Here is a 259840-nt window from a genome sequence, read left to right as displayed (position 1 = left end):
GTGGTGGTGGTGGTGGTGGTGGTGGTCCGCACTCTTCTGGGGGCCGTGGTAGCCAAACACAGGATGAGGGCTGGAACGTAGTGCCTATTACCACCAAGAGCAGGCCGATTGACACCAGTCGCCTCAGTAAAATTACGAAGGTGAGGGTTTTTGATTAAGTAAATTATACATAGCTCAAAGTTTTTGATTGATTGATTGTGTTTGACCATCATCTTCTTTATTTTGCTCTCTGCAGCCTGGTGATTTCAACAACCAGCTGCTTGCCCCAGGAGGAAAGGGGTCGTGGGGTAGCTGGGGCAAAGGAAGCAGCGGAGGCTCCGGAGCAAAGTCTACTGGAGAACAAGGTGAAAATCCGCCCAGTTTTATTTAACTTTCTGCATGGACAAGTTCAGCTATTTATTATTTCGCTTATCTTGTGTGTGGGAAGTAACATTGGTGCCAAGTTTTGCTTTTAACTCTAACGGCTAATTTAATGCTGTCCTTTTTTATATGATGCAGATCCGGGAAGACCTGCCACTAGCACACTCAACCGCTTTTCTGCATTGCAGCAGTCTGGACATCAAGTGTCTTCATCCTCGCAGGAGTCTGATCGTAGGGTACCTCAAAGGTAAGCTTTTTGCTGGGATCAATTTAAATCTTGTAATTGAAATCTTAAATGGTATCTTACCATCACCGTTCACATTTTCATCAATCTCTTGTGCAGAAATAGCTCCAGTAGGGACCGTAGCGATAGAGACCACGGTGAGCGGGACCGAGATCGTTTCGAGCGCTTCGATAGCAGGCGTGACGACCGGGATAGAGGCATGGACAGGCCCCGTCCAGCCATCACCAAGCGCAGTTTCAGCCGTGAAAATGAAGAGAGGAGAGGTGACAGCCGCGGACCTCCGGATTCAGTACGCCGCGTTGCCAGCATGACAGAAAACCGGGACAGGGGCAGTCGTGAGCGGGATCGAAGCAAAGATACAGGTGAGGGTCAACTACCCTTAGTTGCTACTGTCATGCACCCACCTTAGCTAAAATGATAAGGACAAGTTTGGCACAGTTGTAGTAGTCGAAATGGAATATTACAGATTCACAAACTGGTCATTGGGCTATTTATTTATTTTTTCAGTGAAACCGGTGTCTGCTCCTACTCCTCCACCTCCTACTCAAGCCAAACCAGCCTTGGATGAGGACCAGCTGGATAAGAAATCTAAATCAATTATTGAAGAGTATCTCCACATCAATGATCTAAAGGTATGTGTGCTCAGTCAAGATGTTCATAAAGTATGCTCTGCTCCACTGATGACCTCTATTTTGAGCCACGTGTCTGGGCCACTGATTATACACTGATGGGATTGAGGAACTGAGGAGCCATTGTCTAAAAAAAACAAAGATTTCATCGCCTTCAGCTAATTAATTTAGTAATTTCTGACTTGAAAGAATTTGAAGGCACTTCTGCTGACTTTACTCTTGTTACTGATTCATAGGAGGCAGTGCAGTGCGTGCAGGAGCTGAACAGTTCCTCTTTACTCTTTGTGTTTGTTCGGAATGGTGTGGAATCCACATTGGAGCGCAGCACCATCGCAAGAGAGCACATTGGTCTGCTGTTTCAGAAGCTTCTTGGTGCTGGAATACTTCCTGCTGAACAGTACTATAAGGGGTGAGTTCATTGTGTAGATCCCTAATTTATGACACAAAGACATTTGAAGATCGTAACCACCTGTTCCAATGATGACACCTGTTTTGTGCCACGTGTCTGGGCCACTGATGTACACTGATGGGATTGAGGAACTGAGGAACAGTTTCATTTAGGGTTGTATTTGTTGGTTAGGGAGGGTAATATGTTGTTGCATGCCTGTATGCTTTTTCTCCAGTGAAACACAAGTTATTGAAGACTTATTCACCTTATAAAACTCCTAAAAAAAACTAGAGTAGTAAACGTTCTTAATATAGGCAAAGAATCTTTTAGTTTTATCAGATTTATAAAGGACAGCAGCTCTACAGATTTCCCGATTATCCCGAGCTCCTGAAGGCGTACTGCGGGCATACTCTTAAAGTTTTAATTAGTCAGAATGCATGGAAAAGTTTTATTCCCCCAACTCTTTCCTCAGCTTTTTGCTCAAAATGTGGTATTTTTGACAAAACCTACCCATATTTGAGAGGTGATAAAAAGAGAACAAATGAAGATAGGATGAAACTTTTTTCTTTCAAAGCAGAGGGTCTGTTCTTTTATTTGATATATTGTATGTTTATATATTTAAAGAAGAACATTTTCTTTAAGACAGTGGTTCTAAACGTTATTCCTAAAGGCCCACTGCCCTGCACATTTTGTATGTTTCACTTGTTTAACACACCTGATTCAAATCATCAGCTCATTAGAAGAGATCTCCATGAACTGAACTGAGTCTGTCAGACAAGAGACATACAAAATGTGCAGGGCATTGGGCCTCCAGGAATAACGTTAAGAACCACTGCTTTCAAACATTAAACTTTTTTGAAAATTATAACAAATGCTGGCAACTTGGGGGAAAAAATGTCTGGAAAAGCGTTAAATGTATTGGTTAACTACATTTAAAAACCCATGGTTTCTGTAAGGAAAGTCAAAGGTTGTCTGTGAATGACTTGAGACTCGCTCTCATAGCATGACTGTTTTGTTCTTTTCATGGTTGAAAGCTCTTGCTTGCTGTGGTGTTGTACAGATAACGCACTACATTTGTTGTGCACAGAAACAAATAAACTGAAAGGCTTCATGATTTCTTCATGATGTACATGGATTTAATGCACTTGGTTTTAATGATTGATCTTTGCTTACTTCAGACTGCAGGAGATTCTGGAAATAGCAGACGACATGGCCATTGACATTCCTCACATTTGGCTTTACTTGGCTGAGATCATCACACCCATGTTACAAGATGGAGGCATCCCTATGGGCCAACTCTTTAGGTTAGTCACAGCTGCTGTAAAGTATTTTATTGTTGTATTTTTTTTTTATGTATGGGCACACTTTGACAGCTAAGACATGAATGAACAATCTTAAATGTTTTAAACCATTCTGATTCACAGGGAGGTGTCCAAACCTCTTCTGCCTATGGGAAAAGCAGCTGTCTTTCTGGTTGAATTGCTTAATCTTTTCTGCAAAGGATTAGTGAGTTTTATGCTGTTAAATATTTACTTACCTTTTTTTCATGTTTTATCAACAACTTTTCCAATGCTTCAACATATTTCCCCTTTCTTTTCATTTTGTAATTCTCAGAGTCACAAAAAGGCTGGATTAATGTGGTTAGAAGCGGGGCTTAGCTGGAAAGACTTCCTGCCTGAGGATGAGGATGTCAATAAGTTTGTTACAGAGCAGGTACTAAATCCCAGCTGCATGTTATTAAAAGAGGCACATGACAACACAAAGCATTTTAATGCATGTCAGAGTATAGTATATTTATGGCTGTAAGATAGGGCTGTGTTTTGGGCAACAACTTCACGATGCGAGACACATCCTAGTTCAAAATACGATGCACGTGCTTTACAGGTCAATTTTTAAATTAATTTTGTTTTAGAATTGAATAACATCATTATCGGTTTATTGTACATTGAATAAGCAGTGTTGTAACTGTTGTGTTTTTGCCATTCATTAGTTTTGGGGAAACAAGTTTAGAGCTTTTACAAAGAGTTTGCATTATATTCTTGAAAAGATCTATGAATGTATTTATAAACATTTAGTCAGACTAAATATTGTACAAAACAGAGAACCGAGATCTCTATAAAAATAATTATTAATGTGACCGGTGCTGTGGTTTGAACTAGCGATATCTTTTCACACACTTTACAGCTGCAGCTCTCTCGTATTTCTTCCCAAAGGTGTTACTGTATTAAGCAAATAGCTTATAAGCCAGCACCGCACGCATCATTGATTTTAAATGAGCACAATAGTTATATTGTGGATTGCTTTTGACATGATGTGCTTAAACCTCATGACTTGTCCAATGCAGCTGTTTAGGTTAAGATATTTGCAATATAATGCGTTTTCATTCTGAACTTATGGAGAAAGAGAGTTGCTTAAAGGGATAGTTCGGCCAAAAATGATATTAAACACATGATTAACTCACAACGAATCCGTTCGAGATGCATATGTCCATCATTTTTCAGACGATGACATTTTCAGTTATTTTAGAAAATGTTTTAGATCTTTCATTTAATTAAATGTGAATTTACAGGGTCCACGACCTTCAAGTCCAAAAAAAGTGCATCCATCCTTCACAAAATAAATCCAAATGGCTCCAGGATGATAAACAAAGGCCTTCTGAGGGTAATCCACGCAGTTTCGTTGTAGAAATATCTACATTTAAAACTTTATTAACAAAAATAACTCTCATCCCGTAATGCCACCATCTTAGTCGCGTCCGCATTCAAGATCAGAGCTTTACGCAGCGTACGGAGGTTACTCTGCTGCTGCTCTGTGCCCCCGCCCTCCGAATTTGTCATACGTCACGAAGAAAAGTGTGTACACTACGCTAATACTCTCTCCTGAATACAGAGGAGTCTAAGATGGCGGCGCTACCAGAAGGTTATTTTTGTTTATAAAGTTATAAATATGGATATTTCTACAACAACACTGCACGGATTACCATCAGAAGACCTTTATTTATCATCCTGGAGTAGGGATGTCACGGTACCAAAAATCTAGTAGTCTGTACCAATACCACAAAGAGTACGCGGTCAGTCAGTAAGTCGGTACCACAGTGTGTAAAAAAAGAACAATTATACTTAAACATTAAATTTTTTATTAATACATTTCAACATTATATAAAACTGAAGAGCTTCTGTTTAGGTTGTCTGTTAATGTTTGTTGACTTTTCTCCTGACTCTCTTGGTTTACATCCTCCTCTGGCTGATACTGTCAAAAAGAGAGATAATAAAAAAAGATTTTATTTATTAAACAAACTGTCTGACAATGACTAAAAAATCAGCTAAGGCTACAGGTGTTAAGGTGCACTTATTAACACACGCATGGGCACACACACACATACTCTGAATGCAAGCATTCGTTTAATATCACTCACATTGTTGCAGGATGAAAATGGCTATTAAAAACCCTTAATATTTCAAAAAATATTTAATCCAGTGACATTAGGCTACATTTTGCTGATAAGATGGCTAAATGGCGATGCATGGTAGCCCACTTATAGATGGTTTATAATGTTGCGCAAACAGCGTCATTAACAAATAACTGACTTACACAAAACATTAACATCTAGCATAAAGTTAGCTGGTTACATTGCATTAATGCCAGCTGCCTCAAACAAACATAATATAGGGTCTGTGTTTCAGTATAAAATAAAAGTTATACAGTTTGTATTTGATGTTAATATGAATTAAAACTTACCTTTAATTCTTTAAAGAGATCAGGGTGTCTGTCTTTCAAGAGCTTTGCCAAATTTTATGCTTGATAGCGAAAAGAAGGGATTCCCCATGTTCTTGTCTGAGGCGTTCTTCCTCTTGTGAAGCGACAAATACACACGCGCGTATATGCTGCCCCTATCAGTACCGGAAGAGTATTACAACCTCGGTACCTCCGGTACCAGAGATAGCAAGTATCGTCATGTAAAAAAAATGTTAGTATCGACTTGGTACCGAAGTATCGGTTCTCGTGACATCCTTATCCTGGATCCGTTTGGATTTATTTTGTGAAGGATGGATGCAAATTTTTTGGACTTGAAGGTCGTGGACCCCGTAACTTCACATTTAATTAACTGAAAGATCTAAAACATTTTCTAAAATAACTGAAAATGTTTTTGTTTGAAAAACGATGGACTTATGCATCTCTGACAGTATGGGGGTGAGTAAATCATGGGTTTAATATCATTTTTGGCCGAACTAACCCTTTAAACAAAACTTTTTATTTAGTTTTGTAAATAAACAAATACTTAAAGTGCATCAGAATTCATACAGGAGGTGCAGTAATATGGCAATCGTGTGTTTTGTCAGAGTAAACCTTAACCAGGTTTCCAAATATTTTAGGGCTGTAACGATTTGTTGTCAACGAATTTCATCATCGATTAGTTGGTGTGTGAAGTCACTGTCAGACAGAGTGTAGACACGCGTCCGCTTCATACAACCCAAGCTGTGCGCTTATAATTAAACTCAGGTGCTTTATACAGCACGAGCTGGCTGATCAAAGTCGGTCACGTTTTCTTCATACGACGCAGGCTGCAAATTTATTAGGCTTTGCTTCTCACTGCCAGCTTGGGAAAAAGCAAGGCAGCATTGCCAGGTCTTCTGCCTTTTGGCGGATTGCTCAATTGGGCTACTACTTTCTGCAGGTTGATGGTTTTTATTTGATTAATCTGAAAATAATTGCCCGATCAATTATGAAAGTAATCACTAGTTCCAGCCTTTAAATATATATAAAATGTTGCGATAATGCCCATGTATAAAACGTTTTTCAATGATTGGGCTACAAATTAGCTGTAAATTATGAAATGAAGCCAAATGAGGATTTTGTCCAAATGAGAGAGTGCCTATTACAAATACTACCATAAAATTGAATTGTTGCTTCAATCGGCTGAATTTTAATTGAAGCAATTTCCCAGCTGGTTGAAAATGAATAACGTGCAGCAAAGTAAGACTTTTTTATGGAATTGTGCATTAGTCTTATTGCTCAAGAGAACCATCCAAGAAGTGGAAAAGCTTCTCCCACTCTCTCGTATATATATTAGTATTTTTATGAGCACACAGCTCATTAAGATGTTTTATTTGTAGAAAATGGAGTTCACTCTGGGTGAAGAGTCCGAGAAGCCCAGTAAGAAAGAGCTGACTGCCGAGGAGCTGAGTAAACATTTGGACAGATTGTTCGAGGATAAAGCCAACAATGAGAGGATCTATGACTGGGTAGAGGTGAGCGTGTGTGCTTTGGCTAAGGTTCAAGGCTCTTTCATCAAACATTACGGTATTGCAGTATGATCAGTTTTAAAGTTACAGTGTTGGGGTGTGTCCTAACTAGTTTTTCTTTTTCTTTTAAAGGCCAACCTAGATGAGCAGCAGATGAGCTCCAATCAGTTCGTACGGGCACTGATGACGTCTGTGTGTCAGTCTGCTGTCATATGTGAGTGAATCTTCCATGTTTTATGCACTTTATTCGGACCTGAACCTGGTGTTAATTGCATTCTGCGTTAATGAACTTGCACAGGTGAGAACCCGTACAAGGTGGATGTGCAGCAGGTTAACCAAAGGGCCAAACTGCTACAGAAATACCTGTCTGATGAAGCGAAGGAGCTTCAGGCTCTCTACGCTCTCCAAGGTCTCATGGTGCAGATGGAGCAGCCTGCCAGTGAGTTTCTTTTTTGTGCCCTTTGGGACCATTGATCATTTATATTCAAAGGATAACGTTCCTTGCTATAAATTCGTTTTAAGAGCACTTTCTTCAATATATTCAGTATTTTTTATTTTTTTTGCACATTTTGAAACTCCTGTTGAAAGTGTTTCTGAATAGTGTTTCTCTTTTACGTAGATTTGCTACGCATGTTCTTCGACGCCCTGTATGATGAAGATGTGATCAAAGAGGAGGCCTTCTACAAATGGGAGTCCAGCAAAGACCCAGCCGAGCAGTTAGGGAAGGGTGTGGCTCTGAAATCCGTCACTGCCTTCTTCACATGGTTGCGAGAGGCTGAGGACGAGTCTGACAACAGCTAATTCAGATCCAGGGTAGCCCGGTTAGCACTGGACAAATACTAGTGCTGGAGACTCGTGAAAGAAGGATATCTGACAACCAAGCTGAACTTGATCCTCGTGAAGGATGGTTCAGAAAAACTACAATCATTTCTCAGTCCTCTATTGCTCTCTATATCTGTCGTGGCTGAAATCCACTAAAATGAAAATAAAATGTAACAAAAAGTTCTGCAGGACTCCTTAAACGTGTTAACGATTCATCGTCATTTATATTTTATGAGAAGTTCTTGAAAACCGTACAAACCAACGCTGCTCTTACATGTTAATATAGATTTATATGCAACGTGTGGTATATGACAACAGGAGTGGTGTCATATATATTGTGTGTAGAGGAGGGTGTGATGGGGATCTTGTACTTTGGGTTTGTTACAGCCGATCAAACGCAAAGCTCTTACCGTAGGGATTGTGTGCGTGTGCGCAAGACGATTCGTGTTTTTAAATCTACAAAATGTATAGGAGCATAGTATTTGCCGAATTCTCGAAGTGACGGATGAAATTTGAGTAGCGTTTGTATTTTTTACTTCCTGCATACTTCGTTAAGGTGTGGGCCTGTTGAAGTTGAGAATGACGGTGGATGGACTTTGACCTTTTAGTGCTGCTGGAAGAAGAGGGTGATCCAACATGCTTCCTAAATAAGCCATCCATGTTCTGCCTCCTACCCCACACTTTTGCATCTTACCTCTCTTGAAAAACTGATCGGTGTCTTCGTGGAAGCCCTGCTTGAGCAAGCCTGCAGTGGATTTTTAGGAGAAATCATTAAAACTTGAAGCATATAGAAAAATCAACTTGATGAAATGACAGTAATGATCCTAAAGCCTTTTCTACTTGCAAAGTGGAAACACATTTCAGGAGCGTTCTGTACATATATATGAAAATGTTTCTTTTTTGTTTTATTTTCAGAAATTAAAAGTTAAAAAATCTGATGTAATGCCATTTATTTTTTCCAACAGAAATGGCAGTTTCCCTGTATTTAAGATTTGTTTTCTTCCACATGGTAAGAGGTGCTTACAGTGATCCGTTGATTAGTTTTATTGAAACAAATTGTGTAAATATTTTTTGCTCTTTATTATTTAAGGAATTAATGCTTTCGCATCAACTGGAAACCTTGGAGAGTTAAAACATTGCAAATAATAAAAGATTATCAAGTTGCTAAATAGAGTGTGTTTGAGGGATGTGGAGTCTCGGGGTAAAGGTGTTCATTTGCTGCTCTTGGTCAGTAAGTGCCGTTTGGAGAAGAGAATCTGTTGTTTTTTTACTTTGCGAACAGCAGTTTGCTGCTTTTAGAAAGCAGCCAGCCTTGCTGCCACAAGAGGGCGCACGACACACATTGAAGCATATTCGTGCATTAAAACATTTTGGGGTGGTTTCCCGGGCAGAGATTAGTTTAAGCCAGGCCTAGCCCTTAGTTGAATTAGGGAAATTAACTAGTTTTGAGAAACATGCCGTGCTAGAAACATTACTTGTGTGCATTTTGAGGCAAAACAGGGCACAGGTGTATTTTAAGATATGTCAGTGTAAATTGTTTTCAGTTTGGACAGCACTTACATTTATTTTAGTCTAGGAATATATTCTAATCCCTATCCGGGAAACTGCCCCTTTAAGATTTGTTTTTGTATTTGTTTGACAGTAGTGTTTGCTGCTAAAGTATTTAAAGGAACTCAACCACATTTTGGGAATTAAGCTTATTCACAGTATCCCCCAGAGTTAGCTAAGTCTCTACATACCCCCATTAGCTTAGCTAAGCACAAAGACTGGAAGTGAATGGCTCCAGCTAGCTAACTGCTCCCAATAAGTGACAAAATAACGCCAGCATTTTCCTATTTAAGTGTTGTTCCTTTAAAGCGAGTGTTTTAAATACAAGCAGCTCTCATTTGGCTTTTTTGACTGCACTATGAAGAAGTAGTATTGTACATTTATTTTTAACATAATTTTGTTATCTATAGTTTAGTTCCAAAACGAGATAACTCCGTTGTCATTTTTCAAAAATGTAGTGCATTCTGATTAAAGGGATAGTTTACCCCAAAATTGAAATTCTGTCATTTACTCACACTTATGTTGTTACAAACCTGTATAAGACCTGCATCACACTAAACCGTTCGTGGACCCCATTTACTTACATGGTATTCTTTTTTTCCCCACTATGGAAGTAAATGGGGTCTACGAACGGTTTTGGTTACAAACATTTCTTAAAATATATTTGTGTTTATCAGATCAAAGAAATGTATACAGGTTTGTAACAACATGAGTGATTGAATTGACACAATTTTCATTTTTGGGTAAACTATCCCTTTAATATCAATTAAGCTGCAGTTGTTTTTTGATTTAAGCCTTCCTAACTAAAAAAAAACCACACAATAAAAACATCATAACATCAGTAGTAGTAGTGCTGGCGTAGGGACAAAGTTGTGTCAACACATTTATGCTGGTTACGATTGTGTTCACCAATGCAGTCAGTTAATTATTGCTTTATTTTAAGTGTTACATTTCTGATTGAGCACGTGTTATGAATGAATCACGATCAATCACAGAAGGTAGACAGCGTTCCTGTAGTAAGTTATTTAAAACCGCAGACCACCCTTGAGGCTGGCTTATTACACTTTTTCCATGTATCTCATGCACATCTGCTGTTATGGCTTCTGACTAGTGCTGAATTAAAGATGATTTGTTTTTCCCCAAACAGGTTTTGTAAAAGCACGATGTGATTTTGTCGTAGCTTCTCGACCTTGAAATAATGCAGTTTAAGGTAAATTGGTGCGCGACTGCCTGTCCGTGATGGAGCACAATGTATGGTTCATAGATAAAATAAGCTGGACATGCAGACAGCTGTGTTTGTTTGTTTGTTTATATAATTTATATTTTAAATGTTATACAAGCTTATATACATCGGCTGCATAACGTGTTTTTTCAAAATCTTAACATGCCAGTCTACACTGTACCGCACATTGCTCTTAACCCAGAGGATGTAAATGCAAAAATTAGCGTTTTACGTCCACCCATCACAGCAGCGGCTCCGCGCGCGTGAAAAAGACTCATGTATCTTTAAGAGCGCGCGCATTACAGGTGGGATGACGCTGTCAGAGAGATTCGGTGTGCTGGGGACGATGTGTTTCGTGGGTTAACGCCACTCATTTCTGCCCCTCTCTCGATGCTGAAGAAAAGGTTGTGGTCTGTTATTCGCTGCCGAAGACGGCTTCGGGAATATTTTCTTCAGACCCGACGCTAATGTTGTATCCATGTGCAATGCTTTTGACAGCATTACCTCAACTGAATCTAAAGGTACGTGTGCCCCGAAACGCTTATCAGCGATCATTCTTTTGATGCATGAAATGCATGTGTTATTGTGTTGAATAGGCCGTCACGTACCGTGACAGCGGTTGGAGACAGCGCTCGCCTGTTGCCAGGACACGAACGCGCTGTCGCCGTTGCGCTGTTGTTTATGAATCTGATCTGCTTATCAATCTGTCCATCAATCTCTGGCCGCTAATACTTTGGATCTTGGCACAAGTCTTTAATCAAGACACGAGACTTTTGAATTGAATCATGTATCAGGGCCTCTATCACCTCAATTAGAAGCAAAATGCACCTGAACCTAACCAGTTATACGTGGCATTACTGTTTTTTTTTATCATGGATAGCGGCTGACTGGATACAGATGAGTTAACTTGTCTTCTATGTGAAAAGGTCAATTCGATCATGATGCGCAGGTAAACACACAATAAAGCAGAATAACTCGGACACAACGGCAGATTTTGTAGACGTTTGATTGCGTGTTGTGCATGGTCAATGGGAATTAATGATGCTCGGGGACAGATGGTTCACCGGTTACCTGTTGCTATAACGACCGGCCCTTATATTGCGTTAACTGGATTGTGTGGCTTTCCATGTATTGAGCTCAGGTGGCACGCGCTCAGATGCGTTATCGTTAAGCGCAGCTTAAATTCTTTTGCAATTGCTGACCTTTACAAGGTTTAACATGTTTATATATTTTGAACAGCCATTGAGAAATCCTGGATTGTTCGGACAAGACAAAACGATCCACGATGCATAGTTGAATTGCTTGCTTGTTTATTTGTATGCCAAAATAAATATACAGTTTCTTAAATTGAATAATTGAATATAGTTGTGCTTATCCCATGTTGTATTAAATGGGATTACTTTTTTGTTTGTTTTTGACATGTACTGTGTAAGAAAATAATAAATGTTATTGGTATAATACCTCAGCCAAAGGTTTAAAGTATTAACATATGAATGGGCTCGGAGGCATGCTTACCCTTAGCAAATAATATACTTTTCGACGTTTATACACATTTATTCACATCTTAAAAAACCCAGAGGAACATTTTATTGCTCATTTTTTTTTTGCTTAGTAGATTCAGTTGTTTACATTTGAGTGTCAACTCGGTCTCAGATGTTTCTCCTTAAATAAAAACAAATGAGACGAATGGTCTTTGATGCTTTAAGTGTATCAAGCCGTAAAATTAATGTAGGTTGCATTCTAGCATCTATGGCTATATTCATGTCAAGAACTGGTTAATCCATACACATGTTGGGAGAAGGACAATTTGGCATCTCCAGTTTACCTAACCTGCATGTTTTTGGCCTGTGGGAGGAAACCGGAGTACCCGGAGTAAAGCCACGCTGACACACGGAGAACATGCAAACCCCACACAGAAAGGCCTCCTGACCTAGCCGGGGCACGAACCAGGGACCTTTTTTGCTGTGAGGCAACAGTGCTACCCACTGTGCCACCGACTGAATTTAGGTAAATCTTCAATAATATAAACCTGTGATTACAGACGTGGCAATATAAGTTCAGTCTGTGACATCGTTGAAATCTCTTCTGAAACTAATGAAGACATTTGTAAGATCTCTGTGTCTTTTATCAGGAGAAATATCTGAGATGCAGGAGGCTTAAGCTAAAGTTTCCATTAGCTCTCTATTAAATCTCATTGATGTCTAGGAGAGCTAATTGAGATGATTTTTTTCGGTTATTTTTATTTCAGTGGCCCCATTTCAATAACTCTGACCAATGTGTCTCGCCTGTACATGACAGCTAACCCCAAATCGCAGAAAAATATTTGACCCACATACCAAACTAAAAGATGGCTGGCAGCTGGTGCCGTTGCAATCTTCTTCAGGAGCTGCTTTTTCTTATGAGCTTTAGAGGGCAATCTGACTTAAGTATGTCTACCTCTGTCCCAGACTGTGATGTCACGCACATGCATTTCAGTACCACCTGTGTGATCTTTTTGTGGTGGATGGGGAGGGTTCGATACCACAGCATGGCATAGTGGCCTACTTGTTTTGTAGTTTACGATGTCCTTTACTTCTCCTGATTAATTCAGAATAGAAACTAGATCTGTGATAATTTTTTTTTAAGATGTGCAGTACAAGTGCTACAAATAGCAACCTCGTCATTCAAAGCATCACAATGGATGTCACATGTCAATTCCGATTGTGATCATCTATCCCATTAATATCACATGCCAAAGGTTGTTAGCCCCCAGCTGTGGCCAGACTTTTTATTATCATGTTGAGAACGCCAGGCTAATTTTATCTGACATGGCATTGAATTCTGTTTGCAAATTAACAAGCCACAGGAAGAGCAATAATTTACCAAATATGTCTGAGTCGCTTTATTATTAATGTCACTGTTTGGGTGATATCTTGTTTTATAGTCTTACCTTCTTTTGGAGGTCTTATAGATTGCTTTGAAAAATATAACTAAAGCTAATTTTAGGTTAACTCTTCCCATAATGGTATAACTAACATCTGTGTTGTGTATTTTGGTCTAAATAAGACACTTGTGCATCTTGCTTTTCCAGGTTGATGACCCTATTGATATGCTCCCCAAGTCAAGAAAAGCCCTTAGCATCCAGGAAATCGCAGCTCTGGCCAGATCATCATTTAATGGTAAGGATTTCAAACATCTAGCTCCATTCTTCAGAATTGACATCTGTTAGTAAAAAACTGAGTAACTTATTTTTCTCTCTTTACAGGCATCTCACAGGTGGTGAAGGACCATGTGACCAAACCCACAGCTATGGCTCAGGGCCGGGTGGCTCATCTGATTGAGTGGAAAGGCTGGTCTAAACCTTTAGACCCTCCATCTGCTACACTGCAGTCTCACTTTAACTCCTACTCCCATCTTAGTGAGGGCGAGCAGGAGGCCCGGTTTGCAGCAGGTGGGTGTCGCCATCATTACTGCTGACTAAGAGCCAAAGAGATAACCTTTGTTTTTCAACATTAAGATTTTAAGTTTACATTTATGTGATCTTTTTTGTGGCCTTTATATTTATTGCATTTCTGTCCCTAGTATGAGAAATAATATATATTATTGAAACTATTATAATGACATTTAATAACAACAATATATATGTTAATAATAACAATCGATTTCTGATAATTATTTTGAGAGTAAAACACTTTTACAATTACAGTAGCTTTATTATTATTATTATAATACATATTTTAGGTGCTGTTGTGTGACATGAAGTTAAGAGAAATTGTTTTGTTGATGTGATATAAAATGGCATTTATTTTACTTCTAAAGTCGAAAATTGCATTACAAATATTAAATAATGTAATAATAATATAAATGCTCATTGCTTTTTATTCAGTGTCAGTCAACTTCAAATCTTCCGACATAGACAGAAAAGTTTTAGACATCAGCAGATGGTGTTAAATCAGATTACAGTCACACAGCTACACCTGCTAATCCTGCTTGCTCTGTATTGTCTCTTCTCTTTATTATAGCAAATAAGCTTTAGATTTTAAACTTAAACAATAACTTTTGCTTTATCTCTGGAAAAGATATTTTGCTGTTGCATGAAAGTTCATTGACAATGTTATTTGAAATGATTAATTTTTTTAGGTGTGGCTGAACAGTTTGCCATAGCAGAGGCAAAGCTCCGTGCCTGGACTTCTGTAGATGAGGAAGACATGGATGATGAGTCTTATGAGGAGGAGCCTATTATTAATGATGAGCAAAACACCGCAACTGAGATTTCAGGTGAGTGTGCATAATTTCATGATATGTGCATTTTTCTTTAGACTTGATGCTGTATGTCTATTTTTTAGGTTTTGTGAAAAGGTTCCACATTGGTTGAAAGGATAGTTTACATTTATATAAGCCTGGGAATGGCAGAAATTCACTTAGGGGTTAATTTTAGATGACTCCAGATGGGTTTTAAATGTACAATTTTTATGTTTACTGCTAAGTATGTTTTAGTGGTTTCAAACTGGGGGCCGGGGGCCGCGAGATGGTGCCAGGGGGGCCCCACACTGTAAAAAAATTCCGTAGAAATTGCAGCTGGGTTGCCGGTAACTTACCGTAGATTTAAATGTATGTTTTTTACTGGCAACATTTTGTTCAAAGTTAAATGAACATTAAACATTTACAAGTCTTTGTCTTTATAGAGTAAAACTAAAAAAACAGCATCAAGCAAAACATTCTGGGAAACAAAATCTGAAGCAAAAAACAGAAAAAGGTTGATGATGATTTCTGGTTCCCAGAATGCTTTGCATGAGGCTGTTATTGTATAGTTGTATTCTGTAAAGATAAAGACTTGTTAATATTTAAAATTTATTTAACTTTGAACAAACTCTTGCCAGTAAATATTAATAACATAAATTTAAATCTACGGTAAATTACCGGCAACCCAGCTGCAAAACCATTGAAATTTCTACGGAATTTTTTTACAGTGCAGTTTTATGACATTTTATGAAATACATTAATTTATCATGAATTCTTTGTAATTAAACCTAAAAATTAAGGCTAAAAAGCACTACTTTTTTGTATAATTTAATATATTTTTTAATAAAATGTTGAGATTTAGAACAGTTTTTTGTCACAAATTTTCTTTGGGGGGGCCGTGAAGGAATGCACCGTACACAAGGGGGCGGGGGCCACATGCTGAAAAAGTTTGGGAACCACTGATTTAAGTCACATAAACTTTTAACAATTTAACAGGAAATTTGTCCTCCTATAAATGTGAAAATTTAGATATTAATTAATGGATATTTTAAATAAGAGAAAATATCTGAAATGAAACCGATACATCAGTCATGCAGTGCCACTGTGGCATATCATGTGAAAAGCTTGATGATGTATTATAGAATAGTAGTTCAATTAAATCCACTTTCCAATTTCAAAAATTCTAACCAGTTTCCCATATGGCAAAAATTAGTTAACTGTCGCTGTCCCGTGACACCTAAATTTACTTCTGTATTTTTCATGTAAATGTTAATCTATCATGACAAACTGTATGTTGTTGAAAAGGTCTAAGAATGTAGATTTCATATTTCAAAACCTTTTAGCAGTAATAATAATGCAGTAACTGTAATTTATTCATTTGTGACAAGCAGAGTATGCAGCAAACCAACACAAACCTCAGTATTTTGATCATTTTATGTATTATTATTTTTAAGGGCATATCATTTTTTTTATTTGTATCAAATAAAAATGCAATATTGTATTATTTTAATTTTTACCTCCAGACTCATTTCCATAAAAAACATTAAACTAAATAACAATACCAAAATTAGGCTTCTAGACCAAAAAAATGCCAGAGTTATATTAATTTGAAGGTGTTTATCACCTTTTTCACCCCCCCCCACTCAATAAGGGCTGCGCCAGTTAAAGGGTTAAATATATTTTAAAAAATATATTTTGAAATATGTTTACAAAGATATATTTTTCACTGATATATTTTTTGCCTTTTTGTATATTTTGAAATATATTTTTAAAATAAAATTTATAGCATTAAAAATATATTTAGCCCTCCATATATTTCAATCCAAGGAAAAATTAATGTTGCACTGGAAGAAAAACTTTATTACGAAACCGTAAACATAACCGTTTTAAAAAGGTTAAAATTAAATATATTTTCAACTTCAATTTATACTTTATAAAAGTACTTGTATTTAGCATACATTTAAAAATAAATTTTTGCCATATGGAATGTAAAATTAGAAATATATTTGCTTGCCCTTGAAATATATTTTGAAATGTATGTTGATATATGAAGAATAAAACTAAATATATTTCCAAATTCAAAAATATATTCAATTGAGCATAACATTCTACAAAATGTATTTCGCTCATATTTAAAATATATTTTTGGCAAGAGAAATGTATTTTTTGCCATATGGGTTAAGGTGGAACTACGTTCCTTATCGAAATTCCCTCCAATTTCCAGCCCTGCCTATCTATTAAAATTCTCAAATAATTTTCATTAACATGATCTTTTCAAATGCTGGAATTACATCTAAATTTATCTTGAATTCAGAGTTTCACATTATGTAGCCCACAGAAGGAATACAATCCTGAAAGATTTAAATTTTTTGGGTCACATTAAATCCTCTTGTGAGTGTTTTTGTTATGTTTGTCCTTCTTTCCTTTTTCTCATCCACTCTTTATCATTAGCTTATTTATATCATGTTATGTTGTTTTCTACACTATATTCTCAATTTCTTTTCTCTTGTGTCTCATTTTGTTTTCTGACCTAATTGTTTGACTTTTTGCTCCTCTCTTAGATGCTGTATTGTCCGATCAAAATTGCCCCGTGCCAAATCAGTCTGAGACAGACAATGCTCAAATCCAGTCCTCTGATGCTGCCGTCATCCAACCAGACACAGATCAGAACATGGAGGAACCAAGCTCCGCCCACATTGACCACGATGAGGCGGTCATCTCAGAAGATGTACCACAGGGGGAATTTTCAGATGAGGAGGAAAACAGTGTCACAAAACCAGATCGCAGGCCTTTGTGGAGCAAGGGAGATTCCTGCTACTACTCCACCTCCTACTCTGAGTCTGCTCTCTCACCTGAGGAAGGAGAAGATGTGGAGGAAGGAGAGGACAACGTCTTTCAGGAAGTCATCCGCTGGTACAGACACTGCAGAAGCATCTCCGATACTTCTGGAGCTTTGTCTTTCGATGAGGTGGAGGAAGAGGAGCAAGAAGAAGTTTCAAAGCAGTGACGTTGTGCTCTCTCTCGTCCGTTTGTTTTGTTCCCTTTGTAGTATCTTTACTGTGAATCGTTTGTCCAGTCTGTTGTGCATTCACAGACGTGACTGTGTCTGAAAGCCAAAAATGCTGCCGTCACGGGTAGTATGGGGGATGTTCATAGCCAATGTTTCCTGTCTTCTAAAACGCCTTCGTCTGGTTGGTTTTCAATCCCATATTGCGTACAGTTGGTGGAAATAAAAAATAGCACCTAAAAAGATGCTTAAAGGGCAAAAGATGTACTATATGTACTTTTTCACAATTTGTGACTTATTTTTTCTGAGAAATAATGTAGTCACTATATATATTTTCATTGTTATCTCTTAAATTTGGATGCAGTTTTGAAACCACTCCTTAGGAGGTGACTTCACTATCTGTGAAGTCATCGGCCTTTAGGTTTGGGACGCAGCCAGTGATGTGTTTTTTTATGCATACTGTGTATTTGATCTGTTCCTGCTCTTTTTCTCTGCCTTCTCTTTATCTCCTTATATTTGAAGTAAGAGTTAAAAAACTCATTTCCTGGTTTGATTTGAGAGTAGGAGGATAGTGACATTACAGAATGAGTTTCCACTGTGGCACGCCGCTGTGTGATGCTTCTTATCTGTGCGCTCTGTTGATTCAGCAGCCTCGCAGTCCGTCATATCTGAGTGACGGCACATCTGTTTCCCAATTGTAAGGAAAACGTTTTCAAATGTTTTTTTTTCTTTCGTGGCTCATTGTAAATTGTCGCTAATATTTCAGGATTGCGGGTTTCCAGAGGGACACAACCGACCCAGTTCTTTATGTTCATTTGATTTCGATGTCACGCTGAAAGTGCTTGTGTGTTTTGGCTTGCTCCAGAAAAGTTAAGGTGCAATGGAAGTTTATCTGCTTTGATGGAGCATTGTGTCTCTGAATAGAATGTGCCTGTTATTATGATCACTGTGTGATGTATATTGTAAAATGAGTGAGAATCCTTTATTATATTATATTTCCTTCTATTCTTCTCTTTAGCTTCACATCAACATAGGTGTTTTTTATGTCATCGGCTGCTAAATGAACAGGTTTCTTGACGTTTCTAGATTGTTCAACCTTGAAATGCAGCTGTAGTTAAATAGTACATGAATATGGTCAATGGCTTTCCAAACTGCATTCATTTGTGGCAAAAGCATGGAGGAAAGGCTGTGTAAATCCAAAACAACCATTTTTATCCTCATTATGGACTGCTAATGTCATGATGTGAATGTGTAACCCCCACCCAAAGTTTTCTTTTTTTAATTGTTTGTACAAAAATGTACGAGGTCAAATGTGAGAATTATGATTGCATTAAAGTTATGTGTATATTCGTAGGTGTTATCATTATTGATTCAGTAATATTTGTGTAACTATATTCGTTTTTGTAATGTGATCTTTGTTTTTGGTTTAACAACTAATCCTTTTATCATAAGAAATTCTGCAAGGTTTATTCTTTATAGAGCAACTATGGTCTGATTCACGATTTTACATTTCCTTTCAAAAATGGCTTCTATTTCCAAAAACCTGCAGCAATCAGACAAGCTAAAGTGTTTTTAGAAATATGGAATTTTCCGTGGATACTTGCGTACGCACACTTTACGATCAAATCTGTGCTTACGCACGCTTTATAAATCAGGCCCAAGGTCATTATCATATTTCTTCCCGCTTGGACTCTAAGTTAACTCCTGCCAAAATTGCATTGTGACCGAATCTTTCCGGCTGACGTCAGAGGTATTCAGGCCAATCACAACGTAAACATTAAAGCTTTTGAGGAAGGCAGGATATCTGGAGTTACAAAAATTTACGGGATGTGGAAAATAATGTGTTTTTAACCATAAACCATGCGAAAACACAGTATTATACCAAATACACAAAATAATGTTGTTTTTAGTAATGAAATAAGTGCCCTTTAAATGATTCTTATATTAGAAAATAAAATAAATAGAACCCAACAAGCAATAACTGTCATTTCATCGTCTGGGTTAATTATAGACCCAATATAAACTGAGCCCCTAAGGTGACATTGGAGTAAAAAAAAATCTAAAGTTTAGTTTCATGTGCTCATGCGAAACCTTCATGTGCAGAATTTTTTTAAAGTTTCTTTTTGCATGCTCATGTAAAATTTAAACTTTGACATGCGCATGCGAAACTTTCACGCCCTCACCGAAAGTTTCACGTGCGCACACAAAACTAAACTTTATTTTTGCTTCGTGTCCCCTTAGGGGCTCCATAGGCTTCTAACCTAAACTTGAATTTGTTTACATGTTTTTTCTAAAATAGCTTGTTAGATGTTCCATCATGTAAACAAAGTCAACACAAGGTGTTTGAATTAATTCATTTTTATTTATTTAATATCTTCTATTAGAGGCCCTATTGACTTCCAAATTTTTTTTTTACCTACTATGGAAGTCAGTGGGGCCTCTGATCAGCTTGGTTACAAACATTCCTCAAAATATCTTCCTTCGTGTTCACTAGAACAAAAAAATGTATACAGGTTTGTAACAAAATGAGAGTGAGTAAATGATGGCAGAAATGTACTTTTTGGGTTACCTATCCCTTTAAATTTCCCTTTTTAGCTTAGCCGTCCATCCACAGCCCAGATATCTATCAGGCATCTTTTCAACACCAAATTGCTTGCTGGAAATTCTCTTATGCAACAAGGCATCTCAAGCAGATCCTATTTTAAGGCCATTTCAGAAATTTTTACTGAAAAGCAAAGCATACGCTTTGAATTGTAACTATTCGACACAGATCTTCTGCATTCCAAGACAATATTTTCCACATGAAACAGAGGACAAAAACAATCTTTAAAGTTGAAATTTAATATTTACTGATGTACAAAACAAGTTCATGTTTTCTGAAAAATAATGGTAACAGCTGATTCATTATGCTTATCTCTATATGTACAGGGTATGTGAGTAGTTTATATACTGTACATACCGTTTTACCCTGTATTCTGTACAAGCAAATGATCTATAAAAACCATTAAAGGATATGGGAGCAGACTTATTGCTTAACTACACTGAATGTGTGGCATATCAGCAAACAATTTACACATCATGGGCTTGATTCAAAATGCACAAGCAGCAAACATAGACAAAACATGACATATCTAAATAACAATATTAGCTTAAATTATTCCTGTTGTCCCGGCTTTATGTGGATCTGCATTCTGAGAAATGTTCATAAAACAGCTGAATAAGTCCAGATAAATGAAGGTTACAGTTGGCTGCTGCGATAACTCGCAGAAACCTCAAGCAGGCATTTCTGAAAGAGCGGCTGTGAAATAGCTGTGTCAGGAAGTCGAGTGCAATGGTTATGGTTTTGGTCCACTTGTCTTGATCCATTTAAATCAAACCCTTACCCCCTATTCCTGCGGTGCACAAAGACGAAATTTAAGTTTAGCTTTGCTAATGCTGTGTATGGGGTACTTGTGCTGTTCTTGACTGTACTGCATAGCATCATTCAACCACAGTTTTGATGCAAACAGTTTATAAAAAAACATTCTCAGGTTTTAGCATGTAAGGCTGTTAGATATTGTTAAAGCATTGTTAAAGGCATTTTAAAAACAAAAAAAGGGTAAAGAGGCTTCCTACTCGTGCTTGTCCGTATGCATACATATTATCCATAATGTGAAAATAAATTCAGTAATAGCCACTGTAGAAATAAAGCTAGTGCTCGGTAAAATAATCATATTTGGCAAGCATTAATCCTAAAGATATAACATTATTGCACATTGACAGCTCAAAAATAAAAAGCTTTACATTTCTAAAATAAAAACAAATTAGATACACAGAATATCTATCATTGTAATGAATTACATTATGATTTTACTGGATGAGATCTGCACAGTAACCACAAAGTGTCCCTGCATGTAACAACAATGATATTTATACAAAGGCTGGTTTATGCAGACTTAGCAGATCTAACACAATCTAAAACCTCACCACTCAATCTACACTCAATTTTTCTGATTTGCATTGATGTGGTCGTGTGCAATGTGTGTGTGAGCACAGCATGCAAAAGTATCAAGCTACGGCTTCTTTAAATGGATAGTGTACATAAAAAAATAATTAGCTGTTTATTAACTCAACCTCAGGCCATCCGATATGTTGGTGACTTTGGTGACATGATGTTTGGCAGAGCCTCTGAATTAACGCTAATAATGTGTTAAATAATGTCAATTTCTTGCAAAAAAAAAAGAGTATCAATTGGCTTCACAAGACGTCAATGAGCTACCAGGATTTATCTGCTTTTTGAACTCTTAAAGGGACAGTTCACCCTAAAATCCTGTCATAATTTTCTCATTCTCATGCTGTTCTAAACCTATATGTATGAATTTCTTTTTCTGATGAACACAAACACCACTGACTTCCATAGTAGGAAAAACAAATACGATTGAATTTAATGGGTTCCTTCAAATGTGTGCTTACCATCATTTATCAAAAATCTTCATCATTTATCAAAATATCTTCTTCATCATTTATCACAATACTTGTTTTTGTTTTCCTAATATGGAAGTCAATGGTTACAATCCGCTGTGTGCTTACCATCATTTATCAAAATGTCTTCTTTTGTGTTCATCAGAAAAAGAAATTCATACAGGTTTAGAAAGAGGGGCAACCTTTCGATCTCTCTGATGAAGCCAATACGGAAGTGATTTAAACTGCAATTCATCGACTGGCTGCTAGATGCATGCTCCAAAAGAAGTATTTGATTCATAACATCAATCTTTGAATCAGGTGTTTGGGCAACCATGCCCTGAAGATTTAAAGTCTGGGTAGGTCTTAGTAAAAAAAAAGGAAGTAGGAATTAGGAAAGTATGTGAGAAATGAGATCTTGAAATTACCTTGCTTGCTTCTTTCCGCCATTTCACATCAGTGCAAGAAAAAAAAAAATGCATCGCTTCTTCTGTACGGAAAACGACCAATTTTTATTACATTCTGTATTTCACTGTAAGTCTCTGGCCGTTTCCCAATCCGAAGACTGCAGCCTCCGGAGGTCGCATTTTTACGCTGCATACGTCATCAAGACTGTCTTATTTCAAAATATAAACAATTATAAAGATTATTCTTATTCTTAGTTAATCGTAAATTGTTGTAATATGTGTATGGCTTGCGAATGTTATGCTCAATTAACTTAAATAAACCAGGCTTGATGATGAATGCTGCAACCTTTGGATTGAGAAACAGCCTCTGTGTATCGTAGCAACGAGCGAGCACAAGACTGTGCTGTTATAAAACCAGTCGGAAAATAGATCTTGTGTATTGTTTGTATATTTCGTGTGTGTATGTCTCTGTGTGATAGCATTATTATTTGACGCAAATAATTCTAGCCGGCTCAGCCAAACTTTATCAGCTGGCGGCTCAATTTGGCTTAGAAAATTATTGGCTGGCGGCGCTGAACTTCTAAATGGTGCAAATGGCGGCGGCTTCGGCGTCTACCCACGTCCCCCTTTTTTTTTTACCCATATTCGGATATCCGCGAGTGATGCGCTGCCAAGATGGCGACGGCAGGCACCACCTACTTTAAGCTTCAAAAACGATCTTCAGAAACCAGTGAGTGACGTCATGGACACTACATCCATCTTTTTTTACAGTCTATGGTTTAGAACAACATGATGACAGATTTTACATTTTTGGGTGAACTATCCCTTCAAAGTGCCTGTAACCGTTTACTTACATTATATGGATCACAGAGCACTGCGGTTTCTGCAAAATATCTTCTTTATTGTTCTACTGAAGAAAAATGTCATTAACATATCAAACGGCCCGAGGGTGAGTAAATAAACAGCAAATTTTGTTTTTGGGTGAACTATCCCTTTAATCCAGGATCAACAAAACTGGCCTAAAAAAATATAGTTAGAATTCCCTAAGGCCACATAATTAAATCCGGTGGAGTAGCAAACACATAAAAAAACCCTGTGCGATCATTTTATAGGCTGAATTTATCTTAGCATTTTTATTTATTTAGATGTGCATCGTTTGTGCTCATGCAAATGACTGCATTGGGGTGCATGCGTATCATAAAACATTAAAAAGGGCTCTCCACAGCAGATATTTTCAGATGCTTTGATATATTTGAAATAGCCAGGCACGCTGGTCCTGAATCTGATGCAGATCTGAGCATGCTTAACATGTCTACATGTAGCTTGGGCTATCATTACTCATAATTACAGGCAACACCGACCAAACCATGTGCTCAACAAATGCATTTCAGAATGGTAAAGGGTTTGTGTATCGCTACTGTATGTATTATCCGAATGATAATTACAATGTGCTTCAAAACTGTCCTGATTTAAAACCGGTGTGACACAAAAAATCTCTCTTCATTTTCACATCATCTTTTCGATCTCATGCTCTCATACTTGTTCGTTCCATGACTTCTGTGTTGCCCACCCATTGGTTTTCTCTCCCCACCCCCCATGTTTCCTTGCAGTCTGGGTTATTAAGGGCTATATTTAGAGCAAAATTGTAGTTTCGCTCGCAGAGACAATTTTATTTGGATTTAAAGTGTCGGCACCAGATGGGTGCGTTGGCTAGGTGCAGCTGAGTCACTCTCGCGCACACTCTGCCATCCTTACGCACACTCTCCATCACTTACGCAAAGACAAAACACACTTGTGCACTGACACAGAAATGCGCTACGAAGCCACAAATCAGCATTGACAAAAGTTTGTGATTAAAATACATTAAATCATTCCACAAGCACTAAATGTTCACAGGGCCGTCTCTAAAATTCAAGGGGTTGGATACATTTTTTAAAGGTGGCCAAGTGAGAAGGATACACCATAAAATCTTTGTTGACATCCCTGATGTTGTGATATTCTCAAACATAAACTTTACACTTTCCTGACATAAATCCTACTAACATGAAAAGAAACATACTGCAGTGTGTATCTATGACAGTCCACAAACACACAGGGCGTGTTTTATTGAGGGCAGGACCAACAATTTTCGGTTTGATAAGTAAAGAACAGACGGTGTGCTTTACTGTTTAATGGCTCCCTCCAAAATCTTCTCACCCTGACTTGACAATCTGGTTTATGGTATAAATGGAGTGTGCATTACCAACCGCAACCTGCTGTCATTTCGCTTGACCCTCTGAGTGTGACGGGCTTTCCTTACTCAAAGGATCCTCGATCTGGGTCTGACAATGGTCACTGACTGGCTCCGAGGCGTCCTGAAGTGGGTGGGTACAGTCATAGGGGAGCTTAGGTAGATGCTCATCTTGGGGCGTGGTCTCGGCGTAGGGTAGCTCTGATTGGTTATCTGTATGTGAGGGGCTGTTCTGACTGGACAGCTCTGTGCACTCTGTCTCATTCACCAGGCTGGCTTCAGACTGCTGCTCTACTTGGTCCTCTAGGTCGGGGAGGTTGGGTTCCCGTGGCAACGAAAGGCTCTTGTGACGACTCCAGAGCTTGTGAAGCTCGGTCACTTCTGAAACGCTGCTGCTGTTGCCGCTGTCACGGAAACTGGCCAGCGGGGGGCGGACTTTCACTCCAGTCACCGTTACAGAGCCCTCGATAGCCTTACGCAACTACAGATAGGCACAATCATAAAATCTGGGTTTACTACCTTGAGTAAACATTAAAAACTCTTTTAGATGCATTAAGACACCATCTGCGTGACATGATAAATGGTAAGTGGTTACAGAGAAATTATGTGGCAATAAATCGCTTTCAAGCATTAAAAAAGAAGCAATAAAAGAATACATTTAAACACACCTCCTTCAAAGAGACCACACCTACTAGACGTCCGGTGCTGGTGACGTAGGCATGGTCCAGGCCAAGTAGTGAGAAAATGGTGTGTGTCTGCAATGCACAATAAGAGCTGGTGGTTCATTCTTTATTAATGAGCAACTATGATGCTGATTTATACCCCTGTAAAACCTTTCTTTAATCTCTTTTCTAAGCTACTAGAACCACCGAAAAAACATCTTTCATTTTTCCCATAAGAACTAAACTTAAGAAAGGTTGAAGTGGGTATAAAACAGAATTTGCAATTATCCTTATTTCCCTAAATGTCTTTTAAAATGAAAAAAAGTAGGGTGGGACTACACTTTGTCCATCTGGAACAGATCAGGGGTGCCCAAACTATTTTCTACCAAGAGCCAAAAATCAAACCTGACTGAGGGCTGTGGGCCGTAACTAAATGTTGCTGTTAAAATTAAAGTTGCCCTGATTTTCCTAATTTATAATTTTGTAATATTTAAAAAATAAATAAGCAAACATTACTCTGTTTATGCATAAGTAATGCAGTTTTATTTTCAAAGGTAACTATTGTAATAAAAAGAAATCATTTTTCCATTCATTTTTCCATTTCCTTTTGTCTGTGTGCCACTGCCTCTTCATTATTAGCCTACAGTACCCAAGTTTGTTGAGTTTTCGTGATGCATGCTATACCCCTTCAAGTATGCATGTACATTAAAAAAATTATTCACTTCAATTCCTTGCATTTAATTTCAATTTACATTTTTGTAATGTACAAATAAAATTTTTTAAATTTTAGAAAATGTTTCATCGAAATATGAACATCTGTGTCAATGACTTTATCGTTTTCCTTATCTCATGTGGCATGACGGGCCAAATTAAAGGTCATCGTGGGCCCTAGTTTGGGCACCTCTGGACTAGATCATTGGAAGTTGGGCATCGCTAACAAAACACAAAGACTGCAATGAGTCACCAACAGTCGTGCCCTTGCACCATAAGTTTTTGATAAAAGATCATGGGGGCACATGATTTATAAATTATTATAAATGAAATATCTGTGAGCTTCATTATTTTAAAAATGAATGTGCCCTTATGATCTTTAATCAAAAACGCAAATCTCCTCCCTTCCTCGAAACAATCTTTCTTTACTTCCGGTCACATGGTAAGGCGGCAGATGGGTGGGGTCCAGGAAAAGATTGCAGCGATTAGCAAATAGCAACATGACCCAACTTCAAATGATCCAATCAGATCTCAATAGACAAATTCAAGTCCAGCCCTACCTTGTCTCATTTCAGAAACTGTTTTACTCGGATATAATAAGACTCTGGGAAAATAAGACAATCGCTACTTCCGTTTCATTGGGACTTTAACAAGACTTTCATCTCTCTAAGTGATGATAAATGAGTTAAAACACAAGTACAGCACATCTTTTACCTTATGCAAAGATGTTCGCTCCACTAGCTGAAAGGGGGCGGGGTCTATTTTACAATTATTGAAATTGACAGCCTCATCCAACTGTTGCTCTTCCCATTCTGCTATCTGAGAAAAACAAAAAAGTAATTGTTTGAAAGAAGGTAAAACAAAACAAAAAAATGCAGATAACCGGGCGATCATTATACCATAATGTGTTAAAGAGACAATATTCCAACATCCGTGCCTTTCATATAAGACATGTTGTTGTTTTAGAACACAGCTTACAATAAAATGAAAATTAAAAAAAATTGTATGTGATCACACTATTGATAGTTTAAGATTCATGCTATTATAAAAATATTGTGCATTCTAAAAAAGGTTTTCTGGGTCAAATTTGTTACCCAGTAATATGTGAAAATAATAAATAATGGTAATTTTTTGGAGATTTACTGTTTTTATAAAATCATCCAACATAATGTAAAGAACATTCTGTGAAAAATAACCTTGATATCTTTAATACTGACTGAATAAGGCTATGACAAATATTGCAATCAATGTGAAACAAAGAGAAAAAAAAATTCTAATAAGATTATGATTTGACAGACATGGGGCTCTATCTTACACCCGGCGCAATGCAGCGCAATGACGATAACGCAAGTGTCTTTTGCTAGTTTCCACCCTGCGCAATTATCATTTTCACGTTTAGTGCCACGTTGTTTAAATAGCAAATGCATTTGCGCCCCCTTTTGCGCCCATGGGCGGTCTGAAAACGAGGTTCAGGTGCATTGTTGGCACGTTGCTTTTTGAGGCAACTAAAATAGACTACGCAATATGTTTTTTTGTTATTTAACCCTTATATTATGTTCCGGGTCAATTTGACCCGTTTTGATTTTTCAGCTGTCGGATAAACCAGTTAACCTGTGATTTTATTCTTGAAATTTTCTGACTTTTTTCTCATTTATGGCCATGAACATGCATGCAAAGTTTAGACATGCTGATATTTTTTGAAGTGTACCAAAATGATTTTGTAACGATTTTGAGGTTTGCGGGTCATTTTGTTTTGCTCCAAAGCAACTGCATAGACCTAAATTAAATATATATTTTTAGTGTTTAGTGCTATATCGGTGTTTCACTATCCTGAAATGGGGGTAAAAATGCTTCTCCTCACTATTTTGAGTACTGAAAAAGACTTTTACAGACACAGATGGTAAAAGTGAGCTATAATTTCTATTTACAATGTATATGAAATACACTTAGATTAATGTAAATTCAACAGTTTTCCAACAGATTTGATTTTATAGGTTGAAATAGCCATTTATCTTAAAATTTATCTTAATATTAAGTATAAGATACCTCTGCAGTTGACATGTCATCTTCAACATCAGGAGTGTCCTGAAAAATCAAATTGAAAATCAAGCACAAAGCACATAAATCATTCTTACACACTTCACGATCATGCAATTCACTCACAAGACAAGCTGCACATATGTAATCTACCAAAGCAGCTCAAGCTGTACTACACATTAGCAAGCTTCAGCAATACATTAAACGCAGCCCAGGGGAGGGTAAGCTAGACTGGATGTCATTACGAATGCAATAAAGAACCAAGACGAGGTAATGGCTTTTTCGAAAAGTTGGTTGGAGAATTTAAATCTTGAGGTTAAAACCGTGCTTAAATCAACTTTCACAATCTTAGTCCAAAAGAAACAGGTCTAGCCACAAAATTCACTTTAGTTTATGAACATAAAGACCTCCAAGGCTTGTTCTCCATCTTGACAACAGCAAAACCAAACCATGCATCACAAAAACTCACTCATCCCATGAGAAGCAAATATAAACTTCATAACATGGCATGAATTATATCTTGTGAGTCAGCTTTCTTTTCCCTAAGGTGGGACAAGGTATTACAGTGCAGGACAGTTATCAATACAAAATTCAATAAAGGCCCTACTGGCTATGCTAGTGCCACCCCGATGATGTGTGTTTGTGGGAAAGCGTGATGGATCCCTGTGGCAGCGATCTTACCGCCATGGTAATCTTCACACGCTTGGGCATCCTGCTCCTCTTAGGAGACATGGGGCCAGCATTGCTCTTCCAGACAGAACAGATAGAAAAGGGGGAGGAGCATATAAAGCATTAATGCAAACATAACGCGAAGCTCCTTCTACAGCTGTACCTTCAACATTGACTGTTATCAAGGGACACTGTTAGAAACACCGATCTCTCATTGGTTATGTATAACAAATCCAGAAGAAATCCCATGTTAATGCTAAGCTTACAGAACACTCTCTTAACGCTGGTCAACAGATGTCGCTTGATAAGAGAAGTCCTGTGGGAATCTACTCAAACATGACGCTCTGCAACCAAGCTATTAAGAAGGTAAGGCTTTGTTCACATTGCACATTAATCCGATTTTTTTTACTTCAGATCCTTGGATGTGAGTGTCAGCAGATTTGCGAGCAATAAAATCTGATCATTTTGTTAGACAGTGTAGATAATATCTTGCAAGTCTGTTGTATGCCTTTTGCCATATTAGTATTATCAGATAGTAGATGTCATTGGAGAGAAAGAGAGCGAGAGAGCGAGAGAGAGATGATGAAAAATGTAAAATGACTTTGGAAAATTGTAAAAGACAAACTGCCCTTTGTCTGTGTACTATTTTATTTAAATATTTGTTCATATGTTGAGTGATAAAAGAGGAAACCATATGTAAGTGAAAATGAATGAATTTAGATTCAGCTGTGAATGTCACCGTGCTAGGGCCGGGCAATATATCGATAATTTTAAATAAAAATAAATTGAGTGAGTATCATGAATTGATATTCATGCACCAATATTTTAACTAATTTTAGTGCAAAAGCAAAAAAAAAAAATGAGTATAGTCAAATTTTTGAAAGTATAGCAACATTGTTAAAAGAAAAAAGTTGGATCAACTTAAAAAACAATTTCAATTGGTAACACCTAAAAAAATGTAAGTGTTTTTCACTTGAACATAAAATTTGACATTTTTTAAAGAGAATTCTGACATTTTTTAAGTTAATCCAACTTTAACTTTTTACAGTGTACCATACAGTATCTGAACCTGTCTGTGAAAAATGTAATTTTTGTGATTTATACAAAATAAAATTTTTTACATACAGCAGGGGAAATAAGTATTTCACACTAGACCTAGTCAATCACCTGACCTAAATCCCATAGAAAATCTGTGGAGAGAACAGAAGATCAAAGTTCATAAAAGAGGCCCAAAGAACCTTCAAGATTTAAAGACCATTTGTGTGGAAGTATGAGCCAGAATCACTCCTGAGCAATGCAGACAACTAGTCTCTCCACACAAGAGGCGTCTAGAAGCTGTAATCACCAACAAAGGCTTTTCTACAAAGTATTAAATAAAGTGTGTTCAATACTTATTCCCTGTGTCATTTCACTTTATTTATTATGACTCAACTTGTATACTTAAATGTTCTGATTTCTTTGTATGAATTCAATATTTGGCTTAATGGCTACATCTGGTGGAAATTTTGTGTCAATAGTTCACTTAGAAATCCCCTTACTGATAAAAATGCTGATGTGTCAAATACTTATTTTTCCCGCTGTAAATGTACATAACATATTTATATAATATATAAAATATTACCTTAAAGCAACACTATGTATTTTCCATGTAAAAATGACTTACAGCTCCCCCATGTGGTTGAAAAGCGCAACAGTGCCTGGTAACAGACACTCTTCTGCAGGCAGGGGGAGGGGCGGGGCTGTGTTTCCTACCCTCCACCGCCACTTTCAGAGTGTGCTTGTAGCAGCTAGGAGGCTGCTCAGGTTGCAGCAACAGTACAATTTGTCCAGTTAAAAGTTGTTCTATCACTGAAATAATTTTACAGACATTATTTAAAGGTAAAAAAACTACATAGTGTTGCTTTAAAATCTTGATATTAGGTTTTAGGTTTTAAACTACATATTTACTTTTGGTCCAAGTTATTTGAAAAAAAAAAAAACTTTTATTGCAATAAAAACTAAATAATAAAACAAATGACACCTACAAAAAATTATGCTCTACCTGTTTTTATAACTGACTGATCCCACATAATATCAGTGTCTGTATGAAACTAACATAAGGTATAGTTAATCACAGTAACTCTGGACTTGTTTCTAAAAGTTCAACTATCCATCAATTTCTAATTTTGAACCCAACAAATGTCTTGAGAAATAATGTGCTTGAAAAGTCTGTAAACATTGCTGCTTCATTTGATAACACATACATTTATAAGCATGACAATAATTCTGCAAATGCTTTTTGGTGGCACTATATGTGATTTGGATCGGGACGTAAACATTTGGATTATGGGTTCTGCTGTTTAAACTACCTGAACAGATTAGCACATTTTTGCTGCCTGTTTTAACAAAGCCAAGACAAGCTGTGAAACACGAACAAAGTCAGTCAAACAAGACATTTAGTTCACATAATTGAGAAGCTGGTTTGCCAGATGGTTCCTCTTGTGTCTTAACATTCAGTCTCTGAGCAGCACCTGTAAAATCTAAAGCAATAAAAGTGCACTGTATCACCCACGTTCCCTAGAAAGTCATCTTACCTCAACCAGCTCCTTTACAGATTCCTCGGAGGACATATTTGGGGAGCCTGCAAAAGAGAATTGATTCGATTAGCACAAGATGAGATTCACAGACAGTGCTCATGAGTAGGAGTTGAGATGGATGAGTATGTGTTATATACACACTGTTCAACGACTCTGTGTTGCTGACTGGAGAAACTGTCTTCAGAGCAGACTTGAGAGGGATCTGAGAGTTAGTCAGTGTAGGGCTGTATGAGGACTCTTCAGTGGAGATCTACAGAAAGACACTGGGTTAGATTCACCTTTTCAACATAACACAAGCTTCACACCCTCCCAACTGTATTGATCTTAAGTAAACTTAAAATGAATTACCTTACAGAAATATTTTTCTATTCAATAAAAAAACACTAATACAACATATTATTAGCCTGGTTAGCCAGACCTACATCAAGATGTAAGGTCTGGCAACTCTTCACACAAACGGCTCAATGCAAGGGGCGGGATATAAGGTTGTCCCTCAAAATGCCTCTGCACGCAATAGGATAGCGCTATGACGGATCAGAGCAACGAAGAAGGTGACGTAGTTACCGTAACCAGTCGGCAAAACTCCAAACACATCTTTCTTGCTTAAAAAGGACTTCAGTAGGGTTTATTTGCTCTTCTCTCAAAGAAAAACATAAGTCTAAGTCCTCCAGAGTCGCGGCCAAAGCCGCTTCAAAAGATAGCTGTTCGCCAGCAGCAGCAGCCATTCTCTGTTTTCAAGTAGGAACCGTTGCAGCTCTGTCGTCATCATGTTAAGCCCGCCCCACAGACGCTACACACGATGTGATTGGCCTGACCAAATTTTGGTTTTTGGACCGGTTAAGTGTATTGTGAGTGCCTAGACTAAACCCTGGCAGCAAATATATTTTGCGGCCGCTAGGGTGCGTCTAGATTTCTAGGCTAACATATTATATTATATGACGCTTTATTATTATTATTTTATTATATATTTAGTGGAATAGTTCACACAAACTGTATGTTGTTAAGATCCCGCTACTTTATACAGAAAAGGTTTATACCAATGACATTTCTATTACACAGATCTGTTTCATGTTAAATAAATTAAAACATATGAGTTTAAAACAACATTATAATTTTAACTTTAAAGGTTCATACCAGGAAGTGAACGCCACGGCTAGTTTTTGGGGGAGAGTCCTGGGGGTACGTGGGCACGTGGGTACCGTTGTCCTGAGCGCGCTCCCTCAAGTACTTCAGCCTGCTGGCCCGGCCGAGCTGCTGTGTGAGCAGGGACTGCAGCTGTGATCGCTCTATAGACCCCAGCAGGATCATGGACTCTGGAGCCAGGTGGGGACACAGGCAGGGGAGACAGAAAAGAGACCAGAGAGAGACAGAAAGAGAGAGTAAGAGAGAAGTGAGAGAGACACAGCAGGAAAGCTGGAGGAATGGAGGATAGCAAAGGGAAATGGAGGGAGGGCAGGGAAGGAAATGGAGATGGAGAAAGTAAAGAATGTATCTGTCATAGGGTGAGAGGTGGATTCGGGGATATTTCCATTTGTAAGTTTTCATTTGAGCCCCTTAAATAAATATTAAGATTGAATGTAAGTCGCTTTGGGTAAATCGTCTGCTAAATGAATAAATATACAGTGAGGAAAATAAGTATTTGAACACCCTGCTATTTTGCAAGTTCTCCCACTTAGAAATCATGGAGGGGTCTGAAATTGTCATCGTAGGTGCATGTCCACTGTGAGAAATGACAATGTATGATTTTTTTACTATTTATTTGTATGATACAGCTGCAAATAAATATTTGAAAACCTGTCTATCAGCTAGAATTCTGACCCTCAAAGACCTATTTGTCTGCCTTTAAAATGTCCACCCCCACTCCATTAATTATCCTAAATTAGATGTACCTGTTTGAGGTCGTTAGCTGCATAAAGACACCTGTCCACCCCATACAATCAGTAAGAATCCAACTACTAACATGGCCAAGACCAAAGAGCTGTCCAAAGACACTAGAGATAAAATTTTACACCTCCACAAGGCTGGAAAGGGCTACGGGGAAATTGCCAAGCAGCTTGGTGAAAAAAGGTCCACTGTTGGAGTAATCATTAGAAAATGGAAGAAGCTAAACATGACTGTCAATCTCCCTCGGACTGGGGCTCCATGCAAGATCTCCCCTCGTGGGGTCTCAATGATTCTAAGAAAGGTGAGAAATCAGCCCAGAACTACACGGGAGGAGCTGGTCAATGACCTGAAAAGAGCTGGGACCACCTTTTCAAAGGTTACTGTTCGTAATACACTATGACATCTTGGCCTATCATCATGAATGGCACGGAAGGTTCCCCTGCTTAAACCAGCACATGTCCAGGCCCATCTTAAGTTTGCCAATGACCATTTGAATGATCTAGAGGAGTCATGGGAGAAAGTCATGTGGTCAGATGAGACCAAAATAGAACTTTTTGGTCATAATTCCACTAAACGTGTTTGGAGGAAGAAAAATGATGAGTACCATCCCAAGAACACCATCCCTACTGTGAAGCATTGGGGTGGTAGCATCATGCTTTGGGGGTGTTTTTTCTGCACATGGGACAGGGCGACTGCACTGTATTAAGGAGAGGATGGCCGGGACCATGTATTGCGAGATTTTGGGGAACAACCTCCTTCCCTCAGTTAGAGCATTGAAGATGGTGTCGAGGCTGGGTCTTCCAACATGACAATGACCTGAAGCACACAGCCAGGATAACCAAGGAGTGGCTCTGTAAGAAGCACATCATGGTTCTGGCGTGGCGTAGCCAGTCTCCAGACATAAACCCAATAGAGAACCTTTGGAGGGAGCTCAAACTCTGTGTTTCTCAGCGACAGGCCAGAAACCTGACTGATCTAGAGAAGATCTGTGTGGAGGAGTGGGCCAAAATCCCTCCTGAAGTGTGTGCAAACCTGGTGAAAAACTACAGGAAACGTTTGACCTCTGTAAACAAAGGCTACTGTACAAAATATTAACATTGATTTTCTCAGGTGTTCAAATACTTATTTGCAGCTGTATCATACAAATAAATAGTTAAAAAATCATACATTGTGACTCTCACAGTGGACATGCACCTACGATGACAATTTCAGACCCCTCTACGATTTCTAAGTGGGAGAACTTGCAAAATACTTAAAAGACCTTAAAAGTTGAGAGTTTTGTCCATTGTGTACCATACACCCCATATTCTGATGGTTTAATCTAACCTAAGGGGGCATTAGAACAAAATATTGTATAAACCACCCCCAGACATTACTTTTGGACACTACTGTATATGTGACCTTGCATGTAAAAACTACTCAGCTAAAGTAGTTTTTTGACATTTACTGTTTTATACATATAATTTATATCATATATAATCTCATGGCAACTTTTTCATATCTATAAAAACATAACAACATAACTTGAGCATTATGGTCTTTATGCAAAAATTTCTTTGTACTGTACATATCCTGATATGAGAAAGTGGCATGAGGGATATGTGTGGCAGGTGGACTACCGAGACGAAAACGAATGCTAAAGTATTCTCACCTTTGGACTCCACCAGGGCAAGAGTCTTAAGATGGCCTGTTACGAGAGCTTCCTGCAGGTCCCGATAGGAGGAGGAGAGAGTGATATGCCGCACGTCTCTCACCATTATGTCCTCCACACGAATATTATATTTCCTACAGGTGAAATGGGAGTGAGCGCAAAAAGCCAGGGGTAGATGAAAAATTATGAGTAATAATTCAGGAAGAAATGAGAACTCTTACTCCTGTCCCCAGCCCAGCTCCGGCAGGTATGGAAGTTTCTGGATCCTGATGATGGAGTCGTAAAGGGAAGGCTGGAGACTCTGAGCCACAGCATTGGCCAGTATGACCGCGATCATCACGGGAAGTATGTGCGAGATTTGGCCGGTCAGCTCAAACACGATGACAGCGGTGGACACGGTGTGAGTGACTGCGCCGGAGAGAGCCGCCGCCCCTGTGGGAATCACCATTTCGTTCCGCATCAAATTACAGTAGCAGTCACCGGCCGCAAGCCATCTGATTTTCTATTGTGCTCCTGACGAGCTTTCTGCTCCGCTGCACAATGCAGCGCTACCGCTGAAGCCTATTTCCACAGGCAAGATCTAATTTGGCTGTTGGTCTGTGCGGGTTAATGAAAAATTTATGACTCTTGCATACAACACCCTGCAGGTTCAATTATGTGTGTGAATGAGATACAACCACAAAGGCTGAAATTGATGAATTTTGAAAGGAAACAAATGGACATCCCAAAAAATGCATGCACAATGGACGGCCTCACCTACAACTGCGTAACCGCCGGGAACTATGGGATATACAGTGCTGTCAGTGTGTATCCCTTCAGGGAAAAAAGCAGCCATGCTCTCACCAACCAGTCGACCGAATGCAGCCCCTGAACAACACAGATAAACAGCGGTGTATGGTAAAAATGCATGTTTTATCATAAATACAGCACAGCTATTGACCAATCAGAATCAACGACTGGAACTAACGGTTTATGAAGCACTCTAATGATCTTTAATGAAGCACTCTCACCTATGCATGCGTAGCAGGATCTTCGAGTAAAGCCATTTGTGTGTGATAAAAATGGCACCTAAAAAGTAACCCGTGTTTGATGTATACTTACATGAGGTGACTTACATTGACTCCAGAATAAGGCTGCAGTGATTGCACCTGTTCATACACAGTCTTGTGAGTCAGACAGTGATGAGGAATGGAAATGGAGAACATGATTGCGGGAAAAGGAAAAACATTTAGAACAAACTTAAAAAATGGTGGAAGGTGTGAATACAAGAACGATGAAATGTTCACCCAAACAATAATGATTTGAAATGAAAAAAAAAACACCTCCGACAGTGATGCTGACTGACTGTCCAAAACAACACACGCTATATAATCACATACCAATGAGGAAAACTGGCATGAAGGCCCCGCAAGGCACAGGCATTGTTGTGGCCACAGCTGACATCCAGAACTAAGGGAAAACAAGAGCAAGGTCAAACACTTTTAAAAAGAAACACTTTAGATTGAAAGAAAATTCCATCATGTTACTCTGAACCTACATGGTGTTTTTGCTTTGTTGAACATAAATAAGGGAATATTGTGCTTATGTTTTCTATGCCACAACAGTGCATAATGGCCATGCCTGTCAACGTACCAAAAAGAACGAAATAGCTCTATAAAAGTATCAGAAGGGAGTCCAGACAGCTTTTGAACCACAGTTCAGTGTTGGGGAAAGTTACTTTTAAAAGTAGCCTAATGCATTACAATATTAAGTTACTTCCAAAAAAAGTAACTGATTGCGTTACTTAGTTACTTTTAATGGAAAGTAATGCTTCTGTTACTTTTAGGGATGCACCGATACCGATACCGATACTGGTATTTGCTTCGATACCACATTTTCTAAAGTACTCGTACTCGTTAAAAGTCCCCCGATACCTGGAATCGATACCACGGTTTGAGAAATGTCTATGTTTGAGCGGTGTGTAAGGGGTTTATGGCTCTTGTGTTGTCCAAAGAGGCAGAGTTTACAACAAACTGGAAAACTAGTCCTTTGTTTTTTTGTATAATTATATGACTAAAGCTGTTACCTGTAAATTTAAATCATGTTTTTTCGGTATCGGTATCGGCAAGTAATGAAATGCAAGTACTCGTACTCGTATTCCAACTGAAAAGTTCTGTATTCAGAAACAGCACATTTCCATCGCAAAAATATCAAGCTCTGGCCTGCCATCTCCGTTTCAGACTCAAAACTGTTCTCGCTCTAGCGTGCATGCATATAGTGCGTAATTTTGTATGACTACATCTAGTTTAATTCAGTACGTTGTGTTGTTTTTAAATCAAATTAGCTAAAGGGAACTTCATCCATTTGCATTAAGCTTTGTATAGTTAGAACCCCAGTCATGTTTTTGATTGGTCGTGCATCATTTCATCAGTTGCTGCTGAGACAGGAGAAATACAGATTTCAGTGTTGCACTTCCTTCTTTCAATGATGTAAAAATCATCATTTTGCATCATTGACAGAAGGAAGTCTAATATCTCTGTAGAGGGGGTGAGACTACAAACACCCTTTTCTCAGTCAAAGAGGCACAAAATTCTAAATGTATGTTAAATTTCGACTACAAATATGACACATTTTCAATAAAGATTTATGTTTCTACGGGTGAAATGCTCCTTTAAACCAAAAAGTTACTCGCATTACTTTTTAAAAAAAGTAACTCAAATATTAATGTGTACATTTATAAAGTAATGCATTATTTTACTCGTTACTTCAATAAAAGTAATATTATTACGTAATGCACGTTACTTGTAATGGGTTTCCGAATGCATTTTTGACCATTTGTGCACCCAAGGGCATGCTGGTCTAAAAAAAACAAGGTGTGTTCAGGCATTGTTGGCGCTTTGCTATTTTGAGGCAACTAAAAAGACTACGCCATTGATCAACTAAAGGCCTGTTAGGGTCTGTTGGATCAGTGTGAATTGGCCTTAAAACCAGGTCTAAAGTCAATGGCACAATATTGATTTTGTTATTTAAAGAGTGCGTTAAAGAGCTTACAAATTCCACCATGTAAAGAAAGAAACCGCCATGGCGTCAGAGCAAGTGCCTTTTAAAGGGGATTGAGAAGAGCCTTTTATTGGTTTATTGCACATTACTCCCAAAACACACCCATTACTCATTAAGAGAATAGGGACAACGCTTTTAGACCTTTTAGGTGCTGGTCACCCCGACCATTTTTCTCATCGTTAAACTAGCTAAAGTGGATTTGGCCCACTTGCGTTGTGTGCTTTAGACCATGGACTTAGATTGTTAAAATAGGGCCCTTCCTGTAAAAACACTTGAAATATAACACATGAGTCATATGGATATATTCAGATGGTCACTGTGAACTGTCATTATTATGGTGCTTTAAGAAAACTCTTCAACTTATTCTTTAGTGTTCCACAGAAAAAAAATACAGCATATAACTTTAAAAATGACATACTTGGTACACATGTCTGACAATACAACATGTTTACTTGTCATCTTTTATTTATTATTGCTGTAACATCACTTTTCTTGATACCTAATCGTGGCTTGTTTTAGTGGGAAGGTGTGTTTGAAAGCTTTTATAAAAATCATTCAAATAAAAATATTTATAAATTAATGTATGTTTGATAAAGTACTCCAAATTGTCACAAAAAGCCAGTTAGAATGACATATTTCATTGAGCCATGAAACACGGTAATGTGCAAGGTAAAATGGCTTTCAACAGTTTTGCACACCTCCGTGGCAAGTTCAAAGAAATGTTTTGACAAAAAAATATCAGAAGATGATCTAATGCTTTAATGTTGGTTTTATGCCATATGCAGTGATTTTTTCCTAACAACTTCAAAGAATAAACATAGTATACAGTGACAGGCACCAGCTGCTATTACTGCTTAGTTGACAGATGCGGTACCAAAACGTGAAATGCAAAGTAAGTAACAAATTAATGGTTATGAGAATTGCTTCACCCCAATCGTAACATAAAGCCTACCTTCATGACGATGAAGAGGAGGAGAATGATGAAGACGCTGATTTGAGGGTGCCTCCAGGCCTGAGGTACGTCACTGGAGTACTCAAACTCTTCAGCAACACCTTGCTTGTACCAGGTCTGGTTATCAAAGAGTGCCACTAGTGACTCGTGTTGAGTCAGCTAAATAAGGAGGCAGTAACCAGAATTATTCCAAATACATGTCAGCTTGAAGCGGGATAACTTATACAATATTGATAAAACACGCACGCACGCACGCACGCACGCACGCACGCACGCACGCACGCACGCACGCACGCACGCACGCACGCACGCACGCACGCACGCACACACACACACACACACACACACACACACACACACACACACACACAGGCAATCATCAGACCTGGCCGGCCATGAACTGGCCAAATCCTGGAGGAAAGGTAAGAGTGGATATAAGCAGAGTGACCATCGCAGGATACACTAGTCTTCTTTAGGAAACAAACCATAAGAAAGAGAAATGACAATTTCAAAATCAAGGACATTTTATAGCACAATAAAGGATTAAAATGCTTTGGAAAATCATTTTCTTCCTCGACTCATACAGAGACCTTGGCATGGTAGGGGGAGGTTTGGCATTGACTAAATAAATCACTGTAAACACTGCCATTGCAAGGGTAGAACGTTAAATAAAAATATAAACTCACTTTTTAAGCAGAAACTTGTTGATAGTTTTCTGTTTTCTCATTGATTCCACAATTATCCTGTTTAGGTAAACATACAACGCCCCACCGAAACCACTGGCAATGCTGAGGAGACATCAGTAGAGATTCACTCTTGATCAACTGCAACACTTTAACAATTCATTTAATTACGACGAATAAAAAGAAAAAAAAACATTGTTTTTATCAAATATTAGTTAAAGCCACATATAACAGTAACTCCCAAACGAATCATAGTAACAAGTTTGGCAAGAATAAAATGTAAATCTTCATGCAGCATGCCAAAGTCACAACAGCAGGGCCACTGCCTACCAACTCAATTGCTAACTGGAATCAAATTTAGCATTCACAATATGTTTAGTCATAAAAAAGTTAACATTACTAACAAATATAAAACTGTGTAAACTTGAAAGTTTTCCTGAATGTTGCAGAAATGCATTTGGTTTTCAGTGTAGCATTATACATTTTTATAGTGTGTCTGCTCTGAGAAAAACATACTGAAGGTTTCACCACCAGCTCAGCGAATTTTATAGAGGTCAATGCAGCTGTAACTACACCGTTTAGTTCTCAAAAGCAATTCTTAATTTAAAAGTAGTATTATTCACAAAAATATCACAAATAAAAGTGCACAAATCTCATTTTATTACAGTTAATTGGAAAATTATGTCTGGAAATCTGAAAAATGAATCATGTAATGTGCTTTTGCACTGTACTGTTTATATAAATCCAAATGGACCAATATTTTTCTCTGTTTGCTGCCAACTCAGAATAGTCACTAATGATGGGCTTAAGTGTGACTGTTGACGTTCTTTACTGCCATTAGTGTAGTGCAAGTGTTCTCATGAAGTCATATTCCTGTGGATTCAGAGTGATTAGTAACATTTAGCGTGGTGATTGGCTCAAAATTATACCAGGCTGTAAAACTGATTGCCTATGAAGAAAAATGACAGATCTTCATGCACTTTCTCCAAGTAATATAGACTTCTTATCTTCTGATTTCCTAATATGATGGAAACAAATACATACCCAAGCACAGCAAAAGCTGGAAGTTCTTGTAGATCAAAAGGAAAGTCCAGACGAAAGCGGGTTTTAAAGAGGGCCGTGATCGTCTCTGCAATTTGATGAAAAGAGTAAGTAATGTATTTTAGCCATAAGCTCATTTACTCATCCATATTTTTTTCCTTTAGTGCACAAAAGGAAATGGAGCTTTCAAGCTTTAAAATGATGCTAAAAGCACATAAAAGAAGTTTATTTCACTAGTGTATATAAAAGTATTTTGAAGCCACAGGTGCTTTTGTGCATTTTAAAACTTGAAAGCCTCAGAACCTATTTGAGGTATTTGAATAAACTTTTGTATTTATATGGGTTTGAAACGACATGAGGGTAAATGTTTTCATTTTTAAGCGAACTCACTGCCCCTTTAAAAAGGCATTATCTGACTCCATTAGCTATTGTAACTGATCCCTCACTCACCCTCATCCTTATTCCACACCGCCAGCACCCTGAAGATAAAGGCACTGAAGGTTGCAGCGAAGAATCCTCTCCAGTAGTTCCTCACAGCAAAGAACGTAGATGTGACCTCAATACTAAACAGCACTCCTGCCACAAACACAGCACATTGGACGACAAACAACATTTGCTCACCGTTGAAATTCTGCAGGATAATGTTACTGTCATAAATGTGATATGACGTTATCTCCAGTGGCCAGCTATGATCAGGATGTCTGGTCTTACCTCCAATGGGAGCTGCAAAGCAACAGCCCACTCCCACTGCACAGGCCGCCGACAGCATCTCTGTGTTTCTTAGCTCATTCTGTCAGATTAACAAGAAGACCAAATACATGCAAATCCTGTCGTAGTGACATTTTAAAGCAGTCAACAGTGGAACGGGGAAAGGGTACATGGCAGATACATGCTGAAGATGTAGTTCAAAAGACTCAATGTTACAGGCACTGGTCAAATTAAAATAATCACGATTGGAGCAAGAAAAAATTTTTTTTTTGTGTGTTGTTTAAAGGGACACTCCACTTAAAACAAAAAATAGACTTATTTTCCAGCTGCCCTAGGGTTAAACATATGATTTTTACCATTTTGCAATCCATTCCGCTGATCTCCGGGTCTGGCGGTACCACTTTTAGCATAGCTTAACACAATCCATTGAATCCATTAGACCATTAGCATCACACTCAAAAATAACCAAAGAGTTTTGATATTTTTCATTTAAAACTTGACTCTTCTGTAGTTACATCGTATACGAAGACCAAGGAAAAATAAAAGTTGCGATTTTCTATAAAAATAATCTATACTCTCATCTTTGCTGCCGTAACACGGCTGCAGGAGGCGCAATGATATTACGCAGTGCCCGAAAATAGTCCCCTGCTATTGAAAGTAACCAAGGGGACTATTTTCGGGCGCTGGGTAATATCATTACGCCTGCTGCAGCCATGGAACGGCAGCAAAGTCCTTGATTATTACGCCGGAATGAGGGTATAGTTCCTAGCCATAATTGCCTAGAAAATTTAAAATAGAAAAAATATTGAAACTCTCATTTTTAAGTGCAATGCTAATGGTCTAATCAGATTCAATGGATTGTGCTAAGCTATGCTACAAGTGCTAGCGCCAGACCCGGAGATCGGCTGAATGGATTCCAAAACTGTAAAAATCAAATGTTTAACTGTAGGGGAGCAGGAAAATGAGCATATTTTCAAAAAAGTGGAGTGTCCCTTTAACACTTTAAAATGTTAGGGGTTGTGCACACCAAAACTTTTAAACGCGGCTGAAACGCCTGGAGAACGCCGAATGCCAGCTCTTTCTCAGCTAAGTGCCAGCTTTCTTTAGCTGAGCACTTTGGTAGCTCTGATACTTCAGCTGTGAGCCGGTTGGTTGCTGTGGTAATGTCCCGCCCCTCCTCCACTGTGATTGGACAGCCGTGTGAGAACTGACATTGACGAGCGGAGCTTTTCACTCAAAATTTAATCTCTTTCAACTCTCAACGCTCAGCACCGAGCGCGGAAAAACCGCCAAGCGGCGGATTTGGAAACAATTGAAAACGTGCCGGCCGCAGGCGTAAAAGTTTTGGTGTGCACGCCCCTTAGGCCTGTGAAAAGATTAATCGCATACAATAGAAAAGTTTGTGTTTGCATAATAAATGTGTGTGTGTACTGTGTAATTATTATGTATAAATATATACACATGTTAACATTTCTTAAATACATGTGTGTGTGGGCATTTATATACACAAAATAATTACACAAAGTGCACACATATATTTTGCAAGTACAAACTTTATTGTATGCGATTAATCGTGATTAATCACAATTAATCTTTTAACAGTCCAACATTTATTTTATTTTATTTGGTCACATGGACACCCAAATAAAATAATACATGCATCCTACCTTGTTTCCCTCAAATGGCTCTTCCTTCAGCAATAAATCAGAATAACACAATGATACAAGTGAGTACCTGCACATAGTGGTCTTGCAAAGCCTATACTTTAAATAATAAAAATTTCTATCTATCTGTTTGTCTGTTTAACGCAATATGAATATTATCCTACACCTTTGAACCTTACTGTATTATTGTTTCTTTTAGGTGCTAATTGGACAACAAAAGCAACACCCACAGGTATGAGGTGTCAGACAAATAATTGCCAGCCCAACCGGTTAAGCCAGACCACTGAGCTTGACAGACTGTGTAAACACGCAATTGACATTTGTCTAATTAAACCACATTCAATTACAGTGAACAGTTAAAATGTGTCGAAATGTTTATGGTTTCTGATTTTCTGTCAAATTCACTTTGCGCTAACAACATATTATTGATCCGCTCCCTAGTGCGGAGTAATTTCTCAGGTTGCTCCGTTTGCAAAGTCCAGAGGTTGATCTCTGGATGCATCACAAAGCTTGAATGTTTTTTTAGCATCCTTTACAATCACTTCCATTCACCGTTCTTGCAGTTCCCTTGAGAACTTACACCTTACGCACTTTGGCTAATTACAGCCTAACAAAAACCCTAGAGAAACCTCAGCTGCTTGTTTTTATGATACACGCAGATGAGACTGGAAGAACAAGGGCATGACGTTCCAGGTGCAGTGACATGCGTAGTGATGTTCAAACACATTTTATAATAGCTTTCATTAATACTGTAGATCATTATTATCAATTGCATTGTTTAACCTGTAGATTATGCACATTTAATAAAATACATATAATAATGTTTTCCCATTCCAATGTTCTATTATATAATAAACCATGCATTTTGACTTTGAGTGTACTTTGTTTTGATGTTATCTATTTAGTGAAATCCATAATAAATAAAAATAATTCCTCAGCACAAACCAGAAAACTGCACTAATTAAGAAATCCATAAGGTCTTTGGAATTAAAGGTATAATATGGTGTTGCCAAAAGTCAAATGTTTCCTAAAAAGAAACTATGCAGGTTTCCACACAAAACGTGTCTTACCATGTAGATTCCTCCAAACAAGGCCATGAATTTGCTCAACAGAGCAGCACACAGGCTGGCAACATGAACAAATGGTCCCTAAAGGACACAAGGGGAGACATAAAAACAGATGAGTGTGATCACCAGGGAAAACACTTGAAGCATTTCAGTATTAAAAGGCTTATCTAGGATCAGATATCTCCCTTCACGCACCTCTTTGCCTAGAGGCATGCCACTACCAAGGGCACAAGTTAAGCCGATCACTTTGGCGACAAAGGTTTTGAAAGTAAGGTACTCCTTCAGCACCACACCTCTGAGGATGGTCTTCATCTCGGGGATCCCGGAGCCTAGAGGAAGACAAGACAAGGGGGTTACAGAGAGACTGAGAAAGATCTGAGAAAACCTAAAGGCCAATTGGCTTAAAGTGTTTTCATGTGCAGGTGTGTCAGTGTATCTCACCCACTGCCTGTGGTGCGAGTATCTGCGTGAAGCCAGCAGAGAAGGTGATAAGAACTACGGGGTAGGTGACCCAAGCCAGGTACTGCAGAAGCATGTTACTGTGCAGACCACGATACATCCACTTCTGTGCTGCAGACACAGACATACGACTGATAATTACACCTCTCAATTTGACAAGACCCACCATGAAAAGGAAATATATGAAGATTTTGGTTCCAAAACGTGATAAACACCATTTAAAAAAAATTAGTTACCGCCAAAATCAGTATTTTATCAAGTCAGTATTAAAAAGTAAATTCTTAATTTTATGCAAAATCCAATATCCGCCGTGTTGTTCTGTCATCTTTTCTCCCTTATTTCCCAAAAAGCCATAAACGCCAGTCCTCCTTCTCTGCAGAATGCAATAAATCCGCTCAACAAATCACAGCACACTTTCCACCCATTGTAAACAACAATGGCGGAGCGTTGAATACACACGCAATCCTAGTTTTCCTCATCTACTTTGAACTTCGTGATCAACAAACAAACAAAAACAAAATAATACTTTGATGGCATTGATAAACCTGTGGTGGTTTTCTGTGATGGGAAAGAAACATAAGCCATCAAAATCTAATAATTTACGCGAGAGGCACTAGGGAGACGGAAAAATGCCATTTGTTGCTTGTTCTCCTGATAGCATCAAGCTTCTGTCATGGTAACACATTGACCCTATAGGGGATCTTATGAAAAACTTTCCATTATTTTACTCAAAGCCATCGAAAATCGAGCAAGACCAAAACATTTTACACCTGATCGCTTAAAAAAGGGTTCAATGACGGCGTCCCAAGGATGAAAGCAGCAATGACAGTGTTCTTAATATGACAAAGTAAATGTTTTGATTATGGCTATTAATGTTTATTTTTTAATCAGTGTATAACACTAGTCAACTAAATGAATATAACATGGCAAAGATGAATGTACATTTATTGATTCAATAGATTTATAGCATTTTGAAAAAAACTTTTATTGTATTTTGTGGAAAAAAATAATCAGTTTTTATAATAAATCTTTGAAAATCAAATTATGGATTTGAATTTTTTATGTTTTTATAAGCTAAAGATGCTATGTGAAAGATTGTAATAGAAAACAGTGTTTTTCATCTAGTCACTTTCTTGGTATAGAAAACACATTTGCCAAAATGGATTTATTGCGTTTTGGAACCAAACTCTTCATATTTTCCTATGCCAGTAATGTGACTGGAGTTGTGAGCCTGTCTATTTATGAACATTAAAGTTTTATTTCAATCATTTAATTCAATCTTTGGCCTTATTCAATGCTGGAGATATCAAGGTTATATTTTCACAGAAATGACTTTAACTGGGTTTTCACACACTGGGCCATTTTTTTTATTTCACTAAGCTACATTTTTAATGTGAAAATATATTTAACACACCTTTAAACGATTTAACTAATGCAGTACCCATAAATAGCTACCCTTGATACTTTAAACCATTTGTTAAGTGATGGATATGCCACACATTCAGTTCCAGTTAACCTAGTAAACAAACCTGTTCTTTTGCAAAAGGAGGTCAGTGAGTTGGCACTCATTCGTTCAGGCATTAATGCACCTTCCATCTCAAAATACATACAATGATGAAACCCCGGTGGAAATAAACAATACTTGACTGATTAAAAGACACTATCTGTACTTTCATGGAACCCTGTCAGGCAGAAAATTGTCCTTTTCTTTTCATTTCGTTCCCTTTCTCACCTTGCTGGCAGAAGGCAATAGTGTAGTCCATGGCCCAGCTGACCAATGCCATGAGAAGCCCCAGGAGGATGAGAAAAATCCAGTCTTCACCCATGCGGGAAATCAGGAACTTCTTACACCGTGACGTACAAACTGCAAATAGACATGTGTGTTACAAGTGCACCATTCAGAGTTGTACACTACTTTATAGGTTGATCAGGTCAATACAGGTACAAGGTAAGAGAGATGTATGAACATTGGTCAAACGAATGCAATTACTTAAAAACAGCAGTAGGTGCACCATACGCTTTAATGAAGTCAACAACTGGCCATTAAAGAGACAGTTTTCATCTGGTTTCCAGTACACGTGAGAAAACTGACATAGCGGCAGTAGTGAACAGGGCAGGGTTGTGTCTGTGTAGATAAGATTAATTTGTAAGACTGAGAAAAGGAAAAGTCACAGCGGGTGAAGGGACACTCCAGTGTCCATGACAGCGATCCGGCCCTAACATCCAAAGCACCTGCTTGGCAGCCCTATACGTCCAGCATTGCCGACTTGCCAACCGCGAGGAACTACAGATGTCTTTAATCTCAAAGTAAACCCTGTAACAATCCACAACAGAGAAAGTACTCTCTGTTCATTGAAGCCTACCCAAATCAACTCAAGAGCATTTTAGACATGCAAACCTGCAGGGCTTAACTCTATACAGTGCTGAGATGTGATATATTTTGACATATAATTGGAAATTGAGGAATAACTGTATAAATATGCAGAGTCCATAGTTTCACACAGATCCTTGTGTGACAAGCGAGTCACAGACCAGAACTGGAAGTGACATCCTTATGTGGCATGCATGCATAATATAACAATGTAATAGAACCTATTTATATCCTTAGCACAAGCAAAAGGGTGTAGGTGGTTGGTTGAGAGCCAACAGTATATACCCTGTGTCTGCCCAATATGACAACTTATGCAAAGTTTTCCACATTGAGCCTCCAGGCAGTAGACGCAATTTTTTTAGAGAACTTGGTGGACTGCTGCCAACTCAGTGTTTTCATCCGCATCTCCAAAACAATTATCACAAAAATAGACAGATTAAACTAGAGCTCTGGTAGTAGCACTTCACTGTGAAGTTGCAGAAACAACAGCAGGATGCTGACAGCTTGTCGCAAATCTACCCCCCTCTGTCATCTTAAAATTCATAGATAAGTCTAATTACACAAGGGAGAGACGGATATGCCGGCATATATATATCCTCTGTTCGAAAACCTTGTAAGCTGCCTACGGGAGTAAAGTTTTAAAAGACTGTACCCGTAGAAATAAAAAAATGACAAATATTATCTCTCTTAATATATCTCTTGTTTCATGAAAAGCAAAACTTTATGATTCTTCTGATTCAGTAAAAAGTCTGCAATCAAAACTCAGAGATTTTAATATGAACAGTTTAGATGCAGAACCTAAACAAGCATTTTTATAAAGCTCTTATGTTTAGGTTAAATATTTTATTCAAAGGGGACATATCATGAAAATCTGACTTCTTCCATGTTTAAGTGCTATAATTGGGTCCCCAGTGCTTCTATCAAATGTGAAAAATATCAACCCAGTAATTTAGTTTTGATAAACCATTTTCTGCAAGCATGTGAAAAAATAGGTCATTAAAATTTGTCTCTCCTAGTGATGTCAGAAGGGGATAATACCGCCCCCAAATACCGCACTTTTTCAAACTACAACACTGCCATTTATGGCGCTTTTCCATTTCATAGTACCCTACGGTTTGGTTTGGGTCAGGTCGGGTCAGCTGAACTCATTTTGGCTTGGTTAGCTTTTCCATCGAGTTTAGTATCACTTCGGAGTGGGAGGAATTATAGGAGTGTCGTTATATTTGCGCTGCCTACTGCTGTGACATCATACAAGTGAGAGTGTCGTTGTATAATACATTTATTTATTTCTCAGTCCACCACAAATTAAATTATTGCGTTTATCACTACCTCTGTTTCACATGACAGTTTCTGTACAAACACCCGTGGCATCAGTCGATGCGCTCCGCTGAGCGTCATTTAAGTTGCATTTAAGCATATATGCGAACGTGCGCATGGTGTTATGGTGTTCCTGATTCATGTGGATGTTTTTCATCACTAAAAGGGAGTTTGGGAACTTACAGCAAAGCACAGATGACAACATGTCTGCTCAAACAAGCGCAAGCTTGCATGAAGGCTAATCTTTTACATTATAGTGACGAAGCTGTTAGTGACGATTCTCTCAGACCAGTCAGTGATCTAGAATGTTTTCGCGTCACGTTTTGGTATCAGCTCAGGTCACTTGGAACCCTGACCGAGGTGGTACATATATTGGTGTCAAATGACCTCTGCCAGTGATCTGACTTTTCTTTGTAAGCTTAGAATTTCTTCTCTTTACTTACATTGAACGGGTGAGTCCAAGGAGCCTTCCATGTCGTTCCGCATATTGATGAAATATAGTAGGAAAGAGGGACAAAAAGCACTTGCCTACCAAAGCGTTTCCACAATGCGTTTTCATTCAAAACACGTGAACCAGCTGCAACGGACTAGGAGATCAGTGATTACATAACGGCTACTGTAGTTGCAACACGCATTTGGAAAGGCGCTAGAGAGCACTGTTCGTTTGAAAGCAAAATACAATTTCACCACTAGATGGAGGTAAATCCTACTTATTGTCCCTTTAAAAAAGTATTGTGAAATGGCAATAGAAATGGTCATTAAAATGCTTTCTTTTCACAACTGTCATGTTACGGCGCATTCACACGGGGCGTCAGCGTTAACGAACTGAATTGTGGATCCGTCAGCGCCGTGTCAGTGCCGTTGCTCGCGGCAGAAGTTGAACATTTCTCAACTTTTCAAGCGGCAACGCATGCGTCAGCCAATCAGATTGCCTTTTGCAAATAACCTAGGCAGAGCCAGCCAATTACGTTTATGAAGGAGCGAAGCATGTGTAGCATGTGTAGCTGTGATTGGCTGTTGGCCACGCTTCAGACAAACCTTCCGTTAAGCGTTAATGCTTACGCCCCCTGTGAATGCGCTGTTAGTCATTTCATTGTTATTTAAAAATTGGACTGCCTTTCGCTGCAAAACTCTTGTAAGTCCCTCCAGTCACACTTCACTGCCATTTTTGAATAAAGGTAAAATGCTCATAAATAAATAAATAAATATATAAATACATACATATACATACATATACATATATATATATATATATATATATATATATACGAAATTTGGTCAGTATCCTAATATATTTGGTAAACCTTTTCGAACCGTGTAAAAAATTCTTTGCCCCGTGACGTGACAGGGAATGTAATGGATCCTTCCAACAATCCTGAGGCTGGGATTAAGCGGATTTAACACGAAAGCATTTGATGAACATATGCTACGTGCTGAGAGCATTTGGTAACACTTTACAATAACGTTGCTTTTGTTAACATCAGTTAATGCATTAGCTAACATGAAATAACAAAGAACTTAGTAAAAAAAATAAATTAGTTTGTGCTAATTTCAACATTTAATAATATATTTTTTTAAATCAAAAGTTGTAACTGTTAACACTGAACTTCTACTGACATTAACCAACATGAATAAAGACAGTATATTGCTCATTGTTAGTTTCTGTTAGCTAATGCATTTATTAATGTTTAAACAAAGATAGATCCAAGTTAATACTTACATGAAACATAAAAGAGATCTCAATGAAATGCATTGAGCTATGAAAAAGCAATAACATTTTCTGTGTATGCACATTCAGACATCAAGGCACGCAAATTAATTATGCTGCCTCCTAATACACCTTCTTTTGACTGAATCACATCTTCATTCGTTGTAAAAGCAATCTCACAATGCACTGCAAAAAAGCTACTTAAAGTATACTATATGCGCTAAAAATATGTACTGAGGTGTAATGCTGGTTTTAGGATGCTACAGCCTAATGGTAGCTGCCCCTATATATAAGCAGTAAGCAGCGATGCACCTTACGAAGTTTTGGAACAGCACTACAGTCGAATGGCAGAAGAAAATAGAAATAATACAGACACAGACGGCTCTGTGGACCGGTGTGTAGGTAGTAAGCTGACAAGCCTCCAAACCGCTCAAACTCTGTCAAGGAGAATCAGAAGGGCTTTCACTACACACTGTGCTGATAGATTTCTCATGCTTTTCACACTCAACAGGGAGGCGGGAAGGATGATATAGAGACAGATGCTGTGCGTCTGTGAGATTACAGAGGGCCAAAAGAGCAGTCTATTTATATTACTAGAAACCAATGAAATACCTCATTAGCACTGAAAACATTGGACTGCTGTTTCAGCCAATTTAAAGAGGACTGAACTTTTAATAGTTCTGGGAATTTTTCACGACACCCCTCAATTGGAAAAAGCTTTTGATCAAGGCTCTTTTTGTATTTCCAGGGGCGAATCCTAATGTACCATTAGATGCGAAATAAATTGAACCTAGGGGAATATACTTTCCCTAACTCAAAAATAAAGTTTTCATAATACAATCTTACATGAACACTGACACATATCTAGACACAGGCATGCAGATACGCATACACAAACACAGCAGCTCATTATGGATACACAGCACGTCCATGTGTCTCATCTATCACCCCTAAACAGCGCAGAGTGATTATGCTCCCTGCTGGTGATCGGTTAGCACTGCACAAAAAGCAGCAGAGGGAATTGAACGCCCTCCGGCAGTGTCGATGTATGCTGCAGCCTGCAGGCTGGCTATAATGCAGCAAAGTAACACACCTTCAATGTCATTGCTTTGAAGATCGATGTCCAAATAATATGCATAAATGTATTTGCCATCTACCAACCTTAGAACTTCCACACCTGTGGAATGACAGATAACGGCAGCAACCCATAAATTGGTGACGATTAGTAACCAGTAGAGGGCAATCTACAAGGAAGATGGTAAATGACCACATCTGCAGCATGAGACATGATCATACCCTGTGTCATTGAGAGTCCAGATGGTCATACTGTATTTTATGAGGTTAGTGATTTTGCAGTATTAATTTAAATGATGGGTTTATGCCAGTTATACTAGTTTTTTTATGATGTTGTCTAGCTATGCAGTGATGTGTTCAAAGAAACAAATCAGAAACACCAGTGAATTAAAATTCTCCAATAATTTACTCACCCTCATACCATCCCAGATGTATAAGAAGGTATTTATATTTGACATGTGTGGTTCTTTTAAAACGAACTCTGGTGCGATTGCTTGGTTGGTGCAGTTTTTTGGGTAAATGTGAATGCTGCCATCCAAATTTTGGTACGCACTAAACAAGCGAACTGAGACTGCTGAAAGGTGGGTCTTGGTCCGCTTCCAAATGAACTCTGTTGCGGTTTTAATGATATGTTAACACACATTGACCACAGGCAGTTTTTTGTGTTTACATTAATGTTACATTAGTTGACTAGTAATTTGTTCAATCAAGCCACCACCTAGTCAACCTTTAAAATATATCTTTATTTATACATTGTTAAAGTTTTGGTCTCTTGCCACTATCACCCTGTTGTCTTGCCTTCTGGGAGATGGCTGGCTAGGGCTGTCACGATTATAAAAAATTTGGCTGATGGTTAATTGCCAAATAAATTTTGATGATTATGCCGATTAATTGCCTGTTTTGTTACAGTTGTTAAACCGCAGAATTAGTAATTTGTAAGTATGTTTATGTATTTCTTCCGGTAATGATTTGCTGTCAGTGTTCTGAAAGTGCTAACAACTTAGCAAGCTAACAAAAACAAAATATCCACATTCTTATTAACGTTACAATGCTTGTCTAATCGATTTAATGTTCCCGATCAGATCTAAGTTAATATAAACACTAAATTTGCTGTTGTTGGCACACTTTGTAGAAAATACAAAAAACACCAATGCCTTCACAAAATAACGACAGAGAACGGAAAGAGAGGCTTTTAGCAGCAGTTCAACATTGCAAACATGGATTCAAAGCTCCATCAAGCCAGCAGGTAAATCATATTGAATATTTAGCAGATTGTCACACTTTAATTCTTATTATATTTCCCATTATAATCACTTGTCTAAGTTGATGCTAGTAATATAATACATAATATTTATAATACTTTAAAACCATAATAATAGTACCGCCCCCCATAGTGCCACTTTTGGTTTGGGCCACTGCCCCATCTAGCATTTTCTAAATGACTGTTCTCATTACAAATATATTCCAAAGAAAAGTGAATGGTTTATAAATAATTTTGTCATTAAGGCAAAAGAAGTTAAATTAAAGCTTTTCAACCTATAAGGCCAGTGGGTTTTGTTCAGATGTAAATTTGTATGTATAATATACAGTATGAGTGTGACCTTATGAAATGTAGTTTTCACAGAGCTGTGTGTTTCTGGTTTTCTTGCTAAACAAACTAATTAATTGGTTTGTTAAGTTAATTTTAACACAATTATCAGCACACTAAGGTTTAAAAAAATTATCCGGCCCGCACTTCATGGCGTTATTTACCATCCGGCCCACAGCCTAAAATGAATTTGACACCCCTGTCATAAACCCTTTAGACGCATCTGCAGGAGGCACTTATTTTGACAAGACACGTGATGCACATAGGTTCACTCCATGTGCCGAACACATATTTTGAAATTACGAACCAGACACATGACGGGAATGGGATACATACATGTTGTGACGAACTTCACATCTTGTGCCCTCGTAAAAATAAGTCACCGGCCGCCATTGGTTATGACAATTAATTGTCTGTTTTATTGCTTTGACATTTAATTCTAATATTTTTTTTTGTTTGTTCATGAAATAATGTTCACATTGTTGTGATTATTAATCTTTTGCAAGGTTTACCTGAATACGAATAAATATGAATACACTTAACATATATTTAAAAATAATTATTATTAATGAATATACCTTTCAAAAGTGGATATTCTTCAAAAGAAATAAACACAATAAAGTGTCTGAAAATAAAAATGCAATCGAAATAAACTAAATATACCATATAAGGCCTTAAATAGTAGCCATTCCTACCAAGGTCATATTAGTACTGGACCACAGGTCTGTAGTGGGTGCAAAAAAATCGATTCCTTACTGATCCTTAAAGGCGCTCTAAGTGAATTTACGCGTTTTAGGCCATAAAACATTTTTTTTTTCATACAGTAAACATCTCCTCACTATCTGCCTGTCCCCTGAACACACTGTAAAAAACGCGGTCTCTTTAGACAGCCCAGGTTCCACAAACTGCAACAAAAACAGAGTGGTCAAACCTACCACCACGAAACATAACAAAGTGTTTCAGCCAATAAACCACAAGAAGGATTTGGGAGTGGGGGTTGGGCGCATTCATGAAGGGAGGGGGGAGGAGTTAGCTACGCTCCGTTTTGTTTGACAGCACTTTGAACGTCAACAAGAAGTGATGTACCACAGATTTGCTTAGAGCGCCTTTAAGAATAGCATCCTTCACTTCCCTCAAATTTGAAATTGCTGTTTTGCTGTTCATACTATCCAAGCGTGCCGCACAAGCCCTGAAAAGTGAAGCCAAAACGTCTCGATCGCCCCCCAGTGACTGGTCCCAGTATAGGTCATAAACCCCGCCTCCCCATGTTATTCAATGGGACTTGAGACCAACTAAAAAAATTAATTACACTTCAATTATCTTTTTTCCGAAGCTGGTTTCTGTCATTTACTGTAGTTTTTATCACGCTGATGTAAATTCAAATGTTTGTTTTTAAAATAAGTTTGTGTTTATTTAGTTATTTAATGATATAAAAACAGTGGTGTCACATCATGATTGACAGCTGTGATATCGTGTGATATGGTCCCGAAATCGCTATTGCGCAGACTCAAGACCCAAGATGTCAGCACCATATCGGGACACTGGCGGCTTCACTTTTTACCAATGGAAGAGAGCGAACAGGCGTCGTCCATCTTTTTTACAGTCTATGATACTGCCTATCAAAGTTATGCAGCATTTCTTTAAAAGCTGTTTTTCCACTGTATTAAATGGCTTTGCATGTATTGCGTGACACTGTCAGTTAATGAATACCATCTGATGCTTTCTCGTTTATACAGGCGCTGCAGCTCCGCCTTGTTGGAAAGGCATGTCTGGTTTTCTATGTCTGGTCATCTATCACATTAATTGACTAAATGTCCTATACTATCATGAAAATTATATACTATTTTAGCAGATTAAAAAAGGACAATAAAAGTTGTAATAATACCATGTAGGCTACAATATATATCTAAAAATTTTCTGAATTTTTTTATGTTAAACTGCTTTGAAACAATGCAACACTGTAAAAAGATCAATACGAAATGTATTGAATGTATGTATTTTGTGCATCCTTAGAGCAAATCCCTTGTGGGTTTTCACATGAACATAGAACTGTGATGTATCACACAGCCTGCAAAATCTTCAGTTATATCCCTTTCACTTATCTCTAGCATCAATCCCCAATTCCAGCAGCATCTCATCTCTCTCGCCTCTCTGTCCTATGTGACCCTATTCCACTTTCAATCCCCGCAGTCCAATCATCCCTGTGCATTCGCCAGCTCTGTTTTTTCGGCTTTGCTGTGTAGCCAGCAGAATCACACTGATGTAAGTAGCAAGCTATGGTGTTAGCTGAACTGTCAGCGAGCAGTTGGCCCACACACACACATATGTATTCAATACACCCACCTTGACACTTGGCACACGGGTGTTTCTCATTCTCCTGCAGTTCTGGGGCCTGGCCACGCACACTGGTGGTCCTCCGCAGCGCTCCATCCTCGCGTAACCGAGCTGCCTCTTCTTTGGCATAGGCGCCCAGCTCCTGCGTGTAGCGTCCATACATCTGAAAGCAAGATGAATTTCATCATCATCAGAATTCATTGGAATTCACAAGCTTAGGCTAAGAAACGGTTCGATGAAATATTGCGCAAAACCCTACAAGCTAAATGGAGGTCATCTGTCAGACTTTTCAGTCTCATCCATGAAATATGAAGCAACTGGCATGCTCCACTGCAATGGAGCTCATTCTGTCATATGCGGTATTGAATTCATGTCAAACACGGTGCTTAGCACAGAGGCCCAAAAGTCCAACTTCAGCCTTATCAGACCATAAGAAATATCCTTTTATGAGATAAAAATGTAGAGTCACTTTCATTCTTTTGGGAAAACTCTATCTGAGAAGTGATCTGAGCATTCCTCTCGCCTACCATCTGTATAAGACGGTTTATAAATAGTTCATGCTGTCACATGCACATCTTCATACATTCATGAAGGAATGTAACTCCAGAGTCTGGGTGATAAAGTTTACTTTTCATGTTACTATATATGTTTCTACAGTGTACTCACCCCAAATGCCTTTTATGTGAACACAGTTTGGAAATAGAAAAAGCGTTGCCCTCATGGTGTAGTGTTTCCCTAGAGCTACAAAGAGATGCTCCCACACAAACCCAGGTATCTTTCTTTTTTAACTTTGTTCCTCATACCTCTGCAAACGTTATGACTCCACTCATGTGATTCATGTGATATGTTGGATAAGACCATAATTTAGCGTTATATAATTTGTGTATACAGCCTCGGACAAATGTTTTAAGAATGACACAAATATTAATTTTCACAAAGTCTGCTGCCTAAATTGCAATCAATTGCAACATCCCTATTTGCCATGAGAGAGAGAGAGAGAGAGAGAGAGAGAGAGAGAGAGAGAGAGAGAGAGAGAGAGAGAGAGAGAGAGAGAGAGAGAGAGAGAGAGAGAGAGAGAGAGAGAGAGAGAGAGAGAGAGAGAGAGAGAGAGAGAGAGAGAGAGAGAGAGAGAGAGACAGATACAAGGCAGGTGAAAACTTTTTATAGTCACAGACTGGAACTTAAAGTGTGTAGAGTTTGCTATGCGGAATTTTTTTTTTTCTATTCTCCTGAGGGGCAGATCACATTAAAGCATTAAAACAAAGCTGGTTACTTGTATTTTGAAGAGATGTGAGACACAACCAGAATATAAAATAGTTCTGCATGATATACGACTATGACAAACAAAGATAACTTGTCTGACCAAGATTAGTTGTTTTAAAGTAAATAGGGGTAAAGCCTTAACTGAATGCTAAATAAGTTGGTGAATATGTAGTACGTTTTGTCCCCAAACCATTAGAAACAGAAAAACAAACTGACCTTATTTTCAGGCATCCTTTAGCCAATAAATATTTCAGTAGTCAATAAAATAGTTATGAATTATTGTCCACAAACTTGTTAGATAATATAGCACATGAAAACTTGGCTCTTCAGTTTGCCCAGCAGAAGTAGCAGTATTTTCTGTTTTACATTTATCAGCTAGATGTCAAATGAACAATTTTTCTTCACTCAACTCACAAATGTTTGCAAACTGTTTTATCAAGACATTGTATTATTGTTTTTTTATTGAACTTCCTTGAAAGGAAAAACCTGACTATACACCTCCGTCTACACACTCCAAATTCCTCAGTCTGAATAAAGACACTAACTTATCTTAACTTAAAGAAACAAATACCCACATAACTAAAAATGTATCTATTTTGGTAATCACAGACACACAGGAGACATATTGAGGACACTGCAAACAATTCAAAGAGGAAAAAAGAATAATAACTAAAATGAGCATCAGTAACTATATGAAGAGCTTAAATGCAAAACCCTCTAAGTGTACATGGGTATGTTAATAAACACACCTTGTATGAAGCCCACACCTTGTATGAACCCCTATTTATAAGCTGCTGCTTCTTGGGAGTCCATTTTTCACAATAGTACTTATTTGTATCTGCTGCATTGAAATGTAGCGTACAATGCAACATGTGTAATTGTGATATTGTGAAAATAAACTTGAAACTTGAAGCACTGTCAAGAGCATGCCGAAGCAACAGCGCTATATCCCTAACCATAAAGCCATGTTGGCCAATCAAATGGCATTGCAGATTCACGCCTCGGCACGAAAAAGGACATCACAAGCCAAAAACTCCGGTTTCACCGGCAACCAGAGTTTCTCTAAATTTTCACCCTAGCAGGAGTTTTCATAAAAGTTTGGTTTCAGTCACCTAAAACCAGTGGTGTAGTCTAGATTTTTGTAGTGAGTATACTGTGATTTTTCCCTCTCACCCTTATGCTGACTCATCCCAGCGTGATAAGCACCACCACACTCACAGATGCATACAGTATGGATCTTAATGTAACTGAGAGCATTCTGAAAGTGTACTCATAAACACATAAACTGAATGTGTTATCAACATGTCAGTTTATTATAAGAAAAAAAGACCTTAACAGCCAATGGGTTTACAGCTGGGGAAACTGGACTGATTTTTAGACTGGTTTAGTGTCAATCAACATCTAACTCAGGGCCAAAACCAACTGTTAATTAAAATTAAATAAACTGTTTACAATCTTCAATCTGTGGCTTACACATGCATTGAAGGAGAAAAAAAATCCACTCTTTTAATAGCTATTATCTGACAACTATTGATAACATTACCATGTGTAATTTAATGGTGTAAATGTTTTAAATTAATACACATTTAAGATGACCATGAAGTAACTCTCATTTGCATAGTCATTGATATAAAAAGCTTATTTGCATATAATACAAGCATTGTCTAAAAATGAAAATAGGCTTTACTTAATTATTATTTCAAGACCGTCATGTAGCCTATTAGACACCCAAACCAAAGTGAAGAAAATGATCTTTAATTTGCAAGTCTGAACTGAACATCAATGCAGACATTAATTTCCTCACAGAAGTTTAAGATCATATACATATATAAATGAACACAGAGAAAGGAAGTTTACTGTGAAACACAAGCAAACATGCTAAAAGGCAGCTAAAAACCATCAGGATATAATAACGGGCTTATTTTATTGCATTTGGAGCTTACCTCCAGATAAAGTAATAAACTGGACTGATGATTTAAATGTTGTTTACTCACATGTGCGTTGTTAACTCTCTGGATTTTATGTTGCAGCACTGCTCCACTCGTTCACTTCTCCACCTAGACTGTTTTTTTACAGTGTCGCGTGAGGAGCGGGTTCGACTTCATTTTGCCCTAGCAGACCTCTTGGTGATGTTAAAGTACCGCGAGAGCCATTCAAAGCAGATTTCTCCATGTGATAACTGGAATCGCTCTCGCGTTACTTTGGTGTCACTCGCATGTGGGTTCTTGTGGTGCCACACCAGTCTGTTTCCCAGTCACTTTCCCGCCGCTATAGTTTGATTTCATACGCTGATCAGATCGCACAGTTCGGTAGGAAGTCAAACACACCAAATATATAACGTTAGCCTAATATGTATATGCATTTCAACCCGCTAGAGTAGCAAGTGTAGCATGCTAATGGTCAGTGCTTCACATCTAAATTATGACTAAAAGTTTGAAATGTCACAAAACCATGCTGTTACGTATCCTCACGCTATTTGTAGTGGGTATACGGAAATCCTTGACAATTCCTAGTGGGTATATGGCGTATACCTGCGTATCACATAGACAACACCACTGCCTAAAACTGTGCGTGGGCGAGCGGCAAAACTGCATTATAAAAAAAATACGGTTTTGAAAATACTCGTGTACGTGTGGAAAGGGCTTTAAAAGAAAACCCCACCGTTTTTCAATATTTTACTATGTTCTTAACTCAACTTAGACGAATGAATACATACCTATATTATATGGCGGAAGAGCACTTAGGCTACGTTCATACTGCAGTCTGAAACGACCCAATTCTGATTTTTTTTTGTCCCTATGCGACCTGTATCTGATCTTTTCATGACAGTCTGAACGACACAGATCCGATCTTTTCAAATGTGACCCAGGCCACTTGGGTATGTGGTCCTGAATCCGATACGTATCCGATCTTTTGAAATGCGACCTTCGTCTGAACGGCCAGGCCACATGGATCCGACCCGTACGTCACTGATACGCTACAAACGTCATAATTCTGCATTGAAGTAGGCAAGAACGATAAGATAAACAACAACCATGGCCGAAGTTGCTAACACTGCTCCACATCATTACATTTTGGCCGTATGGGTGCACACGTTATATGATTTCAAATATTACAGCGTTCTCCAAATATATTAATATATAGCATATTATTATAATGCTGCGAATAATATGTGAAGTAGCAGCTTTCAATAAATATTTTTAAAATGCGTTTATAAATCCAACAACCCCTGTGACCGGTCGACACGTCCAAAACCATTGCCTCTTTGTTTATACATTTAAAAGACAAAGCTGGCAATTCTGGCTATACTTTCGTTCTTTTAATAATTTCTTTATTTTATTTATAAATCACTCTGGGTTATCTGATTTATCTATTTGGCTTGTGTTTTGTTTCCGTGCACTTGAGGCATTTTGCACATTTGTTCTGCACTTTGTTACTTCTAACCTTATTTTACTAAAAAAAAATGTATTTATAATAAACGTAAATTCTGATCTAATTTAAGTCTGTAAATTTTGGATTGCTTTTCGTTGTATCGATGTTGCGCTATTGCGTGCTGGCCATGCTTGCGCATGCAATTTAGCCGAACGGGCTAGGTGCTCTGCGTCTCATATTTAGGAGTTCATCAAACTAAACATTAAAAAAGGATGTTTTTCGACGGGTATAAGTTTTTAAAATGTATTTAAAACAGACTGGTTATTTGTCAAAAGTTAAACTACAAAACAGGTAAGCCGTTTCTTTAAATTTCGGTGCTGAAACGGAAAATATCTGCACCAAACCTATATTTATGCCTGACACGACTGTCTTTCTTGTTATTTAACATTAAGTTCGGTGTTCACTTTCAAATGATAGCAAAGAGATTCCTGAAATAAATAATATCATCAGGTCTTTCTGTATCTAAAGTGAATACAGAGATGATCAAAGTCAAAGCAAGGAAGCAGGTATTTCTATGCTAAATAATAACGCGAAGTGTCTATAAAATCATTAATTTCAGTGTTTTTCTTGTTATAAATTAACGTTTAATGAATTGTAAAGCTTAGTTTTTATCATTTACAGTAACAAACACAAATTATTTGTCATTTCTCATTTGTCGTTTTTTTTGGTCATGACTGCTTTGACGCGCTAAATCTCCAAATTAAATAAAAACACTGAATTGTAGCCGGAGTTTCCAAGCAGGATCCCCTTTGTTATTTTTTTAGGTGTAGTTATCAAAATGTTTTTTGTGTGATGTTCTGTAGATCGTGGCTTTAAAATGATATGAGGAATAATTAAACAAATGTTATCTTACATTTTACATAAAAAAACAGAAGATTGTAATTGTGCTGGCTCCGTTGGGAAAATAACTTTAATATTGCAAAAAGAGCTCCACTGTTGACCACACCGTTGTTGACATCCATGTTTAACATTAGCTTAAAAGTGACGTCCTTGACCGTGGAGTACTCTTATGCGCATGCGGGTCACTTCTGGGTCATTTCACGTTCACACAGAAGATCACAAAAGGTCGCATTTTATTGGAAATGTGAACGGCCTTGCAAAAAAATCTAATTTTTTCAAAAAATCGGAATTGAGCATTAAGCCCTGCAGTATGAACGTAGCCTTTTTTTCAAAAATCGGAATTGAGCATTAAGCCCTGCAGTATGAACGTAGCCTTTTTTTTAAAAAATCGGAATTGAGCATTAAGCCCTGCAGTATGAACGTAGCCTTAGTTTGCAGCACTTCAACCTCGGGCACAGTAATATTGATGAAATTTGAGCGAGAGGGGGAGTAGTCAGAAGTGATGATGTTACTGCGTGCGGAGTGCTCCAAACTAAGTGCTCTTCTGCAATACAATATAGTTCGCATTTTTATCCACTTAAAAATCTAGGTTTTTTTGTGCCACAATACTCATGTAACTACTCATGCAATAGTCTTTAAATAGGAAAAACATGGAAGTGTTTGGTGGCTTCTAAATTCATCCCTGTTTGCATTTGCATTTACATTTTGTCATTTAGCAGACACTTTGGTACAAAGCGACTTACAAGTGAGCTAAACAATAGAAGCAATTATAGCAACACAAGAACAGCAATACATAAGTGCACTGAAAATAGTCTCATCAAGTCTAACACAATAGCCAAGGGTTTGTTAGTAATTTTTTTTTTTTTTTTGGATCCTAAGGAGTGAATGGGGTTAGGCTAAATGCTAACACATTCACCACGTGCTGTACAAAGATTAAGTGCACGCATTGAAAAAAGATAGGTATGTATTAATTCATCTAAGCTGAGGTAAGAAAATAGTAAAATATTGAAAACTGTGGTGTTTCCTTTAATGGATTCTGCTAACAAACTGGTATTTTGAAATGCCTGAGGCTGAAAGTAGCAAAAGTAATACATGTCGAGTGTCCTCATATGTTTTTCATCCACAGTGCATCACATTAAACACCAAAGAACATTAAATACTTATAGAAAAGGTTACTTCCAATCCTTGATTCTGATTGGTCAATAACTGTGCTTCATTTATGATAAATCACAGTTATGATGTTAAACAAGCGCAATATAAACACAAGGGACAGCTGTTTAATATATGTATTTCCATTTGATCAGAGCTGCGTTACAGCTTTTGGGCATTTTTGAAGAAAACATTAACTCTCAGTCTTCTTCTTCATTGGATAACACCTCTCCTGGAATCACAGGATAGCAAAGTGTCCGATCTTGCCGCAAGAAGTAGATCATCCAGGTACTTATTTTTTTTTAGAATACTATCAAAAATCAATCAAAATGTATTTATAAAACACAATAAAAACAACATTGACCACTGTGCTGTACAAACCTTGCTAAAAAGACATGAAATAAAACAGTTATACTGGAAATACACTAAGGAGGAAAAAATCACTTATAGATGACAGATCCTTATACTCTAAGGACAATTATGAGCCTTGGAAATGATGAATTTGGACATACTACTCGCCTCGCCTACTGCTTTTAAATAGTCTGGAAGTAGGCAGTTTCAGACACAGCGTCTGTGTATCATTGTGCATCACCCTTAGCAACCACCCTAGTTAGCCACGTAAACTTATGTGATACATTCTGTTGCTGTTCACAGTCGATCAGTGATAAGAAAATAAGTATATAAGAAGTGATTTTAGTTCATAAAAATTGTGTGGATATCTTTTTTTGCTTTAATACTTGTATTGTGTGTGGTAACCATTTTTTAAAAGCAAGATGCTCAAGGCTACAGCTGTATCGTAAATAAGTCACGCCTGAGGGATTGCAGGCACTCGTCCTTCAGTCATGACTTATTCCACGATACTGCACAGCCTCTTGTACCTTACTGCTTGCATAGACTTCAGTAGATTTCAATCGTGCTGCCGCTAGTTACGGTTAAAAGGATTAAAGCAACTGCAAAATCTATTTTAAATGTTATATTTTTCTGATGACCCACAACACACCTTGCCTTTAGGCTTGTGGTCCTTTTGACCAATCAAATGCAAATTTGTAATAAGGCTTTCAACTTTATACCCTTTCACAGTTTCTTCCCCAAGCAAAGTGCAACAGGTTTCCAGCAGACCTTTTTCAGGCAGCAGCAGCAGCAGCAGGATTTTAAACCAATTAGATTTCACTGTAGGCAGGGCTATCCAGCAGATAACATCAAATGTCGTGACAAGAAAAACATAGCTTTTCTCATCTGCTACGTTTGTTAAAGACGCAGCGTGAAGTTAACTTGATGTTTTAATTTCATATTAAATCAAACAAAAATTTTATGAAAAAAAATCTCACGCGTGGATGACTGTAGTAGGTGGGCATTTAGAGCCCCTCCCTCCTACTGCAAACCTTTTCTTTATTCCTCTTTACTTTTATCTGTTGTTCCTACACTCAGCTGCTCCCACACAGGCAGATGCCCACGGCACAAACGATGGGAAGACGGGAATATTGGCAGGTCTCTCTCCCACACCCTCCTCCTGTTTCCCTCTCTCTCTCTTTCTCTCTCTCTCTCTCTCTCTCTTTGTTCTATAAACACATGGCACTCTGATCTGAGGAGCTCAGCCGCCAGTGGCGCATTGAGATGAGCATCACGATTCCAGCAGTCTCTCTTCGCTCGCATGAGCAGGTGCAGTTCACATGGAGAAAGCAAAGCAGCCCGGCTCAGATTGATCGGCACCCTCCTTTCCTCCTCTGCTCCATCTTCCTTATTTCACACAACCTTTGCGCCTCTTGACACTCACTGTGAGCTGTTGCACACCTGTAGGCACCACCCAATAATGATACCTAAAAATTAGACACACGATGAGTCGATGACAGATCAGTCTGGCACCCATCCCTCTTGAACAGCCTGACAAATTAGTCTGGCCCAATTAAACTCCCACAATTAGCAGACTGACATTTGACCTTTGCAGCAAAAGCTGTCACAATCAGTGGCATGCTGCCTGCAACCAATCAAATCACAGATCCAAAATTGAGCACTCCCATCACAGGTGTGCTGCCGACCTCCACTGGAAAAGAACAAGCTGATGCTGTCTTAACACATAACTGTCAACCAAGCCAACATTTTAAAGCACATTCAATCAATAAAGTAAACCTCTTAAGTGTTTGCCCTCAGTAGCCTAGCGGTCAAACAGACTTGCGGCATATTGACCAGGTACTGTAAGGTGCGGCTGACACAACACTTTATCTTTCATTATACAGTTTCTGGCCAAAAAAGAAACATATTATATCACACAGCTGGTAATAGTAGAAAAACGCATTATTGTAACCACATTGTCTTGCAATGGAGTATGCCCAGCATCTCAAAAGGCATCCACTTATACAGGCTTAAGGAGTGTTTTTGGTGGATATGAGTGGCCTGTGGCAAAGATTTTTCTGAAGGGCTTTGGGGTGTAAATGGTGTTGCCTCAAAGCTCTGAACCAGACGTCTAAGAGCATCAGCAGCCCTTGTGTTGCTAAGGGAGGTGTATTGCTCTGCTCCAGGTTTAATGGGATGTGATAGCCACTATAATTAAAGCCAGCTTCATCTTGTGTCTTTGTTTTACCAATGATTTGTGACTAGAATAATATCTTGGTTATAGACTGTATGACATATGACTTCATTCATAATTGACAGCACTGACTGGCTGCTTTACAATCCCATTGTATTTCAACATCCTCATTAACACGCAAAATTGAGATGGTGCCATGCAAACAAAAGCTCATGCAAATTTTGCCAGTGTTTGGACTGGAAAAAAAAACAGATGCAAGATGAAAGAAAACACAGACGTGGCGTCTGAAGTCAGCTGTGATTTGGACTGTACATTCCTGAAAGCAAAGTCAAGGTCATTTTGATAATACCTAATCGTGGTATAAATGTAATGCAAGATAACAAGATATCTGCATGAGACAGATAAGTATCATTTTATCCTCTTTCCCTCTCTCACCCAAACACACAGACATATTGATTACATCAATTGCGTAGCTCCTATTAGTTCTTTGATGGTCATCGTGGGAACAGTTACTTTGTAACAGGCATTTATTTATCACAAAGTAATCAATCAAGCACTAATACAATATCCAAAACTGCTTGATAACTTTCCCAATCAGCAAATTTAGTCTTAGATTGTAAAGGAATGACTAAATGTCTGTAATTTACACTCAAAAGGTGCTAAATAGCACTAAATATGGTTCACTGGCTCGTAATCATAGGAGAACTCTTATAAGTGCCATATAGCACCTATGTAGAACCATATTGTGCTCTATAGAACCATAAGTGGTGCTATATCACTTTGTATGGTTTTCATAGGTGCTATATACAGTGAGGAAAATAAGTATTTGAATACCCTGCTATTTTGCAAGTTCTCCCACTTAGAAATCATGGAGGGGTCTGAAATTGTCATCATATGTGCATGTCCACTGTGAGAGACATAATCTAAAAAAAAATATCCAGAAATCACAATATATGATTTTTTACTATTTATTTGTATGATACAGCTGCAAATAATTATTTGAACACCTGTCTATCAGCTAGAATTCTGACCCTCAAAGACCTGTCAGTCTGCCTTTTAAAATGTCCACCTCCATTCCATTTATTATCCTAAATTAGATTAAGTCGTTAGCTGCATAAAGACACCTGTCCACCCCATACAATCAGTAAGAATCCAACTACTAACATGGCCAAGACCAAAGAGCTGTCCAAACACACTAGAGACAAAATTGTACACCTCCACAAGGCTGGAAAGGGCTACTGGGAAATTTCCAAGCAGCTTGGTGAAAAAAGGTCCACTGTTGGAGCAATTACTAGAAAGTGGAAGAAGCTAAACATGACTGTCAATCTCCCTCGGACTGGGGCTCCATGCAAGGTCTCACCTTGTGGGGTCTCAGTGATCCTAAGAAAGGTGAGAATTCAGCCCAGATCTACACAGGAGGAGCCGGTCAATGACCTGAAAAGAGCTGGGACCACCGTTTCCAAGGTCTCTGTTGGTAATACACAAAGACGTCATGGTTTGAAATCATGCTTGGCAAGGAAGGTTCCCCTGCTTAAACCAGCACATGTCCAGGCCCGTCTTAAGTTTGCCAATGACCATTTGGATGATCCAGAGTAGTGATGGGAGAAAGTCATGTGGTCAGATGAGACCAAAATAGAACTTTTTGGTCATAATTCCACTAAACGAAGTGGAGAAGAAGAATGATGAGTACCATCCAAAGAACACCATGAAGCATGGGGGTGGTAGCATCATGCTTTGGGGGTGTTTTTCTGCACATGGGATAGGGTGACTGCACTGTATTAAGGAGAGGATGACCGGGGCCATGTATTGCGAGATTTTGGGGAACAACCTCCTTCCCTCAGTTAGAGCATTGAAGATGGGTCGAGGCTGGGTCTTCCAACATGACAAAGACCCGAAGCACACAGCCCGGATAACCAAGGAGTGGCTCTGTAAGAAGGTTTTCTGGCGATGTCCTAGATAGTCTCCAGACCTAAACCCAATAGAGAATCTTTGGAGGGAGCTGAAACTCCCTGTGTTTCTCAGCGACAGGCCAGAAACCTGACTGATCTAGAGAAGATCTGTGTGAAGGATGTCTCTCACAGTGGACATGCACCTACCATAACAATTTCAGACTCCTTCATGATTTCTAAGTGGGAGAACTTGCAAAATAGCAAGGTGTTCAAATATTTCCTCACTGTAGGTGCTATAGACCGTTTCATCGGATGCACATGCGGTCAGAACTTTACTTCCGGTTTCTGTTTGTTTAATGGTCTGACTAGTGCTAAACTGATCTCTTGAACAAATGCCTTGTCGAAAGAACATATGTTTTGGTTTCTAAGGTAATCTACGTGTTGCTTATTTTGCTTGTTATATTAATAAACTACTTTAAAATGACTTCGTTGTTATTTATTATTAGCAGATTTTACCCGAAGTTACGTTTGTTCCTCGAAAGCGTGTTACTGCAGAAACCGTCTATATAGCACTAAAAATGGTTCCCCTATAATTACAAGCATTTAGTGCTATTTAGCACCAATGTTTTAGAGTGTGGCATAACAATAAGTAACATAAGAAATATACTTTAAAAGAGTGGATGTTGATAAAGTAAGAAACCATAAGAAAGTTACAATTTCACATCTCCAAATTTAGCTCAGTGTTTTAGGTTATATGCAGTGATTACCATGTTGGAACTTCCTTCAAAAGCTTTTCATAAACCAAACCTATTTCAGCTCTGGGCTTTGAAATCTAATTTTGTAGATATTTGGGAAAGTGTGTTATCAAGTCTTTGTGTGCAAATTGTGTTCCCTAAGCGGAAGCATTTTTACATCACATCTCTAGGTGTGAGCTTATCAAGATTTTTGGCCATTTGCTCCTCTATGTTAGCCTTGAATCAATATATATAATGGAAAGGAGAGGTAGAGGGTGTATTGGATTAGCATTTAACTGAGTCAGAAGATGCTCGAAAAACAACCTCTGTCAGCACAGTGACCACAACCTATCCTGCTACTCCAAAAAGAACCCTTTCAAGAATAAAGAAATATATCTCATTACATTACCAACTCTTCTGCAATCCACTGCAACTGGTCTGGGGCATTTTGACACTAAGCCAGAATAATAAAGAAATGCTTTCAAAATCTTTACCTAAGCTGTTGTATTAAATTACATTGGTTTAGGGCCAAATGGTGGTTTAGATTCTTGGATGGTAATAATCATGCGTCTAAAAGCTGATGTGAGATTAAACTGCCTCCTTTAATCATTTTGCAACCAGGTAGGTATGGCTCTCATTAGAGCTGTTGCCTCCTTAAGGTTATTCATCACTTCATTTGTGCAAAAAAGGGTGAGTCAAAGCACCCTGGTGAATAATGAATAGCATATCTACATTCACATAATAGCATATGGAAATAGCTTATCACTTTACGTGCAGTTAAGGCTAAAGGGCTGTTGGTATATGAACATTTTTCCAATGCAATGGTTTTTTCTGCTTCAGTTACTGTACTCCCCTGAAGGGTTATCTAGCATGGCTAAAATCATAATCACATCTCAATGACTGTGTGCACCATGCTGAAGATGTGTGAGGCGACTGTTCTCACACCACCGGAATCGAATCCTCTGCATGTCCACAGTAGTCTTTGATCTCATTAGTGGTCAAAATCTTCCTCCCCACCGTGCTAAGGAGGACGCTGGCGTGAAATATCTGTTTTTCATATTCTTATTTTTGAAACACACACTGAAAGGTCAACCAGGATGTTATCTACATTTACTGATGAATCTGGGCTAAGAGAGAAAAATATGATTAATGTCAAGTATAAAGAAATAATTCACCTAATACTTAAATATTTGTGAATATTTACTCACCCCATGTTGTTCCAAACAAAAAATTTATTTATTAAGCAGTTCATGAGATTAGGTACATCCAATGTCACGGTTTATGAATACATTGTTTCCTTCTGATTCACATGGCTGTGTTGTGTAGTGGTGTCTGTGTGTGTGGGTGTGATTGGCACTTACCTCCAGCGCACCTGATGATCATCATTCGCTCCAGCTGCAGCTCATCAACTCACCTATATATACTCATTCAGTTCTCGTGTTCTTTGTCAGATCGTTCCGGATGTCTAGCTGTTGGTGAGGTCTCGTGCTGTGTGTTCCTGTCTTCCGTGTTCCTGCTCTCGTGTTCGTGATCGTGTTTGGATTTGGATTGGATATCACTCGGGAGTTTCACTGTCTTCACGCTGGCCACCTCAACTGCCTGTGTCACCCGCTCAGCTGCTCGCATTATTCATTTCACTCTGTTTTCAATAAAACTCTTAACTTGCATTTGCTTCCTCTCATGTTTCGTGACAGAACGATCTGACCAAGTCATGGAAGCAGCGAGTTCTAATATTACATCCATGGAGGAGTTCTTCAATCGCAGCAATAGACGAATGGAGTCTCAAGAACGTAATCTTTGTGAGACGGGTCGTGCTGTTCAGGCGTTGGTGGCACAGGTATCGGAGCTCACCCAACAATTTCAACAACTTCAGATGCCCACTGCGCCGCCCACACCGCCTGTTCAACCCATACCACCGGATAACAACACGTCCTCGGAGCCCCGCCTACCGATTCCCGAGTCTTACGCTGGTGAGCCGAATTTTTGTAGAGCGTTTCTAACACGTTGCTCAATGCATTTCTCTTTGCAACCTAGAACCTTCAACAACGAACAGACCAAGGTGGCGTTTGTGTTAACCCTTTTGACGGGTAAGGCGGCGCTCTGGGGAACGGCGGTGTGGGAGAACCAGGATCCATGCTGCGCCTCATTCCAGACACTATCCGAAGAGATGAAGCGAGTCTTTGATCGGGCTCTCGCTGGTAGGGAGGCGGCTCGTCTACTGGCGGAGTTGAAGCAAGGAGAGAGGTCAGTTTCTGATTATTCGATTGAGTTCCGTACTCTTGCTGCTGAGTGTCATTGGAATGAGGAGGCGCAGTGGGACATGTTCCTGCATGGGTTGGCTGACCGCGTCCATCGGGAGATCTACACCACGGAGTTACCCACTACACTCAACGGACTCATTGAACTGGCCTTAAGAGTCGACTCCCGGTTGACTCGAATGAATCGCAGAGTCAAACCCAGCTCCGGTATCAGCAGAACGGAGGAAGTTCGAGTCACTGGTGGAGACGTGGTCAGCCCTGTCTACGATCCCGAGCCCATGCAGGTGGGTCGAGCCCGACTCTCCCGGGAGGAAAAGGAGCGGCGGAGATCCCAGGGCCTTTGTTTATATTGCGGTGGAACTGGTCACTTTGCCTATAACTGTCCCGTAAAAGGTCCAGCCCGGTAGTAAATTCGAGGCTACTATCGGGCGGGGTCTCAGTCGAAAAGACCTCATCTACATCTACGTTCCTCCCGGTGAGACTGAGGTGGTCAGCACGTCATCACGATTGTCGAGCACTGGTGGATTCAGGGGCAGAAGGTAATTTCATGGACCGTTCATTTGCTGTCAAACACCAGATTCCCTTCAGACCTCTCTCACGTCAGATTTCAGTTCATGCACTCAACGGACAAGATCTTCCCACCATTTTTTCTGTCACTGAGGAAATCACACTCATCACCTCGGGCAATCACACTGAAACTATCTCATTTTACATTCTGGATACACCTTTGGCTCCTATTGTACTCGGACATCCCTGGCTAACATTACACAACCCCAAAGTGGACTGGCAGACTAATTCAGTGTGTGCTTGGAGTGTTAAGTGTCATGAGTCTTGTCTTGTTTCTGCTTGTTCGTCTGTGCCTCTGTCTGTGTTTCAGGAGGAGGCAGTGGATTTATCTAACGTGCCCGCGGAGTACCACGACCTGAAGGAAGTGTTCAGTAAGTCTCGGGCTGCTTCTCTCCCTCCGCACCGTCCCTATGACTGTGCTATTGAGTTAATGTCAGGTAAGTCTCCGCCTAAAGGCAAGTTATATTCACTTTCGATTCCCGAAAGGGAGGCTATGGAGAAATACATTTCTGATTCTCTAGCAAACAGGTTCATCCGCCCTTCCTCTTCTCCAGCGGGGGCGGGGTTCTTTTTTGTGGGGAAGAAGGATGGTACCCTGCGACCTTGCATTGACTACCGAGGGTTGAACAACATCACGGTCAAGAATACTTATCCTTTACCGTTGATGTCTTCAGCTTTCGAGAGGTTGCAGGGAGCATCTGTCTTTACAAAATTGGACTTACGTAATGCTTATCATTTGGTCCGCATAAGGGAGGGGGATGAATGGAAAACTGCTTTTAACACCCCTCGCGGCCATTTTGAATATTTGGTGATGCCTTTCGGATTATCAAATTCGCCAGCAGTTTTCCAGGCACTCGTCAATGATGTGTTGCGAGATATGGTTGACCAGTTCATATATGTCTACCTGGATGACATATTGATTTTTTCCTCATCTCTCCAGGAACATGTGCAACACGTCAGACGAGTGCTTCAGAGGTTGCTAGAGAATGGGCTTTTTGTCAAGGCGGAGAAATGCGAGTTCCACGCACAGTCGGTACCATTTTTGGGGTACATCATCTCTACTGAGGGAGTGCGTATGGATCCTGAAAGGGTTAAGGCTGTGGTAGATTGGCCAAGTCCAGATTCCCGTAAGGCCCTGCAGAGGTTTCTGGGGTTCGCTAATTTTTACCGGCGTTTCATTCGCAATTTCAGCCAGCTAGCCGCACCTCTGACTGCCTTGACCTCTCCACGAACTACGTTCAGGTGGTCAGACGCAGCTGAGGCTGCGTTTGCCAAACTGAAGGGTTGCTTTGTTTCAGCCCCCATTCTCATTTCCCCTGATCCTTCACGTCAGTTCGTGGTCGAGGTCGACGCGTCAGAGGTGGGGGTAGGAGCAGTGTTATCCCAACGCTCTTCCTCAGATGACAAGATGCACCCATGCGCGTTTTTTTCACATCGATTATCTCCCGCGGAACGTAATTACGATATTGGTAATAGAGAGTTGCTGGCAGTCAAGTTAGCATTGGAGGAGTGGCGCCACTGGTTAGAAGGTTCCGGGGTACCTTTTATTGTCTGGACCGATCATAAGAACTTGGAATATATTAGAACTGCTAAAAGACTGAATTCCAGGCAGGCTCGGTGGGCACTTTTTTTCGGTCGTTTTGATTTTTCTCTCTCGTATCGTCCGGGTTCCAAAAACATCAAACCCGATTCTTTGTCACGCATTTTTGATCGTTCCGAACGCCTGTCTACTCCCGAGTGTATTTTACCAGAGAGGATAGTTATCTCTGCACTCGTATGGGAGGTCGAAGCGAGAGTCAAAGCGGCTCTAGAAGGGGTAACGCCTCCGGTCGGGTGTCCACCGAATCGCTTATTTGTGCCGGAGAGGTTAAGGTCCAATGTTATTCAGTGGGGTCATTGTTCCAATGTTGCTTGTCATCCCGGAGTAAGTCGAACCAGGTTTTTGGTCAAGCAACGATTCTGGTGGCCACGTATGGCTCGGGACATTCACAGTTTTGTTTTGGCTTGTTCGGTTTGTGCCAGCGGTAAGACTTCCAATCGTCCTCCTGATGGGTTACTTCGACCGCTGCCTGTCCCTTCGAGACCCTGGTCCCATATCGCTCTAGATTTTGTTACCGCCCTCCCGCCCTCCCAGGGCAACACGGTTGTTTTGACCGTGGTGGACCGATTCTCGAAGGCGACTCATTTCATCCCCTTGCCCAAATTACCATCAGCCAAGGAGACAGCGGTGATTGTCGTAAACCACGTCTTTCGCTTACATGGCCTCCCGACAGACGTGGTTTCCGACAGGGGTCCCCAGTTCGTGTCCAAATTTTGGCGTGAGTTTTGTAGATTACTAGGGGCGACTGTTAGCCTTTCCTCTGGGTTTCATCCCTAGACCAATGGTCAAACCGAGAGAGCCAACCAAGATTTGGAGAGAGTGTTGCGATGTCTGGTTTCCAAGAATCCTTCATCCTGGAGTCAACAGCTCTCTATGGTGGAGTACGCCCACAATTCTTTACCGGTATCATCTACGGGCCTATCGCCGTTTCAGTGTAGTGTAGGCTACCAACCACCTGTTTTTCCCAGTCTGGAATCCGAAGTTACGGTCCCCTCTGCTCACGCGTTTGTTCAGAGGTGTCGTCGTACCTGGACTAGAACCCGTGAGGTTTTACTCCAGGTGCGGGAGCGCACCAAGGCCAAAGCCGATCGCCACCGGTCTAGGCCTCCGAGATACGTCGTTGGTCAAAGAGTGTGGCTTTCTACCAAGAATATTCCTCTCCGATCCGTTTCTAATAAGTTAGCTCCCAAATTCATTGGCCCGTTCAAGGTCACTAAAATCATTAATCCAGTGACTGTCCGCCTTAGTCTTCCTCCTGCGTACAGGAGAGTTCATCCCGCCTTCCATATTTCCAAGATCAAACCTGTGTTTTTGTCACGCCTTAATCCGCCTGCCCCGGTTCCCCCCCCGCCTCGTCTCGTAGATGGGGAGACCACGTATTCGGTAAATCGTATTCTGGACTCTAGGCGGAGGGGACGCGGATTTCAGTACTTGGTGGATTGGGAAGGTTACGGTCCGGAGGAGAGAAGTTGGGTTCCTGCTCGGGACATATTGGATCACTCTCTTATCGAGGAATTCAATCGACAGGTAAAGGGGTCTGGGAACGCCAGGCGGCGTTCCTAAGAGGAGGGGTACTGTCACGGTTTATGAATACATTGTTTCCTTCTGATTCACATGGCTGTGTTGTGTAGTGGTGTCTGTGTGTGTGGGTGTGATTGGCACTTACCTCCAGCGCACCTGATGATCATCATTCGCTCCAGCTGCAGCTCATCAACTCACCTATATATACTCATTCAGTTCTCGTGTTCTTTGTCAGATCGTTCCGGATGTCTAGCTGTTGGTGAGGTCTCGTGCTGTGTGTTCCTGTCTTCCGTGTTCCTGCTCTCGTGTTCGTGATCGTGTTTGGATTTGGATTGGATATCACTCGGGAGTTTCACTGTCTTCACGCTGGCCACCTCAACTGCCTGTGTCACCCGCTCAGCTGCTCGCATTATTCATTTCACTCTGTTTTCAATAAAACTCTTAACTTGCATTTGCTTCCTCTCATGTTTCGTGACATCCAAGCTTTGTTTTAAAGAGCACCTATTTCATTGCTAAAACAACGTTATTTTGTGTATTAGGTATAATACAGTGTGTTTGCGAGGTTTATGGTTAAAAAACACATTATTTTCCACATACTGTAAATTTTTGTAGCTCCAGGTTTCACTCTCTTCCCGAAACACATGGATTTGAAAAGCTCTGTGTCCCTGATTGGCCAGCTAATCTGTACATTGTGATTGGCCTGAATACCTCGAAATGTGACGCTCCTTATGTTTGAAAGATTTGAACAAGAGTTCACTTACAGGTTGTGAGTCTGAACCGGTCTGAACCGGGAGGAATTATGATAATGTTGGTCTTGTAAAAAAAAAATGTCGGTCTTAATCACCAATCCCAGGAAGTAAACTGTTGACTACAATCTGTGTGTTTGTTGTAGTCCAAGAAAAGAGATTTTATGTGGAGACGATAACTCCCGTCATCGTTTACTTTGGGGTATGTACCTTTTGCATATCGTGAACATGTACTAATACACACTAACACACCAAATGAAATTTAAAAACGTTGTGAATCTGACAATAGGTGCTCTTTAATACAACAAATGTGGTGTGGTCAAAATGCCATAAAATGTCTGAAATGAGCTTAAATCCTTATCTATCTAATTTGGTAATTTTCTAGCAATAAACATAAAAACACTATGCCGTCATTAAAGGTCACGTTCTTTCTGATCCCATTTTTTAAACCCTAGTTAGTGTGTAATGTTCCTATAATAGCATAAATAATACCTGCAAAATGATAAAGCTCACAGTTCAGTGCCAGGTGATATATTTTCTTTAACAGAATTCCCCTTTCAAAGCCTACAGCGAACAGCCGGTTTGGACTACAGCCCTCTACTTCCTGCTTTAATGACGTCAGTAGAACAGTTTTTGACTAAACTCAGCCCATAGGAATACGTCAGTCGCCAGCTAAGCTAACGGCAAGCTATAATAATAATAATAATTCCTTACATTTATATAGCGCTTTTCTCAGTACTCAAAGCGCTTTACATATGAACGGGGAATCTCCTCAACCACCACCAATGTGCAGCATCCACCTGGATGATGCGACGGCAGCCATATTGCGCTAGAACGCTCACCACACACCAGCTTATTAGTGGAGAGGAGACAGAGTGATATAGCCAATTAGTATGAGGGATGATTAGTAGGCCAATGGGCAAGTTTGGCCAGGATGCCGGGGCACACCCCTACTCTTTTTCGAAGGACATCCTGGGATTTTTAATGACCACAGAGAGTCAGGACCTCGGTTTTAACGTCTCATCCGAAGGACGGTGCATTTTGACAGTATAGTGTCCCCGTCACTATACTGGGATGTTAGGACCCACACAGACCACAGGGTGAGCACCCCCTGCTGGTCTCACTAACACCAGCAGCAACCTGGTCTTCCCAGGTGGTCTCCCATCCAAGTACTACCAGGCTCAGCCCTGCTTAGCTTCAGTGGGCAAGCTGTCTTAAGCTAAGCTGCTATCGAATCACAACACACTAAACAAACTACACAATCAGAACTCAATACGTATTTCTGAAGGAGGGACTCCAAGGAAAACATCAGCCCGAGGACAGTGAAAACAGCGGTACACAGGAAAGTAAATTGTGTGAAAAATACCACGTGTTTTCACATGTGAAACATGAACACATGTTATATTGCGCAATGTAAACACAATCAAAGCTTCAAAAACATGGAAAGAACAGGACCTTTAACTGCTTTCACACATACAGTCTTACTAGTAAATTACAGTTAGGAGATTGTCTGTGAACAGGACCAGCTTCAGGCAATCATAAAAAATTTAATTTGACTTGGGACATTGGCGGTGGTAGTTCTCCTACCTAGACAGCTAAAAAATGTATAAATCTCTGCAAGAGGAGATTGAGAAGGGACATTGTGAGTAGACTACTCTTGTGTTAATTTTAAAAGTTTCCTGAACCACTAGAAATCTGCAATTATACAAACCATAGAATTTAAAGCACTAACTAATGCAACATTTTAGCTAAAATTATTTCCGTATTAGAATACCTTCTTTAGGTTGGATGTGGAGTACTATGATGAAGAGAGTATTTATGTAGCTGGAAGGCATAGTTTGCACTGTACAACCATGTTGTTTGTGTTTTCTTCTTTGAAAACAAAATAGCTGCGACATTTCAATGAATTGAAAGCGATTTTCCCCACGGGGAGCATTGTCTCAACTAGTTGTGATTCAATCTGTGCCTGAAATTGTAGACGTGTGTTATTTGCGCATGTACCAGCAAGTGAGTCATCACTGGTAACAGAAAAAGAAACTGTACAGTCAAGTACTGCTTGATAATATGTTTAAATACAGATTTATTTCTGATTTATTTATTTTTATTTTTTTAAATGTAACCGTAATCTGATTACTTCATAACATAATGTAACTGTAATAAATTACAGTTAATATTTTTTGTATTCTGATTACATAATCCTGTTACATGTAATCCATTACTTCCCAACCCTGTTTACAACACTGACCTTACAGCACGACAGGATTAGAGAAACGTCCGCTCTCTGTCAAAGTTATCAGTATCTTAGTTGTGATGTGTGAATGATATCTTACTGGTAAAGTTATTGTGTATGAACAGCACATTTTTGTATTCAATGGTAAAGTAATTCTGGTAACTTTATGATAATTTACCAAAATTACTGAGTGAAAGAGGCTACGCAAAACAGCAGCTGGGATGTTCCCAGTTTTTGTTTTATAGGATAAATACAACAAGGTAAGAATACCAAGAAATAAAAAAATTACTACTTATAAACCAGACTGATCTCACAGATAGTCGTGTTATAGTCACGCACAAATTGATTAATTTCTTTGTGTCCATGGCACGAAATTCAGCTTTTTATTGTGCCTTAAGCGATTATCGATTTTTTGCTCATTTTCGTGGCATTCAAACGTGGCATTCTTACGGATTGATTACTCAACTCCTTTTCCTATTTTCAAACCATTGTCGCTTCGGTTTAGATTTGGTGTTTGTGTTAATATGTCACTTTAAGTATTGGTTTATACTATTTTTTCTGATGTATTCTTTTATATTTTCTAAACTTTAAACAATTGTCGCCTGTTGTTGGGGTAAGAGTTGGGTTTGGGTAAGGATGTCATTTTATGTAAATCTAACCCTAAACCAAAGCGACAATGGTAAGAAAACAGTTGAGTAACCAATCCGTGAGAATGCCACGGAAAATAAAGTCTGTGGCAGGGCAGGAAAAATGCGATAATCCGTGAGAATGCCACAGAAAAATTTGCAAAAAATTCTGTGACTATGCCACGAAAATTCGTGTGATCAGGTTGTTTCTGTGACACTTGCACGAATTTCTATAAATAGTTTTTTGTGTCCGTTGCACGACTTTCTATTTCGTTTCATTTTATGTTTTGTTTTCACATTATTATTTCCCATTTTGGGGTTGGGGTTAGAATCACGATCTGTTACATTTTTAGACATCCTAACCCAAACCCCAATTCCAGGCAAGAATGATTTCAAAAAATTAGAAAACAACACATAAAATGACACGAAAAAAGTCATGCCACGGACACGAGAAACTACACTAGAAAAGACATTTGTTCTTAAGGCACAAAAAACACGAATAAATTAATCAAATTTTGCATGACTATAACACAACTTTTCTCGTCATTGATCATGTTGCAATAAACTATTAATTTAATTGATACTTTTAACAATAATGCTTAATAGTACCTTTCCTAGCTCCACCAGCATCCACAATCTTACATTTACTCAATCCATTGCTATAAATTTACCCATCATTTGAGACTTTTTCTTCAAAAAAATCTGACCTATTTTCTGCCACTGTATGCCTCCAAGCTGAACCCTGTCTCTAACCTGTATTCAGTTAGTAACGGCCATTTAGTAAACCTCGGGTAGGCCTTAAGCATTTCATTTATAAATGCTTGACAGATGTCACTGATGGTCTGAATGCTGATAATGATCAGACAGGGTGATAGCAAAGAGGATCACGCATAGGGACACTGTGACACACGAGTGATGTGTGCTAAGACTAGGAGTGTCCTCAGGCGTGCTATTTTTGCTGGAAGCTCTGGGAAAACACATCATTGCAAACCCAAAACACTGTGCTGGGCAATTTCTTAAAATTGACAATATAGAAACTACAGGCTGCCAAGATATCAGCATTTTTACTTGGAAAATGGTGAGTCACAAAAGAATATCCCCAAAGAAAACAAAAATATACAGTGAGCTAGAACACATACTGAATAAAAATCACAGACTAATCCTCCTTTTCCAAATGCGTCCAGACAGACTCATGCCTGTGCACTGAAGCACATTGTACGGGCAGTAAATGATAAAGACATAAATCGAAATGAGATCCAACCCCTGGTCAAACAAAAAGGTGTTGAGAGAGGGAATGAAGCCGCTTGTCTCCAGCCACCATTTTGTATAGTGCTGTATTGATCCTCGTACCGATAAGGAAAGCAGAGCTTGAAAAAATGTCCCAGTTTCATTTATCACACTTATAGGGACTGTGGAACACACAGAATGGCCCTGCAGGGAGAGCGGCTGCTCGGAAATAGCCTGAACTCCAAAAAGACAAGATACAAATGCAACACATGGATCCAAGTGTGGCCACTTCACGCCTACCTTACTCCTGCAAACACATTTGTCATTACAGCATGCATAAAAAAACTTATAGATGTGTGTTTGAGGGGTGGTGTAGGGGAAATGGTGCAGAATGAAAAGAACGAAATTGCCCAACACCAGCCATATGATTGTGTCCATCACGTTTTTAGACCGTCTCTCTTTATATCTATCTGAATTTAAAGATATCCCCGTTAAGTGCTCCAGGGTACAGCTGTCAATCCCGATGTGACAGAAATGTGGGGGAAACTGGTGCATGAGTCAATTAATATTCAAGGAGGATCTACATTTAGTCCACAAGTGGAGAAGCAGGAGGGGTCGGAGGGATGAAGCATGGATAAGGGGGACTTGAAATTTTGGAACGCATAACTGTAAATGATGCCATTAAAGCAACATCATTTATGCCTCAAATTGTCGACTCCACAGACTCAAATTAATGCATATATTTCAACATACAAATTACTTAATTAGCTGGAAACATATAACTTTGTAACAAATGCCAAGCATAAATTCTACTAAAACATCAGCCGTGTCTAATTGCATTTCTTTCACCAATTTACTTGTGTGGTTTGCAAAGCAGATTTTTCTCAGGACTGATGAAATGCACATAACATCCTTATCCTACTCTATGTGGGTCTTGTAGCTCTATTAGTAGAGCATTGCATTAGCAATGCAAAGGTCATGGGTTTGATCCCCAGGGAACTCACATAGCCAATTGATAAAAAAATCCATATTGAATGCACTGTAAAGTGTGTGTACAAGTATGTAGTGTAGCCTATATAAAATGCCGTATTGCATTTTGCGATGTAGACTATTTTACTTTAGTCCATGGAAAATACATGCTGCCCTGCTACCCTAACAAACAAGAATTTAAAGCAGTAGTTGACACTATGTTAACTGGATAACACTGGATATAACTCATTGTATAGGCATAGTTTAATAAAAAAATGTATTTTGATTACACAAATCAAACCTAACTATATGATTGTTTTAGCTGCTGACCAGCATAGGGAATCTCTATGGCTAATTTATAAGACATGTAAGAGTCTTTTTGGGTATCTTATGCCTAGAATTATTCAAGGAGGTTGATTCTTTTAACTTCCTTTAAAATGTGATCAATTGTGCATAATGACATGTGGAACAAATGGATATAGGTTGTCAAACTTATAGATTTGCATCATTTAAAATTTAGATGCTCTTTTTAAAATATTTGGGGTCAACCTCTGGCACAGCTTTAAAGCTGAAACTTATCAAATCCTATCAGAAGTCTACAATGTCATTGAAACACACCAGTGGCTTTGCTGTCATCAGTATTAAACATGTTACCCCTCGAAGTACCCCTCTCCGCAGAGCCCCCCCACATAACAAATCCCAATTTAACCCCTGCTTGTACGCATCTCTGCAGATCAAAACCAACACCGACACCTGCGTTACTCACCAGAGTTTGCTGGTACTGAAGCATGCGCTGCTGGACTCTGTCTCGCGCCATAACCTTAATGTAACTGGAATAAAAATGTAAACGCTATGCCCAAACACCGCAAGATCACCTTCGCATCATTGATACTCAATTCAGCAAGCAGACTGTGTAACAGGTCCTTCACGGAAAACAGCTCAACTGTTCCCGTGTATAGCGCACTGCTGCTGGTTTTAAGCAAGACATGAATGCGCTGAAAACCCGTTTCGTGTGGGAAGACAGGGGTTACTACACTTAACCTGTTGACTCGATTGTCAAAATAAATAGCTGCATTCTATTTCTAACCATGTGAGTAATCGCTATATTTTGTAGTACTCTGAACTCAACCACTTAAAAGTCTAGATTACTCACTGACACGTTAGTACGCAAATACTGTATGTAGGCTTCTTTTGTACTAACTTTTACACCAGTCAATGTTAGTATACTGTGGTAGTCAGTGGTGTATACGCAGGTACACAGAGTATACCCACTTTTTTATTAGATGGCATGCCATGGGGATTCCACCTTTTTCTCGAATGCGGAAGTGATGTGGCGTATTTCCTTTCCGGTCCGAGACTTCCAATTCAATAGCCAGCCGTTAGAAAACAGTGTAGTGGGAGCACACATAAAACATGATACCTGCCGTGTATGAACCAGTGTGAAGATGAAATTAAGAAGTGGCTTGATATATGAAGTTCAATCATTTTGTGTTGTTGATCGGAGGTGACAGGTCTTCAATGAGCAAATATAAAAGCATAGAGACATACCAGTATCTTTACAATGGGAAAGTCAGTCGAGTGTTTGTACCTGGATTTTACCAAGACTTTGTGTTATTAACTTTTCGGGCAATGGTTTAAAATGTCATAACTGTCTCTCTGGTGTGAGGTTTTTTTAAACGGCAATTTTTAATGGACTTGTTTATATGGCGTCACGTCGAGATTCACACGGTCCGACAGAGTCAGCAGTATCATTCAACACATTGCAAGTTATTTGAACAAACCATAATAAACATATTAAACTACTTCATGTATTGAGTATTGTTTTCATTTTATGAAAATATTATCACATCGCTTCATATGCGGTGGAGACATGAGCTTATGTGGGGGGGGGCAAAGAAGGGTAGAGAAGGTCATTACTTACCCTCATGCCAGAAATTATTTGCTTACTTTTTAAAGTATTTGCTTTTTCATTTAAAACATAACAAAAGTAAGTGCAAACACATTATGAACTATAGATGGTTTCATTGGACGCACGTGATACACGTCTGGATCCGAACCTTACTTCCGGTTTCGTTTTTTTAATGGTCTGACTAGTTGCTAAACTGATCTCTTGAACAAATGCCTCGTCGAAAATAACAAATGTTTTGGTTTCCTAGGTAATCTATGTGTTGTTTTGTTTGCTTGTTATATAAATAAACTATGTTTAAAGAATTTGTTGTTATTTATTATTAGCGGAGTTAACCGGAAGTTACGTGCGGACCGCGACAGCGGCTTGTTTATGTTGTTACCGCTGAAACGGTCTATAATAAACATTAACTAAGCAGATTATGTTGTATATATTCTGTACTGTAATCGCATTTTTGTAATAATATATAGTAGCAGAATAAATAAATCAGCTAAATCAGCATATTTTCATCAGCATAATATTAGTTGTTTTTAAACAATTATTGTATTTATTGTTTACTGGCAGTTTCTATGAAACGTTTTACTGGATGGATTTGTAAATACAGATCATGATTGCATGTGCGCCACATACACATTCAGCTCTTGTGCATGGATAAAACAAATGTTTTGTAGAGATTTACTGCGTTTGTAGTAGCTATCATCATGGCAACCTCTAACTGCACAAATTATGTCGGTCTTCCTGGATTTCATAACAAACATTAAACAACCAGTCAAAATGGCACACTTATGTCCTTCGCAATAGACTATCATTAGCTTTAGGGGCTCACCGGAAGTCATAAACCGGAAAGCTCAAAGATGGCTGCGCCCAAATTTACGTCAAGAAACATGTGGATACCCACTTTTTTATTAGATGGCACGGGGTATACCCAATTTGAAATATTAATTATATTAATTTCATAATGACCCCTATGCTAAAAAGTCGAGCAGCAAAAGTTAAATGACAATAGTGGCCCATTTTGGAGTGAACTAATGCTGCGTTCCAGGCAGGTTTTTAAACACGTGACTCACGACCTTATGCGTTCCAGGCAGCCTGTAACTCGTGTTTTTACATCCTTCTAACTGTGAAAGTGCACTGGAACGGCAGTCAAACCCGTGACTTCCCACCCGTGAACTCGTACTAGATCGATGTACTCCCAGTTCAGAGTCGTGAGTCGTGGTTTTGAAGTCGTGAGTTACGGGTTACAGGCTGGAACGCAGCATAAATATCAGTGGCGGCTGGTGACTTTTTTTTTTCGAGGGCACTCGATGTGAAGTTCGTCACAACATGTATGTAACACGTCATGTGTGTGGTTCCTTTTTTTTAAATATGTGCTCTGCGTGTTGATGTCACGGTTTCAACCGTGTTTCTGTTGCCTCTGTTCTGATTGTTGTCATCTGGACTTTTCACTGATTACCAATCACCTGTTATCAATTAGTCTTTGTGTATATATCCCTGTCACCTGTATGTTCAGTTGCTGGATCGTTGCCTCAGTTTGTGTCCTTACCACAGTGTATGTCTTGGTCCCTGTTCCTGCCTGTTTACTTATTTATCGTGCCTTGTTTTGTTTCCTGTTTATTTAATAAATGTTATTTATTTCAAACTTTGCGTTTGCATCCTCCCACTTGTTCCGGGGGCGTGACAGTTGAGTGATCTTATGTACATCACGTGTTTTTTCAAATTAAGTGCCTGCTGCAGATGCGTCTAAAGGGTTTATGATTGCGTTTGCCAGATACTCACATAATCTCATGCGTAATCAGAATTTACTGTTAAGGGAGTGTCTTGCATGTATTTTGTGAACGTGAGTGTTTTGTAATACTTAAGTATGGGGAACACTAGTGTTGTAGTTCTCGAGGCCGGTCTCAAGACCACTTTTTAAAAGTCTTGGTCTCGTCTCGTCTTTGGCATATGATGTTGGCATTGTTTAAGCATTGTTTAAGTTTCTCCCAATGACAATTTTTCTAATCTTATTATTAAAAAAACCTGCATTGTGTAAAGTGAATGTAAAGTGAATGGCAAGCCATGGAAAGATAGTTCAGAATAAATGGTTAAGTTGATTTCAGCTCTTTAGTGTTTGTTCACTTTTATTTGCTTATAGACAAAGATAAATCCCACATATCTGCAATGCCTTTGATTATTTTATCACTTTCTCTGATGGCACGCACACACACACACACACACACACGCACGCACACACACAGACAAGAAGTGCCTAATCATTATGCATATTCCACATTTTATCATAAGTGTTTTAATACAGTGACTTGCACTGGTCTTGATCTTGTCTTGGTCTCGGCACTTTAAAGTCTTGGTCTTGACTTGGTCTCGACCCTTTAAAGTCTTGGTCTTGTCTCAGTCTCTGTCTGTCTTGGTCTTGGTCATGACTTGGTCTCCGTTTAGGTGGTCTTGACTACAACACTAGGGAACACATATTCACTATTAACTAAGTATTTTGCAGCAATAAACTACATGTGTATGCGTGTGTATGGGATATTAGTTTTAAGGAATGTAGAATATAGTCATGCAAATAAGGCATTAATAAATTCTTTGTAATTACTACTAATAAGCAATCAATATGATAGTAATATGCAAGTTAAAATTCTAGGTTAACTAGTTAGATGTAAGAATTGTTTCCCACACTAAAGTATTACCACCTAAACTAACACCCAAAAAAATGCAGGGTTACTTTTAACCCTGGTCAAAAAGAGACAACCCCAACATGCTGGGTTGTATCAACCAAAAATGCTGGGTTGTTTTAACCCATTCTTGGGCCAAATATAAACATTTTCTGGGTTATTTTAAACAGCGGCTGGGTTTGTCTGTTTTTGGCCAGCGGTAAAAATAACCCTGAATATGTAGAGTGTAAACCCTACCAATAATCCAAAACCTAACCACAGCATTTAAAATGAAAGGATAATAAATAGTTGATAAGAATGATATACAAGCACCTAAAGCCTGGAATACACTGCAGGATTTTTGCACTCCTAAAAGAGCATTACCTTATCACACTGTGCAACATGGATTGTTTAAACCTGGGTACGACAATCATGTAGACTGTACGATGATGACACAGAGGCTTCGACGGCTGCGTCACACGTTAGCGCAACGTCACCAGCATGCACTAGTGGTAAACAAATACCAGTGGGCATATCGTAGCAGCAAACACACTGTGAGTTGATCATGCTGAATTTCTTTGGACGCAAGAGTGGGAAACGGCTGTCTTTGAACCTCTCTCACTGTACAACATAGGACCACAAAGAACCACAATCACAGAAATCATGATCATTGTTTCACGATGCCAATCTTTCGTATGGGACAGCCAAAAATTGTGCAATGTTTCCCGGGAATTAAAGGGATAGTTCACCAAAAAATAAAAAAAATAAATTCACTCTCATGTTGTTACAAACCTGTAATAGATTTCTTTGTTTTGATGAACACAAATTAAGATATTTTCAGGAATGTTTGTAAACAAATCTAACATGAGCCCCATTCACTCAATAGTAGGAAAAAAAGAATACTAAGTGGGGCTCATGAACCGTTTGGTTACAAATATTCCTCAAAATATCTTCCTTTGTGTTCATCAGAACAATGAAATTAATACTGGTTTGTAACAACAGGAGAGTGAGTAAATGATGACAGAATTTTCATTTTTGGGTAAACTATCCCTTTAAAATTAACCCAGGATGCACCTGTCAGCCTTCCTATTGGCAATTATGAGAACTGAGCTAATCTGACATAGCACACCCCAGAGACAAAGTCTTTCAAAACCTGTGGAGAGCCAGTGGGCAGCTTATTGAACTGCTCATTAATATAACTTGTGGTTACAGTAAACACTAAATTTAGATGCAGGGATGCGTTGAGGCTACATTGAATCTCAACCCACAAGCTTCAGCGGCTCAAAGGCTTCACAGGATAAAAGACATAATTCCTTGGAGAACCAATAGGTTGTTAAACAGATTTTCATACAGAAACTGAAAGTCTGATATATGCTGCTTTTGAGCTCAGTAACAGGTCTACTGCCAGCCCAGGGAACAGCAGGGGTGCAGACTGGGATGAAACATGCATGTATCACTGTGAATTCTGATGGTTTTCTTGCAACACTGCAGTGTTTTGTATATATGTGCTTACTCTCTCTCTCTCCTCTATGTATGCTCATGCATACAGATCTGACAAAAAATTTGCTGCAACTGACAATAGTGTGTCTGTGCTTTTAGCAGTTGTGTACGGTTTGACATCCAAAAGATGATTATCTTAAAATGTACATGATAAAAAAGATTGACCGATCACTATTTGACTGGATGTGGGTTCGTTTCTTCACACCACTTTGACATAAAAGACTTTTCTAGCGCACTGAGCAAACACACTCCTTACATGTAAGTACTGTCACAACTGTAAGTATTACACCTCACACAAAAATAAACAACACTCACTCGAATGATGTGCCTTTAGGGTAACACACTGGCCAAAATCTTCCACAAAAGTTTCTGTTATGTTCTTTGAATTTATTGTGGATGCCTAAAATAATTATAATTATAATTGACTATTTAAATATAGCATTGGCTTATAAAATGAAATATCTATCTGTTGTGGACATGTGAAGCTGGGTCTATTTTACATATGCGAATACGTTCCCATCACAGGCTGGGAATAAAGCCACACTGAATATTGGCCTTAAATGGGTCTAGCTCATTCCAAATGCTAATTACAAAACAATAATTTATATATAAAAAATCAAATAAATAATTAAACTTGAAATGTCTATAAGACTTGACTTGTCAATTTATCAACTTACTGTAACATGAATACAGTACCAAATTAAGTAAAGTTTCTCTCCAAGCTTAAACTGTCAAGCTACTTTAAATGTAAACAGCACAGCACACTTTTCATGTCATCTATGATGAATGTAGATGTAGAGATATCGACTTCTGACACCAAATTATGAGAATGCAAATATCAATGACAGTTTTTCTTTTCGCTACAAAGGACCTTGAAGGGACGTTGGCTCTAGATGCATATGCAACTGAATACACAGTGCTTCTTGAGATCGGGCAGGATTTGAACCGGTGTGACAAAATTCCCTCAAAAAGGGAATCAGACGTCGGTTCACGAATTACACTGTGCCCTTGAGCCCTCTCAAGATAACCAAACCAATTAATGACCTTTGAAAATGAAAAACATGACAAGCGTATACTTTAAAAGGCAAACACGTTGTCGTGATGCAGCACGAGTGACTTCTTAAGCGCTTTAAACGCACCGTTTATCGCCAGCAGTAATATCGGGCATCTTAACAGGTTGCTATTTCATCTTTGGCAGCTACTTACATTTTCCTCGCCGGCTTTTAGTGTTGGATACGAGCTCCTCTTGAACGCAACAGTCCAAACGTCACCTGCACCGCTCCATTTAATGACGCAAAAAATGTAAGAAATCCCCACACGATTACAACAATGAGATGAAAATCGAGTAATAACGTCAGGGTTTTTTGTCGCACTTCTAACCCTAGACGATCGAGATACTTTGCCAATAATTGTCCACGCTGATGATTTGCCAGTGCCCTGTTGCTGACGCCGTTGCCTCTCTCGCTCGTCTTTCCATTCGGCTCAGACCGCCAGCGAAACTTCGAAAAAGGCGAGTAAGCTACCTTCCTTAACACACAGGCTACCTGAAGGTGTTAATGCATCACATAGGTTCCGATTAGTGTGCACTGCACGCGCTGATAGGTAAAGGAGTAATTAAGCCGGCAGAGCCCGGGGCGCGTGCACTAGCCAGGAATTGATTCTATGATGCAATGCGGGTTCCGTACTGGTTTAGTTAGGCTATAGCAGGTTGACTTCAATTCTGTTAAGATTGCCGTCATTAATATCATGTGATGGCGCATTTGTCTCAATCAGTGTAATCATGTGTTGAGTTTTGTCATTTAAACATCTATCTATCTATCTATCTATCTATCTATCTATCTATCTATCTATCTATCTATCTATCTATCTATCTATCTATCTATCTATCTATCTATCTATCTATCTATCTATCTGCATAGATGCATTCAGGGCTTGTGTCAATGCTTGCAGACAAGCCTTTTGCCCTATATGCTGTTTTCTTTACAGATGTGACTCATGGGCTGCTGTTGGGTGATCAACCGGAAAACTGTTTCAGCATATGTTGCTATTCTCTAGTGCGAAATAAAGATTTAAAAAAACAGTCTAGTATTCACAGTTTTTCTCAGTCGCTTTGGAGCATTTCTCATATAAGAAATGTATCTAAACACTTTGTTCAAAGCTCCATATCATCAAGTCAGTTGTGCACAACATAAAAGTTTTAGATAAATTGCAAATGCTTTGCTACAATCGTGCAGATGATTATGTAAAATTGTCTGCTGTTTTCTACATTTTCAGTTTCTTATGTCATTTTCATCAAAAACATTATACTGGTTTTCAGTTGAATAGTGCTGCACCTTAAAACAATTAGAAATTAGTTCATACAAGTCATGTTATGCAAAATGGGAATGTGAACTTTCATTTTGTACAGTGTACAGTAAACCTTTCTAATTTGTATTGTTAAATATATATATCATTTTCAATATGACAGTGTGTGTAATTGTTCATGTTCACAGAAAAAATGTGAAAATGTGAATTCATCAGTTTACATAAAAAACTCACACATAAATTGTGCACTCTTGGTATAGTGACAACATGGCTAAACATTTTGACTGTCTTGTTTCTGAACGATGACTTGTCATTTTGATGGCATTGACATGTTGACTGACATACAAATGTATACTTTTGAGAGATGAACTAAAGATTTTGAACAAGTTACAGGCTTTTGCAGCACATCCATGATGTTGTGCAGTTGTACGAATTGTTTTGATAAATGCACCTAATATTTTGCACATTTTAAAAATGATTCAAGAAATGCCCCAAAGCCACAGAGAAAGATTGTAAAAATAATCTGCATTCTTTCTTAGTGTTGACATTTAATGCAGTGATTGCACTGTGATCTACTCATAGGCAACACTTTTTCAAAATCTGAAGCAACAGGTGTTTGAATAGTTCTCATACTGAAATGTGCTATATTTCACACCATTGCATCATAAAGAGAGTAAAGAGTAAATAGTCGCGCTTTACTGAAAATATATTGGAATGGATCATCACTATCTCTGTAAGGATTGAGGACTAATAGAAACAGGTGTGTGTATGAATCAGCACAGCTGATAAGACGGCCTACTAACATGACCAGCCTGCTGTTGTCTCTGTCCTGTCCAAGTGATCATAAATATTTGGTTTATTCAGCTCCAACAAAACTCTTTGCCAGATGAAAGAGATTACACACACACATACCCTTGTATAAACATGTCCTCAACAGGTCATTTAATTTCACATTTTACAAATCACCTGTATTAGGCAGTGATTTACAAGTCATATAAATAAGAAAAAACTGTGTAAAAGTGACATTTATATGTGTGTATATATAACCAGAATATTTACAGAAAGTAATTGTAAATTGATTTTTCCTTGCCTGTACAATGTTATTGAATATTTCATTACATTTAAAGAAACAGTACCTCAGTAAACACAGGACCACAATAAATATTGTATCATTTTATATAGAGGGTATAATATAGATATTACAATTTAAAAGTAAATATGTATAGGCTAATAAATATATTTAGGCAATATATACAGAGTCTTTGGACAAAAAAGTCAATTCAAGAAGACACTGAAATGCTTGTTGTTGCTGCTGGCAAGCCACTGAATACACGAGATTGATCAAACAATAAAACATTAACCTGAACGATATGTGGGCTCTTGTTTGTTCAGGCTAACTACACCATTATTAAAAGTTTCTTCTTACAATAAAGTTTATCGTTATCTACTACTCGAGTGCACTCAAATTATTTTCTCACCCTCACTTTGGCTGGAGTAGTGTGAAGCGACTCAAGGGAAAGTTGGGGCATGTTCAGAGACGAGATAAAAACGTCCAGCCGGGAAAGGAAAAGCAAAAAAAAAAAACAAAAAAAAACCGTGTGCGGGCGACAGTTTAGCACACATAGTAGAGAAGCACACACGTGAATGGAGGTTTTCACGTTACTTCTTAAAACGAAGACGCTCTCCAATGGAAAGTAACGCGACGGGAGATCTCATGTTGTAACAGGGCATGGATTTAAGTAGTGAGTATGACTGACATCCACGTTGACAACTCTTAAGTGCTTTTGAATATTTATTTGCTCCTCATATATTCTCAGAATTTGAAAATATTAACTTTCGGTTTTGATTGCTAATTTGCGTTTTGGGAAACACTTTATAACTTTAATTAAGTCAACAGCTTGTAATGCTTACCAAGCATTCAATGAATATTCAGATCATGTATGAATATCTAAATATAGTATAACTAACTGTTTAGTAACATCTCACTATTTAGGTTTATATAATCTATTGTTTTTTATTATTATTCAAGTTGTCTAATATTTTACTGTGTATATTTGCAACCTTATATAGCCCATGTGTTCTATTCATTCATTATTGTGGTCCACATACAGACCCATATTTTCCTATTGGTTTGGTTGCCTCACAGGAGTGCTGGTAATGGTGTTGAGCATGGTTGCCTATCAACTGTCCCATGTTAACACTAAACCATTGGATTTTGTGTGCAATGTGGAGGCCAGAAGAGTGATGAACAAGGTGAAGGACTTTGAAGAGAAACTGGTAAGACTTGGGCAATTCCTACATGTCTTATATCATGTTTAAATTCTTTCCTGTAATCCATAAGGGATTTAGCCAATTTTTTAAAAGGACAGCAACAGAGATATTTTTTATTCAATTTAAAGAGATATTTATATAGGCTACTGGCTTTCAATCCAAATTTCAGTTGGCACCCAAATCCCGTTTTTATATTTATCTACTATAAACAAGCAGAACGCATTACAGATTTAGTGTTAAAAAAATTGATTTGGATTTAAGCGTGTGCCAAATGCATAAATCTATTGTTACTTGTCAGATTGCATGTTACTAGGCGTCATTTATTGTGTTGCTTATGGACTATACTATTTGTGTACTTAGCAGTGCTTGTCCCTCCACTAGACATTTAACAAGGCATATTTTTGCTTCCTTTACAGGTAGACTGCAGCACTGTAGCATCTCTACCTTCTTCTATTCAATTACCATGCATTAAGATTCACAAAGCAACCTGGGAGAAAAAATCAGTGAGTTGTTCAATGCTGCCCACTCCTACACACTCCCTCTGTTATAACACTCACCCACTCACTCTGCTCTTGGGCACACGCTCTCTGAAACACCCATGTATGTACATTCCAGGTGCATGAGCGGAGGGCTGAGATCCTGCTGTCTTTGCGGACTCTAGCACAGGATGTGCACACTGCCAGGACACTAAGCCAACCTGGCTGTGGGCTTACTCTGCTGGAGCGCTTGGAACATAGTATCAACAACTACCTGCATATATTGAAACGACTCCATAATGAGGTGAGGATGATCACTTCAACCTTGTGTTGCTGCTGCTCAGACAGATTTGCTGCCCCTTTGTGGAGAGGCTTGCCCTCACAGTCAAATATTGACATACACTCTTGAGGTGTAAAAGTGAAAGTGACGTATTTGCCAGTGTATGACAACCCATACATGGAATGTGACCTCGGCATTTAACCCATCCAGTGAGTGGTGAACACATGTACTCCCTTAGCAGTGGGCTGGTATCACACTTAAAGGGGGTTTGTAGGGTGCATTAGAACCATTTTTCTCTATTATATTATTTATTGTCATAGTGAAGAATGTTTTTGCACTGCAACTAAACCTTTTGTAGAACTAAAAGGTTCGGTGGATGTTTAACTGTCCTTGTAGAGCCATACAACATGACAAAGAACCTTTCTAGGATTGGATTTAGTTTTATTTGAAAGACATAATTTAAAACAACATGTAAACAAGCTCTTTTTTACTATTATTTTGCAATAAGGTTGTATTGGTTAACACTGGTAAATGCATTACCTAAAATAAACTAATGTGCAATAATGATGTTCATTTTTTTTAATGCTTGCTAATGTTAGTTAATGCTATACCATATGTTAGTTACAACTTTTGATTTGATGCTGAACATGAACTAAGATTAATAAATGCTGTAAAAGTATTGTTAGTTCAGGTTGGCTAATGCGTTGACTAATTTGAACAAATACAACCTTCTGTTAAGAGCTATGTTTAATGTTTAAATCACAGAAAAATTATTTGATTAAATAAAATATTAAAATGTCACTAACTATAACAACTAAAGTAACTGATTTAATGTAATTTAGAAATAATAATCTAGTTTAACGTGCTTAAAATGTGTCATGCAATACGATATTATTTAATTTATTTGAGGACTTAGTAACATGGCACAAAAAAACATAAAATTTGTGGGACCACTAAAGGACCACGTAGTGCTACAAAAAATATCCTGCCTTCCCGGAATCTTTGTTGATTTGTTACGTCATCTTGGTGGCTTTGACTCCAGGTGACCTCTGCTTTCCTTCCACAGGAAAGACAGAGAGATAGAGACACATACTTGTCCGGTGAGAAAGATGGAAACGTGGTGCTCCCTGAAGTGCTATACAGCCATGATCAAATATACATACTGGCACTCTTAGTCACGACTTCACTGTATTTTATATAACTTTTCATTTTTTGTATACAAACCGTTTAACCTACTTCAGTTCAGACATGTTTACCTGTGTTTTCAGTGATGTCAACAATAACCCAGTATGTTAATATTTAGAATTAGCTGATTAATTTCTATCACATCGAGAAATGTCCCTTCTGGTCTTTTTTTATCATCATACTGATTATTTTTAGCGTGAACATCATCTTCTTGTGTCTGTATCTGGTCCAGCAGGGGGAGCTAGTACAGCCCCAGGCAAATAACTGTCTGGGTCAGGACTCTAAGGATTTGGGTCTGGTCTTGAAGCACTTTGGACGTCTGCTCACAGGCAAGCTGGAATGGCTCATTGTAGAGATGGCAAAGGAGTGCTAGACTGAAAAACTGACTTCTAATATCGGCCTTTCTTCAGCCTTGTATAATGGGACCAGACAGGCCCAATCAATTTTAACAATGGCTCACCTACAAAGAAAATGGAGGGCCATGCACTTTGCAGGAGACCTCCAACTGTGTTACAAGAAGAAAGTACATAACGTGTAAATGGCAACACTGCGCCATCTACTGGATTATAGATAAACTACGAGCACTGAGTGACTGACACACCTGTTGAGATGCACCTTCTGAACTTTTGAAACAACAAAGTGATATTTTATCTTACAGATTGTATTTATTTATCTTACAGATAAATCCAAAGCATTTGTGCATATAGTATATTTTATATACATTACGATGCAAGATTTTTATTGCCATGTGTAAGCTGTGCATTGGAACATTGATGCATTTACACAAAACACCCAAAATACACAATGTAATATTTAAGAAACTATTTAAATGACTAAAAATAATTTTGGATATATTTTGCTTATTACTTTTCATTGTTACAGCAGTTTCACAAAATGTATCATTTGTAAAAGTTTGGAAAAATGTACATATATAAATATTTAAGTATATTTTCATTTAATAATTGTGTGGATTATCATTGAAATGTTTTCATTATGTGTGGTATTTATGGTACAGTTAAAGTATAAACACAGACATGCATTTCTAAACTTAATGTGTAGGTCTTAATATGTATTTTATGTTAAGATTAAAAATACTAACATTTGATTAGGTAAGCTTATTAATGTTCTTGTCGCAGAAAAATCAACAATTTAAAAAACAAAGACTTTTTGGTATTTAATTTAGTAACTTTAAAGAGATAGTTCACCCCAAAATGAAAATTCTGTCATCATTTTCTCCTCTTCATGTTTTAGGTTTGTTTTAAACTGTATGAATTTCTTTTTTTCTGATGAACACAAAAGAAGATATTTTGATAAATGACACACCTAACTGTAACCATTCACTTCCATACGAAAACAAAATACTATGAAAGAATTGTGATAAATGATGAAGAAGATATTTTGATAAATAATGGTAAGCACACAGTTGATGGTACCCATTCAATTCCATCATATTTGTTTTCTTACTAGTCAGTGGTTACATTATAAACAGATATGTGCCTACAGTCATTTATCAAAATATCATATTTTGTGTTCATCAGAAAAAATTTATTACAGATTAAGAACAACATGAGGATGACAAAATGATTATAGAATTTTCATTTTTGGGTGAACCATCCCTTAAATATTTTTTTTTAAATTGAAGTTATAATTTGGTAAACAAAACATTATCATACAATTCTTTAATTGAAATATCACATTCACACAGCTGTCACGACACTTAAAGTCATGAATCACAGAGTACATCCAGCACAGCCAAAGTCACAGGGGAAACCTCACCATCTGGACAGTGGCAGTCTAAGGAGAAAAAAATATAATGCATGTTGAAGTATGAACCTTATGTTGCCTTGTTGACTTTAACATTTGTGATGGACCCTTGCTGGCCTGCTTGATTGGTAAATATATTATAAACGTAACCTATACTTCTCATATTGATCAAAATGTGTTATACTCTCACAAAGAATAAAAACTAATTTTTTTTGTGGGAGAAGACAACAGTTGTAACCGTCTTTGCTGTGTCTTTTTTGCATCTCAAGGTTTCTCGTGTGGTGGAACCCTATAAACACAAACAATAAAAATGTGTTTTATTAAAATTATTTATTTGGATCAGCCATGTTTGACAATGTTACCTTGTTTGGTAACTGCAAAAAGCCTACACTTGGAATCAGAAGTATATTAATTGGTGAGTAATTATTCTTAAAATAAAGTAACAATAAATATTTCTGAATATTTGAGCCATATAATAAAGTTGTTGCTCCAGCTCCAATATCTCCAGCAACCTAATTAGATTTCCCAAACCTTACCTTACCTTGCAAATCTTCATGATGATGTGCTAAATGTTGTGGGATTGTAGTGGGTACTGATCAATGTCATCTATGCATCTGTCTATGTTGTATTCATGCTGCTTTTCCTTCTCGAGTGCTTATGTCCCACTAGCAGCTGAGTCTACATCACTAAGGCTTTTTTACCTGGTATATCAGCATTTAACTCCAACAGAATATTTTAGCTGTCTCACATAAAAATCCTGGTTATAATAATTGAGCTGAAGAAATATCTATTTCAATTTTTAATAGTTAAGGCTCATTAGCTTTGTTTATTACTTGAGAGTAAACTGATATGTGGTTTGATAGCACAAACTTCAACAGCAGACGCTCTGAACAGGATCTTAATATAGTTTTGCATGTTAAGTTAATATGATTAGCGTCACATCTGTCTTCATTTGGGGTTTTCATATGGGCAATTTGCAATGAACACATTTACAATCTGAGACACTCTCTTATAATTTTATTATAGAGTTGTATGAATCGAACATCTGACATCCCAATGGGGCATCTAAAATCAACACTATTTTTGCTATTAAGAATGCACCGTTTGCCCACTCCACACACTGTTTCTGTTGTTTACATGGCCATCTAAATTTTTCTGCGCATTGTGCTCTGGATTTCCCAGCAGTTTGAATAAGATACTGGATAATTTATCTGTACTGTTTATAATCATACAAAAATATCTCTTTTTTTATTATTCTCCTTGTTGCTCTGTTATACATTTAGAAGTAAAGAAACAGGGCTGTTTTTGTAAGTTTATTTCTTTATTGCTCTAGCAGGCCCATACTTATACCGAAATGGGAGCCACATTGTTGCAGGTTTACTGCTCATATGAAAACCAGTGACATGTAGTAATGGCATTTTATACAGTTAAGAAGAAATTCAAACTAATTTTGTTTCAACATTACAAAGGAAAAAAGCAACAAAAATACATTAGCCTCAATATATCCTTAACAATTCAACTAAATAATTGTAAAAATGCAAAACAAAAAATGCATCTCAAAATGATGGTGGTTCCCTAAACAGTTTTGTCAATCTATGGCGTTTTAAAGGATGAAGGGAAAATATAGAAGTAAAAAAATTATAATTTTTTTAATTTGTTCATGATGATGATAATGATGATGATGAATGTTTTTATTGTCATTGTACTTTAACATGATGACCACTTGATGTCGCCTTTTAACAGAAAGTGGGCATACACGATTATAAATCCTACGCGGTGACTGGCTTATCTTATGAATATTCATTGTTACATGCTGACGCTAGTTGATAACCTTCCTGGAATATCCAATCATATAGTCGAATTAATATTCATGAGCCACCCCTTTCACACAACATTAGGGTTCGTAAAGAATATCTGTGTAAACTCAGCCATTCAGAAAACATTTTATCATTGTTTAGATGCACTACATATATATATATATTGTTAAATAAATATTTGTATTAAATATTTTAAACCAGGTCTTAATTATATTTTATTAAATTAGGAGATGTCTGTGTCTACATTTAAATGTTTTATTGTTAAATATGAATATTATGGTTAAGTAAAGAAAGTTAAACAAATTGAGTTGTAAATTAATAGTATTAATTATATATTAAGTACCTGATGTAACCAAAATATGACTTTGGACGGATCTCAGCCTGACATGGCTTTCTGAGCCACAAGAGCCTTACCCATAGTGAAATAAGACCTGTTTACATCGATGCATGGTGTATAAACTACTTTAACATGAATGAACAGTAATTAATTTCAAGAATGAGTTTATGATAACGTCATACAATAAACACTTTTATATTTCATTTATTATAACACTTTAATAGCTATTTTTATTTCATTTTTATTTATCTATCTATATATTTATTTATCCTAATGTACCCTAATGAAGCTTTAAATCTTTTAAACAAAAAGGATAATACATGGCTGCATTAAAATGACGTCACACCAATTCGGGTGCCACCCACTATCAGTGATGCCACCCCGCGGCATTTCTGGACCCAGAGGCAGAGGCACGACGTCACCCATCGTAAAACGCTTACCACACAAGGTTACGAAACAGACGCCATTTTGGCTCAAATGTGAGTCGTTTGTAAGGGAATGTCACGCTTCCCCAGCGTAGCCTGAGCCAAAATGTCCCACCCTTGCAGCAGTTCGTAGTAACCTTTTCCACGGTAGGAGGGATATACGAGAGCTGTCGCACAACTAGGCTACTTCTTCCTCGACTTCTGTGGAAGACTGGAAAATGGCCTAGTCGTGCCTGGAGGTGTTCTGCAGCTGTCAAAGACATAAGCGTTTGTTATATGACGTGAAGTATGCTGAATTTTCATGGATTTTTATGGCGGAATCGTGTCTGAAGATGATGGGGATTTCACCGGTGAGTAAACGATCAGCTCTGAAATGTCTCTTATCACAGCTATGATTTTTATGAGCCCAACCACTACTGAGAGATTGATTTATCACGCATGCTGTCGTTTGTTTAATATGTTGTAATTCAAGCTGAAATATTTTTATTTCTACTTTTAGAGCGACAGGATAACCCCTGTTTATGAAGCTTTTAAAATAGCTGATAATCACGTTAGTAAACACATGCTGTGTAGCACGCAGTTAATGACTAGCGGTTTATGTATCCAGCTAATAATAGTTAGCAGGCGTTAATAGTTTTCTTACACTACAGAATAAACCTCTGTAATCTGTTAGACATCTATGCAGTCTCATAATAGCCTGTCGTTTATGTTATGAAATGTCTGTAAAAGTTATATTTAATGTGTTAGTTGTTAACACTTTCATAACCAAACATTAAATAGTGACGTGACAGTTGTTTATGTGAATTCAGATATTCAACGTATCATAATCACATTATAGTATAGTCATATTAAATTTTTACTATATCTGATGTACATCACTAAGTTATAAAGCATTTTAATAGTCTGAAAAGAGGCTATGATGTTGTCTTTTTCTGTAGTCAAGAGTGAGTTGGGTTGTTGGGTTACAGTCTGAGTTGGGAATAGTGATTTGATATACGTTAACGCATGGATGAAGAACCCAGAAAATTACACTAAATGTTTTTTGTTATGATTTTACAACTTTTATTGTATGTTAGAGCCAGAGAGTACAGTAGCCAGGGTTAAAACTTTGCTTTGTCAGAGTGAGTCAAACAATTCACACAATGCAGAAGTTGCTATTAGTCATTGAACTTTCTTATGTGTGACTGAGTCTTGCCTATTTTTACATGAAAACTCTGAAAGTTATCTTTTGAAATCCAATTTTTCGCTTTATTAGCAAAAGAAACCGCCTGTTGGCTCTGTCATCCAGACATTCAAGTAGCTTGTTGTAATGTTGTTTATTATAAATGTGGCGCCACCTCACCTCACTGTTAGAAGAATCAAAAATAGTTATTTATGTTTCTTTCCTTTTTTGTCTTAAAGCAGAGATGAAATGAATAACTTTGTAATAACGTTTGCTTTGATGTGAAAGGCATAAGAGAGACTTACTGTAACAGCTGTGACTTCACTTCTTTCCCAGTTTATGATGGAGTGTCACTAGATTTTTTCCAGTTCCCTTCATTTGTGGAGCCTTATTTTCAACTTCATGGATGGGTGAAATGTCACAGCATGCCATAGACTTTATCTAGTTAGTAGTAAGAAAGTGACAGTGAAACATTCTTGGTGTGCGGAAGCAATCAAACTGAGCTTCCCATCCCATTCCCCAGACGTAACAGCACAGTCTGGGGTAAATGAATGCTTGGAAAAATGAACAATAACAGGAAGGAAAGAACATCTTAACATTCCAAAATGTTGCAAAAGTTATGGGTTAAATCCAGTCTGATCAGTCACGTGACATTCTGGAAGTTTATGAGTTTTTGGGAGAAAAGATTTAACTGCGATTAGAGGGAGTGCCTTCTCTGTGTCAGTATAATGATAATTTTCGTTTACAAGTTGCAACAAACCTTCACGAAACGTGGACCTTTTCTGAGTAAAGAACGTAAGTAACAGGCCATTACAATTTAGTGCACGAAAAAGCTACTTATTTATGCTTTTGTGACTGATAGCAGTTTACAAAACTGTTTAAGTAGGTGTGGTACAGGGTGTTTTTATTTAGCTGCTTTTAGGTTACGTAACAACACATTATGTAGCTCAAGAGAATTACAGGAGGTGGTTAGGTCGCGCACACAGTCACAAACCATATTGTGTTTGCTCAGTGTGTTATTGAGACATCCATAAAATACTTGTAAACGTCCAGGGCTCAACATAAAGGACTGCCCGGTTGCCTGGGGCCAACTTGAGAGACGTTCGGGTCAGTAAAAAATATTGTCACTTGCCCGATCTGGCCAGGGTTTCACCGGCATCCTCAGTCACTAAAATATATTTTCATATCTTGGAAGCAGACATTTACTTGGGTAAAACACGACGAAATAAACAATACAATATTTTGCACAGTTTGCTGTCAGTTTACAAGTAAAGCAGAAAAGTTGGGAACCTTTTTTTGTTGGAACATGTATGTTGTATATGGGGCCAGTGAAAATTTGGCAGGGCAAGTGAAAACCTGAACCACTGGCCCAAATGGGCCAGTATAAAAATTATTTGCGTTGAGCCCTGATGTCTATTAAATCTCTGCACGCAAAACATCATACTCATTCTAATCTTATACAGGTGTAAAACTGCACCATCTTCGTTGCGTCTGACTGCTAATGCATTATTTAAGGAAATTACTGATTAATTAAAAGTTAATCGGGTATATGGTCCCTGGTTTTATGAATTACAACTAGTTTTCCTGTATAGGGAATAGCATTACGCCAGAACTAGGCCTTAGTTATTTTAGGCCTTAGTTTAATTATAAAATATTACTAGTTTTAACAAACATGCCTTACTAAAAACATCACTGTGTGCATTTTGAGGCAAAACGGATATGATAAGTGCAAGTTGTGTTTTTAGTTTGGACAGCTCTTACATTTATTTTAGTCTAGGGCTAGTCTAATCCCTGTCTGGGAAACCGCCCCATTATGTTTAAGGGCGCACTCACATTATCCAAACCAAACCAAGCCCCAGCGCGATTGTCACCCCTCCCTACTCCCCCAGATGCACGCACTCACACTGTACTTCTTATCGATCCGAGTCCGGGCGCGCTTTCGTCATTAAGATGTGATTGTTTTGAAAAAAGCAGGAAATAAAGCTCTCTCTTTACACTGGAACCCACCGTAATGATAAGTCTGTGTTTTTCATTCGGAGTCGTTTGGTGCGCGATTACAGACAGCCCTCTCACATGTCATCATATTGCTTAGTTCATCTGTCACGTGCGCAGCTCAGACATTCACGTAACCCCGCTGCGCGAATCAAAAGGTTTTTACGGAGGCAGATGAAGGTGAGTGGTCGCGCAGCTGACGTCTTCACCTTTTGAATCGCGCTCAGGCGCGATTGCGCTCACACCACAGCCTTCCGCGCCTGAGCCCAAGTGAACCGCGCTCCGGCCCACCTCTGCAACCCGGCCGCGGCGCGATTAAACAATCCGCGCCCGGGCGCGGAACGGAGCGATCACACTAGTCAAACAAACCAGGCTTTGGGGGTCAAACGCGCCCGAGCGCGGTTTGGTTTGGATAATGTGAGTGCGCCCTAAGGAGGTTAAGAGATATACCTGAGAATTCATACTCTAATGTTTCACACTGCACATTCCTAAACCATGAGTTAAAGGTGGAGATGCACTGATTGCCAATTTTTTTGGCTGATTCAGATTTCAGATTTTTCTGTAGGTGTGACTGCCAATAAAGATTTTTGCAGATTCCAATTTTCTTAGTAAGAGAACTATAATTGACAACATATTAGGGATGGCGAAAACGAAAAATTTTCTTGACCGGCCACCGAGCCTCATTGGCCGGTTGAAACCGGTTAACTGATAGGCCTATTAGTTTAAAATATGCTATGCTATTTAAAATAAACAGCCATTTCGAGCCGCGCCTGCAATTTCGCAACTCGCATCTCTCTGCGCTCTGCCTCCGGCTCACACACACACAGACCTCACAATACTTTTTAAATCCCCTACAGCGCGAAACATGAGTCCCGCAAACGGCGCCGTGCTTAGTTTCGAAATAGTTTAGGTACTAGGTGATCGCGTTGAACTTGAAAATAAAGGCGTTTGTGAAGCTCATTTGAAAATTGCCGCGGCTCATTTAATAAAATGACAGCTCAGAGACTGCGCTTTAGTTTGGGGTAGTAATAATAAAGACATAGGATGATCATCATCACCTTTTCTGTTACCACTGAAATATAGATGTAATGTATTTCCAAATCTAAACCCATTTTATGCGGAATGTTGCCTAATATGACTGCAACACGATAAAACCAATGGATTAAACGGGCACCTTCAGAATGTGTAAAAGCACCGGCCAAAGCAGGTCTCGCACTGTTTTTGTTTTAGAACAAATGCAGCAAAGATATTTTAATGCTTGTATGAGGCATATAGGCCTACGCTGAGTTTTATTTATTTATGATGAGGTGCGTTCTAATTAACAATGCAATGCAAGTGAACGCGCAGTGCCGGCGCCTTCATGCACGGACCGGTAATTATATACTCTGCTATATTTGCTTTTTATTTAATAAATACATGCATTTGGTTGATTAAACATTTATTAAAATTAAGATACAATTTATACAAAACGAAATTCACTTCAAAGAAATGCTTTCTACAAAGCAAAACTTAATAAAGTGGTAAAAATCATGGCTGAGGATTTACAGAAACAAAACTTACTCTGCACTTTACTGTTAGCCTAAAAGACATAAATGTTAATAATTTGGAACACAACCAGGAGAGACTTTAATTTAAATTATTGTATTACTGTATTTTATTTACTATTCGAATAAAGGAATTTATCAAAAAATAGCCTGTAGCATTTACTTTTCGCAAACCTTGTGAACATGCGAAACCAAAAGCAGTGACCTCGCGCCAAATGTTTTTTTATTGGTTTATAAAGTACAAACAGACCAGTTATGAAAAACTGAGTGTGAGGGATTTGTTCACTTCACACAAAAAGATCTTGGAAAGAAAGAGATGACTAACTGTAGTAGGGTTTAGTCCACTGTCTATAATAGCCTAATTTACAGATCCCTTTTTTTAACCGACAACCGACAACTTTGACCGGTTAACGTTGATACGGTCAACCATCGGTCAAACGGTCATCGGTTAACATCCCTACAACATATAGGCTACAAATTTGATAAAATATCTGAATATATATATATATATATATATATATATATATATATATATATATATATATATATATATATATATATATATATATATATATATATATATATATATATATACAAAATTCATTTCTGTCTTTTTTTAAGCAGAATTAAAGCGTTGTTTTTTGAAAACCCGACCCGAAATGACCCAAATCACTTTATACCCGAACCCGACGTGCATAAAGAATTTTTTTAAAAGAAAGACCTGACCCGAGACGAACCCGAGAAAATTAGACCTGAGTCCGACCCGAACCAGTGGCAATATTTTTTAACCTGACTGGACCCGAATGTAAACGGCATTCTGCAGACCCACACGCAGCAGTCAGACAGAAAGAAACCCTGCTGGTCTTGCAACCGATTTGGCTAGCTGCTCCATTTGTTTTGCTTTGTTATCTGACGACGGCACCAAGGTAACTGCTTAAATGTACATTTAAAATTGATTGACATGTCTGTCTCAACAAAAATTAACCTACCACCAGGCACACATGTCTCAAGCGCTCTTGGCTAACAGAGGAGAGGTTTGAAAAGTACATTGACGCACACAACACACGAGAGTTCGGGTCTTCTGGTCCATTCGGCAAAACACATTGATTTTAAATTACCCGAGACCACATGCTGCTATAATTATAACCAACCCGTGTCCGAGGCACACGTGAAACTTTTAAACCTGAACCCGATCGGGTTCTCGGGACCTCAGGTTTTCGGATCTAAGTGGACCTGTGAAGTTCTCTACTCTGCACTAAATGCCAGTGCCGTGGCTGGATAGTGCAGGTTAAGGGGCGGTATTATCCCCTTCTGACATCACAAGGGGAGCCAGATTTTAATGACCTATTTTTTCACATTCTTGCAGAGAATGGTTTACCAAAACTAAGTAACTGGGGTGTTTTTTTCATATTTTCTAGGTTGATTAAAGCACTGGGGACCCAAATATAGCACTTAAACATGAAAAAGTCAGATTTTCATGTTATGTCCCCTTTAAGACCCTAGGGAATCCCTGGGATGAGTGATGTAGAAGGAAGCTTGCAAATTAATCAAATATCTTGAAATTAAACAACAGAGAACTAAAACACGACAACAAAAGCAGTCTTTAAATGCTATGCATGTTATTTACTGCAATAATCTGATATTTAATCTATATGAACAGATTAATTAATACTTCACCTCCTAGTTGTTATCATCAACAATATTGTTAAATCAACATGGTTCAAACGACAGATATGTGACAAAGCTACTATGTTTTCGGACACAGTTGTGAGAAGCTAGTTAGTTTCTCCAACTTTGAATCATTCTATGGTGGTTCAGCCAGTTATGTCGTTGTTCAGAAAATGCAGTGTCCTGCACTGGTGTAATAATATAAGTGTGTCATTTGCGGATGCGGGGCAGAAATCAATATAAGCATGGGCAGTTTGGGTCGCGGTCTTTATGTAAAACTGAACATGGCTCTGACGTTATTGTTGTGCAACTAGCAACAAAAGGACCGTCTCCGAATGTAGTAATACTGAGCCACTGGTTACCACATCTCTTTTGACCATGGCCAATCATAGGGAGGGGTCTGCCCTTCACTATTTCTAATGTTTGACTATGACGTGGGTCTAATGTGTGTTTTTTGTTAAACCAAAATGAGACTTTCACAGGTGCGGAGACTGGTGCGACCCCACAGAGGCACAGAGCAAGGCGCAAAACAACCTTCTGCATCTACTGTCAAAAATATAACATAAAATGGCATGCAGAAAGTTTCATATTTGCTTGATAACTGATTTTTTTTAATACTAACATTCAAAAGATTTAGGGTCACTTTTACTTCTCGATTATTCTTTTTTTTTCTACATATACTTTTCTACTACACCAGCAAATTTATAATTACACAGATGGAACTATGCAAATGACTTAAAAATCCAAAACAGATCAAAATAGAAACACTACCTAGTGGCAAAAAAATGTATGATAAGAGATAGTTAACACAAAAATTCTGTCATCATTTACTCACCCTCCTGTTGTTTTAAACCTGTATTCTGTTTAAAGGGATAGTTTGGCCAAAAATGATATTAAACCCATGATTAACTCACCCCCAAGCTGTCCGAGTTGAATATGTCCATTGTTTTCAGACAAACACATTTTCGGATATTTTAGAAAATGTTTTAGATCTTTCAGTTGATTAAATGTGAAGTTACGGGGTCCACGACCTTCAAGTCCAAAAAAAGTGCGTCCATCCTTCACAAAATAAATCCAAACGGCTCCAGGATGATAAACAAAGGTCTTATGAGGGTAATCCGCGCGGTGTTGTTGTAAAAATATCCATATTTAAAACTTTATTAACTAAAATAACTACCTTCTGGTAGCGCCGCCATCCTAGATGCGTCCGCATTCAGGATGAGAGCTTACGCAGCCTACGGAGGTTACTCTGCTGCTGCCCCCGCCCTCCGAATTTGTCATACGGCACTAAGAAAAGTGCGTACACTACGCTAATACTCTCTCCTGAATACAGAGGAGTCTAAGATTGCGGCGCTACCGGAAGGTAGTTATTTACGTTAATAACGTTTTAAATATGGATATTTCTACAACAACTCCATGTGATTAACCTCAGAAGACCTTTGTTTATCATACTGGAGCCGTTTGGATTTATTTTGTGAAGGATGGACGCACTTTTTTGGACTTGAAGGTCATGGACCCCGTAACTTCACATTTAATCAACTGAAAGATCTAAAACATTTTCTAAAATATCCAAAAATGTGTTTGTCTGAAAAACGATGGACATATGCAACTCGGACAGCTTGGGGGTGAGTAAATCATGGGTTTAATATCATTTTTGGCCGAACTATCCCTTTAACACAAAATAAGATATTTTGATATGATGGTTTAATTAGTTATGAGTTTTTTTTTTGTAAGAAAGTGTTAACTGCGAATAGAGGGAATGTCTTCTCTGTGTCAGGTTAATGATAATTTTCATTTACAAGTTCCAACAGTTAGTTTTTCTGCTATGTAGGTCAATGGGCACGGCAACTGTGTGGTTGCAATAATTAATCAAAATATCTTCACATATAGGTTCAATATTCTCTCTTATGATTGGGACTTCCCAATTGGCTGTTATCTGAAGATTTGTAATTGATTTGGGTCATAGTTGTACAATAAGTCTTAATAGGAAATAATATGGGCAACCAAATTTGGGAAAATGTTCTCTCCTACCCACATTCCTTGGCTTGTTTTTCTCAACACTCCTAATAAAGTTTGTAATGTGGTGGTGTAAGTTAACACAATGCAATATTATTTTGACCTGCCCTCTTCAGATTATACAAATTAACTCTTACCTTCCCACTTCGTCCTACTTTGACTATACCAGTAAAAATATACGTAAACAATAAGGTAGTTTTTTTTTAGGTTAAATTTTTCCCTAAGTTTTTTGTAGATTCCTATTTTTTGCCTTTAAAGAGCTAGTTACCCAAAACCCAGAAATTAGTTTAGCACTTTTTGTTCTCTTGTCTTAAAGTCACCGGGTCTTTTGAATGAGTTTTTGGTTAAATTCCTTAAAAAAGGTCTGTGTTTAACACAAGCTCAAGATATATTCATAGTTTATTCTGCAACATAAACACACCAGTAATATCTATTTATAACTTGTCATTTTTTAAGCGCTTACATGTCTTGAAAAAGGCAGTTGCTCATAAGTTGCTACAGTGTTGTGGATATTAAACATCATTCAACATGTGCGTAGTTCAAAAAACAAATGCGGAATCTGAAAAATGTATACCCGGCCCGTACCTCATCACTGATATCAGTTGCCTTTCCTTGCAAATAGCGCACTAGCTCTGAGTCTGCTGGCCGTTTGCATTCACATGATCTTGAAGACATCTTGCTGTGCGAAAAAATTATATTTTTCATTTTTTTGTGACCTACACCCCACCGCGAGTCCCACTTCACCACCGCGGTTGTGCTGTGATTGACAACGGTCACAACTAGTTGTAAGCTTAATGGTGTTGAAGTCGAGCAACCTTGGTGTAGTTTGTTTACAGTTTTAGGGTTAACTTTTTAAGGTTAGAGTTTTTTTTCTGGGCTTCATATTTATATTCATATTTATATGATTTATATATTTATATATCCTTTGTTGATTATAGAACATATTTTTTTTCCAATAACCCAAAAGCCTATAGAAAATCCTGTTGCCTATTTTTTTTTCAGAAATTAAAATTCTTACTACTCGCCATCATGTCACTTCCAAACTCTAGTTATGATTCAGTTGCATTTTATGGTAAATAAAGAGCTCATAAAGATTTCAAAATATCTAGGGGGTGAGAAAACAAAGGCAAACTGTTTCTATAAAATGTTTTATGCTGAACTGATATCTGATTTAGGGGCAAACAAACTGTGTGTTTCTTATTTCCTTCCTTTACCTTTTTCGTGCTGACAGTGCGGAGAAGCATGCATAAGCATAAAATGTGTTGAGTTTGCTACTTTCAGAAGTCTCTGCTAGCCTAGGTTGAATATCTAGTCTCCGTTCAGCACAGTTGTTCTTATTGTGTGGCTAGGCTTTGTCATGCACATTTTCAGACTTAATACTGTCTTTTGGGCTTTAAGAATGGGAGAAAAGTGCATTACTTAATTATGACTTTAACAAAGTCTGATTCAGCTACCACTTTGTAATCAACAAAATAATAATTATTGCCATATTACATTTTAGATTTGGCTGTCCAATGTGTTTGAGACTGGATGAAACAAGGGCTCTACCAGGAGCCCTTCCTGCTGATTTACCTGCACTTACAATAGAGGACCTCTGGGAAGGTGAGTATAATAAAACCGGTAGTTCTTACACTGAACGCTGAAAATCAATTAAAACCAATAGGGATGTAAGGCTGGGTGAATTAGCAAAAAAATTAATTAGTTTTTTTTTTCACATTTGTCCAATTCACGATTCTATTTTCAATTGTCACCTTAAAACATAACTACAAAAATACTGCAGTAACATTATCTTTCCAATAACATTCTTTTTATAAGATGAAAGAACATCTGGTTAAAGAAATTAAAGTTCTAATCCAAGTGCACTGAAGTATTGTTATCAACATGGTATAAATATAAAATAAATTCACTTTTTTTTAAATATCTATGCAGAAATCAGGCATTGTTTAGAAATATAATGGTAGCCTAAATGCGAAAACTAGACCTGAAACCTATGTTCAGACATTTTTATAATGTTTTGTTGTATTTGATTTTAGTTTATAAGTCATAATCTCACAGCACATGTTAAATGAAACAATTCAACTATTATTTCTCTTTTAACTATTTATAACATTTTCCTATTGTTTAAAATTTGAGTCATTAATAATAATTTTGCATAAAATTGCATAATGTACGCTATGATTGATTTTTTTCACCATTCTTTAGTGAATCTGTTTAAATAGGTTATTACTATTGTGAATCATACATTTCTGGTCACGTTGTTCACCTTGCCAACGAGGACATCACAAACATTTTCAAAACGTAAACTCGAATGAATAAAAAAATTGGGAAAATCGCCCTGCCCTAGAATGTTGCCAGGATAAAGGTGCAAATATGAGAAAAGTAAACTGGTTTGCAAAACTAAGGGTGTTTTCATATAGTTAATTTTAAAAAAAGCCAAACCCAGTTCACTTTGAGGGAACCAGAAAAGAAACTATCCTTTTCAAAAGAGGACCCAGTTCTTTTTTTGGTCCTCTTCAGATTGCTTTCACATGTTAAACAAAAATCAAACCACCAGAGAACCCAAAATTGAACCGTGGTTCGCTTTTGAGTTCTTTTAGGGGGGTCTAAGATCACTTGGTTTGTTCACATATACACACAGAACCTCTCCGAGAGCGTTTAGAGGGCACAAACAAACTAGGTATGAAAACACCCAAACACATTGATATGGGATTTACATTTTTTATGATTTAACAATCTATAGCTTTATAAACACTTGATTACTTGCTAGCACACTAAATTTACTGAAAATGGAAAATATTAATGTCATATATTTTGATTAAAAATATGCAACCACCTTTACAGGTTCACACGGCATTTGGCAGGGTGGAGTTTCTTGACTCATGGAGAATTACTTCCAGGCTGAGGCCTTTAACCTGGACAAGGTGCTGGATGAGTTTGAACAGAACGAAGGTAAAACAACAGTTACTGTTTTATATTTCTATCTTGCAAAACTTTGGAAGACTTAAATTTTTGAAACATGTATTATAAGGTAGGGAGTATTGCCACAGTGTTGGTATACATTTGCATATTCTCACATTACTCAGTCAGGTGAATTAGAGCAAAATGAATGAGCTAAGAGTAATTTAGGTGCTAATAACAACGGTTTAACACGGCAGCTTGGGTTAAACCACACAAAGCGTTGCTAGCACTAGAAGGTATTTTGTGCTGGTGGCAGCAGTCTGTAGTGTAAATGGGGTCAACTGAATTAGCATTTCCCTCCAGGACTACTGATTCTCTCTAAATTTCCTGAAGACTGTTTAATTGGTGTCAAATAGGCAAGCACATGTAATTTACAAGGTTAAGGTTGTCTGTGTTTTTTAGTTGGAGCGAAATATTGCAATTAGTGTTTTTTCAACGGGGCTTATTTTGGTCATGGTTCTGGGTTATCCAGACAACAGCTGCTGGCGCACAGCTTATTAAATTGACTTTGAAATATATAGATTGATTGCTTTGTGCTGTGTGTAACAAAGAATATTAAAAGCCACATAGACTTACCTCTATTTATTTATGTCTCTTTCCGTCAAATAAACACGCACACTAACACGCACACAAACTCTCTTACTGTTGCAGTTGAATGGCAGAGAAAAAAATTTTCCCCTCTCCAACACTAATCTTGACAGATTAATGGGGGTAAAATCATCCATTAAGCAGCCCTCTTTGGGCCCCACAAGAAAGGAAAAAACAGGGAAAATGTATGTGTGTGTTGTGTCATGCTTGGTTCAGTGTAAGAGAATGGGAATTCTTGCCCACATTCCAAAGCATTCATGTGTCAATGTGACAGATGGATCCCAAGGCACTGACCAGATTGGCCCAGATCCTGAACGTTTTCCAATCTCGCTTGACCTCCTTTCTCAATTTATCTTCTGTTGGTTTCAATCTTACGTCTTCTTAGATCGAAACTAATGAGAATTTTCTTCATATGCCTCAGATGAAACGGACACACCGACACTCTCGGATGCCAAGTGGACTCAGATTCTGGCCCCACCGTCACACCTTCTATCCCTGAACCCTGCACTTACCCACTCTGACCTCAGCTCAAAGGAAAGCCCTCTCAGCTTCAAGCCACTGCTAGATGCACAGACCTCAGATGGCTCCTCTTTGGCTGAGGTCACTAGGTTAGAGAGTAAGCAAGGGTTGGGACAACAGCCAGAGGGCAAGAGTGAGGACCGGACAGCAGATGTTCACAGTCCTCCTCTGCCCCAGCCCAACATTGGCAAGCTTGTGAGCACTGATGGGCAGTTACCGGAGGTGCCCTCCTCCAACCAAGTGGCACTAGAAAACGGCTATCTGTCTAGTCCTTATCATAGTTGTAGTAATGAGGTGTGCCTCAAGGATGACAGAAGTCAGCCTGTTACAGACCAGCAAAGTCTTGTGGACAGTGGTCCCCTCCTTAGAAAGGAGAAGAATGGTAATGTTGAAGAAAAGGGTGATGGTTTTCATGAGTTATTGGTTCCTAAGGATGGACCTGGACATATACAATCAGTTTTGACGAATGATGTCTCATCTGCTGAGATGGAAGGAAGCAAGGAAGTCAGTGGTTCACCTGTAGGCGACCAGGAAGTTGGAAGAAGGGACTGTAATTTGACAGTTCCAAAGGGAAGTAATTCCAAGAAAGAAGAAACAGTATTGCAAAAAACATCCAATGGTGATGGAGAAGTGGATTGTGAGATAGCGTATCATGAAGGTGGCTTTCAAAATGGTGGATCGGTTGAGAATGAAAGTGAAGGGAAAGATGTCCGGGAATTAAATCAGGATCAGAAAGTTAAAGTGCAAGAGAAGGACCAAGAGGTAATGCATAAAGACTCAGTTGCTGAATCCCCAAGGGCAGAGATTTCACCCTCCAATGGTTTGATTGTGGACCTTTATAAAGATGGACACAACCAGGCTCTGGTCTCTTCAAAGGAGGATTCTGTTACAGAGGAAAAGGAGATGGAAGAGAGCAAACAGGAGTGCAGTGATTCAGTTCGGGGTTCAGAGGCTGGCAGAACAACCAAACTCAACAACAGCCGGCTGCAGCCTGTTAGCGTGCCCTATGGCGGCGCCCGACCAAAACAGCCTGTGAGTCTAAAACTGCAAATTCCTCAGCCTCTGTTGAGTCAAGTACAGAATGAATTTGGCTCTGCTGGCAAGAACAAGAACCTGGAGCCACTGTGTAGGACTGGAGACCGTGAATCATTGGGTGGAGAAACAGAGTCTGGAGTGGTTAGAATAAATGGAGAGACTGGAGATGCTTGTTCGGGTATCCTCATCCCTTTTGAGACTCCTGACAATGACCTCCAGGCAGGTCAACAGCGAGTCCTCTCACGGAAACCTTTCAGCTCTTTAGGTGAAGTGGCCCCTGTGTGGGTTCCTGATTCTCAAGCACCCATCTGCATGAAGTGCGAGGTCAAGTTCACCTTCACTAAACGAAGGCATCATTGTCGGGCTTGTGGTAAGGTAAGGCCTCTTGTTCTTTTATTAATGTTGCCTGCTTGAGATTACTCATTCTTAAGATTAGGGATTTGGAAACCATATCAGGCAGAACAGCTTTAAACTGAGGCGCATGACTTGTCATGTCTTGGCTTGTTGAAGAAAATATGCTATTACTGGTTTTGCCCTGCTATTGCATAATGTTGTTACAATTTGGCATGAAATATTGATTGTGATAACAATGTCAAAAGAGAAACCAAAATTATAGACGTATGGGTAATTGGGCAGCTTAAAACCTGTGGAACTGTTAAGTCTTTAAGGAAGAAATGATTGTCAATGCAGCACTAACAATAGCCACAGGACTGCTGGAATAGCAGCTTTATTTCCCTTGGTAATAAACCGCTGCATCATTGATGACATTTTCACAGATATGGACTAAAATAAACAGAGTGATAAGTAAATTTTACTCATAAAAAATACATTAAACCATTTTACATTGCTAGTGTGATGTTTCAAGATTGACATGCTCTTATCTACAGTTGATTCAGAAACTATGGACATTTCATTTAATGGTGATATATTGTAATTTTTAATGAATTAATGTTATATTTTGTTTATATTAATTAAAGTTGTGTATACGATGTGTCTGGCCAGGTGTTCTGTGCTGCTTGTTGTAGTCTGAAAAGCAGGCTGATGTATATGGACAGAAAAGAGGCGAGAGTTTGTGTGACCTGCCACCATGCACTTATGAATGGTGAGTATTGTAAAACTCTTCTTCAGAATTGAACAGAATTTACTTAAAGAAACATAAAGAAAGTTTATGCTGGGAGTTTTTGTAGCCTTTATCGAATCATAGTTGCATGTCTCTTTTTAAATTACAATTAACATGACCACAAGGTTATGATAGCTATACTGCGTTTAAGTAAAGGATAATGTATAACCTTTTGTTATCGCAGAAGTAAGCCCCGACAGTGTGATTAGGACCAAACGTAAAGCAGAGGCTTATTTTGCGATAACAAACGGCTGCCTGTACATTAGCCTCTTTCACACAGTAATACTGGTAAATTACCATGAATTTAACAGAATGAATTTACCAGTAAATACAAAAATCTGCTGTTCACACACGCAGTGACATTCCGTCTTTTTACCAGTAAGACATCATTCACACATCAGTATCAAATTACCGGTAAATTCGTTGAGAAAGCGGAAGTACCTGTGGCGCGCGGCGAGCTCAGTGTTGTATTTGTAAACAATCCACGTCGTTCATATCCACGGTCCGTATTTTGTTGTTTTCACGTCTGTGGTAAACTCTGACAGTCGCGAAGTTGCTCATGACCAAACAACATTGCATGAGGCGACGTCAAACCGATGGCGTTTTAAACAACAGTACTTTTTGCACATTAGGCTTCACATAGGGCATGCTAAGGACGTCGGCAATTCGACAAGTAGGTGGTAAGATGTTTTAAACAACTTTTGTGAAGAAATGTGGACGTAAACTTCAGGTGTGCTCGACTTTCAAGCACCGCATGTGTGGAAACGTCCGTAAACAATCTGGGCGTAAACGCGTCATCTGTTTTAAATCATTATGATTGGCCCGAAGCTGTCAGCGCGGTCTGACGTCGTCCGTTCTAAATGCCGGTAATCCTATATTTTTCGTTCACACATAGCGCTTACCGGTAAATTACTGGTAATCTTACAACCTGTCTTACTGGTAAATTGGGAGCACTGATTTACCGGAAAGGTTCTGTTCACACATGATCTGTTAACTGCAATTTACCAGTAAATTACCAGTAAAGACTGTATGTGTGAAAGGGACTATTATTGTGCTTATTACATGACTATTTACCTCATAATTATGGTAAGGAACATTTTAAATATTTTATTTGCTCATTTTTATGAATGCAGACCTTATGCTGGGTACACACCAAAAGATATACCGGGCTGATTTTGGGCCAATTTTCCACCTTCCGACAATACTAGCTATATTCTGATTATCTTGATGGTTCTACAGATTATCTTATCAGATTTTCCGTTGGTATGAGGTGTGTTAAGAGTGTTCAAACCTGATCGGAAGAACGTCGGAGCCGCCCCGATCGCGAATCGTAACATGTTTAATATTTACGATCAGAAATACTGATGTGTGGGAGGAACCCTGAAGATATACGCGTGCACGCTCTCGAGATTATTACGTAAAACGAAACAATATCCAATCAGAAAGCGAGATGATGGAAGACGGAGCTCGTGGCGCAGCACACAGTGAAGTTGATGCAAAGTGAACTTGTACAGACCATGTTCCCGCTGTCTCCAAGGCTTCACCCAAACCCTTTTCTTTTTTCCTTGAATTTTCTGTGAAAATCATTACAAACACTATCATTCATCAAATTTCTTCCTGTATATCGTCCGCCATGCTTATTCTGAAGTCTCGCGAGATTTCCTGTATTCACAGTTGAGACTCTGGTTAAGAATCTGTTTGGGTGTGGTGTGGTGTGCTGTCTTTGACACATCATGGCACACCACACACTATAGGAGCAAAACGGGTAAATCTAGAATTTTTGTGGTCTATTACATTTTGAAAATCTTATAAGATGTAAAAAATCTTTTAGTGTGTACCCAGCATTACGTGAGTAAAACCTGTTTACTTTTGGTTTTAAGATAAGATGTTCAAATGTCATGAACACATTATTTGGTGTAATCATTTATAAATATTATGTCATATATGTTATAAGAAAAATTTATTTTTGTGTAAAATTAAACTGTACCTATCAAAATGATTTGCAGCATCCGGTTTACCATGTGTTATTAGTTTTGACCGGTTGTCTGGGAATAACAAACCTGCAAATGTTGCAACTGTCCAATCAGAATCAAGCTTTCCAACGAGCTGTGTAAAAAGGTTATTTAATGCTTAAATTAACCTAAAATAAACTGCAATGAGTTTGATATGTAGATACGTTTTCTATTTTCAATTGAACAGAATCAATATGATAATGAATGTGTTGAAGTGAGTGTTGAAGTTTTTTCATTTTATTTCTTTAAATTGGGCAAGGTTAATAATACCAGCACATGTTTTACCTGCATTTTATTTAGCTCAAGCATGGGAGAATACGGGAGGTGGTTGCAACCAGAGCCCAAATCCCAACAATCCATCAGAGTATTGCTCCACTATTCCCCCTCTTCAGCAGGCCCAGGCATCAGGAGCTCTCAGTTCCCCTCCACCAACAGTCATGGTGCCTGTTGGTGTTCTCAAACAACCAGGCACTGATGGTAAACATCTGTTTGATATTGACAAGACCAAAACTGTGACCCAGGCTGTGAAAACTCAGCATTTATTTGTGATTTACTGGTTTCTACCCTTAATCATCTTACATAATGTAAAAAACATTCTGTGAAAAATAACCTTGATATCTTCAAAATGGACTGAATAAGGCCATGTCAGAGATTAAAGTTAATGTGAAATTCATGTCTGAAATCAAAGTTTGCTGCAAGTTACAGTGTATGTGCACCGCCAGGTTCAGTTCCTCGGGAGCAAAGAAGGGTTTGGTTTGCAGATGGAATTCTACCCAATGGGGAAGCTACTGACTCTTCTAATGAGCCTGCCCCAAACCCCAAACCTTCACAACCTGCGGCTGTGCCACAGTGCTCAAGCAGTTCTTCAGTAGCCAACACTTCTGAGGTGAAACCTACATTATTCTGTTAAAGCTTTATAAACTTTATTAAATCTCTTGTGGACAAATCCTGTATAAGCCAGTTTACAGGCGTCTGTGCTGCAAAGCTTAGTTGATCTTTATCATTTTGTGTCCCGTTGCATTGTTACAACATATTACCAGCCATAAGTTCATCTTTTGTCTCATCCTGCAGGTGGACCACACCCCTGGAGCCCCGACCACAAGCCCTGTGGGCAGCTCCCTCAGCCTGATCCCCGAGGACGGGCTTCCTCCCATCCTAATCTCCACAGGCGTCAAAGGAGGTACGGGAGGCCACATCACAGGTGCTTGCCCATCCTCACCATTGAGCTGCTTTCACTCCTTTAAAAAGTATTTGTGCTTGTCAGTGTGTGTACGTATGCATGTTTCTGTTTTCGTCTCAACCACTCACGCAAAGGGGAGGGCTTTCATTGGGTGCATTCAACAATGCGTTCCTCATCAGAAAGAGCAGTGGAGGCTGCTATGGACAACAGATCAGTTTTTATTTGCACGATTGATATGAGATGTCTTATCTGCAGACTATGCAGTGGAGGAGAGACCTTCTGAGATTCTGCTTATGCAGCAGCTTGAGGAGGGAGGTCCTGATCCTCTGGTGTTTGTTCTTAATGCAAACCTGCTGGCCATGGTCAAACTGGTCAACTGTAAGTCTGCTGCTCGTTTTTTAGATGCTCTATAGAGTTTAATTTGAGTTATTTAAGCTTTTTATATCCATATTTAATGCCTGACACTGATACATGTCAGATTGTAGCATCTTTGAGATATTAACTTTGGCTTAATTTAGCACTTTACTGTATACTTTACATTATTACTACGCTCGCTTGTACGGTTTATCCTTAGCCGCAATATTCTACTTCTTATATTATCTATTGATTTTCTGTGTTCTCCCCTACATCTACTTATGTAAAGCTGCTTTGCAACAATTAACAATTGTGAAAAGCGCTATATAAATAAAATTGAATTGAATTGAATTGAATTAAAGTGTCACACCAAAGAAAAATGTGTGATTAACCACCCAACCCAATTTAAATGTTGGAAAAAGTGCCAAGTAAATAAAATAAGTTATCAAATTCTTGTAAAAATAGGCAGCGTGGGGGTGTGTCCACTGTTGCTGCTGAAACCACGCCCACTCATGGAAAAGCTGCCGTTTCTCTCAACTTTACAGCTACAACCTGAATAGATGCACATGATTGTGTTAGGGGCGGGGCCATGCACGATGGCTCAAGTGTGTCATTGAGCCACCGTTTTAGCCCCGCCCAAAAATTCCTGAATTTTCAGTACCAAATAGTTTCCAGTCTTTTTGGCATGTTTCAGCAATACATTTATAAGGTGTTTAGAAACAATTTTCAAGATTGACTTTACAGAGACTTTAATTGCAGATATTACTTTTTGCTTGCTTAAATTAGTGTCTATTGATCTCACTTTGAAAAAAAGTTAATTAAACTTGGCTACATTTTTTACATCCTTTAAAATATTGTATATCTTTAGTGAAGCTAAAATTAAGTGGATAATTTTCACTCTGTGAATTCTCATGAATCTTAACTGTTTTCTATATCTTAAATGGCAGATGTAAATAGGAAATGCTGGTATATGACAACAAAAGGTATGCATGCTGTTGGCCAGGCCGAGGTTGTAGTGCTTCTGCAGTGTCTACCTGATGAGAAAACCATTCCCAAGGACATCTTCAGCCACTTTGTACAGCTCTACCGGGAGTCTCTCACAGGTAAACTGATACACCTCAACCGAGGGAGCCGTTCTGGTAAACTGATCTAGATGAAATTAGTCCAAGACCTACATAGATAAAATGAGGCTGCTGGCCTCTGTGGATCTACTTCGGCAGAAATTGTTCTTTAGACACAATCCTCCTGTTGTCACCCAGCCCTCCCTGTTTCAGTTCAGTGGGTGGAGCCATAGATAGGTTCCAATGTCATGTTACACTGACTGCATTTCTTTAGGGCCCAATGTATGATCCTTGTCAGATTTGCACAAGATAATTAAATGTCTTGAGTGAAAGAATGTTACCCGTCTGACCCGGTTCAGTAGCTGTCAGCTTATGTAGTGGCTAAGTAAAGTGAACTCTTTTCTATTAGACTATTTTGAGCTGTACTCATTATCTCTGTTCCAAAACCTAGCATACTATGCCTACTGTATATCGACTAATGTCAGGGTCCTTAATAGATTTTAACCCTAATAAGTGATTGGTTAAAAGTGCCCTGCATAAGAGATAAGTATATACAGTATTTTGTTTTCAGTAAAATGAGTCAACTTGTTATTGAATTTTAAATCTATACGTTTTATTAATTTATTCATTATAAATGTTGTCACAATTCTGTAACATTTTCATTAAAGGGACACTCCACTTTTTTAAAAAATATGCTAATTTTCCAGCTCCCCTAGAGTTAAACATTTGTTTTTACAGTTTTGGAATCCATTCAGCTGATCTGCGGTTCTGGCGGTAGGATTTTTAGCATAGCTTAGCATAATCCATTGAATTTGATTAGACCATTAGCATCATGCTAAAAATAAATAAACAAAGAGTTTCGATATTTTTCTCATTCTGGTTTAATAATCAAGGACTTTGCTGCTGTAACATGGCTGCAAAAGGGGCAATGATATTACGCAGCACCTGAAAATGCTTGGGACCAAGAGGACTATTTTCAGGCAGTGCGTAATATCACTACACCTCCTGCAGCCATGTTACAGCAGCAAAGTCCTTACATATTAAGCCAGAATAAGAGTATGGTTTCTAGCCATATCTGCCTAGAAAATCTGAACTTTTAATTTTCCGTCTGTCTTTGTACACGATGTAAAGTTTTAAAAAGAAAAAATATCAAGCGCGATGTTAATGGTCTAATCAGATTCAATGGATTATGTTAAGCTATGCTAAAAATGCTGCTGAATGGATTCCAAAATGGTAAAAATCAAATGTTTAACTCTAGGGGAGCTGGAAAATTAGCATATTTTCAAAAAAAGTGGAGTATCCCTTTAAATGTCATTTCATTTACCTCTGCCATCTTGGATGCATAATGTCACTGAGCTCATCACAGTGCATTCTGCCTTATTCCCTGAGGATACATGCAACCACCTTAGTATTTGTTCATAATGAGATATCTTATATGTATAAAAAACACATTGTTAGTTCTTGACCTCACTTTCCTCTTTACAGGAAATGTGTTAAGCCACCTGGGCCACTCCTTTTTCACTCAAAGCTTTCTGGGCAGCAAGGAGCATGGTGGATTCCTTTACATCAGCCCCTCCTTCCAGTCCCTGCAGGACCTGCCGTTGCCTAACCCACCCTACCTCTTTGGCATCCTGTTGCAAAAATGGGAGACCCCCTGGGCCAAGGTCTTTCCCATCCGGCTCATGCTTCGCCTAGGGGCAGAATATAGATGTAAGTTTAAGATGTTTAAGTAAAGAGGTATATTGCACATTTCAGCTTAGCTCTGCTGAAGATTGGGCTAGTTCTGAAATAGCTTAAATTAGTCTGCAGGATTACAAACCTTTGTACAAAAGTTGTCATTTTGTTAAAGGAAGTCATGCATTTGTAACCCCTTGACATAGAGAGGTACAGGATAATAGTGATTATGCATCATGATGCCTGCTGTTGTATAGGAAGTTAACAGTTGCTCCTCTCTAAGACATCTAAACCCCCACACACACAGAGTGCCTATCTACACTAATTCGTAAGCTTTGCCTCCCGTAGAGATGGAATATATTAACAGCGTACAGCGTACATCCCGCTGAGCTTTTATAACTCCTTAATCTCTGTCCTGATATGCAACGGGCTTATTCAGAGACACCACATACCACTCTAATCTCATTTATGCTGGAGGTTTTTGACAGTGGTTATCAGAAGAAATTAGTTTGCTATGATCTATCTAGTCAGATTGGTACAATTATGCATTATTGTATGTTAAGGAGCCTTTCAGTTATTTGAATTGTCTGAGTTTATTCTGAATTGCCATGTGATATAGACATACAGTTCTAGCTGTCTTAGCATGGTCTTAAAGCAACACTATGTAGTTTCCATGTAAAAATGACTTACAGCTCCCCCATGTGGTTGAAAAGCGCAACAGTGCCTGGTATCAGACACTCTTCTGCAGGTGGGGGAGGGGCGGGGCTGTGTGCTCTACCCTCCACCGCCACTTTCAGAGTGTGCTTGTAGCAGCTAGGAGGTTGCTCAGGTTGCAGCAACAGTACAATTTGTCCAGTTAAAAGTTGTTCTATCACTGAAATAATTTTAGAGACATTATTTAAAGGTAAAAAAACTACATAGTGTTGCTTTAAGTAGACAGATCATCCAACAGTGTTTGAATGGACTAATAACCTTTGTCACATTTGACTTTTTGGCATCAGTTTGAATAAATGATGATTATGTTGACTATTAGTTTGGGTGAACTAATGCCTGTCATATGTGGTTATGTTGCAGTCTACCCCTGCCCTCTGTTTAGCGTCCGCTTCAGAAAGCCCTTATTTGGAGAGACCGGTCATACCATTATGAACTTATTGGCGGTAAGGCTACTTTTTACTTTTATCTCCTTCATGAACACATGCCAATACCCAATCAACATTTGACCGTTTCACATGTTAACAGGATTTCCGTAATTACCAGTACACATTGCCATTGGTGAAGGGGTTGGTGATAGACATGGAAGTGAGGAAAACGTGTATCAAGATACCCAGCAACCGTTACAATGAGGTAAATGTAGACAGCGCATTTTTACAAAACTTGTTTTTGTCTGGTTGTCATCAGGCAACAATTAAAAATATCATCAGCGTAAAATGTATTTGGTCTTTATATGCAACAGTTAACGCTAACATAACAGATTGAAACATAATGCCAACTGTTCAATGGAACAAGTGATGCATTGACAACAGCTTGTCCAATCATCTTTCTCTTGAGTCTTTAGCTTTTGCTCGAGAGGTGTTGGATGGAGCAGAACTGAAATATGGCAGGGATTAGATACAGTTTTTTCTTTTACTATCAGGTTGCTACTATTGTAGTAGCTCTCACTGAGTTCATGAACCTTAAAGATGAAGTGTGAAAATGTTTATGTGCAGAGACAACTGTAAGCTGTTTGTGGGTGGGTTTTATAGAAGGTCTCTAGTGTTTTACACGATTAATATATTTATTTGAGATATTTGCTCAACATATAATGTGATTTTAGGGTGGGACTATTTGTTAATTAAACTTATAGACGTGATATAGACTATAGAAAGGATATGAGAAATGCTAGAGGATTTTGAAAATTGGTACTGTAAGCAGTGCAGGGATTAAACATTACTTGTAAGATTATGCATACATTTAAAAATACATTTCTTTGTATTTCCACATTTCTTAGCTGATGAAGGCAATGATTAAGTCAAATGAGCATGTTTTGGCAATGGGAGCATGCTTCAATGACCGGGCAGATTCCCACCTGGTGTGTGTACAGAACGACGATGGTAACTACCAGACGCAGGCCATCAGTATTCATCACCAACCGCGCAAAGGTGTGTCACCAATAAATACATCTGACATTGAAAACCTTAACTGTATCTGGATCTATTTTACTTGGCATACTGGGGGTTCCTAACTTTTCGAATTTTACAATTTTCCAGACCTTCTATCCTGTAAAACACATTACTTATACAATAAACAAACAACTTGAAAAGTCAAAAGGTGTCTGAACACTGGAGTACTGTTGGTACCCCCTTTTCACTGGGGCTGGCTCTGTATGAGCACAGAAGCTGGAGCGAACGCTCCGTCAGACCTCGGTACCGGCTTGCATTTCCACAAAAAAGGAAACTGGATGCACAATGTCACCAGTGACCAAAATCACACAGAGAAATATTATTATACTGTTATGTGTTTAATAATTACTTCACCGCTTACGTGTTATAAGGGAATAAGTACTTGCAAAACAAACATATAAAACTTATGAACATTAAAGGGGACATATCATGAAAATCAGACTTTTTCCATGTTTAAGTGCTAGAAGTGGGTCCCCAAATGTGAAAAAGAACAACCCAGTAACTTAGTTTTGGTAAGCCATTCTCTGCATCATGTGAAAAAATAGGTCTTTGAACTTTGTCTCCCCTTGTGATGTCATGAAGAGGATAATACCGCCCCTTAATCTGCACTATCCAATCACGGCACTGCCATTTAGTGCAGAGATCAGCTCATTTGCATTTTAAAGGACATATCCAAAAACAGCACATTTTTGCTCACACCTACGAAGTGGAAATTTTAACATGCTATAAAAAAACTTTACATACAATTTGATTATATTTCATACTGTACTTCCCTTTTGTTAAACCTCTTTGTCATATAAGCATAATCTGTACAAATACAATGTTTTTTGTGTAAAGAAGTGCAGTGTGGTTTCAGATTAGCTTCGAGCTCTTGTGCCAGCCCCGGTAAAAAGTCACATGAGTGCCCCAAGTAATAAAATTACATGAATGCTTTCAAGGGAAGTAAAGAACATGGATGCAATTTGTTTAGCTTAAAGGAGTAGTCCACTTTATAGGTGGGGCCCATTGACTTTCCATAGTATTTTTTTTCCTACTATAAAAAGTCAATGGACACCATTTCTAAAGTGGACTACTCCTTTAAGTGAATGTAATGTGTCTAGCTCAAAAAAGGAAAGAGTAAAATAAATGTATATAAGTAACAGAAATGCTTAAGGAAAGCATGTTTTTGAAGATTTTGTTGTTCAAATCTTCTTTCATTCCTTTTATAGTGACTGGTGCTTCATTCTTTGTGTTCAGCGGGGCTCTGAAGGCCTCATCTGGATATGTGGCTAAGACCAGCATTGTTGAAGGTACCACTAAAGACGTTCATAGCCTCTTTCTATATATGCAGGACATCTGATTCCTCTGGGAATAATATCCTATTTAACTTTTTGTATACTGATGCCAACTAAAGTTTCTATTCCACCAACAGTACTACGTAGGAAAGTAACATTGAATGTTTGTGTCTTAGATGGCGTGATGGTACAGATTACAGCTGAAACTATGGAGGCTCTGCGGCAAGCGCTGAAAGAGATGAAAGATTTTAGTATTGTCTGTGGAAAAGCTGATCAAGAAGAGAACCAGGAGCATGTGCATATCCAGTGGGTTGAGGAAGACCACAATGTTAACAAGGGGTGAGCAAACAAGAGAAAAAAATGTCTTGTTTCTACATGACAAATTCAGTGATGCCATTACGGAAAGCTAATCTATGAACATTTGCACCATCTAATGATATGGGCTAGCTTAATGGAGCGTGGTATTGAGAGCTTAATTAAATGCACATCAATACAGCAACAATTTCAGGCAATGGAATGTATTTTCCTAAATCTGTTTGTTGACTCTGTCATTAGTGTTTTAGGCAGAAATAAAAACCTCTTATGTGGGACTAAATGTCTTTGTTCCCATTTACACTGTTTACTGTAAAAATGATGTCAAATCAACATATGCTTTTAGGGTACATTTAAAGGAAAACACCACCATTTTTTCTATTTTTTACTATGTTCTTACCTCAACTTAGACAAATTAATACATACCCATCTTTTTTCAATGCGTTCACTTTTAATCTTTGTACAGCGCCTCGTGAATGTGTTAGCATTTAGCCTAGCCCATTCATTCCTATGGCTCCAAACAGGGATGAATTTACGCATGAGCGTAATGAACATGCATGTGGTTGAACACACATCTCTGTATTACAGTAAGCATTTAGGACAGTATACCTACAAATAAAGATAATTTTAGATGTTTAATGACTTTTGAAAACATAGGGATCGCTAGACGAGGGCTTAACTCTTTTAGACCTTGCGTCCACTTGAATGGACATCACATGTTTTGTGGTTCAAACCAATAAAAATGCTGATCGACCAATCAAAATAAGGTACACTGATATTAAACACCTGAAAAATCAGGTCTGAAGGGGTTAATGTACTTATTTTTATAAAAAACTCAATTTCAACTTAAATCGACATTTATTCTTTCTTTTGCCTCTAGCTCAAAATTAGACCCATTCAGACTCATTTTGCCAGTACAGGTCACATTTCAACTTGTTAATAAGTTGACATAACTTAAAAAAAAAAAAAAGTCAAAACTTAAAATGTTAAGTTAAACTGACCTGTTTTAACTTTATGCTGTCATGTTTTTTTCTCTAAAACTGTAAAAAAAACATGCAGCATGGTTCAAAATTAGGTAATTATTACATTAAAATATTGATATATGGGATGAATTGATTTTCTTCAGCTTGACTGTTATAGATGGGTAAAATCCAAGAGGTGATCACACAAACCTCGGACTTTTTGATATGCAGACAGAGGATTTTCCTCCCATGTTGGCAGGATTACAGTCGTCTCACCATCTGTAATCCTCATCATTGTGTCGTTCACACAATTAACCATTTTGCATTGTGTCTGGTGACACAGTTGAACAAAGAGAGGAAAAGTGGTGCTTACACACATTCGGATTGGCCTCTGTACAGTCAGAGTAGACCATATGTTGGTAGCAGCTCTCACCCATTTACGCACATGCCATCCAAAAGTCCATGTTATCAATGAAAAGCCTCATTAATATACCTGTTGTCTCTTAATGACAGGGTCATCAGTCCCGTTGATGGAAAATCTATGGAGTCAGTCACCAGCGTTAAGATCTTCCATGGCTCCGAGTATAAGGCCAACGGGAAAGTCATACGATGGACAGAGGTTCATTCATTATTCATATTATTTTTAATTTTTTTTACACATCTTAGTGATTTGTATCTTAATGTCATCTATTTTGTTTCTTCCTTATTGTTAATTTGCAAAACTTTGTTACATACTTGTTTGCTCAGGTGTTCTTCTTACGAAGTGAGGACCAGAGTGATCCAGCAGACCACAGTCGTCTCGCTGAAAATGTTGCAAGGGCTTTTTGCATGGCCCTTTGCCCTCACCTTAAACTTCTCAAAGAGGATGGAATGGCCAAACTAGGTCTGCGGATCACACTGGACTCTGATCAGGTACAAACTATTTGTTCTTGTAGGATTACACAGATGATCTTGTGCAAAAAATTATACTTTTCATTTAAAATTGTATTACAGGTGGGCTACCTGGCAGGTAGCAACGGTCAGCCGCTGCTTCCCCAATACCTGAGCGATTTAGACAGTGCCCTCATCCCTGTGATACACAGCGGGGCTTGCCAGCTAAGCGAGGGGCCTGTGGTTATGGAGCTCATCTTTTACATCCTGGAGGTCATCTCCTAAAAGGATAGAGTCCCTTTTCTCTTGCTCTCCTCTCTCTCATTTGCACTTGAAAGAGCCTGAAAGCTGTGCAGGAAAACATCCTCCATACCACCTATGCACCATCTCCACTGGGACCTCTGAATGTGGTGCTCTCTTTCGTTTCTCCTCACTTCTCAACTCCACTGTGGAAACCATAGGCCCTGATGAGTGGCAAACTGGAATCAGATCTCTGCAAAACATATTGTAGCAACATTGATCTCCTAAAACACTAGAGGGCGCTCTTCACTCTCAGCTCTATTGGAAAGACTCCTGAAATTGAAAGACTGAGGACCTGGAAGGGTTTGGACTGTGGTGCACGGTTCCAGCGCCTTAATACAAACAAAGAACGGATTCCTACGAGTTTCGGTCTCACCTTTAAGCTTTATGAATCACCAGATGCTTTATTTCATAAATATGGACCTCCTTTTGTTTTTGGATTTTGTTGGTGGAAATATTGCTCCAAAGCTAATATGATGTAGCCTCATCAGAGATGGACTGCAACAAAAGATTGTGGCACCGTAGTAGGGATGATACATGTTACTAATGTCAAGAACGGACCTCTGTAACAAACAAAACTCTTCGACTTAATAAAATTGAACAATAACATCAAGCGGCCTTCAGGATTTCGACTACAGCTTCAAGAACCACAGAATGGCAGGTTTGGCACGAATGAAGCTCTCCGAACTTTATGCAGTGTATTGATCTATACATCATCTGTGGTCGCTGTATTCAGCATCCTTTCCACCTTAGCCCATCTCATTTCTTCTCCAACCTTTTCATGTTTATATAATGTTCTCCTCCCAGTGTTTTCAAAATGTTGTTGTGGTTGGAATTATGTAATGAATAGATGTAAAAAGCAATGCAGTGCACTGGATATGAAGCCATTATTAGGAACGATGAGGAACACGAAGACTAACATTATATATTCTTGAAAGATTGACTCCATGTTAATTTAATCATGATATAACAGGTTGGCATGTGCTTTCTAAGCCTTAATTATTTCAGTTTGGGGGTCATTAACTCCATTGATTTTTTTCACAGTGTTGAATGATGTGTTGCGTCCTTAAACAGACCTTTTATGGAGCTGCTAAGAGCGTTTATTAATATGCTTTATATGAGCAGAAACCTGCAGGACCTGCCTTGTAAAAAATGGCCCATCACTGTATGGCGTTTTAGTTTGCTGTCTTTTACTGACATTATGTGTTATAAATTATATAAAGGGTTTCATGAGAATAGCACTCACTTCGTAAGCAGGAGTAATTCAATTAATATTTAATTTGGATCTTGTTTAATAATACAGGCAGGCACTCACCAAAAATCCAACACAAGGGGCTCTTTATATGCACTGTATGGATCACACATGTCAATACTTTAAAATGTAATGAATGTACCCAAAAGTCAAATAAAGTTATTGTCGATCCTACGCTCTGAAAATGGCCAAGTTATTTTTGACCTATAATGGGTAAATATTAGACAGAACACATGCTGGGTTTAAAATGACCCAATGTTCGGTTGTTGTTATGCAACCGTGGGGTATAACTACCCAGCATTAGGTCAATTTTAACCTAGCGGTGTGTTCTGTCCAATATTTACCCATTATGGGTCAAAATTAACCCAGCCATTCAAGTTAAACTGTAAGACACTGTGATTGGGTGTTTTAACTATAAATATAAAGCCCTGTCTAGTTAAATAGCAAGAATTATACATGATATTGATAACAATAGTACACTAGTCAACATTCGAAGTGGATCAAAACCATTCATAAACGTTGTCTTAAAACAAATACCCAATACATATTCTTGTCTTGTCAACTTTAATCTTTTGAAATATTAACTTTTTGATCCACTTCAAATGTTGACTAGTATATTTTGACAATGACAATCAAATTGTAGCTAATCTTTCAGTCGGATTACACCACTGGACAGAAAGTAAAGGTGCTATTATGATTTTCAATAGCAATGTTGAATATGGTTTAATCGGAAACCCTGAGCTCAGTGTGGTGCAGGATGTTAAATGAGGACAGCAGGTGAACCTCATGGATCTATTTTAGTTGGTCAGTGGTACAGAGATAAATCATTTGTTGTATTGACAGCTTTGGACCGTTCATTAAAAATAAATGGCATTTCAGGAAGGTTACATCGTCTTCCACATGCATTTCAAACCACATCTTTGTTAGTCTTTGCATCCACCTTTGTTTTTATTTATTTCCAGATGTGCAGTATTGTATTACCTAAAACCCAGTCTTTGTTTTGTTGATCACAGACATGAACTAGTTTTAGTTCTCTGAAAACCTTTTGGATTCTGATGTTTCGGTAGATGGGTGGGTGGATCTGCTTTCAAGGACATATTTGTACAATCCATTCAGATTCACTTTGATCTGTGATTAAACTGACATGGGCAAAATGGAAATAATTTGCAATGTATAAGAAGCCAAAAAGAAATGAATATACATCTTTTCTTTATTGTACACTACAAATGTCAATAAAAGCAGTCTTTATGAAACCTGTTGAATATATAAAAATATGCCATCTTTGTCTTTTGAAGACATGTTAAATAATCTGCATGTAAGGTAGAATAAAGGCTTGCATTTCCATCAAGTCTTTAAAGGAAAAAACTACAATTCTTAAATTCTCATTTAATAACAAAACAAGGTTTACAAACTTGAAAAAAAATAAAATACAGGCAAAAAATAAAACCATAACGTCAGAACAGTAAAAACCTACATATTTAAACTATATAGTATGAGATCCTAGTAAGAGTGAAATGACCAGTCAACTCGGAGCCGGTTTTCAGTAAAAGCCTTATAATTTGATGAATCAAATGTAGTGATGAAGTGACCCAGACAGTATAATTTAAGCCAGGACTAGGCTCCGTCTGTGACTGTTAAATTGCTCTTTCAAAGTGCCAGAGCTGTTAAAAACCAAATAATTCACATGAGATGAAAACAACTGTGAATGAAATGAATGGACAGAGCTGCACAGCATATAAATCAGACTTATTAACCAAGATTTCACATTGTCCAGGCCTAAAAACAAAATATCTCGAAGACCTAAATGAGTTATTTTTAGACTGGCAAAGTGAACAAGACTGAATGAATTCTGAATTAAATCTATGGCAAGTGAAGGTGCCCATCAAATCTTAAAACAATAACTTAAGTGCACACAAGATTGCAATGTAAACATTGGCTAAATATGGCTAAAGTGACTTGTAGGAGCATTTGCAATTCAGACAGATCAAGACTGTCAAACGTAAGATCAGCTGTATGCATCAAATAAATTGACCAATTAAAAGTTTTTTTTATACATATATACACACACAACTCTCTAAGACGCATAGGTCTTCCTTTGCTAAGTTTAAATGGCAACAAAAGTGGCTCTTCTGACTATTGCAGCCCAACTACTAGTACAACAAATTATCACCAAAGTGCCAAAACGCTTATATAAGTTAAACTACTACGGGAAAGATTTTCTTATTTTAAATCTGGTGGCAGCACTCATTTACATGTGCAAAAAGCAGAACGAAAAACAGATAATTCGGAAGATTTGATAAATAATTCACATCTAGTTCAAAAAATAAAAGCTGGTTTATGGCTTTAAGGAAAATATAAACAGTACTCTGGCACTACTTATCCACAATTAACCAGTGTTAAACAGCCAGTTCACATAATATAACAAAGTTGTGAAATGTCAGGCGAAGTGTTTGGAGTTTAAATGCAATCGTTTGTGCATAGCTTACTGCAACTGACTAATTTGCATAGCACTAATATAAGTAGTAATGACATGGCAGCCATAGGCTCCTACTATCAGGGAGACGAGATTAAGTCATTTATCTTACTGCAGCAACAGTGATTACTTTGGCATTAGTGCAGAAGTGCATCCCAGAGCAGCAAAAAAAGCTCAGCTCTCATTGGCATGAACTCCAAAGCATTAACGTAACAGCTGGAGTAAACGTTATTACAAAATCAAGAGGCAATCCATCTCAAAGGGCAAAGAGGAAGATCAATCTCACACAAGTGTCTACTGCCTCATCTTAATATCCACTGTATTATTATAACTTTTTTGACCCCAACTGCAACATCCAAACTTTTTCACCCTAAAAAAAAAAAGACAAAGTGACCTGCCTCTGTCAGTGACACTCTCTCTGTGAATGTCTCTTAAAGCACATAGTGCGTATGAAATGTCCTTTTAATATTCATCTTGTGTTTAGTGCCTGAAACTAGCAGCTACAGCCTTCCATAATCTCCTCTACTCTTGATAAAGCGTTGAGACCTCAGTCAGTACCTGTGAGGAGAGGAGACTGAAGGGTTAAATTCTGATGTTTAAATGAGATATGTACTGTAATAAATCATTACAACAGTAAAAATGTACCTACTTTATGAAGATGTTTTGTAGGTCTGTGTCAATTACAGCAGTACCTAACAAACGACAAAGTTCAAGATGAAACCATTATTTAAGTCTCTCTGTAGTTGATCACTTTATTTTTTATTTTTTTATTTATGCATTTGGCAGATCCTTTTATACAAAGCAACTTATAGTGCATTAGCTATAATTTTTTTATCAGAGTACCTGTGTTCCCTGGGTTCGAACCCATGACCTTTTGCGCTGCAAACGCAATGCTCTACCACTGAGCTATACAGGAACATTTTGGGGCGGTTTTCCGGACAGGCATTAGCTTAAGCCAGGACTAGGCCTTAGTTTAATTAGAAAATATAACTTCTTTTAACAAACATGCCATACTAAAAACATTACTTGTGTGCATTTAGGGGCAAAACAAAGGGCACTGGTGTATTTTAAGATATGTCAGTGCAGGTTGTTTTTAGTTTGGAGGGCTCTTACATTTATTTTAGTCTAGGACTTGACTAAACCCTGTCCGGGAAACCGCCCTATTATTTCTTAAAACTCATCTTTAATCATCGAAGTAACCTATTTAAACGTTTTGCATGAGAAACTATTTCTTTATGCCTTAACATAGCCTATGCTGAGAATGTAACTCGACAAACTTGCTTTAAGTGAAATTAGTCTTATGAGGTGTCATGAAACATTTTGATAAAAAAGTAAATGCTATCAAAATAAGAAGCATACAGTTACAAACATCTCTTCATGTACTATTTTGGACATGATTTCAAATGACATCATACAAACCAATTTTTTCCTCATTTGAGGGGAACATTTTCATTACCGTGTCCATGACTGGATTTGGGTTCTTTGACATGGAAAATTTATAATTAAAAAATCTAAAAAATAAAAAGCTTCAGTGCATGTTATACTATAAAAATGTATAGTAAAGAAACGTGATATTTGGTGATCATTGGTAAATGTAGAAGACAATAATAAGGAATATAAATGTCTCCAAGACTAATTTTCTCATCCTCCGCAACAATTTTCTATCATTGTTTAAGCCCTCAAGGAACTAACATTTTCCAAAAAAAAAAAAAAAAATTAGTTGGAAGGGACATAATTCACTATGACACTCAAGATGGCTGAAATTTTGTTTGTCATACCTAGAGAACTTTTTAGTTCTTTTTAGAGTTTGTAAATGCATATATTTAAATGTAATATCATGTTGCGGTAATGATAATTTTTGATAATGATAATTTAAAAAAATTTAATAATTCTATAGGAAATATGTTTAAATCCTCTAAAAATAATGGTTATAGTAAGTTTAGACCTTAATCTTATATGTGCAAAAAGAATTGGCTTCAAGGGCTTTTTAAAAATTTTGATGCTGGACACCTTCTAAATCTGGATTTCTTGAGAATCACCTATATGTGATTGTGAACTCATAAATATGATAATATGCAAATTAATCCACGCCTCCAATCACTCTATTTGATCTGCTCAGTCAACACGTGATTGGTTAAATACTTGTGCACCGCATTTTTGAGACTGTCTTTGATAAACTGCAGTTTTAAGGAGAAAATACTCAGCAATGGTGTTAACAGATAAATGTACAAATATTTGACCCTTGACCACAAAACCAGTCATAAAGGGTACATTTTTTTAAATTGAGAGATAAAATCTGAAAAAATATGGGTTCCATTGATGTATTTTTGTTTGTTAGGATACTATTTGAAAAATCAGGAATCTGAGAATTAAAAAAAAAAATGTTGAGAAAACTGGCTTTATAGTTGTCCAAATTAAGTCATTAGCAATTGCATCCACCAACAAAAATAAAATTTTGATATACAGTCTTGTTCAAAATAATAGCAGTACAATGTGACTAACCAGAATAATCAAGGTTTTTATTATATTTTTTATTGCTACGTGGCAAACAAGTTACCAGTAGGTTCAGTAGATTCTCAGAAAACAAACGAGACCCAGCATTCATGATATGCACGCTCTTAAGGCTGTGCAATTGGGCAATTAGTTGAAAGGGGTGTGTTCAAAAAAATAGCAGTGTCTACCTTTGACTGTACAAACTCAAAACTATTTTGTACAAACATTTTTTTTTCTTTCTGGGATTTAGCAATCCTGTGAATCACTAAACTAATATTTAGTTGTATGACCACAGTTTTTTAAAACTGCTTGACATCTGTGTGGCATGGAGTCAACCAACTTGTGGCACCTCTCAGCTGTTATTCCACTCCATGATTCTTTAACAATTCATTCACATTTCTTGGTTTTGCTTCAGAAACAGCATTTTTGATATCACCCCACAAGTTCTCAATTGGATTAAGGTCTGGAGATTGGGATGGCCACTCCATAACATTAATTTTGTTGGTTTGGAACCAAGACTTTGCCCGTTTACTAGTGTGTTTTGGGTCATTGTCTTGTTGATACAACCATTTCAAGGGCATGTCCTCTTCAGCATAGGGCAACATGACCTCTTCAAGTATTTTAACATATGCAAACTGATCCATGATCCCTGGTATGCGATAAATAGGCCCAACACCATAGGAGAAACATGCCCATATCATGATGCTTGCACCTCCATGCTTCACTGTGTACTGTGGCTTGAATTCAGAGTTTGGGGGTCGTCTCACAAACTGCCTGTGGCCCTTGGACCCAAAAAGAACAATTTTACTCTCATCAGTCCACAAAATGTTCCTCCATTTCTCTTTAGGCCAGTTGATGTGTTCTTTGGCAAATTGTAACCTCTTCTGCACATGCCTTTTTTTTAACAGAGGGACTTTGCGGGGGATTCTTGAAAATAGATTAGCTTCACACAGACGTCTTCTAACTGTCACAGTACTTACAGGTAACTCCAGACTGTCTTTGATCATCCTGGAGGTGATCATTGGCTGAGCCTTTGCCATTCTGGTTATTCTTCTATCCATTTTGATGGTTGTCTTCCGTTTTCTTCCACGTCTCTCTGGTTTTGCTCTCCATTTTAAGGCATTGGAGATCATTTTAGCTGAACAGCCTATCATTTTTTGCACCTCTTTATAGGTTTTCCCCTCTCCAATCAACTTTTTAATCAAAGTACGCTGTTCTTCTGAACAATGTCTTGAACGACCCATTTTCCTCAGCTTTCAAATGCATGTTCAACAAGTGTTGGCTTCATCCTTAAATAGGGGCCACCTGATTCACACCTGTTTCTTCACAAAATTGATGACCTCAGTGATTGAATGCCACACTGCTATTTTTTTGAACACACCCCTTTCAACTAATTCAACTACTTGCCCAATTGCACAGCCTTAAGAGCGTGCATATCATGAATGCTGGGTCTTATTTGTTTTCTGAGAATCTACTGAACCTACTGGTAACTTGTTTGCCACGTAGCAATAAAAAAATATACTAAAAACCTTGATTATTCTGGTTAGTCACATTGTACTGCTATTATTTTGAACAAGACTGTATTTACAGTATGAAATGTACAAAATATCTTCATGGAACGAGATCTTTACATAATATCCTTATGATTTAGGGCATAAAAGAAAAATCGATAATTTTGACTATTTGAATATTGCTGGCTATTTCTACAAATGTACCTGTGCAATTTAAGACCAAAGTCACATATAGTTTGTCTTAAGTACAATATAAAACACCACTTTAAAATTGATAACTCCAAGTGTGCTTTTAAAAATGGGGATATACACAATGTCATAGTGTTTGTTGAATATTGGTATCTTTGTAAAACTAATAAGAGTACCACAGCACCAACCTGTGGTTCTTCCAGTACCAGCCAGCGTTCTGTGATAGTTTGGAGGTCCTGACCACTCAGTGGCTCTCTGAGTCGCACTTTTACCTCTAAAAGACCACCTGTGGGCTTTCGCCCATCCATGACCTACATGCAAACACAACACACATTCTCTTCATTAATTAATGTAAATATAGCGATGTCTGGCTGGCTCAAGTTTATACTTTCACAGCTAATGTTTGAAGTCTCATATCCAGGTCCTACACTGCCCTACAAAGGCAAAATGCAGTAACTTCATTTTTTGGTCAAAATTTTAAGACCTCCTTTATTATGTGGATAAGTATCTCGAGTCAATTTCGTTGTTTTTTAATTTTTTAGAAAATAATCACGAAAAAAATGACAAAAATGTCTAATTCTAGGAAGATATGATACTTTGTGTTTGTAGGGCAGTGCATCCATACTATACAAAAACAGCCCTGGATGGACTTTATAAACAACACAAAGAGACTGTGACTGAAAAGCCGAGCTTACCTCGATTATCTCCCTCACTTCACTTTCAGATTCCAGTTTCTCCAGTTTGAGGTGGGCTGCTCCTACTGGTTTGTCACTTCTCAGAAAGCCACTGTGACAACACAAAGAAATCAGTGTGAAGTTCAGTTCCACCTACACATACTGAGTCAGCATACACCAGGCCAGACACAGAAGTCAATTCAGGGCAGCACTGATCAAATATTTAATTTATTGCATAGGTCCTTCAAATGCACATGAATCCTATTAGAAATCTTTTTCCCAGTGTGGTACATTTAAGTGCAAAATGACCATCTTCACCTTCGGTAAACTACAGTCATATGCAAAAGTTTGGGCACCCCTGACGATTTCCATGATTTTCATAATGAGCTCACCAAAACAAATGTGTGTTCCAATTAATCAGTGCTAAGTAATTACAGGTATTCAAATCAAACAAAATGACAAGGCTGGCCAAATGTATGCACCAGTCTAATTTTGTTTTGATGCATATTGCTCATTTTCTGTTAATCCAATAAACCTCATTTTACTACTGATCTATTACTGTGTCCTTCAGTTATTTGATAAATCAAAATGAAACACCCAAATATTTATAAATGAAAATCATGGAAATTGTCAGGGGTGCCCAAACTTTTGCATATGACTGTATTCCTTTTAATACATTTTATACATCCGTGCGGTGTTGTTGTAGAAATATCCATATTTAAAATGTTATTAACGTTATAAACTACCTTCCGGTAGCGCCGCCATCTTAGACTCAGGAGAGAGTATTAGCGTAGTGTACGCACTTTTCTTAGTGACGTATGACAAATTCGGAGGGCGGGGGCACAGAGCAGCAGCAGAGAAACTCTGTACGCTGCGTAAGCTCTCATCCTGAATGCGCATCACTCTAAGATGGCGGCGCTACCGGAAGGTAGTTTATAACGTTAATAACATTTTAAATATGGATATTTCTACAACAACACCGCACGGATTACCCACAGAAGACCTTTGTTTATCATCCTGGAGCCGTTTGGATTTAATTTGTGAAGGATGGACGCACTTTTTTTGGACTTGAAGGTCGTGGACTATTGCTGGACCCCGTAACATTACATTTAATCAACTGAAAGATATAAAATATTTTCTAAAATATCTGAAAATGTGTTTGTCTGAAAAACGATGGACATATGCAACTCGGACAGCTTGGGGGTGAGTAAATCATGGGTTTAATATCGTTTTTGGCCGAACTATCCCTTTAAGAAATATTTACATATCACTGGATTTCATCTTGTTTTTATTTTTTGTCTGGAAAAGAAAGTTATTTAGTTGCAGGTAAACCAGAAAAACTGATAGTTTTACTCATTAAACAAAAGATTAACAAAAATGTGAATTGTCACAGAGGAAAAAGTTAGGACACCCTGCCCTCTAATAGCGAGTGTTACCCACTTTGGCTGAAATTACTTCAGTGAGACGCTACTTGTAGCCATCTACCAGTCTCTGACATTGGTCTGAGGAAAGTTTGCCCCACTCCTCAATGCCATTTTTTTAGCTGTGAGATATTTGATGGGTTTCTTGCATGTACAGCCCGTTTTAAGTCAGCCCACAGCATCTCAATGAGATTCAGATCTGGGCTTCGACTCGGCCATTCCAGTACTCTCCATTTTGTTTTAAGCCAGTTCTTGGTGGATTTACTGGTATGTTTTGGGTCATTGTCCTGTTGCAGGATCCAGTTCCGCTTCAGCTTATTTTTTTTGCAAATGGTCTCACATGTTCCTCAAGCAACACAGTAGAATTCATGATGGTGAGCAGGCCAGGTCCTGCTGCAACAAAAAAAACCCAAACCAGGACACTTCCACCTCCATGTTTTTCAGTTGGTATGAGGTTCCTTTCCTGGAATGCTGTATTTGGTTTATGTCAAACATGTCCTCTGTTGTGGTGTCCAAATAATTCAGTTTTAGACTCATCTGTCCAAAGAACATTATTCCAGAAGTCATGGTGTTTGTCTACATTCTCTCTGGCAAGCTTCAGTCTGGCCTTTATGTTTTTCTTAGAGAGCAGGGTTTCCTCCTTGCACACCTCCAATGAAAGTTAAACTTGTGTAGTCTCTTTCTAAATTGTAGACGCATGCAATTTTACATCAACAATAGCAAGAGCCTGCTGTAGGTCCTGTGATGAAATTTTAGGGTTTTTGGTGACCTCTTTTAGCATCTTGCTGTCTGCTCTCGAGGTGAACTTGCTTGGACGGCCAGACCTGGGCACGTTGACAGTTGCTTTGAATGTCCTCCACTTGTAGACTATTTTCCGGACAGTGGAATGAAGTCTTTGGAGATCTTTTTAAATCCCTTTCCAGACTCATAAGCTTCTACAATCTTCTGTCTGAAGGCCTCGGATAGCTCTTTTTATCTCAATATGGTGTCCACTCTCACATCAACAGCCAAGAGCACACCAAACCAAATGTAGTAGATTTAAATAGGGCAAGCCTCCTCATATCAATGTTCTAATCATGTGTACTTGTTATGATACACCTGTGTGTGATTTTAGCCAATATAAGTGGGAATAATTGTTGGGATGTCCTAACTTTTTCCTTCGTGACAATTCACATTTTTGTCAATCTTTTGTTTAATGAGTAAAACTAGGTTGGTTTTTGTTGTTTACCTGCAATTAGATCACTTTCTTTTCCAGACAAAAATAAAAACAAGATGAAAACCAGTGATATGTAAATATTTCTTAATAAAGAACAGAAAATGTAATGGGGTGTCCTAATTTTTTCACATGACTGTATATACAGCATGTGAAAACCCAGCTAGTCTTTTTTCCATTAACTATTTTCTACATAAAATCCCGCTTCATTCTGTGAAAATATACCCTTGATATCTTTAATATTGACTTAGGTTATGTCAAAGATTGAAATCAATGAGTGAAATCTAAATTTGATGCTCCATATCTCATAATTACATTATAAGACTTTAGCCTGGATTTCACAGGCAGGGTCACATACTATATAATGTATTATTGTGTGTAGCACAGTGCTCGTTTTTGTGCCGAACTCACCCTTTGTGCAGAACCTCCAGCTTTAGACCTTTAGACTGCACCACCCTTCTGAAGCCACGATGGTTACGATTGATGTTCAGCTTGAAGCTCTGGTTATACTCTGCCAAAATACAAAACAATACAGATTACTGTAGTTCAACAAACAACTGCTGCTTCATTTAAGGGAAGGAAAACATTGTTACCTGGGTTGTTTGTATTTTTAACGACTGATGTTTTATGTTTCTGAGGTTGATCCTGACAAGAAAAGTGAGATTCACATTTAATTATCACAAATGATGTCTAGGTAAATTTAGGCTAAGATTAGATAAGTAATGGTACTTACTGTACTGGGGTATGGGAATTCAAATTTGACATATGCATCCAAGTCACTGGTTGCAATGCCTTTTAAAAAAAGCAGAGGGGAAGATGTAAGTCAAAAGTACTTGTAGAATTAAATGAATACAGGGTTCCCACACCTTACTTAACTTCAAATTCAAGGACCTTTCAAGGACTTTCCAGGTCCAATAACCTCAAATTCAAGGACTAAATGTGGGGACATTTCAAGTGAGAGCAAGGTTACATCGTGTTACTTTTTAAGATGCATTGTTACAGTTCCCTTTCGAGGGAACTCACGCTGCGTCACTGTAGTGACGCTTTGGGGACACCTCCAGGGGTAAGTGCGTCTGAATGTGTATATCAAATTCAACCAACGGTGAGGCTTAACTCTTTCACCGCCAGCATTTTTCATGATTTTCACAAAAGTTGAAATGCCTTTCAGAAAATGCTCCTTTTTAAATATATAAACATACAATATATGAAATAAAAGAACAGACCCTCTGCTTTCAAACAAAGAAATCAGTTTTATCCTACCTTCATGTGTTCTGTTTTTATCACCTCTTAAATATGTGTAGGTTTCATAAAAAACACCAAATTTTGAGCAAAAAGCTGAGATAATTCAATTTTTGTGAAGGACTTTTGATAGAGATCACATGCAGAGCGATCTTTAAAACATACACGGACATACAGCTGTTTGCCCTAGGGCAATACTTCCGGTTTTTATAAGTTGCGGAAGAGCGGTATTGCAGATTGACGAGATGTCTCGTCAATGGCGGGGAAAGAGTTAATGACGAAGACAGGGTGATGCGGGAGCCAGGAAGTATATCGCTATTTGAAATATTGCCAAAGACGTGTTACAGGGACGCAGGAAGTATGGCAAGGGAGACGCAGCGTCTCGTTCCCTTCTCAGGGAACAACAGTTACATATGTAACTTGAGACGTTTTCATTTGTCAAAACACAAATATGCAAAAAAAGCATTATGGTATAAATCAACATTCGCATAGAGAAGATATAAGCATTTAAAGCAAACAGTTTAGCACGTGTGCTTAAAAAGTCTAGAATTTTTATGATATTATCCTACACTACACAGGGAATAATATGGATTTTTTTTCCAGAAAACTTCTTGCATAAAATCGATTCAAGCACTTTCAATGACCTGTATTTATGCATGTATATTTTCAAAAACTTCCCAGGGGCTTGAATTTTTCCAGCCAGATTCACAAAGTTTTCAAGGACTCCTGTGAATATAAATGTTGTAGTGTGAATGCAGGTGTCTCACCAGAGGGAGCAGGAAGATTCATCCCCCTTACAATCATCACAATCATGTCTGTACTAGTGAGGTCCGGAAATATCCTACAAAAGTGGAGATCAAGAAAAAACATATTATTCAAACGTTACACAATAAAGACCTAAAAACTGTCCACGCATTCATAAGATCTGATCTAACCTGACGGTGCGATAAGTTCTCTCCTCAAAGTGATGTTTAGGAGGCTCAAGCCCCCTATTCTGTGCCAGTTTAAGGACCTCCAGGCTCTTGTTACATTGCTCTCCCATTTTTTCAAACCTTAAAAAAGTTAGGAAAACAGGAATTAATGAACAGTCCTGTGAAAGTGTGTATGTGTAACGTTTGGTATTATATACATACTTGGTCGTCTCTGCAACGTTCCCCATGTGCGTAAACTGCTTGGAATACGTCACGCATTTCTGTAAATCAAAGGAAACTCACATATATTTAATATTCACATATAATCTGTAACTTATTCATTCACATGCTGTTTTTTGTTACCTCATGTTGCTCTTTCAGTAGTTTGGTAAGTTGAGTGTAGACTTGCTCAGACTTCTCTGATATCTGAACATCACTGTGATGGACTAAGATGAAGTCCTCCTCTTCATCTCCAGGTGGTGAAGGCACCTAAAGAATAATCCCATTATTATTCAATTTAACAGTACTACAAAATCAGTATCAAAAGCTGGATCCATTTTGCTTAATTTTCTGAAAATATTTAATAACTGCATACTGATTATTTCATTTGCAGGATTTCTTCAAGTCCCCTGTGGTGAAAATCAAACTTTTATTGTTGTTTATCTATGTGCTTTTTGTTTTAAATATGCTTAAAAGCAAGCCTTGTGCACATTCATTATTCAGCACTATTGCTGAGCATTTTCTCCTAAATTTTCCAAAGACCGAGCTTTGAAATCTCAAATACATAACCAATCACATCATCAAGTGGATCAATAGTTCGAGTCATACATTTAAAGGGGACATATGAAAATCAGACACTTTCCATGTTTAAGTGCTATAATTGGGTCCCTAGTGCTTCTATCAACCTAGAAAATGTGAAAAAGTTCAACCCAGTAACTTAGTTTTGGTAAACCATTCTTTGCAAGTATGTGAAAAATAAGAATTTGAAAATGTTCTCCCCTTGTGATGTCAAAAGGGGGTCTTATTATAATAATACCGCCCCTTAATCTGCACTATCCAATCGCATCACTGCCATTTGGTGCTGAGATTAGCTCGTTTGCATTTTTAAAAGGACACACCCAAAACGGCACATTTTTGCACAAACCTACAAAGTGGCAATTTTAACATGCTATAATAAATTATCTGTGGGGTATTTTGAGCTATAACTTCACATACGTACACTGGGGACACCAAGATATGTTTGACATCTTGAAAAACTTTTACATATGCTATTGTGATGCTCAAAGATGAGTTTTAAGTGATAAAATTGTCAACTACAGGGAAACTTAAAAGAATTCAAACAAACTGTAGTAAGAAATGTTACCTTGCTTACGTCCACTGTTTTACCGCTACGCACTGCTTCTATCATAGGCTCCAAACCCTTGGCTGTGCGCAGGAAGGTCTTGGCCTGCTCTAGGTCTTGCTTCTGTTTAGCCTGCAGTGCTGCTTTCATGTACTGCTTTTTACGGCTCTCCAGAAACTCCAACTGCTGCTGAGCTGAGGACACAATAACCACATTCAAGACCACATGACAAAAATGTAGTGTGACATGGATCAGTCAAAAACAAAGTGTCCTTAATCACCAACCAGTGTCAGTCAGACTCCCTCTTTTGGACGTCCTGTCAGGGGAAGGGCTTCTTTTCGGCTCCTGTATTGTTGGTGGTACTGCGAGCGTGGGTTTCTTTTCGTTGTCTAATTTTGCAGTTTTAACCTGAAAGCAAATGATTTATCAAACTCTCCTGTCTTTATAGAAATTTGTGTTTCTATGCAGGCACTTACCTCTGCCACCTTCTCATCCCCATCTTCATCTTCGTTTTCATCCCCAGCTTCAGTTTCATTAGATGTCAGCTTATTGGCTGTTTCTAGCACAGCAGCCAATCCTTGCTCAGGTGAAGTGGCTTTCTGGCCTGGGATTGGAGGAAAACCTATAGGGCATAGTTAAATTTGATAAAATCCTTGTTTCTTGGAAGTCATTCAAGCAAATCTTTCAAGAGTAAATGTGCAGCTCAAATGCAAAAGCGAAAGTGGATCACTGTGTCCTGTGTTCAAACTTGTGTCCCTTGTGACTACTTGGACTTGAATACAAATGGAATGTGGCAGTGACATGGATCACAGCGCCCCCCAATGTGTGGTTCAGTTTCTTCATTTTTACTAGGGATGCACCGAATCCAGGATTCGGATTCGGCCGAATACTGGGCTTTTTGACGGGGTTCGGGTTCGGCCGAATCCTAGATTTTTTTTCCACCGAACCGAATCCTAGGCTTGCGCTACGCTGGTCGACGTCACGCGGCCGTTGATTACACACATCGGGTGCTGACGTGGAGATGAGCTTTTTCTTTCGGTGAGCTTTAGGGGCTGGACACACCAAAACTTTTAAACACGGCTAAAAACGCCTTGAGGACACCAAATGCCAGCTGTTTTTCAGCCGAGCGCTTGGTAGCTGTGATGCTTCAGCTGTGAGCCGGTTGGTTGCTGTGGTAATGTCCCGCCCCTCCTCCATTGTAATTGGACGGCCGTGTGAAAACTGACATTGACGAGCGGAGCTTCTCACTCAAAGTTAAATATTGTTTTCAGCGCGGAGCTGCTTGCTTATTGGAAAAACGAGCGTGTCGCAACGCATCGCTTTCATTATGCTTAGGCTTATGGTAATTGTCAAAATAGTTTTCCAACTTGTCATCCTGGCATAATGTACAGTTAAAATTAAATAAAATGAAAAATACATGCTGTGGACGTTGTATAATTCATTAATGTGTTTTACTGTGTTAATGGAATAAGGATGCGAGTAGGATTCGGTATTCGGTTTCGGCCGAATCTTAAACGGTGGATTCGGGATTCGGCCGAACCTAAAAAATCTGGATTCGGTGCATCCCTAATTTTTACATTCTGACTTTCATCATTTGCAATGCTTCTAGTTACAAGAAATTTACTTTGTCTTGTGCAAAGGAGGTTTTTGCCACAAAAGCTTGCATGCACTTAAGAGAGTTTTGCAGCAAAAAATTTAAATACCAATGAAGTTACATTTGTGAAATTAAGGCCTTACAATTACTGACTAATAACCATTTAATTGCCATTAAAGTGAAATTACCGAACCCAAACATATGAGCCTCCTCAAATTCAAATGCATAGGCACAATGAAGAGAATCTCAGTTCAAACTAATGGTCTAAACAAGAACTGACCTGGCGGGACTGGAAGTTCATCGTAATTGACTGTTCGACCTGCTTTATGAGCACGGATGGCAGCCTGGTATTGCTGTGAATAAGAAAAGAACGACAAAGGATCACATGTAAAGAAAGATAAGCTTCCTTGTAAATTTCAACTCAACAACTCAAAAATGGGTTACGCTGTGCCAATGTGACCTTGACAAAATTTCCACAATGCACAAAGTGATACACTGATAAATCTTACGCAGTTTTATGATAACATTCAATGTGCAAATACCAACATCTGGTGTGATTAATTTAGGTTGACTCTTAAAAGGATTTTTCCATTTTCTTAAAAGAAAAATCCAGATAATTTACTCACCGCCATGTCATCCAAAATGTTGATGTCTTTCTCTGTTCAGTCGAGAAGAAATTATGTTTTTTGAGGAAACATTCCAGGATTTTTCTCATTTTAATGGACTTTAATGGACCTCAAAACTTCAACTGAGTTTCAAAGGATCCCAAACGAGGCATAAGGGTCTTATCTAGTAAAACGATTGTCAGTTTTGACAAGAAATAAAAAAATGCACTTTTAAACCACAACTTCTCATCTATCTCCAGTCCTTTGATGGGCCAGCGCAACCTCACGTAATTGCGTAATGCCGTGGAAAGGTCACATGTAACATATATGAAACGCACATTTGCAGACCATTTTAAACAATAAACTGACACAAAGACATTAATTAGTATAATTCCACATACAACAACGTCAGAACAGTCCTCTTTCTCCACACTTGCAAACACTGGGGTGTAGTTTCGCATACGTCATCCGTGACCTCTTGACATGATGACATATTAAGTGAGGTCGCACTGGCGCGTCACAGGACCGGAGGAAGACGAGAAGTTGTGGTTTTAAAGTGCATATTTTTTATTTTTCTTGTCAAAAATGAAAATCGTTTTGCAAGATAAGACCCTTATGCCTCATTTGGGATCATTTGAAACTTTTAAACTGCATTAAAACTGCTGTTATGTGTTGGGGTCCATTAAAATGAGAAAAATCCTGGAATGTTTTCCTCAAAAAACATAATTTCTTCTCGACTGAACAAAGAAAGACATCAACATTTTGAATGACACGGTGGTGAGTAAATTATCAGTTTTTTAAGAAAATTAACTAATCCTTTAATACATTTATTTACCTTAGCAATGCGGTCATGCATTCGGGCCTTGCGATCATCCCCGCTCGCTTTAGCTTGTGTAAAGGCCTCTTTATACTTTGCCATCCTCTGTTCTAGAGCTTCAAGAACAGTCTTGGGCTCAGCTGGGCCAGAACCACTATGAGCTAGAATAACCAAAAACAAAAAATAAAGACTAAGATACTAACAAACTTTGAGTAGCCTCTGTTGAAAGATAATTCAGATTAGACCATCATTAGTTAGACTATTTGAAAACATTGACCTGAGAGTTTGTGTACTGACCTTGTCCTTCATTGGCTTCAGGTGAGACTTTAACAGCTTCCTGAGGTTTAGACTGAGTAACTATGGAGGCTAAGAGAAAATTTAAGATTTGAGATCTAAAAAAAAATGCAATAGCATTTGCTCACTGCTATAATAACCCCCCCAAAAAATACAATTGTGTACAGATTGAATGAAAGATTAATTTAGATGAACAGTTAGTTTAGACTGACAGGAAATGCAACTAATGTTTAGTATAAATGCACTGGGGTGCGTCATGATACTATTTTCAATATATTTTGGGACTCAAAATTTGGATTTTCTTTTTTTAACCCATAAAATAGCTTACAGATGACACTTCAGGTCTAACCTTGAGCCAGAGGGGGTGGGAGGGAGCTCATGTCCACCGGCTGACCTTTCTCCAAAGCCTCAATTGCTGCATCGAATGCCTGAGCCAAACAAGCAAACAGTATAGTGGTTCCCTTTGTCTATTTCCTACAAGTCTTGAATATTTCAGATAACTTTACACATTTTTGCTACTGGTGAGTTACTAGAAATCATCACTGAGAGGAACAAGAATCTTGGTTATAAGTCAGATTCAAACTTGCTTGCCAACACTGAAATCAAGACAATATAGTTTAATATTTCAATGCCATTATTTTCCTGCAAAAAGAATTTGCCTCTACTTTTTGCAAATATCTGGGACTTCATAACACAAATAAGGAATGCTTAATTTGTAATAAAACATACCAAAATCATATTTATACAGATCTGGTCAAAATCATCTTACCTTGCTGGCCTTTATGTGCATTTTGGCTTTCTCAATATCCCCTGCATGTTTGGCCTTGAGAGCTGCCATCCTGTAGTCTTTCTGTCTCTCTAGCAAAATGTCTTTAGGGGGCTGTTCGACTGGAGACTCTGAAAACCATAATGGGCTCTTTACTAGAAAAACTCATACCTTTAGTTACATCAGCAAGCCAGAAACAACTTAAAGGGCAAGCAACCAATTTCAACATTGTTTTTCTATATATATAAAAAACCTTGTTAATTAAAGACATGTATATAATTTGGAGATTGTTTAATTAAGGGGTCTAAGCATAATGTGCTGTCTCTTTTTATTTTTGGTTGTGGCTTAAGCCCTGTCCAGAAAACCACCCCATATGTCCTATCAAATATATCAAAGCACCTACATCTAAAATAAGCAACAACAAAAAATACTGACCAAACAGGAAAACAAGTTTTTATGATCTCATAACCACACTGTGGGGTCAGAGACTAACATTAAAAGTTTCCATTCATGCTGATTTCATACAAAATGTTTCAAACCTTAAACTTAAATAAAAAAAATCTAAAGTTCACTGTGGTTTCTGATTTTTCACCCATATAAATATTTTGTCCTTATATACGTAGCTGTTCACCTCCACATTTTGTAATCTTTGGTCAGTTGCTGCAGAAACACTTCACTGACCTTCTACAGCTTTTCCTGTATGTTCCTCATCTGGAACTGACAAGGAAGCAGGTGATGGTAAACCAGAGGATTCCTTTCTAGTGTTTAGTGTTGGATCCATGAGAACAGGTGCCGTCTCCATGGAGACTGGGGAAATGTCAACAGCGCTGTCAGGTGACACTGCACTTTGGGCAGGGGGCTGATTCGGACCACAAGTGGCTCCTGTAACTGGAGGAGGAATCTCTGTTTCGTCAATCTTTCCTCCTTTCCGTACAGTTGCCAGCATAGTTTGTAATGTCTAAATAGGACAAAAATAAAAAAAAATTATCAATTACTATTATAAGATCCTTTTTAGTTCCCTGCTTTTATTATATTTGAAAATTCTGAAATCTACTTATCGTCACTCACCTTAAGGCCTCTCTCATATCGCCGAGCTTTAGAGGATTCCCCTGAGGCTTTGGCATTTGTAATAGCCTTTCTGTACATGTTAATTCTCTCGTCTAAGGTGTGTTCAATACTCCCAGAAATCGATTTGACTTTAGGTTCCTTAGAAAGAAAATAGAGAATGAGCTCTTTCTGAGCAAACAGCAAAATACCAACTACGAAAAGTGATTTTGTTGGTTTTAATGATGACATACACAAACATAACCCAAAATAGGGCTGCATAACAATTAATCGCACCTAATCATTTGCAGAATATTTTTTTAACATCATATATGTGTGTATTGTGTATAATAAATATATACATTCATGCATGTGTATTTTATATGCATAATTAAGAAATATTTACATGTGTATAAAAAATTTTATATTTATATATAATTTATGCATCATTTTTTCCTTAACATTATACATGAATGTGTGTTTATTTTTATATGCATAATTTTTAAACACAGTACACACATACATGATGTAATCAAAAACTTTTATTCTGCAAATGATTAGTTGCAATTAATCGTTATGCAACCCTAATCCTAAATCAAACCACTCTCAACTAAGTCAGGGGTAAATAACAACATTATACTATCTTCAATAGAAAGTTCAAATGAATCTAACCTGGCTTACTGGTGTCGGATCTGCTGAAGGAACTTCTGCGCTAACAGTTGAGGATGGGGTTGCGGCCCCTGAGTCCTCCATTTCCTCCCCTTCAACCACTTCCTGTAGCTCAGCCTAGCAACACATCACAACAAACAATTGTAATAAAAATTAGGTGCTGATGCCAAAAAGAAATAGTCCATTATCAAGAGAATACATTTATCTTTTTTTTTACCAGAAGGTCTTCATCATCCTCCAGGTTTGCATCATCATCATCATCGATGTCCTTCATGCATGCCTCCGCCATTTTTTCAATATCCTCCATTGGTAACGGGGCTTTAACACATAACATGCATTCATAGCAAACTTAATCAAATTTAAGTACATTACATGTAAATTTATCTTTGCAGGTTTGGTTGCAAGCAAACACGTGATTAATGATATGGTTATGAACATTGATTATGACTTTCTTAGTATCATGTATATGCTGTTATGTATACTGATTTGATTTACAACTATTTTATTTGTAAGATGTAAAAATATGATCCTTTACGTTACACAGCATACTAAGATCTCAAAATAATCTTAGTATTAAGATTATTTTGTAACCATGCACACACTGTAAAAAGCTCTTTACAAATAAAACTGAATTAAGTTTCATCAATCCTATTGCCTACCTTTGTCAGCCTTTTTACCCCTGGCAGGTGCTGTTGGTTTCTTCCCAACAATGGCAGCAAATTCAGCTTCTAAAGCTGGATCACTCAGATCCTGGTCCATGTCCATCATATCATTTGGCTTAAAATCAAGCAACAACCCCATCTGCAGAAAGACAGACCTTCTCCAGTACAGAACTGATCTTTTTCTTAAATTTTTTTTTAATCTAAGACAAACAGCTCAACAACACTTACCTGTTTGGCTGCAGCTGCCCCTTGGCCTTTCGGCGCTGCTGGTCGTTTATTTTTCCTGCCAAACATCTCCCTCCTGATTCTGCTGGACAAACACTCACCTGAATGTTTGAGGTCAGACTGTATAGTATAAATACAGCAGTAAAACTCTCACGTTCTGTACAATAGTATAGCTTTATAATAATTTAACTTTCATGAAATAAGAGCATGAATGTTTTCTGATCGCAGACTGACAGAAGTTTAGAGCAAATGAAGTCACATGTGTTGTTAACACGTGGACTGCTGACTCACCGCACTGATCCAGCAATGAATTATGGACTGTTTACTGTCTTTTCCTCCTCACCAGCAAACTATCCCTAATGTTACTTCCTCCTTCCGTCTGTGGCTTTATAAACCTTAGAAATTAAAGATGTCAGTTTATGTGTTACAAATAACAGCACGCTCGACAGCTATGTGAGACCAGTTTGAAAAACCTACACCTATATTAAACCCGCTGAAGTGAAAACTAGAATATACATTTTATGAGAACCGAAACCGAATCGATTAAAAGTAACCCATTCGACTTGCGTCTGATATATGAATTATGGCGTATTGTAATATAACTACTATGACTGAAAGTTTATTTATTCACCTTTGTGAACTTCTAAATTAAACGTATTGCAGCCAACAAAATTGCCCATAACATTACATTTGTTTTTCTAATGCAACCAATGCAACGAAAACATATCGCCACGCCCAGACCACACCGCACCATCCTTCCCTTTTTCAAAATAAGAGTCACTTTTTAAGTTAGGCAAAATAAATTTTGTTTCGCCCCACGAAAATTTTTTCACTGTTATCGAACTTCAAATCTTTTAAAAATGTATAGATTAATTTGTGACATTTATCCGAATTTTTTATATTCTTTTTAATGTAAATGAGGAAAAAAATCCACCATTAACACTATTTACTAGTTTGTGTGCATATGGTTTAAATAGTGCATATATACCAAATTGAGAAAAATGAATTATAACAAAATATTATGTTATCATATCGACTTAATTAATTAAGTAAGCTTTTATAAGACACTATAACAGAACAAATAATAAAAAATCATATTAGTAACACGAACGAAGATGTAATAAATTATCTGTTTGATCCTTATGTTGTTTAATGGTCCTTACATCCTTAAAAAAATTACCACTAATCAACACATTTTCCAATCCAGAACTCTTAAAACATAATACTTTCCGGAAGAACCCGACATTGGGCTCGGCCAATCAGTACGGGGCATTCTGCCTTGCTGCCGTGGTAACAAGGAATGCGCTTGGTTTTTGAATCTACCAATCAGGACAGCGTATTCAGACATTTAAACTGGCGTTTATCCGTTGAGCAGCTTTACCTAGTCGGAGAAGAGTGGAGTATTTTGCTGAAGCGTTTATAACACAATATTGTGATTTTTTCGGATAGTTTTATTGTGCATCGAAAGAACAACTTTTTGGAATTGTGGTAAGAAAAATAATTCACTAAATAATTAGTACATTTGTTATTATTGAGTTTTCTAGTACGCGACTGCGTGTGTGTTTTGTCTCATTTGTAATCACCGAACGTTTAATACGTCAAACTCAAAAGACGGTTGTGTAAGGTTTGTGTTTTGTCTGAATATTACATTATTAACGTTACGTCAAACTCGTTCGTGCTAGTTTATGTTCACCATGTGATCTGACTGTATCTTTTTTTACCGATGTTTGTAGATTGATCACAACTTCAGTAACAATGGCCCACTTTGGCTTTGAAAACGACATCCACAACGTCCTAAGACTGGACATGCCGATTACAAACGGGCCGATGGCGAGGTGGCAGAGGAAAGCCAGCACATCCAACTCCACAAACCCAAACTCTCTTTCACCCAACAAAAGTGTAAACCGATCAGTAAGCCTTTCAAAAACACCCAGCAAAACGCCAGGTAAGTGGCACTTGTGTGCAGTTTGTACTCAATCATATCCTAAAATTATTTCCTAAATATTCCCTGCCTTTTAACAGGAAAAAACAGCAAGACCCAAAACACCCCTACAGCAGGGGGAGACCGTTTCATCCCCACAAGAAATAACAAACAGATGGATGTGGCGAGCTTTCTTGTTTCAAAAGAAAACGAGCCGGTTGAAGAGGCTGCATCGTTAGCAGTAAGTCATTGCTTTGTTTTTGTAAGGAGTTAACAAGTCATAATCACAAGAAGATCCATTTACTGATGCGTATCTTATTGTTCTGACAGCCAAATCAAAAAGCCTGGTCTTTGGCACTAAATGGGTATGACATTGAGGAAGCAAAAATCTTACATTTAGGAGGCAAACCACTAAATGCCCCTGAGGGTAAGTGTTGCATTCTTTCAAATTTTTTACCCTACCTTACACTGTACTATAGGTATTGACTGACACCCAATAGTAACACCGATCTAGAATGAGGACTAAAATGCCTTTTTTCACAGGTTATCAGCATAACTTGAAGGTTCTCTATAGCCAAGTACCCACACCGGCCTCAGTCAAGAAAAGCAGATACATTTCTTCAGTTCCAGAGCGGATTCTAGATGCTCCTGATATCAGAAATGATTTCTGTGAGTTAATGGTTATGTTTAAAGGACAAGTTCGGTATTTTAGACTTAAAGCCCTGTTTTCAGATTGTTTATGGTCAAATAGAATGGTTTTGACTGAAATTTCGACATTTTCGGCTGCCCTGAGAATTTTCGCGTGTTTGTGTTTCAGCTCAGACCTCTATAATGGCTTTATAGGTGCACTGGAACAATCCTTCCTAAAATGCATTAAACTTTCGTTTACAAAGACGTGAAACTCACCGAGTGGTCAGGGGTGTTCACTGATATGCTCACACAAAAATCGCTGCAAAAGACGCATTCCAACAGCTGTTTTAGCATTCGTTGTTAACTTGTGGACCTATTTCCCCAAACGCCTCACACCCGTACATTCTTCCGCTTAGAGCTTGAATAATAAACACTCCAGCCCAGGTGGTGGCGCTAATCCGCCTTTGCCAATTGCAAGAATAGAAACAAAGTTCCCGGCGCGGAGTAATACCGTACCTCACAGGACGTCTAATACAGTCAATGGAGTTGGTAAAAACTACGATAAAACCTGTTGGAATGCGTCTTTTGCAGCGATTTTTGTGTGAGCATACCAGTAAACAACCCTGACCACTCGGTGAGTTTCACGTCTTTGTAAACGAAAGTTTAATGCATTTTAGGAAGGATTGTTCCAGTGCACCTATAGACCCATTGTAGAGGTCTGAGCTGAAACACAAACACGCGAAAATTCTCAGGGCAGCCGAAAATGTCGAAATTTCAGTCAAAACCATTCTATTTGACCATAAACAATCTGAAAACAGGGCTTTAAGTCTAAAATACCGAACTTGTCCTTTAACGGTGCATTGTCTAATTTGTAGGCCGTTTAAAGCCACAACCACTGGTTTGTATGCCCACAGATCTAAACCTGATGGATTGGGGAAGGCAAAACCTGTTGGCCGTTGGCCTTGCCAACCATGTGTATTTGTGGAACGCTGCTGTGGGAGACATCATTTTATTGAAGAAAATGGAGGAGGAAAACAATTTCATCTGCTCGGTCTCTTGGAGCAAAGAAGGCAATTTCCTGGCTGTTGGGACTAGTGATTGTAAAGTAGAGGTAATTACTGATCTGTCTTTTTTTTTTTGCCACTCGCTGTTGTTTCAATTGTGGCATCTTTGTAGTGTATAAAAATTTGAAATCGCTCCATCACATTACCTGAAGAATCACTTGCTGTGCCATGTTCAGACCTTTCCAACCTTTGTGTTCTTGCTTTCCTCCTTTAGTTATGGGATGTGCAATGCCAAAAACGTCTTCGCAGCATGGACGGCCATTCAGCAAGGGTTGGATGCTTGAGTTGGAATGATCACATTTTGTCTAGGTAAGACCAATATCATCTAGTGGTATAGAAATTTAGCATTTCTTGATTGAAGAATTAAGCCCTTTTTCTCCTTAGTGGCTCCCGGTCTGGTTTGATTCATCAGCATGATGTTCGGGTAGCAGACCATCACATATACACATACGGGGGGCACAGTCAGGAAGTCTGTGGCCTTACTTGGTCCCCTGATGGAAAATATTTAGCTAGTGGTGGCAATGACAATACTGTGTTTATTTGGCCAATGACAACTGGCTCAGAGCATCAAGCTGTCCATGCGTTAAATGAACACCAAGGAGCAGTCAAGGTAATTTTCATTTGATTTGGTCAGCTCTGCAAAAAAGTGGTTGGATGTGGAAATCCCTCTTACCATTTGATCTTTCTGATTTGTATTCTTGTGTTAAGGCTTTGGCATGGTGTCCGTGGCAACCTAACCTCCTTGCATCTGGTGGAGGTACAAGTGATCGCCATATTCGCATCTGGAATGTCAATAGTGGCTCTTGTATCAGTTCTTTGGATACATCCTCACAGGTAGGCTCCGTTAATGCATTCACGATTGTTGTCATGATATAGACCGAATAATTTTAGTAATTTTCATCTGTTACTTTCAGATATCATCTCTGGTGTTTTCACCAAATTACAAAGAGCTGGTGTCGGGCCATGGTTTTGCTCATGAAAAGGTTATCATCTGGAAGTACCCCTCCCTTACTAAAGTTGCTGAACTTGTAGGCAAGTTTGCTCCCCCAATCTGTCACTCTTTATTCAGGGTGATCTTTACAATTACACAACTCTAAAAGATGAGGAGATAAACAACATTGTTTTCTATTTCAGGACATGAAGACCGAATTTTGAACTTGGCACTCAGTCCAGACGGTTCTACGGTGGCTTCTATAGCTGCTGATGAAACCATTCGACTCTGGAAGAGTTTTGAAAAGGATCCGGTCAAAAAACCCAAACCTACAAGCAGTATCATTCAGCAATCCATTCGATGAATATTAAATGCCTGTTTTAAAGCAAATGTGAAGTAGAGAAGTCTTAATGTTTGATAACTCCCTGGGAGTTAATCCTTTTGCTTTCAAAGGGCTGTGAAATTCTATGTACAACCACAGAGGAACTCCATTTAGTTGTTAGGTGAAAACCATACCCTTAATTCGGTTTTAACAGCAGCAAGTGTGTTGAGATTTTATCTTTTTCTGTGCATGGTTGTAAATTGAATTTCTAGAAAACTCTACTTTGATAGCTAAACTCCTAAAGTATGTTTTTAGTGATTTGTGTTTTGTTCCTTATCGAGACTTCACTATTTAATCCTATAAGTGATTAAGTTATGTACAAAAATGTAAATTTCAAATAAAGTTTTTGTAAAGGATATGGTGACGTGCCCTTTTCTTATGAGCCATCTAGCACAGGTAACTTTAACATTCTATTACTGCGGTTATAAAAAGGGTTTTTGGGAAATGTAAAAATTCGTAGACCTCTCTATTTATTGCTTTAGAACAGGTGTTTTCAAACTGGGTTGGGTGTCACAGCTGGATAAGATTGGCTGTGGAAAGTCACTTGGCTGTTGAAGAGAATAGTAGGAATGTTTTTGTGCCAATGACTGATTTTGATATGCAATACAGTAAGGTATTTTGATGTTGCAACTAAACATTTCATTAATATACTGAAAAGGAAAATAAAAACCAATCCATTATAAAAGAGAAAAATGTGTGGGTCAATCCTGGGAAAGATTTTACCCATTTAAGTGAGTTGTGAAATGAAAAGTTTGGAAACCCCTGCTTGTGAGGCATGTCATAACATTCAGTTCTAATGATTCATAGGCTACATGGCAAAAAAATTGAATGAACAACACTTCACAAATTGATGGGCTTTGTAATTTTAATGCCACATTCATGTCAGGCTATACAAGCTAATAAATACATCAGGTTATAAAACAATAAGCAACACTGGTGTACAACTTGGGTGCAAACAACTATAAATGCATCCAAATCTACTGTTATAAACTAAAGGAATGCAAGATATGTTTCACAGTAAAAAAAAAATAACCCAAAGTCTTGCATTTAAAAAAACCCACATGGTTATCTCATGTTCTGAGTGATCCTAACATTGCAGCTGTTGAGGTTCTTGATGATCTCAAAATGTGCATGAATATGGAAACTGCAGGACATATGCATTGCTCAAAATATAGATGCTTTACTGGTCTTTCAAGTCTATTAAACACTATTCATCTAACTTTGTGTTTGGAGAAACACTAATAAATCAACATTTGCTTTGGTATCATTATCTAACATATCCAGTTTCACAAATAGAACATACAAAAAACAAAATACAGTTTCTTATAAAAAAAAAACGTTTATTAAATGATAAGTTATGAACAGAATAAAAATTGACAACTCATACATTTCCAATAAATTGTGAAGAAATATTTATTTACAGTCAAGTTTGGGTTAGATCTGTAAGAACTGTACAGTGTGCAAACAACTGGAAGAATCATACGCCAGCAAAAGCCGAGGTCAACATAGACAGTCGGGTTTCAGAGCGACGTCAACAATGCCGATTTCAGTGGACGAATTCTCTTCATGCACAGTGCTCCCCAGCTTGATGCTATTACATCAATAAATACAAAAGAAAGGGGGGCCTACTGCCAGATCCGATGTGCCATTTCATCTCCGGTGCGATCATAAAAAATAACAAAAACAAAAATTGCAATTATGTCTCTGGTCTAGGGTGGTGTTCCAGTGGAGTCCCCTATGCTATATTTTCTGATCTGTTTAGATCTCCTTCACTTTCCCATTGTGAGTAAATCCATTAGTGTAGTGCACGGTACCATTTTCCAAGTGTTTGCCATTGGGTACCACCACTGCCACAGTCAGAGTGGTAGTGCCGTTCTGTTTGGGTTTGTCTTCTTTGCTAACAGGTAGCCGCTTGCCCCTTATATAAGCTTGGATCCAGAAATTGGAGAAGAGGATAAAGAAAAACATGCCATAGATCCAGATAAGATGGATGAAAAGGGGAACTTGGTAGTCACACTTTTCCATGAAGTAATACTGAGAGATATGGACAGACACCAGCACAAACTGAATCTGTAGAAAAGCAAAAGAGAAATAAGATTTTATGGTTTCATTTAATTGATGTTTTCCCTGGTTTTAATATGTGACTCTGGTCACCTTGGAAATAAGGCAATTCTATCCACATAACAATATGAGAGTTTATTAAGAGTTAACACTAACCAGCTGGATAGCAGTCATGTATTTTTTCCACCAAAGATACTTCTGGAAACGTGGCCCTGCAGCGGCCAGACCGTAGTAGCTGTACATGATGACATGGACGCAGGCGTTCACCAAAGCGTGAAACGAACCCATTCCTCCAACTATCATGAACAAATGATTTTAAATAGATTTATTAGTATATGACAACAGATAGGACATCAACTCCTATAATTACTTTGAACTCATGCAGGCACGAAACAAATAGTTTATGTATAATGTACAATATAGTGGCCAAAATAGATTGTATAGTGGAATATCAACAATATTGCTTTTAATGCCCCATCAGCCTAGCTTAAACCATTAAATATGAGGTAAACACTAAACTTTTAAGGTATATATTTAACAAAAACACAGAGTATTAGAAAATCTTGCATTATTCAAATACACAAAAGCTTTGAATATACAAAAGCAGGTAGTAAAGCACACTTATTATTAATATTTGTTGATCTTCTTTTAAAGAGGACACTTCACAAGATTTTTTTTAGGTATCAAACAAGTCTTTGGTGTCCCCAGCTCAAAATACCATATAAATAATTTATTATAGCATGTTAAAATTGACACTTTGTAGGTGTGAGCAGAATTTTTTAGTTTTTGGTGGATCATATTAAATGCAAATGAGCTGAACTGTGCACTTATTGGCAGTGGCGTGGTTGTATAGTGCAGAATAAGGGGCGGTATTAGCCCCTTTTGACATCACAGAGGAGCCAAATTTCAATGACCTATTTTGTCACATGCTTGCAGAAAATATTTTATCAAAACTAAGATATTGGGTTGTTCTTTTTCTCATTTTCTAGGTTGATAAAAGCGCTGGTGATCCTTTTATAGCACTTAAACATGGAAAAGTCCATGGAAATATTTTTATGATATGTCTCCTTTAAAGTAATATTTTGTAGTCTGTGTCCTGCAGTCCTGGACTTAATTCTACTTCTGAGCTTCAGTTTATACTACAAACACGCCAATGCAACATGCATACAAAATTTTGAATGCATCTTAAAGATATTTAAATACAGAGCGAATGTTGCATACCGTATCACTTCTGGCCACTACTGTACCAATGTCACTATACTATATTGGACACAAATATGAATGCTGCCCTTGTTTTACATTTATGTACTTTGGGACGTTTTCATCCCTTAAATGTATTTCTCGGGTCTTTAGAGTCCTTAAATGTCTTTAGGCATAATTTTAACTTATGTATTTTGTTTTTGCATCTGTTTATATGTGTGTATATATATGTGTGTATATAATATACATATTTAATTTTTTTGGCATCTGTTTATGAAAAATAAAATGTCAATTTTTTTTTTTTTTTATTGTTAATGAGCTATTATTTATTTTACTAATGAGTACCATATGTGTATGCATATAGGCTATGGGTTAATATTTTTTTTGAAATATTTTTTTGTTGACTAACTTTGCAATCAGAAATGATAGACTTACCAGGAGTAAGAGTGATGCCCCACCACCAAGTCCATGGCATGACAGAATGGTGGAATATATGCAGGAATGTCACCTGACTGTGCTTCTTTCTCAACACAAAAAACATCTGCATCACAGACACAGTTCTTGTTAATTGAGGTAAGAAAACAAATACCTTAAAGCAAGATACAGTTAAAGGAATAGTCTACTCATTTTCAATATTAAAATATGTTATTACCTTAACTAAGAAGAGTTGATACATCCCTCTATCATCTGTGTGCGTGCATGTAAGCGCTGGAGCGCGCTGCAACACTTCGATAGCATTTAGCTTAGCCCCATTCATTCAATGGTACCACTCAGATTTAAAGTTAGAAGTGACCAAACACATCAACGTTTTTCCTATTTAAGACGAGTAGTTATTCGAGCAAGTTTGGTGGTACAAAATAAAACGTAGCGCTTTTCTAAGCGGATTTAAAAGAGGAACTATATTGTTTGGTGGAACAGCACTTTTGGGAGTACTTCAACTCGCCTGAAAAATCCGCTCCCCTTCTCCCTCTCATACTGGGAGAGGGAGGGTGTTACTGCGCCGAGTCGAAGTACTCCCAAAAGTGCTGATCCGCCATACAATATAGTTCCTCTTTTAAATCCGCTTAGAAAAGCGCTACGTTTTATTTTGTACCACCAAACTTGGTCGTATAACTACTCGTCTTAAATAGGAAAAATGTTGATGTGTTTGGTCACTTCTAACTTTATCTCTGAGTGGTACCATTGAATGAATGGGGCTAAGCTAAATGCTATCGAAGTGTCGCAGCGCGCCCCAGCGCTTACGTGCACGCACTAAGATGATAGAGGGATGTATCAACTCTTGATAGTTAAGGTAATAACATATTTTAATATTGAAAATGAGTAGACTATTCCTTTAAGAGGGGAAAAACAATACAAAAACATGTTCTTACCGTATCAAGCAGCTCGACATACTTTGAAAAATAGAACAACCAGGCTGCTCGAATCATCTGAGGAAACAAGAAAAAAACAATTATAGACATTTTACAACAAAGACTTATATTACGTTATTGAATACGGCTGAGATTCACAGAACATCTTACCCTGAGAGCCTGAGGGCTGCTGGAGGGGTCACAGAGATCACATCTCCAGGTGTATGTTGTTCCCCAACCAGACATCAAAAACTGTAACAAAAGGAAATGTTAGACAGATCTAAAAAGTTCAGAGTATTTTTCTCCTTTGGAATTCTTTGCTCCTGAGCTCCTTCGGCAGGATTATAATTTCCATGGTAACAAAAAAAGTTCTCTAATTTGATACTAGCCAGGATTGTGGGCAATTTAGTCCAGAAATTGTGGTAACTGAATAAAAAAAAACATAAAGGTGAAAACAGACATATTCGGGGCTTACAAATCTAAAAAAAAAGGTGCTTAAAAGGTCACAGTGATGCCATAGAAGATCTTTTTTTGGTTCCTAAAATAGCCATTCAGTTCATATTTAAAGAAACATTCCTTTCATACATTTTATTTATAGTTCTTCAGGAATTTTTTTATAGAACCACTCAGCCAAACATTTTTCTTCTATAGCATCATGAAGCTCTATTTCTAAGGGTGTATACCATTGTTATTAACCTTTAAATGTTCTATATTACTACATCTGATTAGTGGGTTAATCATCTACGAGGATTACAATACATTTTTGTCTAATATGTGACTGGCTGGATTCTACTAATGTGAACATCACTTCTGGTCCAACTATGAAGTCCAATAAGTTTAGTCAATAATCACACATAGGCCTACAAATCAATGGAACAGTAACTCACCTCATAAACAATGTAGGCATTATAGGCCACCATGAAGAAGTTGTAGAAAATCATAGTCGTGTTGAGTTGGAAGGGTTTGCGATTTGCCATGAATCGTGGCCCTACATGTAGAACAAGGAACACGTATCCCAGCAGGATGAGCGTCATTTCAACAGGACTCTTCATCAGTGGATAATCCCGTACTCTGGGATCTAAAGAAAGAAACCGTCTGTATTACACCCATGATTACGTGGTTAAATCCACTCTCAATTATTGGATTTTTGTACACAGTAAGGCTATAAACACATTCTTACCTGTTCTTTTCAGAAAGTAGTCATAGAACTTCAAAACGTTTGACACCACCTCTGACAACATCTTGTCTTTGTCTTCAGACAACCAAAAAACTGGAGAACATAAGTAAATGTCAATGCGAGCAGACAATGGCAATACAGCTGGTAAAAGCCATAGACAGAGACTGATGGTAATATGCTGTTATCAACAGAACAGTGTGGATTCAGAGTCAACAATGGCAGCCTAGCAAAGCAAACAGAAAACAGCTGGCCAAGGGAATCTGTACCCGAGTGGTACCACATATTAAATGATAAACCATAGCCAAACTAATTTAAACTTAGCTCTAACTACAATAAGCAAATGCTGTCTATTTGAATATTGCCAACCAAGTAAACCATTCACAACTGTTTTTTTATAAATAATAATCAATATATTATTATGATTTCTATAACTGATCTGAAAGCAGATGTTTCTATGCTCACAGACACACAGAAGGTCAAGCCACAAAAGCATAACAGACATATAAAGACCTCACGTCCTTCTCCGTTTGTGTGCGAGTTAATGTGTCAGAGACGTGATCAGATATGATGACAAAAGCACACTTGAAGCTGACACTTCGCTGCCTATCTGCCTACAGATCTCATGCAATGCCATCTTCTTATCAAAAGACAACAGAATAACCCAAGAAAGAGAAATGGCTCAAAAACTTAATTAGGATGTACAAAAGGAACTTAAAACTGGGTATTATGTAATGATGAAACTGTTCTGTTGCCTCCTGTGGTACTAAAAGGCCTCTAATGACTAATAGTTAAACAGTTCAGAGCAAGTTAAACAGGTGAGGTGGAGAAAGGCAGATATCTCACTGTCCCGTCATACATTCAGATGAACCAACTAGACAGAAACTGCTAATATAAACATTAACCCAAATTAATCTCAAATAACTTAAGCAGAAAAAAATCAAAGAAAACATAAACAGGGACACAAAAAATGTAGCAAAAAAGTCTCTTTATATATAGTATATTTTGTTCAACAATTCAAAGTCAGACTTATTAGTGTTCCCATTCAAAGCACTTTAAGCCTATATCTCACTTTCCTAAGTCACGCCTAAAATGCCTACTAAATTTAAACTATAGTGTGAGCTGGCAACTTGACAAGCTTACCTGTTGTCTTTCTTTTGACTCAAACTCTCAATACAGTCACTCCAGCCAAAAGGAATGAATGAAACAAAATGATAAGAACACTGCCCCACAGGGGCAAATAAATGAAAGTTGGGCTTTCTTCCTCTCTGTGTCCCAACTACCAAAAGTTCCTTTCCTAAGCCAGCTCTCCTTAATCAGAGCAGTGTTCCAGAGGAATATAAGATGTAATCCGATGGGAGCTTTGGCAAGGCAATGACGAGCCTGCATGGAGAAGTGTCACTCACTGTCCAACATAAACGTGAGCTGTGGATCATTCTAAAGAGAGACAACACCCGCGTGGTTTCAGGATTGCTTTCATCTGTCAGGAACCGCCCTCTGAAACCGGCCTCAAATCTCGGCGATTGGCTTTTGAGAGTAAGCCTGGTCAGTGATTGGCTCTGAAACTAGTATGTTTCTTGTTATGCGGTGGAAGTAGGCGAGATTTAAGCAGCGACTGCTCTACAATGAAAAGCCTTTTGTTTCCCTAGGGTCACATATATGGGTGCGAGACTTATCCTGAAAGAAGAATAGCCAATTAAAACAAACAAGAATCAATACTATCATCATTTCTAACAATTCTTTGATGATATGTCTTTTAGTAGTCAGGTATAAGGAAATTAACTTAAATGAAATAAGTTATCATCAATGAACTTGTCTGGCTCACAGTGCTTATGTTCAGTGATGTTAAGCAGCTTAACATGGGACGTTTATTATAACCTCCCTTAGCAAAGGGTGGCTACGAAGATATTTAAAGTAAACTAATCTGCATTTATTCACCTGTCAGGTAATGACATTGATGAACACGGCTGATCTGAGCTCTATTCATCTTAAGCTAGATGTGCTATATCAAACCAGCAACAATGACAACATATATACATTTATCATATGCACTCAGCAAGTCAATGAGTTCTCTAGCAGTCAGATATTACGTGCCACTTGTTCTCCGTGGGGGCACTACCATCCCCACGTTAGTTTCACTGGATTCCCGTAGCACTGGTTTGACCCGTTCCTCAGACGTTGAGGACAGGGCGTGGATTCAGTCAAACTGACTCACTCTTACAGCAGTTCGGGAGGAGGAGAAGAATGTCAAAAATCCTGACATGTGCGGGGGTCAGGCCATATTTCTCTGACACTAAAACAACTGCCATGTCATAAAACGCTATTAAGTTTAAGCACATTTGAAAATAAAATACTTTTTTTACCGACAATAATACGAATATAATCACTGAATGAACTTCCTGTGGTGGAGATATCTGAATTGATAAAAACGAGCCAGTTTGCCTTATCAGAAGATAAGAATAGCCAGTAACATATAAACTTTATTTTAGTGCTCAGCATCCAGGACTTTGAACTCTTTCCAGTGCTTCTTATACAAATACTCTATAACCTAGATAAATCATTTATAAAAAATACATGTAAATAAATAAATAAAAAAGTAAATAAAAGTTAACCTGTCTATCCAATCTAACCTAAATAACTAAACAAATTTGGTCCAAAAATAATATAACTATATAATAATACTAAAAGTTAATTTATAATAAATATTATTAATATCAATAATAATAAATGATTAAGGGAGGAGTCGGGGTGTTGGAGGGATGTCAGAAGAGCTGTCGTGGGGATGGTAGATGCTTAAAGGGATAGTTCACCCAAAAATGAAATTATTTTCTTACTTATGTCTTTGTTCTAACAAGAAGGAAGATATTTTGAGGAATGTTGTTACCAGACCGATCATGAGCCTCATTAACTTCAATGACAGATAACAGAATTTTTGGGTGAACTATCCCCTTAAATACACTCAGAAAATCATTGACAGGACTGTATAATCAGGCACCTACTGTACTTATGAACCTGTTGTCTGAATTGCTTTTTGAGACAAAACTGGTATATTTTAAGATTGAGATTGTTATATGCTCTCTTTTATACTAAGCCAAACAAAAAAAGACAAAAGGAATGTTATGTTTTCCACACCTGCCCATGTGTTTAGCCACCCTTTCGAACCCTTGTGTTACATTCCTTATTAACATCATCACCTTATTCTTCACACCTTGCCAGAGGGTTATACGTTTGCCTCTCCTCTCATCGTCTATTGCAACACCTGACCAACCTAGACATGTTACTAAGACGTATTGACCTGATCTGGTGAACTCTGACATTGTTTCATTGCATCAATTATTAACTCTGCACTGTTAGATTCAGTAACTGGATTAGCCAGACATCTATAACCAGAGGAGCAGAGCATCTTTTTGGAGGACCAATCATAGATCACATGGTCATTGCTTTGACCTGGAGACCATTAAAGGTGGAGTGCACAATGTTTGAACAACGCTTTGGAAAAGAGTGTTGGGCCGACTACCAAAACACTTGTAGCCAATCAGCAGTAAGGGGCGTGTCTACTAACCAACATCCTTGCCTTGGTTGTTTGTGTATGTGTGGGGCGGGTGTATCAAAAGAAGGTCCAGTTTCTATTGGGGTAGGGGCGTGTATGTTAAGGTGATTTCAAATAGCAACATTGGCTTTCAAACATTGTGCACTCCGCCTTTAAGGGGCAGTTTCCCGGACAGGAAACAGCTTAAACCAGGACTAGGCCTTACTTAAATTAGGATATTTAGATACCTTTTAAAAACATATTTTATAAATAAACATTACTGGTGTAAATCTTGAGACACAACACTTGCACCGATACATTTTAAGATATGTCAGAGCATGTTGTTTTTGATAAAGACAACAATAACATTTAAGTCTGGGACTAGGCTTAAGTCCTGACTGAGAAACCACCCCTTAATGTTTATATACCGACCCATTGGATTGAGTGATAAATTGACTATCATCTTGTTTAGTTAGGGGTCAAGTTTAAACAGTTCGCCTCTGCTGGTAGTAACCATAGATATGCATAATAAAGGCTAGATGTCTTACAGCGGAGGTTCTAACATCATCACCGGTGGCCATCTTGTCACAGGCAAGCTTTCTGGTGAGCTGCACGAACACAAATACTCTTATCTCACTAAAATCTTGACGGATTTACAAATGGTTTGGTTTCTTACACGTTATTATTAACGTGGCTCTAATTCTGGATGCTTGAATATGTTATATGACCATTATTCATAAGTTTGCAGCGTCATTAATACATTTCTGACGTTTATAACAAATCGAACAGTTTGAAAATCAGTAGAAAATTGAGCAAGTTATGGTTATTTAAAAAGTACATGCACCATTGTAACACAATGTTACGAGTGAGCGAGCTGTGACTGGCCAGCAGTGCGGACGAGACATCTAGCCTTTATTGTGTATATCTTTGGTAGTAACTACAACAGTTGCTTTTAGGATGTAAAATAATCTTTGGTTTCCCCAGAGTACACATGTGAAGTTTTAGCTCAAAATACCATATGGATCATTTATTATAACATGTTAAAATTGATACTTTGTAGGTAAAAATGTGGCATTTTGGGTGTGTCCTTTAAAATGCAAATGAGCTGATGAAATTCAAACACTGATCACAATGATGGTGGTTTTTAGCAATTGAAACTCAATTGTGCTGTGAATTATTTTCTCTCTCTCTCTCTCTCTCTCTCTCTCTCTCTCTCTCTCTCTCTCTCTCTCTCGCTCTCTCTCTCGCTGTATCTCCGCATTAAATGGCTGTGCCATGGTTGGATAGTGCAGATTAAGGGGCAATATTATTATAATAAGATCTCCTTATGACATCATAAGGAGAGCCAAATTTCAATGATCCTTTTTTTCACGTGCTTGCTGAGAATGGTTTACCAAAACTAAGTTACTGGGTTGTTTTTTTCATATTTTCTAGGTTGATAGAAGCACCAGAGACCCAATTATAGCACTTAAACATGGAAAAAGTCAGATTTTCATGCCATGGCCCTTTGAATAATTTATTCTGACAAAATAAAAATGTTTGCTAACAACAAAAACTGCAAATGTTCCACAAAAATTATAGTAGCTGTTATTAGGTTAAGCCAATCATGTATGTTAGAAAACAATCAGACATTATTTTTATTTGCCTTCTTTGTGTAGTAACATTTACATGATTTTACTATTTTTCCTAATCGAGGCCAGTGGTTTTCTGTCCTTTTCACTTCAAGGTCCCCAACAACAACAGCTGAAGCCCCCCCCCCACAGTTTCTACTAAATAAAATATACTAGAGCTTGGCATAACTAGACAAATGTATAACCATTACCAAAATAACCAAACACAAGAAATATCTTGATTTGTAGCCAATTTTAATGTTTGTTTTCTCTTTTTGGAATTATTTAAAGTCATCTTGAGACCCTCTTGAAAATTTGCTAATCTACCCTATAGGGCCCCAGCCCCCTGGTTAACAAACACTGATCTAGGCTACACTACATTTAAATTTAGGCATTTAGCAAAACTTATACAAAGATTAGGAAACAATAAAATCAATATGTCATACGAAGGTAATAGTAGAAAAGGTGCCTATACCAAGATACAAGTTTTTACTATTCTGAAAATACACTGGAAATGCTTCACACATCTAAGCCAAGAAAATCGAACTAAAGTAGCAACCACACAGACAAACAAACCTGTAGCATCTTATGTAATTTAATTTAAATAATCAGCTGTCTTCCATTTCACTCATTACTTCACTAAATAAACCTTTGTTTCTTGTTCCAGCCCTTGTGACTATGTAAACTCGATTATATAATTTGAGCTGAGGGTTTGCATTCATTGGCTAATAGAAACAGACACACATCAGCAATATATGAATAGACAATATTCTGGCCTCCACTTCGGATTTAAAGGGATAGTTCACCCAAATAGCAAATTCTGTCATCATATACTCAGGTTATTTATTTAACCTCCTAAGACCAGGGGCCTCATGTATAAAACTGTGCGTAGGATCCTTACTAAAAGTCTACGTACGCACAAAAGCCAAAAATGGCATACACCAAAAATTATGAAAACTTCTAAAACAAAGCAATGTTCCCTTTATAAATAACAGATCACCTGCAAGTGTGCGTACATGAATCATCCTAATATCCCACCCTGCAAGCCCATTCTCCCATCAAGTTTGTTTTTTTATAAATCACAACCTTTGCGTGGGAACTGGTGTACGCACGTTTCCAGCCCCATTTTGTGCGTACGCATGGTTTATACATAAGGCCCCTGGTGAGTCCACATACGTGGACATCAATTTTTTTGCATAATAGTTAATTCTGTGTAACTGGAACCTGTTGTACACACAATGTGGACAATTACACTGCTTCATGATCAAAGAAAATGAATGTGGTTATTATATTTATTGGTTCTTCCTAAACACAAATAGCTGGAAGAAATCTGAAAAAAAAGACAAACCAAAGCTAATGTCTTAGGAGGTTAAAAGAAGATATTTTGATAAATGATGGTAAGTTGACAATACCTGTTGACTTTCATAGTATCTGTTTCTCCTATTATGGAAGTAAATGTGTACCATAAACTGTCTGCTAACATCATTTATCAATCAAAATATCTTCATTTGAACACGCGTGTTCAACAGATGAAAGAAACTCCTACAGGTTTAGAACAACATGAAAGGAAATGATGTCAGCATTTTCATATTTGGGTGAAGTATCCCTGTCATTTATTTTGAGATTGTGAATACATAAGCCAAATCCAAATTGCTATAGCTGATAGTGTGCAGGGTAAGAGAGAATAGACCCTCGGAAAAGCAGTGAAACTGGATGGTTGGCTCTCTTTCGGCGGTTAATTTAAGGGTGTTGGTACTAGTTAAACATCAGTATTTTATCTTTCACAAATATTTCACGCATAGTAACTTCTAGCCCATTGAGAAAAAAATCTTACAAACAACTAAAAACACTCCTACCCAGTTTATTTTTTTTATAGAATTAATGTGTATAATAATTGATATTTGGTTGATATGAGAATTAGGAATTTGTACTTCTATACTTACGCTTTTATAGATTTTGTTGTCTGTGTCTGTAAGCATGATGTGGTTAAAGATTAACCTTTCATTTTTTTATTTAATAATTTTTACTTTTAACACGCGATTTAGTTTCGGGGTGACAGTGATGTCTTTGGCATCTAGGAAGTACGTAACATCAACAACTTATCAGATACTGTAGTAGTAGTTCTGGATTCCAGTCAATCTATTACCAGTTCTGACCCCTTTACCCCACTTCCCATAATGAGCCTTTGTGATGGTATCACAACACACAGCAGTTACCATTTAAGGCGGGGAAGTAAACAATACACCAAAAATAAAGCTGAATTGTATGAAATTAGTTAATGAAGTCTTGAACATGTATATTTTTGCATGTATCTCAATGAAAGCACAACACCATAAATGAATGAAGAAATGAGGTTAGAGTGAGATTGTGTATGACACTTAACATTACATTCATAGAAAACTCAAACCACACCTCACTCATTCAATCAACATCTCAGCATAGCTCCCTCAGGAGTTACATCATAAATATTAAACATACTGAAAGCTAACCTCAGAATACCATCCTTTAACCAGTTTAAAAGCTTGGCCAGTCTGGCATGTACTACTGTATATAACAAAAGTAACGAATACTTTTATAGTGATTGCTACCCAATTATTTGCATGTGTTTTGTTTTAAGAGATTTTGTCATATTCTGTTTACCATTACAAAACACATGGTAACAATATTTGCAAAGCAGGTAAACACTTAACTATTAATGCAAATACTGCACACATTTTTAAGCGCTCACATATAATTGCACCTGGTTATTTGTAATCTAGTCAAATAAAGGTGACACTGAAACTTAAGTTTTAAAAATCTGAAATAAACTACACTAAATACCACATATTTACCATGTATACCAAAGTCACATCATGTGTGAACTGATCTGTTAGCAGAGCAAGTTTATAAAGTCAGAAGTTGATTTTATTTAATGATTTTAATCTGGTAATACTAATTAAGCATCAACACGCATAGACATGAAACATTAAACGAGCTCGTTTTGTAACAAAAATATTTAATGTAAAGTCTATCATCGAGTTGCCTTCAGAAAAAGCTATTGTAACGCCAAAAATGTAAACATAAAAAAAGAAATCAGGAACAATTTGCAACAGACAACGCTTACAACAACTTCAGAGCAATATCAAAATCTTACCTGATCAAGCGTGCGTCATGACGCAGGAAACGGTGTGGTCTGGATCTTGGCCTACGTAAGATCTAGTTTGTTACATTTATTTCAACTTTTTTGTCAGTTACTTTGTAGCATGGCATCAATAAACAGATGGAGAAAATATGGGGGCTGCCAAGAGCCATACAAAAATATTTTAAGCTTGTAAGCAGCGTTATGTATTGCAGTTTGAGATTTTTCAGAGAAACTTATGGGAACTGTGTACCGCCACTATTTTCTACTGTGCTTACACTTTTATCCAGAAGATGTCGCTGTTATCCAGCAAAAGAGCAGTTCTTGTATTTTTTCTTCAGGGCTGATCATAGCTGTTTTAAGTATTCTACAAAATAAAGGTAGATTGGTCTAATTTAAATTCAAATAGTAAGACTGATAAGCCGTAACTAATTGATAGTTGGTCAGATTAGTTCTTAAGACAGTCTAAACTTAATGGCCATGTTTATGCAACTGGCCTTAATTCACCTCAATATGTAGTCCATTGTTATAGAAAAGTATGGAAGTAAGATAACTATAAAAAATAAGAAGTATATTTCACTTTATAATGTACTAGACTGATTTCAAAAACTATTTGGGATATAAATCTGTATCAACGTAATATAATCTGTTAGGAAAGATGAAAAAATAAAAGAAAGAAAGTTTATCATGCAATGTTTGCCAAGTTAGCTATTCTACTCATTATTCTGAACTAATGGAGGTTTGGCATATATGAAGGTTGACACAGGTCATAACTGTTAAGTGAGTGCCAGTTCTTGTTTCCTTGCCATCCATATTCAGGGGTTGAGTGATGCCGAGGGAGGATAATAAGCAGGACTAATAAAATGCCTTCCTAGTGTCAAGTAATTGATAGGGCAATTATATAGAGATTTCTCCACATACTTTTACTGGTAGCTGAATGGTTTTAAACATTGTTTACTGTTTTTATGTAATATACAAAATATCGAACCACTGATTATTAAACCACATAAAACGCAACTATAAACTAATATGGCCTGACCTAACATTTATAATTGAAAACAACCACCCTTATTGGAAGCACACAGTTAAACTTCTTCATCATTTATCCTTTCCTTGATATACAGTATCTCAGTGTGGTTATATTGTGTTCATTTGCTATCAAACGATTACCAAAGCTATTACAAAAATCTGTTAACATTAACATACTCACATACAAACATGCAATTGATATTTTGACACAGAACAGTTGAAATAATGGACTATATAAATATAGCCATTGGACATGTGTAAATAACGTATATAAATGCTAGAAATGTATATGTTAACATATTGCTATCTGTGAATTGAATACATCTGCTCATAACGTAACGTTTAGCAACGTCCTTTGCTTTTCTTTATTTATAATGATGACAAGCTTCATCGCTGAACTTCACACAATCTCATAACATCTCTCACAGTTTCATCCACCCAAGGATCGCCTTTCAGAACTGTGATATGGATACAGAGCAGGTAGCTCAACCTTCCTGGTAATTGAGTTCACAGCTGGTAGCTTTGCCTCAGTGGACTTATCACCCATGGGAACAAAGGCCGGCCTCTTCTGCAGCAGGTCAGAGTGGTTCATCAATAGCACAGACTTAAATAGATGTAACATTTACGTGCCTCGGGTCCAACAGGCTAATTATCATCGGGGTCTGTAAGTGATGGCATCCCATACTGTTCATTTATCCACACTGTTCTGTATTCTCCTAAGTCAGAAGAGCATCCAAAGAGTGACTGAGCCAATGTTTCTGCAATACTCATTTAATACAGCAGTATCTCGTTCAGAGGATTTTCCAGCACAGCAGTAATATTGTTCACAGTTGTGGGCAGTTAATGATTCTACCTCATGGGAAATATTTTATTATAGCTTGTACAAAAACATCTGGCTAGCTGCAATTTAAAATCATATGATTAAAAATGTTGATCTTTTGCAGAGCAATTCAGTAATTCTGGGAATTGCAATTCCAACATTTGTCAGACACAAACAATACATCTAAATCAACTACATCTGGGATACACAATTCTTTTAACAATCAAAAATTCCCTTGGATTCTGATGAATGGTCTTACAATACCCACAACAAGTGTGATAAGTAGTTAATAAATCTTTTATATCAGGCACTAAATGGTCTTTCTTGGCATGAGTCAGTGTGAGAAAGATGACTTTATGGGGAACCGCATGGTTTGGTCAGTAACTGTATTTCTTCATGGAGGTCTGACTGACAGGATTAATATTGGAATATATACTCACCTAAAGGATCATTAGGAATACCTGTTCAATTTCTCATTAATGCAATTATCTAATCAACTAATCACATGGTAGTTGCTTCAATGCATTTAGGGACGTGGTCCTGCTCAAGACAATCTCCTGAACTCCAAACTGAATTTTGAGCGTGGCATGGTTGTTGGTGCCAGACAGGCGGGTCTTAGTATTTCACAATCTGCTCAGTTACTGGGATTTTCACACACAACCATTTCTAGGGTTTACAAAGAATGGTGTGAAAAGGGAAAACCATCCAGTATGCGGCAGTCCTGTGGGCGAAAACGCCTTGTTAAGGCTATAGCTCAGAGGAGAATGGGCCGACTGATTCAAGCTGATAGTAGAGCAACTTTGACTGAAATAACCACTCGTTACAACCGAAGTATGCAGCAAAGCATTTGTGAAGCCACAACACGCACAACCTTGAGGCGGTTGGGCTACAACAGCAGAAGACCCCACTGGGTACCACTCATCTCCAGTAAAAAAGGAAAAGAAGCTACAATTTGCATGAGCTCACCAAAATTGGACAGTTGAAGACTTGAAAAATGTTGCCTAGTCTGCTGAGTCTCGATTTCTGTTGAGACATTCAGATGGTAGAGTCAGAATTTGGCGTAAACAGAATGAGAACATGGATCCATCATGCCTTGTTACCACTGTGCAGGCTGCTGGTGGTGGTGTAATGGTGTGAGGATGTTTTCTTGGCACACTTTAGGCCCCTTAGTGCCAATTGGGCATCGTTTAAATGCCAAGGCCTACCTGAGCATTGTTTCTGACCATGTCTATCCCTTTATGACAACCATGTACCCGTCCTCTGATGGTTCCTTCCAGCAGAATAATGCACCATGTCACAAAGCTTGAATCATTTTAAATTGTCTTCTTGAACATGACAATGAGTTCACTGTACTAAAATGACCCCCACAGTCACCAGATCTCAACCCAATAGAGCATCTTTGGGATGTTCATGTGGTGGAAAGGGAGCTTCATGCCCTGGATGTGCATCCCACAAATCTCCATCAACTGCAAGATTCTATCCAATCAATATGGCCCAACATTTCTAAATAATGCTTTCAGCACCTTGTTGAATCAATGCCACATAGAATTAAGGCAGTTCTGAAGGCGACAGGGGGTCAAACACCGTATTAGTATGGTGTTCCTAATACTCCTTTAGGGGAGTGTATATGGACATTTTGGTGATGGAGCAGGAGGGGATAACTTCACATATGAAAAAAAATTAAAAGAAGCTAGATAATTTAAAGTGTTTTTTGTTTTTATTTGAAGAAACATCAATGTTTATTTTTGGAAAGATTATCATTAAAGTTAGCCATGTGTCTGAAGATTCATGGTGCAGGTGAAAATTTGGTGAAAATGTTAATGATGCCACATTGTAATCAATTCTTCCTATTGATGTTATTCATTAAATTAGCATAATTATTATTTATGAACAATTTACATTTGCAACCTAATTTAAAGACAACAATGGACATTTAGCAAGCATAGTGACTAGAGATAGTGTGACAGACATAGTTTTTCTATCATGTTATTCCCTCAGATAAGTGCCATCTCAAATGAATGTTATGTAATGCAATGTAAATTTGATGTGATGTATTGTTGATGTTTTGTCTGTGACGCTGACCTATTTATGCTCTTTGATTTCAGTTAGGTGATGTGATACACAGTACAGCTAGGCTTGTTGAATTCACAAAATAGGTGAACCTTTAATGTGTTTCATTTGAGTTATCTAACTTAATAGAAATGTTCTTACATAAGATCCTCTGTATTGTGTCCTAGGAAACATTTTTATATGGAACGATATGCTTAAAGATTCTGTACAGCATTCAAGGGCCCAGAACACAAACAGGAAATGTGTCATTGCGTCTTCACCCATTAACGTCATTTGTTACCCAACTCTGTGGTGTTAATCCCGCTCACCCCCGGCTGCTTCCGTTGCCATGGATATGCCATCCCTATGGCAACTCGGGGCCTTTGTGGATGGTCTTGGGTCCTGACGGCGGAGGATTCATTACACATTCCCTTCGAGCTCCAAGCCAAATCAGTCAAAATGGGACCTTGTCTGCCTGCTACAGTATTACATTTAAGAGACCCTTGTGAAAAGGTTGCAGGGCATGTGTTCGGCAAATAATGCAGCAGTACGGTTTGTTCACATTTGCGGATTGGATCAAAAATGTAAAAAACATTATTTCTAATATCTAAACCTTGTTACCACTGCCATTAGCTCGATGCTAAATATCAATAGAGACGGTCCATAAATACTGAACTAAAAGTAAGTAGACCTTTGTTTTTTAGATGGTTCAAGTAAAAATTGCAGCAGGGTGAAAAACTGTTGTAAATGCCACTGAACTAGAAGGCTAGCCATTTTTGTCTTGATAAAGTCAAATTAAGCCTGGCGACTGTCATAACCCTCTGCGTACTTATTTATAGCCTTGCTAATTCATTGCATAGCAAATCTGTTCTAGCTGAGCTTGATTCATAAAGCAAACAGCTCCACAGCACCTGTCAGTTATCTCAACTCGTGTTATCAAACTTGTTTTTATTATTATAATTTTTTTGTACAATGTGGTGACACTGATTTTTGTGTGGGCTGCACTTGAAAACATCCTGTGTGTGAGATAGGAAACATCAGGTCATTTAGTCCTTTATGCAAATGAGCATTTAGAATAAGCGCACAGTGCCTGGGAATAAACATGTAAATTCTAAATGAATGTTTGTCTGCCTGCCTCTACAATGTGTTCAATATGTTAAAGAGCCCCTATTTTCTTGCACAAAAAAACTGTTAGGTGGTTATTTTTGGAGGACAGTCTCGGACGTTAATGGACCCCTGTGCTGGAAGACGGGTCTTTTGTAGTACCTGTAGGCGTGGTTTTACTTTCAGCTACATGAGCTCCAGTACATGTAGAAACGTGTGCATCTGACCAGGTCTCACTGCTTAGGGCCCCAAAACCCAGGTCTGTAATTCTGCCCTGCCTCTGCTAGAATGACATATACTAAAGTAGTAGGTTATGCTTGACTGTGCCTTCCAAATGAAATGCCTAATCGGCTTCAATCAGACCCAAATTAGTTTGAAGGGAAAGAGCATGAATCGGACAAGGTAACCAGAGCCGTGTGTTTAAAGTTGTATGAAGACCCTTGAGGAGAAAGCAGAGTCTCTGTTAACCCATCTCACTAACAGTGAAAGTTCCTTACAATCATCTTGCACTCTGTGATCGTTCAGTGTGAATGCAGGTTATACAGACAGGTGTGTGAAGGCCAGGCTGGGCAGGTGGGGGGTGCCACCTGTTGAATGAACGCGGTCAGCATTGGGGAGTATCATGGGCTACGGGTGGGCTCGGCCCTGCTCAGCATTGTAGCAGGCTGTATCATTATTGGTGTGTCAAAGGATTGTGATGCAGATGCAGTGGGGGGCATCTTCTTGGGAGCAGGGGGACTTGGTAAGTACATTTCTCATTTAGATTTATAAGATTTAGCTTAATATGTTTTTATCCATTAGTAAAACCTTAAAGAAATAGGTCACAAAAATGCAATTGTGCTATTACCCTCATGATGTTTCAAACCTGTATGACTTTTCTGTATATTATTCTTGTGACAACAATATCTGAACTGCTCTATGCTAAGAAATATAGACTTGATTGAGGCTGTCAAATCTTCTGAAACCATAAAGTGGTGAACAGATTGAAAATTATTTATACAAAATATGCTTTATTTTTGCTTAAAATATTGAAAATCTTTCATTACATCAAGGTCAACATTTTTTTTTGCATGGAATAAAGCAATCTGGACAATCTAATAAAAAGAAATTTGATTGTGTCATTTATGTCATCTGAAACTTCTATGAAGTCATATGGGGGTAAAATTACATTAAACTAAATAAATGACAAATTTGATACCTATGGTTACATTTAAGATACAGAATAAAATGTAATTGAAAATGTTTTGGATAAAAGCGACTGTCAAATGCATAAATTCAAATGCAAAACACAGTATATAACCTCAATTGCACTAATGCTTGTCACTGAATACTGAATATCATGGTACTGTATTTGCTGTTACAAGTAAGTTAAAATATATATATAAAAAATTAATAATATTAACGTTGTTAATGTTAAATATGTACAGCATTTAATGAATTGTTTTGTTAATGTCCTCTTAGGTTTGGCAGATAGTTGTCTATTTGTAGACAGTGTACTTTTACAATGTAGGTAGTTTGCATGTCATGCATTTTTAAGCTTCCATCTAAACTTTGCTCCATATCAGCACTTTACCATCATGCACACTTATAGGGAGGGGTGTTGAAAAAGCAATAATTGTATATTTTATACGAGGTGCAGATAATTATTTCCTCATAGTCATTCAATTGAATAAAAAAGGCAGATCTTTAATTTGATCATGGTCTGTAATCCAAGCCAGCAGCTCATGATGGTTGGTATGTAATCTAAACAGGACCCTGCCACAATAGGGCTGCACAACACACCTATCTTTTGATCTTTGTGACCCAGTCTGTGAAAGCCCAACTAAAGTCATTTTTGTAATGTTTTCCACGCAAAACAATGCTACGTAATGTAAAAAACATTCTGTGTAAAAATAAACATTGATATCTTTCACACTCTTTTAACCTGTATTTCTTTAAATACCCGGTATCATTCCTTTGGTCTATGTGGGTGATTCTCACAAAATCCAGATTTAGAAGGTGTCCAGCATCAGAATTTTTAAAAAGCCCTTGAAGGCAATTTTTTTGCATATATAAGATTAAGGTCTGAACTTACTATAACCATTATTTTTAGAGGATTTAAAAAATATTTCCTATAGAATTATTTACATTTTTTAGATTATCATTATCAAAAATTATCTATTACCGCAACATGATATTACATGAAATATTTGCATTTACAAACTCATGTTTCGGTAATGAGAGCTAAAAAGTTGTCTACTATGACAAACAAAATTTCATCTTTCATCTGGACAGAAAAAAATAAAAACTGCGTACCTGGTAGCCATCTTGAGTGTCACAGTCAATTATGTCCCTTCCAACAATTTACTTTTTTGAAAATGTTAGTTCCTTGAGGGTTTAAACAATGATGGAAAATTGTTGCGGAGGATGAGAAAATTGGTTTTGGACACATTTATATTCCTTATAATTGTCTCTACATTTACCTATATCATATCATTTATAGTATAACATGCACTGAAGCTTTTTATTGTTTAGATTTTTTAATTATAAATATTTCCATGTCAAAGAACCCAAATCAAGTCATGGACACATTGCGGTAATGAAAATCTTTCCTTTAAATGTGGAAAAAACAACAAAATTGGTTTGTATGATGTCGTTCATGTGCAAAATAGTACATGAAGAGATGTTTGTAACTGTATGCCTTTTTATTTTAATACTCTTAGTTTACATTTACTTTTTTATCAAAAGGTTTCATGACACCTTAAACGTCTAATTTCGCGAGAATCACCCATGTGTGTTTAAAGTAGGTTGATCTTTGTGCCCTGCATCTAACTCATCCCTTGATGAATCTGGGATGAGTTAAAAAAGAAAGAGTTAAGGATTGGAAGACAAAAATGACAAAGATGCGCCACAAAGGGAAAATTGCAGGAACAAGTCACATGATGGAAAAGCCTTCGACATGCAGCAATCATGCCAGGCAGTGGCCTCTCTTAACAGAAATTGGCCAAAACACAAAGCCAGCAGAGGTGCCTTGTCCTTTTCAAATGGGAATTGATTCACAGCATGAAAAGTAGGTGTGTAATCAAAATCCAGCATAGCCCCTGCACTATATGGCTGCCTCCTTACCAGCCACAAACCTCTCAAAACAAAAAGAAAGCAAAACATAAGGAGATGGAGAGAAAGAAATGCATGCCTTCATTAGTAACAAAAGGATCTTTTTCCTGTGCATGTAAACTGAGAGCGGATGGCAGGAATCTAACAGAACAGAAACCATAAAGTATTTATTCTCTGTGTTCATCATTGCTCAAATTGAACTAGCCTGTTTTTGCGACAATTCAATGCTCAGTGCTACACTCCCATATAAAGCTAAAATTGCTGTTCATCAGTTTGCAGTGTAATGCAATATGCATGGGGCACGTCTTTAGCTCTCGCATGCAGCTCTAGCTCGGGGAGCCATTGAGCGGAGAGAAAGTGCAGTTTATGAGGTTGGAGCTTGGATGTTTCCCTAATGACACGGAGCGAGCAGTTCAGTGCACATCTGAGTTTTTTTCTTAACTCTTGCTTACTGTGTGTGCTCTGCAGGTCTCCTCATTTCAGTCTACCCGTTTATAAGAGCATGGTTTAATTTCCATCACATACTACCCAATATAGGTGAGACCCCACTGTCTTCTCTTTGTCTTGGTGTGGAAATATGGATAACAATATGGATTATTTTTATTACATATCATCACATTTTTATCTGATTTTCACTGCCGTGCTGAAATCAGTACGGGTTCTAAAATGTAGCCTGTTTATATTCTAACTATTTTGTTTCTAGCTGTATGGCTGTTTGAAATAAATGACATTATATGGTGATGTGATATGGAGATGTAAACAGTAATATGGTCAGTATCTAGTTATTAGAAATAACCTGTCACAGCAGTCAGCTAACCATAAGCAAGCATTAAAGTGACACTCCACCTTTTTTGAAAATATTCTTAATTTCCAGTTCCCCTAGAGTTAAACATTTGATTTTTACCCTTTTGGAATCCATTCAGCCGATCTCCGGGTCTGGCTGTACCACTTTTAGCATAGCTTAGCACAATCCATTGAATCTGATTAGACCATTAGCATCACACTCAAAAATAACCAAAGAGTTTCAATATTTTTCCTATATAAAACTTGACTCTTCTGTAGTTACATTGTGTACTCAGATCAGTGGAAAATTAAAAGTTGTAATTTGTTTAAGGCTGATGTGGCTAGGAACTATACTCTCATTCTGGCGTGTAATAATCAAGGACTTTGCTGCTGTACTATGGTTGCAGCAGGTGTAGTGATATTACGCACTTCCCGAAAATAGTCCCCTTGGTTACTTTCAATAGCATTGGACTATTTTCAGAAGATGTAAACAACACTGGTCCAGAAACACTTCCTGTTTCATTTTGTGACTGTTTTTTTAATTTCACACATATATTATTATCTTTAAGATGTTTGTTTAAGTTTTTGACTCAGTTCTACATGTTTTGCTGGTTGTATTTTATCCCAATGTTTATCTAGTGTTAAAAACTGAAACAGGAAGTGCTTCTGGACCAGTGTTGTTTACATCTTTTGAAATAGTCTATAGTATACTGTCAAAAATAAAGGTGCAAAGCTGTCAATGGGGCAGTGCCCTTTAAAAAGGTCCTAATATGTACCATTTAGGTACAAATATATATCTTTGAAATGCCAATATGTACTTTTGAAGTACTAAAATGCACTCTTTGGGTACAAAGGTGTACCTTTTTGAAAGGGTACTGTCCCAGTGACAACTTGTGTACCTTTATTTCTGAGAGTGTATGATGTTGTTGAATTGTTTCCTCTTGAGATCATGTCACATCACTCAAGCTAATACGTCAACATCTCGTTTTCGCAGGTAACTTCAGAGTTCACCCAATGGCTACAAATTTAAATCCAGCCGCAGAACAGCCCGTGGCTACACTCACACGAGAAGGTAGGAGGCTGTTTCTTGTGAAAATGAATACACAGAGCCATTCAGACACACTCTCTGTCTGTGTCTAGACTGATTCTTTTGACACCAATTCAAAATGAAAGTAGTTCTCAGGGTCAGTGTAAAGGTGTTATTTGCTTCACATTTACACTCTCACTGAACTGTCAGATGTGGGCCATAAGGCTGTGATATAGCCCTGAGCTCTAGACAAAGATAATATAACTTGAGAAGTGAGTTTAATTTTGACTGGGTAATAACCAAAATCTCTCTTTTCAATGATGACTCATTTTCAATTGTTAATTGTTTTGCTTGGTAGTTGTTCCAACTCTGCTGTACCACAACTGCTTTGAACAGAACAGCAATCAGGTGCAATAATAGTATGAGATAGAGCATATCAAATAAACATAAAATAAAAGCCATAAAACACTATTTTAGTACATAATAAAAGCCATAAAATAGCACTTATTATAGCACTAGTTCATACTGACATCGTATGTACACTGTAAAAAATTACTCTGGAGGGTGTTAAATTTAACCCATGAAAATTAGTTATAATTTAATTAAGTATATAAGCTAGCAAGTAAAATAAAAAATAATGGGTATATTCTACCTTCACTATCCAATTTTTAACAGTAATAACTGCAATACTAAAAAAATAAGTAACATATACCCCAAAATATTGGCCTTAGCACCGCAAAGTGCGCATGAATCAACATCCAGGCGGGACTCGAGTCACCATTTTTTCATATCATATCGGCGGGAGAACTGCGGTTTGTTGACAGGTAAGTTTTTATTTAACTTGTTGATATCATCATGAATGGAAATGTTAAGTTGGTTAACTGTAAAATCTACCAGAAGTTTAGTCATTTGCGTGCTTCTCTGTCTCTGTTGTTGACAGATTGATAGGTTAGAATATGTCAGTCAGGTCAGCTTTGAATGAAACATCGCCCAGTTCTTGCACCTGCGAATACGAATAAATATCCATATTTATGATTAAAATATTAACTTCCATTATTATTATTTACATGTCTGAATCTCGTGAACAGCGGAGCTGCTCAATATGAGTGGTTGAACTTGAGCAAGCCACGTGACGAGAGAGAGCAGCGGACGGTTGATGTACGATACAGACGGGAGGGCGTCGAGCAGACAAACAAACAACGGTAAAGCTGTCGATGCTAGATAATTACTGTAAAAGTTTTCTTGCATATATCTGTTAATATATTGAGTTTTGTTTTAGAAGGGATCCATTTATGAAGCCATTTTATTATTATTATTATTATTATTATCATTTACGGATATATACTTAACGTTGCCTTTCGCTTTTTAATGTCTGTTCAAAAAAGTATTTCGGAGTTCATATGTTATATATGAGACTTGTATATGAAGTTGAATCACTTAAAATTGAATGTAAGTACTTCTTGTTAGTGTTCAATGTTTTATGCACGTGTACTGTGAGTTATAGCATAATATGAAGTTGTATTTTTGCACTTAATAAGTTTTAAATGAAGTTGAAATGTTTGTTTGTATCGATATAGCATGCTAGTCTACTGAGGTAAATGAGATCAGTTTTTCCTCTCATATTATTGTCTTCTTTAATTTTCTAATGATAACGTGAAGAACAGTATTTAGGAATCTTGCTTTTAATGTTTTTTTAACATCTCATGAAGCCTTGGTTTATTTTGTTTTATGAAATAATATGTTCAAGAAGCTTTATGTAAAACTATGATATGTTGTATTTCACTTGAAATGTATTGGGGTTATTATACGTCCAATAATTAGTTTTAAATGTTTACAGAATGTTATTTGGTCAATAAAGCAAGCAATTTATGCAATCTTGTGCATGACTATTTTCTTATTCAACCCTCTCTGAATAAGTAATATGTAATGTTTCTTAATGGCTTATCATTATTAATAATAATTTAATAGATCTGTGCCTTAATACCAATAGGGTTAATGTTATTCATTTTTTTATAAGTAATTAGTTATGAAAAAAATAGGTAGACCTTACCTAATTTTTTTTACTTTATCATAGTAATTAAATTTAGGTACTTTTTAATCAAATATATAGGATATAATTTACTCAAACAAAGTGAGTGCAAATTGTTACAACAATTTTTTTGAGTAAATTCTATAGGTTGTTTTTTACAGTGTAGTGTTGTAGGACTGGGCGGTAAATGATCTTAATTAACAAATACTGACTTGACCCAGCAAGAAATTTTGTGTTTAAAAGATGTCTAATAGCTGTCCATACACAGCCACGACATTAAGACTCAAACTAAGCAAAATTTGGTCCATCAGTAAAATTTAGATGTCTAACTATCGCTCCAAAAATAAATGAAATAAAATATATAAACAAAAACAAACACCTTGTAATAACTGTTGACTTTGCTTACATGATGGACTATCATACACCTCACAAGTTAAGTTATTGTTTACAGAAGTTCAAAAGTCAGACAAAAAACACTTTACTTTCTTGTTTGTCTTTACAAATGATATTTTGCGTCTTGTCAAAATACGTGCCTGCTGCACACACTTTGAAAGGGTTTTTGATAAAAGAGAAGCTCATGTTCACAAAATACTCGCAAGACCCTCACTTAACATGTAATTCTGATTACACGATTAAGCGAGTATCAGGCAAACATGAGCATTACTTTTATCATAAACCCTTTAGACGCATCTGCAGCAGGCACTTATTTTGACAAGACACGTGATGCACATGGTTGACATGACGCGCCCAACACATATTTTGAAATTATGAACCACACATGGTTCGGACTAAATACATGTTGTGAGTGTGACGAACTTCACATCGTGCGCCCTTGAAAAAGAAGTCACTGGGCGGCCGCCATTGGTATTTGGTATGCACCCCTTTTCCTTTAATGACATCATGCACTCAAACTGGCATGCTCTCCATTTGTTTGTGCAAAACTTGAACTCTTCAAACTTTCTGTTTATGTCCAGGTTTTACTATTATCTACAACGTGGACTGAGATTGTTGAACCGCCCTGTCTGTTTGTGTTATCAGAGTTTTTGAGAACTCTTCAAAGAAGTGAACATTTGGCTTGACTGTGAATGACTGTGTGATGATGATTAAGCACAACATTTTCACATTTTGTCTGTATTATGCCTTTAAAGCACACAACAATAAAGTCGTGTAAACACGTGCAATCTTTCTCTCCCTCTCTTTCTCTCAGGGACTCAAAGCCAGCTGAATGTAGAGCGTTCAAAGAGCCGGATGGGGACGTTTGTTGAGATTGCCCCTACAGCAGCTGAGGGTCCACAGGATGATGGGTGGGGTATTCTTTCACATTCTAAAAAAAAACGCCCTTACAAAAAAGCACTCATGTTTAACAGCAGCAAAAGAGAATGGAAAGCTTAAAACACTTGAGAAATGGACCTTTGAAAACTATTTTGTCATTCTCACATTCTAAATTTTTACATGAAAGTGAGGTATAAAAAGGGCAAATTTAATTCACACACATACGGTATACACACACACTCCCTTATGTGACAAAATGAATTCCCTCCTTCAATATGCCAGTATCTCTAGAGCCCGAGAGGATTTCTATTTGCTTGAAAAACCTGTTGGTTCCCCAAATAAGGTTACATTTCATTCTATTGTACGAGTTTACTATTGCTGGGCTTTATTTTCATTGTCACTTTTTGTGACATTACATGTTCATGTCAGAATACCGATATTTTGTAGATTCTGTGGTTTCTGAGTTTACTGTGCATCTGCATAGAAAAGAAATCTCTTTTCTGCTTAAATACGTCTAATTTAAAAATAAATAAATAAATACAAGGTGGCGACCACTTCCCTTATAAGCTTATTGGTCTCAAACCAACAAAGAACTTGCTGTGGATGTGGTTGTCATGGAGACTTACACCACTACCTTTACTCACATACAGTATGCGACCCTGGACCACAAACCAGTCATAAGTTGCATGGGTATATTTGCAGCAATAGACAACAAAACATTGTATGGGTCAAAATTATCGATTTTTAATGCTAAAAATAATTAGATTTTTGAAGATATTTTGTCATTTTCGAACGGCACATTTATCAAAAATGTATTTAACTATCACTAATAATATGCAATTCTGCACCCTCAGATTCCAGATTTTCAAAAGCCTAGTTGTATCTTTGCCAAATATGATCATATCTTAACAAACTATATATCAATGGAAAACTTATTTTATTCAGGTTATTCAGGTTTCAGATGATGTATGTAGAAATCATAATTTTACTGTAAAACTAATAACAATATACTCACAGTATAAGTTAATAGTAAATCATTCTCCTTATTACGTTTTCTAGGCCTTCTACAGATGTTCCAGATATCCTGGGCAGGCGGAAGTTCAAGTCTCCATCTTCTGACCAAGACCTCTCATAATAGTTGGATCCGACATGTTGTCAAGACCAAACAGCGTTCATATCACCATAAGTGAGACTGATCTCGGCTTACAGCTCATTACAGTATCCAGTTTAATTCCACTGTCATATCTGACAAGGTGTCTGCTAATATTAAAACAATGCATGATGAAAGGCACGAAACTGCACTGTAAAAACATCTTGGTGGTGGGTAAACTAAAAATATTACTTCAATTGATATCATTCTGTTGAGTCATTATGTTCAAACTTAAAGGGGTCATATGATGTTATTAAAAGACATTATTTTGTGTTATTTTGTGTATTTGTTCAAATGCAATGTGTTTACATGGTTTACGGTTAAAAACACATTATTTTTCCCAAACCGAACATTACTGTTGTTTTGTTTCTTTATGCCCCGCCTTTTTGAAATGCTTTCTTTATGCCCCGCCTTTTCCTTACCATATTTGGAATATAAGCCATGTCTCCATGACATGGCAGCAAAGGCAACAATACTACAGTAAGAATAAAAGTCACCTTCTTTCTTTGCATATACATTTGGGCAGTGTAATGCAAATCTTCCAACAAGGTCACGCAGATATGTGGGGGCATGTTTGAATGAGGTGTTTTAGGAAGACATGGTTAAGCCTTCACTTTTAGAAATAATAACACTTTGGGTTTGAGACTTTACTCTGCAACTTAACTGATCTAATATACACACAAACGGCATGTTATTATACAAATCCATGTGTTCTCCTTTGTGTAATCTCATTTAAACCACAACAGTCACACAAAACAGGCTGTTGGGGATCCCCTATCAGTGTGATGTCACATTGATTATGCCCCACCCATGACCGCTCACATACTCTGCCTTATGAGCGCATAGTTCAATCTTCTGCCACAGACAAATGTTTTGATGTAGTCCAAAGCAAATGTGTAAGCTCTCTACCCCCTACTTTGCATAAGGGGAGGGGAACAGACGCTTTCTTTGCATTTAAAGAAACAGCGTGTTTTTCAATGCAGCCACAAATGGCCATGTTCAACATAATATAATGAAAGATCTGTGGTTCATTTTGAGCGGAAACTTTACAGACACATTCTGGGGATAACAGGGACCATTTTTATATTGCTGAAAACACCTAGGTTAGGGGCCCTTTAACACTCCAAAAACAAAGGAAAACATGAAATCGCATCATATGACCCATTTCAAAGCTCACTAAAGGCAAACGAAGGAACAAACGTGAGCTTATTCACACTTTGTTCATTATGTCGTTTATATTTGTTGTCTTTAAATTAATTTTTTACATTTCATTCCATTTTGGAGCTGCTTAAAATTTATTTGTATTTGAAACCTAGCATAAAACTCCAAACTAATTTGATTTTAACTTTTAACACAAAATAAAGATAATATTTGTGTTGATTAACCTGCGCACAAACATGATTACTGTATTTTTTCCCTTGCTTTTACCTTTTTGGAGCTCCATCTAGAAAAGACTGAGACTGTGTCACGTAAGAACACGCAGCGTGCACAGAACACAATCATTTAACATCCCACGCAGACCATCAATGACACAATAAGCCTGAATATGCAGTCTCTGTCCCTGGATGGTGACACAGAGAGGGGCTGCCTTCCGTTGCTAAGATCTCTGACGTGCGCTAACGACTGAATTATGCATCATTGTACTCTGTGTCTCACATGACAGCACCTGAGAAAAGTTCAGCCAACTAGTACAGAAAAATAGCAATCTTCTCCAGACAGTGAAGGAAATTCATTTAGCTTGTGCAGTTAATTAAGCTAAACACACAACATATAGACACTTTCACAGATGCAGGCACGTTGTCACGGTTACCAGTCTGGACAGAACTTAACTTCCGATCTCTGTTTGTTTAATGGTCTGGCTAGTGGCTAAACTAAACTCTGACTGGAACAAATACCTTGTCAAAACTAATTTAAAGACAAGGGAAGACGACGATCATGGATCACCGCTATGTGAAAGTAGGTTTGGCAGCCGATCTGTAGTTAACATTGGATACATTAATTTTACACAGTAACATTAGCTCAGTGTAGTTTTTGATACACTTACGCTATGATTTGAACTAAGGTAATCTACTCGTTATATATTTTGCTTGTAAATAAACTTCTCTAAAATGACTCCATATTGTTATTAATTTTTGCGTAAGTTTACCGGAAGTCACGTTAGTTCCATTTCAATTCAATTCAATTCAATTCAATATCACATACAATTTAAAATATTACTAATCACCTACAAAGCCTTAAATGGCCTAGCGCCCTCGTATATAAAAGAACTACTATCAGAATACAATCCACCACGTAAACTGCGATCACAAAATTCGGGTTACTTAATTATCCCTAGAATATCAAAAGTGTCTAAAGGTGGTAGATCCTTTTCCTACTTAGCCCCTAAGCTCTGGAATGATTTACCAAATAATGTTCGAGTATCAGACACAGTCGATCAATTTAAATCTAAACTTAAGACATTCTTCTTTAACAAAGCATTCACATAGAATGTCCAGTAAATGTACTTTTCCCGCAGTAGTTATTTTGTCTAGAACAAAGCACTCACATACCTCATACGGGTAATTTACTCTTGCCGCAATAGTTAGCCTGTCTGGAACCGAGCTGAATTTAACCACTATAATGTATGACACTTGCATTACATGCGAACGGCCCCTACGCTAATAGAATTCTGTTTTTGTCTCCCTGTCTCGTCCTCGACTCTGAGGACAATGAGACAAACAGACCCAGTTCCTGTTGCTGTGAAGGTCATCGCACCACTAATCAACTGGCTGTCCTTCAACGTGACGCCCAACCGATGCGCGACCAACGGCCACCAGCTGAACTAGTTTAATCCGCTTACACGCTTCCTATCCCTACCGTGTCTATATATTATAAATATAAATATTAATCTCTCCCTAGGGTTTTTTGTCCTTCTAGGATTTTTTCCCATTGGGTTTTCTCCTAGGGGGTTTTTTAGTCCCAGGGAGAGTCAGCCAACTTTGGCTTAACTTAGCACTTTACTGTATACATTACATTATTAATATGCTCGCTTACACGGTTTTTTATCCTTAGCCGCTATATTCTACTTCTTATACTATGTATTGATTTTCAATGTTCTCCTCTACATCTACTCATGTAAAGCTGCTTTGCAACAATTAACAATTGTGAAAAGCGCTATATAAATAAAATTGAATTGAAAAAAAACGTTAGTTCCATGAAAGATTGTTTATGTTGTTACTGCTGAAACCGTCTATAACCTAAACAGCACAGCAGTGAACTGCAATAATGCGAACTAAAAGGATTCATAACCTAGAAATGCCTTTAAAATGTACTCTCTCATTGGTTGTATATACTGTAGCTCCATAATGTCCACTCATTTATTTAAACAAAACACCACATATTATAATAAACTCAAAAAAAAAAAAAACTAAACAAATGAACAATTGTTTCCCTTTATTAAAAAAAGTTTAAATACTTCAAAAAATATAGCTGTGTTATTTTGCACTTCCAGTGTTATTGACTTCTTGGTATGAGTTGCTGGAATTAACAATATTATTCTCAAATTAAAATTGAAGTATTTGCTAAATGAATAATTGTTAATTTAAGATACTTTTACTTCCAAAACAGTGGATATTTACTAAACAATTTACAGAAATAAAGCAGAATAAGTAAAACATTAAAAAACTCTATAGGTGATCCAATGAAAGAGATTATAATGAATTTACCGCAGTGACACTCACTGACAACTGTGGTATGTAAGTGGAAATTGTGGTTGTTTCTTGCAAGGCTCGACACAGAAATCATTTACCATGGTTTCCACCAACATAGCTGTTATATCCATTACATTTGCTGTAAAATACTAATAATGTAATTTGGGGTAGTCAAGGTGGCAGTGGTAGTCAATGATGCCAAGTTATCATCATTGTATCAAACGACTGTGGTGTGGCGGAAATTGTGGTTACCATGGTAACAGTAAAGGTTTAAACTGTTAATATCCACGTAGAGTGCTGTTTTGGCCCTTATCAGATAGTAGGCTTCAGCACTAGGAGCTGTCCACACACTCCACAGACACAGCAGCAGTTATAATGAGAGAGCCCCTCCTCCCTACAGTACACAATTACTGAACCAATGCCCACATTAACAGACAACCCATCCAGATCATGAACACTGTGTTTAACTGCACCTTCAGTACTTATCTACACGATACAGGCTTCCATGCAACCTGTTACAGCTAACGCGCGCGCGTTTTCAACACCAAGAGACAGTGACGCGCCACGCCTACTCATCTAATATCACTACGCCGAAAGCTCATTATCTTTTCTCCGTTTCAATTTTCACTTGGACTACGTTTCTTTGGGATCAGACCACGCTCTGGATCTGCATTGACCACTACTGACGACCTAATTTGAGTGACAGGAGTGTTTTGCCAAGGCGCGAAGTAAAGCGATGACTCGTGCAACGGTGGACGATGACGGAACCTGTGTAATAGACGCCGTGCCTTCTCATTGTGTGGCGTTTATTAACAGGCAGCTTTATGTTTAACGGACACGACGCTTTTAATACGTAACGGGCGATCTTCATCATCAACCCGGTTGGTGTCATTTCTAAGCGGTCGACTAAACGGTAAGACGCGTGCTCGCTAGAAAGACCCGCTGACCATCTTTATACATCACTGCATGTCTCTTTACACCTTCATTAGGTAGACTGACTTAATCATCATAGCTCAATCATGACAAGAGTGTTTTTTAATAGTTATTTACCAATTTTATATTTGGTAGATGTGAAAGCAGACTTTGAGGGGGTACAGTAATACCAAGATGTTTGGGGGCAGATTTGGTGGTAAAAGATTTGCTTTCTAAGTTTCTGCATTCATTGCTTCTCAGTAAAGTGAATGCGTTCTTCGCAGTGATTTAAAGATTCCTAGGTTCTTTGTCAGGCTGTATGGTTTCATAACTTTCACAGAACCTTTATTTTGCACAAAAGGTTTTTTGTAGTGTAACAATGTTCTACAGACTAAAGTACACTCTAAAAAAACAAACGGTGCTATATAGCACCAAAACTGTTGATTTGAATCGTAACCATAGAAGAACCGTTTTTAGTGCCATATAGCACCGGTGAAGAACCGGTGAAGCACCTGTGTAGAACCATATAGGGGCCATATAGCACCACATTTGGTTCTACATAGCACTATATGGTTCTACACAGGTGCTTCAACGGTTCTCTTTTGGTGCTATATAGCACCGTTTGTTTTTAGAGTGTATTAAGTATTACTTATAAGGTTCTTTTGGATGACCCAAAATAGTTTTACCATTTTAATTCTGCATCTAAAAGAACAGTTTTTGGTTCCCCAAAGAACGAGTCAATGGTTCATAGAAGAGTTATTTCTTACCTTTTTCCACCACAAATAACCTTTTGTGCAACAGAAAGGTGCCGTGGTTGTCAAAGGTCTCATTGGAATCATACAAACTGACGAGAACATTTTAGGAACCATTATTTTTTTGTTCATGAGTTTTGTTCATTATGGTCTAAATTTTAAGCTTCACTGGAGTTAGCAAATAAAGGCAAATGGTTAAAAACTTCAATTCAATCAATTTTCTAACTGTCATGCTTGTTAAGTAATGAGCCATTGGTAAAAACATTTTCTATGACTTTAAAGGGATAGTTCGGTGAATACTGAAAATTACCCTATGATTTACTCACCCCCAAGCCATCAAAGATACATATTTCCATTATTTTTTAGACAAACACAATTTCGGTTATTTTAGAAAATGTCCTAGCTCCTCCAAGCTTTATAATGGTGGAAAACAGGGTCCATGACTTTTTAAGTCCAAAAAAGTGCATCCATCTTTCGCAGAAGTAATCCACACGGCAATGCAGTTTTATGAGAAAATATCCCTATTTAAACCTTTATAAACTATAATGACTAGCTTCTGGTATTGGCCAATGCACATTCACCAGACAGTATTAGCGTAGGACGTAGTGTACGATGCGTAGTACGATGAGGAGACACCAAAATAAAGTGTCAGTCACAAATAAGAAGTCTAAACGTATTTTAAAGAAAATTGCATAGGATTCGATATAAATAAGACAAGAGGATATTGAGTTTTCCCTATCTGTAGCATAAGCAACTCAGAATGCACGGTTCTCGTGAGAGTCTATTCTCACTGGATCTCACGCATCATATGCTACTCTACTCTCTCGCATCAATTACCCTCAGAAGGCCTTTATTAACTCCCTGCTGTGTGGATTACTTCTGGGACGGATGCACTTTTTTGGGCTTGAAAGTCGCGGACCGTTTAAAGCTTATAAGCCAGGACATTTTCTAAAATAACTCAAATTGTGTTTGTCTAAAATATAATGGATATATGTATCTCAGATGGCTTGAGTGTGAGTAGGTCATGGGGTTATTTTTGCAAAACTATCCATTTAAAGTCTAAATTCAAAATGTTTGGCCTTTTAGTATGAATAGGTTAGCCCTGTGTATTAAGCTCCAAAACATTGGCCAAATTCACATAGGGTAAAATCTTTCAAAACAGTCTCTGACTTCTGCAAATACAAAAAATCAAAACTCTTTACGACATTATATTCTGAACTTTAGCTTTTCATCAGATTTCAGATCATGAGGTAAAATGAACGCTATTGAATATTTTAACTTTAAAGCTCACGTAACACACGCTGTTTCTGCATTTCTGATGTTAATCTGCATAGAGTAGTATGACATCCTTTATATCTCCGAAGAGTCTTTAGTTTAATCAGATTTATAACAGAAAGATTAGCTTTACCAAATCTTTCCGATAACGTACGAAACAATAAAGAAGGAGGAGTTACTACCGCGGGTGGAGCGAGTACAAGTCATGCAACACTATACACTACTGTTTAACTTATGATTCACTACATGTTCGTGTCATTTATATAATATGCACGCGCCTATTTCCAACATAAGACAGAAGTCTTACTTACCGCATGCAACTCGTGACTCGTTTGGGAAAATACAAGTTCTAGCATCTCCCCCTGATTGACGGGTGGGCGGGGTTTTCCGGGGGAAGTGCCCATATAAAGAAGTGATACGTATAGAAAACCCCTGAAATGTCAGTTGGACCTGTAATTGAAAAAAACTTTCCGAAACTTGTACGAACTTGGGCGAAGTGCATTCGGCACAGAAATACTCTGTAACACATCCAACTGCTTTTTTGACACTTTGCCTACGTTTAGCATGAGAAAACAACTCTATAACTGTGTTAATAAGTCAGAATGCATGAAATACCATTGAACCCCCCTTTAACTCCCCACTTTAACCTATTTTAACTTCCTATTTCATTGGGATTTTTTTTAACAAAGCTGCATGTTTCTAACCAACTCAAGTGGTCTTTTAAATTGTATTATTTTAATTCTTCACTACAGGTTACTTTCCTGTTGAGTGTGAAGCAAGCACTCATGAAGACGCAATGCTTGTCTTCTTCAGTTTGCTGATAAGGACACAGCAGGTGTAAGTGGAGTTGCGAGACCACGCCATGGTCAATATGGTTTGCAGTGAGCAGAGTTCTGGCACGTCGGTGCCCAAAAAGGACACCCAAAGTCGCAAAAAGAGGAAGTCCCGTCCGCAGGGTCTGCCATCTCCGGCCCTCTGCTGTGCATGTGGATTGTGCATTATGTTGGCAGGCATTAACATCACCTTAGTGGGCGCCTTCGCCTTTAGCACACTTGTGCCCTCAAGCAATCCTCCAATTATCATTGGACCTATACTTCTGGTAGTGGCATTCTCCTTTTTCGGGGCGTGTTGTATCTGCAGTCGATTGCCTCCTCCTCAGAGTTCTCGTCGGGCCAAGGGAGGTGGCGGTTTGGGGTTTATGGGCCGAGGAGGAGGGGGGTTGGGTGGAGGTGCAGCATTTGAGATTGAGACCAGCGAGCACACGATGCAAGACACTACAGCTGTGCAGCTGAGCCCCACCAACTCCCCCTGCTCCTCTCGTGCCTCCAGCCCAGAGAGAGAGGCTCCGGCCACTGCCGCCAATGCAACCGTTCCTGCCCCAGAGTATGTTCCTCCGAGATCCTGCAAGCTCTTCACTATGGAGGCCAATGGACCCAACTCAACTTCGGCAGCCTTTTCTGCTTCTACAGGAGGTGGAGGGGCTGTCCGACTGACCTTACCATCGGACTCTACTGGCACTTAAGCATGCCAGTTTAAGTTGCTCTCTGGTATTACATTATGTAAATATGTTTTCTGATGAGAAGAGTTCATTTGATTATCTCAGATTGCCATGGGGTGCAATAACATTGAAATGGGTTGGGCTTAGGCTTTTGTGAAGGCCATGGCAAATGTATCTTAAAATTGACTGCGGTTTGAGATAAGAAGAGGTTGTCTTGTGCTTACGCACTGAAAGAGGGACAGATTTGAAGAGTGAATCACTGTGGCGTGCTCCACATATTCATACAGTGCCACTGTTACTCAGAGCATTCACAGTTACTGCTCTCCAAAGAGACAGAATCAGCTGTTGTGTAAAAATGGCTTTGGAGATGAGCCTAAGAAATCGCAATTGAGAGGGACATTACACTGAGCATTAATGTGTTTCAGTCCAAAAACATTTATTGGCTAGATGTTGTGTATATATATGTCTTGTTTATCGTTTCAATGCTAAAACACGTTTAGCAGCAATCGCCTGTTTTTTTATTTTTCATGGCCAAGCGCTTTGGATTTTGTTTTATTTTTTGAAAGCTCAAATAAGCCGTGACACTGTGTAAAAGCTCTGCCAATTTCAATTTTTTTCACATGACTCTTGCAGATGAGGTTGCTAAGCAGTGCCATAGTTGTTTGACTTCAATGAAGCACAGAATAAAGCCAATTCAATTTCCACATGAAAATAACGCATTATGTTATGATTTGCCTCGCTGTGTGTGGCAAAAACACGGTTTTAACCTATGAGCATATAAGCATATCTGAGTTTGTGTGCTGTATTTGCATTTGTATTTGCATTTTGTTTATTGTTCCTGTAGCTCAACTGGTTGAGCATAGCGCTTGCCATGCATAATGTTGTGTGGGTTCAACTCCCAGGGAACAGACATACTGATAAAATGTTGCTTTGGATGAAAGCGTCTGCCAATGATTTGTTGAGAGTTGCGACATTAATGAGCTAACAGACATTTATCTCTAAAGAACCGGCAAGCCTTTAATCTTTATTTTACACTGTGGTTTGTTTTATTAAGCTGCCATGTAAACCAATATGTCTCTTATCATTTTCTTATAATTGCCAGTGGATGTTTCACCCCAGTATCTCTGTTTTGTTGTCTGCATGATGTATTCTTGTGATAATATTGTGTTCAATATTCTTACCCAAACTCTATTTTTCTTTCTGTCTTTGAATCTCCTTTACCCTTTTAAAGCAAGAGTCAGAATTGTTCTCAAACATGCCCTCCGTGTGACTTGTGCTGATGGTTCAGGACAAACAGTGAAACAATTTTCCTAATGTTGATTTTATCAGAGAGGTCAGCTAACAGCAGCAGCCCCTACAAAAGTAGGACATCATCCAATTGCATTATACTATTGCAAAAACAATTAATTTTTGTCAAAGCAGCTGTTTAAAAAAATCACTTCTGTTATCATTTTCATCATCTAAAAACTAGCAGTAAGGGCTTGATATGATATAGTTTAATGATGTAATTCTGTATTTAATGTTTTCTTTTATCATTCTGTCACTGTTGTAATTTCTTTCCTAATCTGTACCTTTATCTGTGTAATGCAGTGTTGTATATTTATTATATCTAATGGCCATATGTGTGGCCAACACACAACATGACCTGCATGCTTACAAACAATGCTCTGTTGCCACGGAAAAAAAGATTTTATTGTTTGTTACCCATTCAAGTGAGCTTTCCATGTACTGTATGAAGTAAGTAGAGATTTTGGACACGGACCCACTACCAGGGTCTTACCATAAACATTACAGTTATTTTTACATAATGCTAATTGACTGATTATATCCATGTCTGTTTGTATGCTGCTATTTGGCATCTACATCTAAATTGAATACTGCCTTAATGACTGTGATCTCAGGATCAAACCTGTGAGGGCTACAAAAATGTCCAGTGAGAACATTCGGTCATGTTGTATTGTTGTACTTATAAAGATGTTGTACTGTTTATTTATTTTTGTTCTCTATGAGTATGTAATTGTTTTTAAATGGACAGAGGAGGAATGAAGTTCATGATGATAAGGTTTAATAAAAACATAATTATTGTTACTATGACAATAAGGACCAACTTTCATTGTTCGATCAGAAACAATGTTTGTCAATATTAAATAATTGTTAAATTCAAAATAATATTGAAAAACTTTCATCTAAACTTACAGATAACTGCCTTATTATCCTTATAATAATTACATACAACTAGAATAGTTCACCCATGATACATTTCATCGATTTAAAATAATATTAAGGAAATTAAATAAAAATTCTGCTTTTGGGTAAACAATCCCATCATGTATATTACATTGATATTGAATTTTGTAATGGATTTTAAATGTAAGCATGCTGTATTTAGGAAGCCACCATTCAGTTTTTTATACAAAAGGTTATGTAGGGGTCTCTCTTTCTGCAAGGAGCCACATAACTGCAAACTAAAGCCTTATAATACATTTGGGTGGTTTCCCAGACAGGGATTAGACTAGTCCTGACTAAAATAAATGGAGCTGTCCAAACGAAACACACTTGCACTGACATATCTTAAAATACATCAATACCCTTTGTTTTTGCCCCAAAATGCACACAAGTAATGTTTTTAGTAAGTCATGTTTCTTAAAACTTGTTATATTTCCTTAATAAACTAATGCCTAGTCTTGGCTTAAGATAACCCCTGTCCGGGAAACCCACTGATTAAGATTTAAATTGACTTATACTTTTCAGTCACAAAGTAAAATTGGTAAGACTTAAACAGTATATAATGTAAGAAATCGATACACATTATTACATCTGTATTTTTACTTCACCTGTTTATATGTTGTAGTTTATATTCCCATTAAATAACTCAAACTCATGTAACAACATTAAAACATTGGATAAATCAAGTCTAAATAGGAGTCTACAAATAAAATAAATGAAAGTGACATCAAATAAAGTATAAGTATTAAAAATATAACTCCTGTATTCTGTTGAGTAATGGGGTAACAGCACCCCCAACAGGCTTTTAAAAAATTGCAGGTCTTGAAGGGTTAACTAATAATAATTAAAAAAAATTAAATGTACTGTTCTCACAACTTTATATTATTTTAAATGAATTGGTTAGATACTGATACAATATGGATTATCTATGTGCATCAGTTCATCTCCTTTAGGTTTAACCTCTCCAGCATTTTTTCTGTTAGTGCCGTGTTTTGTCACTAGATGGCGTGATATACACATTTATTAAGCCTTCATCTGAAATTACATAATGGTCAGGACTGGTTTCTTTCAGTTTATGTCAGTTTAATTCTGCTCAGTAGTAAAGCATTTTATTATCTTCTACATTAAGAAAAGTAAAGATTTTCTAATGTCTTATGAAAACAGTAACACATGTACAGTTCATTAAATATATTACAGTAATATATTATTACTTATCAACATATTAAACCATATCAATTCTCAGGGATTACACTATACTGCATTATACTTCCCTGCAGGTTTGACAAATCTGAATCCTGTCAGCTGCCAGATGATAAATACCAAAATTAGCCTACAAATAGAAAATGCTTGAACGAAAAACAAAAAGGTGAAAACTAGTGAAATTTAGTTTGAAACTAAAACATTGACATTTTATATTAGGCATAACTAAAAGCATTTTTTTTTTATTGCGAGCTGTGTCAGATAAGGTCTAAGGATACTTTAAATCCCAGTCTAAGGAAGGACCATTAGTAAAAAAGTAATCTAACCCTTTGTTAATCAGTACAAACTTGTCTGAGTTTGTACTAGACCTCTAGACAGCTCAACAGACACATGAAAAAACATGAATCAACATCCTTTATCTCTGTCAGTGAGTGTTTAGATAAAAAATCTCTGTAGGTAAACCTACATATCTTTGCCCAGACAGACTCAAAATACATGAAAGGTATTTTAATTTCATTTTAATTTAAAGATTACTCTTACATCACTATTTGTTTACCCTGACCCATTGTAACCTTATGATGTAACAAACTACTGAATGATCTAATCAAAGCACAAATAAGGTTTTTTTTTTCAGTTTAAGTGCCCTTGTATAAGAGCTCATTTGACAATGCTTTAGTTTTTGCATGCACTGCAGCTGAGTGGATTTGACTAGAGTGCTTATCTGCAACACTTCAAAGAGAAGACCGTTTCTTATTTCAGCTGTCCTCAGAAACTAGGCTAAGTTACAGAGTCACGCAGAGTCAGTTAGATATACTGAGACACTTTAAGTTCCTGTGACTTGGTGAATTCTCTTTAAAAAAAAACAGTGTGGTTTTGTGAGCTGTCCAAATCTGACCCTATCTGTGAAAATCCAGCTAATAGGCATTTTTTTGTGATTTCCTGTTATATAAAATCACGCTACATAATGTAAAGAACATTCAGTGAAAAATAACCTTGATATCTTTAATACTCACTTAGTAAATCATCGAAATTAAAGAGAAATCAAAAATTTAAATCAAACTTTGATGCTCTTAATATTAGACTTTAGCCTGGATTTCACAGAGAGGGTCACAAATAATCCCTTAGTCAATATTAATAAAAGAGCAGAATACACAGCATGATCTCTTTTCAGAACTTGTTCATTTGCTGATCCAGATGTTCGCCCCATGTCAGGGTTATTGTTTTTTATTACACGGCTCTCTGGAATGCTTGATTCTGATTGGTCAGTTGAGACATTTGCAGGTTCGTTCTTTTCGAATAATAACCGCTCCAAAATAATAACGCATAGCCGGTACTACTTTTACGAGTAAGATCGCTCCGCGCCAATAAAGATTACTGTTTGTTTGGCGCCATCTTGTGACAAACACTGGACAACCACGACAAGACACAGAGAGCTTACTGAGACTGAACTTGACAAAATAGAGCATGACAGCTACGAAGCCACCAACACACAAAAAAATACAGAATGGGCATTAAAACTTCTCAAAGACTGGCTAAAAGAGAAAAAAATGGAGACAGACAAGTATGAAGCAGAGGATCTTAAAAAGGTATTACGATCATTTTATGCATCTGTGCAAAGTTTCGCGGAAGGATAAAAATGTTAATTTAAAACAAATATGCCAATAAAATGTTTCCAATTCATATTCATGTCCAGTTTTTTTTCTTATGTGACAAGTAGCCGTGTAATAAGCGGGATAATGTAGAGTCAGCCGGTAGTTATCGGGAAATAAGCCCCTTCAGTGTGATACAAGACCCTCCGCTTCGCGTCGGGTCCTGATCACACTGTCGGGGCTTATTTCCCGATAACTACCGGCTGCCTCTACATTATCCCTTACATGGCACCAATATAACAAGCAAAAATATGATCGATCACATGCCTATCCATGCCTACCCTTAGTGTACAATGAGTTACTGTTAGAGAAGACACCAGGTTTCACGGTAAACTGTGCTGGTGAAACGCAGCTTTGTAACGTGGTTGACTTGTGGAATGCAGAGGTCAACGTGAAGGCCACTGTCCTGGCCGGCAATGACTAAGCAACTGCAATTTCAAAGAGAAATATAACGACAGCCACTGGTTAATTCATGCAATTTTTTAATAAGTGAAAATATTGTATGTAGCATTTTGTATATTTATTCAGTTTAGTTTATAGCAATAACCTTGTTAAAAGCTCCCTCCCTATTAAATGCAAACGCACTGTGTGATGGTATGGCGTGATTCGCATGTATCAAATCCTCTTGCACTGCTGGGGGACAAACAGGGTCCTCAGCCCTCTCGATCCGCTCAGAACCGGACCATGGCGGATGCTAGGGTGTGCATTGTGTGTATAATCTGCTTGTGTGTAAGCAACGTTTCTCGTCTTCCCAGCTTGAATGAGTCAGGGAGGGCAGAGAGAGAGAGAGAGAGAGAGAGAGAGAGAGAGAGAGAGAGAGAGAGAGAGAGAGAGAGAAAGAGAAAGAGAAAGAGAGAGAGAGTAATCAAGCAGAAGAGATTAAGAAAAGAAGAGATGAAGGAGACCTATGCATGCCGACAGCTGTTATATAATTGTGGTCAACTGAACCCAGCTATAGAGAGCATACTGGGAAAAACCAGGGGAGAGCTCTCACATGAGAGCAATCACAGTCACAGGAAACAAGGGCACCCCATGGCTTTGGAAAATAATGGACTCCTTATCAGTGTTTTCCTGTTGGTTTAGGTTTTAAGTAGATCTAGCTCTATCAGTCTTACATCTTACTCATATAGCCTAATACTGGAATATGCCAACGTTTGTGTGCATGCCTCAAAATTGTAATTATAAACAACAGTGTATCATGATGCATCTACATGGCACTAACCTAAAGAGACGGTTTAGGTTATGCAACTGGCACGCTGCAATTTGATACAGTAGTGTTTGCCAAAGTTATGCAACAAGTTGTAGGTACAGGTATGTTCCCCTGACTGTTCCAGAAATCACAGTTCACAACCTTCTGTTGCTGGGAAACGCTATGATGGGTGGTGATGAGGGGTATCGAGCGAGCGAGCGAGAGAATTTAAAGTGTCAAATAAGGAGATGTTTTTGCTCACCCAAGCCACAAGGAATATAAATTAGCCTAAAGAAAGAATAACTAGCAACACTGACCTCCCTTTATTCGATAGTAAGCACAAGTTTTACAAATCATCCTTTGCTGTTGCGTAAGCGTCTCCTCCGACACCCTCAACAGGAATCAATAGGAATCAGCGCATGCGCAGAGACCCCAAGAAAACCCCCTGATGTGACTGCACACTTTTTGTGCATACAAGCATTTGACTCAGATATGGTTGCCTGGGATTCATTTCAGTTCTGTGAAAACGTGTTTTTCATATGTTGGGGGATTGACTTTACTAGAAAAAAACGACATTGATTTTTTTTGTCTTTTTGGCTCAACTAACTGTTTACCGCACGTTATTCAAACAGATCAATAGGAGGCGCAACCAAAAATAGAAACAGTATGTCGTGTTATCGCTTTTGTAGCTACATATTTGGAATATGTCCAGTTACGTGAACTTTTTAAGCTATGTTATTTGCTTGTACTCCGTTTCCTTAGACCCAGGTTACAGGGGAGTTCAAAATATTGAATGAAAACATGCGACTGCAAAGCGTGTATTGAATGTTTGACTTGTCAGTTAATGCTAAAAATTCAACAAATTTAATTAAGCATGGCGCATCATTCACCACGACAGTTTGGCAGATATCTGAAATTGGATGATGGGCATGGTAAACAAGTTGCATTACTACTAATCACCAGTAGAGGGCTTTACCACGGCACAATTAGATTCATCTCAGACCAACATATGTAAAGGTGATTATGGGCCTTTTTTCTATTAATATGCAGTCACCTAAGTCAGCTATCAAAATTCAAACACGTACACATCATGCACATAATCATCATACATAAATACTTGATTATTGCTTTGCTTTTATCCAAAACATCTTACAGTGCATTTAATACATTTGTGTCAGCATTTCTATCAAACTAGTTTGCAGTGTTCTCCACTGGTTATCAATTATATATTTCCTAGAGCTGGTGGTGTGTCTGTCTTTGCACAAGGGGCCAAAGTTCCTAAATTCACCTGCTTCTTCCTCCAATTGCTCAGCAGTAAATGCTAAATAGCTTGCAACAAGCCTATAATAGCCTCCATTAGCTTATCAAGATGGGTTATGCAACAGGTTTGTATGTGAGCCACTTAAATTAATGATCTGTAATAAAATATCGGTGAAAGGAGCACAGATCAAACAATGTGGAGTGTGTATTACTTTTCCTTGAGGACTGAATGCACGCCACTTTGACAGAGACAAACCAAATGCTGGTTAACTGGTACGGCTCTTTGCCATAGCAGAACTGAGCATGCCATGTCTCTATTCATTACAACAGGATACCATCATCTCCCGGCCTCTTTTCTTTTCTAAAGGATCACTCAGAACGAAATAAAAGCGGGATGCTTTACACCTAAATTACTTTCCCACAGTGCTCCCCCAAAAAACAAGCCCAGTGCTGTGACAAGGAGGGGAGAGGACCTTGTCTAAAAAGACTAAAGAATACTGAGTCCAGTGTCTGACCAGCTCGGCCATCAGCTGCCCTTGCCAAGAGGGAAAATAATCACGCCTTTATGTGGATGGAGACCTCCAGGGACAGCTTTCTCATTATGTCCCCCCTTGTGTCCCCATGGAGGTGGACTCTCTGAGCTTTCTCGGGCAGCAGTAGTCACACTGGTCCTCCAATCGTCGGTTCTGATCTGTATCCCCCTCGAAAGAAGATTGTTCAAGCCATTAAGTAAATGTACTGGGTGAAACAGGCAAACAAACAGCCCATTTTCACTTGGCACATAATTCTTGGCTGAGAGTCTTTTACAAGACCACAAGTTTTAGAGGCCTTTGGGATGGTCAAGCTTGTTCCGGCCCTCCCGGAGAGAAATGCTTTAAAGAGATGTGATTTATGTGTGCAGCTATTGAGAGTTAAACTCTTGACGCCTCTTTGTGACTCGGTCACAGGAGGGATGCTGGCTTATAAAATGTTTCATTCAAAAATGCAGGGAACAACATTTTACTGATAGAAAAAAGCCCACTGCTCAAAACGATTTATGATAATCCCTTTAATATTCTCTGATGACAAAAGTTTGTGGAAGATTTGACAAAACAACGTAACATGTGTGACATAACATAGGAAGATTTAAAACCTGTGTTAAAAATGTGATTAGCACATTGACAAAAGGGTCAAAGGGGAACAGCTCTTTTCTTGTTGAAAATCGCCTTCTTGCTTGTTGCTAAGAACTCATATATGCTTAAAAAGGAAACTTTCAACATAACGTCATTGGGTTTCAAATTGGCTATAAATAAATGCTATTCATACTTATGTTACCCATTTTAGTAATGCTAGTTCGAATCACTAGACACACAGTGGATTAACTTTTACAAGGACATAATGGTTCTTACTGGATACAATTGTTGTATTTATTACTCCCATTTATTATTGATGCTGGTTTATTTGGTAGCATAGCACATACCTATACATGTTCTGTGCATGATGTCTGTCTACAGAAGTAAAAAAAAGTTTTTTCTAAAAATCACACTGTGTAGCTCTTAATAGCAATGTAACCTTACTGTTGCTAAGCAACAGAACAGGCCCTAATTTAACACAGAACTGAGCACTGTACTACAGATTTTTAAAAGCATGCATAATATTTACAAAATAAAGAGGCATGCACTAGTACAGACCGGTAAAGTTACCTGGACAAAAAGGTGACATTCTGTAGAGTTTGATGCAAAACCCTCTAAGTGCGTCTGACCAGCCTTGATCTGTGATCTCATGAGTATTTTTGCGGTTTGGCTAATTTGTATCAGTTAGAACAAGGTTAATCGTGCAAAAATGTAAATTCATGATTACAAAAACAATAACAAAACCTCACCTTTAACCCCAAGATAAATATGGTTGTAGAAATGAATACGAATTAGCCACCTCATAAAATTTTTTACAAATTGACACACTGTAAAAAATGGAGCATAGTTAAAACAATGTGGTTTTGCAAGTCAATTCAATTTATTTTAAGTTTTGGCTTGTGAAAATTAGACATGACTCATAAAATCAAGTTAAAATAACTTAAAAAGATATGTTGATTTGACAAAAATGTTTATTTCTTGTAAATGGGCATTTTTTTTATAAGACTCTTAATGTATTCTGACAAAAAAAGTAATATTTCTGAACGGCTGGGATTAAGTGGATTTTAAGTGAAAGTATTTGATGAATGTACAGTACTGTGCAAAAGTCTTAAAATGCACCATGCTACACTGTAAAAAATACTTTTCTGCCTTTAATTTTTTTGTTAAATCAACTCTATTAAATCAATTTATTTATCAATTTAAATCAACTTTGCTAAAACAAGAAAGATAGTGATGGTGGCCTAAGACTTTTGCACAGTACTGTATGTGCTGTGGACATTGTGTTCATATCATTATCTTATTTTTTATGGAGGTGGCATTTAGCTGATTTTGCGTCTGAGGAATCTTATTGTGTAATCTAAGGAAATTTATGAAACTGGCCCTCCTCAAGTTGGATATTTCATGAATGGACTTGCCGAGATCATACCCAGTCATGTACTCGAATTGTGCTTATTGTACATCAGATAAGACTGCAGGGTACTTCTTTGTTAAATCAATAACTAAAGTTCCAGGTTTACAGCGCAGATAAAAAACAATACCTGAGACACCCCTGCCTAAATAACACAAAGATCTGGTTTATACCTCATGAGATTTCTAGCAATCATAGACTCTTGTGCAACAAAACAAAACCCATAGAGTTCACATAGACTTTGTAGGATCAGTTTTATAAAGCAGCAGTGTTTACCGCTCACAAAAGCCTTTCATATAAAGTTTCCTGAGAGATGGCGTGATGTTATTGGGTGTTACTCTGTCCTGTCGCTTTCAGCCCTGACTGTGAGTTCTTAATCCTCTCACCGATCTACTTACCTCCATTATTGGGCTGAGAAAATAAAGTTGTGAAACCACAATAAGATCATGTTCAAATCCTTTGTAAACCTAAACTGTGGTGTAAGATTTGTTTTGTGAACATTACATTGTTACTTGACAAGTTAATCATGGGATTTGTGATATGCTGCAAGTGTTTCATATAAATTTTATTGACATATTCAGATTTGACATGTGTGTTATGACATACTGTTTAAACAACAGTGACAAAAACAATACACTCTTTTGCACAAATTTAACATAATTGTAGTTTTTGAACAAGTTACAAACAAAGAATCATTTTCTTACACCTACAAATTTTATAATTTTTACTTTACAGATATGATGGTTGATCAGCTTGAACAGCCTTTCTGAGCCTTGGTTCTCCAGAAAACAATTAATTCAGTAATAAGGTAAGAAGATAAGAAAATATTGTGCACATATAAAACTTAATGTAAATCCTATTAATAAAATACAATTTACAGATATCTGTATGTGATTAGGTTGCTACAGAACTCTTAAGGCCCTAATATGTATAATTTAGGTAGAGATATAAATGCATTATGTACCTTTAGGGGTACTAATATCTTTTGGTGTACTACTGTACACACACCTGACAACTTTCAATTGATAAAGCATTGTAATGTTTGTCTTTTTCCAGTTCAGACAGTCATTGACATACATAATTAATCTGTAATCTCTACATGAACAGCTCGATGCATATGATTTTTTTTTTTAAAGAAAAGAGCCTTACAATTCCTGAATAGCCTATATTCATTACTGGTTGAACTCTGCAACCTTGCACCACAAAGCTGGGCTGGATTGTTCTTGTCTGATCTACACCTGATCTACTTGGAAGCATTCCCATACTTGAGCAGTTTAATAAGTTCAGTGTAAAAACGGATTATATACTATTCACAGGTTGAGACCTGCTTTAGAAACAACTGCCCTCCACATTTCATTCCTATTTTTTTTTAAACCAAGCAACTGATTCAAGAGCAGTACAAATATGTCAGTACTAAAGAATTAGGGAATTTGTGTTTTAGATGTTATAAGTACTGTACTGATTAAAAATAACTTGATTTGAACACAGTCAAAGATCACACTTTAATTTAAGTGTTTAACAATTGTTAATGTTTAACAATTTACAATTTCAGTATGACTTTATTTTAACATATGTTGTGTCCTGGTACATCACATTGTAAAATGATGGTAAATAAAGTTTTGTTACACACTTGTAAAATAGCATCAACATTTTTTTATTTGATCGGGAACATTTAAAAGATATAAAGGGTACACACAGCTTAAAGTGAATTTAAAAAATAAACTTTTATTCATGTATATTTTTAACAGGATATTTTGATATTACTACAATAAATATTACATAGCACCCATACTCTAACTTCATAATCTTTTCTCAGCACTTTCCCCTGCCAATTAAATTGAATGTTTGTCAGTTAACTGTTTTGGGTTACTGTAGCTTTACAACAACATTTACAACAAATGCTCTTTTGCAGCTGATATCAGTTAGTTCTGATGGGGGCAGGGTTTCTCTCTCAATACTGACAGATTTCAATTGATATCCTGGCCTTCTATGCCATTTTGCACCTTTTTCTCTTCATGTGTTCAATACTTATTCCCTGTGTCATTTCCCTTTATTTATTATGACTCAACTTGTATACTTAAATGTTCTGATTTCTTTCTATGAATTCAATATTTGGCTTGATGGCTATCTGGTGGAAATTTTGTGCCCACTTAGAAATCCCATCACTGATAAAAATGCTGATGTGTCAAATACTTATTTTCCCCGCTGTATTAGATCCCTAAACATGCTAAACAGCACACATCTTTATTTTCACATTTGCATGTATGACTTGATTTTACGCTTGCCTTTTTGGCACAGCACAAGTGAATGCAGCAGGACATTCAATGATTCGAGTTTAATGCACTCTTTGAAACTTAGGGGGCTTGAACAAACTGAGCCTTATATGAATAAACAAGCACCATCTTACGTAACAGAGCCAGTGTTGTAAGGACTAATTATCATAGCACAACACTGAATGGCATTTCATGGTGTCACATTCAGCATCTTGCCCATAAAGCATTTCCAATGCTCAGGAAACCTGCCCTCCAGTTTAATTCTGCCACTGAACATAATTCTTCTGCGGCAGTGTAAGTCTAGTCTCTGTTCATTAGGAGAGCTTATGTTGACATAGCTGAAACTCAGACTGGGTATTTGGGGATTGTTGCTTAGAGGTATGGACTTGGTTTTAAGGTACAGTGAGTTAAAAAAATCTTCATTTAATGTGAGGAAAGGCATTTATCATGGTCATCAACATCTTTATCTTCTGTGGAACAATAACTTGCAGCTTTCAGTTTTTTATAGCCGCACATGTTTTTTGTTCTTGATGTCCTTTTTTATTTAACAGTGCAAATTGAAATGCAAATTGTTTACAGGTGAAAATCAATTTAAAGTGCATCTGATTTCCTATTTACTGATCAATGTTCAGTTATGTTTTCCCTGTAAACTAAACCGACTCAGCATGGCAACAGTTAAGCTACAGAAGCATCTTTAATGATTGATGTACAAAGTAATTACAGTACTAGAACTGCACACTAACCATGTTCTGCACAGTCAAACAGGCTCATTATCATAGTGTAATTTAAATGGTAACATATAAGATTGATACAAAACAGTAATGTGTTCAGTATTCAAGTAGTGTTCTGGTCCTACACTCAACACTCTTAAAATGAATGTGTTAAATTAACACATCTTGTGTCTAGTTAAGGACAACACATCTAGTGTGTTGTCCTTAATTTAACACATCTCTGTGTTATTTTTGGAACAACACACGTTGTGTTGTTTTAACACATCTTGTGTTGTCCCTTTTATTTTTTATGAACTTAAATGACACATAATGTGTTAAAAACAACACATAATGTGTTAAATATTTTAACACAAAATAATGTGTTAAAATCAACACATCCTGGATGTGTTAATTTTAACACACTGTTTTGTGTTAAACTATTTAACACATTATGTGTTATTTTTAACACATTATGTGTCATTTCGTGTTGATTTTGAGTTCATATAAATAAAAGGGACAACACAAGATGTGTTAAAACAACACAAAGTGTGTTGTTCCAAAAATAACACAGAGATGTGTTAAATTAAGGACAACACACTAGATGTGTTGTCCTTAACTAGACACAAGATGTGTTAATTTAACACATTTATTTTAAGAGTGAAGTAATAAGGCGGCACACATGCAAAACATACACATTTGCACTTATAATAGTGCATATTAGTACCCCAAAGGCACACATTGGTACCAAATGTACCTGAATGGTACATATTAGGACGGGGTTCCCAATGACAGCATTTGTACCTTTCTTTTTGACATGTATATTAGCACTCGGGACATCAAAACGTACTGCGTAAGCTAAAATATTTGCAATAAATGCTGGGTAAGATATAGATTAACCAAATCTAAAAAGTCCAATAACAACCCAGCATAGGTTAATTTAAACCTGAAAATTGTGGCCCTATTTCACCCAAATCATAGGCTTCATCGTATGAATTTAATACATGTTTAATAATCAAAGAAAAACTATTATTTTTTCAGTTTATAATGTATTCATGAGGACAATAAAATTTGCACTAACACCTATTCTAGTCCACATACTAATAGACCCCTAAACGCCCACGTCACTGTAACGTCACCGCTCTAGCTGGAGGCAAAAAATAAGTAGGAACTCATAGCCGGCGCGCTAAAAGTTTGAGTTTTTGACTTTAAAATGTCATCTAGTTGTGTTTTTGGCTGCCAGATTAGAAGGAACAGCACTTTTGGTTCAAAAATAAAGTTTTACCGGATCCCGGCAGACATTTCTTCACAGAAATCAAGAAGACAATTGTGGTTGAATGCAATACGGCGTACAGACTAGACGGAGACGATCATAAATAATGCTCGTGTTTGCAGTGCACACTTCATATCAGGTAAAATAATCTATGCATATGTTCTGTTGTGTTGGTTTTATCTAGTACAAATCAGCAAGTTTCTGTTTTATAGGTGAAAGTCGCCAACCGCGCTATTGTTTAGTTTAAATGTTAAACAGACATACAGCGAAAGATGTGTATGCCATCGTTTGAATAGTCTCTTAAAATAATCCACATTGCTAATCATAGTTAGCCCAGCGATAGGTTACATAAGACAGTAAGCCTAGACAAAATTACCCAAACCACCTGAAAGAAATTCATATGTTGTCTAGGAAATATCTAAAACCTGGTTAAAATTGCAAGAATACCTGTCACGGTCCCGCAGAATCAGTGACTGTACATATTCGGACTCTTCCAAAACTGCTTCTGCATCCATGTTTAATAAATCCCTCCTAAAATGTGCCATCTTAAGCTTGTCAATATTGCCTCTGCGGCTCTTTTTGCCTCCAGCTAAGCCCCGCCCACACAAATACGTCACAATGTTTACCAACTATAAAAGGGTCTATATATTAAATCTTTCACATTAAGCTGCTTTGAAACAGTGCAATTGTTAAAATAGTGCTATACAAATAAATTTGACTTGACTTCGACCCAGCATTTTCTTCTTATTTCCTTATTATATATATAGTAACTGTAATGAATTAAAGGTCGCATTCTTTCTGTGTTTTTGAAGCTTTGATTGTGTTTACAGTGCACATTATAACGTGTGTTCATGTTTCATGTGTAAAAAACTGATGTCTTCCTTGTTCTATGAAGTCCCTCCTTCAGAAATACATATCGAGTTCTGATTGTGTACTTTGTTAATTGTGTTGTGATTCGATAGCAGCTTAGCTTGCCATTAGCTTAGCTGGCTACTGACGTATTCCTGTGGGCGGAGTTTAGTCGGAAAACTGTTCTACTGACGTCATTAAAGCAGGAAGTAGAGGGCTGTAGTCCAAACCGGCCGTTCGCTGAAGGCTTTGAAAGACAAATTCTGTTAAAGAAAATATATCGCCTGAGAGTGAACTTTGGGCTTTATCATTTCACAGGTATTATTTATGCTGTTATAGCAACATTACTGTCACGATCTCGGTCTGATCGACCATTCTGTCTTTTTGCTTATCTGTGTTTGTGTTTGTTTTGTATTTTGACAGTTCCACAAGTGCGCGTCTGTCACCAGGGCGATCTCATTATCGATTTCCTGTCCTGCGTCCTTCACCTGTTCCTGATTTGCTCCCCATTTCGTTTGGTATTTAGTCTCCCTGTGCTCATTGTTCTTTGCGAGTTCGTCACTGTCATGTCTTGCCTCAGTTCTTGTCTAGTCTTGTTCTCAGTTCATTGGATTTATTTAGTATTTTTGACTTTTGTTTTTTATTGTTTTTGCCTGTTCTGTCTGCTGCCTCTGCTCTGCCATCTCCTTTATAGGATTATAGCACCTCTGCTCCCCTCCACTCCGGATTCCTGTTCTGTCCAGCAGCACTGAGACTGGTTGTGACCGCTGTCCAGCTGTATCTGTCGGCCTTCATTGCCGAAATGTCCACCCATCTCTCCCCGACACAGTTCAGTGGTTTTCGCTGTCCAGCTGCTCCAAGGTTGTCTGTGGTCACGGCTAAGGGTACCTCGAGAGGAGGTACTGTCCAGCTGCACCTGTCTGCCTCATTGCCGATTCTGCTCATCTCTCCCTGAAACTGTTCGGATGTTGTCTCTCCCTGACCAGTTTGGCAGTTGTGATCTCCAGTGTTTGCTCATTGACTTTGTCTCTCCCTGGCTCAGCCCAGTGGTTTTTCTCTGGCCCTTATATAAGCCTTTATTAAACTATTGTTTCATCTGCAACTGGATCCGTGCTGTGTGTGTGTATTTTTATATACATTTCCTGACAGACGAACTCGCCACTGATGGATCCAGCGGATGCTGACACAGTACGCGCTGCTTTGGCACAGCAAGGGGCCTGGTTGGGATAGCAGGACTCTCAGCTCTCTACCACCTCACGGGAGGTGGAATTCCTCGCTGCTCCAGTCCCAATCTCAACACCCACCTCGAGCGCATGCGGCTAGAGGTTTCCGATCCTCGCCGCTTGTCTGATCCTGAGCCCCATGTTACTAACCCGCCCACTGTGACAGATTATTCCATTCAGTTCCAGACTTTGGCGGCTGTGTGTGGAATGACGCTGCTCTTCGTGCTCAGTTTTTAGAGGGGCTAAGAGATGAGATTCAAGACGAGATTGCCACACATGATCATCCATGCTCTCTTGATTCTCTAGTCGAGCTCGCTCTGCATGTTGAGAACCGTCTTCTGCACCACCGTCATCGCTGCTCATTACGACAACGCGTTCTCCTGGACGAGGTGGTCGATTCATCCTCCATCTGTCTCCCCCCCGTGCCGAGCGAATGAAACTGACTCCTAAGGAGAGAGACTTTGCTTTAGCCCGGGAGTGGGGAATCCCTGCCGTTCCTCTCGAGGTACCCTTAGCCGTCTGGACTCTGAAGGGGAAGCAGACAGTGCAGGTCACCCATTGCACTCCACCTGAAAGTCTTTACATCTCTGGCAATCATCATGAGGAGATTGTTCTCTTTCTCCCATCATTTTGGGGCATGCATGGTTGGCACAGCACAACCCTCACGTTGATTGGCAGCATAATGTTATTTTAGCTTGGTCTCAGTCTTGTCATGTGTCTTGTCTTGGTTCTGCTTCTTCGGGTTCTGTTCTTTCTGTTTCTCAGGTTCCGGCGGGGTCCCGGCAGAGTATGGTGATCTATCTCTGGTTTTCAGTAAAGCCCGGGCCACCTTCCTACCTCCCCATCGGTCCTATGACTGTACTATCGAGCTTCTCCTACACTAAATGTAGACTTTTTATTCTCTGTCTGGTCCCGAAAGAGAGGCTATGGACCGTTATATTAGTGATTGCCTCCGTGCTCGTCTCATTCATCCCTCTACCTCTCCTGCAGGAGCGGGGTTCTTTTTTGTTAAAAAGAAGGACGGTTCCTTACCTCCATGAATTGATTACAGAGGCTTAAATTTCATTACTGTTAAAAAAATAGATACCCCCTACCTTTAATGTCTACTGCCTTTGAACTTCTGCAGGGAGCGCGTTTCTTCACCAAATTAGACCTGCACAATGTCTATCATCTGGTGCGCATCAGAGAGGGCAAGATCGCGTTTAATACACCTTCCGGAGATTTTGAATACTCTGTTTTACCATTTGGATTAACGAACACTCAGTCCGTCTTCCAGGCTCTGATTATGACGTGCTGAGAGACATGATTAATAAGTTGGTCTTTGTGTACCTGGAAGACATTCTCATCTTTTCCCCCCTATGCAGGACCACACTCAGCACGTTCACAGAGTTTTACAACGCCTCCTAGAAAATCAGTTATTCGTTAAGGCGGAGAAGTGCGAGTTTCATAGGGAGTTGGTTTCGTTCTTGGGTTTTGTCATTGCCATAGGAGAGATTCGTCCTGATCCCACCAAGATCAAAGCAGTCGTCGAGTGGCCAATCCCCGACCCTCGTAAAGAGGTGCAACGATTTCTGGGTTTTGCTAATTTCTATTGGCAATTCAGCAGAAATTTCGGTCAGATTGCTAAACCTCTTACAGCACTCACTTCCACTAAGGAGAGCTTTCTCTGGAACAGTGAGGCTCAGGAAGCCTTTGATATGTTAAAGTCCCGGTTTATCTCTGCTCCTGTGCTTTCTATTCCAGATCCTACGGCTCAGTTTATTGTCGAGGTTGATGCAGCAGATCTCGGGGTAGGTGCCGTTCTGTCCCAGCGGTCCACCAAGGACAGGAAGGTGCATCCGTGTGCCTTTTTCTCCCACCCATTAAACCCAGCAGAACGCAATTACGACGTAGGTAATCGGGAGTTGCTGGCTGTCAGACTGGTTTGGGCGAATGGCATCACTGGCTGGAGGGTGCCTCTGAACCTTTCCTGGTCTGGACGGATCATAAAAACCTTGAATACATCCGTTCGGCCAGAAGACTTACCTCGCAACAGGCTCGTTGTGCACTCTTCTTTGACCCTTTTTAACTTTTCCCTCTCGTACCGGCCGGGCTCCAAAAACACGAAGCCCGATGCCCTCTCTCGCTTGTTCGATAGCCCTAGCGTTAAGTGGACCGAAACCATCCTTCCAGAGGGGCGGGTGATGGGTGCCCTCCGCTGGGGAATCGAGCAGTGGGTGAGGGAGGCCAGCCGGGAGGGGGAAGTGCCAGATGAGTTCTCAACGGGTCAGTTGTGGGTTGAATATGCGCACAACTCTCACCCTGTTTCTACCACCAACATGTGCCCTTTAAAGGCTTCGATGGGTTTTCAGCCACCTCACAAGAATCCGATGCGGCGGTTCCGTCTGCTCTAGCCTTCAACGCTGCAAGCGCACTTGGAACAGAGCTAGAACAGCCTTAATTTAGGCAGCCAGACAAACCAAAGCCGTGGCTGACCGACACCGCCGACCGGCGCCCCATTATATTTGTTGGCAGGATCTGACTCTCCGAGAGCCCTCTCACAAATTGACTCCTCGGTTCCTTGGTCCATACAGTATTATTAAGGTCGTCAGTCCGGTGGCGGTTAAGCTCAGATTGCCTCCTGCTCTCGGTCGGATTCACTCCATTTTCCATGTATCCAAGGTCAAGCCTGTATTCTCTCTGCAAGTGTTCTCTCTGCAACTGCCCCCCACCCCTCTTCTAGTGGACGGCTCTCCTGCCTATTCAGTGAGAACTTTACTAGATGTTTGATGACGGGGCAGAGGTTTTCAGTATTTAGTTGATTGGGAGGGTTACGTCTGGAGGAGAGGTATTGGGTTCCAGCCCGGAACATCCTGGTTCCAGAGTTGATCGCAGATCTCCATTGGCGACAAGGTAAGCCCTCTCCGGTACCGCCTAGGGGCGGTCATTGGGGGGGTACTGTCACGATTTCCTTCACCTGTTCCTGATTTTCTCCCCATTTCGTTTGGTATTTAGTCTCCCTGTGTTCATTGTTCTTTGCGAGTTCGTCACTGTAATGTCTTGCCTCAGTTCTTGTCTAGTCTTGTTCTCAGTTTGTTGGATTTATTTTATATTTTTGACTTTTGTTTTTTTATTGTTTTGCCTGTTCTGTCTGCTGCCTCTGCTCTGCCATCTCCTTTATAGGATTATAGCACCTCCGCTCCCCTCCGCTCCGGATTGCTGTTCTTACTCCATCTGCCCTGCCGCTGTCCAGCAGCACTGAGACTGGTTGTGACCGCTGTCCAGCAGCACTGAGACTGGTTGTGACCGCTGTCCAGCTGTATCTGTCTGCCTTCATTGCCGAATTGTCTTCTCATCTCTCCACGACACAGTTTGGTGGTTTTTGCTGTCCAGCTGCTCCGAGGTTGTCTGTGGTCGCTGTCCAGCTGTACCTGTGGGCCTTCACTGCCGATTCTGCTCATCTCTCCCAAAAACTGTTCAGTGGTTGTCTCTCCCTGACAGGCTCAGCAGTTGTGATCTCCAGTGTTTGTTCATTGACTTTGTCTCTCCCTGGCTCAGCCCAGTGGTTTTTCTCTGTCCCTTATTTAAGCCTTTATTAAACTATTGTTTCATCTGAAACTGGATCCTTGCTGTGTGTGTGTATTTCTATATACATTTCCTGACAATTACACACTAACTAGGGTTTAAAAGAAAGAACGTGACCTTTAAGACAATATTTTTGCATATGGGGGCTAGCTGGATCATATTAAACTTTCACCCTTGGTATGCAGAGGTTACAACTGTAAAAGCCTACCGAATAAGATGTGAGAGTAACAAGGATTTATGGTTCATAAGCCTTCATAAAACCTTGTTATAAAGCTTAGAGGTTCTTAAATCAAAGTATGTTTGCGTTGGTTCTGATCAGAGCAACTGAAAACAAAGACCCAGTTTTAACTCAAAAGGGTTTGTGTACTCTCAACAGTTCCTGGCACAGTGCTTATTCATGGACTCTATCCAAATGGCCTTATGACAAACTTTGAGCTATGAAATGGCCATTGTTCCCATTGAACCAGAATTATAATTAAGATCGGGCAGGCTGACCACAAGCGGAGGACAGGAAGAAAGGCTTTTGATGGGTCCTCACTGGGAAAAGTGATAGCTTCAGCAATGTACTGGGCTTAAATAACAACAACATGCCTGCCAGCATTTGAAGTAGGACCTATCCACTATTTAGGTTAAATGAATCTGTCGGACAATATGCCCACAGAATAGATGCCTTCCTAGGGCAAAAGGTAAATGTTCCAGTAGATCCATTGGGAGATCTGTGGATAAAAAAGACAGACACATTTTGTGAGAACCTCGTAAAGATAATAGGCCTAGACTTGTTATGCTGATACCACAGGTAAAGGTCTGTAAGGAACAGCTGTCATGGTGCCATGTAGACAACAGATACGTCTCAAGGGAATAATGAGAAAGACGATCCATTAAATGCAAGAGAATTAATAGAAAGTGAAGTTTTAAAAAAAAGCAAAAACAACAAACAACAAAGATGCCTGATTCTCTCTTCTGTAAGTGAAAGACCTTTCCCATATACAAAAAAATTCCCACATCTCAAAACTTGGTATTTGTTTTTAATTTGCCATAAACATTAAATGGTCGTACATTTAAATGTTATTTATAGAACACTTTTAGTTATAGTGCAACAACAAAATACTTAATACTTTAGTCTTGCATGAATACAACTACTTTGTGCAAAAGACTGGATTTATGCACAATAGTTAAAAAAAAAAAATTAAACACATACAAACCTATCAACCTTTATATAACCGTAATCTTTAATATTCGACTGAAGGCCTGTCACGGTTAGTCCGTGTCATGTTTTGTGTCTGTTCTGATTCTTATCACCTGGACACTTACTCATTGATTGCCTGTCTTGTTTCACCTGTTGTCTATTAGTGTGTGTGTGTATATATACCCTTGTCTCTGCCATACTCTCTGCCGGTTCATTGTCTCTGATTCCTTGTGTGTACCTGTTCTCAGTTTTAGTGTTCCTGTGTTTACTTACCTGACATGTTTATTTCTCGTGTTTTGTTTCTTGTCTATTTTTATTAAATGTTATTTATTCAACCAGAACTTTGCACTTGCGTCCTCACTCCTGATTCCAGTTTCCCGGTCCTGACAGAATGAACCGGCCATTCAAGGACGCAGCAAGTTCACGGAGTGCTTCCCCTAATATTTTTTTGAGGGGGAGTAGTGGACATCGGGTCCTGCAAGCTGCCAAACCCCGATGCCCCTTGGAGCTGACTGTGAGGGAACGCTCGGAACTCCAGGACGGGCTCAAGCTAGCGGTCGCCACGCCCGATTCATTCCCCGGGGTGGTCGCAGCGACACACAAGCCTGTTCCTGTGAGTACCGAATCGATTCATGTGGTTCCCCTGCTGGTCGAGTCGTCTGGTCTGGTTCCTGGGAGGTCCTCTGCCGTGCTCGATTCGGGGCTCGGAACGGACGCCACGCCCGATTATTTCCCCGGGGTGGTCGCCACCGTGTGTAAGCCCGTTTCCCCGAGATGGTGTGAGTCGACTTCCAGGGGGATCGGATCTCCGTCGTTTCCCAGGAGGGTCGAGTCGTCTGCCTCGGTTCCCGAGATGGCCGCTCCAGTCTTTCCGGCTCCCTGCCCTGCCGGCTTCACTCCGGCTCCCTGCCCTGCCGGCTTCACTCCGGCTCCCTGCCCTGCCGGCTTCACTCCGGCTCCCTGCCCTGCCGGCTTCACTCCGGCTCCCTGCCCTGCCAGCTTCACTCCGGCTCCCTGCCCTGCCGGCTTCACTCCGGCTCCCTGCCCTGCCGGCTTCACTCCGGCTCCCTGCCCTGCCGGCTTCACTCCGGCTCCCTGCCCTGCAGGCTTCACTCCGGCTCCCTGCCCTGCCGGCTTCCGCCGGCTAAGCCGTGGTCTCCAAGCCCTCCTTCCCTCCCCCCAGACTCATCCTCCTGGACTTTTGTTTATGGTTATGTTTGGGTGGTAGTGTCTGGAAGCCACTCCTTGAGGGGGGGTACTGTCACGGTTAGTCCGTGTCATGTTTTGTGTCTGTTCTGATTCTTATCACCTGGACACTTACTCATTGATTGCCTGTCTTGTTTCACCTGTTGTCTATTAGTGTGTGTGTGTATATATACCCTTGTCTCTGCCATACTCTCTGCCGGTTCATTGTCTCTGATTCCTTGTGTGTACCTGTTCTCAGTTTTAGTGTTCCTGTGTTTACTTACCTGACATGTTTATTTCTCGTGTTTTGTTTCTTGTCTATTTTTATTAAATGTTATTTATTCAACCAGAACTTTGCACTTGCGTCCTCACTCCTGATTCCAGTTTCCCGGTCCTGACAAGGCCAAGTCAAAAATTGAAATCAATGTGAAGCAATGACTTTATTTCACAGGCAGAGTCACATAAATGATTTCTTCAGAAAATTAATTTATAACTTTAGTTAATAATACAGATAGCAATCACATCACTAATCCGTCATACAAGAGTTCATCTAAAGGCAACATGCTTTTATAACATTACAGTGACCTCACTGTTATCAGTGTTAACCACTGGAGGGCAATCCATTTGCGTGTCTGACTTCCAATCTAAAACGTCCCTTTTCACTGCAAGCTAAAAACACAGCAGCTTAATTATCTGCAGAACAAGCAAGTCGTCCCAAAAATCAAACTGCTTGTTCCTGACAGTGTTTACACTGCTGGGCCTGGTTCAAAATATACAAAGCTGCATGAGTCAGGGTTGCTGTCCACTTCCAGCTCATGCAGCTGTCTTTGGGGTATATGACAGGCTTAATGATAAAAACAAATAATCAGATAATCAACTGATATAATCCGTGTCAACGAGGCATTTATCACTCATAAAATCTTTTTAAAGCCTTTGAAGGGTACATTAAAAAGAATAAAAGTGGTTCTATTTCAGAAATTCATACTTTTACTTTTACTTTGATTGAAACCAAGACATTATCTTTGTTTGTCTGACAGCACACAGTTCTTTGAGCATACATACAGTATCTCTGAATGGCTGACATTAGACCTGGTGCTGAAAAATTTGAATGGAACATCCCAAAAAGGATTTGATTTTCATAATGAAGTAGGTTGATTACTGTATATTAAAAAGTTTGTAATATAAATACATTTATTTCAAGCTTTATGACACAAAAGAAAGAAGCACAGACTCAGGATTATTTTCTTTCCAGTGTTAAAGCTCCAGTCATTCAGCTGATGCTGATCAGCAAACTTCAATTCCTTCCTCAGAAAGGACAAAAGACTTTGATTTTAGGCTAATTTCAGCATTTCCTTTTCCTGCGCTGATGGAAGCAGACGGTTCTGGATTTGTACCTTTTTCTGGTTCACGCCTATTCACAAGTCATTTCTTTCCCCATTGCAAAGGATTTAGAAAGTGACCTAACTCTGAATGCTCACAATGTACATGTACTAACATTGTTGCTCCAAAATGTACAGTACTAATGATATTTATATTTTTACATTTTCCGATCTCCAGCTGACCAATGACTGATGCTTTTCAAGCTAAGTCACAGCAGAACACAGCAGAACTTTGAGCTCAGAGAAAGAGAACAAGACAAGTAATGAGTTTATTAGGTCATTGTCTCTGAGCCAGACTGATAAGGAACCACATTTAGTTGCATCACTTTCCCAGATGCATCGGAATTGTCTGATCAACATTTTCCAAGGACAATAAAACAATTGTCCTAAATTACATGACAGTGCAGTGAAAAGGAGTGACACATCACTTAAATCCATTTTTTTCTGGTTAATGATTTCTTGACCTGCTACCTTATGCTGTTGTTACATGTGCAGTAAATAAATGTATTTAAATAGATGTTTTTGCTGATAGGTCAAGTTAAAGCCACGCAGGTGACTTATTCAAATGCATGACACAATGTCATTTTTTCCATGTTGGATAAAAGTGCCAGTTGTTTTCATTTGGCTGTGATGACACTTTCATGTTGTGAAAGTCACAGAACTTTTTTATCTGAGACTTGACCTGAGACTCATGCAGGGAAACATCTGTGCGTTGGATTAGAGTTTTTCACTTGAGTTTATTTTAATAATCTCTATAGCTTTACTTTACTAACCTCGAACAACAAACATTGACGTCATTCGAACGCCCTTACATAAAAAAGCTTTCCGACGTGTTGAAAGATTAAAATGTCATTCTGTGAACACAGTTTCACTTTGCATTCTGTTGTGCACTTTTAGACAGCAAAAATGAATCCATACACTCCATTTTGTGATAAACTGTGAAAATGATGATATAGTTAAAAAGATATTGACATAAAATTGACCTAGCATTAAAAGTTAGTTCTTTATTCATTTTAAATAAAGAATTTATAACATCTGTAGTGATTTTAGTCGTCGCTAGGTCTTGATCTTTATGACTGTACACTGTCAAAAATAAAGGTACAAAGCTGTCACTGGGGCAGTAAGGTCCTAATATGTACCATTTAGGAACAAATATGTATCTTTGAACTGCCATTACGGACCTTTGAACTACTAATATGCACTCTTTGGGTACAAACGTGTACCTTTTTGAAAGGGTACTATCCCAGTGACAACTTTTGTACCTTTATTTAATGTATTACAAATTGTAATTTTATACTGTAATTATTTATTTTGTCTATATATTGATTTTGATTTCGAATGTTTATAGCACTGGCTGCATGTACTAGTCTATGCCACTTGTTTTTGCAGTATAGAGAATTTTTATTTTTTTTGTTATTTTCAACTTTCGTTTACATTTATAAATGCTAAACAGGCTTGTTTTTCAGTATCAGTGTTCATGAATGGTCAATAGACTGTGCTTAGGCCTGCGCAGTGATTCTCAAATTACTGTAATAGATGGGTAACAGAAAACACAACCCGTTGGAATTCCATGGAAATGTTTTTCGTTTGTGTAACTGCATGGATCAAATTTGGAAGTTGGTGCCTGCGATTCTACGAAATTTTGGTTTGACACAGAAACTTCAGCCCTTCAGTTTACTGACAAGACGAAACTTCAGCTTGAAACTTCTCAACACTTGCGTCACTCTTTGTCTTTCATGGATCACTTTTTGATTACTTGCTCAGGATAAAACTGCTGAGTCGACCACAATCTTGAACGCAACAGTTTGTCTGCAGTGTGTTCTGTTTTTGTGCCCCCTTACAGCCCGTTCTGTTGTGTGTCCTTTATTTGATGTAAATCCAAGCACTCTGTTTTGAGAAAAAAATAAAGGATTTACAGGGTTTAAAGCAACAGCAGGCTGCAAGACATAGTTTTGCTGGTGCCCTTCATTTTTCACTCACTTTAGAGGAGGTTAAGGGTATGAGAACAGGACTGTGGCATTATTATTAATATAATTTTTGGGTCACAAAATGTTTTAGCATTTATTTACAAGCTAGTAGACTCTGAACAAAAAGTGTGTGTGGGAGGAATGGGGTCAGACTATATGTTGTAAACAAGTGCCTTACCTTCTTGATCACACACACAATAATTTGGGTATGCTTTCTGGAAAATATCCTCACAAATACAGGATGTGTAAAAAATAATTAAATATAACATTAAAAATGATAGCCATTGTGTCTTAGAGAGAGCCTGTCTAATATAAACTAAACGCTCTCTCTCTCTTGTGTGTGTGTGTGTGTGTGTGTGTGTGTGTGTGTGTCTGTGTGTGTGTGTGTGTGTGTGTGCATGTGCGCGTGCGTGTGTGTGTGTGTGTGTGTGTGTGTGTGAGGGTCACATGCTGGCCAGAGGTATTCAGAATTTAATGAGTTATGGCAAGTGAAACAATTTATTTAACCTACTTTCAAAAACTGCACTTTATTCAGGCTTAGGAAACAAAATGGCAAATTTACTAAAGCAGATTTAGAATATTGTTTTTCAAAGAGTGTTAAAAAAAATATGTCAACAATATTACTGTAAAAAATCCGACAAAAAATGTTTTTACAACGAAGGCAATAACTTGAACAAAAACTTTTAATATGACATGTTCATTTATTATTTTGTGTATACTAAATAGGATAAGTCCTCATAATGTTTTCTTTCTTAAATTGAGTATAAAATAATATAAAAAATTCATTTTAATAGTAACAAATTGGGTTTACATTATATTCCTATATGTGAGTAAATTCAGAAATTTACTTCTGTCTGGTTGTCTAATTATATAAAGTGGGTTCAGGTGATTTTTTGTAATGAAGTTGACAGACATGGGACATTATTCAGTAAATTGAGTTAGATTATTGGTCCAAAAGTCAGAAATGTCCTGAAGTGTGTTGGCTTATTTAAAGTTTCTCAACTTCTGACTTTTTGTAGTATATAAGCCAAATGCTTCAATCAAATGTATAGTTATTCTAAAAAAAAAAAAAAAAAATGATTTCAGTTGTCAAACACAAATCAGCAATACTTTATTTTTCACTTAGAGGTTTCTGCACTGTAAAAAAATCTTTGCTGCCTTAATTTTATTTTGTGTAATCAACTCAGATTTACAAGTCGTTTTTAACTTACTGTTATTTATCTTGACAAAAGATGAGTTTCTACAACAATGAAGTTGACATATTTCAACTAAATTGTATAAATTATTACAAATTAAAAAGTAGGGATGCTCCGATATCTCAGCCGATAATGCTTGCTATACTTCTCAAAGAATTAAGGTGAAATGCAGCAACATCCAAAAGCCAGAGGGCGCTCTCGTGCACTCATTCAATATGCGCTGTAGATGAAGAAGAATCATACACACGCAGCTCCAGGAAATGGCTTAAGGATATATTTATATTGCTGTCCTTCAAACCTTTTCAGGTATTTTCATGATAATAAACAATATCTATAGTGATTATGTTTGACAAGTGTTACGTTTTATGTTGTAAAGAACAGTGATTTCAGATCGATAACGACTTATTGATCAAAAGCCGTAGTACATAAAATAGATGTGAATAATATCGGATGTGTGATTAAGAATAGTTATCGGCCATTTAATATTATTAGTGTATTGGCATTTATCAGTGCACCCCTACAAAAAAGAAAATTAGGGCAGCAAAGATTTTTTCAGCGCGGTAATGATTTATTGTACAGTTGAACCGTACATTCCTGACTTTCGTGAGGTCTTGTAAAAAAGCTGAACTGGTAATCTTAGATCAGGAGTGATGTCATTAGTGATCTCAGAGATTTTGTAATCTTATCGCAATCACCTTTTACTTACGTCTCACTTTACCAATGCTGTTTACCATGGGTGTAAAACTATTGTGTGTAATGCTGTATATTTACCTGCTTGGCATGTGCCCTGTTACCACATCTTACCAACAGAGGCCACTATTTGAAATGATCACAATGAAATCCTTGAGAAACTGCGGGCCTGTTTTCAATTTATCTAACCTTGATTTATCCTGTAAACTCCCTTTAACAGTCCCGGCTCAAATTACGTAAACAAGTTTACAGGAATCATCCAAATGTTAAAAGTCCGCCAATCTTCTTTAGTTGGACCTTGCTGGTTGAGATAACCATCAAACTATTTTTTCTGAACATAGGGTGGATTTAAACATCACGGGGTGGTTTCCTGGACAGGGTTTAGATTAAGCCAGGACTATGCCTTATTTATAGGACACATAAAATTTGTTTTTACAAACATGCCTGAGAAAAAACATTAATGCTTTACATCTTGGAACAAAACAATGCCACTGACCTATTTAAAGATAGATCAGTCCAAGCTGCTTTTAAGTAAGACAGCTAAAAGATGCATTTTAGTCTGAGACTAGGCTTAAGCCCGGCCCATGAAACTGCCCCAGACTTCAGTTGTATTACTGTTCTAAAACCGTGACTAAAAGAAGAGTCAGAGTCAGACGTGAGTCAACAGAAGGAATGTTCCTATTGACAACTGACTACTCCCTCATGTGTCAACACTTCCTGGAATAATTCTTTTAATGCAAGTCAATCCACTTGTTATGTCTGACGTCAAACAGCACTGCTTCCGGATCCAAAAGCTCTGTCAGATGCCTAAAGCAAACAACAAACAATATTAATATTTACACACTTTGTGCTTTAAAACTATGAAAATTGATCCTGTGATCCTAAACGTTATCTTCAAGTCCCAGATGACCAGACAGTGAATTCATCTATTATGAATTGTAAAAATTCACGTCCACGATGCTGGACAATGTAGTGTACATCAAATGTGTAATATGAATAAATAGCACCCATAAACGACTCTTGAGATTGTAGTTTCACATGAGAGGAGTGGAGGCTGGGACCCGGAAACTGTATTATTATGTCACGAATAAACAAGCTGATTAAATGTCTCAGATCAGCATGAATTTTTGTGATAAATGGACCTTGTGTGTTCCTAAAGGAAAAAAGAAAATTACCCCCAAATTGACCCGTCCTTATTTCAGTTTAGCTGTATATGACTTCATTTCTTTAGACAAAGACATGTAGAGTTACATTAAACAATATCCTGGCTCATCCTAGCTTTGTAATGCTATTGAATTGTAATTTATGTGCGAAACTGTAAATGTGTTCGGCTGAAAGAAGAAAATAACATACACCTAGAATAGCATTAAGATGAATGGCTAATTTCATTTTGGTGACCTTTTACTTTAACCTCTCAAATTCATCTATCCAAACACAACACTGCTGTTCAACTAATCTTCAATAAATGTACGATAATCTTGTAATTTTGACACAATTCTGACGCTAGTTTGAATAATCATCAAATTCTGTTTCTTGTAAATAAAGGTACAAAAGCTGTAACTGGGGCAGCACCCTTTAAAAAAGGTCCCAATAAGTAGCATTTAGGTACAAATATGTGCCTTTTAGGTACCAATAAGTATCTCTGAACTACCAATATGTACCCTTGAAATACTAATATACACTCTTTGGGTACAAAGGTGTACCTTTATAAAAGGATACTGTCCCAGTGACAGCTTTTGTACCTTTCTTTTGGGAGTGTACCCAAGGCATTTATGTGATCAGCTCTAGATCAGCCCAAACACAGGACCATGACCCTTTATCCAACCAGCACTTCATGTCTTTTTACACAATAGCCCCAGTAACAAGTCTAATAATTAGTGTTTAATAACAAAGTAGTGGGGACCTTAAATGTCAAAACAGTTCATTTAAACCTGATCTTCAGGTTGTTTCCCTATGACACATTATGAAATGTCAACACTGCTAATAATCCACAACAGACAGAAGCTGCATCTCTTTCACTTTATTTTTGTAAATAAAATATGTGCAACAATTAAGCTAAATGGTAAATTAAAATAATTAACTAGACTGTGTTTTACCTGTCTAGTAAGATGTGTTTATATATAAAGTATAGGTTTGTCTTTTCAAAAGTTCTGTCGCATTTCATTATATTTATTGAGTTGGCTTATGCATTTTTGGTTGGAGAGCTTTAGAAAAATTCATGTGATTTCCAGTATTGGAATTTCTTATTTGAACAGTGCACTGTAAGGGGCCAGTCACACCAATAGCGTTTATGGCAGTTGCAGGCGCCTTTTTTGAATGATATTCTATGGGCAGGGCGCGTTTGCGCGCTGTTTATGCGCGCCGAGCGCCTTGCGGTTTTTTGCCGCCTGCCTTGCACGCGTTTTTGAAGGAGCGCTGAGAGCGGAGAAGCGCCCGACGTCATTCGTGTCTTTCCATTGTCCAATCGAATGAGGGGAGAGGCGGGCCTTACGTTGTGTTGAGGGAAGTTTACAGTTGCTTTGAAGAACCGGACACCACTCGCTCACTCTCTCCTGTGTGTTTGTGCACCTCTCACCCTCAAACAAGGTCAGAGCAAGCGTCCTCTTTTTAAAGTTTCTGCTGATATGACAGTTAACAGCAAAAGAGCGCTCACGCTTCAATATTTGATTGACAAGACAGCTGACTCGGTGGTTGCTTAGCAATATGAAAAGCCGCGTCGCACTGCTCTTTTTTTAAAAAAGGCAGTGCGTCGCGCCTTGCGTTTGCAAGCGTTTAAAGCGCTTTTGGTGTGACTGAAGCCTAAGGGTTTTAAAATTGTGGCTACATTTATATGACAACAATGTAGTAAAAAACAGAAAAGTTTTAGTTTTTTTCACTTCTCATGTTTTTTTTGTGTGTGTATATATTCATTTGTAATTGACTGTTATGATAATGTTAACAATTAAGGAAGCAATTACCTTTTTTCTTCTTTTTTTCCCCTGTTAATTGTAACTGACAGGGGTGGGTTTAAATAAGTCTGACTTCTACCCACTCCTTTTCGAGCAATGGATAGATTTATGTTGTTAAATTATGAATATAACTGTTGTATAGATTAATCTTAAAGCTTCTTTATTGTTTTTGTTCTGTGTCTTTATATATAGCTTGAAACAAAAAATAAATAAGGCTGCCATGTTATTTTGAATATACTTACGCATGCCTACTGAACACATGTGCATGGTATCACCGTTATCATAAATTTTCGTTTTTATAGTTTTCAAAGAAATTGGCACTTTTAAAAACTTTTAAAAGTTAGCATTTTTGGGGCTCTAACGAACAGCCTAAATGCAGTTAAAGGAAACTAGTTTCGATTAAAAATGTAATGTGAACGGCCCTTAATAAAGCTTGGTAATCGGGTAATTTTCCCCCTAGGTAAAGTCCCAATCATCTTTGTGGTTAAACCGATTATCTTATCAGATTTCCCTGTGGTGCGAGGTGTGTTAAGAGCATCTGAATCTGCTCGGAAGCAAATCGGAAATATTCAACATGTTGAATATTTACGATCAGAAATCCTGTTGTGTGGGGAGAACATCAGAAATGTAAAAAGCAGTCCACAGTATTAATGGCATTTCTTTATGCCCATCGTCTGGCGTGTTTGTTTACTGTGAAGTCATGTTTAATCATGAGAGACATTGCAAGATTTTTGCTAGATGTTCAATGTTATCCGTCTAGACTCGCGCTGTTTGTGAACTTTTGTGAATGGAATTTGAAAATGTGTGGTGTGCTGTGATGACCAAATATAGGCGATCCGAAAATCTGATCACATTTAAAAAATCTTTTGGTGTGACCCTAGCTTAAGACAGGCTTTAAAATGTCCAACTGCCTAATCCTTGACGTGACCTTAACTAAACAACACCTGACGCAATGTCAAATTAAAAGGGCAACATACGGCAATATAGGTACACTCGAACAGTATTTTTTATTAAGTTTGTATGTGTAAAGGAATAGAAAAAGTGTCCAAATAAATAAACATAGCCAATAAGCTAAGATTGTTTCTTAAGAGGTCTTAAAGAAAAACATATGACTAACCTGTACGACTAGTCTGAGCAGTTTTTGGAACCGGACACTGGGCTCACAGGTATTGTAGGGTGTAAAAGGCCACACTTACGATTGTGTGGTGAGCCCTTGTTTCCTCATTCTTAAAGCCTCAACAAAATGTGATATGAGGGTGATTATTACATCCCTATGCCGCAATAGAGACAAAGTCAGAGGCGGCGATATCCAGCTTTAAGTGTCCTAACATGTTCCAGTCAATCACGTCACATCACATTAAAGAACAAAAAAACATTTACTGTTTAAATTTTGTAGTAAAATAAAAAAAAAGTATTAACACCATGGTCGTTTGTTTTTTACAATACCTTATTTTTGGTTTGTAAACCCCTTTTAGTTCAGAAAGGTGGGTTCTTTCTGCATATTGAAAATGAGTCTTAAGAAATCTTGGATTAACTTAATTTTGTAATAAAACTTACAGAAAAGACATTGTTGGATATCATTTTATACTGTAAAAATACTTTAAATTTCACAGAAGGTAGCTGTGCTAAACTTCCTTCAGACCAATTGCCATATGATATCAAAGTACCTGAGAAATTCAACATTAGACTGTTCCGCATGCTTTGGATACTCTCACGTAGTCCGGGCCACAGGAAGTTGAACGCACCTAATCTCAATAGAAGTATGCTTGGCATGATGTTAAATGATGCTGCTACCTTGGGTCAGCGTTAATTTATCTACCCTGAGTTCAAAGGTTGAAGATCCAACTTTAAGTGTTGTGAATTATGAGTTCTGAGATGTCTCAAGGCAATGTTATGACAGTAAAGTATGCGAAGAAATGTGTTTTGTTGGAGTTTTTGAAAGATGTACAATTACATGTCTAATTGATGTTCTGAGCGATTTTTGCTTGGTGGATGATGAAATCTGTAAATCTTTAAAGCAATCACCTAGTAAAACCTTAAAGGGACAGTTCACCCAAAAATGAAAATTATGTCATGATGTACTCACTCTCATGTTGTTACAAACCTGTATAAATTTCTTTGTTCTGATGAACACAAAGGAAGATATTTTGAGGAAAGTTTGTAAGTAAACCTTTTGTGGACCTCATTTACTTCCATAGTATTATTTTTCCTAAGTCAATGGGGTCCACGAACAGTTTGGTCACAAACGTTTCTTCCTTCATGTTCATCAGAACTAAGATATTTATATTGGTTTGTAACAACATGAAAGTGAGTAAATGAAGACAGAATTTTACTTTTTTTGGGTGAACTATCCCTTTAAGAATAACCCAGGACACCTTAAAGACAACATAGCAATGACCTAAAATTGCTCTTAATATTTGAATAACCGCAGAGCTAGTAGTGCACCACCCACAACATCCTGAGTTTCCCAATGGTTAAGCCACCACTCACAAATTTAGTTTCATTATTTCAACTAGATCAACATCCATTTCCATGGAGACATTTTACAGCTTTGTGGGCACCTACAATTTACTGTAAAATGTGAATCCAATAACTTTTAAAATGTGAACTCCAATGCCAAATGGAGTTAAAAATATACGCATCAACATAACAAGGATTTACCATTGTTTGTTTTTAGCTACCTGTATGTGTCTTTATCAGGGTCGTCATACATGCCCCTATTACATTAAGTCTATTTGTATAGCGTGATATATCCACGTATCATGGCAACACAGCTGATGTGCTTTCTCTCAAGGGTAAAGGTGTGCCTCTAAATAAAGATTACTGTAACCTGGTGACCAACTAGTTCCTATTTCCACAAAGCATACAGCTTATTGGAATAGGACTTAATAGATACCAAGTATTGAGAGTTATTGTTCTTGATGTTTTATACTAATTTAATATACTTAAAATAAGAAATTAACAATAAACAATCAACATATAACCACCAGTTATCATTTTGGACATATGAAGTGTTAGAAGCACTTTACATGTAAAGATTGATGCTTTCTAAAGTGAATTAAAGCTGAGCACTGTTATATAAAAAAATATCAATCATCAACATCACACTTCTATTTTGGTCAGCATCATACTTTTATATATATCCCTTTATTTGAACATTAATAGCAAGCTCTTTACGTGATACACCATTGATAAAGTGAGAGCTCAGATCAGAATGCAGTCTGTGGAAAGAGAACATTCTGTTCCTTTTTCCTTTTGTTTTTCTGTAACCGAATTCCTCTTATATTATGCTTAATTGTATTCATGCATGGTTTTCATTAGCGCTCTGTATTTTTAAACAGTTTAGGATGCGCATTTCCACTCCACAGGATAGAAAAGGGTTACAGAATGGGTTGTTTAGTATTATATAACCAATTACTGCATAAAGTTACTACAAACACAGCAGAAACAGCAAGGCACATTTATCATCTGGTCTTCATGCAACTTTTGCATTGCACACATCCTCTAGCATGCTTAAGGGCTTATATTTAACATGACGTGAATAATATTACAACAGACCAAACACTGGCCTTGTTCTGTATTTTTCAAAGGCATTGTTGTCAGTCTGCTGTGCTGCTTTCGAGGACAGAACATTTTATTCAACATGGGAAGTGAGAAAAAAAAATCACCTCTCTCGGAGGAAAATCTGGAAAAGGGAGGGTCTCTGTAGATACTGACTGTGCGGTTTTAAGAGAAAGGGAGGTTCTATCAGAAAGGGAGGGGCTATGGCTCTGAGACTGACATGTGATAGGCAGGAATTGCGTGGTTTTCCAGTGCCAGCAGTTTTCTTGCAGCTAAAGCGTCTGACCCTTGACATGCTTAGACGTAGAGCTTTACACCCATGTACATCAAACACAACCAGTCACAGCCAGTGTTCTGCCAAGGCTTGTTTACTTGAGTACTATTTTTATCCTCTTCTGCGCAGGTGCTGGAAAAGTGAAATGCTTCTTCTTTATTTTCTTCTTGGTCCTCATCATATTCGACTTAGAAAATGCCATAAGGATGATGATACAATGTTTGCCAGTGCGAGAAATTGAGCATTACATCACATCACTATTTATATACCAAAGAAAAGTTAAAGCAGAAGCTGCCTAGGAGGTCCTGTTCATGACTTTTAGGGATTTGGTAGGCCCTTCACACAATAATTAAAGACATGCTTATCACTCAGGCAAGCTAATTGATTACATCTATGTTCTGTGCAGTTTTAGCTTTGTTGGTCATGATTCCCCACAGGTCAAAGGTCATCCAGCTGTCTTCCTTGTGAAGTATTTTAGCAGATTCCTTCAATTTTAATCTTGCAATGGCTGGGGGGGGGGTGGATGTGGGTATATTATCAATCTTACTCCTGCAATAGAAATATGTATTTTGGGTTGTGCTGTAATGTACAATGCAGAATGTATGTGCAACTGTTGTTATGTTTTGTTACATAAACATTATTGTATGTATGCACAAAAGTAAAAAAAAAATGAAATATACAACGCTACAAATAAACTTGACTTGCAAGGCTGTAGATGGCAATAATACGCATGTGCATGATGTCACCATTTCTACAAACGCTAAAAACGTCAAACTTGCACTTTGAACTTGCACTTTCCAAGTTTGCTTTTCTAGGCCCCAAAAAGATGTTGTCATGTAAATGAACAGCCAAAATAAATAAAAAGTTTGCAGTTTTTAGTTAAAAAAGATGTTGTGTAAAGAGACTTTCTACAGTCTACTAATTTTCGTGTTGTTGTTTTTTAACCATTTGTATGTAAAATGTCTTATACACACTTGATTAAAATCGCATCTTATGTTACATTTGTTTTATTAATCGCAATAGAAATCAATCAACAAGTTAAGCAAACTGCACTGTAAAATACAGAGAAATATGCAAATTTATAAAATGTTCCATGCATACAGAAAATGTGCATAGTTAGTATACTGTGCATGGTATGCATACTGCAGAAATACAAGTAGGATGCCATCACAAAAGAAAACAGAATTGTATGGTATTACCAGATTTACTAGAACTTCCACGGCCTGTGGTGTTTTGCTGCTGATCTCCATACAGCTGTGGCTCCAGCATCCAGTGCTGTAATTAAAGATTGGGGGTTGCTTGCTGCTTGGGGGTTGTGAGCATTTACATCTCGAGAGCCTTTACCACTGTTACTTTTGCCCTCCAGGGTGTTGTTCTAGCAACATGTTCTTTTCACACAGCTTGTCAAGAAATCCCAAAGCTTTTATTATGAGCCTTGTATGAGATAGGCCAAATGCTATGCCTAATTTATTGTCATATTCCACTGAATCTGTCTGTAGCCTATACAATCAAAGTCCATTTAGGGAAGTTTTACTTTGGCGGTCATGTTTGCAACACCATTGTACATGTGTTTCATTCATGCAAAACCAAGTCCTATGTACTGGAATGAGGAAAGACTGGTGTCTTTAAAAGCATTTGTCAACGTCACAAAAAACATAATTCTGAATATATGGGTGTTCAAAGCCTAAACAAATGTGGGTGGTTCCAAAACATTTACTCGATCAGATGACGTTTTTATCCTTGGTGCCTTTTAATAAAACAATTGCTTTCCTAAAAGCTGTATTTACCTTTTTCTGTCGTAGGTGGGAGTGCAGCGGTGGAACATAGACACACGAATTGGAGTTTCAATTATATGGACTCTAAATGAGGCTAGTGAAATGTACAAGGCTGTAGCTAAAACACAGAGCACAGTTTCATTTATTTGGGGATTTCTGTAGTGGGATGGATTTGACTGATGCCGCTCTGACAGGTGAACTGGCATTTAATTAGAAAAAAGTGATTGGGTCCAATATCACTGGCTCCGACGTACCCACATATAATGGTCCCGACGCCCATATCCAAATAACAAATAAACCTGATGTCAACTGTAGTTTCTTCTGCTCAAACTGCCTTAAACATACCTTTTATCCAGGTTGCTTCATCCACACTAAAAAAAAATGCAGCATGACGTTTAAACAGCTTGATTATGCAAGTCAACCAATTCAAACTGGAAAATACCTCACAACACTCTGTACAGAGCCCTGCCCTCCGTCACTAAAGCCGTCATTCTGAATGTTGCATTATAACATGTTAAAATCGTCTCTTTGTAGGTGTGAGGAAAAACGTGCCGTTTTGGGTGTGTCCTGTTAAATGCAAATGAGCTGTTTTCCACACTAAATGGCAGTGCCGTGGTTGGGATGCAGTGCCGTGGTTGGATGCAGAGTGCAGATTAAAGGGTGGTATATTCTCCCCTTCTGACATCACAAGGGGAGCTAGATTTCAATGACCTATTTTTTCACATTTTCTAGGTTGATACAAACACTGGGGACCCAGTAATAGCACTTAAACATGGAAAAAGTCAGATTTTCATGATATGTCCCCTTTAAGATTTTGCTCAGTCTTTGAGCAGAAACCCTCAGCCCGGAAGGAACAGCAACAGATCCCCCTCCTTTATCGACCCAAAATTTCATGCTGCTTTTTGGATGAATTAAAGGCACATCTCAGCCAGTCTGTAAACCTAGTCAGTGCCCATCTGTTTATTTAGCCTCTGAATCACTTGTACTCTTTATTATTTAAGGGATCTCTTTCTTTTTACATTTATTCATGCAAACTAACTCATGCACACTCAACATACAGTACATACACTGCAAAAAATATATGACAGCTTCACATGTTACTGGCCTGGTAACTGTTATATAACGCACAAGGAACAAACAAACTGCTAAAAATGTGTACCCTGAGTGCACTAGAAGTTGCTTTGTAGGCCTATGCAAGTGCAAAAAATTTGGAGCATTACATTGACACATTTGGCAGAGGCTTCTATCCAAAGTGACTTACAATGCTTTCAGGGTATACATTTTAATAAGCGTGTGTTTTCTGGAAATCACACCAAAACATTTGCATTAATAACGCAATGCTATCAGATGAAATACTGGAACACATGTAAAAGGATATGTGTATCAATCACCTGTGGACTTGAATGCCATGTCCTGGTGCCGACTGCAGTCAACAGTACTATTTTGTAATAAAAAATCACATTGCACAGTGTAATAAAATAATACATTGTTTAAAACATTTGACATTCAATGGTTTATAATAAAGGCTATCATTTAGCCTTGGAGCAATTTTATTGCTTTGGTTCCTGTACCTTGTGAATGTTTCCCCATTTTGATTGCATAACCATGTTTTTATCTCCCCACACTAGAACCAACAGGGTTGAGCCTGAGCATTCTGGTGGTCGTCATGGCAACTGAGCATCATTCCTCTTCTCCAAGTCATTATTGAGTGGCGTGTTTCAGAGAGCATGTTATATTAGGGTCACAAGTACTCATGTGGAAGATGTGTAACATCTGAAAAGAATATGCAGTTAAACGACACTCGCTGCTCATATTGTTTCTATAACACTTATCAGGTAGTTGACATTTATTGGCTCTCATCTATAAGCCCAGTGGCACATAACATGCATGTAACAATACAATATTGTGTAGACCTGGATAAATAGTCAGCATTGCATTATTAGACAGCACAGAGAAAGATAAATTGGAAATCATCTTTCTTTCATGATGCACTTTTCTGTCTTTATTGTCTGTCTGTTTTTAAAAGCTAGTAAGAAAAGCATGTCAGCAGCCTGAAGTGTTTCTCTGTGCATGAATTTATGGAGGTACATGCTGTATTATTATGCATCTCAACCGGATATAATCTCTTAGCCCCTTGTTATAAACACTATTATGTATTGAGCTCATTGATTATCCTCTGATTTATTCTCAAAGTCTGTTTTAAATGGGACTAGCCAGTGGAATAGACCAAGCAGCTTAGCATTTACTTTATCATTAACCAGAAAGGTTTATTTTAGTGTTCATTGGAGTTAAACAGTTACCTGACTGCACAGAGCCATACACGCTAGTGCTTCCTTTTGTCCTTAGCTTGCGTATTTGGAAAAGATAATAATGGTTGGGTTGCTCTGCCACATCATTGATTAAACACTGCGCCACCCTGACCTACTCTAGATCTAACGTCGCGTACACGTTTGCATAATTACAGCAGTTACTTAATAACGTGTAATTTTATTTAACATGTATATTTATTCGTGCATTATTAAATAGAACGTAATAAGTAGACAACATAATAATTATGGACTTGTTGATACATAGAGAATTTATTTTAAACAACAGCATTTTTAAATAAATAAATTTAGATGTTTTGGGGGTAGTTGTCTATAGCTTATTTATAATAGTAAGAATGCTGACCTATCACTGTCAAGGAACCTCTTCCAAGGGCCGGATAGAAACAGCATTCTAATTTGTGATTGGTTGGCAGTAGTTTTGGGAACCAATCAGCGACTTTTCGAACAAAATACAAAGGCATTTTTTTTAGTCTGGCATGGAAATGTAGGTAAAAGGTTCCACAACAAACTTGTTAACCCAGCCCCCCACCTAACAGGGAGACACATGAAGTAAATATTTTTGTCCCAGAAGGATCGGATGTTCCTATGATTCATAGAATGAAACAGAGACACCGCTCTGTTCCCGCTTGTGAGCCAAAAACGTGTAGTGTTAGTGCATATGACAACTGTTATCTGAGCCCGACGGCTTCATGTTTATGTGCTCGTCGTTGCGTGAGATAAAACAGCAGTACGTCGATGATGTTGCAAAAGTTGAGCTGCAAACTCTGCAATATTCCAGCAATGTCGTCATCAATTGAGCTCAATGCGTTTTGTGTATAAGCATTTTGAAGACCAAAAAGTACGATTAGTCCAGATAAAGCAATAGATTGAATAAAATTATTTGTGGGTAGAGATACGTTTTCTGGGTGCTGCGTTTTGTTGCACAGAAAAATGTATCGGATTTGGAAGAAAGTAGCAGGAGGACCCTTCCGAAAAAATAAGTGTTTTATTGCAGTAACTATCCTTTATTTGGTGTATTTATTACTATTGGCAAAACCGTGGTTTTATCCTCTTTTATAGCACAAACGTGGTTATTTGTCGTGAAACGAAGTTGAAACATTCAGTATTTGTGTAACGCCACTTTTGAGGAAAAATTTCCTCAAACCATAAAGTTTTTTCAAACTGAAGAGCACACAAGGATATTAAAACCCTTACGAAAATTAACAATTTTTTAAAATGTAGTAAAACCATGGTAACCACAGTTTTTAAAAACTATAGTTAAACCAAGTAATACAGGGTCACTACACTTTCACCACAAAAAAAAAGTACTTTTTTGTAAGGGAATGCTTTACAGGTTAAGTATGCACTGACTCACTGGACCTAACGAGATTTGCAGTTGAAATGAAGTTGTTAGCAAATGGACAGGCTAAACCTGTTCAAGCATAACTAAAACGCACAACACTTTGTTGTGGAGAAATGACAGCAATGTGGCAGATTCATTTAAAGGCAAAGATTACAATGCCCTGGGAGGCAAACCAGTGTTCTTTTATCTCCTGAACAGGTTTTAATCCTTAGAGTTACACCAGAAGTAGAAAACAAGCACACAAGGTGGAGTTTGTGGTAAAAATAAATGTTTTAAGTCTCTTTTTAGCAACTTCAGATTTATACCAAAATTGGTGCCATTATATCATAGTAGTAGACAAATGACAAATAACAGAGTCACAAGTATAAAAACAGGACAGTTATTTAACCTCAATTGTGAAGTGTACCGCACAACATGAACAGTGTGTACAATCATAATGGATACAAAAGTCTGCCATTTAATACACTGCCAATGTATAACGTAACATTAAAAACATTACATACTTGAATAATCAAGCCAACATACTCAAGAACATGACTAGCTATTGGTCTAAGGAAATGGCATGTCATCTAGTATTGGCAGTCTCTAGGTTCTAAATGTGCACGTTAACTCATGCATGTCGTTCTTAAACAGAAAAGGCAGAACCACAAGATTGCTAAGTGTCTTTAAAAACACTAATGTTAAACATTCACTCCCCAAATAATTAAAAGGGAAGCCAAGACCAGCCCTGCAACGTGTCACTGTGTAAAATCAGATTAACTTCAGATAGCTTAATGTTAAGTTGACCAGTCAACTTTAGCGTTATTAAAATGCCAGGTTAGAACCACCCTGATAGAAAACAATACAGTACTAATTTGGCTTTATGGCCATAAAATAAAAGGGATAAGAGATGGGTGAAAGGAGTAAAGGGTATGGCAAAAGGGGTTGTAAATTCAGTCCAAGAGAAGAGAGAGATCTAGTATTCCACAGGTTCATCACCCTCTTCATCAAGCAAACATGTGCGAATCAGGGCCTCCGTGACTGCATATGGGTCACAGTTGGCAGATGGGCGGCGGTCCTCAAAGTAGCCCTTTTTCTCTTGTCCCACAGATCGTGGGATGCGGATACTAGCTCCACGGTTGGCCACGCCAGCAGAGAACTCGTGGATGTTGGAGGTTTCATGGCGGCCAGTAAGTCTGCGAGCATTGTCCAGGCCCCCCTTTGGATCATAGGCACGGATATGGTAGTCGTGTCTCTTTCCAAGCTTTTCGATAGACTCCTCAATGCATCTGATTATGAAAAGATAAATGTCAAACACCATAGCAGAAATCGAAGGTTTCAAAGGAGAAACAATACATCAATACAGCAAAATATAATGTGTCAATAAAGCAATTTCCATTTAATGTAGAATTATATTGGCTTTTAATTTTATTAAAACTGCATTGACACTCACTTCAACCCTCCATCTTCCCGCATTTCCTTGGTACTAAAGTTAGTGTGGCAGCCAGCACCATTCCAGTTGCCAGTAATCGGCTTGGGGTCAAGTGAAGCTACCACGCCAAAGTCTTCACATACTCTGTGCAAGATAAAACGAGCGACCCACAAATGATCTCCCATGCTGATGCCTTCACAAGGGCCAACCTGGAATTCCCACTGTAAAAATAAAACACCACAGATTAAGACCTCGTAAATGGGGGCAACACATTTAATGACCCACATTTGGAAAAACACTGGAACAGAGGTTACCTGAGCTGGCATGACTTCAGCATTAGTTCCACAGATCTGTACACCAGCATACAGACAAGCTCTATAATGTGCCTCCACGATGTCTCTGCCATAGGCCTTGTCTGCTCCAACACCACAGTAGTAGGGTCCTAGAGAGAAGTAAAGGCAGGTTTATGAACTAGAACCATAAACAGGAATTCATTAATAGTGTCAATGTCAACAGAGAAGGCACTCTTACCTTGGGGACCGGGAAAGCCGTTTGAAGGCCAACCAAATGGATGTCCATCTGTGCCCAAAAGAGTGTACTCCTGTTCCATGCCAAACCAAGGGACTTGATCCCTTACCTTTTCCATTACCTTGTTACATGTCTTACGATGGTTGGTTTCTGCATTTAAAACAGGAAAAGCTAAGTTTTCTATAAAATCATCTTACATTAAAAAAAAAAAGTGGTGGTAAACAAACATACCAGCTGGCTTCCGGTTATATTTGAGAACTTCACACAAGACAAGTTTGTTGGGGTCTTTGCGGAAAGGATCCCTGAACATGGCAGATGGGATGAGATACATGTCGCTGTTGGAGCCTTCAGATTGATATGTGCTGGAACCATCAAAGTTCCATTCAGGAAGATCTGAGTAATTGATAATACAATTAATTAACTCAAATAATAAATAAAAAAAATACACTTTAACACGCATGCTTCGTCTGGCTTACCTTCTATGCATTTAGGTTCTGAATCCAAGGTTCTGGTCTTGCATCGCAGCCCTTCTCCGGTTCCATCTATCCAGACATACATGACTTGAACATTATCTCCCTGAGGCAGCTCCATATACTGCTTTTTGACCATTTTACTTAACTGAGCACTTGCAGACGTGGCCATTTTTAATTACTATAGAACACCTAGGAAGAAAGAAACCACAAGGTTAGCCTACGTCAATATACGAGCTTTCGCGTAATGTGGACATTTAAACACCGTGGCGTAGCAGTCGACAAAATTACTCGTGAACATACAACGTTTCAAGTTCAGACGAAAGATAACGAACACAGCCAAATAAAAGCACAAACATGATGATAATAATACGATCACAACAGATCTAGTTAATCTTCTTTAGTAGCCGACTTGTACAAACATTGATTGGATTAGACCACGTGCTGTAGGATCTACGCTCTTGAATATCACATTCACTTGTGAACTCACAACTCGATCAGCATGTCTCCCCGGAGTATCGATGAATTAACGTTATATCTGTTGGTCAAGCGGTACTATCGTTTTTCCACAAACATGTCACACAAAGGAACTTCGAACATTTAACTGAAGGTACGTCGAGCATCCCGCGCTATCGATAGCATGGCAGCCGGTATCCATGGTTACAACGCGGCAAAATAATCCCAATATATATTATTGATCACAGTATGAATAAACGATAAACAATAACGACATAAGTAACAACAACAACGCTATTGCGTTTCCAACTACAGTGACTATAACAAAAGAATAACACGTTGCACAGACGTTCTCAAAGAGCACAATAGATACAACGAATTCCCAATAAATAAAACCAACTTTACGTACCTGAACACCAAAAGAATTTAAAATTTATAATGGCAAACTGGCAACTCCAGTTATTTGACTGATTTACTTGAGTTCGGCTTTCTCTCATCCTCAGTGAAAATGTTGGCTGTCGGCTTGATTTATATACCGGAGCAAAGGATCCAGTCGGATGTGATTGGTCAGATCAAAGCACGATCTGTTTGCTTTCTCGTGATTGACGGGACAGGCGGCTAGACCATTGGATGAGGCTCCAGCACTACAGTTACGCCCACTGAAGAATATTTGCATACCAATAGTCTTTTGTTGCCGGTCATTTCCACAATAGAGCGATAAAAAGTTGTTTCTCACAGCGAAGTTAAGTCACGGCATACTAGGTTGTTTAAACATGAGCTTAAAGAACATTTTGTTACAGGCTAACTGGAATCTCAACAAACCCAGATAAACAAACCTTGTTGTGTGAACGCGAGCCTCACGTTTAATAAGATGTTGAATGCCCCCATGTGGTGTAAAATTGTATGTTGTTAGTACCGCGCTTCTCTTTGAACTTGGATATTTTGGGATATGATCTTTAGACACAAAATATGTCCTATTTCAGGGATGCTTATACATATTTGTTAAATAGGAATATTAAACTATTATCGACATATTGATTATAATTTCATAAATGTATTGATTCATTTAATATGTACTTTTATAGCGCAAGAAAGATTTGTTTATTTTTAATATTGATAAAAAATGTTTACTCATCTGTGAACATAGTACACGAGTACAGAATTGTTGTAGCACCGTAAGTGATAATACTTATTTTTGTATTTGGATGCAATATAATCTTCAGCATTTTAGAAAACGTTGAGTGTATTGAAAGAGCATATATAAACTTTCCTTTCCTTTTCTTTTTTGATGTAAGAGTAATAAACTAACTTCCACCTAGAAACCAATGAGCTATCCCATAATCAACGCACGAGAAATCACAAAAATCACAAGATCATCAGAATTGCACCTTTTGCACTCATGAATCTTTAACTGTATCGTTATTGCCATGAAGGCATCAAAATGATGAAATCAGCACATTTGAATAATGGTTAGCCTTAAGACATGTAAAATAACTGAGCAATCTTCACACCACACAAACAAAACGTTGTTGAAGATTGCATTTGAATTCAAATAGCTGTCCCATTCACTTATCTGTGTACCATATATTTGATGGTCTTTGCAAATCTCCAGTCATTCTCTTAATGAATGGCTTTCAATCATATGATGTGAAGCAATTAAACTAGGTTAGCTCAAAACCATCAGTTTGTCTACTTCTTCCTTAAGCTTATAATGCACTGTAAGTTGTGTTAGATAAAATGCAAAAAATGTAAAGGTATTTCACTAAACTTTAATAACTTATTATCAGGTAATTCAGATACTGACTTGCATTTTAAAATGTATCGTTACTTGATTCAAAATCAAAAAGAGGGAGATACTGTATTGATAAAGTATTTTACGTTTACTTAATAAATTACTTCCATCTATCTATAGAAATGCAAACTTTAAATTGTCAGACCAGTTTCTTTGTCAAGGGCGTACAAGGATTGTCAAAGTTATATAACTTTAGTCATTCAATGGTTTGGCACAATATGTGCCATTCCCCTTACATAACCTTGAATGATGTCTTTGTGACAGAAAAAAGATCACATTTTCATGTGACTTGCCACAGTTTATCTTTAAAGATTTTTTTAAAGGGCCATATTTGGTCGTGAGGTCTAATGCTTCATAAAGATTGTAAAGAGGAAGGATAAACCAGGACACCTTTGGTGGTTTTGTTGCGCAGGAAAAGGCACAAGACCTAGAAGATCAAAGCACACTCTGATAGTTCACTGCTTTAGAGAGAGAAGTGACCCCTAAATTCAGATGAGGGAGATTTATGATGGCTGGGACACAATTTATGGTGGACTTAACCCAAGAGTGCAACTTTACCACCTGTGTTATGGAAGCAGCTGGTGAAGTGATATAATCTAAATCATTTGTTGCAGATGATGCAGATTTAGCCTTGAATCACCCTTTCTAGCATGAGGTGGATAAATGTGTGGTCCTGATTAACAGTGTGTTTTAAAACAACACATTTTTCAACAACCTACTCCTGCTAAATGCCCTCAACTTTGCTTTAAATTGTCTCCAACATCTTACACCCTAATTTTTCAAAATGCCAACAACCAACTTTTAAGTAAAAATATATTTATCATGTTAAAGTATTTATCATGGGTAATATGTAAATATGTAAATATATTAACAAAACTGTGAATCAATAAATGCCAATGTTGTTAGAAATAAAGAGGTAAATAGATGTGTCAAATGACAGTGTATGTTATGTTTACAGGGTGAAAGTTTGAAGGTTTACACATCACAAATTTACAGTGATGTCATCTCTGTTCAGCACAGCATCACACCAGATGATATGACTCTGTACATCTTCTCATCTCAAAGCAACATAGAAGGTTAGTAAAACTTTTTAAATGTTTTAGTGGTGCACTTTAATGGAAACAAATTACTTTGTGTTTTTGTAGCTCAGCTGGTAGAGAATTGCGGCAACAGCGCAAAAGGTCATAGGGTTGATTCCAGGGATTGCAATAATACGTTTTTGACAAATCCAAAATGACTTACAATGCCAAAGCAAATCACTTAACTACAATTAATAATGAATTTATTTAAACTATTATGTTTGGTTTATGTATCCTTTTGTGTCATTTGTCAAGTCAGTAGAGATACTTGTAAAGTGTATACAGGTGGCTCCCTCTAGTGGATGAAACATTTAGTGCTGCTTTAAACATTAAGGAGGTGACGCTTAAATTTATTTTTGTTGTTTTCTAATTTAATTTTTTTTTTTTAAACAAATTAGCATGTGTTTTGAAGATGAATAATTCTTATTTGTCATATAAGTAACTCATTTAAAAAGTAGTTTGTATTTTATCTTTTAGGGTCTGACGCTCTTTGCAAATAGCATGTTGTCTTTATAATATCAAGTCCTTGGTATCAAACAATATGACAAACAGTACTCTAGTATGATTCCTTAATTTTTTTATTGCTTATTGAGCTTTCAAGTCTGAGAAATGTTTTGATGTTCCATAATAGTAGTGATAAAAATAAAAGACACTTAAATAACTGTGCAGCAGATGCATTCACTATCGCCTCAAAGTCTTAAACAATGGCACAAGAATATTAAATCAGTGTTACTTTAATCAGAAGAACATTTTGGATGTTCCTCCTACTTTGATGATTTATTCAAATGACTGTCACTCTGTGCTGCGAGGCATCCATGACTTGTTATCTCTATTTACAGCATGTTTCTGGATCGTAATGTGTCCATAAACCTCACATATCTTCCAGCAGATGTTTGGGGGACGACTTTGGAGAGTGTAAAAATTTAATGGACACAGATGTGTTGGTGTGAGACATATTGAGCTGTTTGTATCAGGAAAGGAAATTTTATGTAATTTAGTTGCGTGTGCTCTGATAGGCAGATGTTTGTAGGTACTTGTTGTAGGGTTGTATATTTTATCTCTGTTTTTATCCAGAAAAGCTTGACTTTTTTCTATCCTAGAAGTTAATGCTTACACATGAGATTAGTTTAGGCAGAATTTAGGAAATAATTCAATCTTTTCCCAGATTTTACAGTATCTAGTATTGTGAACTTCAGGCTTATGTGTTTATACTGCATTACCCTGAATGGGTTTTACTTAAAGGGATAGTTCACCCAAAAATAATAGGGTTTAATAATTTACTCACTCTCATGTTGTTTCAAACCTGTATAAATTTCTTTGTTCTAATGAACACAAAGGAAGATATTTTGAGTAATGTTTCTAACCACAGCGATCATGAACCCCATTCACTTTCATAGTAGGAAAGAAAATACTATGGAAGTAAATGGGGCTCATAAACAGTTGGTTTACAAACATTTCTCAAAATATCTTTCTTAGTGTTCATCAGAACAAAGAAATTTATACAGGTTTGAAACAACATGTGTTGGGGGTGAACTATCCCTTTAACCATTTTGATACAATATGGTAAGAATAATTGGATAATTATCACATCATGCTTTAGACTTCTTGTATTTTCTTTTGTCTAGTACTTGAGCACCTATAGGACTCGGAGCAAAGTCATTGATTTCATGGGTTATTGTATATTTCATAAGAGTGTATGGCTGAATAATTATGGTTAACGTCTTATTGGTCTAATTCTCATCTCATTGTAATTCTCACTTTTTTAATAAAGACTGTGTACTACTTTTAGGGACAAATGCTATTGTATTTAAAGCACAAGCTACTCTTTTATAACATTACCATCTCATTTATTTTAAGCTGTTGAAGGCTCTTATCATTTTAGGTTTCAGGGCTAGAAATGTGCTTTTGTTAACATAAAAATAGAAATATGGTTTCTGTCAGATCGCTTGAGAAAATGTAGTTACTTTAATAATTTCTGCATGAATTTGTTGTTAGCAAACTCTTCTGTATTCAGGCTCCTGCAACTAATTATAGAAAGACCTCAATTTATTATGCATAGAGCGACTTTTTGATTGGTTTTTCCTAAACTAATGTGAATGTTTTACTGTTATTATTACTGGAGCATTCCCAAGAGTCAGTCAATATCATCATGAAAGCTAATAATAAGCTTTTATTTATATTACTCATTTAATTTAGGATATTATAATGGCTGAATGGTTTTTTAATCCCAAAGGAATTCAGTTTATAAAAATTTGTGTGTGTGGTAAACCAGGCATGTGGAAATGTACAGTTCACAAACCACATAGTCTTAGAATGGGCTCACATTTTCCCATTTGCTTGTTTGCCTTTATTTATTTTGTAATTTTTCTTTACGATGGTAAACCTTTGACTGTTTTTCTGTCATTGATGTCATGTCCTCATATGTTATGTCTTTATCAGTCATCATATACTTTAAAAAATGCTGGGTTATTTTCAAGAAGGGACGAGAATAGCAGTGGGGTTAAATTAACCCAGAAAATGTTTATATTTGATTCAACAATGGGTTAAAACAACCTGGTATTTTTTGTACAAGGATCCCAGCATAGGTTAAATTACAACCCAAAGACTGGGCTCATTGCTTTTTGACCCAACACTGGGTTGAAAATAACCCAGCATTTTTTCTTTTTAGCCTCACATTTATTAATTTGTTATGCTCTTGTATACGACATAACACAAAATTACAGTTACGAGAAACACAATGTACAAAAGCACAAAGACAATAACAGTGTAGTGTTTTTTGTTGCTGTTTAGTGTTTTGGGAGAGAGAAGTTCAAAGGGCTTTTCGCTCCTAGGGCATTAAGTTCCACTGTGCCCTAGATTTTATGTCGTCCCCCATAATCAAAGAAAAAGTACACGCTCTGATTGCTCAGTCATTGTTGCCAAGGGACTACAATCATTCTAACCATCCTGCTTCGCAGCACTCCAGCAACCATGTGGACATACTGGAGTACACTTTACAGATGGAGCCGGGTAAGCGGCCCAATAAAAATCATCAGTGAAAATGCCACATGTGATTTTGAGCGTGAGATGGATGACAAGGCCAGAAAGTGTGTGTTGCTCTGGCAGTAATCACTGTTGTTGAGCCACTAATTGGTCTTGTCTGTTTGTGAGGCCGCACACTGTGATGTGAGGGTTCTGGCAGATGGGTTGTGGACGCTGTCTTTAAGCCAGGGATACCAGATAGGCCTCTGTCGGGCCATGATCAACAATAAATGACACTCCAGGTAGACTCTGTCTGTTTGTCATAGTCAGTTTGTCTAATTTGTCTGAATGTCTCAAACACACGATTAAAAAGTAAAAAAAAAATGTTGTCATTACCTAACTTACCTTGTGTGACTCTAAAAATCCATATCACCTTTGAATCTTGCATATGAAAAGAAGACATTTTGAGGTTGATGCTGTTTGTTTTCAATAAAATGATGCTAAAAAGTGACGGAGGCTGTTCGTTTTTAACTTTTGTACCATAAAGCAACTGCAATACGCAGTAGCATTTAGAAACTGTCACTATTTCAATAAAGGCTGAGGACTGGTTTATAAAATCAATGTCATGTTAACTTCAGCAATAATATAAAGCATAAGTATTCAGCTACCAACACTGAAATATAGTTTTTAAGAGATTTGTAAATCATGTAAAATAAAATAACATAATATAAAGTTTGGATTTTCTGCCATATTTTTAAAACTAAGTAGTTATGCAGTATAAGATCAGTGATGCAAGACGTAAGATAAGTGCCAATGCATGAATGCATCAGCAGATGGCAGTGTTTACTACTAAGAGAATACCAGATCCTCAGTGAACTCCCTGACAATGAGATGGTTTGTGCAGCTGTGTCACTTTATCCACATCTTTGTTCTTTTGGTTTTATTTTACTAGCACATGTAGAACATCAGGACTGTAACAGTGTAGATATATCCAACTGTGTGACTAAACACTTCTGTGTGTGCTGGTAAGATTTGTATCTTTATTCGGAAAATGATAAAACAGTCTGCAATGACTGACTCAGAATACAACGATAACCGCATAGCAGATGTCTATTAGCTATTTTTTACACGTGTTGATTTTAAGTTTCTTAATTTTTAAGCATGCTTTTTTGAGAGGAAAACATTTTTGTTTTGACTTTCTTTCGTTTGCTAGCAGCTTTACCTACTTTATATATAATATATATTAAAAGTTTTTTAGTTTTTCACAGTGATTTGGTTAAACACAATAAATATGCCGAGGAAATGAAAGTAAAAAAATAAAAGTAAAAAATATTTTACATGTAAAAAAATAAACACGTGTGTGTACCTGGTAATTATCACGTTGTGGGGACCAATTGTCCCCACAAAGATAGGAATACCAGTATTTTTGTGACCTTGTGGGGACATTCTGATGTCCCCATGAGGAAACAAGCTTATAAATCAAACAGAATGATGTTTCTTGAAAATGTGAAGTAGTAGAAGGGTTCCTGTGATGGTTGAGGTTAGGGAATGGGGTAGGTAAGGGCAATAGAATATACAGTTTGTACAGTATAAAATCTATGGAATTACGTCTATGGAAAGTCCCCACAAAACATGGAAACCAGAATGTGTGTGTGTGTCTGTGTGTATATATATTTATATACACACACATTTAATATATACATATTTAATGCTATACAGGAGCAATACTGGAGGAGAGATATACAGTACTGTGCAAAAGTCTTAGGCCACCATGCTACCATTAGATTTGTTGTTTTTGCAATGTTATAGTGATCATATAAAATTATTTCTCAGTCTCTTTAATAGAATACAACCAGAAAATACAGTAAATGTGTATATAGTATTAAAAACAGTATAAAAGTATAAGCTGAAGTGTCAAGTATTTAGGGTAAACTCCCCTTCCACTTGAGCAATAGCAGGAAACTGCAAGATCTCTTAAACCTACATAAAATTAAATCTTATTTTCTAATTCTAATCAAATGGGACTTTCAGGACTTTAGTCTCCTCAAAAAAGCTCAAGATGTTTTGTGCCAAGAGAGGCCACATTACTGATGCCTGAAGAAGACATTTAGTCCTGAAAATTGTTTTGTTTTTAATTTTGTGTATATTTCCTGTATTTTCTGTTTGTATTTTAAAAAGAGGGGAAATAAATATGGATGGACATTAAAACTTTGCTAAAATAACAAAGCTGTGTATGGTGGCCTAAGTTTTTTGCACAGTACTGTATATTTACAATTTAAAATAAGGTTGTAGGCTCATTTGTTAATATTGTTTAAATAAATAAACATTATTTAATTTAAGGATTTACTTATACAATTTTTTTTAATCAAAAGTTGCACCTGTTATCATTAGTTAATGCACCATGAATTAATATGAATAACTGTATTGGCATTAACAAACAGTAAGACAGATTAACAAATGATAAAACACTATATTTGTTATTGTTACTATGTTAGGTAATGCATTTACTAATGCTAAATGTTAATCTTATAATAATTAAAAATTTTGTGACTAACTACAGTAAACTTGTGCTTATTAGCTTTACGGCAGTGAAATTTATTGGGCGAGAACTTCTTTGGATTAAATAAATCATAATTGACTGCTTATTATTCCCATGATGAGATGGAAGCCTTATTGCCAAACATGTTTGGAATATGAAACGGTTTTTGACACATGGGCAGATGTTTAGCTTTTTCTTTTCTCCTTTTCCCTATAATCCTCTGTGAAAAAGTTTACTCTGCTCCCCAGTCTTATGTTTATTAATGAAGAGAAAACTCCTCACCTGAGAGTTTGAAAAAGAACACAACAGGAATACTGATGAAATACTGAAGCTTTGAAGTTATGCAATATATATACTGGTCCAATTAGGACTAATACTCAAATGAAACTAAACAAAACATTTATTTAGGATCACAATACTTTGCAATAATCATGCCTGTATGGGTGTAAGTATATTATACAGTATCATTCCAAAGCATTGCATTTCCAAAATAAGGTTAAAAAAGATTTATTCATATAAACAGTTAATCTCCCAGTGTGTGGACCACCTACATTGATAACAGTTCTGGATTTGGATTATGCATATTCACAATTTATTACACATATGTAGTAAAAAAATATACTGTAATAACATTGGTCAGACCTTTGACAAGTAAGGTTTCACAAAATTTTTATCCTTATCTATATTTCTCCATCACATTTCCTTCTCTCTCAAATTTCTAATTCTGTCTGCCAGGAAAGCAAATACGTGAGGATACAGCGTACATGTTGCTGTTTATACAAGCAGACGCAGATATAGACAATCTGCACTGAGACGACATCTGGTACCGCTGTCACTCAAACCCTCTCTCTCTTCTTGTTCCACCAGGTGACACACTCTTTTTCTCCCTAATGTCATGTTTTGCATCATGCAAGATAAATATTTATAGAGCCTTGACAGTGAATTGAATAAGCCACTCTCTCCCGAGAAGTGAGAAGAAACGTGTCAAAACAGGTCTTAAAAAAAAATCGGTCTCGTCATCTGTATTTTCTGAACTGTCGCCATCGCTACCAGGTGTTTATAGCTCTTATTATTTAAGGTGCTTCTTTGTGCTATCAGTCATAACATTTCCGATCATGCTGTAAACATCTTAGAATTGGTTTTGATGGTTCACCACGAAATGTACATATTTAATTTTCCTCATCACACTTGTGGGAAGACTTGCATTGCTTTGTGCTTGTATTGGGAAGTATGTGACAGTGCTAGCATATTGACAGACACAGCGATTCAACAGAGTGCATACAGTTCTTACTTAAACCCGAGTACGTGTGGACCCAGGCAAGGCAATATGCTTTGTCCAGCATGAAAAGCTCCCTGTGGGGAAATTGGTCTTCTTTAACACAGGAGATTGGCTCTGAGATTTCTCTCTGATAGCTGGATAGGGACTGCGGTAAAACCACACACATAGAGTTTTTTCTGCCGCTAGCAGACCCGGAGGACACAGTCCAGGTTGTAAATATAAAGATATGATTGGGGGAACAAGAGAAAGGGAGAAGTAGCTACTTCTTCATATATGATTTGCAGCTGTATGCAGAGAATAGATACTGTTTTTTGAAATTGAAGAGAAGGGCGCATGAAGGTTTCGCTGTTGAATTTCTGTCAAGTTAAAGGTGATTTGTGTCTTGTCGAAATACTATTCCTAGCTTAACAGCTACAAGTAGGTTGACCCGTATGAAAATTGACCAACGGCCCAGCAACATTGCTGGCTCAACCAATGGAAGGGACATATAGCTGGTCTCCAAAAAACAAACAAACAAAAAAAAAACAATGATGGTGAGTGCTTAGGAAAATTGTTCAAAAACACCTATTATTGTCGCAATGCCATTTGGTGCTCACAGAAATGACACACTTTACCTTCAACTTTGCAGAAAAGCGATTTAAAAGAAAGATTTTATGATTTTTCCTGATTGGCATACACGAGTCAATCTGCCTTTGTATATCAAGCCCTAGAATTCACTTCCTGTATGAGCTGTATTATCTGAGCCAGAGCCCATTTCATATGGAAATTTCTGGAGATGCATTGAAAGAGCGCCTGAAACATTAGCCATCTCATTATGTCTCAGAGCATATTATCTTGATGGGCTGAAGAAAAATGGTGGTGTATTGTAGCGATGTTAGCGTCACCGAGTGTGCGATGGTGACACAGCAGCAGTGAAACTGAAGTTTTATTTAATCCATTGTCGTCTCTCCTGGCCTGATAACTTCACAGCCCATCCCAGGGCTTGTCTGTCAGCGTTGACACAGTAATATCTCCCAAGCCCTCTGTTTCCTAGTCACTTTCATTTATTTTAAAATACCATTTCACACACTGCTGCCTTTAACTAGGCATTATACAGTGTGTGGGGAGAAAGGCCTAGATTGAATTGTGACAGAGACAGCGACTCTTGCCGTGAAAAATAACAAAATATTGTAAATGGCAGCGGAGTCTATAAAATGGCAAGGCTGGAGATGATGATTTTCCTTCTGTTTTTTTGTCTTTCATTTCAATCGTGTGTGTGTGTGTGTGTGTGTGTGTGTTTATAGGCCTATATATCTGTGTGTTTGCATGTCTGGCTGCATGTGTGTTTACTCCATGAGACTATCTAGATTTACTCTGGCTATCAAAACAATATTCCCCACACTTCTCTTCAAATTCAGAAAGTCTTTCTTTTATTTCTCCCAAATCTTCAGACTTGCAGGCAGGTTTAACTGTTATCAAGGAGGTTTCTAACCATTTTTAAGCCCCAGGCGAACCCCCTATTGGCACCCCCCTGAAGAAGATCCTACAATTTTATATGCAATATTACATACAAAAAACACAAATCATAAATCATGTAAAAACCATGTGATCCTGAAAAAGTTAAATAAAAAATGACCAATGTTTTTCATTATCTATTAAGTTTAATAAGGAAAAAAGAATTGTGTGTGCTTTTTACTGAACCAATTTTTAAATTAACCTTTGAACCCTTTGATATAATGGTGGTGTTGAGTGCTGAAAATGCAAACTTTACATGTATTTAATGATCAGGCAGTAACTCATCCAATGACATATAGACATCACATTGACAGTACTCCAACTTAAGGATGGCTGGGGCACAGCCTGTGACATCATTTGGACCAGGGATGGGCAAATATCTTTGACTTAAGGGGCACATTGAAAAGCCGCATACTATGTGAATAACAAATTTAGCAAATCAACACTAAATTATTACTGTACTATAGTTATACATGGACATTCATCTTTACCCTTCTTTTAGGAACACAGTTTCATTTTTAGGAAAAAATGTACCACTGCTCTTGTCCATTTACAGTTCTAAAGTAAACATCATAATTGAAGAAGGCTAATATTTAATTTTTAATTTAGCATTGTAAGACACAGCTTTTATTTTATATCTATTGTGAAGAAATAATTACAGTTATCATCATAAGGAAAATTAACCATGGCTTTTTTGTAGTAACCATGATTTTAACAGATTAATTATCATTTGTAATACCATAGTTTTACTACACTCTAAAAACAAACGTAATCATAGAGGAACCATTTTTAGTGCTATATAGCACCTATGAAGCACCTATGAAGAACCATGGGGGGGGGGTAATTAAGCACCACTATAGAACCACATATGGTTCTATATAGCACAATATGGTTCTACACCAGTGCTACACAGGTACTTCATCGGTGGTACATGGCCCTATAAATGGTCCCTCTCTGATTGTGAGCCAAGAACCACTTTTAGTGCTATTTAGCACCGTTTGTTTTTTAATAATTTGTTATTATAGTGAAAACATTTTTATTTGTAGTACGTAACAACAAATTTACTATGTTTACTATAATCATGCTTCATTTACTTAAGGGCAAATCATCATAAGTGCATTGCTTGATAATTATAACATATCAAGTATCATCGAAAAATATGTGTTAAAAACGGAGGAAAGCAGGTTGTGATCTTGAAAAAATGCAATACTTTTCAAGATATGTCAGTGCAAGTTTTTTTCAGTTTGGACAACTCATACAGTACATGAGTACATTTATTTTAATATAGGACTAATCTAATCCCTGTCTGGGAAACCGCCCCATAGATTTTATATTTTAATTTTGTTGCAGTACAAATTTTTCACTAATTCAAATCAGTGAAGCAAATGTATGTGCGCTCTTTGGCGCCCCTGCAGCTGGTGGCGCCATAGGCGACCGCCTTGTTTGCCTATATGTCTAGAAACGGCCCTGGCTGTTATAGGGTGATGTGCTTCTTGTGGGTGTTTGCAGCAAACTAGCTCAATTTTGAAGCACAAATAATACCTAAAACATATTCCACAAGTAGCTTGAAACAGTTCGATTACTTTGTAATCATACACAAGAGTCACACTTTCCGTATATGACATTAATCTGTCTATCTCTGTATCAGAGATAACTCACGGGCACGCAGAAATGATATGCTAACATATTCGTCATTTCCTAGTGTCTCTGCATAATTTAGGATGCCTCCCTGCAGGATTAATCTGATTGGACAGTTATGTAAAGAGACTGAGGCCTGAGCTGTCAGTCTCAAGCCAATGGGTACAACAACAATTGTTTTTGACATCTGGGCATATGGCATGTATATTTCCCCCCTCCTCCTCAAACTACTAGCAATAGATAATCAACATGAGATTCTTGTACCTTGGTCTAGGGAGTCTTGATAATATTTTTTGACACACATTTGTGTTTTTTGTTATACAATATAAAAAGAAAATCTATATGTTTTTTTAGGGTTTTGTTGGATAATTCTGTGTTAAATTTTATGTTATACAGTAGTCACTAAAAAGTTTAACGTTCTTCCACCATTGAAAACAGATAGGACAGATCCTATGATGATTTTGAAGTGCTTATGATTTTTTAGTTTTACATCTGTGGTCACTTTAAATTGTCCTTACATGAACAACAGTTACAGAAAGATTTTACTTTTATATTCAGTTTCAGTGGCAACAACATAAAAAACTTTTTTTGGACCAAATGTAGCTTCCGGTAAAAGCTTCCGCAAAGAATCAATAACAACTAAGTTTTTAACCGGTTCACGGAATGAAAACGAAAACCAGAAACTTTTGATGTTTTGCAAGGAACAGAAACGAAACCAGAAACTTTCTGTTCCGGAACAGAATCGTTTATTTAAAATAATGGTAACCGGTTAATATCGTTATTTTTGCGTTCTTTGACAAGATTTCTGTGCAGTATGACTCTGTGAAGTTCACTTCTGGTCGTCGTTGACTCATCTGAGAAATGAGAAGCTTGTCACCAGCAAGTAGCCTACTCAAGCCCAAGTCTCTAATGCTCAATCATAAGAGGTGAATATTGTAGGCTACCAAGTATCTCAAGATGTTTGTTTTTTAATACTAATTAACTTAGTGGTGTAACGGATCGCAGTTGATCCGTGATCCGTACAGATCACGAGCCACGGTTCGGCTCGCATGCGATTTGCGGATCAAAGCGCACATTTAAATAAGGTGAAAGTTATCATTTGCATGTGTTTCAAAGGATTGCAAATGTAAACACAGAGTTGCGCTACTGTTTTTCATACTGTAGTCCATTAAAATACATTTGGCGAATAAAGCCCTGAAAAACAACGTAATTAACACTTTATGTGGCGCGACTGTTTATGCTGCATCTTCTTCCCGAAGCGCCGTTTAGAATTTGTCCTCTATCTGTGTGAGTCCAAGTGCATACACGGAGAGACGCGTTTCAAAAAGAAAGCGAAAAATCTTTCGGTTTTTGACAGGACACATACAAACAAAATGATCTCGAAATACCACAGTATTCTTTTTTAATGAAAACATTTGTATAAGTTGTTTGCCAATAAACGACATGGCAGAAATTGTCCTTGTCTTAATTTATGCTGAAACAAATGTAGGCATGTCAGAATAACAGTTATGCCACTTATAATGTAGCCTTTTTTAATGTTTGATGACAAGATAGAGACTTGAGGAAAGTTATGTAGACTAATAGGCCTAATTTAAGGAATAGTCTACTCATTTTCAATATTAAAATATGTTATTACCTTAACTAAGAAGAGTTGATACATCCCTCTATCATCTGTGTGCGTGCATGTAAGCACTGGGGCGCGCTGCGACACTTCGATAGCATTTAGTTTAGCCCCATTCATTCAATGGTACCACTCAGAGATAAAGTTAGAAGTAACCAAACACATCCATGTTTTTCCTATTTAAGACGAGTAGTTATACGAGCAAGTTTGGTGGTACAAAATAAAACGTAGCGCTTTTCTAAGCGGATTTAAAAGAGGAACTATACTACTCCCAAAAGTGCTGTTCCGCCATACAATATAGTTCCTCTTGTAAATCCGCTTAGAAAAGGGATACGTTTTATTTTGTACCACCAAACTTGCTCGTATAACTACTCGTCTTAAAGGTGCTCTAAGCGAATTGATGCGTTTTAGACCATAAAACATTTTTTGTTACATACAGCAAACATCTCCTCACTATCTGCTTGCTGCCTGTCCGCTGATCAAACTGTAAAAAACGCGATCTCTGTAGACAGCCCAGACTTCACAAACGGCAATAACAACACAGTGGCCAAACCTACAAACAGAAACCATAACAAAGTATTCTAACCAATAAACGACAAGAAGGATTTGGGGGTGGGGGTTGGACGCGTTCATGAAAGCACGGAAGGGAGGGGGAGGAGTTAGCTACGCTCCGTCTGTTTGAAAACAATTCAAACGTCAACAAAAACTAACGTCTCGCAGATTCGCTTAGAACGCCTTTAAATAGGAAAAACGTTGATGTGTTTGGTCACTTCTAACTTTATCTCTGAGTGGTACCATTGAATGAATGGGGCTAAGCTAAATGCTATCGAAGTGTCGCAGCGCGCCCCAGCGCTTACGTGCACGCACTAAGATGATAGAGGGATGTATCAACTCTTCTTAGTTAAGGTAATAACATATTTTAATATTGAAAATGAGTAGACTATTCCTTTAATAATGTCCTAATGATCAGCCTACTTATCGACATGGAACGTTATTAACCGGTTCGGGAACCTTATTTTTTTGTTATAACCGGTTCAGGAACGTCAATTTTAGGATTGAACAGAAAACCGGAAACGTTAAAATACGGTTTTTGTTCGGAACGAACCAATTTGGAAAAAATTCTGGTTCAAAGCCCTGCTCTAGAATAGATTATTTCTGATGAAAAACAAAATAAATAACAAGTAAATTACCTTTATTCAAATCATAGCTATAATAAAGTATATCAACTACTACACTGAGTTAACGTTGCTGTGTAAAATTGATGTATACAATTTTTGATCTTTGAATTCTTGCCTGGCTGCCAAACCAGCTCGCTGTCTCCACTCATTTTTAAGAATCCAAACATTTTTTTTTTTCAAGTAAGGTATTTGTTCCAAAGGTCAGTTCAGACTCTAGCCAGACCGATTAACAAACACAAGACTGGAAGTTAACTTCAGACCAGGTGCCTGATCATGGCAATGTGTGTGTCCGATGAAGCGGTCTATTCATCTTTTATTAATTTCAATTTTTGCATTCCTAACAAATAACATCATACAGATTTGGAGCGACATGAAGGTTCGAAAATTATATATATATATATATATATATATATATATATATATATATACAGGGGCGTCATGCACCAGTTTGTTTTAAGGGGGCATTGTGTGGACAGATACAGAAATGTATGCATACACGGCATCAAACAAAATATTATAAAGCTTTCAGTCTTTTCCATGGCACTATTTTGAGCCTTCCTGCCTTCATGACAAAAACCTCCAAAATAAAAGTGTTGACTAACTTTCATATCAAATACTATTCAATCGGAATAATGACATGTTGGCATCATATTTACATCTGGAATGGCGTGTTTTGTTTATTCACGTTTTGTTTAATGACTTGTTTAATTGTGTCAATGCATTTTGCACAACAACTGCATAATCCTATAAAATTAATGTAATTTTAAATCCATAAAGTTTATAAACAACGAAAATGACATAAGCTATAGCCACGTGATTGAATTTAATGTTCAAAAATGATTCAAAAAATTTTTTAGATAAAAATTATTAGAGAAATGGATTTTTGCATTCAACTTTACCTAATGTGAACATGTGTGATATTCCGCGTCCCCGTGAACTTTGGCGAACTTTGGCGTTGTACCAAGAAGATGAATCTAGAAATCTCTACTAATATAACGTTGAGACGGTCACATTTTAAACCATACACAGAGGGGGTTAACTGCACATTACCGTACTGGGGTTTGGAAATGTTGTGAGCGTTTCTTCCACGTTTTAATTCCTCAGATAGCAAAATGCAGCAACAGCAAAGAGGTCGTGAACACGCTCAGACGTTGATGACATCAGCGACTGCGCTGAATGCAGTGCCTGCCGCCAGCATAAAGTAATGTAACACGATCAAAACACTATCAAAACGGCGAAAATCTCCGAAAAGTGACAAGGATGCAGCACATAATTAAAAAAATTGTGCATTTTAAACAGATTAAAAGACAAATAACAGATTAATGGACGCTTCTTTGATTTTGAGGCTCAAAAAACCAAGGGGGCAAGTGCCCCCTCAGTTTGAATGGGCATGACGCCTCTGTATATATATATATATATATATATATATATTTTTTTTTTTTGTTGTTGAGAATTATTACTTCAAAAATCTTCTATATTATATGTGGACCTACCGAGTGCTTAAACATTGTTCAAGGGTCAATTATACCCCCCATATAAATAAAAACAAGGTTTTTGGAAATAGAACATAGTGCTTCTCTCACTGCATATTGCTCAGCTTATTTTAAGAGTTTCGGTGCTTTCTCTGTCTCTGGGTGGGTCCACCTCAGGCTTCACCGCCGCTGCTGCCTGACATATCTGTGGCGTTTATTAAGAGAATGACAAGTCTATCAGGCCCCATAAGCAGGCTCTCACGGGCGGTAGATCTTTTGTTACTTTCAGGGAAGGGATCATCAATCTTGCCGGCGCTCTGCTCTCCTGAGTTGTTGATAGCAAACACAGATTCTCCCGCTCCCTCTTCGTTCCTCCTCGCTTCAGCCGCTCTCTTCTGCCGTTCAGCCGCGCGCAGAGAATTCGAAAGATGTGACTTTATTCGGCAACAGTGAAGCTCGATGACGTGACGGCTCAACGGCCACCGAAAGGTTGATACCGGGGAAAATGCAGTGTGTTGACAGCAGGTACTTTGTTTTTGATGAAGAGGCATAGGAACACACTTCACCAAGGGGTGTCTTAGCACAATCAGACTGATTCATGCATTCAAATTCAATGCTTACACTGCATTAAAAACCTTTTACGAAAGCTAGAAGACTGCTGAACTTAAAAAAACCCACACTAGTTAGGAAGGGACCAACTGAGATTTGGTGTATTATAAAGATTTACTGGTTTTTATTTAGCACTTATGTGCCCAGCTAGTTTACACACCACATTCAGTTGACCAATAAAAATGCAGTATGGCAGTTTTACTAAAATTTAAAGAGAAAATTTTGTCATTGTTTAACCACTCTCGTTGTTTCAAACCCAAACCATTTTCTGGTATATCAAAAGAAAAGTTTCCCTGAAAGTGAATTGTATTGTGCAAACAGGAGCAGAATAAAATTTGTAAAAGATAAGTTCCTTCCACCCTGACAAAGACAGAATTAAATATTGCACTTAAACGCATTAAAACATCAAATGCACCACATGTTTGAATGCTTTAAATTGCACATAAAAGCAAATAAAGGTTATATAACAAACATTTTAGATTTTGGTTAAACTGCTCCTTTAACTCTTTATTGTCACCGTGTTATATTTAGTGCAGTTTGGGATTTAGCTACTGAGAGAAGCTTATTCTCTAATCTGACCACAGTTATTAGCTCTCTCTGACATTCGTACAGTATGTTAAGCCCAGCGTGCTTTGCAGAGAAATGGGGAGCTTCATTAAGTGAGAGGTAGTAGATTTATGAACTCCAGTCTCTCTGCAGACTCCTCTGGAATGGCTGAGGTCTACGTGAGCACAGATATGATGAATATACTCCACTCTGGGATTGGCCAGGGTCAGTGAATCCAGAAATGTGAGTCTGTAAGATATCTCTGCTGTGTTTGTTATTGCTGGTGTAAAGATGCTTGGGAAATGAACCAATCAAAGTGTACTGGATTTATAAGTTTATTAGTTGTACAAATGTAAAAAACAGTGTTTTTAAATAGCACTAAAAGTGGTTTACTGGCTCGTAATCATAGAGGAACCATTTTAGCAGTGGCAGCTTGGGCCTCTCATGCGAGGGGCGCAAATTCAAAATATGTGTTTGTAGTGTCATGTGTGTTGCTCGCGTTTTCAAAATATGTGTTTGTTGCGTCATGTGAACATGCGCATCATGTGATTTGTCAAAATAAGTGCCTGCTGCACACACGTCAAAACCATTTATGATAAAAGATACGATCGTGTTCACAAATACACGCAAGACACTCCCTTAACAGTAAACTCTGATTACGCATGAGATTATGCGAGTATCTGGCAAACGCGAGCGTCTCTTTTATTATAAACCCTTTAGACGCCTCTGGAGCAGGCACTTTTTGAAAAGACACGTGATGCACACAGGATCTCTCAATGTGCTGAACACATATTCAGAAATTACAAACCACACACATGACGGGCTACATACATGTTATGACGAACTTGGCATTGAGTGTCCTCGAAAAATAAATAACCGGCCGCCACTGCATTTTAGTGCTAAACCGCACCTAGAACAATATTGTGCTATGTTGAACCATAAGTAGTGCTATAGTAATTTTTTAGCACCACTTATGGTTCTACAGAGCTGCTATATAGCAATAAAAATGGTTCCCTTATGATTTTGTGCTTTTAGTACTAGCACCATTTTGTAGAGTGTTTTAAAGGGACACTCCACTTTTTTTGAAAATTGCTCTTTTTTTGCGCAGGAGGTGCAATGATATAAGGAGCAGACGAAAATAGTCCCCTTAGTATCTTTCAATGGCAGGGGACTATTTTCGGGCAGTACGTAATATCATTGCGCCATGTTACGGCAGCAAAGTCCTTGATTATTATGCGAGAAAGCCATATCTGCCTAGAAAATTGCAACTTTTAATTTTCCTGTCTGTCTAAGTACACGATGTAACTACAGAAGATGATTTACTGTGATTTATGTGATTTACTGTTCTCTACATAAACTGATCCTTCATAATCTAAAAAACATTCTGTGGAAAATAACCTTGATATTAATATTGACTAACCGTGGGTTCACACAGCCGCCCACGTTTGAGCCGTCAAAATCACGTCTATCACGTCTAGTTTGCCGCTTGAAAAGTTTGAATGCATCGTACGGAAAAAGCAAGCATTTGAGGGCCGTCAGAGGCAAAATCCACTTCTTGTGGGAGGGGCAAGTGCTATGCGGTTGTCTGTTTGCAAGATGACTGATGTTGATCATGCATTCTTTGGGAGGGTTACCCGTTTGTGTTTGGTTCCTTTACTTTGGGGAAAAATAGTTTAAAAAACGGTGGGAATGACGCGGGTCGATAAACGTCACGTGACTCAAAAGTGAAAAGTGTATTTACAACTTACCAGGCTGCCCAATGTCCTCACTGACACTCTTCCAAGTGAGGTCCTTTATATTCCTGTCTCTATAGAAATAAGAACTTTGTGTCTATTAGCTCCAGGTGACTGCTCACGGACAATATCAAGCGTTCCTCCATGTTGAATGAATGACTCTGGGCGGGGCGGTCACAGCAGCAAGCAGGCTCCTGATGGTTAACGCGGCGCGAAAATCAGCCAAAGTTAAAATTTTTAAACTCGGGCATCAGACGCAAATTCGCGTAAAACGCAAAATGCACCAAAAACACAATTCACACGTACCGAACCAGACGCTCATTCGTGCCGCGAGACCTCCAGACGCGCCTCAACGCGTCTTCACATTGACTTAACATTGAAATCACTCGCACTTGATGCCTCTACCGTGGCTGGTGTAAACGCAGCATAAGACCATGTCAAAGATCAATGACTAAAATCAAACTTTCTCACTTTCTCAAAATCAAACTTTTTCACTGCACAAAAACACATTCTGGTGAGTGTGCTTGGTGCAAGTTGAATTATTTAATGCATTTTTTTTTCTTGTGTGGTTTTGTTTATGGTTTTTAAGGATGAGGCATGTAGCCTTTGACAGTACAGAAAAATGAGTACAGAAGTTTCTCTTCCTTTTCAAAGTTCATTTTGTTATCCTAACGCACGATTATATGGATAATTACATTTTCGTAATTGGATTTAGCATTATTTTTATGTCCTATCAAAAGCACTGATCTAGATTCATCAGGGTCATTATGATGACTGCACAATCCCTGTCCACTGATAATTCCCAGAATTTCATTTAATTTAACAAGTTGGGGACAAAGGTATTATATGAAATGTAATAACGAATGCCTATTCAAGACATTCAACAACTACAAGTTAATGAAACACAAAAGTCTTTTCAGATGCACACTACACCCTACTATCACCTTGATAGTGATTACCAAGACAATGGTGCGTTTGGCTACGCTACAGAGCTAAGGCTTATTGGTTGGCCTTAATGAAAAAGGAAATTTGATTTTTCTTCCTTGATCAAGTCTAAGCTCTTTAATTTACTAGTCAACAAAAGGGAATGGGAACCAGAGGACGGGCATGCCTTTGTGCTCTCAGATTGCCAAAAATATCAAATCAATCTCCTCATTAACATTACTAATTCTTGCGTAGGCAGTTTCCTGCAACTGCAAATTGGTCTGGCAGTATTGTTAGTTCAGGTGTTCAATGTAATTGATTTTTTCTTTTTGTAATGAAAAGCCTGAATGAAATAGAAAGAAAATGATGGAAGGAAGGGTGTATTTGAACCGAATTTTCCTCAGAAAGAGGGTTTAATAACAGATGTCCATTTTAAATCTGTTGCAGTGGTTGTAGCTCATTGTCTGTTAGGTAGGTTTGCAGGGGAAAAACAAAGGAAAATATAAAATCCAATGGTTATTATAGCAAAATGTATATATTTAAAATAAACTAATAAACAACTAAATTCAAAAAGGTAAGAGGAAATGCTTACCATCTTTTGGCTGTTTCATTAAACTCAAGATATTTCAAAAACTTGATCCGTTATTATGTGGATGAACTGCGATCCCAGGGACCACGCATACTGATAAAATGTATAGCTTAAATTCAAGTTGCTTTGAATGAAAATGTCTGCTAAATGCAAAAATGTACACGTAGATGTCGACAAATTACATGACATTCCAGTATCAAGCCACCATGAACAAAACCACCTAATTTAAAAAATATATAAATAGCTTACCATAACATTTATGCATTTGGCAGACACCCCAATTCAACTTACAGTGCATTACAAGGCATACATTTTTTTTTAATCAGTCCCTTGGATTTGAACGCATGACCTTATGTGCAGCTAAGGCAATGCTATACAGTACCACTGAGCTATACAGGAGCACAAATTAAATGCGATAAAAGCAGGTGCAGTAAAAAACAAGAAAAACAGATGTTTGTGCTAAACAAGCAACAAATTATTATTTAATTTGACAAATTTTTGTTTTCTTTTAAATAATTTCAACTTTTGCAAGATATGTTGTGCTAAATGTACTATACCAGATTGGCACGTGTCTAGTTAAGTACCACCCGTCTATAGGACTTTAAATGAGTTACACAAGGGAATAATTGAATATCTTAGCAACTAATTGTTAAAAAGACATATTTTAGTCTAAATGTGAATTACATTATGCTTTAGGGGCCATTTTCACAACTTTCCTAATCGTAACTCCTCGCAATTGGGCCTGGGGGGTGGGAGATACGCACCTGATTGTATCATCTTATAATTTCCCATCTAACACCGCTTATTTGTTTTGTTAAGATAGAAAGGCATGTAGGGGGAGGGAAAAGCACTTTCTTTCTCCGCTTCTCTCTCTTTTCTTATTCTCTTTATTACACACAGCTGTGGTGGTGTGTTAAAAGATGGCTGTGATAATGGTGGAGGAAATCAGGCTGTCAGGGGTGATACAGGCTCCACATACTGACCCCGTCACCCAGCTCCTATCACTCAGCCTGGCCTTGGTTCGACTCCTCACCTCCTGATCCCTTTCCTCAGCTCCAGAGTACCTAGAAAAAAACAAACCAGAGTTGAACCTAAATACCTTTAGTCTGTTCTACAAGGCTTTTTTGCTATATATGACCTTATGCCAACTTGTAGAGGATAGGGCAAATGATGCAAAGGTTTAATTTCCACATTTTAGTACAAAAAGATGTAAGTGCCACATACGGAAGTCGAGTAAACAATACTATAGTCAATGGACCATCTGCAAGTACAATAGAACAAACAAACCATATAGCATTGCATTATTAACAGTAGTAATGACTTCTGCACGTGGCTCTTCTGTACCCATCATCAATGCAATCACTTCCCCGACGCTTTCTTCTCCGTACCCACAAGATGACACATCAGGACTTCTCTTTTTATTGACTGTAACTGACATCTTCATCCAATTGCCGGCGTCTTTGCTCTCTCCATTGTTGGTGCTCTCATCTGCGGCGTTTCCACACGGTTGCGTGGAGGTGCGCTGGGATTTCACAGCGTTCTGACTCAAGCTGACACCGTGACAGGCGAGCAGGTGGGAGAAAAGCGCACTAGTCATTCTCCGACAGAAAGCGCAATAAAAGGGAGCTTATCGAAAGTCCCATCACACCAGAAAGATTCCTTCAAATGAAATGAAGTGAATGCAACTTTGTAGCGAGGGGGGGAAGAAAAATAAAATAAAAGTGGAAAGCGCCGAAACGTTCACTCCATTAAACTGAGTGTTTCTGCTTCCTCAGGTGGCTTTCATAACTTAATTAAATCCCATCTTGTTTTCGAGCACATTTGAATATGGTTTCAATAAGGGTGAGGCAAGAGGCACAATAGGCTTAATAAGAATAGTCCTAAAAACCCACAATGACTGCAATAATAGTTTTTCAGTCTTCCAAGAACACATGTGACCATGTCTCTGAAAACTTAGCTAAAGGTTTTTTTTTTTTTTAAATCATTCTATATAATGTAAAGCAACTTTGATGCTCCTAATCTCTCATTTTCATTATAAAACTGGATTTCACAGGCAGGGTCACACATATGAGGAAAATAAATCTATTAGTCTTTTGGTCAAACTTGTATTGCACTACATTCTTAACTATATATATATATGTAGTGCAATACATTACAAATCTGCATATATGTACAATATGGCCAAAAGTTTTGGGACACCCCTCCAGATCAATAAATTCTTGTGTTCCAATCACTTCCATGGCCTCAGGTGTATAAAATCAACCACCTAAGCATGCAGACAGCTTTTACAAACATTTGTGAAAGAATGGGTCGTTCTTAGGAGCTCAGTGAATCTTGCTTCTCTGTCTGGCAATCCGATGGACGAGTCTGGGTTTGGTGGTTGCCAGGATAACTGTACTTGCCTGACTGCATGGTGCCAAGTGTAAATTTTGGTGGATGGGGGATTATGATGTGGGGTTGTTTTTCAGGGGTTGGGCTTGGCCACTTAGTTCCAGTGAAAGGAATTTTTTTATGCTCCATCATACCAAGACATTTTGGACAATTTCGTGCTCTCAACTTTGTGGGAACAGTTTGGGGATGGCTCCAACATGACTGTGCACCAGTGTACAAAGCAAAATCCATAAAGACATGGATGAGCGAGTTTGGTGTGGAGGAACTTCACTGGCCTGCACAGAATCCTCAACCCAATAGAACATCTTTGGGATGAATTAGAGCGGAGACGAGCAAGGCCTTCTTTTCCAACATTAGTGTCTGACCTTACAAATGTGCTTTTAGAAGAATGGTCAAAAATTCCCATAAACAGACTCGTAGAAAGTCTTCTAAGAAGGGTTGAAGCTGTTATAACTGCAAGGGGGGGGGGTACTCCATATTAAACCTTATGGATTAATAATTGGATGTCATTCATATATATGACAATATTATAATTTTGATTTAACTGCTTTTTTAAGTCGTCACTCTAGCCTACTGACTACATTGAAATGAGATAAATGCTGTTGGCACATATTATTCCGGTACGTTCATCTAATACTTTTGCTTCAAATCTGCTAAATCCTAGCCTCAGGCCATTTAGAAATACTGGTTTGTTGGCAGAAACCAATTGAATGCCAGGAAGAAGAACTGGATGAACAACGTCAAGGTGCAAGACTTTTTAACTAAATGAGCTTTACCAAATTAATTAGGATATTGGGTACATTTTAATGCGTTTTATATTTTTAAGATAATGGCAGCGAAGATACTTTTTTGAAAGTGGAAATGTTTTCATGTACTTAGAGGCTTTTTTGCCGTGAAAGACAATGAATTAACAAATGTGACATTTGTCAAAATATAAGGCATTTCAATTACTAACTAATAACAATGCCATTAAAGTGAAATGACTGAACTTAAACAAGCCTGATGAAAAAATGCTATTTTACAAGAAAACATGACGCACTTAGAGCACTGTCAAATGTCAAATCAACATATATTTTTATTTTACTTTAACTTAACAAATTAAGTTAAACAATTTCAACTTGTTATGTCAACTTATCACAAGTTACAATTTGAAATAGTAGGTTAAATTGAACTTGACTTAACTTCATGCAGCATTTTTCGTACCGTCAGACAAGCTGCTGTGTAAAATCCAATAGCACTGGATGGACTAATATTATATTTCTTTATCGAGAAATTTGCACATAACACAATCACAAGAACCGGTTATCCACAGTATTATAGAAACATCAGCTGATGCCAACCAAGTGCTTATCAGACCGTTTGATATCGCAAATGCTATTAAAACTCAGACTCGCGCATTTGATAATGTCTGTTTTCTCAGGATCTTGACACGCCATAGTCAGCCACTCATCCTTCAACCTGTTTCCTCAGGGAACAAGACGGAGTGAGCACAGTTTGAGAGAGAGAGAGAGAGAGAGAGAGAGAGAGAGAGAGAGAGAGAAAGCCTCTGTGAAGTAAAAGTGTGACTTATGGTGGTGAAGCTATAGATGAAAGACTGTCATTCCAAAGTAAAGCTTGGAGAAACTCTGTGGGAAAAAAACTCCACGATACTTCTAAATGAATAATACCAACAGAATAGTTCTCCATTTACATTTTCTCTTGACATATTCTGTTTCACGGAGAAGGAGAAGCAAGACATATGATTTCTGCAGTGTTTTGTTCACACGTCAAAGTGGAATGGAATGCATTCTGGGTACAACTGATGTTAGCTTACTCCGTCAGGCTCGGAGACTTCACTTTCGTCTCATAGACAGTAAAGGGCAAGCAATAAAATCATCTGCAGTCTGTTTGTGAGGCGGTGCAGGAGAACAACATGGGTCTTTCAAGGTCATTCAGCTTGAGAGGCAAGCAGGCTTATGGAATTGTCTACATGCAGTGGCTGCCAGAAATAAAATATGTCCTCTGCTTTCAGTGTTATTCAGAACAAATTATTTAAACTACAGATGCACCAATATACATTTTTTTTTCCACCGATACCGATAGCTGATTATTCAGACTGATATTTGCCAATACTTATAGTTTGGTGGTTATATTAACTTGCATTACCTGAATTCTGAAGATTACATTTTCTGAATGTTATTCATTTATATAATGACCATTAATGTTAAACACGAAACTAGTGATGTTTCTACATACAGTATACACAGAGTTCAAATTCATTGCATTTTCCTGTTCTCTTTTGATTGACAGAATAAATTTCCCATCACTTTTGGCTGTTTTTAAACAATTGGCCAATAGTTGATAGTGTGATAACTTGCTTTTAACGACCAATACCAATTTTTGGCTGATATATCGGTGCATCTCTGCTTTAAACAGATGAATATGTTGCTTGCATTGGAGGAGATCCTATCATAGCAACATGATCGCACGGAAAGTCGATCGTGATATAATCAGAACTTTCTTTTTCATGTCATTTTTTGTATTGTTTTCTATTTTATTATATTTTTAAATCATTGTCGCTTGGGGTTAGATTTGGGGTTTGGGTTAGGATGTACTTTTATGTATTGGTTTCTACATGTTTTTCTTCCGCTTTTAAAACTATTCTCGCCTGGAGTTGGGGTCAGAGTTGGGTTTGGGTTAGGATGTTTAAAAATGTAACCGAAAGTGATTCTAACCCCAACCCCAAGCGACAATAGTAGAAAATAGAAAAAAAATGAGAAAGCAATACATACAATGCCCCGAAAAAGAAAGTTGTGCCACAGACACAAAAAACTATTTATAGAAATTCGTGCTGAGTGACACGAAAAAGACATACGTGCTCAAGGCACGAAAAAAAGCTGAGTTTTGTGTTATGAACATGAATAAATTAATATTTTTTTTGTGACTATAACACGACTTTCCGTGAGATCAGTCTGTATCATAGATCAGTGGTTATCAAACTGGGGGCCGGGCCCCTAGGGGGGCCGCGAGATGGTGCCAGGGGGGCCGCAGTTTTAAGACATTTTATAAAATAAATTAATTTATCATGAATTCTGTGCAATTAAACCTAAAAAATAAGACTACTAACCAACAGTACTTCTTTGTATCATTTAATATGTTTAGTTTAAATAAAAGTTGAGGTTTAGAACAGTTTCTTGTAATAAATTTTCTTTGGGGGGGCCACGAAGGATTGCGCCGTACACAAGGGGGGGCGCATGCTGAAAAAGTTTGGGAACCACTGTCATAGATATTTAAAATGGTCTCCAGAGAAACAAAAATGAAATATAGATCCACCTAATGCATTTCTAATGTCAGTTGGTCCAAAATTTTTATTACATTATTTTGAGGGGGTTGAAATGCTCTGTCCCGAAACTTGCAAATTATTTGTCACCCTGTCTGTAAAACCCATGCAAAAGTCTTGTTATCAAATTTTGAAATTAGGAGCACCAGAGTTTGAATTTACATTGATTTCATCTTCAACATGGTCTTACTTAATCAATATTAACCCCTTCAAATCTGAAATATGTAAGTTTATATTTACAGAATGTTCTTAACATTATGTAGGATGAGTTTAAAAAACAGTGAATCACAAATATCTACCTTTTTTAGGTCAGATTTGGGCGACGCATTAGTACATGATACCAACTATTCAAACCACACTTAAAGGTGCAGTGTGTAAATTTGAGGGGCATTGCAACCAAGTTTCAGTCCACTGTTCACCGAAAGGCATAGAGAAGCTACGGTAGCCCACATAGGACAAACATGTCATTGTCGGAGACAACTTATTAAAAAAAGTTTGTCCTTTAAGGGCAAAAAATGGCGACTTCCATGTATGGGGTACCCGTGGTGTATGTAGATAAAAACAACTCTTTCTAAGGAAATAAAAACATAACGGTTCATTAAAGGTCTTCATACACCACTGGTAATAAAAAAAATAATATTGCATTTCTGTCAAGAGATCCTTCTAAAAAGTATACACTGCACCTTTAAGGCAGCATTTTGGCAGAATGCATTGCAATAAACTACAATTATTTTAATATTTATTTATTTCAGTGCTGAAAGTATTTATATTTTACCCAATATTTGTGTGTGCTGTGAATTTTATACCGATTGGTATATTACACCCTATTTAGCAACAAGCAAAACCAATGCAGGCAGCTCACTAGGCTTTGGAAGTAAAGTCTCATATTAAATTGAGAGGTGGAAATGAATTGTATTCGAAAGGGTTAGACCATATGTGCATAGTTTAATGGACCAAATGTTTGTACTGTGAGATCTTTGTGGGTTTATTGAAATAGTTCTGTGTCTGTCTGCTGTTCTAAATGACTTTGATGCCAGGCACGCTGTGGTTTGTTTTTCCGCCTGTTCTTATAATGGAGAAGATGTTTTATACAATTGGAGCAACCACACTGTGGCTTTAGTGGGCTGTTGCTGCCCAACAGATTTTGATGGGTATGTTCAAGCTTCCCAGGAGAAATATTGGGCTGGCTCTAAAGTGAGCTACAAAATAAGGGAACCGGAGACAGAACCATTTCAAAAATGTTTTGATCCACTTCTCCCTCTTGGGGTTGTCTGCTGGTAATAAGAGAAACAGAAAATCAATCCAGCGCAAAATACAGAGTGCTCAACAAGATGTATTTTCTTACTTTTCCAACCTTTTTCACAATTACACAGAGCGGCACCTCGCTCACAGAGGTATTTGCGGGGAGAATGACTGTTTTCCTCGTCATATCTGTGAACCTGAAATAATAATTCAGCACAGCGGAGGGAGGAAGACACTTGGCTACGGTGCAAGCCATTGACACGACAAAAATCTCTGCCGAAACAACAGCTTTCAATGCCCCTTCTCCCCTGATAATTATGAAAGCCAAGGAAGGAGAAAGAGAGAGAGAGAGAGAGAACTGAAGCAGTGGTCACCGAGAAAACAAGTGAAAATGAGCAGGAGGAAAGGCAGCAGCTGGTTTGAATAGATTGCGTGTAGGATGAATTAAAAAGTTGAACCTTTCCCGAGCCGTATTCAGATGTCTGGCGCGCGGTGATTAATCATGCCCGTCAGGATCCGAATCCTCTTTTCAATGAAAAACAAATGCGAAAACAGTATACTCCGCACCTACCCTGTCCAAGGGCCCTGTGTCCTGTTTACATGATCACAATGCTGAAGTCATCGTGGGCAGGAGGGGAAGAATGCTATTTGCTTTAGAAATGCAGCTGATCCAGGCACAAGGCTTGCATTTGTAATACACATTTTTAATTTAAGCAATATGAGAAATTATATTGGAGTTGTAGTTTCTTTAAGTTTCTCATTGGCTTTGGTAAGTGAGAGTGTCAGTTGAGTGTTCGTTCAAATTTTTATTCATTTTTTTTGCAATTCACATGGAAAACTGCAATAAGAGACATTGTGTGTTTATGAATTTGAAAATATTTAGAAATCTTGTTTTTAGACATGAACTGTTAATTTTATTAAATAAATGTGAATAATTCTGTACCTTTAAAGGGATAGTTCACCCATAAATAAAATGACTACATTTATTCACCTTCATGTTGTTTTAAACTTGCATGAGTTTCTTTATTGTGTTGAACACAAAAGAAGATAGTTGGATAAATCATGGTAAGCACCAGGGGCGGAGTGGGACCCAAAAATCTACCGGGAAATTTCATAGATCACCAGCCCTCCATGGTCAAAAAAAAATAAGCAAATGCTGAAATCAAAAATTACAATAAAATGACTGCACAACAACATGAAATACCAAGTGTAATAACTATTATTTAAAAGATCTTAAAGTCAACAACAGTTCCCTAGTTTTAGGTAAGATTAAGCTTACTATGGTTGCAAAGCAGTTGCTTATAAAATTATAAAGCCTGTTTGGAGAGAGATGTTTTATGTGACAAAATGTCAGTCATCGTGTGATAACGAAAATATAACGCAACTTGCGTGTTCTGAGCAGGTCTTGTCAGTGAACAGGCTGTAAACTGTTGGCTAAGTTACATACACTCGTGAAAAACTGATGCTGATTATCTGGGAAACATTCTCTAACAGCAGTCAAGTTGTCATTGTTTGTGTCAAAGTTGTGCATTTGTTGTAACATTAAAACAGGAGATCAGATACAACAGTGCTATTTTCTGATTGGCTATTGTGAAGCCTCTTTCTTTTCTTTTTTTTGATTGGCTGATAGAACTCCAGGGGAGACGGGCTTGATAAAGAGAGCGGTGCGGCCAGATACATTTTGAGCGCTGAAGCATATTAAATATATGATAAATATTTTTTAGTGTGGCCGGAGTGCACGACTAAAGACTGAAAGCACAGCTATTATCAGACCGGCCTTCGCGGCCTTAAAACACTACCGGCCCACCGGGAAAAGTCCCGACTCTCCCGATTGCCACTCCGCCCCTGGTAAGCACACAGTTGACGGTACCCATTAACTTCTATAGAAGGGAAGAGCGGGGCACAACCTAAGGCTTTTTGGTTTTGGCTCAATCATTCAAAAAATATTTGAGTTTGATTAATTATATTTTACACAAGCAGCACACACAAATCTTATACAAATTAACATTTGAAGTTTGTTTCTAGTAATTAGCATTCTTGGACAATTACACCAAACGTGACAGAAGTGCAAACGTTACATCTTACCCCATAGGTGGGGTTAATTGTAACAGGCAGGGGGTTAGTTGTAACACTTGCTAAAAATTAAGTTTGCAGGCAAATATTACTATTTTGTCTATATACTTGAAGTGGATATTGTTTATATATCTGTCTATAATAGACAGGTATCCACACTGTATTCATTCATCCAGCCCTTTTCTAACAATAGTTCAATTATAAATGGATACAAATGTCTAAATATGTGAGAAAAGGCAGCACAATTATGACAAAAAATTTTTTTATATGTGACCCAGTCTGTAACCATACTGCAGTTTTAAAATAAAATTCTGATATAATGAGCATCTAATGCTGTTGAGCATATAATGAAGTCTGATTTTAGCCATTCATTTCATTATGATTTCAATCTTTGATGTGACCTTATTCAATCAATATTAAAGATATGAACAAAAATACATTTGACACAAGATTTTTGATAAGACAGGCACATTTATTTTGTTGGCAGCCAGCAATCATTCGTGTGTAGCCTATTTAAAACAATGGCAAGAACGGGTCAAAATATTTTCAAGCCCACCAAAAAAGTTGCTAAGAGTTGCAGACATATTTCAAAACGATGCTATGTTTTAGTCAACAAGACACTGATTAATATGACATAGCATTGGATTTGCTATTTTACACACCCAACTTAGCAACCGAAAATGATAATGAAAAAAATTACTTACATGCCACCAAAACACTTCATCAATAACTCTCTGGAAAAACGTACTACATTTCCAATAATTTGCATGAGAACTTCCGGTAAACTCCGCTAAGAATAAATAACAACAAAGTTCTTTAAACGTAGTTTATTTGTATAACAAGCAAAAAAACAACACCACCACATAGATTATCTAGGAAACAACAAAACATTTGTTATTTTCGATGAGGCATTTGTTCAAGCAACTAGTCAGACCATTAAAAAAAAACGAAACCGGAAGACGGAAGTAAAGTTCGGATCCAGACGTGTATCGCGTCAGCACATGTGCGTCTGATGAAACCGTCTGTATATAATAATATTATAAATGTAGCAAATTGTTTACAAACTTAAATAATTGGCTACACACATAACCTTTTCACAATTTCCGCATTGTTTTTTTCCTCTTGAAATTTTCTGTGGACCCCTTAGAACCCCTGGTTTAACATACACATATCAGAAATTAAGCTTTAAAGAACATGCTGAGCTGATACTTAAATTCATTCATACAATGCAAATGCAAATAACTTAGTTTCAACTAAATTATATTTATAAAAAATCTGCAATCTTAAAAATTAAAAGGCAAAGGGTTTGGTTCTTCCAGTTTTGACATCCAAGATTCAAAAAGATTTGTACATGTTTAAAGTGCGTTTTCTTTCATAGAGGATGTCATTACGTTAATATTTTAGTTTCAGACTTAACATACACAAATGCACATATGTAGACCTTAGATACGACTACCTTTCATCTTTAGTTTCAAGCCTAATCTAGTAACTTCAGATTTAACCGTTTGCAACAATATTTAAACCAAATCAGACTCATCCATTATGCCTGTGCCAGTGTCTCCCGAGGCCATTGGCTTTTCTTAATGAACAGCGTGTCACATTTCTGGAAGCTGTGGCAAAGAGCTGATCTAGTTTGAGAAGCGTTGAGAAAGTCAAGAGCCAGCAACATTGGGAGAGAGGA

At 37.9% G+C, this 259840-nt stretch overlaps 11 protein-coding genes, 1 long non-coding RNA gene and 2 other non-coding genes across 23 annotated transcripts in view; 9 read left to right on the top strand and 5 right to left on the bottom strand.

The window, feature by feature from the left end:
• Nucleotides 1-8855, top strand: part of eif4g1a (eukaryotic translation initiation factor 4 gamma, 1a) — a 26364-nt gene extending 17509 nt beyond the window's left edge. Inside the window, exons 23-35 of the mRNA XM_065276048.2 lie at nt 1-140; nt 236-344; nt 499-607; nt 704-966; nt 1112-1236; nt 1470-1642; nt 2800-2925; nt 3046-3127; nt 3236-3334; nt 6736-6870; nt 6997-7078; nt 7163-7303; nt 7484-8855. Coding sequence (XP_065132120.1) covers nt 1-140; nt 236-344; nt 499-607; nt 704-966; nt 1112-1236; nt 1470-1642; nt 2800-2925; nt 3046-3127; nt 3236-3334; nt 6736-6870; nt 6997-7078; nt 7163-7303; nt 7484-7665 — 1766 coding nt within the window. The 3' untranslated portion in view covers nt 7666-8855. The remainder of the gene's footprint in view (nt 141-235; nt 345-498; nt 608-703; nt 967-1111; nt 1237-1469; nt 1643-2799; nt 2926-3045; nt 3128-3235; nt 3335-6735; nt 6871-6996; nt 7079-7162; nt 7304-7483) is intronic.
• On the top strand, nt 1277-1353 carry LOC135767532 (small nucleolar RNA SNORD66). Its single transcript, XR_010542068.1, has one exon. It is a non-coding gene; the product is annotated as a small nucleolar RNA SNORD66 (small nucleolar RNA).
• LOC135767531 (small nucleolar RNA SNORD66) lies at nt 1706-1781 on the top strand. Its single transcript, XR_010542067.1, has one exon. It is a non-coding gene; the product is annotated as a small nucleolar RNA SNORD66 (small nucleolar RNA).
• A 1744-nt stretch (nt 8856-10599) lies between the features above and the next one.
• On the top strand, nt 10600-19033 carry fam131aa (family with sequence similarity 131 member Aa). 2 transcript variants are annotated; one of them, XM_065276044.2, is made up of 6 exons: nt 10600-10977; nt 12311-12463; nt 13527-13614; nt 13701-13886; nt 14576-14713; nt 17239-19033. In XM_065276044.2, exons 3-6 carry the CDS (start codon nt 13545-13547, stop codon nt 17682-17684), a joined length of 840 nt encoding a protein of 279 aa, XP_065132116.1. In that variant the 5' UTR covers nt 10600-10977; nt 12311-12463; nt 13527-13544; the 3' UTR covers nt 17685-19033. The 2 variants fall into 2 exon arrangements, with proteins under 2 accessions (XP_065132116.1, XP_065132114.1); XM_065276042.2 differs by lacking the exon at nt 12311-12463 and having other exon boundaries at nt 10604-10977.
• Nucleotides 19034-20128: 1095 nt separating this feature from the next.
• Nucleotides 20129-87394, bottom strand: clcn2a (chloride channel, voltage-sensitive 2a). 4 transcript variants are annotated; one of them, XM_065276035.2, is made up of 25 exons: nt 85795-87394; nt 54966-55119; nt 46297-46428; nt 44547-44675; nt 44301-44434; nt 44109-44186; nt 43042-43065; nt 41378-41456; nt 41117-41242; nt 40670-40754; nt 39629-39730; nt 39328-39412; nt 38943-39101; nt 36331-36400; nt 35708-35818; nt 35173-35383; nt 34952-35085; nt 32551-32729; nt 31558-31666; nt 31414-31460; nt 28853-28918; nt 28181-28219; nt 26849-26953; nt 25430-25516; nt 20129-25242 (listed from the first exon to the last, which is right to left on the bottom strand). In XM_065276035.2, the coding sequence occupies exons 2-25, from the start codon at nt 55117-55119 to the stop codon at nt 24790-24792; spliced, it is 2898 nt and encodes a 965-aa protein (XP_065132107.1). In that variant the 5' UTR covers nt 85795-87394; the 3' UTR covers nt 20129-24789. The 4 variants fall into 4 exon arrangements, with proteins under 4 accessions (XP_065132107.1, XP_065132106.1, XP_065132108.1 ...); XM_065276034.2 differs by having other exon boundaries at nt 43042-43073; nt 44111-44186; XM_065276036.2 differs by lacking the exon at nt 28853-28918 and having other exon boundaries at nt 43042-43073; nt 44111-44186.
• Nucleotides 87395-87488: 94 nt separating this feature from the next.
• Nucleotides 87489-92156, top strand: thpo (thrombopoietin). Of its 2 annotated transcripts, none has more exons than XM_065276041.2 (5): nt 87489-88634; nt 89004-89169; nt 89580-89666; nt 89779-89943; nt 91337-92156. In XM_065276041.2, the coding sequence occupies exons 2-5, from the start codon at nt 89050-89052 to the stop codon at nt 91475-91477; spliced, it is 513 nt and encodes a 170-aa protein (XP_065132113.1). In that variant the 5' UTR covers nt 87489-88634; nt 89004-89049; the 3' UTR covers nt 91478-92156. The 2 variants fall into 2 exon arrangements, with proteins under 2 accessions (XP_065132113.1, XP_065132111.1); XM_065276039.2 differs by having other exon boundaries at nt 89039-89169; nt 91337-92154.
• A 2014-nt stretch (nt 92157-94170) lies between these two features.
• LOC135766673 (uncharacterized) lies at nt 94171-97133 on the bottom strand. Its single transcript, XR_010541791.1, has 2 exons — nt 96915-97133; nt 94171-95697 (listed from the first exon to the last, which is right to left on the bottom strand). It is a non-coding gene; the product is annotated as an uncharacterized lncRNA (long non-coding RNA).
• zfyve9a (zinc finger, FYVE domain containing 9a) lies at nt 95659-124731 on the top strand. Of its 2 annotated transcripts, none has more exons than XM_065276029.2 (19): nt 95659-95797; nt 105331-105431; nt 106671-106778; nt 107797-109304; nt 109932-110031; nt 112362-112538; nt 112784-112947; nt 113133-113241; nt 113497-113619; nt 114543-114698; nt 116142-116366; nt 117405-117487; nt 117570-117674; nt 118318-118468; nt 119698-119778; nt 119940-120102; nt 121551-121656; nt 121785-121949; nt 122031-124731. In XM_065276029.2, the coding sequence occupies exons 3-19, from the start codon at nt 106709-106711 to the stop codon at nt 122190-122192; spliced, it is 3648 nt and encodes a 1215-aa protein (XP_065132101.1). In that variant the 5' UTR covers nt 95659-95797; nt 105331-105431; nt 106671-106708; the 3' UTR covers nt 122193-124731. The 2 variants fall into 2 exon arrangements, with proteins under 2 accessions (XP_065132101.1, XP_065132100.1); XM_065276028.2 differs by having other exon boundaries at nt 113133-113262.
• On the bottom strand, nt 124287-144352 carry cc2d1b (coiled-coil and C2 domain containing 1B). 4 transcript variants are annotated; one of them, XM_065276030.2, is made up of 27 exons: nt 144233-144352; nt 143893-143996; nt 143605-143721; nt 143374-143515; nt 142932-143032; nt 142718-142831; nt 142070-142207; nt 141683-141959; nt 141005-141132; nt 140585-140663; nt 140239-140307; nt 139960-140102; nt 138800-138872; nt 137402-137547; nt 137210-137333; nt 136947-137119; nt 135947-136072; nt 135806-135864; nt 135608-135724; nt 135440-135513; nt 134167-134225; nt 134027-134078; nt 133845-133944; nt 130821-130911; nt 130314-130436; nt 126580-126624; nt 124287-126484 (listed from the first exon to the last, which is right to left on the bottom strand). In XM_065276030.2, the coding sequence occupies exons 3-26, from the start codon at nt 143668-143670 to the stop codon at nt 126613-126615; spliced, it is 2586 nt and encodes an 861-aa protein (XP_065132102.1). In that variant the 5' UTR covers nt 143671-143721; nt 143893-143996; nt 144233-144352; the 3' UTR covers nt 124287-126484; nt 126580-126612. The 4 variants fall into 4 exon arrangements, with proteins under 4 accessions (XP_065132102.1, XP_065132103.1, XP_065132104.1 ...); XM_065276031.2 differs by having other exon boundaries at nt 124287-126490; nt 126582-126624; XM_065276032.2 differs by having other exon boundaries at nt 143605-143702.
• Nucleotides 144353-144937: 585 nt separating this feature from the next.
• cdc20 (cell division cycle 20 homolog) lies at nt 144938-148885 on the top strand. The gene is made up of 11 exons (XM_065276027.1): nt 144938-145089; nt 145335-145546; nt 145624-145763; nt 145853-145949; nt 146066-146191; nt 147067-147263; nt 147431-147525; nt 147601-147826; nt 147925-148050; nt 148131-148248; nt 148351-148885. The coding sequence occupies exons 2-11, from the start codon at nt 145357-145359 to the stop codon at nt 148509-148511; spliced, it is 1476 nt and encodes a 491-aa protein (XP_065132099.1). The 5' UTR covers nt 144938-145089; nt 145335-145356; the 3' UTR covers nt 148512-148885.
• A 975-nt stretch (nt 148886-149860) lies between these two features.
• Nucleotides 149861-155777, bottom strand: elovl1a (ELOVL fatty acid elongase 1a). Its single transcript, XM_065276024.2, has 8 exons — nt 155457-155777; nt 154320-154409; nt 154027-154217; nt 153311-153391; nt 153161-153217; nt 152226-152331; nt 150747-150886; nt 149861-150599 (listed from the first exon to the last, which is right to left on the bottom strand). The coding sequence occupies exons 2-8, from the start codon at nt 154378-154380 to the stop codon at nt 150288-150290; spliced, it is 948 nt and encodes a 315-aa protein (XP_065132096.1). The 5' UTR covers nt 154381-154409; nt 155457-155777; the 3' UTR covers nt 149861-150287.
• Nucleotides 155778-168166: 12389 nt separating this feature from the next.
• kncn (kinocilin) lies at nt 168167-177146 on the top strand. Its single transcript, XM_065275378.1, has 5 exons — nt 168167-168314; nt 171134-171202; nt 172443-172520; nt 175712-175808; nt 176836-177146. Exons 1-5 carry the CDS (start codon nt 168167-168169, stop codon nt 176909-176911), a joined length of 468 nt encoding a protein of 155 aa, XP_065131450.1. The 3' UTR covers nt 176912-177146.
• A 3758-nt stretch (nt 177147-180904) lies between these two features.
• Nucleotides 180905-187139, top strand: tmem275a (transmembrane protein 275a). The gene is made up of 2 exons (XM_065275377.2): nt 180905-181528; nt 184307-187139. Exon 2 carries the CDS (start codon nt 184417-184419, stop codon nt 185074-185076), a length of 660 nt encoding a protein of 219 aa, XP_065131449.1. The 5' UTR covers nt 180905-181528; nt 184307-184416; the 3' UTR covers nt 185077-187139.
• Nucleotides 187140-225066: 37927 nt separating this feature from the next.
• On the bottom strand, nt 225067-228246 carry glula (glutamate-ammonia ligase (glutamine synthase) a). Its single transcript, XM_065276023.1, has 7 exons — nt 228090-228246; nt 227231-227416; nt 226986-227147; nt 226758-226904; nt 226541-226668; nt 226248-226447; nt 225067-226083 (listed from the first exon to the last, which is right to left on the bottom strand). The coding sequence occupies exons 2-7, from the start codon at nt 227394-227396 to the stop codon at nt 225771-225773; spliced, it is 1116 nt and encodes a 371-aa protein (XP_065132095.1). The 5' UTR covers nt 227397-227416; nt 228090-228246; the 3' UTR covers nt 225067-225770.
• Between the last annotated feature and the right edge of the window lie 31594 nt (nt 228247-259840).

This window comes from Paramisgurnus dabryanus, chromosome 6 (genome assembly GCF_030506205.2).
Source record: "Paramisgurnus dabryanus chromosome 6, PD_genome_1.1, whole genome shotgun sequence".
NCBI classification, from domain to species: Eukaryota; Metazoa; Chordata; class Actinopteri; order Cypriniformes; family Cobitidae; genus Paramisgurnus; species Paramisgurnus dabryanus.
This window is presented reverse-complemented; position numbering and strand designations above follow the sequence as displayed.

What these genes read in the sequence shown, in the direction of transcription:
- thpo (XM_065276039.2), top strand. An exon ending in AGGACTTTGAAGAGAAACTG is followed by an intron (nt 89,170 to 89,579) that starts GTAAGACTTGGG and finishes CTTCCTTTACAG; the next exon opens with GTAGACTGCAGCACTGTAGC. An exon ending in TGAAACGACTCCATAATGAG is followed by an intron (nt 89,944 to 91,336) that starts GTGAGGATGATC and finishes TATCTGGTCCAG; the next exon opens with CAGGGGGAGCTAGTACAGCC.
- cdc20 (XM_065276027.1), top strand. Translation starts at nt 145,357, where the DNA reads ATGGCCCACTTTGGCTTTGAAAACGACATCCACAACGTCCTAAGACTG. An exon ending in ACCACTAAATGCCCCTGAGG is followed by an intron (nt 145,950 to 146,065) that starts GTAAGTGTTGCA and finishes CTTTTTTCACAG; the next exon opens with GTTATCAGCATAACTTGAAG. An exon ending in AACACCAAGGAGCAGTCAAG is followed by an intron (nt 147,827 to 147,924) that starts GTAATTTTCATT and finishes TCTTGTGTTAAG; the next exon opens with GCTTTGGCATGGTGTCCGTG.
- glula (XM_065276023.1), bottom strand. Translation starts at nt 227,396, where the DNA reads ATGGCCACGTCTGCAAGTGCTCAGTTAAGTAAAATGGTCAAAAAGCAG. An exon ending in ATATAACCGGAAGCCAGCTG is followed by an intron (nt 226,905 to 226,985) that starts GTATGTTTGTTT and finishes TTTTAAATGCAG; the next exon opens with AAACCAACCATCGTAAGACA. An exon ending in CGGCTTTCCCGGTCCCCAAG is followed by an intron (nt 226,669 to 226,757) that starts GTAAGAGTGCCT and finishes ACTTCTCTCTAG; the next exon opens with GACCCTACTACTGTGGTGTT.
- zfyve9a (XM_065276028.2), top strand. Translation starts at nt 106,709, where the DNA reads ATGGAGAATTACTTCCAGGCTGAGGCCTTTAACCTGGACAAGGTGCTG. An exon ending in ATTGTCGGGCTTGTGGTAAG is followed by an intron (nt 109,305 to 109,931) that starts GTAAGGCCTCTT and finishes GTGTCTGGCCAG; the next exon opens with GTGTTCTGTGCTGCTTGTTG. An exon ending in TCACACTGGACTCTGATCAG is followed by an intron (nt 121,950 to 122,030) that starts GTACAAACTATT and finishes ATTGTATTACAG; the next exon opens with GTGGGCTACCTGGCAGGTAG.
- kncn (XM_065275378.1), top strand. Translation starts at nt 168,167, where the DNA reads ATGAACGCGGTCAGCATTGGGGAGTATCATGGGCTACGGGTGGGCTCG. An exon ending in GGCTACACTCACACGAGAAG is followed by an intron (nt 172,521 to 175,711) that starts GTAGGAGGCTGT and finishes TCTTTCTCTCAG; the next exon opens with GGACTCAAAGCCAGCTGAAT. An exon ending in GAGGGTCCACAGGATGATGG is followed by an intron (nt 175,809 to 176,835) that starts GTGGGGTATTCT and finishes TACGTTTTCTAG; the next exon opens with GCCTTCTACAGATGTTCCAG.
- elovl1a (XM_065276024.2), bottom strand. Translation starts at nt 154,380, where the DNA reads ATGTTGTCAGAGGTGGTGTCAAACGTTTTGAAGTTCTATGACTACTTT. An exon ending in GCAGCCCTCAGGCTCTCAGG is followed by an intron (nt 153,218 to 153,310) that starts GTAAGATGTTCT and finishes TTGTTTCCTCAG; the next exon opens with ATGATTCGAGCAGCCTGGTT. An exon ending in ATGTCGAGCTGCTTGATACG is followed by an intron (nt 152,332 to 153,160) that starts GTAAGAACATGT and finishes TCTGTGATGCAG; the next exon opens with ATGTTTTTTGTGTTGAGAAA.
- cc2d1b (XM_065276030.2), bottom strand. Translation starts at nt 143,670, where the DNA reads ATGTTTGGCAGGAAAAATAAACGACCAGCAGCGCCGAAAGGCCAAGGG. An exon ending in TACAGGAAAAGCTGTAGAAG is followed by an intron (nt 141,133 to 141,682) that starts GTCAGTGAAGTG and finishes TATGGTTTTCAG; the next exon opens with AGTCTCCAGTCGAACAGCCC. An exon ending in TACTGAAAGAGCAACATGAG is followed by an intron (nt 135,865 to 135,946) that starts GTAACAAAAAAC and finishes TTTGATTTACAG; the next exon opens with AAATGCGTGACGTATTCCAA.
- clcn2a (XM_065276034.2), bottom strand. Translation starts at nt 55,119, where the DNA reads ATGTATGGACGCTACACGCAGGAGCTGGGCGCCTATGCCAAAGAAGAG. An exon ending in GAGCTGGGCTGGGGACAGGA is followed by an intron (nt 35,086 to 35,172) that starts GTAAGAGTTCTC and finishes TTTCACCTGTAG; the next exon opens with GAAATATAATATTCGTGTGG. An exon ending in CAACACAGAGTCGTTGAACA is followed by an intron (nt 31,461 to 31,557) that starts GTGTGTATATAA and finishes TCTCTTTTGCAG; the next exon opens with GCTCCCCAAATATGTCCTCC.
- fam131aa (XM_065276042.2), top strand. Translation starts at nt 10,924, where the DNA reads ATGTTGTATCCATGTGCAATGCTTTTGACAGCATTACCTCAACTGAAT. An exon ending in GGCCAGATCATCATTTAATG is followed by an intron (nt 13,615 to 13,700) that starts GTAAGGATTTCA and finishes CTCTCTTTACAG; the next exon opens with GCATCTCACAGGTGGTGAAG. An exon ending in CACCGCAACTGAGATTTCAG is followed by an intron (nt 14,714 to 17,238) that starts GTGAGTGTGCAT and finishes CTCCTCTCTTAG; the next exon opens with ATGCTGTATTGTCCGATCAA.
- tmem275a (XM_065275377.2), top strand. Translation starts at nt 184,417, where the DNA reads ATGGTCAATATGGTTTGCAGTGAGCAGAGTTCTGGCACGTCGGTGCCC.